The sequence below is a fragment of the Haliotis rubra genome, unplaced genomic scaffold (assembly GCF_003918875.1).
Source record: "Haliotis rubra isolate DU_JTF1 unplaced genomic scaffold, ASM391887v1 Scf154, whole genome shotgun sequence".
Lineage (NCBI taxonomy): Eukaryota > Metazoa > Mollusca > Gastropoda > Lepetellida > Haliotidae > Haliotis > Haliotis rubra.
In genome coordinates this window covers 689,945-978,302 of record NW_025765492.1, presented here as the reverse complement: position 1 = coordinate 978,302, position 288,358 = coordinate 689,945, and the positions used below count along the sequence as shown (strand labels likewise).

Genomic DNA, 288,358 nt, shown 5'->3' with positions numbered 1-288,358 from the left:
TTAACGCAACAAGAGGTTTCCTCTTTTTCAATTTTAAAACGAACGAACTCAACTCTGCTGGAAGCATTCTTAAAAGCATCAAGACTGGTCCTGAATTTTTTTCTGTTCAAGTTTATATAATACCTCAGCTCTGAGAAAAAAACAAACTGCCGGGCACAAGAAAGAATATAATCAAAAACAGGAGTTGGTCTAACACTTACTAATGTTAATAGACTCGTGAAGATCCGGGTTAGAATTGATCTTCAGTAACCCATGCTTGTCGTAAGAGGCGACTAACGGGATCAGGTGGGCAGGCTCGCTGACTTGGTTGACACATGTCATCGGTTCCCAATTGCGCAGATCGATGCTCATGCTGTTGATCACTGCATTGTCTGGTCCAGACTCGATTATTTACAGACCGCCGCCATATAGCTGGAATATTGTTGAGTGCTGCGTAAAACTAAACTCACTCACTCACTCACTAACGTTTCTAGGCTGACAATAGTCGGCAAAACAGTAAAAGGTTCGGGTCCAAAACACATCTATGATCTCCGGTCCGTATCACATATACACTCGTACATTCCCCCCTCTAACTATTGAAGTCGCGTATCTTATCTAAACAACATTGAAGACAGTTAGTTAACAGAAAATGTAACCTAACTATTAAACCAGCGTATCTTATGAAAATATTGAATGAAACGTTAGTTAGTAAATCTGTCATTCAGCATCAACTTCATTGCAGGCTGGCTGAACATGGGTTATTCAGGTCGACATGGCGACAGTATCCGCCTGCCGTTGGTGTAGCGAGGTGTCGGCTTACCTGTACCATCCCGACAACTACCCGACTGTACCGGCCCAGACAGACACAAAGGTCACGTGTCACGTGACTCCTCGGGGCGCCCCTTGCAACGCGACATGTCATGGTTCGTATCGCGTCTGTGTAACATTTGAAGATGTCGCTTAATGGCCCAGCAAATGTCATTTTAACGACAATTACCCCCGTATGACAACATAGCATGTTTTGTATTATCATCAGTGAGTCAGTAATGTTGGAACTGACGTTGTAACATGGTCCACGTAAACAGGTGGATGCACTGATACATGCAGGTGGTTTTAGAGTGTGAGAAAAGTTGATATTGTACGACTAACTTTTATACATGTATCGATGTACATGTAGGGTTTATCAAAGTCGGCATTTTTTTCAAAACGGCGTTCCAAATATAAGTTTGTATTCTCGCGTGCAGAAGAGTTGGGTTCAAATTTTCAACTAAAGTACTGTCGGAAATAGAAAAAACCCTGTTTTGAGGCTGTTACTCTGTATCCCTAAAATTGACATAATTGCAAATAGCATATGTCGAAATAACCCACTTCGGCCTAACTGGGCGTTCAGTGGGATGCGTAATACGATATCCAGAAAAGCATGTTTACTCGTAAAATCGGGCCAAACTTAGAAAAAATACGAATAGCTGCTGAAAACAATAGATCAGACGATAGATGGCAATTAGGTCGCTCAGCCAGGTATGACGACGGACCGTCGACTCACCTGGCATGAATTGCACGTGCTGCCTACAGGCACAAGGGGTCATCTCAAAGATATTTTGTGCTTTGTCATGTGTGTTGACTATGTCTCATCTACTGATTAACATCTTACGTGTCTTTCTTTCATAACGTTTATGTTGAGATATGTAAGAGAGTATGATACCCGAAAACCATAGAAACGCAGCGTAGTATATAGGTGGCATGACCACCCGAAGATCGACAGGACTGGATATTATTTGTAAATTGTTATGACGTGCCGTGTACCTCCCCAGTATAATTGCCCTAAAGGATTATCTTATCTTATAGCTGATATCTCTATCCCCAAGCCCGACCCCAGGTTTTGGTTTTGAGGCGATCCCTCCTATCTGTTTCTTTTTATAGTGACAGTGAGACTGCATGGTAGCTACATCCTTAATAGTTTCGGCATAAAAGTTATTATTTTTTACGTCAGCTATCGTTTATAATGAATCTACGTCTAATTTCAAATCGGGCATTTAAAAAGTGTCCTTTGTAATACAATATCGTCGCACACTTATTTGCATAATGCCATGGTCTGTTCCACATAAGTCTTTTTGGCCTTACTGACTGACTGACTGAATTTAGTTTTACGCCGCTTTTAGCAATATTCCAGCAACATCACGGCGGGGACACCAGAAATGGGCTTCACAAATGTTTATAATTGAAACTACGTCTAAAGTCCTTTTCTCCGTTTCAAATGAGACTGTAGGGCCAGTTTAACAGATTAACAAGTGTGAGTTGAGATTGAGAAAATACATTCCGACAGCACTATAATAAGTTTCCCCTCAATAAATGTCCAATTTCTCCGTTTCATATTCATATGCGCTACCACTGTTAAAGAGGGACTGTGTGTGAGAGAGAGAGAGAGAGAGAGAGAGAGAGAGAGAGAGAGAGAGAGAGAGAGAGAGAGAGAGAGAGAGAGAGTTAGAGAGAGAGAGAGAGAGAGAGAGAGAGAGAGAGAGAGAGAGAGAGAGAGAGAGAGAGAGAGAGAGAGAGAGAGGGAGGGAAGTGAGTGTTGTTTTTGTTTTTTATCCAGTTCCTATAGCTAAAGTCAGATTTTCTTTAACCTTGAAAACTATTTCCCCCCATGACCTCTGGCTACCTATAAGTTGTATACGGACAATGGCTGCTTAGTGTCGCAGTCGAATTTTCCCTCCAGGTAGATAAATATATACACAACTGTACAAAGCTGCTTTAAATTATTTCAGCAATTAATTCCCCTACTTCTACTTCTCCGCGATGGGAGTGTGCTTTACATGTTCACTTAAACCACGGGAAACAACGATCTCCCATATAGTCTTACCGCGTGTAGATTCAAGATCGGCTACTAAGGTAGTAAGTTACCTAGCAACAGTCTGGGTCGGAGGTCGACAATGACGACAATGTGATTACATCGTGTAACACGTGTTGTCACAGACACGATGTGCCCGCAAAGTCAAGCCCTCTGTGCCCCGGATTAAAACATTGTAAAAGGAAGATATCTAAGACGGCGGGTCAGGTGACTGGCGTTACTCAATTGCTGTGCATGAGTTATCGCCCTTGATAGTCGCACTAGGGCGTCCGTCACCGTTACCTACAAGGCCCAGAATAACACGAGTTGGTCACGAATGTCAACACGGTTGTACTACATTACCTGGCGAAGATGAATGAATTGTTCATGCACTTGAACAGAAGTTTAATTCAAACTATCGGAAGTAAACTGCCGGACAAAAGAAAGTGTCCACTTTGAAATGGGATTTGGCTAATCAAGACGTTACTTGGTTGAGAACAGTGGGCGAAACACAGCGAACATAACATCAAAAACACACCTATGGTCAATGAAGGAATACCAAGTTCTATGGATAGTCAACTTCTTATTGCAATGAGTGCGACGTTTCCGCGTAGGTACTAACACCGTTATCAAGCAAGTAATAGACTATCCATAGAACTTGGTTTTCCTTCATCTTTACAACTTCTAAAATGCCTCTCAAGCAACTATGGTCAATGTTTCGTCACTGAATAACCATTACTTGTTTCTTTCATTTTAGGCACCATAAAACATACATACTTCATATACCTTCTTTCGCCAGACGGTTTAATGTTGATGACATTCTTTTTGTTCGTTCATTCTTTTCAATATTATCAAGTTGGGTTATAAATGACACACACTCAAAGACACATTTCAGGTAACTGGTAAATCATACAGCCGGCGTATCGAGATTATGTTACCGTAGAATGTAGTAAAATATGTAAGTTTTGAAGATCCACTAAAAGAACGATGTCACGAGGTAACAGTGTTTCTAATGTATACTGACGCGAAAAAGAAAGTACACACCAGGTTCAGAGAGAGAGAGAGAGAGAGAGAGAGAGAGAGAGAGAGAGAGAGAGAGACTTTGTAAAGATAGAGATGTTTTTTCTCTACAATTGAGTTTGTGTTTCTGCAGTAAGTTCGTGTCGTTCGTTCTTCCCCGGAGTCTTCACGACCTTAGTGTACTCATCAGAGTGCTATGACTCATCACTAACTCACCAGAGTGCTATAACTCATCACTAATAATGTTAACAGTGTTTCGGAAGTTATTTCTGGACGTATAAGTGTCTTCGTGCACCCGACGAGTGTGACTTCAATCTTTCTCTCGAGTACTGCTGGCGGGAGGTGTTCCAATGTATTGATTGCACAACTATGCCCACCACGGAAACAGGCCAGGTGCAATAGCTGGATTGTAAGTCGATCTTAAAGAGGAAATAGATAATAACATTTACACGAGAGTTATGTACGGATGATTATTCACACAGGTTGTTTCAAGTGTATTGTACACGGGAGTACTTGCATCCTCTCGGTGAAGTAGAATTTTCAGCCTGTACCGCTATGCGTATATACTCGTGACATTCGCATTACATAGGTAATAAGTGCAGTCTCATCAACCCCAGGTTTGGGGACTGCAGTGTCGATGATCAATCCTTCCCCCCTCTTTCTCGCAATCGCACTCATGCACGTACGCGCGCACGCACACGCACACACACATCGCACATACCGAGTAACAAGTGACCGGTTCAAAATGAATGAATGAATGAATGAATGGACTATTTGCCCCACGGCGGATGTGTATTGTTTAAACTCAAAACAGTTCCACAGAAGAACATCAATATTTTATAGAGCTGTGACGATATATCGTAGTATCGATAATCGTGATACATTTTCTGACGACAAATATATCGATACTTTTCTCGTATCGTGATATGTATCGTTGACCTTAAAATTGTTAAGTTTCATTAGAATTTGACGGTAATGTCAACATTTACACTGTTACTTGCTATCAAAATATACTTTTTGAAAGAAAAGAACTAACGATAGCATATCGTGATATGCATCGCATCGAATCGAATAGAATCTTATCGTTCCAAGATATCGCGATACCTATCGTATCGTGAAAGGTCTGTATCGTCACACCTCTAATCAATATATATATATAGATATATATATATATATATATATGTGTGTGTGTGTGTGTGTGTGTGTGTGTGTGTGTGTGTGTGTACTTTCATGTACATAGTATCTGAGTACATGTATTTCCGTTGAATGCAATATAGTACATATACACACATCAGTTTTCAAAATCCTGGTTTGAAGGTTAATGTTAGATTTATTACAGACATGGACAGTGTAAGAGGTCTATTTGCGCCCTTTAAGTCAACTGGTTTTAAACACGAGCAATACGATTCATGTCGACATGACTGTCCGACCTGCTTCCTGAATCAATTAACAATGTTCCACCGCTATTAGGTGTGGACGGGGATAGGTAGGATGCACACCGGGATGTCTGTAGCCGGGGACATGTGGTTGTGGGATTGTTGTGTGGTTGAGTACAGGTGTGTTCGAGATATGTGCATATCAATTCTGCTATAAAAATATTAAACAAACAAAATAGAAAGAAACTGTTTAAATGGTTTAAAAGTCACTGCATCATGGGCGGATCCAGGAATTTTGAAAGGAGTGGGGGTGTGGGGTGGGCGGGGTTCAGGGTTGATTACCCTGAACTCCCTCCCTTGGCTCCGCCAACGCAAAAAGAAAAATCTTCAATGGGTTTAAGTCATTTTGAAGGGGTGTGTGTGTGTGTGTGTGTGTGTTTCGAACCCCTGAACACCTGAACACCCCCTCTCTCTCTCTCTCTGGATCCGCCAATGTTGCATAACACTTGAATATTCATTATCAAGGTATATCAGCTTCACCGTGTAATTGCCTATATGTTTGTAAGTGCCAGTTGAATGTAACCATAAAAGATGTCAGGGCCAAAAGTGCATCTGGAGCAAACGCTCTGTTACTCAGAAAAGTGCATTCCGTTTGTGATAGTTATCTGCCCTTGATTATATTTTATGAGCGCTTCTAATATTTTCCCTCAAAGTCTCTAGATAGGGCTTCACACATTGTACCCATGTGGGGACTCGAACCTGGGTCTTCGGCGTAAAGAGCAAACGCTTCAACCACTAGGCTACCCCACCGCCCCTTAGCAACACATAGTCTGTATTCTTGTTTGCTTCCGTCGTGAGACCTCAGCTGATGTTTGGATATCACTTAATCGATTTTCAAAGATTATGAACAATTTTCAGGGTTGGTTTGGGGAACATTTTCCCTGTAAAAATGTCAAATGTGAAGGTGGAAACTTTGAAAAACTGGTGGAAAAAAACATCAATAAGTTGCTGACGTCTAGCCTTTTTTTACAATTGTACGCAGTGTGCGAAATAGTTTCCAAATTATGCTAGCCAGTCGGGAAAGTATGCCTGAAAGTTACTAGCCCACAAAATAATTGACTTGCTCGAAATTTGAATGTAGAAATTAAGCCAAAGATTACAAAAATTGATGAGAATACGATATTCGAGGCTTGGCAAGGGTTTCATCATTAGGCTGCTAATATGATAAACATTATTTATCAGGCCATAATGTTGCATGATTTAAAGTGTATTATAACTTTAAGTCAGAGAGAGAGCCAGTCTACAAAATGACCCGGGCCAGTGACTATGGAGATTTACTGGCCCACCTGGAATTTTACTAGCCACAGGCTAGCGGGCCAGTGGCTATTTCGCACACTGTACGTTTTGGGCTTCTGAAAAGTTCTAATACATGGAAATCCTAGAATGACAAGACTCTGAACCAACTTGAATTTATTGTGGACATCTGCTTTGTGCAAAGACTCCTGCCTGGTCAGAGACGCGTCCTCGACAACGTCTTCTGTCAGCCTCGGTCTGAATAAATTCAGATCTTGGAGTTGCAGAAGCTAGCACTAAACGCTGATATGAATGGAAATGTACTGCCTTGTCAACTGACACAATTCATCCTAACCTGTGCCAAACTGTGTGGACTGTGATAATAACACAACAAGGATATGGCACGATGCAGCAGCCAAGCTGCAATAGTGCACAGGATCTAGATCTGAATGAATTGCAAAGTTTAAAAGAATCCTTCAAAGCGTAACGTTATTATGCAGACTTTAAATTAACTGCGAAATATGAAATTCAGTTTTTTACACGTTATATTGTAAAGTATTTAAGTTTGAATTAAAGTCTTCTCGGTTACATTTACACTTAAAGCGAATAATCTCAGTGTTATATTTTAATCTTTTGGAATAAATATGGAAACTCTGGAAAATATCATTTAATTTCTCTCCACACACACACACACACACACACACACACACACACACACACACACACACACACACACACACACACACACACACACACACACACACACACACACACACACACACACACACACACATTGCTTAGGGTGTATTTTGGCCGGGTCAGTGTGCCAAAGTCTACGCGACAAGTACACGTGGTCAGTGTACAACGTTCAGATAATTCATCGGAAATCCGTGGCTCGTGTTAGATTCCACCAGCGATCACGTGCCATCAGTCGACAGACCTTTAATCAATATGAAATATCCGACCGTCATGCCATTGTGTATGTTGCATGCACTGTTTGCTCACGTCACAGGAATTCATAAAGACACGATTCTCCATCAGATTCACACGCGTGAGAACTGTGGGGGCGTGGGGCAGATTGTGAACAACTACTGGCGATCCACCACCGAGTTACAGTTGGAAATACGCAATATCCGTGCATTGTCTAAACATTGACTTAAGTGCAATGGCACTTTCGGAGAGGAAGCAAATTACTTGAAAATAATTTCCTCAAACGTTCAAAAGAAAATCTCCAAGTTGACTCATATATGATATATTGACAGGTCACGCGGTGCACGCACTCCATGTTAAATGTATTACCAGCACAACAAATAAACATCATATCCTTTATTTGATCAAAGTTGTATTCCACGCAGCTAATCGTACAGAGCTGTGGGCCAAGTAGCTCACGTCTAGGGTCTGTCATTAAAGCTTAAGCTAGATCGTAACTTTTTCGTAGCATTCGTACCTCCTATGTTACAGTATAGTAGATTCGAATGCTACAAGAAAAGTTACGAGATCTTATGCTTACGAGAGCTTTGAGAAACAAGGCCCAGGTTGAGGGACAGCAGTACGGTCAGGACTGACATGTTACGCCGATATTATGGAAGAAAATAACACGCACGCACGCACACACACACACATACCAAATCAAGATCTTCCTAAATGGTTGGTCCGTGAATATCAAATAGTTGTTACCACACAACATTCTGTTTTGAGTTCCTATGTTCAAGTTAAAGTAGGGGATACTCGAAAATAAATTTTAAAAATTTCATCTCCAAAGGAATACATTAGATGTATAAGTTTCAAATAATAGTTTGTATGACAACAATGGTAGAACTGGGAACACGTTATAAGTGGCTGAAGTACGAAACCCGTAAACATCCGGGTTAGAACTGGTCTTCAGCAAGAGGCTACTAACGGCATAGGGTGGTCAGCCGCGCTGACTTGGTTGACACATGTCATCGTATCCCATCTGCGTTGATCGATGCTCATGCTGTTGATCATTGGATTGTCTGGTCCAGACTCGGTTATTTACTGACGGCGCCATATAGCTGGAATATTGCTGAGTGCGGCGTTGAAGAAATACAACCAAAAACAAACAAGTATGACAGTTGATGTGATGACCGCCAACGACCTTGAGGACGATAGGGCACCTTAAGGACATGAGATATTTCAAAGTTGACATTTTTGAATAAGTAGCGCTTAATACTGCCACGATGTATCTTCTCGTGACTGCGTAAGAGTCTACCAATGGCCATTCGAGGACGTGTCTCCCACTCCTTATGAAGCGCCTGACCACGTTACACTAACCTTGCCGTCGGTATATAACGCTAACGCATATGTCTCCCTTGTCGTGTACATTGGGGAAATATCCGCGTCCATTGCTGGCCATGGCAATCTATGGATGTAGTGCTGCTGGAGGCATTCACGATTCGTGCACTGTGATAAAATTGAAAGAAAACGGTGTGCCACACGGCTTGAAATTGAAAACCCCCGAACCCAAACTAAGATCATGCAATCTGTTTCCCGTTAGAACATTCCAGAAACCCTTCCTTGCACAATAAGGAGTGTGAACTTGTCGATGGCATGTCATCTTAACCCAATTGCTTTGACTGATGCTTACCTGTCAATCAAGGGATTGTCTGGTCAAGTATCTATCATGCACATACGGCTGTCACACAACTGCAGTGCGTTGTAAAGAAACAAAATTGAAAGGTGTTAAGAGTCTCCCGGTCGTCTAAAGTGCTGCAGTTCGTTGTGCTGTGAGTTGCTTACCTTGGGCGTCCCATCTCACCCACTCACTAACTTTCAAACAAACAACACAGGATGTGTTGTGGATCTTGTTTGCAGTGTTCAGGTGAATGTTTTCAGCCTTGTAATATTTTGAAAGTGTTTGTTTTTATATTTTTGTCAAATCCAATTTGAAGTGTCAACTTTGGTTTGCCTATTAATGTACTGCAATAACCTAGATTAACACATCTTGACACAACAGGAGAAACAGGATGTAAATACCGAACGATCCCTGACAGTTTGTGGAACACATTACGATCTCAAACAGTGGGTGGGTTTTATCCTTACCAGTATTTCACAAAACATATTTCAAAGGATGTTGTAAAGGTCCTGGGCCTAGATTTTCGAAGCTCTCTTAGCGCTAAGATAGTCGTAAGTTGAGGTTAATGTATGGCACTTACGACTATCTTAGCGCTAAGAGAGCTTCGAAAATCTAGGCCCAGGGTTTTGTTGTTCAAAACAACCTTAGCTAAGGTCAACCTTAAACACTAAGGTTAGAGTTACGATCACCTTAAGAAAAAGTTACGCCTGTTGCACAAAACAACCTTAGTTATCAACCTTAACTTAAGGTTAACCTTAGTTAAGGTTGCTTCGTGCAACGGGAGGTTAACCTTAGTAAAGGTCTAAGGTTGTAATCTTAGAGATAAGGTTGACCTTAAGAGATAAGGTTGTTTTGAACAACGGTGTCATGTAAGAAACTAATACAAAAGTGATCTCAAAGCTTTGTTTCAATGTTACTCACCCAAACATACATAAAAACAATAAAAAAATAATGCCGCATGATAATATTTCTCAGTCCTACCTCTCTCTGTTTTGTTTTGCGTTACATGAAAGTGTAATACTTTGGTAAGGAATAGCAAACAAACTGGTAGGAAAAAAAGATGGGCATTGAAATGTGCACATAGTCGCCTTTGCACTGTTTGATTTTAGGGCTAAATTAAAACGTAAAATCATGATATTTGTTTACTGCTGGAGTGAGTGGGTGAGTGAGTTAGGCTGTACGCCGCTTTTAGCAATATTCCAACAATATCACGACGGGGGACACCAGAAATGGGCTTCACACATTGTACCCATGTGTGAAATCGAACCCGGGTCTTCGGCGTGACCAACATACGTATTGAACACTAGACTACCCCGCCGCCCCGTTTTTCTGCTGAAAGTATTCAATGTACATGTGTTGAGCCAAGTCCCAATGTTACGTTTCAGTTTCCAAAACAACCAGTTAAACAAGAAATCTCGCACAAACGATTCGGTGTAAAACCAACTAAAAGATTGATATACAGCAATTGAGGTGAGGTGAAATTGGGTTTAACGTCGTGCTTGAGAATATTTCGCTCATATGACGACGTGCATGCGTGTGTATGTGTATTAGCGACTGCTTCTACTAGCCCAGACTGAAGCTGGTTTTATAGTGCTAGCTCACTGAGATACCATGCCGCAGTGAAGCATGAATACCCCACTCAGACACAATATACTGACTCCGAGCCGACAAGTCCTTGCTGTACCCATTAATGCCGAGCGCCAGGCAGGGACCAACAAGTACCATATTTTAACGACTTTTGGTATGATGCGGTCAGGGATGGAACCTGCGACCTTCCACTCTCCGGGCGGACGCTGTAACCACTACACCACGGAGGAGGTCCGATATACATCAATTAACAAATTGATTCTAGAATTAACTATGTTTACAACCTATACAAATAAGTTCAAAGTAATCAAAACGGGTGTACTTAGTAGAGTGGCAATACAAAGTTTAATTTCAGTGCACCAACAATCACAGTATAAATAACTATTTTGGATTAGTCCGTTGCTGTTCTAGAACATTCCAGATTAAGTCTGACTTCAAAAGAATCAAAATATAGTAATTCCTCGCCATTGCATAGATTGTATAATTACACATTAATTATTGCTACAACTACGTATTATTAAAACCTGCTATGAACTTCTACTGATGCTTAACGGAAACATTATAATGCAATTATACATGCTTTATCAATATATCACCATGCCATTACACCATTACAACCCTTACGGACAACAGGTTATATTACAGAATTGCGAAATGTTTACAACTGCATAAAGACGACTATTAAATAAGCATTATTATTAATACTTCTTTGTTTGGTTGATTACTTGTCTAAATGCCAATTTCATACACGCAGTAAGATGGCGTTTTTCTCGCACAACATAACAGCGCTTCCGGACCCAGCGAGAGTGAGTGAGTGAGTAAGGTTTTACGCCGCTTTTAGCAATATCCAAGCAATATTCCGGCGCAGGACACCAGAAATCGGCTTCACACGTTGTGTTCATGTGGAGAATCGAACCCGGATTTTCAACGTGACTTCGGCCAGTGCGTTAACCACAACTCTACCCCGCCGCCCCCCTCCACTGAGAAAACTGCTTCATCACTCACCCTGGTAGGATGTAGTGCATGGTGTCCTCTTAGAAGTCAAAGTTAAATTACACCCCTTCCTGTTCATCTTGTTGGACAGAGAGTGAGGTGAGGTGAAATTGGGCGTAACGTCGTGCTTGAGAATATTTCGCTCATATGACGACGTGCATGCGTGTGTATGTGTATGTGCGGCTGCTTGTTCTAGCCCAGACTATACAAAACTGGTTTTATAGTGCTAGACCACTGAGATACCATACCGCAGTGAATCATGAATACCCCACTCAGACACATTATACTGACTCCGAGCCGACCAGTTCTTGTTGTACCCATTAATGCCGAGCGCCAGGCAGGGACCAACAAGTACCATATTTTAACGTCTTTTGGTATGACGCGGTCGGGGATCGTACCCGCGACCTTCCGCTCTCCGGGCGGAGGCTCTAACCACTACACCACGGAGGCGGTCTATTTGTTAATAATGGGGAAGTCAAACCACATTCAAGTTGTTCTGGGTCGAAACTTTTATCATTATGCGATATTAAACCCAGCTATCTGACTGGCGAGTTGTCGTCATGTACGGAACAAATATGACGCCATGTGTTTTGTGTGACATCATTTGTTTGTACGTCATAATTGTCCATGTTCACATTTTGGAATTAAACAGAACTGATTTGTCCTCCAAACATTTTCCGAAACATAGATCACTGTAACATGTTCTCACGTATGAGAAAATCAATAGACCTACCAATCGTTGATTATCTATTTTATATTATCTAAAATGATAAATAAAAGGGCGATATATTAGGCTAGACTATCAATAATGATTGTCGCAAGCTGTCGCTTGTTCAGTCATGACAGACACGTACTTCCTTCATTTTTTTCTTTCCTCCCCGTATGGAACTTGGAAATCTAGTCTGTCTCACAGTCCCTGAACCACATTATTTTTCCCTACTGCCAAGCCCTCTCTGCAGTGCTAAAGCCCTAAATAAAGCAAGTCTAGATTTCCTCAGGTTCTGAATCTCTGGTCTCCTTTTCAATTTAAATGGGCTTGTTTGTTACTTTAAAAATTATATATATTTAGAGACTAAGCATTAGTCTATTGGAAATCGTACACTCCTTTTATTGACGCGTCAGTATGCCGTAGGCGCATATCTGAAGGACGTAGCACTGTTGCTTGACAACGGTATAAGAAGCTATATAAAGTATTATACTTCTTCTGTAACTGTAGGAGACTGGACCAGGCCATTCAGTGATTACTATACAAGCAAGCAACGAAGGATGTGATGTAGTGTAACGATGCAGTGTAGCGATAAAGTCACCGAGCCTGACCACTTACCTCCACTTCTACAACCAGCATAGGTTACAGGGAACATGGTCTGACTCCATATCCCACCTGATCATGACAGGTTGACGAACATATGTTACAACACGTGCGAGTGTTGGCCATCAGTATAGCTGGGTGTTTCTATCCCGTATTCTATGCAGTCAAGGAGTAAAGTGAAACTCTCATAAATACAGATCATACAATAAACGGTCTCTGCTCCTACTTACTGTAAACTCGCTGCTCGATCTGAAACCCAAACAGTTTAATACTTCATGAGTTATCTCCCTTCCACAAGACGCGTACACACATTCTTGTAACAAAAGTATATATTTTATTGTCAATTTTACAATTCATCAAGTAAACAAGGGATAAAAGATGCGATAATCGTACCTAAGTACTTATATCTGTAGGTATCAAAACATTCTTGACAAGGAATCTTCATCTCATAATAATATATTGGGTAAAACTTAATGTCTCATAGGAGTGAGTGAGTGAGTTTAGTTTTACACCGCACTCAGCACTATTCCAGCTATATGGCGGCTGTCTGTGAATAATCGAGTCTGGACCAGACAATCCAGTGATCAACAGCATGAGCATCGATCTGCGCAGTTGGGAACCGATGACATGTGTCAACCCAGTCAGCGAGCCTGACCACCCGATCCAGTTAGTCGCCTCTTACGACAAGCATGGGTTACGGAAGGTTCATTCTAACCCGGACCTTCACGGGTGTCTCGTAAGAGATGGAATACTAATACATACCAAACAAGACAAAAGCTTTCATTAGGAGCGCAGGTGAATTTCAACCTGACTTTGTATTTAACAAAAAATATAATTTGGAATGTTTAGATTGACATCATCTATAAAACTGACTATTTTCAAATATTTATAAAACAACAAAGTATGATGAGGTCCCTACTTAGACGTCTCTATACACAGTTTGTACATAGAACAATTGCTGGGGAAAATGGACGGAGTCTTAAGGCAAGGTGTGCTTCTGCAGGAGGAGGGGGAAGGGATGGGGACTGGGAGGTTGTACATGTGTTCAGGATATGTAGGGAGGGTTCAGGAGGTTGGGGGTTGATAATCTGAGGATCTGCAGATCGAGGATTGATCATGTGAGGATGTGTGGATCTGCAAGCATGGTTTTGGAGTTTGAGGTTGTTTGTGTCAGGAACTGCATCTGGGGTTCTGAAGGGAACGTTGTTCATGTTGTTTGATCATGTCAGGATCTACCAGGAAGGGTTCTTGAGGTAGGCCTTTTGATCATGTCAGGATCTACAGGCGGATTCCGGAGGCAGGGGGTTTGATTGTGTCAGGATCTGCAGACAGTGTTCTGGAGGAAGGGAGTTTGTTCATGTCAGGATCAAACAAGTGGGGTCCAGGAGGCATGGGGTTTGATCATGTCAGGGTTCTGGAGGCATGGGGGCTGGTCTTGTTAGGATCTGAAGTCAGGTCTCTCCAGGCGGAGTTCTGAAGGTGCGGGGGTTGTTCATGTCAGGATCTGCAGACGGAGTTCTGAAGGTGCGGGGGTTGTTCATGTGAGGATCTGCAGGCGGGGTTCTGGAGGTGCAGGGTTGTTCATGTGAGGATCTGCAGGTCGGGTTCTGGAGGCGGCTGGTTGTTCATATGAAGATCTGAAGGCGGGGTTCTGGAGGTGCGGGGTTGTTCATATGAGGATCTGCAGGCGGGGTTCTGGAGGCTGTGCAGGTTGTTCATTGAGGATCTGCAGGTTCTGGAGGCAGCGGGGTTGTTCATGTCAGGATCTCTGGAGGCAGCGGCAGGTTGTTCATGTGAGGATCTGCAGGTGGGGTTCTGGAGGCGGAGGGCGGTTCATGTGAGGATCTGCTGGTGGGGTTTTGGAGTTGGGGGATCGTTCATGTGAGGATCTGCAGGCGGGGTTCTGGAGGAGGAGGGCTGTTCATGTGTGTCTCCAGGCTGGAATACTCTGTGATGATCGAGTTGAGTGACTCTAAGCTCTCCCCGAAGTCTGCTAGCTCCATCCCATCAATTTGTGTGTAGTGATGGATGTGGGCCTACACAGGGAAAGAAAACATTGATGTATAATACATACATGTGCATTATTTTCTCCTTTCAGTTTCACTGGTGTAACAGTCGAAAGGAATCACCATAATTATGATGTGAAGACTTGGTGCTGTATACCGAGCTCGTAGTTAGTGATTACTGGCTTCTAGAAACTGATTACTTGGCCAGCTACCAAGTGCTGATTACCTGGCTAAAAGGTGCTGATTATTTGGCTAATGGAAATTAATAGATTGCTAATAGATTGATTACCTTGCTAATAGGGATACTTTCCAGGCTACTAAGTTATGTCTACCTAAAGATGATAATCTGGGTGCTAGGTGGATATTATTTTGCTAATATGGGTGATTACCTGGCTATTAGGTCCTAATTACTGGGCTACTAGGTGGTGATTATTAACCTACCAGATAGTGATCACCAGGCTACTAGGTGGTGATCACCAGGCTACTAGGTTATGATTATGAACCTACTAGATAGTGATTACAAGGCTACTAGATAGTGATTACAAGGCTACTAGATAGTGATGACCAGGCTACTAAATGGTGATTCCCAGGCTACTATGGGATAGGTGATGTTATTAACCTAGATAGTGATTACCAGGCTACTATTCCCAGGCTAATGGTGATTCCCAGGCTACTAAATGGTGATTATGAACCTACTAGATAGTGATTATGGTGATTCCCAGGCTACTAGGTGATGGTTATTAACCTACTAGATACAGGCTACTAGATAGTGATTACCAGGCTACTAGATTACCAGACTACAGATGGTGATTACCAGGCTACCAGGATGGTGATTCCCAGGCTACTAAATGGTGATTATTGACCTACTAGATAGTGATTACCAGGCTATTTAGAGATAGTGATTAGGCTACTAAAGTGATTATTAACCTACCAGATAGTGATTACCAGGAACCTACTAGGTGGTGATTATTTACCTACTAGATAGTGATTACCAGGCTACTAGATGGTGATTCCCAGGCTACTAAATGGTGATTATTAACCTACTAGATAGTGATTACCAGGCTACTAGATAGTGATTACCAGGCTACTAGATGGTGATTCCCAGGCTACTAGATGGTGATTACGAGGCTACTAGGGGGTGAGTACTAACCTACTAGATGGTGATTACCAGGCTACTAGATAGTGATTACCAGGCTACTAGGCTATGATTATGAATCTACTAGATAGTGATTACAAGGCTACTAGATAGTGATTACAAGGCTACTAGATAGTGATGACCAGGCTACTAAATGGTGATTCCCAGGCTACTAAATGGTGATTCCCAGGCTACTAAATGGTGATTATGAACCTACTAATGGTGATTGGTGAACCTAGATTACCAGGCTACTAGGTGCTACTAGATACCAGGCTACTATGAGGCTGATGAGTAACCTACTAGATACTACCAGGTAGATAGTGATTACCAGGCTACTACTAGATAGTGATTACCAGGCTACTATGGTGATTACCAACCTATAGTGATTCCCAGGCTACTAGATGGTGATTACCAGGCTACTAGATGGTGATTACCCCAGGCTACTAGGGTGGTGATTAACCAGGCTACTAAATGGTGATTCCCAGGCTACTAATGGTGATTATTAACCTACTAGATAGTGATTACCAGGCTACTATGAGTGATTACCAGGCTACTAGATGGTGATTCCCAGGCTACTAAATGGTGATTATTAACCTACTAGATAGTGATTACCAGGCTACTAGATAGTGATTACCAGGCTACTAGATGGTGATTGGTGATTACCGTAGATGGTGATACTAGGCTACTAGGTGGTGATTACCAGGCTACTAGGTGATTATTAACCTACTAGATGGTGATTACCAGGCTACTAGATGGTGATTACCAGGCTACTAGATGGTGATTATTAACCTACCAGATAGTGATTACCAGGCTACTAGATGGTGATTATTAACCTACTAGATAGTGATTACCAGGCTACTAGATGGTGATTCCCAGGCTACTAAATGGTGATTACCAGGCTACTAGATAGTGATTACCAGGCTACTAGATGGTGATTACCAGGCTACTAGATGGTGATTATTAACCTACTAGATAGTGATTACCAGGCTACTAGGTGGTGATTACCAGGCTACTAGATGGTGATTATTAACCTACCAGATAGTGATTACCAGGCTACTAGATGAGTGATTACCACTAGATGGTGATTCCCAGGCTACTAGATGGTGATTATTTAAGGCTACTAGATAGTGATTACCAGGCTACTAGGCTGGTGATTATTAACCTACTAGATGGTGATTACCAGGCTACTAGATATGGTGATTACCAGGCTACTAGTACTAACCCTACTAATGGTGGTGATTCCCAGAGCTACTAGATAGTGATTACCAGGCTACTAGATGGTGATTAACAGGCTAAATGGTGATTATTAACCTACTAGATAGTGTGGGATACTAGATAGTGATAACCTAGGTGGTGAAAGCTAATCTACTAATGGTGATTACCAGACTACCAGATGGTGATTACCAGGCTACCAGGCTGACCAGGATGGTGATTAACCATTAGTGATTAACCTACAGGCTACTAGATGGTGATTCACCAGGCTACCAGGCTACTAAATGGTGATTACCAGGCTACTAGATGGTGATTAGGATGGTGATTATTAACCTACTAGATAGTGATTAGGATGGTGATTACCAGGCTACTAAGATTGGATGGTGATTATTAACCTACTAGATGGTGATTCCCAGGCTACTAAATGGTGATTACCAGGCTACTAGATGGTGATTCCCAGGCTACTAAATGGTGATTATTAACCTACTAGATAGTGATTACCAGGCTACTAGATAGTGATTAACCTACCAGGCTACTAGATAGTGATTACCAGGCTACTAGATGGTGATTACCAGGCTACTAGATGTGATTGATTATTAACCCTAAGGCTACTAGATGGTGATTATTCACCTACCAGGCTACTTAGATGGTGATTATGAACCTGGTGATTCCCAGATGGTGATTACCAGGCTACTAGATAGTGATACTGATGGTACTACACTGGATACTAGATGGTGATTCCCAGGCTACTAAATGGTGATTATTAACCTACTAGATAGTGATTACCAGGCTTCTACATAGTGATTACCAGGATACTAGATGGTGATTACCAGACTATTCGATGGTGATTCTTAACCTACTAGATAGTGATTACTGAGCTACTAGATAGTGATTCCTGAGTGCTAAGTTGTTGACTGTGACATTAACTTACTTTCCTCTTGTACAGTTTGACAAATCTGTCTTTAAGCTCGGAGAATGTGTGTCTGACACAGGTGTTATTGGCCAGGGTGAGCAGGGAGTAAGGTTGTCCTACTGGTGGCACGGAGCACAGACCAGTCTTCCAGCCCTCCTGGTTCCAGTGGATGAACTTGAGGTTGGGCTTCAGCCTGTCACATGTACACATGGAGGTGAGTCAGTGTAACCTTTGTATTTTTTATATACCTTGGTTAACAAAAAAGTATTTAAGCACCTTCATACAAATAACGTAAATTGATTAAAGTATGTACTAAACTGACTAGGACAGTTACAACAGCAGCTCAAAATGTAAACATATTTTCAAGATTTGGTGGAACAGGTGGAAAGCTTATCTGGTTGATGCCAGTAATCATATGCTTGTCTCAAAGATTAAGCCATGCATGTCTAAGTACCAACTCTAGCACAGTGAAACTGCGAATGGCACATTAGATCAGTTATGGTTCCTTAGACGATACAATCCTACATGGATAACTGTGGCAATTCTAGAGCTAATACATGCACAAAAGCTCCGACCTGGAGCCTGTCAGAGAAATCAGGGCAATGGAGGCAATTGTATGTTCTAGGACATGAAGCTGACTTGCACCCAGTGCAACCTTACGCAATATCCTTGTTCCACCTTGTGGCAGGTTACACTTGCGACTAAATATAAAATCGTATAACATACTTTAGTTTTGGTATTGATGACGTAGAACATCATTATAAGAAAATGATTCTGGGTCTGATAAAATTATTTTATCCTCATAACATATACGGCATGAACGGTAACAGTCTGTGTAGTCATCAGAGCCACTGCTCCAAGCCAGCTTGTCATCATTCTCTTTCAGGTTTCCATGAGTGCAACTTCTAATGCTTATATGGTGCCAGAAGTCACAAGTATCTGGGCCACAGTCATAAAACCACAAGTACCTGTCGATGTTCCTCCTGATGTCCGAGATCTCGGCATTGCCCCGAAGCATCAGGGCACAGGCCAGGTACAGACTGTGCTTGGGATCTGCCCTCAGCAACTGGTGATCGCGGGAGAAGGCGTCAGAAAACATCTGGTCCAACCTATTGGGAGGTCCACATGAGTGAGTGGTTTTTGTTTGTCTGGATTATCTTCAAGGATGAGCTCAGATGTTATTTAAAAATTAGTTGACTCCAGATAATCTGAACAGCTAAGCAGAACTCTTTGTATTTCACTTTCTTTGGTTTGAGGCCGATGTTCATAAAACAGCTTTACCTGATTGCTGATTGTGTCATGGTGGCTAAACTGGTGTGACTTATTTGTGACGACATACCATTTCAAACAATATTCCAGTTTAAGCCCTGTCTACTACATGAGGGAGGAAACCGTAGATGCAGCTTCTTACTACTTTGATGAAATCCCACACGCTAGCATGGCTGACAGACTTATTGAAACTGAGCAAATCTGGGATTTCAAAGACTGACAAAGACTGTGTCTTAACATCTTAGCTTGCAAAATTTGATACAAGTCTTTTCAGCTAAATGCTGCATATTACATGTCTTCAGACATCCTAAACACCCATGTGACCATGGTAACACATGACGTGTGCTCCGTGAAGCAGCCTTACCTCCTGGGTGGCAGGTTAACGTCGGACATGGCGTACAGCGGTGACTGGCTGGATACTAAGTAATGTAGTTTGGGGAACGGAACCAGATTCATGGTTATCTCATTTAAATCCACATTCAGAGAGCCCTCAAACCGTGCTGAGCTAAAACCAGACATGAAGACTTAACAAGACATAGTCACATAAAGGAAGACAGACAACAGCTTAATAGTGTAAAAAGATATTGATTCTTATCTTCAGTAATCAGTAATAGATTTGTCAAATATTATTTCATCATGTCCATAGTTCCTGGCAGATATGAATATGTTTGCCACTACTTGAAAACAAGGATAAGTTGGACCGGTGTAGAGAACGCGTTTACGAGAAGTAGGCGGTGCATGGCAATGAGCAAACCCATTTGTTTTGTGAAAGGTAGAGCAGATGTATGCTAGTGCACGTGCAGTGCATGATGATGACATTGATTCCACGTGTAGCTGCACACGCCTTGCTCATAAAACTCTCACGTGGTCGGTGTAGCACTACACTTGATCGCAGACAACTTGGGGCCCCTTCGCTCACAATGGCAAACGCCAGTGGGCGGCACTCATACATGCTAATACGGGTCAATTGCCACCAGATAAAACAACATTTTATAAAAGACCCCCCAGTACTTAACACGTGTAAACATTTCATACCTCTTTATCATTACAAGCAGAGAACTTATATTTATCAGTAATCCAAACCTCAAAGACATTAGTAATAAAACTGTGTACAATTTCCAGTTCTTTTATGCACATTAACAACACAACATTCTCCTGCCATCCAACCCCACCTTGTCATATTGAGGAGAAGGTTTGCAACCAGATTGTTCATGCTGTCAAATGGCTTCTCCTCTGCAGGGGAGGTAACTCCTCCCTGACTACTTGTGATGGCGCTGCCTGACTTGACTCCAGTGGTAGAGTAGGTTCTCTTCCCTGTCTTCAGGGACGGCACAGCTTGTGAGATCTTGTTGACAATCTCAACCAGTGCCTGTAACAACATGTGATGCTCTGTGAGGTGCAAAATATGCTGACTATCCACAAACCATACTACCGGAGAGGCAGCTGATTGGTAGGCTTGCTTGTTACATAGAATGCCTGGGTTTAATTAGGAGAAAAAACATACTGTGTTGGAAAATCAGAGGTATCTAACGTGATTATATACCTCTGAATGACAATCACAATCCAGTATTTACTGATGTCATGGTAGAATTCTCCATATCGGTACCATAAGTGAACCCATTGTTGGTAGAAACTACCCTTTTAGACGATACATTGCCAAAAGTGACAATCACTCACTTAGAAAAAAGATACATAGCGTTCACTAACATTCATGTTAGTGAAAACTATGTATCTTAGCCTTCACTCACTGCACTGTAGGAAATGTGAACTTCCATTGAGTATCTGATGTGAACATATTTCACTGACAAAAATAGTTTTTGTTTTCTTATTTAAAAAAAAAGCAGTCCAGTCGCTCTTTTCCTTATCAGATAAATCTGCAGTAAAACTAACCTTGCCAATTCCATGTATTTTATAATAGACTTGGGGGTATTGCCCTCCATTATGCCCTCGGCCACTATCAGTTTGTTGTCAAGTGGCGTCATAGTTCGACATTAATTGGCTCGACTGGCGGATATTCAGTCAAACAATGTCAAAGCAACCCAAATTCCCGGGCTTCTGCTAACCTTAACAATTTGAACACTGTCATAGTTTTTTATAGTTCTGTCATTTCTGTCTGACAGACTAACAGATTGGGGATGGACATTTTTTGGTGATATCCACTAAAAACAATAACCCTACAATTTACTTAAATGTTGTTACCTGATTCTCAACAGGCAGCACGCAGTCCGCATGTTCAGTGAGCTCTCGCATGGCCAGAACGCTGTTGTAAGGGGAGGTAATCACGTCATCCTCAACTGATGGGTACACTGCTGTCACAAATCTAGAAACAAAACTCACAAAATGTCTTTGTCCATGTGATCACGAGCTAGCTACATGCAATCTGATGTTCTGTATTAAAACCATTTATATTTTCTATGATAAATACAATCAATTTGTATCAAAGTACTCCTGAAAAAAGAATTGGGTCACTGTCATTTCTATTTCACTTGGGGCATAACCCTGGAAAATTCATATTTTCCAACAGACATATCTAAGGAAAGAATCACCTTGAAAACTGTTCTGCATAAATATATCATTGTCATAAAATATTATTTTGATTAATCAGTTCAAATATGTTAAACACATTTGGACAGAAAGTTCATCTAAAAGTTACAATACAGTTCAACATGAAGTGCACATGATGTGATAGACGTGAAATACTATTCAGAACATCTAAACACAGCCTGAATGTGTTTAGGACGTGACACATGTTCACAGCTAAAGGGGGATGAACACACAATGCCATTTTAGAAAGTGATCAAATGTAACATATGTTATATTTGGGATTACACTTTCTTGGTAAAGTACAAAGGGGGATGGTTATTAAGAAGGGTGCCTATTTTGTTGACTATGATGGTAAGGACGGTGCAGGTGGGCTAGCTGCTGTTTCACATGGTGATCAGAGCAGTCCACTCACCTGTAAACATCAGGATATTCCTCTTCCAGCAAATTCAAGATGGATGTGCCAACACCTGAACCTGTCCCTGAAATGACAAAAATATACAAATTTTTCGCTATTTACCAAGAAATCATCACAAAAGACATTTAATCAAGAAAACTATGTGCTTTTTATTTCATGATATTAAAATATGATTCTTGTGAGTGTGTGTGTGTGTGCATGCGTGCAAACATGTGTGGGCACACTCTGCATGTTTTTCCCTTTTCTAAATTAAGAATTGTTGTGTGCGTGTGAGCCTATGCTGATGTGCTTACACAGAGCCTTCATCCACCAGGCTTTTATATTTTTCATTTTTTTCACATTTCAAGAGATTCTTTTGAGAATAATCCAGATCTTTCCCAAATGCTTTGATCAAGCAATTTATTCAATGGCAACCCAAAGGATCTGTTTATTTTTACTATGAACACAAGACATATGATGTTAGTGTTTTCCCACAAAGGATTAATCTCTTCACGACTACCATCAGGTAGTTCTTTTTGGCCATATTTCTGAAAAAACTAAACGTTGAAAAATCACAATGCTCCCTAAAATTGAGTAAAATGCACATTTGGATATATTAAATTATAGTATGAGAAACTATACTGACAAAAAGTAAAATCAACATCACTTTATTGAGTTTATCCATCTAATCATCACTATCCTCATTGAGATAAACAGGTACATTGTCAGGATCATCTGACTATCTAAATGACAGCCATTACATAGTTATGACAGTTCAAGTAAATATGTCAGGAGTCTGGATAACATATCTATTAATTTTATCTTGAACAGAGGCCATTTCTGATATAATATAAGATCTATGGTCTCTGTTGTCTGTGTTGTATGGATATGTTACAACCCATTCAGATTTTGATACCTATACCTTGTATACTTATTTATATTCTGAACAGTTTAGGTACGTTGGGATTTAATATTTGGAACATGTGTACGAACGCACGTTCGGTGTTGTATTGGAAGCAGCTGATCACACAACTCAGCATCACGCGAGAGTGGGAGGGTCGACTTGATCTATTTTTAGAAAGGCACGTGTCCAATGACGCCATTGGTAATATAATCTATATTTAGACGGCTCTTCCATAAATACAGTTGTAACGTTTACAGTCACAATAGTACACATTACGACAAATTGTGTAAGGATACCACAACGGAACTGCTATGTATTTGTGTTGAGAGAAGACAGATGCCTATAACATTGACTGACAGTATTTGAAACTAAGAGTAACAGAAAACCCGGATCGAAATAACGCAATGACAAAGGGGGTCGGTTCATTTGACGGAAGACCGGGAAATACCCAAACATCAGGCGCGAAGCAAGATGTCTTCCATGGGATCAATGTTTCTGCGTTCAAAAATTGAAGCAGATCACTTGACATGTTCGATATGTTTCAACAATTTCACCCGACCGAAAGCATTACCATGTATCCATACTTTCTGCGAAGACTGCCTGCGTGATTATGTGGTAAGTCGAGGCTATGAATCGATCGGACGTTTTCCCTGCCCGATGTGTCGAAAGGACGTCCAGATGCCTGCAGGGGGAGTCCAATGTTTTCCGGACAATCACTTGGTTACCAGCCTGTCTGATACCGTAGTGACTTCAAAACAACGCCCTCCTTTGCCTCCTGGACCTTATGTTGACAATGCCAACAACAACTTTCCGACGACGACAACAGCCGGGGTGGATCCAGCGCCCCGGATGCCCGAATACCCACCCACACAGTCCAACATGTATCCCCAGTTGCCGAGACTGGAAGATATGCCGAAACCAGAAATGCCTCGACCCAAGCCTGTTGCCTGTAGTAGTGGACTTATACAGAGATTTGGGAAATATGGACCCGGCCTGGTTGATTTTCACAAACCAGTTGGACTAGCAATAGGAAGGAATGGTGAGATTGTTGTGTCAGATCATGGAGGGTATAGGATTCTTATTTTTAACAGTGGAGGAGAACTTGTGAAGAAGTTTGGCTGTGAGTGTATCATAAATGATGTGGCAGTCACGAAAGAAAACACCATCCTCGTCAGTGTCAAGTCAAAGTCTTCCATCATGAGAAAGTACACAATGGATGGACGTTTTCTCGGTGAATATGGCGCCCACTACCGCTATGAGGACGCTCATGGAATTGCGGCAATGTCAACAGGTCATGTTGTAGTGTCTGGTCTCCAGAACAAGTGTGTTTATATCTTCACAGAGCAGTACAAGTTTTCTGACAAGTTTGGCCGCAAGGGGTCAGGGGACGAACATTTCCTCACCCCCTACTACGTAGGGACCAACTGCAAGAACAACATCGTGGTGACAGACAGCGAGAACCATTGTGTCCAAGTCTACAGCAACACTGGAAAGTTTAAGTACAGGTTCGGTGGCAAGGGGAGTGACCATGGCCAGCTTCAGAACCCTCTTGGTGTGTGTAGCGATTGCGAAAACAATATCATTGTAGCTGACAGTGGCAATCATCGTGTTGAAATGTTCACATCCAAAGGGAAACACATTGAATGTGTTGTGAGGAATACGCAGGATATTGGCCCTGGTGTCACACCTACCCTTGTTGGGGTGACTTCAAGAAACAACATTGTGGTTCTCTTGCGAGGTGTCCAGTTTGTTGAGGTCAGGATCTACATGTGCACAAGCTCCTCCATGTCCCAGACAAGTTCCTGTATCAACTAACTGCAGGGTTTCACCGATCCAAGAAAACGTCAATCAGGAAGAGTAATATAGAGTTCTGGTGGTCTATTTGGCAAGTGGAAAATCACCATCTCTGTTGTTTTCTTTACCTTTAATAGAATGAAGGTCAGACACTGGAGAAATATTTGTGATATGAAACTGTTAAAAGATAGTGATATTGTGTAAAAGTTGTACAAATTCTGTTGGAAACTTTTGATAGGTAATGGTCCTGTTGGCACCCTGGAAATGTCGAACTGTGAACTATGGACTTCTTTCATGTACTGGTGTGCAATACTACTAGTAGATGAAACATGTTCCTTCTCCGTCCCATTATCCCTGTATATACCAGTGCGCCATTGAATAGACTCCCATGCGCTACGTATCTCATTGGTTATCTTATATAGCATGTTTACAGTTCTTAAATGCTCATTGGTGAAGAAGGAGCAACTGGAGCATCTGTGAGGCAAAATGACAAAGCTTGGTTTCAGAAGCATCTGTTATACAATTGTATGGCTATCTTCAAGAATGCAATTTGTGTAAGTATGGGATAGTTCACCTGTATCCCATGCAATCTATCTGCCTATATTCCTTGTTTTCTATCATGATACTAGTCATTTTGTATCTGCACATGAATATTTGCCTAGTAATCTGATAATGTGGTAATTTTGCTTAATTATCCACACAATGTGGGCTGCATGTAAGGGACTCACAGTTTACATAGATCAATGCAAATGTGGTGTTAACGTGAAAGGTGGCATTACTCTTTGATCAAGGAAACATTATCATGATCACACTAATAATACAGAAAGTTCATTGTTTCAACATTTGTGGTGTCCCCCAGCCGTGGTGTTGCTGGAATATTGCTAAAAGCGGCGTAAAACCAAACTCAGTCAGTCATTGTTTCAACTGAAAAGTAATATGGTTATTTTTTATACAAGTTTGTATGCAAGACAAACTAATTGCTTGCTTTGTTGTACACTTCCATTTCTAGCCACTTCAGCATTTGTTACTGTGGTGAGAAGGTTTCAGGGCTATATCAGCATGCATACCACATATCATTGTACCGACTCCTTTTGTATATCCTCTGCTCTATGGTAATATGAAGATTTCTATTTTCTGATATTTATTTGATGACTGTGTTTATTGTCATCGTACAGTGTTGTGAGTTTAATATCTGTAATAGCTAGGACTGTCCTTGACCTGCAGACATATTATACTAGAGAGCATGGTCACGATGACCATTGGTCAGATGGGGTGAACGTCGTGCCTCTATGTACAGCATCCACACTCAGACCAATGTACAGACATGTAGTGAGTCAAGCCATCCATGGCTAGTGACATGTCCAACAAGTTAGTGAGGCTAGAGGAGTCTAGACAAGTAGTGTGCCTTTGTACATAACCCAGCATGCAGATGTAGACAGTAGTTATGGTTACAGGTGACAACACCACTGCAATAAATATAACCTGCAATAATTTGAAACCTTTCTTAGGACCAGTTTCTCAAAACACCTCATCATCACTTCTGTGTCCTTGTATCTCTGCCAGCTACTCCTCACAGAAATTATCAGCTTTACCTCATTCACTATTTTGAGATTGAACTGCGTAATAGAAATTATTTCCAGTTTTGAAAGGCAATTATTTGAGATTCACAACATTATCATGATTATATTGATAATTATGAGAGTACCAAGAATGGGGCTGGCTGTTTAAGCTGAGTTTGTATGTTCATATAACCATTCCATCACTCTGCAGTGCCTTACCAAATGTAACTATAGCTATATCTATATGTACAGTAACTGATGTATAGTAGTATGAAGTTCAATGTTTAGTTCTTAACCAATGTTAATTGCACTATTACCAGAACACAGCTTTTGCTAATGATTATGATTTATTATTAACATATCAATTCATCAGAATGTTCTCCAGATACAACCTGCATATGCAGGGATGAGAATGAAGTTTTGAGAAAAACTCTGAAAACTAGCCGGGGGTTTAACATCTATTGGATTTAGACGATTCACAAAATGACTCGAGGCCTAATTCCAGGAATTCTGCAGATCCGCGGAAAATTCTCATCCCTGCATATGGTCTAAATGAAATCTGATGCGTTTTTGACATGACTATTCCTAATTCTTCGTATTGACAGTTTTCAGAGGTACTCACTGTCTGTTTTGGAAAGAAAAGCAGATATGAAAATAATGTTGTTACAGTCGTTGTAGAGTTGCAAAGTTGCAGAGATGTTTAGAAAAAACAACTCTTTTGCTTCTGAACACTGGTGGTGAGCATTAGTAGCCATGATACTACTACTACTGAAGTACTACATGCTGATAAAGCAAGGTGCTTACCCCTGTAGGCACTGTTAAACCCCAGTGCTTACCTCCATAGGCTCTTTTGAACTCCTGAGTCAAAGGTCAGATGGTAAACAGGATAATACTTGTAATTCTGGTAACCAAGGAAACCAGTGATTCCACTTGCCATCCTGTTCTTTCCCATCTGTAGTATATATCTTTTTATCTCTGCAGCTCTTCAGTGAATCATGGAAAGTATTATTTTTGTTGACCATGTTCTTCCTTATGTTCATCTACTCCAGTATTACAAATTACACTATGGCAATGAGCAATAAAGTCATATTCATTTCCAGTACACATGCCCTGTTTAGATCATCTGTATCACAGTTAGATATAGACAGAAGATAATCCAGACTAACCGGTTTTTGATGTCCCATGGAAAGTGGGAAATATGGTTTGTTTGTGAGTGCAATTTGTTTACAAATATTTTATTGGTTGTACTGAGTTGAGTTGTTTGATGAGCTTATCAAGGGACCAGCAGGTCTTGCAAGAGATCTAGTCAGTATGATCTGTCTATTCATAGTCATACTGCCAACTTTACCTGAGCAAGTGTCACCATGAACATCTGGTTGTTTAAAGACTCCATCTTGTGTACCAAAATTGATGTACAAGACATGAGCTAGAAGAGGTGAAAAGCTGTTCTATAGATTTAGGATTTGCACATTGAGGAACACATGCCATGCAAAATACAGAAAAAAACACTGTGTCAAACCATGGCATCTTGATTTTGTTTTCAGTGAAATACAATCCATGTTTAGTTGTGTAAATATCTGTATTGACATTATTAGCATGATAAGCAGAATATTGTTATTTTAAATTAACAGTTACTTTTCTTGTGATGGTGTGTTTTGTATATTATATTTGATTAACTGATTTATCATTTATCAATTTATGAAGTTGCTTTGTGTATAATCTGTGTTATCTGGTTATGTATATGTTCACGATGCATAACTGGTGCCTCATTCCATATCTGTCTGTATCTTTAGTGCTGTATGTTTGTGTATTGTATCCCTCATCTGTGTTGTCACAGCCTGTAGTTGTCCACACCTCCACTTGGTAGTCAGAAGTTGTAAATATACAATACAAACTACTTATCTGGTATTTACAGGAGAGAACTTTGATCTGTCTCACAAACTGTCACTATCTTGAGCAATATTATACATGTTACCGGTACGTGTATGCAGGCATGAATTTTAGGTCATTTAGACCAGTAACCATGGCAATATGTAAAGCTTGATCAGTAGTTTTAAATAAATTTCCATCTTTGTAACCTATGACTATTAGATATGTATACGCTATACAGCACAAGTTTAAATGCAAAATTATTTTCATTGCGTGGCAAAATTCTATTTCTTCATTAAAAGTGTTACTTCCCAGCACAGTTTAACTTACTCATATACCATAGCCACATTATGAGATTAGCAGACCAATGTCTACGTTATTCCCTACACGTTACAAGAGTCGTTACAGACTGTTGTGAATACATGGTACTGGTTTTGGATTTGTAAGAGTACTATATAATGTTATAATATCACTGTTAAACAGATTGTCACCTGTTCCTCTAAAGTCATTTTGTTAATTTAGGGATGTTCCATATCCTGGCATCCGCTTTCATTAAAGCCAAATAATGTTTGGTTGATGTATGTCATGAAATTGAGGGACAGTTGAGGTAAAACTAACTTGTTGTTTTGTTTTTAATGGTGTTATTACTGTAATTACAAATTTGTTGTTTGAACTTTTAAGATTTCTGGTGATATGAATTTTGATATTGAATAAAAATGATTTTTGTGCTATCACATTGTCTTGTCTTTTTGAAATGGCAGTAAAGCACTGCCATGACTGGAGAGGACCAACCCGCAACAACATTCTCACACTTATTCTCAACATAATTGCTATTATTGTTTTGGAACACATATACATAAAGACAACACATGCAGCAAGACTTGGCTCTTCCTACATGCCATAATACTTGAAAATACACTTCAAGAGATGATGAAATGGTTACAGACAGTTTACAGTGAGTCAACAAGTTGTGTCAGTTGTCTTTTCTGTAACTGGTCTTTATCTATCTGCTGTGTGGAGTGATCCCTTGTCTGCACTACAATTGATGATATTGTGCCATGGATAGATACCTAGGAATCAAACCCAGTCTACCCAGTCAACCCTACAGCATGTGCTACTCACCACCTCCCATTGAGTGCATGACAAAAAAACACTGAAGACAGTCACAGTATTCAGCAGCCCGACGGATTGTGTCACTTAACTGTTCTCGATACTGCACTCCATACATTTTGTGGCCAACTGCCCTGAAACACATTCAGATTGAAGTAAACTTTTACATCTTTCATTTGATGTTTTACCAGTATATGAGAACAAAATAGGACTGCACAAATTTGTTATTTTTTTGTCAAACATCCAAAGAAAATTTAAGTTAATATTCTGAAACCTGTACCAAGAATATGAAAATGCTTTTGAAAAAGTATTCTGAATTTGCTTAAATTTGCTATTTTTATACTAAGTTTGTTGATGAAAAAAGTAGCAGAGGATTTCTCATCTAGTATTAACTGAGAGTAAGAACCTTTCTTTTACCCAATAATGTTGTATAAAATATGTGCATGTCAAACTGTCTGAGATATAGGCTGTTTTTGTCTTGGGTGTTCAAGTCTTAAAACTGATATGTCTCATGGGCTAACCAATGCATCTTCCAAAACTTAGTCAATAATGAGAATATTTGTACGAGGCATTTGGATAATGACCTGATATTAACTTACCAAAGAAAATCTGCATTAATTATAAATTTGCAAATCAACAATGCATCATCTATTGTTGACGTATGCTCAATCAGAGGTACAGATAAGCTGCGTATCTGCGTAATTTACGCAAATATTTATGTGAAAACTCAATTCCTATTAAGTCTATTAGCGCATTACAAATGCAGCTTGATTTTTGTAAATACTCAATCGTTTTATCTTGCGTACACACAAAAATGTCAAATCATAACTTGTGTACCGGTGAATAGATCAAATAACTGAGGCATATTCAGAGGTTCTTTATCAACACATGAACTTGGCAAGTTGCAGTCTTTCTTATCGTTTCTCATATTACAGATGAAATATAAATAGCAAACACATAAACAACATTTTGTTTTTATTATATTTTTACAATTAATGGAAAATGGCAAAGTACCCAATTGAGTTTGAGTGAGGTGGGTACAATTTATTTGGTTACTCAAATGAAACTTAGGATACCCATTTGATATAAACATAAGCGAGTACATAACTCAATGACCTAAAAGGTTATCTGTAGCTCTGGCTCAATTCAGTGAAAACATAAATATAAACTGAACCACAAAAGAAACATTGCCTTTCAAAACCAAATGCAAAATTTTGTTCTTATTACGAACATCAGTGTGTTTTCTGATGAAAAAGCACATTGACCAAACGCACCCAAAAAGGCAGACATGGTAAAAGGTTCAGTATGACATTAGGTGAAAATGAAAATGCATGTTGTGACAACCCTACCATTGAAAGCGATTCCCAAACTCGCCTGAAATCATATTTGTTTTGACAAAATCGCCATGGCACGACTTACAAGAGATGAGAGGATCCAAGTCTTGGGACACTTGCAAGTTGGCCAGGCTGCGCGGAGGGTAGCCAATTATTTTTATGTTCATGTTAGGACAATCCACCCGACTGAAGGAGTGGTAACAGGTCACTAACAGCATCCAAGACTGTCCATTCAGTGGGCAACCTTCAGTAACATCACAATGTCAAGACCGACAGATGGTGCACAACTATCTGATACATTTTGTGGCCAACTGCCCTGAAACACATTCAGATTGAAGTAAACTTTTACCTTTCATTTGATGTTTTACCAGTATATGAGAACAAAATAGGACTGCACAAATTTGTTATTTTTTGTCAAACATCCAAAGAAAATTTAAGTTAATATTCTGAAACCTGTACCAAGAATATGAAAATGCTTTTGAAAAAGTATTCTGAATTTGCTTTAAATTTGCTATTTTTATACTAAGTTTGTTGATGAAAAAGTAGCAGAGGATTCTCATCTAGTATTAACTGAGAGTAAGAACCTTTCTTTTACCCAATAATGTTGTATAAAATATGTGCATGTCAAACTGTCTGAGATATAGGCTGTTTTTGTCTTGGGTGTTCAAGTCTTAAAACTGATATGTCTCATGGGCTAACCAATGCATCTTCCAAAACTTAGTCAATAATGAGAATATTTGTACGAGGCATTTGGATAATGACCTGATATTAACTTACCAAAGAAAATCTGCCTTAATTATAAATTTGCAAATCAACAATGCATCATCTATTGTTGACGTATGCTCAATCAGAGGTACAGATAAGCTGCGTATCTGCGTAATTTGCGCAAATATTTATGTGAAAACTCAATTCCTATTAAGTCTATTGCGTACAAGTACGCTTGATTTTTTGTAAATACTCAATACGTTTTATCTTACATGCGTACACACAAAAATGTCAAATCATAACTTGTGTATGAATAGATCAAATAACTGAGGCATATTCAGAGGTTCTTTATCAACACATGAACTTGGCAAGTTGCAGTCTTTCTTATCGTTTCTCATATTACAGATGAAATATAAATAGCAAACACATAAACAACATTTTGTTTTTATTATATTTTTACAATTAATGGAAAATGGCAAAGTACCCATTGAGTTTGAGTGAGGTGGGTACAATTTATTTGTTTTCTCAAATGAAACTTAGGATACCCATTTGATATAAACATAAGCGAGTACATAACTCAATGACCTAAAAGGTTATCTGTAGCTCTGGCTCAATTCAGTGAAAACATAAATATAAACTGAACCACAAAAGAAACATTGCCTTTCAAAACCAAATGCAAAATTTTGTTCTTATTACGAACATCAGTGTGTTTTCTGATGAAAAAGCACATTGACCAAACGCACCCAAAAAGGCAGACATGGTAAAAGGTTCAGTATGACATTCGTGAAAATGAAAATGCATGTTGTGACAACCCTACCATTGAAAGCGATTCCCAAACTCGCCTGAAATCATATTTGTTTTGACACAATCGCCATGGCACGACTTACAAGAGATGAGAGGATCCAAGTCTTGGGACACTTGCAAGTTGGCCAGGCTGCACGGAGGGTAGCCAATTATTTTTATGTTCATGTTAGGACAATCCACCGACTGAAGGAGTGGTAACAGGTCACTAACAGCATCCAAGACTGTCCATTCAGTGGGCAACCTTCAGTAACATCACAATGTCAAGACCGACAGATGGTGCGCAACTATCTGCAGGATTCCAGAGTGACGGAAGCAGCACGCCAGACCATTGGGACTCACAACAGACGCATCAGTTCCGATACAGTGCATTGACGTTTGCGTGGAAGAAATCTCTGCTGTTACAGACCATATTGTAGTCCTGTCCTCACCGCTCATCACTGCCAAAACCGATGGGCAATGGGCAACTCAGCATCGAAATTGGCGTTTTCCACAATGGAGAATTGTGCTTTTATCTCATGAAAGCTGATATTGTGTTTCGACAGTCGATGGCAGAGTGAGAGTATGGTGAAGGTGTGGGGAACTGTTTTCCAATGAGGGTATTGTTAAAAGAAACTCGTGGGATGGTCCGAGCATCATGGTGTGGGGTGCAATTGGTCTGAACCCGCGGTGTTCCAGATTCTCGGTATAGGATGAGGAAATGACGTGACAGCTGCTCACTATATTGACCAAATCATAAGACCCTGTGTTGTACCACATTTTGGACCTTACGGAAATCACATCTTCCAGCAAGACAATGCTCATGCCCACACTGCCAGAGCAACACTGGACTTCCTAAGACAACATGGCATCCAAACCCTACAATAGCCTGCACTCAGTCTGGATATAAGTCCAATAGAACACCTTAGGGACGAGATTCAAAGAAGACTGAATGACCTCCAACCAAGGCTGACAACTGCGGCTGGAATCGACTCAGGCCCCATGGAACCAAGTGCCTATGGCCTTTATCAACCGGCTAATTCATTCCATGTACAGACGATGTATGCCTATGGAGACCAGACAAAATACTGACTTTGGGGAATCTTAATTGCACCATTTTCGGTGATTTTGTTTGTGTGAACTCTAAATGTGATTCCCGAAAATGTATTAACCATCACTGTAAAGTTTGAACTCAATCCTCAGTTTTGATTGTTAATTAGAGTGAATTAACGTGTGTGCTTTAAGAAACTGCTATTGTTGTGACATTTCTATTGTGGTTCAGTGTATTACACTAACCACTCCAGCTGCCTGGGTAGAATTTTGAAATATTAAACAATCATATTTGTGAACACCACATGATACTTACCAGTTATTGCCACAACCTGATACATCAGTGATGAGCTGTTGGTAGTCAAACACTTCACGGAGTGGTCCATTTGTCAACTCAGTCACAACACCCTCCTCCATGTCCACAAGTACCGGCCTGTTGTAACCATGGTAACAATGTATATGTTGGTCACTATAGTCCTGATAAGCTGGAACTGGACTTTTCTACAGATTGTTGGACTGCTTAGAGATATGCTAATCATTTCTTACAAACATGAATGAAACTTAAAATATGTTTGAAACATAGATCTAAGATGTAAAAATCACCAAAAATATTCCAATTAAAGTTACATACTTTTCAGATCATAAAAAAAGTAAAATTGATTGTACATTATGAAAGAATTTGTTATATGTCCAAGGACATTTTGATATTATGATATTGACAGGGTGAAACAAATAAGTATAATTTATACCCTTGCTTTGAGGGATCTAATTTTGCCCTTGCCATCCCCAACTGGGATGTCGGATGTGTCATCATAGCGGCTGTCGACGTTCCTGAAGAAGCTGCTCAGTGGCTCGTCATACATCCCAGTCTGAAAAATTTAGAAATCTGGTCAGTGAATCACCAAATAAATCACATGGGAATTCACTGGAGAGTGTGTAGCCATGGAGATTACAGGTTTTCATCTGCACACACAGTTAGATGTAATTGAAGATATCCCTTACAAAGAAACAAAAATGTCAGCATGGTCAAATGGAAAAACAACATATTTATTCCATCAGAACAGTTAAAAATGTCAAGTAAAATCATCCCTTAAGTTACTGATGACATACACGTGAAGGAGTGAAGATCCTTGTTGCTCTTACTTTCACCTGTCATATCAACAATGGTGAAATATTTTCTGCATGTGTTTCTCTGAATGAGACATTTTAAAAATCAGAACCACTGACATGAAAATGAGCGTGTAGTCATTCATGAAACAAATAACATTTTATAATCCTATTCTTAAACATGTTCAACCTTGTTAACTGCGGCATGCTCTCGTAAAGCCAGGTCCCAAAAGCGGCATCCAATCTGATTCCCACATTGCCCCACTGAAATAAAAATAGAATCCTGATAACTCCAAACTCAAAAAGCGGTATGCCCTGTTAGATATTGTTGGCAAAAAAGCCTGTATGAAACACTTTCCTGTAAAAAGGAGATGTCTGATCCACAAAACTCAGCATCCAGAGTGATTACCCATACAAAGAAGTATGAGCATATAACACCTGTACTCAAGGAACTACACTGGCTACCAATCAGGGAGAGGATTGAATTCAAACTCCAGGAGCTCATCACCCCCTATCAGCCAAGGAGGACATTACGATCTATCTCCACACTCTTCGTTACTGTCCCTGTCACATGTACTGTCACATACGGAGATAGACCATTCTGCAAAGCAGGAGCTGTGTTGTGGAACAAACTTCCAGCCTACTTACGTGACAATGCCAACATCACAAGTTTCAGATCTGAACTGAAAACCCTAATGTTCAAGAGAGCATACGACTAAGCACCTTTGAGCAGTTTTCAGCTATAGAAATGCCAAACTTATTATTATCATAATTACTGAGAATGTGCACGATCAGCAGATGGTAGTGTTAGATACTTAACTTAAAAACTGTTTGAAAATGTCCTTTTCCTGTAGATTCATAGTCGGAAGACTTTCTAGGAGTGCCTTCGCTAGAGACATGCAGCTTTAAGACAGTTGCATGAGGTTATATAAATTTTATAGAACATTAACGTATACATCACGATTACGTACTAAATCTGAAAACAATCTATAGCACTCAGAGGATGACAGCCAATATAGTCATATCAACAATGCCCCAGGATGTGCCCAGAGAGCGAACCGATCGAAAATTCCTGATACTAGTAGCAATACTAGTTTAATACTGCAACTGTCCCACTGACTCGCTAGGCCATCTCTGAGATACATAGTTAATTACCCTTTGGAACAACTCTTAAAAGTTCATTTGTCAGAGATAGACAGTTAAAAGTTGATTTATTCATCGATATAGTTAATCGAATTACAGAAACAAATTTTACCTTGAACAACTATCGACTGTGTCATACTGAGCTTAATCAGTTTGCACCAACATCAGTCACTTGCGACTAAACTGGAACATATCAACTGCAAACTTCACATGTTTTGTTTACGACGGCCATATTGGTAGCATTAGAAGAGAGACGAGGGGAGGCAACTCTGAATTCAAACTCACGCTAAACTATTCTTTTGCTTTTCGTTCAAAGTATTGTATAGCGATGAAATGAGTTCGAATCTATTGGGAGGCAGACATAGGACATGACGTGTGATTATCCATTTTTATTTAATGTTTAGTGTAATTACCTACACTATATAATCGGAATATTTCACCAAGTTCACCTGGTTCGCGCTCGTACATTGAATGGAAAACGAGATACAACTCTTGTTCTAGGTAATTTCGGGGAGGACTCGGCTATTCTGACAAATACTCAAATAATACGGCCAAAGTATTTATGGAATAATATTATCATCAGCCATTTCTCCCTCAATGATAATGCTAGTCATCCATCTCTCCACAGGACTGAATCTGTGATCCCTACTACGATAGATGTATAGTACAAACGTGACTGATTGTATGTGATTTGTTTGAGTGGCATTGTATTTGAGTATGTATTAAGTACAATACTTTCAATAATGATACCGAATACGGATAATGCATGTACTTATATTGCTTTAGACTCAATACGTAAGGGGAATGTTCAAAGCGTTGACTCTATTACCACTATCAAGTGATAGTTTGGTTACCAGTCGAATTACCAGAGCTACAAACTACCCCAGACAATTTTGTCAAATTGTCCCAGATCCTGTTTTCTATATAGAAATATTCCTTTAGCTCTTATGAGTTTACTAATGGAACATTTAAAGGACATATCACTTCCTAATAACGTTTATATGAATAATTTAATATCAAAGTTGACAAAAACTATGCATTTATGGCTTATATTTAATAATTTTAAATAAATTAGGGCATTTTGACTACCCCGCTGGGGCAATTTGACCAACCCTGGGGCAGTTTGACCAAAAATCCGGGTCAATATGACCAAATTTGTTAAGGCATTTTGTGGCAGGGGCAATTCGACTGGTACCCGATATTTTGTATTAGATTGTCTTCTCAGCTCCTAAGTACACAACACAAGGTTCTTTACGGATTGCCAAAAGTTACAGGCTGTATTTGCGCACACAACAGGTAGCATATGTCTGTATGTAGCAAAGTGGACATATATTCCTTCTCTTATATCATGAACAAAATTAGCTGCCGCGGAGTTACACATTATCTCTAACCTATAACGGCAATCCACGTGGACACTATGTCAGCTACAGGGGGGAAGATGCTCCTTTCTTTGCCACTGTTAAGATATGGGAAGAGTCTCCATGGTGATCCAAGTCAAGGCAGACCTTCAATTGCCACCGCGTGTTGACAAAATACCGGATGATCGGCGACTCACCCAGCATAGCCAGTACATGGGGCATGGCCATATCTCTGAGAAAGTTGAGAACATATGAAGGAGTAAACTGGGAGTGGCAGAGGTTTCATCACGCTGGGTTCCGAGGCTTTCACCTCCATGTTCATTATCTCTCGTGAGAAAGTGCGTGAGTTCATCGGCAGACCCAACTGAATTTGTTGAGCGGTGTTTAACCATGGACGGTTCTTTATCAACCAGAGACGAAACACAGATGGACACGCCCTTTCCGAAGAAGGCCAAGTATAATGTGGCAAAGTGATGGCTTCGCTTTTATGTGATTAAAAAGGAATCCACCCAGTGTAAGACTACATCTAAACATCACCAGTGCATTAAAAACGATGCCATCATCTACACAAGCAACTTTTCACATTTACTCACTACGTGTCGAGTGCCAGTTAGACAGTTGTTCCCCCGCCGTGATATTGCAATAATACTGCTAAAAGCGGCGTAAAACCATACCCACTAGTCAAACAGTTATATTCACAATGCCTCTATAGAAACCTCCCTATTATGGCTATTAGACGACATTTTGGAAACACATAATACATTCAACGTGTATTCACGCTCAGTTTATCTGCAAAACGGTCTGGAGCAAGTTTGGATAACATTTTGTGTTTTTGTTTTGTTTGTAGGTTAACGCCCAGTCAGCGAGTCCGACCACTGGATCCCTTTAATCGCTCTGACGACAAGCATGGGTTGGTGAAGACCAATTCTAACCGGAATCTTCTCGAGATAGTTTGGATAGCAAATACTATAGGCATATAGCAGCGTGGATGAATTTGTTGATAATTCAAAACAGTTTAACATCCTGTCTGCTTGTTTCTGAATATACTTAACATAATTTCCTTTCAGGTGTGCAGCAGATAAAGGCATGCTATCGTCTCAAGCTACGGTCGATCACTCCCCACCATTTCATCCCATTGATCACAACATGTGGGTGATAGATTGCATGTTCAAGCTGGCGGTTTATGGCGAAGCTCACACGTGGTTCCAGTCCTTCTGACGGGGATGTAGTCAGCCATGATATACATGATCCTGCAGCCTCAACCGACACAGTGGTGTCCCTCAAGGATCTGTCTTGGCACCACCGTTGTTCATCAGTTGTACCACATGTGCGACAGACATCACTGACGAGTATGACGTCACTCATAATGTGATTCAATCAGCTAATAGACAAAGGTAATCACTAGGCACCTGACAAACCTGTGATTAATGAAATGAGCATCGAGCCACGCCAGGGAATATTACGATTACGATAATGTTGTGGATGTGCTACATATGATATCTTTTCTCAGAGCCAGGACATCTACGCTCACATCGAAGTATTGTCGAGGGTACATTTGTGTTCTGTTGTGGTTATATTTTCCAAGACACAATTTTCCGAATTGATGCGGAAAAAAAAGAAAAAAGAAAAAGACAAAAAACAACAACAAAAAACCGAAGTCGAATCGTTTGAGGACGTTGCCATCGGACTGACTCAAGAACCCATGTTTGTTTTAGATTCGGCGGATTTAGTTAGCTCAGAGATGACTTGACGCCAACCTCTATGGAGGCATTTGTTATATACTGAACATCATTGAAAACGCACCACTTATAAAGGTTCAGATTATTAAAAGCACGTGTAAGGAATTGATATTTTTTGAGTGGATAATAACAGATCAGGCGCGTAGCAAGCCAATTTTTGCGTGTAAGCCCGATAGGTTGCAAAACTTTATATTAGACCGTATTGAGGGCTTGCCCAGCCTTTTTAGCAACAATCATGTGTAAGCCCGGGCTTTTTTTTACAATGGTAGCTACGCCCCTGCAGATGGACGACTGACAAAAACAACAACACAGAAAAGACGCTCATTCATTGAAATGTTCCAGTCAGAAAGGATCAAACACACGTGGGGTCAAATCGAAAAGTCAATATCGCGTGTGACCGCCATTTGCATTGACACATGCAGTTCAACGTCTCCTCATTGAGTCAATACGCGTCCGAATAGAGTTCTTGAGGATGGCATTCCACTTATGCAGTAGTGCAGCCTCAAGTTCCCGGATGTTTCGCATCTGTTGTCGCCGCGAATGACTTTGACAAATTTCGTCCCACAAGTGCTCCATGTGGGATACATCTGGCGACTGTGCTGGCCAATGAATAACCTGGATGTATTGCTGGGCCAGATACTGCATGGGAAGTCTTGTTGTGTGTGCCCGTCCGTTGTCCTGTTGAAAAGTATGGACATCTTGGTGGTGATTGAGATACGATGTGATTCTGAAGAATCTGCTCACGGTAATAAAGGGCATTAACTCTCCCTTGACAGACATGAAGGCAGTCCTGTGATTGTAATTTATTCCGCCCCAGACCATGACACTCCCACCACCCAAAGGTCTGTCTGAACTACACACTCATCAGCATAACGTTCACCACGTCTACGCCAAACACGTAATCGGCCGTCAGCATTACGTAGATGAAGACGTGACTCGTCAGTGACCATGCCATTGTTGTAACCTTTACTGAAAATGCCTGCTAGCCCATTGTATACGCTCATTACGGTGTCTGTCAGTCAGAATTGGTCCAACGTAAGGACGTCGAGCATGGAGCCCTGTAGCGTGTAGACGGCGTCGCATGGAGTCAGCGCTGATGACCCCAACGTCAACCTTGAACTAGTGCGGCAGTCCTGGCAGTCGGCAGTGTTCAATCACTGATATGGACAAGGTCAATATGGCGATCCTGATGGAGCGTCGTAACACGTTGTTGCCAAGGTCATTGAAGGTCACGGGTGCTGCCTGTCTACTGATGTCGTCTATGAAGCCTAACGATGGTGGAGTGGCCAAGTCCAAGTTGTCGAGCAATATCCCTGCTGCTGGTGCCAACCTGAATCATGCCTAGTGCACGTTCTCTTTCGGCATCTCTGTCCTCGTTTCACAATCGTTAGTGAAGCAATGAGAATCGGTTCTCATACACCTGCTTTTAATGTCACAGTCAGTATGATTTCAGAATGAAATTCGCGCTTTTTTCATGGCGTGGCTGCATGTTGATGCATTTTGGAATTAAGAGTCATACTGTGGACAGGAATTTGTTTCTAAAGCATTTTTTCAACTGGACATGCCCTTCGACTTCATGTTAGTTATATTCATTGATCATTGTCATGCTGAAATCCATCTTGATGAAAATATGGACAATTTTAGACTGGTGCGTTTTCAATGATGTTCAGTATATTTAGGATTACACTTTCTCAGTAAAGTACCGATTCTAGTAGATTTGTTAGGATGAATCCCATCCAGGATTCGAACCCACACTCAGAGTCGCCAGCACACAAACTCAGCCATCTAACCCACTGAGCCAGCAAGACTTGTCTATGAAGAATTCATTCTGGAGGAAAAGATCTTAATGAACTTCCCAAAGGCGACATAGACATAGCAAAGAAATAAAGTGTTTTATTACAAATAGTATCAAATATGGAATACAGTAGTCTACAATACTACGATGTCATGGAAACCATCAAAATAGCAATTACGTTCCATAATAGCAGAACGATCCGGTATTCGGTATTTTGAGGACACGCACACCGGTTCCCAATACAGTATATAAGAGACCGTTCAAAATGTATGGCTGGTGTGTGTGTGTGTGTGTGTGTGTGTGTGTGTGTGTGTGTGTGTGTGTGTGTGTGTGTGTGTGCGTGCGTGCGTGCGTGCGTGCGTGGTGGGGTGGTGATGATGATTTTAAGGGGGGTCACCCATTTTGTTCAATTTGTACACACGAACTAGGGGGGTCAGCAATTTTGTACATAACAATATGTTTAAAATTATGCTTAGAAATTATGGGAAGGTGTGTGTCGGGTGTGTGTTATTGATTTTGTACATGACATGCCAGGGGGGTCACTTATTTTGTACATACATTTTAGGGTGTGTGTGTGTGTGTGTAATTCACATTGTACATGCTTCTCCATAAAATTCATCATCACTCCTCTAGCCATAAATTATGAACGGTCCCTAAACACACAAATAACATTTGTAAACTTGGACTGCACAGCGAAAACTAAAGACATTTGCGAGCATCAACAGGAAATGTCTTGTCACAACTATGCACGCTATATAAGGATATATATCTTACATGGAATTGTTTGAAACATGAATAAATATGTAGTTCATTTATATGTATTGAGTTCAGGGTCTGAACAGTTTATAGAGCAAAACGGGGTAAGTATGATTAATTAATAACAATGTTGCATTTACCCAGGGGGATTATGTTCAGCAACATATATCTAACTTATTTATTGTTTTTGCTGCATGGTGATTGGCCAGTGTATTCATTGTTCATTGTCATTCGGGTGAGTGAGTGAGTTTAGTTTTATACCGCATTCAGCAATATTCCGGCTATATGGCGGCGGTCTGTAAATAATCGAGTCTGGACCAGACAATCCAGTGATCAACAGCATGAGCATCGACCTGCGCAATTGGGAACCGATGACATGTGTCAACCAAGTCAGCGAGCCTGACCACCCGATCCCGTTAGTCGCCTCTTACGACAAGCATGGGTTACTGAAGATCAATTCTAACCCGGACCTTCACGGGTCAAGTCAACAGGAAGGTTACGTCATATATCATCACATTGTCGTAAATGATTGCATGATTGAATGATGACAGTACTTACTTCGTCAGAGATTAACAATTATATAAAACCTTCCGTTTAAAAATATTTTACTCATTGTATTCATGGCGACATTGAAGCGTATGGAAAGAACACCGGTGACGTAATGCATACGGTAGATACCTAATTCCTCTATTCACACGTGGATAAAGAATGAGTGAGTTTAGTTTTACGCCACTAATATATTCCAGCAATATCACGACTGGGGACATTAGGAATGGGATTCATACATTGTACCCATGTGGGGAATCGAATCCTGGTCTTCGGCGTGACGAGCGCTTTAACCACAAGGCTACCCCACCGCCCCACCTGGTTCAAGAAAGGGTGAGGTTTAGGATGCATATTTTGCAAAGGATTTGTGTGTGAATGCATGCATTACATCTTTACCATCTCCTTGTTATATAAGGTAAGCTGACCCCGTTGTCCCCGACACTGGATATATACTCAAATGCAAGCGAAAGTAAACGTTGTCAATCATAAGTTTTTCGGATGCCGACGAACTACAGTCTGCTCTCATTTACTTTGAACATTTTGAAGTATATTCGTGTTTAGCGGGCCGAAGGGCTCCCTGAAAATGTTTTTACAATCACAGTTTAAACAAGACTTAAATGTTCACTTCAATTCTGTGAAGCAATATTTGTGTTTTACACACTATATCAAGTAGTAAAGTATCATCCGATTCCTTGATAAATCTGTCAGACCATGGCAGTTTAACCTAAAAAGAAATATGAAATAATGAGGCTATTCTTAACTTTTTTTGAGCAGTATAATGATCGCCTTTATAATTAGCTACTACATTCAACTGCTTGGAAAGGGAATTTGACGTTTCTTAACACCAGTAGGCACCAAGAGGTATAAATAAGCACCAAGCTTTCAGCCAGTCATATCAAGTGGTTTGTTCTTTACAGAGTTATATAGAACACTTGTCAACATCAGTGTAATTAATATTTGTCTAAACTATTCATTCATGAGATCATAGTTACTTCTGCCCTAGAGGATACTCGCCTGAAAGGCCATAAGAAAAGGTGAAATGTTTAAGTTCTATTATATAACTTCCATCATACTGGAATAGCACCGTGGTTGAGAACACTTCTCCCAGATACTAGGAGGGGTCAACTCTCCTGTAGCTCCCGTATGTTGACTGTGATACCAGGGTGGCACTTGTGACACTGTCCTCAGTCTTGGGTATCTTCGCCGCGCCCCCGTCACCAAAGTCGTCCTCCTTGTAATCTCTCAGAAGTGACATCGTGAAGTCCTGGAGTGGAATACATTAGAGTGATAAAACACCGTTACGTCTGGTCTATTGTGGGCCAAGGTAAATACGAAGAATGTCTACACGTTTTCTTCAAAACATTCTTGTTTTTCATGACTACTCAGTTGGTTACAAATCTATAAATTAAACTTGATGCTCATGCTTAACGTGATTTTGTTTACTCACGCACCAGGGTGGTGGTGTCAATATGTCGGACTCGGGTGGAAAAAACGACATTTGAGTGTAAAAAGTTGTATAAGTCATTAAAAAGGAAAGAAATATTTTTCTATTTTTCTCTGTAACAGTGATGTAGTTTCTCTGGGAACGTGTAGCAAAAAGCCTTATCTGTTTAAATTTGACACTGAATAATAATTTCCAACATAAAACATAAACCGCATTGAAATATATAGAGCAATATACTCCTGGCAGACTTGTACAGCGTACAGTTATAGAACAAATTTCTCCGTACAGTTATATGATAGTCTGAGTGAGTTAGTGAGTTGAGTTTGATGCTGCCTAACACTATCACGTGGGACCGAGTTTCGACTCTGACCTGGATCTGTCTGTCTGTTACGCGGCCTCCGTACAGCTCTGGCAAGTTCTCCTGGGGAATGTACTCGTACAACTCGGCATAATCGGTTCCATGGAAATGATTCTGAAACATGCACAAATATGTATGTACCTATTGTAATGTCAGATATCATATATTAAAATATATAAATGGGTCGGTCCGATATTCAGCCAATACGTATTGAAAGTAAAATACTCTGCCCCTTCACACCAGTTACACTGATATATATCCGAATATTTATGCTCATTTAATTCCGTTTTCTCTCACACCATGGTTGAAAAAGTGCTGTCCAGTGATTTAATATCACTTCTGAGCCCGGGCGGTTGGGTAGCCCAGTGGTTAACGCGTTCGCTCGTCACGCTAAGACCCGGGTTCGATCCCCACATGGGTACAATTTGTCAAGCCCATTTCTGGTGTCCCCCGCCGTGATATTGCTGGAATATTGCTAAAAGTGGCGTAAAACCATACTCAGCCAGTCAGTCAGTCACTTCTGAGCCCATATCAATTACATATATATAATCTGTAGTTCGGAAAGGAGTTATATGACAACAATATACGTTTTGAACTTCTAAAAAAATGTGTAATTGTTAGGTATATAATTTGTCTTTTTAACATTTTACTATTGATTGGTGGTGAAGTAGCTTGAAATAATGCCCTGTGTTATCCAGTCACTGCAAAAAAGTTCGATTCGTGATTGACACTAGTTCCTCTCTAATGGTTAGTTGTATGATTAGAGTGTTTATCATATTTGCCCATGAACCAATAACGTTATGCTGGACCCCATGGTTGATACTTAACACTTTCTCCGATGACAATCAAGGTGTCAGGGAGATATTAAACACGTATATTAACACGGTCGTAGCAAACACATAGCAAATGAAAACCTAACAACTTTATACAGCTAACAAAATATATCTAGTTTATATAAGCAAGTGTAAATTAGCTTTCGCGTGTGTTATTTGTTATACAGACGCTCGTTGCTTCCAGTAGCTGGCTTTCATTAGGACCAGGCTAGATGGATCAAGCATAACGGTTGGAGAGAGGATCACAGATTCCTGTATGGACAGGCGTGTGTTTTGAGATCATGTCATCACTACTCTGAATGCTGTTGTGAGAACAAGGTATTATGTTTAACGGAACGTTTGAGGCTCCTTTCTTGGAAACAGGTCAAGAAACGTTGAGGAATGTATTTCTCATCCTCTTGTTTGTTTGTATTACTGCAAATCAGTTCATTATTTTCATCGTACATAGGACAGCCGCATTCAGAACATCAGCGGGTCCACTTCTCATAAACGAGAGCATCGCCGACACCTGCATGGAGGCACTGGTCATTGTGTTTGTCTCGCGAGTCCACTCGGTGGACACCAATACGACCTTTAAGTACATGGCGGCGGTCGGTACCGGTTTCCACGGGGTCGTAATCTACAGCCTGTCTGCGATTGTTTTCAATCTGCATCTAGCTATCTGCCACGGAACCGCTTTCAAGAGGCATGTTACCTGGAAGCGGATCGTGATCCTCATTGTTATCTTCTGGATGGTCAATATGTCCATATCCCTCCTTACTCTTGTTTCCGACCAGACTCGGATAGGTGTATCTCCCAACTATAGCGGTACATCAGCATGTCTGTGGGTACTCTTTGTCGTCAATACACACCTGCTTCCACTGAGTGTCACCGTATTCAGCTTCATTAAGATTACTCTCCAGTCGAAGAAGACCCTGCCGGTAGTGTTGGTGAGGCCTAGTAGACGGGACAAGATAGTTTTCTCTAGGTTAATCACTGGCTTGTCCATCTATTACATTACAGCGTCCTTTATGACGCACCTGATGAGGAGTCTGTATTTGAACCCAGCCATCCAGCAGCAGGTGACGAGCAGGGCGCTGATGGTGTTTGTCATGGCCCTGTACCTGTACCATGTCCTTAAGTTTCCGTTTTACATGGTCGTGTACAAACCTTTCAGACAGACGGTGAAGGAGATATTTCGATGGGGCGCGCCTCACATCCAAGAAGTGGGGGTGCCAGGTGCGTCTTCTGAACAGCGGCGACAAAGCCGGTGGTGATGATGATGATGGCTGTGACAATGACAGCGACGATGACGAAGCTAGTGATTATGACGGCGAATAAAAAGGTGGTGACAACGCCGCCGCCGCCAACAACGACGACGACAATGAATGATGATGATGATGATGATGATAATGAACATGTATGCACTTAGTGTTGTTACCTGGAAGGTCAGTCATATTACAGAAAAACAACACAGATTAAGTTTATGTTGATTATAATTGGAACGACGATGTCATTATGTAACTTTGATGTTGATGCGATGTTGAAGAAGAAGAAGAAGATGATGATTCGGGAAACAGCTCCTGGTGAAAGATGTCCACGATTCAGTCAGAGATAGTGCCAATGATGGTCCGGACGGAGGAAGATGCGCTATCATGTTGTTTGTTTGTTGTTTTCCTTGTTTACCGTCGGACAATATTCCAGCTATGCGAGGGTGGTCTGCAAATATCAGGCCTGGACCAGACAATCCAGTGATTGACACCATGAGCATCGATCCACGCTATTGGTTACAAAGAAACGAATCGGTCAAGAGTAAGTAGCGTCTTCGACATGCATTGGCTACTGCAGATATATTCCTACGATGACGTTCACGGGTACGTGGTGATGTTTAATCTGTAAATGTTGTTGGAACAGATACATTCAAAGATTTTAGGAGATTGAATGGGGGGCAGATGACGCAACAAATGGAGTTGGTGTTAATGAATAATGGCAAAATAAACGCGAATGGACTGATTGTCATGGTGGTGAGCGACAGACGTTCGCCGCGGAGATGTTGATCAAACATTGCTGCGACAGACGTCCACCGCGGAGATGTTGATCAAACATTGCTGCGAGAGACGTTCGCCGCGGAGATGTTGATCAAACATTGCTGCGACAGACGTTCACCGCGGAGATGTTGATCAAACATTGCTGCAGAACATCCACCCACCATGTTATCATTGACGGGGCAAAGAGACATGTAATAATGGTGAAATGACAGCGGTGATGTTGATGTTGACGACGATAGTGCATTACGGTTGGTGGCCCTGGTCGTTACCATATCAACGAGGACGCCGGAAAGATCCATGTCGCGATCGCTGACTTGGTTGAAGCATGTCATCGTATGTTGATGTAGGTGTATTACTGACGGTGACGTCGTTGATGTTGAAATTCACGACGATGGTGTTGTTACTGATGCTGATACAGATGACAGTTTGCCTCGGTGACGTTCGTGTTGACAACCAAGATGTAAAATAGGGAATGAGCGAAACGAACTCTACATCGCCATGATGGTGGAACAACAATGACAATTCGTGTATGAAACGTGCAGACGGAACTCAAGAATGTTATTGGTATTGATGTCGATGTTAAAATTCCATTTGAAAATAAATCATGGTGTGCATAAATGTTTACTTGTTATATGACATTGGCATTTGTTTATGTAATGTAGATGTATATAAATATACACAAGTTACACAGAAATATATTTGTATTCATTAACAGAAAGTGGAATAAGTGGTCGTGTGTGCGTGTGTGCGTGTGTGAATGTGAATGTTTTGGCAGTGTAGTAAACTTCATAGCTTTTAGGTGACTACATCGCTGTTTCAGTTCCATCTACGTTGAGTGAGTGAGTGAAACTACTGCTTTCCGACTTTGCCTCTGCATTGGATTTTAATGGCTATATACTTTAGATACATTTAAAGAACTATATCGTAAAGGTATACACAGGCAAAAGTATCAAACGTAGTTTCTTTAAAAAATGGCTAAATTAAAAAGAAAGAACTTGTCCCCAGTACTAAAAGAGTGAGTGAGTGAGTTTAGTTTTACGCCGCATTCAGCAATATTCCAAATATATGGCGGCGGTCTGTAAATAATCGAGTCTGGACCAGACTATCCAGCGATCAACAGCATAAGCATCGATCTGCGCAATTGGGAACTGATGACATGTGTCAACCAAGTCAGCGAGTCTGACCACCCGATCCTGTTAGTCGCCTTTTACAACAAGCATAGTCGCCTTTTATGACAAGAATGGGTTGCTGAAGACCTATTCTACCCCGGATCTTCAAGGGTCAGTACTAAAAGAAGAAGAGTTGCCTTAATCGAGTTTGGAAGGAAACACAAAGAGTTTTTGGTGCTTGTATATGTGTATATCTAGCACGAGTAACTTAACCGAGAGAGGGAGGTGGGGTAGCCTAGTGGTTAAAGCGTTCGCTTGTCACGCCGAAGACCCGGTTTGGATTCCCCATATGGGTACAATGTGTGAAGCCACATTTCTATAACCCCCGCTGTGATATTGCTGGAATATTGCTAAAAGAGGCGTAAAAAATACTCACTCACTCACTCTTAGCCGCGTTGGGACTCGATTATCAGCTATTGTGCAAGTCAAAGCATTGATTACACAACAGTCTCGTTTCCTGTTGACTGGGTTCCGTCCTATTGCGCAACTTAGTACAATAACCAGTCCAGAATTTTGAGTCAATTCATTCATTAAGTGGATACATAAATATTAATCAGTATTATTTGATACATCTAAGCACTTGTATATTGCAACACTACGCTCCTTCTAAACCTTGCAAACACGTCCTGCAGCGTGCTCTGTCGTACAACGAGCTCTGACAAACGGAAACCTGGAAATCGTGGAAATCTCAAAACGAGGCTCTGCCGCTAGAAAAGTTTGGCGGTCTGGTACAGAACTGATATTATATCAAACACATTGTGCGTTACAGAACTACTATGAATAAGCGCAAAAAAAACCCACATAACAGGTGTAACCAGTGAGCCAGATGCATTGTAAATCATTTTACGACCTCATCAAACTGGAGCAGTCTGTGACGTCTTAGTTAAGGTCATGCTGCCTACACCTCGCCATAAAATATAGAAATACGATGTTATTAAAGTTTAAAATTAAACTTCATTTGTAAATACCATTTTCTTATGAAAAAAGGAATTGGAAGTCATTGTAACCATAGTTGTTTGTGATGTCTATTTTTTCTTTCACACGATAAAATTCGGATCGGCTGAAAAGTAGGTCATTGTCTGAATAGGTTTATGAGACTCATGTATCGGTTTGTTGGTGTTCGCACCATTCATTAACCATTGGTTTGCCTGTGCCATACTCGAACGCACACTATAGAGCGCAATAAGCTGGCTGTGGTACTGCTAATGATGGTGTGAACACATATTCACAAAAACACATTACTAAATGGAAGTCTTACCCGTCCCTTCAACCTGGTGCTAAAGAAAGGCAAGATGAGTATGCACAGTCGATCAATCTCATCAGATTCGTTCATGTTGTGGAAACCATCAAACCGAGCAGGAAACGCCCCCTGGAAGCAGTATACAGTTCTGCAAATATCTAAGGATATGTGATAAACGGAAGTGCAAAAGAAAGTATATTCCCGGGACTGATAGCAAACAGCGACATGATGGTTGCATCCCATTCCTGCCTACAGTCCCAATTTGTCTACATCCCAGTTTGCCTACAAAAATGCAATACACCTCATTATCCCCGTATTGCCTACAGTTGACTTTTGGTCAAGTTCATTTTAGTAATGGTAGAATAGGTCAGCATATTAACCTGATCACTGGACCGTATCATGTTATTATAACGAGTAAGCAGAATGGGACTGTAGGCAGAATGGGACTGTAGGCAGAATGGGACTGTAGGCAGAATGGGACTGTAGGCAGAATGGGAAGACACTGACATGATTGCGAGATGGGGGTGTGTTTGATGGGGGTATCACAGTTCTGCTGTCGACCTTAGTTTTGCAGTGTTTTGGAGACTGTTTTCAGTCGATTAATGTCATTAATCCTCTGACCCGGAATCCCGCTGTGGTTCTGTCACCTCTGACCCGGAATCCCGCTGTGGGTTTGTCTATACTCTGACCCAGAATCCCACTGTGGTTCTGTCAACTCTGACCCGGAATCCCGCTGTGGTTCTGTCAACTCTGACCCGGAATCCCGCTGTGGTTCTGTCTATACTCTGACCCAGAATCCCGCTGTGGTTCTGTCTATACTCTGACTCGGAATCCAGGGTGTTAGCTAAATATAGACCTACCTCGAACAGCTTGCTGACCTTCCGCATAAGTGGTATGGATAGTGATTTAGAGTGTTTCCATGACAACCCTTCCATGTCCTCAAGAATCCTCAGTCCCCCAATTTGAGTCTCAGGATCCTGAAACCGGCGTTTAAAGGGGGGTCAAATGGCATCGGAACGCCAAAGAATGAAACAAAGATGATCGTACATGGGGCTTCCTGGCTTGAAAACGCATCAGATTCACTACCAAGTTTACACATCTTCGTTTCTAAATGGTGGTCTCTTACATGGGAACGCAATTCAGGTAAAATATTTGGAGTCTGGTTAATTTCTTCGGCAAGCAACGTAATCAAACCTGGTAAAACACATCGGCGCTATATATGGGGATTCGGAAATAGGGGAGGCAATAGCTCCAAAACCAAATACAACCCATCGACGTTCGTGCATTCTTGACAGGGTGGTGAAACAGAATGGAGAAGGAAACTAAGTACGTCACATCTAAAACAGTGTGGTTAAAACAGTTTCTGACAGATTTCTCGACTACCGGTACAATTAGAAAAGGATAAAAAACCCAACCATTTAAGTCGTTAAACCTACCTGTATGAGTTTGAGATGTAGAGAAATGGTGAGTCTGAATAGATCTTCCATCGGGGTGTTATCCGGGTCCCACAGACCTGAAATAATGATAGGGAGTGGGTGAGTGAGTGGTTTTGCGCGGCTGTTAGCAATATTCCAGCAATATTGCGGCGAGGGACACCAGAAATGGGCTTCACACATTGCACCCAAGTAGGGAATCGAACCCGGGTCTTCAGCATGACGAGCGGACGCTTTTAACCATTAGGCTACCCCACCGCCCCAAATAATGATAGAACCAATGATATCCCATGTAATCAAGAAAACACGACACTCCCCTATTCTGACAACGCTCTACCTAGGGGTGAAACCTCTGACTCACCTATTCTGACATACAACGCTCTACCTGTCAATCCTCTGACTCACCTATTCTGACGTACAACACTCTGCCTCCCTGCACGTCGCGGCCTGGTAACACCCCGATGAGGCCGCTGTGAACGATGTCGCGAGCCTCCTGTAGCGGTAGTGGCGTAAAGAGTTCAGGGTTGTTGGCCTTGTACTTGTAAAACGCCTTCACGCAGTCGGACGTCTGCTTTATGCGGAATTCGTTCGCGCGGAGGAATCGAAGCAGACGATTTTCATCTGCTGCAACATCTGGAACTGTGAACGTGATTGATTATTGATAGGTCCTTTTTAGGTCTTTAACTTATAGGTTCGATTCAAATTGAATGTATTCGCAATACTGATATTGCTGACATCCGGGACAATGTTTTGATAACATGCATATTAGTAAAATATAAGGTTACGGACAATAAATATCTGTTGGGATATGTCTGGGTTTGTCCCCCGCCGGGGTATTGCTGGAATATTGCTAAAAGTGGCGTAAAATCAAACTCACTCAATCACTCTTTTTCATGTGGGAAAAAACCCTATAAAGTAACGCCAATCCTAGACGTAGACGTAAACTTATGAGTAGACGTTTACTGTTTGCGTAGATTCAGAACGGCGGGGAACTTGGGATTCAAACCCAGACAGTCGGATCCGACCACGACAATGCACAACGAAATGTGGCGCTTTAAACCTCCAGGCAATCCGAGAAAAATGACGAACAATGCCATGTGCGTACTATGTTACAATGTCATGTGCGTACTATGTTACAATGTCATGTGCGTACTGTGTTACAATGTCATGTGCGTACTATGTTACAATGTCATGTGCGTACTATGTTACAATGTCATGTGCGTACTATGTTACAATGTCATGTGCGTACTGTGTTACAATGTCATGTGCGTACTATGTTACAATGTCATGTGCGTACTATGTTACTATGTTAAATGTGTACTATGTTACAATGTCATGTGCGTACTATGTTACAATGTCATGTGCGTACTATGTTACAATGTCATGTGCGTACTATGTTACAATGTGCGTATGTGCGTAATGTATGTGCGTACTATGTTACAATGCCATGTGCGTACTATGTTACAATGTCATGTGCGTACTATGTTACAATGCCATGTGCGTACTACGTTACATACTATGTTACAATGTCATGTGCGTACTATGTTACAATGTCATGTGCGTACTATGTTACAATGTCATGTGCGTACTATGTTACTGAGGTGAGTGCAATAAGTTAGTCTAGTGGGTAAAACATTTGCCGTACACCTGGGTTCGATTCCCCACATGGCTGCTAAGGTGCGAAATTCTTTACTCGTGTCTACTAAATTTCCGGGAGATTGCTAACAGCGACTGATAATCTTCCCCACGCACCACCATTATTTCAGCATCAGTGCATAGAGAAGTTAAAAACTCCTATTTGTTCGCATTGTTTACTAAACTGTTCACTAAATTATGAGGCCGCCTCCGTGGTGTAGTGGTTACAGTGTCCGCCCGGAGAGCGGAAAGTCGCGGGTTCGATCCCCGACCGCGTCATACCAAAACACGTTAACATATGGTACCTGTTGGTCCCTGCCTGGCGCTCGGCATTAATGGATACAACAAGGACTGGTCGGCTCGGAGTCAGTATAATGTGTCTGAGTGGGGTATTTCTGCTTCACTGCCCCATGGTATCTCAGTGGGCTAGCACTATAAAAGCAGCCGCACATACACATACATACGCATGCACGTCGTCATATGAGCGAAATATTCTCAAGCACGACGGTAAACCCAATTTCACCTCACCTCACCCACTAAATTATGAACACGCGATGCCGGCTTTTGATGACGTCTAGCGTTTCTAACGACGACTCTCCTCTCCTAACTGACCCGTGAACCGTGTCTCATACTACAGCCTAACAAGATGAACACCTACGTCATAGCTACTATTTGTACGATCATATCTCATATATTAGAGCAGTGTTCTGGAAGTTCAACACAGTCTTTTGTCACTACAGAATGATCACGACAGCTCTCAACCGGCAAAGTTGGGGAGGATTCTCGTTTGACAGGTTTCCCACTTTGTCCTCTGTGGTGCATGTTAAATTCAAAATTGAGCGCAATATTCATTTGGGACATACGAACATGGTTGCATAATTATATAAAAAGCTGGATACTCGTTCAAAAGTGAAATATGAATGCAGGAATGGAGAACACCCGGTGTCATCGTTGTAGGGTCATTATCATGATTTAACGGTGTAGATCTCGTTTTTAACTCTCGTAAAGGGGGTATGGATGAAATATTGTTTTAACTATCATGCCGCGTTTCAAATGAAACTGATTTACAGTATATATCTAACATGAGTTGTCAGGTAATGCGACCAATTCCGTTAAACATAATGAATCATAGTAACACGTTGACCAGAGTAGGCTGCAGCACACCAACCAATAATGACCTTGCAAATGCAACCACTAACGACATTATCACAGGGACCACCACTAACCTTGACATTTCAGCCATTAGTGAAATAACCATAGCAACCACCAATGACATTATCACAGGGACCACCACTAACCTTGACATTTCAGCCATTAGTTAAATAACCATAGCAACCACCAATGACATTATCACAGGGACCACCACTAACCTTGACATTTCAGCCATTAGTGAAATAACCATAGCAACCACCAATGACATTATCACAGGGACCACCACTAACCTTGACATTTCAGCCATTAGTGAAATAACCATAGCAACCACCAATGACATTATCACAGGGACCACCACTAACCTTGACATTTCAGCCATTAGTGAAATAACCATAGCAACCACCAATGACATTATCACAGGGACCACCACTAACCTTGACATTTCAGCCATTAGTGAAATAACCATAGCAACCACCAATGACATGATCACGCAAACCACCATTAACCTTGACATTTCAGCCATTAGTGAAATAACCATAGCAACCACCAATGACATTATCACAGGGACCACCACTAACCTTGACATTTCAGCCGCTAGTGAAATAACCATAGCAACCACAAATGACATTAACCGTCAACATATGAAGCTGTTAACACCCATCGGCCTTGACACGGGACTCTCTAAACAGCAATAACAGCATTATTGACTTTACTATTTCACACGCGCGTCTGTGAGTGTGCTATGCGGGTGTATGCTCCAGGCTATGTTACCGGTTGTCTTCAGGGTGGTTTGGATCTCCTCCATAATGATCTCCTTGGCGTCGAGATCTTCGCTCGCGTATATCGCAGCCCTCTCCTGCAGCTCCGGACTCAGCTCATCGGCCCCGCATCCTGCGGACGTCATTCTCCCAGGACTGAGATCAACTGTGGATGGACATATGTTACAAATAATATGTTTAAAGTTGTTGAATTATATATGAACGATTTTCATCTGCCTGTCATCTTTCGTTGTAAGGCTATGATACACATTGAAGTGTGATTCAGTACGTGATTCCCGAACTAGTGCAGTTAGGTATATTCGTCAATGAATTGTTGGGTTTAACGCCTCTTTGGCCGGTTTTCAGATATATCCCAACGTGTGGGCTTAATATGAGCGGAAAGCCCAAAGTGACGGGGCATCAGACGTTCACCACTACGGTGAAATAGACGAGTATATGTAATGCTGACACATCAGGGATTTGAACCCACGAATCTGACACGACTGACGCACAGCGAATAGGGGTACACACCGGACCTCATCTTCCCCCTATGCTCCAAAACAAATTGTATTCCCCTTAAGTATTAGGTGGGGTAGTCTAGTGGTTAAAGCGTTCGCTCGTCACGAAGACCAGTTTCGATTCCTCACATGGGTACAATGTGTGAAGCCCATTACTAGTGTTCCCCGCCGTGATATTGCTAGAATATTGCTGAAAGCGTCGTAAAACTAAATTCACTCACTATGGTAATAACAGTGGTTGTATAATGCTGTAAGGTATTGTTTGCTGTTTTCGCCACAGTCAGCAATACTCCAGGGGTCCCCAATAAGTAGACTAAAGCTTAGTCTCTGAATATATATAAGTTTGATAGTAACAAACAAGCCCATTTAAATTGAAAAGGAGACCCAGGGAGACCAGAGATCCTGAGGAAATCTAGACTTGCTTTATTTAGGGCTTTAGCACTGCAGATGGGGCTTGGCAGTAGGGAAAATAATGTGGTTCAGGGACTGTGAGACAGACTACCCAATAAACAGCGGACCATGCAGTGTGGGTACCATCTTACACAAGCGGACATGACTCTGACGCTCAGCGTGGTTTATTTGGATCCAGTCCCGGGTTGGTTTGTTGTTGAACGCTACTCAGCAATATTTCTATGGTGACCGTTTGTCAATACTCGAGAATGCAACATGTTGTCAGTGATTAACACCGTGAGCATTGATCTGCGCAGTAGGGGGACACTGATCTCTTGACATTCTCACACCAGGGGAGGGTGGGGGCGGAACATTAAGGTAGTCAGTGATGGACAGAGTGAGCATCGATCTGTGCAGTAGGGGGACACTGATCTCTGACCTTGATATTCTCACACCAGGGTAGGGTGGGGGCGGAATATTAAGGTAGTCAGTGATGGACAGAGTGAGCATCGATCTGCGCAGTAGGGGGACACCGATCTCCGACCTTGACATTCTCACACCAGGGGAAGGTGGGGAACGGAACACTAACCCCGACATAAACACAGCCAGGGGGCAGACCATTAACCCTGACATGCCCAGCAAGGTGGGTCAGTTCATGCTGGACACAGGTGTAAGTTTCATCCTATTTACAAGATTTCATTGCAGTTAGAAATAACAGATATGAGACGGGAAAGATAGGAAAACGATCAACTCACAATGTATAGTAGCCATACAATGACAGTTCAGTGTTGGAGCTCTCGCAATGAGATTACAGTGATGTTTAAACTACACTCGTGAGACAATGTATGCATACACACTGCCGTGGTGGTACACTATGTTCAGCGTTTCACTAGCACACAACAGCATCGTCCACTACCTATCCGGCATCTTTTACTTACCTTGTTAGGGGGATGCAAGAAAGATGTCGCTTGGCCTCGAGTGCTGTTATATTGAGACTGACGCTTCTTGAACCTGGTCAACCGTGAACACAGCCCCTACACAGACACACACATACACCCCTGCGCAGTGTCGGAAAACCTCATACATCCCCAACACAATACGGGTGTGTTCAAGCGAGTGTTCCCGTGACGTTTGTATCACGTACTTTGATCTCGCGCACTTGTTTAACCAGTTCAGGAATTTAGAACATGCGAAATGCTGTCCTGAACGAAAGCCGGATTCGCCTTTGATTTCTAACGTGAAATGATGGTTAAATATTTCGATGATATAAGATATGTTGGAGAACATCCGGAGATTTGACGGTGTTGTTGGCCGGAGGTTTGAAATGTGAACAGTTTCGTACATTCACAACTCAATAATACCCACAGATCTTAAACCACATCGTGTTTATTTAACTTTATTGACGGTAACTTAGTGGTGCATTATACTTTCTTTACAACTAAATTGACCCTGCTTGCATGATAAGATCATGTTTCCATGTAAATGTTTATTTTTATGTCTAGGGGGGTGATGATGATTTTAATGGAGAAATCGCCAAATCGAAAGGCCCTTTTTTCAAATTTTGGGATTTAGATGACATTCATGCCAATCAAATTGCAGTACCCTTTAACAATGGTGTTCAACATTATTTAGTGGGACTTGAGCGCCATATGGATTGGGAATTGAGTCACGAACAATTGACCAGAACCCTTGTTCTCGAAACAAAACGTACAGACTTACACACTTTAATATTGCTTTTTCCGCGTGAGGTTTTCTCCAGCGACCATACTCATATTATATTTGTATATGGTTTCTTATTCGGTTATATATTGCCATCACGGATGTTAAGACGTAAGCTCCATATACTAAATTCTAAGGCTGACAAGAATCCCGGATTTAAACATCTAACCTAACCTGTTTCAGGGGCAACTGGGTACGTGCAAAATTCAAACACAGATTGAAACATTTGTTTAAAACACTTCACCGAAACGCATACTTTGGCGTCAGTCGTTACGCTCCAATGGTCGCTGAGGTATATGAAAGGGAAAGGCGCAGAATATCTAACAATTTTCAATACTTGTTGCGAGATTTTGTATTCTTTTCTGTTCACCTCCTCACATATAGATATATCAAAAGTTATGGCGCTGACTTCTGAAGTGACTTGATCTGGAACGTGTATTAACAGGCCTGGGGGCTGACGGGCTCTGACTTCTTTGATCCTTGACGATTATGCCTGGAAGGCTACATTTGGGATGAGTATGTAATGTAATAAGTTTACACGGCCACCGAATGGGTTTAATTCATGGGACACCTTTTAAGTTTTCTTTTGTGTGTGTCATGTTTACTGTACCTACTTTGTGGGTACCAGCATTGCAGAGATTAGAATGCCATGCATATGACAGACCCTCGTAGACCCACACCGAACTTTATGTATTGTAGGGTTTACATCTGGTTGACCCTCATGTTATGACAGATTCACGATCTGTGGATGTAATAAAAACTTTGTAATGTTATCAAATACCAGCTTCGAGTGAGGTTTTAGAATGTATATTGCAGTTCGTTGAGAATATAAATACTGAAACTGTGAAAGTGTGGATGGTCCAGAGAAATCCGCCGGATAAACAATTTCCGGATTATCATAAACAGCGAATCAACGAAAGTGCCTTGCGAAACGAAGCACACACCTGGGTTGGATGTGACCAAACACATGACCCAAACATGCAGTGTTTGCCCTTAACCCTGATCAGTTGCAGGCCCTAAGGACCCAGAATCATAAAAAGTTGTGGGTCCTGATCGGAATGTGTACACCCTATGCTTTTATATGGAATTAATGCTCTTAGTTATTGGGGATGAAAAAGCTGTAGGCCATAAAGACCTGCAGAAAACAAAATTTATGGGTCCGAGTGGTTTTCAGTCGGCTTCGGGCGTAAGGACGGACGTTAATTTCGAACGCTGCAAACAAGATACGATTATCCGATGGTGGTGTATTAGATACGGGTGTGATAACTGTGTTTCGGATGTGAAGTTTGCAATGTTGTGGGGACTGCTTTAATCTTAGTAACGTTTTTATAACGTTTGTTGTACTTTCTTTTATCGACAGTTTATGTAGTGTTGGTTTAATTATATTTGAAACCGTAATCGTTCGAAATCGTTGGGTGCGAGTTAACAGCGTCCATTCTACCAAGTGTCCGGTGTAGTTGTAAATCCTGCTATTGTGTTGGTGTCCTCCCATTACGCAGACAGCCAGTTCACAGACACCTTAAAACAACAACATTTACGGTTCAGTGAACAGATTATCTACTACCTGTTACCTACACATTATAATGGAATAGTCCAAATAAAAACACAGGAACAAACTGAAGCTTTATTATTTATTTTGAAAGATGGACGAAAAGACAGTAATTTGAATTTTCATTGCTGCAATATAAAAACAGTTTATTTTCATAAACATTTCGGTTTAATCTTCTAGTCTAACGGGAGTCGGCATCATCATATTGAAAACATTAACTTAGCTATTAGAAATTGCGACACTGTTGTATCGTATAAATCAAATAAAGACAAATATGAACCTAAATATTTTTCATATGGAATAAAGAAGTTATATGTTTTGCACACAATATTAAGGTATATGACGAGTGCACTTAACTACGATTTATTTAGAATAATTGAATAATGACGCATCATGTGAATGTGACCAAGGATGTGAGAATGTTTTTCATTACTTCCTTGAATGTCCATTGTATACTACTCAAAAACACAAACTGTTACAATCTTTAGAAAGTATTGTTAAAATTAGAACACTGATTGGTATTAATCGTATCTTACATGGCAATGCAGGTGTCTCATTTACTGCAAATCAGAATGTTTTCAAATATGTACATATCTATATCTCTCCAACAAAACGTTTTCTCAGTTAACGTCTGTTGTACATATGCTATTATTGGGAGGGGTCTTTTCTATCAATAAACACAATCAAACCTCTCAATGACAAACCTGTTTTTATATTCGACAGTAATTGATAGTAAAATCAATTTTGAGAAGAGAAATCATTTATCATTTAATCACAACAAAGTTTTATATTCCCACAATCAAACTTCTCAGTAACGAACCTGTTTCAGGCTCACCATGCTCTGCTAACTAGACAGTGGACTGTTCCATTATACCCGTAGGTGTCACCCTAATTAACCTTCTAGTTCAGTGTCTGCGAATTGGGTGTCTGTCAAATGGGTGTCTGTCAATTGGGAGGTAACCATTGTGTTCCGTGTAAACGGTTCGGAGGTTACAATCCGTTGCTTTGAGTAAACGCCACCATGAAAGTGATGAAGTGACGAAACCACGCATTTCGCCCACTTCCTCGTGTACTGGATTTTAGGGGGGAATTTCCATTTGTCAAAGCATGTTTATGTAAATACCATCATTTGGTGCCAGTGAAATATAACAGTAAATCCTGTCTTTGACGAGACTTTCTCTTATCCATTAACACAAGAAGAATAGACAAAGATTGGATTTTCATTCTGTTACCCTCAAAACAATAGTATTATTGTGTCAGTTAGAAACCCTACTCCCTCACTCACCCTAACCAAAGCCAACCACGTGACTTAATATAACGTCCCACTATACGTCGATAATGTGGGCGATTGATGACACCTCCAGCGTGCAGACATTTTTCAATGCAGCTCCTTGTTATGGACATGAAGTTACCGACGCACAGTGTTTCTTGAGATCTAGTACATGTTTAATGTCAGTCAGAACACCTTGCTATCCATTTGGCAAAATTAACACTAAGCAAAATTATTTTCTCTAACTGTGCATCCGAGAACTGCTATTCATTTAAAATGTGAAATAGCAAATTTTCTGCTTTTGGCTAAAAGGTAAATATAAGGTTATATTCCGCGTGCTTTTGAGTGCATCGTCAAAACGCACCATTACTATTAAAGGCTGGATCAGCGATATCCCCATACAAATAGAGGCGGCGCCGCTGTACAAACACGTGTCCCCGATGAAAACGAGCGCTGAACCAAAAATTTGCATAAAAAACATAAAACGGGAAAATTGACTGTTTACAATACACTTAATGTTTAGGATACTGATATGTTTTCGAAAAACTTATCTCAAAGACTGGCAAGTTTTTAGAGCCTTACAAGCCTTAACGCCAATTCTATTAATTGTCAGTTTATTTGAGGATGTGTAAATGCACAGATACGTGTAGACTAAGGCTTAGTCTCTGAATATATACAAGCCCATTTGTATTGAAAAGGAGCCCTAGGGAGACCAGAGATTCAGAACCTGAGGAAATCTAGACTTGCTTCATTTAGGGCTTTAGCACTGCAGAGAGGGCTTGGCAGTGGGGAAAATAATGTGGTTCAGGGACTGTGAGACAGACTAAGATACGTGCGGTGAGTACAAGTTACAGTCCGTTTGGCTCAAAAGCGGACCGATGAATTGCAATCTAACTCGAAAACTAATCAACATAACATACTCAATGAAACGCTGATCATAATCAAAACACCATACCCACTCATGGAGTTTTTTGCAGAATTTTTGTCCTAAAAATAAAAAAGTTGTTTAACGGATGGAGACGGCACAGCACAGGTTAATGAATAATTAACTTTGTCTGTGAACGTGCTTCTCGAACATCTGGCTGTCCCTTTCTCTGCACTCCTCCCTCGTAACAAACAGTGAACTGTGTCAATATTTTAATGATAGTTTGTTAAACAACTTTTTTAGTTTTTGGACAAAAATTCTGCAAAAACCTCACAGAGTGTGTATGATGTTTTGATTATGATCAGCGTTTCATTGAGTATGTTATGTTGATTAGTTTTCGAGTTAGATTGCAATTCATCGGTCCGCTTTTGAGCCAAACGGACTAAAGTTTGTTCTTTGAACAGATTGTGTGGATGCATTAAAACATACAACCTCAACCTCAACCTCAACCTCAACCTCAACCTCAGTCAATGCAACACTCATGCACTAGGCGGTGTACAGCGGCGAGCAAGCAGTATTAACTCACGTCTCTCATTCACCGATTCATACTGAACCTTGGATTGTATTACCGCTAACCACGTGTGACTGCTAGCTAGTAGGGTCGGGGTAGAATTCCTGATTTTCATAGCGTTAGTTGTGGGACAAGTACCATTCCTTGGTATGCATTCGTCTGTACATGCCATAGCATAGAGTGGAATCAGCTAGCACTGTTCCTGTAACATCACACACTTGAACTGAAGGAAGCACCATGTAAATCATTACATGGTCCCTGGTCAGCATTCTGTCGATTGGAACTCCGTGTTTCTTTATCAAAGTATATATTGCACACAGTAGGATCTACTACACTAAATCAGAATCACTTGCTCGCTGAGCCAGCGTCGTGTGTAATGATCGAGCCAGATAGAGACATGTGGCAGCTGTGATTGGATGAAATAGTGTAAGCTTGTTATGTTTTTTAAAAGCACATCCACCAAATTTTTAAAACTGACCACAATTTTAAGTATTTAGTGTTGTCATTTTTATCACCATGAATTATGCTTAATGTATGTACATATATTTTCAAGATGGCGACATTTGCTGCGGTACTGCGGTGATGTGTTCAGCTTCCTGTGCTCAGAAACTATACAGGATAAGTTAGCCGGAATGTGTTTTTATTGTAGCTTAAAGGCCAGACTGTACCCATGTGTGCATGGAGTGGCTGTTGACAGCGGGGGTGATTTAAAAAGAATATACAACGTTACTATAGAAGATCCGAAAACATGAGAAAACATTTGGTAGATTGTGTGTAACCAGAAGAGGTCTACGTGTTGATGTATGAGGTTATGTATGAGGTGTGTACGTATACATGGTGCTTCACACGTATTGATGTTTGAGGTGTGTACGTATGCATGGTAAATGCTTCACACGTGTTGATGTATGAGGTGTGTACGTATGCATGGTAAATGCTTCACACGTATTGATGTATGAGGTGTACGTATGCATGGTAAATGCTTCACACGTATTGTAGTAAGGGTTGTATACGTATGCAGGGTAAATGCTCTTCACGTGTTGATGTAAGAGATGTATCCGTATAGAGGGTAAATGCTCTTCACGTGTTGATGTAAGAGACGTATCCGTATAGAGGGTAAATGCTCTTCACGTGTTGATGTAAGAGATGTATCCGTATAGAGGGTAAATGCTCTTCACGTGTTGATGTAAGAGACGTATCCGTATAGAGGGTAAATGCTCTTCACGTGTTGATGTTCGAGGTGTATACGTATGCATGGTACGTTGTGTACATACATGAAGAAGTGTAAACAACAGTGTCCATGGGAGAATGAACCCGTGTCACCGCCATATTTGATTATAATTTATTCCATAATAACATTTAATCATAATTGGATCCGTTGATATCTTCCTTAAACAGTATTTAAACAGGTTCCAAATACTCCAGTACCTTGGCTAGCTGCTAAATAAATGCGTCAACAATACAAAGCCGTTCTATATAACCTGGATTTGGTGGACATTGTGATCATTATCGGGGTACTCTGACCCAAAATACTGAGTCGGGTGTGTCCATGTCTAGTAGCCAGCGTTGTCACGTGGGAAACTCTCTCACCAGGTACCCGTGAAGATCCGGGTTAGAATTGGTCTTCAGCAACCCATGCTTGCCGAAAGAGGCGACTAACAGGATCGGGTGGTTATGTGGTCACTCTCTCCCGGAACACCCGAGAACACCTCCCGATCGTCCATGCTGATCATTCTTCTGGGTGGTTATCTCATATCAATAATCTTTGCAGATTAGACAAAAACATCTCAATATTTGTTAGAAGGGTCCAGTTCTGAAATCTGCAAGTGTTCCCTCTCACGGGACGCTTCATTACATCGAGGGGCGGTGGGTTTGCCTAGTGGTTAAAGCGTTCGCTCGTCGCGCCGAAGACCAGGGTTCGATTCCCCACATTGGTACAATGTATGAAGCCTATTTCTGGTGTCCCCCGTTGTGATATTGCTGGAATATTGCTAAAAGCGGCGTAGAACTAAACTCACTCACTCACTCATTACATCGAGAACGAATAACAGCATACAAGTATTGGAGTTATGTTTTTTATTATCAAAAACGTTTCTACAAAGAGTTGATCTACAAACAGAATACCCAAAACATGAAAACCTTATACAAGATCCGATTGCAATGAGTATTTCACTGTAATTTGATCCGTGGTCTCCTGGTGTTGAACACGTAAATATCGGTCACGAGAAAACAATGTATATGAAAATAATCAATACAGCATATGGATATAACTGAAATGTTCCGAGTTTAAAACAGAAATGTGGAATTTTCTAAATAAAAAGTATATTTGGTCATGCAATATTTGTTCCAGGAGAATCTGTAAAAATGCAATACAGACTGCAATAATAATCAGAACAAAAGAATTCATAACGCATCTTGAATAATCAAATTATACACGAAGCCAAGTCAGACGATGCAAAAACATGGGATTTTATCCTTGACATTAAAACAAGGGCCCACAGATGCAGCTCAGCTTCATTTTTTAAACTCTCGTCACAGATTCATGAATACCATTTTCAGAGCCTGAACAATTAACAACACACATAGTATGCTATTTTCCAAATAGTCCATACATCGAATGCATAATAGTACTGATATAACGCTAAGAATACCAGATTCCTTTATAATACTACAGTTGATCTGGGATAGCATGACTGTATCAGCTGTAGCAATATGAAAGAAGTGGTCCTTATCTTCTTTTGAGTTGGACCCGTGAGGATCCGGGGTAGAATAGGTCTTCAGCAACCCATGCTTGCCACAAAAGGCGACTATGCTTGTCGTAAAAGGCGACTAACGGGATCGGGTGGTCAGGCTCACTGACTTGGTTGGCACAGGTCATCGATTCCCAATTGCGCAGATCGATGTTCATGCTGTTGATCACTGGATTGTCTGGTCCAGACTCGATTATTTACAGACCGCTGCCATATAGCTGGAATATTGCTGAGTGCGGCGTAAAACTAAACTCACTCACTCTGTTGAGTTGTATATTATTACCAAAAAGTTGAACAGTGACTGGGCTTTAAACCGCTTATAGCAGTCTTACATCGATGTCATTTTGTGGTTCGCGAAAAGGACTGAGCTGCATCATGGGCCCTTGGATTTACTGCCGTTATTGTACCGTAACGTCAACGTGTCATATGAACACATGCATAGATGTTCCATTAAAAATAATCCAAAACAAGTGAATGTTATTGAGCCAAGTACGAGTACATAAATGACAACAATGTGCATTAATGTGTTATTAGTTTAGCCAAAGTCAAGACCGTTTGAGATGAGATCAACGAGAACGTTTACAATGAAAATCATCTGGTCTTGTGTTCGGCTGAGCAGGTACATGACGCAATGCGACACAATGCAGTACAAAACATGATTTCCGGATGGTGTGAAGTCGAAAACACCCTACTCACGTACAAACACATATTTGGTAAGAAATGTTGAAAATATTGACAAACAGGCACAATATAGATGGAAGAAGCTTTGCTTGTTCTGGTGTTAGTCGTTCCATTCATTGGGCGTGTACATCATCTAACACAAGCTACATGGAAACATTCAGTCATACTGGTACGTAATGGAAGGTGAGCTGCATGTGTAGAGGTTGCGTTTGGGCGATGTGATCAGAATTAATTGTTCTTGTTCATTGTTATACCAACATGGAGTTGACAACAAAATTTTAGGGACAACGTCATAAATGTGTGGGACATCGAAATGTTCGAAAATGAAACCATTACAAATCAGTTGAAGAACATTTGTTCTTGTCAGCATTCTACTTCTTCGCACGAACGCACCCTATACACATTGTGATAATACCAGTGTTTTGGAAGTTCAACGTGAATAGTAGCACCGTATCCACAAAATGGCAGCTGGATTTATAAGATTTGAGCAAACAGACATTAGAGAAACACGCAGAGACATAACAAAACGCTATTCCCAAAGTCATTTAACAGACCAACCGTCACAATTTTAAAGGGGCTCGTTCCTGCAGATCGAACACGTGCCCTAATGTCTTTAATTTCTTTACGCTTTGCGGGGAATAAGATTACAAATGTAAACGATACCCGTTCAAAAATTACGTAAACGCGACTGGATATTGACACCCAATGTAGTTGTCAAAACTACGTATAGTAACCAGTTATTGTCATGGATATGTGTGCCTAAATCTGTAGGTATTTGAAACAATACGAGCATGACTTCCGCTGCCAAAGCAAAATATTTAAAAATAACCGGCTTTCACAGAACTTTCCTCTATGAAAATGTTCCCAAAGAGAGAGCCTACTTTAAACATCGGAAACAGTTCATGGTAAATTCAGCACTGCACAATGCATACACAATGGTCAACTTAAATCAGGGAGTACAGGAAAATAGCTGACGGAATCTAAAAAAATATGTTGTCTTTCCCTCTGTTACATGTTAATAAAGATAAAAAAAACTCCAAGAAATGTACTGGGTTAAGGTCCACTAGGATGGCTGTTTTGTTCATTTTTGAAGCGGCTGCCAATTAAGCAGGAAGTAAAGCGACAACTAGAGCAAAAATCCAGCGCCCTCTAGCGGTGACATTAACCTAAAGTGCTGGTCCATCCAGCCATATAGTAATGGAAGATCCGCCCGACTCCACATCGAAATAAATTGATTCCAATCCGTGGTGAATAGTTTTCATTTGTTTCGTAGTGGGATGAGGCATGAAGACCATCAGGACGATGTTTTGATTTTGAATATCCTCGTCAAGGTGCACGTCGCTTACAGGCCCGGATGTAGGAAATACCAACCCAGTTGTCAAGTCATGGTCGTACAATCTTACGTTAGGGTCCGACTCGTGACGGATGCTGCCCCCCATCAAGACGTGTCCACCATGCGTCCGAGGTGATCTTAAACATTAACAATGGGCCAGTATCGGGCACTTACAACCGGGTTTTCCTACCTTCGATGCAGTACATGACTGACGTCAACAGTGCCCATCCCGGGGCCGCTATGCCCAGCCAAAAGGACCAACTAAATATCTTTTTCACGTTCGGATGTTCGTCCCAACTGAGTTCAGCCTGAAAGTTTTGATCCGAGTGGGCGTTATAGCCGAACGTGACAACACCGCCTCCCATGGAGAGAGCTGAAAGAAACAATATTTACGAGTCATTGTAGTACGAGATACCTGTTATGCAACATATTCACCACTTGTTATGATGCATCTTCAGTAAATACTTGGGATATGTGAAGTGTGGACACACTAATAGTACATGCTGTGTTGAAGCGGATCCAGAACGTTGAAGAATGGAGGTAAGTCATGAGTTGAACAAAAACAGGTGAGATGAGGTGAAACGAGTTGACGTGAGGTAAAGTAGGATTTAAAGTCACGGATAATTACACTGATGTTGGGAGATTCATGCACGCGCGCGCGTCTGCTTGGACTAGCCCGAACTAATGTCAGCATTATAGAGCTAGCCCACTAGAATACCATTTAACAGGGATAAACAGTATGCTAACTCCGACCAGTCTTTGTTTCATATGTTCAATGCCTACCGCCAGGTATCGTACATAACATGATTGCGTAGATCGATGTTCATGCTGTATATCACTGGATTGCCTGCTCCAGACTCGATTATTTACAGATCGACGCCATATAGCTGGAATATTGCTGAGTGAGGCGTCAAACAACACGCCATATAGCTGGAATATTGCTGAGTGAGGCGTCAACCAACACGCCATATAGCTGGAATATTGCTGAGTGAGGGGCGTCAAACAACACGCCATATAGCTGGAATATTGCTGAGTAAGGCGACACGGCGTTGGAATATTGCTGAGTGGGGCCAAACACGCCATATAGCTGGAATATTGCTGAGTGAGGCGTCAAACAACACGCCATATAGCTGGAATATTGCTGAGTGAGGCGTCAAACAACACGCCATATAGCTGGAATATTGCTGAGTGGGGCGTCAAACAACACGCCATATAGCTGGAATATTGCTGAGTGAGGCGTCAAACAACACGCCATATAGCTGGAATATTGCTGAGTGAGGCGTCAAACAACACGCCATATAACTGGAATATTGCTGAGTGGGGCGTCAAACAACACATATAGCTGGAATATATAGCTGGAATAGTGCTGAGTGCTGAGTCATGCGTCAAACAACAAACAAAACAGAGCTTGAAACGTCTTTTATGTCCTTTGCTATGACACGGCCTGGGTTTGAACCACGGATCTTCAGCTTTCTGGGCTGACACTTAGTCCGCTAGATCACGGAGTGGCTGAACCTATACGGACACCGACTGACACATACGTACTCGGGTTCACTCGGCTTATTTCACTGTCAACATAGCATATCGAGCAGCAATGGAGCCGCGACACTGCACGGATTCACTGTCAGCAATGTGAAGACATGCTAATTTGTGCTTAATATGAACCGTTAAGTTAGTTACATGTTTTAGTACTCATGTCTGATTGTGTTGTGTCATGTGACAGTCACGTGCACAAAAATACTTCAATAAAATGATAGATTCCGGTAGTGCTAGTCAAGGTCCTATATTACTTATAGCGGAGGTGCGATATCCTTGTACCGTCTGAAACACAACTTCTCGGTTTATAGGGGCATTTCCTGGACTAGTATAACAATTGTATCTACAGGGCTCTATTTCCACGAATCTACGTCTTCCCGGGGTCTATTCCCATGCTTCTTGCGATCGCAAATTACCTGTCCTTGGTTGTCACTAACATGTTACCGACCAATCAAATGTCAAACGCCTCCATAAGGGAAAGAAAGAGTAAGGGAGGTAACTCGTATTTCCTCGAAACGAAAGTCAGTTTAAAAAAAAAGTGATGAAGGCATCTTTTCCACCAAAAGGTTTTGAGAGCTGCTTTTTGCGAGTTAGTAAGTTTAAAGAGGAACACTCTACAATGGCTAGGGTTCTGTGTATACACGTACCAGACAGGATGAGAAGTATGGAAACAGCAATACTGGCGTTGCAATCTTTACATCCACAGCACAGCGCCATTGTCGCCAACATCAACGACAGCAGTCCCAGCGCCAGCCCACACGACATCAGGGCCTGCGTAGCTTTCCACCAAACTGAAAAACGCAAACGATCAGTTACTATGGCGTTTCTGTAAGACACATAATAATAAAAACCTAAGTACGACTACAATATCATAGGGAGAATCCACGGTAACGACAATTAGCGGGAATCTACGTAGATGTTAACACATTGAATGTTATCGTTATCCTCCTTAAGGATCTAACAGATCACGTGGACCAATCAGATCTCAACATTCTGACATTAAGGTTTCACAAAGGTGTTCAGAACGCTTCCGAAGGTTTGTTCTGCAAAGACAAGCAAAAGAAGTCCCAGATGCTGCACAGATACATCCGCAATGGCGCTTCAGGTATGGCGTATTCGAGACAGAACACAAAGTGACTATATGATTATAACAGCTGTTGTTTGTTTTGGTACTGAGGGGGAGGAGGGACATCATAGGCTTGACCCTCCATATTGGAAGTGGTAGTCCTTCGATGCTATCGGAATGACCGTACCAGGCAAACAGACGCATATTCGTTTGAAGATGAGGATTCTCGAATAGGTATCTCCTGCGTTGGGAGAATCGTGCTCAAGCATTTCGTAGCGAATTCGTATCAACTCAGATAATGCTGCCTCCGAAGTGGAATCAAGTATTGTAAAATGATAGTCCGTCTGAGGGGGATTGTATGACCATGTCATTCAGGAAACTTTTATATATATTACCAGTTTAATTGTAGAATAGTTTAACTTATTTTAATTTTCAGTTAGTTGCTTGAATACAAATCTAGTTGCTACTAGTTTTGTTCCTGTTCTTTGATGCCAAAATTTTCGAAAAAATAGATGCATAAATCTTTCCCGTCACAAAATGCTGAAATATTTTGACGTGACGTACTCACTCACCAGGTACAATCAAAGCACACACACGGGCAGAACCATGCAAGGGCATGAACCAACCACACACATGTAAACCCGATAGTTGCTCTTTTAGACCCCATATGTTATTGAACGTGTTTCCATGACCAACAATCAAAATGCCAAACTATTTAACCGTGAAGGCAAAATGTTCCATTCAAATAACCGTCATTTGTTTCCAGTCAATGGACAAAACACTGACATTTGAGGGCGGGTGAATTTATATAACGAAGCAATTAGTGTTTTGTAATGATATTCTTGCTGTAGAGTTCGTCATAGTTTGTTGAAATGCGTGTACAATATATGTCCGGTCGCATTCAAATGTGTTTAAGTTCTAGCAATATCACAAGCGATATATGTGCTTTTGCGCGTCCACGTTTCATACCGCTAATGTATCTTGCCGGCATGTTTCAATCTGCCAGTGTAAAGGAATGAAAACAAATTGAAACTGATGGAAAACAGGTGTTCGATTGTGTTGAGGTCGACTTGAGCTGTGCCACGTGATTTCCTTCTCAAAGTACGTGAAGCTTTTTGTTTTTGTATATAAACGAGTGTATTCACCCGCCCAGAAATTCACGTGCAGTCTGCTCTTTTCGTAGCGGGGTATAGGCGATGTATTCTCTCATTCAGAAATATATTTTCCTCCAAGGAGTGATACGTGGTATTTTGTCAAGATCACATGAACCAATCAGATCTCAACATGTCAAATGGGTTCAGAACGTGTCTAAAAGGCGAGATCTTCTTCTCTCCGCGTATGTATTGCAAACACAAGAAAAGTAGTTCTGGACGCAGCACATATTCATCCGCAGTTGCACCGCTGTGGCAAATTCGAGACCGAATAAGTCTCAAGCATAAAGTCTGCATAAAGTGAGTGTATGGTTATTACAGATGTGCGTCTCTGGTACGGCGCAGAAATCATAGGTTACAGACGCTGACGTTATTCGAGGCATATGACGTCAAAGTTCTGTAATTGATAATATTTTTGATGGATCACGTCAAACGGTTATGCAACCTGTTACCATACTGGTCAGGTTGATGGCGACATAGGTGACAGACCGTCGGTCGAGGATCATACTGTGTTGATATTTATAGTTACCGGGAACATTCAATAGCTGTCATAGGTTGATTCTAAATAATCATATCTGGCACATTCCTGAAGATTGCACAATGTTAGAGGTATAAAATGATATCTCTGTCCTCAAAGACCGAGACCTGTGTTTGCAGATGAAAAAACCTTCAGATGCGTAAAGGGCACAACTGCCCCTTGTTGCGCCAGGATCTGCTGATGATGGAAAAGTCAAAGACTTCACCATGAGGTAAACATTAAAGCCGAAACACTATACAAAGCATCCTGTAAATCAACTCACTCACTCCTGCTGTTAAAAGTTCAAAATGACACTGTATTAGTTGTCACCTGTTTATTGACTGTCACTGGGAGACATGAACGTAGTCGTAAAGGGACCAAGAAGTTTGCTTGTTTGTTTCAAGCCGCACCTAGAAACATCCCAGCTATGTGACAGCGGTCTTTAAATGATCGAGTCAGGACCAGACAATCCAGTGATTGTCTGACTGACATCATGAGCATCAGTGTACACAATTGGGATACGATGACATGTGTCAACCATGTCAATAAGCGCAAGCACGGGTTCTGAAGACAAATTCTACCCCAGGCCCGGATTCGCTGGCTTGGTTGCCAGAACCCAGGCCCAGATTAGCTGGCTTAGTTTGCCAGAACCCAGGCCCAGATTAACTGGCTTGGTTTGCCAGAACCCAGGCCCAGATTAGCAGGCTTGGTATGCCATAACCCAGGCCCAGAGCAGCTGGCTTGGTTTGCCAGAACCCAGGCCCAGATTAGCTGGTTTAGTTTGCCAGAACCCAGGCCCAGATTAGCTGGTTTAGTTTGCCAGAACCCAGGCCCAGAGCAGCTGGTTTGGTTTGCCAGAACCCAGGGCCTAGATTTTCGAAGCCTTCTTAGCGCTAAGATAGTCGTAAGTGCCATGCATTAACATTAACTTACGACAATCTTAGCGCTAAGAGAGCTTCGAAAATCTAGGCCCAGGCCCAGAACGTGGGTTTCGCCATAATTTTAAAAGTCTTCGGGCTTTCCTCTTCAGCTGACACACCGTGATGGAACTGAAATCCTGACAGCGTAAAACCCCAACTCACTCACATAACTGCAGCAAATATGTTTGTGTGTACGTGTTTCTGACGTTTCGATGAGATGGTGTTATCTTTTTCCACATGGGATAATGTCCGTTTGGCATTTAGAACTACACCAGATATACCGAGAGTAAAATTAGGAAAAACTCTCGTCGCGAAGTCTCAAAACATTAGTTGACATTTCTCTTGAGCGAGTTTTTGTTTTATCTAAGTGGTTGCTACCGGTTACCGATAATTACTTGACATAGGTTCTCATAAATGCCGACAAAAACGTCGGCATATTTTGAAGAGCTTTTGAATTACAGCTTCCGACGGATTGCTCTCCACACTAGTAACGATAATAGATGATTTAAACAGTGAAAATAATGGGAGTACACCCTGTCATCCCATTGTACCAAAAAGAACCTAGACCGCTAATAGCTGACTCCTTGTAAACAAGCCGTTATGTGTGATGGGCCGTACGCAGTAACTTAATTCTGAGTCTGGAGTGGGTGGGTGGTTCAACGCCGCTTTTCAGTCATATCACGACGTAATGGGTAGATGTGAGCGGAATACTCGTCATGGAACGACGCCTTATGTTTTTACACATGTGAGTGGAGTTTGAGTGACAGGTGAGTGGAGTTGGAGTGAGTGAGGAGTGAGTGGAGTGAGTGAGGTTTAACGAGTGAGTGAGTGAGGAGTGAGCAAGGTTTAATTAGCAATATTCCAGCAATATCACGGCTGGGGACATCAGAAATGGGCTTCACACATTGCACCCAGGTGGGGAATCGAACCCGGGTTTTCGGTGTGACGAGAAAACTTTTTAACCACTAGACTACCCCACCGCTCTACGCTTTTTTGTGAAACTGACAAGCATGGGTTTGGTGCTGACTGTGAAAATTAATCACCGCGAAACTGGGATTCGACCTAAAGATTTATACGTTTCTGGCCCTAGGGACGAACACCGAATGTGAACCACTTATACGACTGTGCCATCTGTGTCCCTCTGTACAAGGTAGTAAATGAGACACGGGTGATGGGGACCGAGGTTAGAACAGGCCCGCAGAAATGCATGGCTTTTCTAACATAGGACTATACGGATTGGGTCGCCTTGGTCGGTGACTTTGTTGAAAACGTGCCATCGTGCGCCGATGTTGATAATTATATTATATTGTCTGTCTGTCCATCCTTCTATCTGTTCATCTATATACAGTACACAAACGGAAATGCTTATTTAGCGATCCCACTGATAACGGACAGAGATACGTAAGTGTTACGATCAGCGGATCCTGACACCACTAAAGGGACGCTACTCAGTTGGTATCAAGTTGCATTTATTAGGCGTTCATCTGTAGCATGAGTAATAAGGAAGCAGAAACCACATCAATGATATCAACATACTGGAACTCGTATTGGAGAATACACAATGTGTGAAAGCCGATCTTTCAAAGCGCATAGGCTTATCGAATGTTTGACTGAAACATTGTATTCACAAAAGAATTATTTGGCACATGTCAGAGACAGTTAAACCAAATATTGCATTTATATGGCTGTCCAATTAGCTGGCTTGGGCAACCCGGTTTGACAGGCCTTTGAAGCATGTAATTATCATGCAAGCTGGTCGAGTTAAACGTTCAGAGAAATTTAAATAATTTACTTTTAACTATGACGAATGAGGATATAATTTTCCAAATACCCTATGGAACTAATTTAGATTTACATAACCAATGTCCTTTCTGAAAGAGCCCTGGGCACCGAGCCTGGAAGATTAAATGGAGACTTGAGTCTTACAACCCAACAACTTCCCGAGGAGCTTTTGATCTTCACGTTTTATAGGGTATGGTGTCGTTGATTTCATTTGCTCGCGACCAAATTTGAAGAAAGAATACGGTCCTAAACCTTGAAACATATTTTACGATTTCGTTTGTGAACAGTTCCACCATAGACTTGTCATGCTGAAGATGATTGCCCTGACCGCGAAGCAACCAAGGAAATTTATTGGGATCTTAAAGATGACGTCTCTATTTTCAAAATGGAACTCTTCTCTGTTGGTTAAGACGTGTTTTACCCATTCCACGCATCAGATCCGGCACTCAGTATAAAACAATCTTCCTCCGGGTTCCTAAATACTTGAGAACAGCACTGCATTTGGGATATCGAACAAAACAGACACTCAGTATATAACAATCTCCCTATGGGTTCTTACATATTTGAAAGCAGGGTTGTATTTGGGATATTAAACAAAAGAAACAACACGAGAGCATTCATGACACACATCCATATTGGCTTTAGCCAATATACTCAAGGTTTGTTTTACGCATTTCTTAAAATCCAAGTATATCTTAAATATCCGGTTCTAGGCCTCACAAACCAGTGCAACGTCACTCGCCATCGACACACTCAGCCAAGTAACAGAGAGTCAATCCCTTGGGGGCGTATTGAGGATCTAAAGCACTCCGTCCTGTCACTTACTGCTTGTTTATTTGATGAAATAAACATACAAAATAAAACCATCGATGTATGACTTCCAGCTTATTCGACATTACGGCTACGATTCCGGTTGTTGTTGCCGGACGTAACTGGCGCGCATCTACGCTGGCCTCAGACCTCAGCTGACCGCATGAAAGAAAAGGAAAATAAGAAAATACTGTGCACTGTTTGAATGGTTTTGATGAATCTGTTTCAGATCTTTCAAGCGATGATTGTTACCTTCAATAATAGATTAGACCTTGTATTTTGTTGCGAGTGTCGTTTGTTCCACAATTTGCATCTGATCTGCACTCCTGTTTCCAATGGCTTGACGCCATGTTTAATACCGATATGTGCGTTTCGGCAAGACACTTTCATTGTTGATGGTAGAAACTGCCAAGTGTGAATAATAGATCGCGGTTCATATTTAGCTGAACATTAAAGTAATACGTGGCATGTTTGTCAGCATGCAACAGTAGCAACACGAGCGATAGTGATTATTAGGGCCGTCAGTTTAGATAGGATACTCGAGAGCTGAGGCCTTCTGGGTAATGTATTCTAGGTAGCTCGTAATAACTGAAAACCTCGCCTGTACCAGGTAACCGGAAGTGACAGATGCGCACTTATCCCAGGTACGCGAAACAGACTACTGCGCATTGAGGCTAGTTTATAGTTCACGCGCACTAGTCACCAATATCCGGATCAGAGCACAGACAACCCAAAAAATTAAAACAACAACACCGATATTAATTTAAAACTACAAATGGCTGACTATCAATTTCAGAAAAGAAACCAGGTTTGATAAAGCTCCTCACACATATACTATTGCTCTGTTGCGACGAATCCGGCAAACGCTTGAATTATTCACGAGTACAGTATGGCAACGTTATAAAGCGTAGTTATGCATTTAGCATATACTTCTTATCACAAATGACTGAATGATGAGCTGGCATAAGGTCAGTTGCTGTGTTAGTGCTGATTCGGCACAATATCTGTGAAATACCACCGAATTTGCGTTCAACGCCGCATAATAGCCTCGGCTACATAAGAGGTTTGCATTAACGGATTGGGGAGACTTTGAAACGTCAATAAACTGCTGGAAATGGCTTGCAAATCCTGTTCGACTGCCTATTAATTATGTATAGCGCGACCGCCGGCTACTCTAAGTGTAATTTAAAAAGAGAAATAAGCGTTGGGATCTGACCCTTCTTCTCGCCGTTCGATTTTCTCAGAATGTCAACGTTTTGAGCTGTTCACGCCATATTTGAATGAGTGCTTCGTATAGTGTGGTTATTTTAGCATTAGGACACCGTACTGGTCTTTGTTTTCAAAACCCAGATCGACCTAGTGGGCCCGTATTGACCAAGGCATTACAGTAACTAAGCTTGCTTGACCACTGGTAGCTCCTGTCAACAGATTCACGTCATACGTCGGATGACCCATGTTTCCTTACCTACTTAACCTGAGGGATGAGGAACTCAGGGCTTCGTTCTACAAGCGCTGAGGTGATCGTAGTCTGCCTCACAGTCCCTGAACCACATTATTTTCTCTACTTCCAAGCCCTCCCTGCAATGCTAAATCCCTCCCTAAAAGAAGCAAGTCTAGATTTCCCAAATCTACCAACTCACTGGGCTTCTTTTCATTTTAAATGGGTTTATTTGTTAAAATTCTATATATTCAGAGACTTAGTGTTAATCAAAGGTGATCGTAACTCCCACGCTTTAACACAGACGTACGACTGTCGTAGCACTGGTGTGATCCAACTCCCATCTTGTTTACGTGTTTTCCCGCACGGTCAACAAACTTTTGTCTATTTTTTTGTTTTATACAAACGTGATCATCTGACAGTTAATCCGACTATTGAGGCTTTCTTTACATTCAAAAGTTCCCCCAACAACGACAATTTGGATACAAAAAGGATTTTCTCATTTTCCGCCTGGTCTCATGGGACGACATTTCTCTTCCAATCAAGGGTAATGCTGAAGTTAAGATTGTGCTTGGTGGATCTTGAAACGAACTTAGATGTGATGTATAGTAATTACAACATCTTCAGGAATAAATAAGCTGAATTAGAAAAAAACGCCTCTACATCACACAAAGTCAACCAGATAATGTGACCTTTACTGAAACGTAAAAACACGTGATAAAACACATAAAACTCCACTAAAACAATACAACATAACAAACAAACCTGAAAAGAATGTTTTTTCTTTCTTTTTAAATAAAAGAATGAAACAAAACCTGTCTCCGTGTGATTCAGGTGATCAGAAGGGGATCCGAAACAGCTGATAACGGAACTTGGCGGGTTATTGGGATAAGCTTCCGCTGTAGACCGTTCTTCCATAGGCAGAACGACGTGACTGAGCTCAACGATTTTTGGCATCCATGAATGAAGGATATACAACCAGGGATAATCTACAATACAACGTTATGTAGTCCCCCTGATACAACGCATTATACTCTCGTCGGTCCGATCTCACCCGGGGTGTTGTTGTTTATCGAGACAGTTCAACTTCTCAGAGCGTGTTTTTATGTATGGTGTTATTTAAGACATTATTCATTACGACAATAAAATGGGGTTGAGTGAGTGAGTTTAGTTTTACGCCGCTTTTAGCAATATTCAGCGAGATCACGGCGGGGGACACCAGAAATGGGCTTCACATATTTTGCCCATGTGGAGAATCGAACCCGGGTCTACGGCGTGACGAGCAAACGCTTTAACCACTAGGCTACCTCACTGCCCCGATAACATGGGTAAAGATGGAGGTATTGCAGCACATATACTTCACATTGCGGAGTGTGTTTTTTCGCTTATTTTGAGTAACGTATATCAGTAGTATGTCGAGTAGTATGTGACCCTAGTCGCTTCGTGAGCCATTGTCAGTTTCCGCTTGAGAACAGGACACTATTAAGCAATTTGTCTTCGTGGACTGTCTGGAGGGCTGTAGCGAGACCTAGTCAGTGATGTGCGACTGCCTCTTCTCTGAAACGCCAATACGGTAATGTAACTATAGATAATGCTCTAGATCGGGATCGACCACAACTGATTCCAACTACATTGCCATTCAGTATCAAGATACATCCCCACCGAACTTCAATCAAATCAATCCTCGTTAGGGGCCCTGACTAGAAAGAACGTGGCCCGGGTCGAGGCTACAATAAAACTACTTCCTCGGCCCAGTCACTTTATCAGAAGGCTGGTAATAGGTGTTCTACAGGGCTATGTCTGCCGCAAACTACATCGTCTTGTAACCACAATCACCCCGCGGGGAGACCCTTGTCCTTCGTAATATTGTAACACTGGCTATGAAAACTGGGGCATCTTCTTGCTGAGCCGGTAGAATCTTCTTCTAGTACACATTGACGACCAGTCATCATTAAAAATTCATACAGTTTCTATTATTGTAAAATGTTAGCTACCTCTCAACATCGTTGTCCGATCAGCTCTTATAAATTAATATCTTTCTTTTACCGTCATTATTTGATATTATTATACTAATTGTTGTGACATAAGTTTGACCAAAATTTAGTCGCCAAAGAAGCCTCTCTTCTGTCCTGCGTTAACAAACACCACCAAAACCATCATAGCACATCTGAAAGGGAAGAATCCTACAGCTGCCACATCTCCCTGGTCATCAGCACAACAAAATCACATAGGTTTGTTCTTGATTGTTGACTAATATACCCTGGTAATATGAATAAGGCCTTCAATACACATTAGTCAGTGCTAGATGCTTTGAGTTTGCATGCCCCCTTATGACGAGGAACAGTACCCATGTCGTACATCACGGAGAGACTGTCTCATCCTCAACCACGATGCGATCTAGCAGAGCTGACGTCGCTATCGTCGGTGGTCGTATTGATCGGCGCGACCGGGCAAGTCACATCTGAGAGCTATCTTTAAGCAGTGAGCCTGGCATTAACCGCTATTAGCGATAACAGATTCCTCGTCATTTCATTACTGAATCAGTACGTTGAAACGTAACCGAGCAGAAGGATGTAGGTGTGAGTTGGTCTTGATGCATAGATGTTGTCAGCAGGAACATTAGTATGTGAGAGTGGGCCTTGATGAATGCATGTTGTCAACAGGTGACATAGGGTAGGTGAGAGTGGGCCTTGATGAATGCATGTTGTCAACTGTAACATAGGGTAGGTGAGAGTGGGCCTTGATGAATGCATGTTGTCAACAGTAACATAGGTCAACAGTGATATAGGGTAGGTGATAGGCCTTGATGAATGCATGTTGTCAACTTGATGAATGCATGTTGTCAACAGTAACATAGGGTAGGTGAGAGTGGCCTTGATGAATGCATGTTGTCAACAGTGACATAGGGTAGGTGAGAGTGGGCCTTGATGAATGCATGTTGTCAACAGTGACATAGGGTAGGTGAGAGTGGGCCTTGATGAATGCATGTTGTCAACAGTGACATAGGGTAGGTGAGAGTAGGCCTTGATGAATGCATGTTGTCAACAGTGACATAGGGTAGGTGAGAGTGGGCCTTGATGAATGCATGTTGTCAACAGTGACATAGGGTAGGTGAGAGTAGGCCATGATGAATGCATGTTGTCAACAGTAACATAGGGCAGGTGAGAGTGGGCCTTGATGAATGCATGTTGTCAACATCTGACATAGGATAAGTGAGAGTCGGACACGATGAATGCATGCTGTCAACAGTGATATAGGGTAAGTGAGAGTAGGCCTTGATGAATGCATGTTGTCAACAGTGACATAGGGTAGGTGAGAGTGGGCCTTGATGAATGCATGTTGTCAACAGTGACATAGGGTAGGTGAGAGTGGGCCTTGATGAATGCATGTTGTCAACATGTGACATAGGGTAGGTGAGAGTGGGCCTTGATGAATGCATGTTGTCAACAGTTGACATAGGGTAGGTGAGAGTGGGCCTTGATGAATGCATGTTGTCAACAGTGACATAGGGTAGGTGAGAGTGGGCCTTGATGAATGCATGTTGTCAACAGTAACATAGGGTAGGTGAGAGTGGGCCTTGATGAATGCATGTTGTCAACATCTGACATAGGGTAAGTGAGAGTCGGACACGATGAATGCATGTTGTCAACAGTGATATAGGGTAAGTGAGAGTGGGCCTTGATGAATGCATGTTGTCAACTGTAACATAGGGTAGGTGAGAGTGGGCCTTGATGAATGCATGTTGTCAACATCTGACATAGGGTAAGTGAGAGTCGGACACGATGAATGCATGTTGTCAACAGTGATATAGGGTAAGTGAGAGTAGACCTTGATGAATGCATGTTGTCAACAGTGACATAGGGTAGGTGAGAGTGGGCCTTGATGAATGCATGTTGTCAACATCTGACATAGGGTCAAGTGAGAGTCGGACTTGATGAATGCATGTTGTCAACTGTAACATAGGGCAGGTGAGAGTGGGCCTTGATGAATGCATGTTGTCAACATCTGACATAGGATAAGTGAGAGTCGGACACGATGAATGCATGTTGTCAACAGTGATATAGGGTAAGTGAGGGTAGACCTTGATGAATGCATGTTGTCAACAGTGACATAGGGCAGGTGAGAGTGGGCCTTGATGAAAGCATGTTGTCAACACTGACATAGGACAGGTGCGAGTAGGCACTGAGGCGTGTACGGTGTCGATGGCAACATAGTGAGGGCGTGAATGAGCTTAAAAGGAAATATAATATCGATAGCGATAAGATGCATTTGAGCGTCGGGTAGGTGCATGTATATTGTGGACAAGTGTCGTTCTTGAATGGCATATGGTCCTGAGAGTAGCCAATGAGGCATCTATGTTGTCAGCAGTGACAAATTGTACGTGAAAATGGTCCGTGAATCGCTCATGTTGTCCATAGTGACATACTGCAGATGAGAGTGGGCCTTAAATCAAATATCACGTGGAGAGTGACCTTACGCACGTGAGAGATGACCTTGAACCAGATGTCAACATCATGGAGTGTCATCTTGATGTATCAGGAAAGGTCAAAAGTGTAGCGGTTGTTAGAAGTTAATTTAGAGTACCATGACTGTGCTCACAAACCATGGCTAATAATCAGAGTGAATCTTGGCTGGAACTCAGTCACAGTTCTGGCACGACTGAAGGACGCAACCCCCACACGCCTTTCACCGATAAGGTTTTCTTTGACACTCAACCTCCGACAAGGAGAGAAGTAACTGGTGGCATGAGGACATCTAATTCATCAACTGACCATGACAGTTAGACTCCTAGGGGAATCATTGGGATCCCGAGTTCCGTTTTACTTGCATGAAGCAACTGTGATATATATAACCAATCGGATTAACTGTTGGTGCGCGCTTGGAGCTCTTCCGGTTAATGGTGCCATTCGGAGAAACACGATGGAAGAAGAGCAACGCAGGGGAAGACACGAGTGGAGACGAATGACGACGACAGCAGAGGCTGAATCACAGTTTGAAGTGGGGAACAATCCCAATAATAAAACGGAATGGCGATCAAACACTGCAGGTTTGCTTTCCTCGGAGTAAGACATCTCTGGGAAACCAAGTCAATATTTGCGTTTTGTTTGATTCAGGGCCTGTTTGTCAGAACATTCTTGGAAGAACGGAACACGTACAGTCGGAAATCTATTGAACCTGCTACAGCGAGGGGATGTATCCCATTAGTATGGGTAAAGATGCACGTATTAACCAGCCTAAAATCCTCATGCTGTCATTTGGCGAATAAATCGTTAAAAAAGCGGTCAAAATCACTGCATTGAGGAATAATAGTATTATATTACTACGATTGATTGAGTAGATCAGCAATGCTGCAGGAATAGCACAAAGACTCCTGGAATAGACTTTGAAACTATGTGGGGATTCGAACCCAGGTCTTCGGCATGGTGAATGAGTCGGCACTTTACCTCGCCATCCTTCGCTGTACAAAGCATCATCTTGCAGTTAAAAACATGGTTCTGCACAGTGAGCAACCGTTAACAGTCTGCCATATGTGTAACTTTCTTACAAGAAATTTGGTAAAATTGTCTTGCATATGATAGGAAGGAGCCTTAAGAAAAATGGAGATCTGGTCTTGTCCAACTTGATTTTAGTTATTGTATACATGCTAGCGTCATAGTCTTAGAGTTTGGTTGCAGGGTAGAGGCAGTATGTCAATTATGCCAGAAGCAGCGTGGAAACCACCCGCGGAGATTCCGGGGTTAGAACAAGACTGTAACGTGAGGACCGGGTGGTTAGACTGAGTTGCCTGGATGTGTGTCTTCTTACCTTCTGATGCTGGCAGCAACTGGTTGATCTGTTACTGGCTGTCATTTACAGACAGACGGTATACAGGTAGGACATTCCTGACTACGCCGTAAAACAATAATCACTTTCAGAAAACAGTTCATTTTGATAAGGACGAGCCAAACACCACAATGAACTGCTTTGGCACCCAGGGTCTCCAGAACTAAATCACATGGAACGTTTATAGGATGTTCTTGCTCAACGTCTGCGATCACGTCGGCAGCAGCCACAGAACCTACAACATTTGGCACAAACACTGCAGAGGGAGTGGGTGAACAGATGACCTTCACCTTTACATTCAACCATTTCACGTGTGCCACGATGAACCTCGGTCAGTGAAAATGACTTATGCCACATTAAAACAATTTATTAAGATCTGTTGATTATTGATCTAATACATAAAGTATACATCTGAAAACCACTTTGCGTTTCTTTATTTGGAGAGTATATATTTGCCAGAACGCCATACAGTTCAGTCGGTGTAAGCAGCCAGCCTCCAACCACAGCGTGTAATTAGCCTTCACCTACCGTCTATCTATCTTTGACTTATGTTAAACCTACAAGGTGATAGACGACTAGGCAGAAACTGAAAAAAATCCGAAAACATATTTACAAGAATAACTTTGTGTCGGTACGCCAGCTCTTTTGAAACAACGGGGTCGGTTGTCTAGATTGCTCTAAGTTTCCACAGCTATAGTGCTGGGGACTGGAGCTTGGGCACGCAAGACCACATTACATTATTATTTATTTAATCACGTGGATTGGTTGGGCAATATGTCTGCTTCCAAAGTGATGACGACAAACTCTTGAACCAAGTGGACATGGATTGGTGATAGCATGATCGGTCACATGACTTTCTATGGGAGTATGTAAAGTGGTCATAGGCTTGGCCAATCTGTATTTCAAGTTTGATTTAAGCAGTTTAATATCAACAACAATATTTTTATTACGCAGTAAATCTCAGTTTCACATATGATCCTGTAAGTATAGTCCGTCTTACAGATCCTGAAACAAAAATATCGATTAAACCCATGCAAGTCTATAATATTTGGCAGGACTACATTGCTACAGTTTCAGTAACACGAAGTGTGTCTTTTGAGTAAATATTTGAATCTCATTTCGGAGACTAGACGTTATACTACAGTCATTCACACACAGAGACCTGGGACGTCGATGTTCCTTGATGAGGGCAGTACGAATCATCATGCATCACGCATAGAGGTCACACTTCCTCGGGGAATAAACAAGTCGTGTCTGACCGTATTCCTACCGTGAAGTACTGACGACCTACCTCCGATAATGAACTGTTAAAAAACGCCGACGATAACGAGGCAGGTAAATAAACAACATAACATTTAGTAATCTCACTTTTAGCCTTAACCAACAAGCAGTTTTAAAAACAAACACTCCCTAGATGTTCTTCTCCTGTCTTGTACAGTTTGATCGAAAAGAGACTAACGATTAGTCTATGAAAATATAGAACTCTGAGAGAAAAGTGCTCTATTTACATTGAAAGTAGCCCCAATGAAAAGGAAGATTTGGAACATCAGGAAATCTAGACTTGCTTAACTTCTAGCGTTTTCATTGCAGGTTGGGCTGAGTTGAAGGGTAAATAATGTAGTTCAGGGTCTGTGAGACAGACTAAGGTGTAATTCTGTTGTCACAATATCTAATCAATGGAGAGTAAATGAGTGGGTTGAGTTTTAAGACCACCTTGTGCAGTAATACAACGGCTAAAACTGCCCTGTCTCGGAAGGTCAGTGGAAAGGCAGACAATAGTGACATAGGTCATAGAAAACATCGAATCCGGATACACAAGGGACACAACTTATACCGTCATATACGTAGTACAAATAACGAAACTGAAGAATCCTTTTACAATGCCTTTTACAAACCTGCCATATGATAATGGAACTTTTGACAAATGAGGCTCAAACTTGCAGAACGGAAGTAACCATCAAAGACTGGAAGATCGAGTTCAGCATGGAGTCGTTAGATTCCCCATGACACATTATATCAGATGAAGTGATTTGGAACAATGAAAGTTTATGAGTCTCAAATTGATAAATGTTCAGTGTGAAGCCCGAGCTTTAAAGATCAGAGACAAAATTAGTTACACGAGGAAGTGGAAAGGATTGTCTTGTTTTTCACGGAATTTTGCTTTGAAATATCTCTCTGATAACCCGACCTCTAGCGGCCCCTGCTGACTAACGCGGATCGGGCAACCCGCCATTATTTCCAAGGAATATTCAATATTTACACAATGCTGAATGTCAAATCGTACAGTGACATCAATTAGCGCGGGAAAAATAGCCAGTAATATCATCTGCTCCCCAACAATCTGAAGACAGATTCCACAATGAAATATTAATGGATGTTCAGATTTTGAAAAACTATGACAAACATTAACGCAACATTTACGCTGGGTCTAAAGATCAAAGGAAGCGTTCACTAGCAGTTCGATGTAGCTATTTGTCTTCATCACTTTCGGATGGTGAGTGTGGACATGATTCAAAACTGCAATCGTAATTACCCAAACGTGATTTTTTTTCGATGGTGGAACTTGCTTGTTTGTTAAATGATGTAGTCATAGAAACACTGCCTGGTGAGGACCCACAATGCATCACGGCATGCAGGAGGAAATGGTGACGTGTATCGCTTTGTTCCGACTACAATCACATTAAAGGATAAGAACGTGAAGAATACGCTGTTACACAAACTTTGCTGAGGTTGGGATTCGTTAGACGTTGTAAACGGAAGAACCGCCGCTGTGGTGTTATGACGCCCACGTAGTCAGTCGGCAGCGTTGTCGAAAAACGAAAAACCCAACAAATATCATTTACACAACAAAATGGCGTGTATCTGCAGCTGAACTGAAAACACCACCGTCAGAGAATAGTCAAGTATTTGCTGAGACGTAATAGGCTGGAGAGTCAGAAGACTGACTGACTGACTGAGTTTGGTTTTACGCCGCTTTTAGCAATATTCCAGCAATATCACGGCGGGGGACACCAGAAATGGGCTTCACTCATTGTACCCATGTGGGGAATCGAACCCGGGTCTTCGGCGTGACGAGCGAACGCTTTAACCACTAGGCTACCCCACCGCCCCGATAGTCATAAGAGTAATCATGGTCTGGTTCACGGAAATTAACGATGACACGCGGTGAAAATAGAAGCTGTCTTCAACTGTAAGCACTCCAATGAAATGATGAAACTATTTCCTTGTATAATCCTTGGAATAGATCTCCATCCGCGGTTTGGTTTTTGTTTGTTTGTTTGTTGTTTTACGCCGCACTCAGCAAAATTCAAGCTATATGGCGGCAGTCTGTAAATAATCGAGTCTGGACCAAACAATCCAGTGATCAACAGCATGAGCATCGATCCGCGCAATTGGGATACGACGTCAGTGAGACTGACCACCAAGCATGGGTTACTGAAGACTAGTTCTAACCCGGATATTCACGGGTCCCATCCGCCGTAGGACAGACCCATGTGATGGTTCACGGTACCCTGTACCCGATACCCGGAGAAGGTATCCAATGCTCATTCTACCATGGTATTTCAGAATCCCGTTTCCCGATTGGTCCGCCATTGATCTTATCGAACCTTATTAGGTCACGATTTTAATGATGAATAGCGTCAACCGCCGAAGTAAGTAATCATTTGAAAGCACGTCACTCACAAACCCGAACGACAGGCAAATAATTGTTATTATTCAAGAGGGTTCGAAATTGCATGTTGAGGACATGTCAGAATATTTTAAGCATGAAAGGCAATTCATTTTAACATTAAAACAACGAACAACAAATCGTCCCCTTGTTGTTGCCAACACCTCATGTGACCCCACCTCTCCACTAGTCAAAGTCAAAGATGTTTATTGTACAAAAGGCCTCCGGTCCATATACATTGGAGTTATACATATACATGTACATTATACATATGGTGCAATAAGTAGTAATTAGTGATCCAAACAGCAAATCATGATACAGGCAGTTAATTATGTACAACACTTTTTATCAGATCGTTACGTTTAATAAGAGCATAATTGATATAGTACGACAGCTTTATTATTACATGCTGGTCAGTTGATGAAAGAAGTAGTTTAAATGCTAATGTAGGTGGCTTACATAGAAAATATTCAGCTATATATTTCGTACGCAAATCTTTATACAAAGGACATACAAGTAAAAAATGGATTTCATTTTCCACATCTATATTACACAGTGGGCACATTCTCTTGCATCGTTCAATATAAAAACGTCTTCCTTCGTTTACCATTATGTTGATCAAACCTAACCTAAAACGTGTAAATGGATATCTTAATTTCTTTGATGTTAAAAACGACAGATATTTCTCCGGCTGGAGTAGTGATTTGTATATTCTATAAGAGTCGTACCGTGAACTATTATGTATTACTGAATACCATTCTTGATTAAACATATTAAGACTTCTTTCTCGAAACTGAGTTAAAAACAAACTTGCATCACCAATTAACTGACTGACTTAACCATACAAAACCATAACCATGTGAAAACAGAAGATTTCTTACATAAGATGCCCACGTCACTTTACCAATGTTGTCCAAATGAACAAGCATGTTATAAGCCTTTTTGCATACACAATATCTTAAACCAGAATTTTATACATCGAATATGAGCATTTATATACAGGGGATACCTCCCACATTCACCGTACACCATACAATTCGGTGTAGAGGGTCCTACATTTAAAAATTTCTTACAGGCCATCAGATGTATTTTTGCCTATGCATTCATATCTCTGGAATCCCCAAATCTCGGATCCATACAAAAGAATAGGCTGAATTTGACAATCAAATAGTTTAAAGTAAATAGTGGGCGTCAACACACCAATTTTACACAAGGCAGATAAAAGACTTATCAATGCTTTCTTAGCTTTCAATGATAATTCAGTAACAGATGTTTTCCAGTTCATAGCAGATGTAAACTTAATACCAAGATAAGTGTAATGATCAGAGACAATTACAGGTTGGTCATTAAAGGACCACCTTTCTTTAGAAGATATCCGGCCACCTCATGTGACCCCACCCCTCCACTAGTCATTGCCACACCTTATGTGACCCCACCTCCACTAGTCATTACCTACACCTTATGTGACCCTAACCCCTCCACTAGTCATTACCAACACCTTATGTGACCCCACCCCTCCACTTGTCATTGCCAACACCGTATGTGACCCCACCCCTCCACTAGTCATTACCAACACCTTATGTGACCCCACCCCTCCACTAGTCTTTGCCCGACGCAGCTAATGTACATCCGTCAGGACGTGCTACATTTATTTAACACCAGCTGTGCACTCGACAAAAGATTCCGATGGTGAGAATCCACTCATAACATGTATTCAAATCTGTCAAAGAAGCTACAATACCACTCCAACAGTGCATGCCTGACGTTTTCTGAAGCATCACGCCTCGGCGACTTGGGCGTGGCACTCATAATCGGAATTCTTTCCATGACGATTTCACGGGTCAGTTTATTCAACAATGTATGCAAATTTTATGCAACGCATGTGCAAAATTACCTTAAATACGCTGATTTAGATACGTTAATTTGATGTGCCATCTTTAGCGTGGCGTAAACAGTGCAGTATTACCATTATCTAGCAGCACTGCCGCCGTCGCAGAGTTCCTTGCAATAACATTTTCATGTATGGTGGGGCCTCGTAGGGGTTCCACTAGGAGCAACTGATTCTAAACCTGTCGCAAAAGACGATGTCGTGAATTGGGTGGTCACGCTTGGTGATGTGGCTGATGGCGTGCCATCGTATCTCCACGGTATGGATCGTTGCTCACATAAGTCACGGGATTGTCTGACAATCAATTAGTAACAATTTTGCAAACAAACTGTGTAATAAAAACGAACCATGAAGACTATCTTTCCGCGACAACAATGTGATGGTCAATAATGGTCAAGATTATTTCAGCGACGTGGAAGCACATATAATGTATGTGTGACAGATTGCGCAAGTCCGGACTTAAGCCTATGTTTTGATGCCTGCCCACTTACATACAATACTTCAATTTAACCTTGATATCCAGACACATTATACTGGTTTTGGCCGACCGGACGGGGTAGCAGGAAGCTGGTTAGGGTACTGAATCATCGTCCTTCTCCTTTCCGGGCCTCTTTCCACTAAACCATGTACATTCTATCATACTTCAACTGATGATGTGTCTCTATCTGTAGGACCTTTGATCTCGCCGTTCTACTACCGTTAGACTGCGCTATCACTGCTTTGACTATCTTAATATGTGACGGGCGTGCACTCGTTATTTGGTCTGTGATTATGATTGTAATCTCAGTGAGTTTGCCTCGATTTCCCTGCTGTTGCAGCATATTGGTCTTCATATGGTTTGGACCTTAGGACTTTCTTTGGTGTTCATATGGCGTGGGTCTCACGGCTTTATTTGGTCTTCACTCAGTTTGAATCTCATGGCTTTCTTTGGTAACCCGTGAAGGTCCGGGTTAGAATATTGATCTTCAGTAACCCATGCTTGTCGTAAGAGGCGACTAACGGGATCGGGTGGTCAGGCTCGCTGTCTTGGTTGACACACGTCATCGGTTCCCAAATGCGCAGATCGATGCTCATGCTGTTGATCACTGGATTGTTTTCAAATATGTACATATCTATATCTCTCATACAAAACGTTTTTCAGTTAACATCTGTTGTACATATCCTAGCCTATGTCTGTCACTTGTGTATTTTGTTGTAAGATGAATTGTGTAACTATCGGGAGACGGCTTTTCTAAGTTGGATAACGTTTGCCCAATCGTTTTCTTGAATGAATAAAATATGCTTATAACAAAAACAAACAAACAATCACTGGATTGTCTGGTCCAGGCTCAATTATTTACAGACCGCCGTCATATAGCTGGAATTTGCTGAGTGCTGCGTAAAACAACTCACTCACTCACTCACTTTCTTTGGTTATCATTTTTTTAAAAACAACATGTTTTTACGGCAACGATTGAGTGATTACACTTGCGGAGATGCTGTATTTCTATGTTTTCTGCATAGAACGTTCAACAGTGGCCATCCAATACCCTCATTGTAGTAAACATTTCATGTGTCTTAAACAGAAATAACAATTTACCAGCCTATCTGAATATCTGAAACCTACTTAACAAAGACGAAAATGTTAATTCTGTATTCTGTAGTCGGATGTTAAGGGCTTTGAAAATTCCTGTGTAATCAGCCTGACCAGATTAACGGGATTCGTCTAGACAGATTGTTATTAACGAGATCGCGCCTCCCAGTGACGTGGTCGAGTCTGCTCGCGGCGTGGCTGAACGCTGTCCGGAGCTCGTGTGGCTGCGATCCCATGTGGGACCAGTCCAGTGTCACCTGTACACCATTACGACAGAGAGCGATTACTCAGGAATAACCGATTATATAAACCAGTCTTCGGAGATATGCAACTTTTAAACATATTTGGTGTTAATATGATTATTATAAATCAATACTCCTTTCCTATCACGTCAGTCTCTGTTAACGTGATTATGGTGTATAATTTCTTCGTCAAATGTAATTAGACACGTAGCAAGCGTGTTCAAGTCGATAAATATGGCCTCGGCAGCCAGCGATCGATTGTTTTATTAAATGGTAGATTACATTTATCATATGCATATTTCACTGCTTGTAAGAATCAATGCAAATTGAATACATATAGCAATATAGAGGATTTCGAGTCATTACTTCATTAACTCAGTGGTCTGGATATTCAGGATGAAAATCAGCGACTGAAGGTCAGATATTAGTGAGTTCATATCGGTTACAAACTTCCTGACCTCATACTGGTCTGGTCCACGTTACTAGGGTCTGCTACAATAGCTGTGGTGTACAGTTCTACGTTACTAGGGTCTGGTACAATAGCTGTGGTGTACAGTTCTACGTTACTAGGGTCTGATACAATAGCTGTGCTGTACAGCCGTGGTCTACGTTCTACGTTACTAGGGTCTACAGTCTCTACAATAGCTGTGGTGTACAGTTCTACGTTACTAGGGTCTACGTTACTAGGGTCTGGTACAATAGCTGTGGTGTACAGTTCTACGTTACTAGGGGGTCTAGCTGTGGTGTACAATACGTTACTGTACAGTTCTACGTTACTAGGGTCTGGTACAATAGCCGTGGTGTACAGCTCTACGTTACTACGTTACAATAGGGTCAGTTCTACGTTACTAGGGTCTGGTACAATAGCTGTGGTGTACAGTCTACGTTACTTTACTAGGGTACTAGGGTCTGCTACAATACAATAGTTCTACGTGGTGTACAGTTCTACGTTACTAGGGTCAATAGGTACAATAGCTGCTACAACAGCTGTGTGTACAGTTCTACGTTACTAGGGTCTGGTACAATACGTTACTACTAGGGGGTCTGGTACAATAGGGTCTGCTGTGGTGTACAGTTCTACGTTACTAGGGTCTGCTACAATAGCTGTGGTGTACAGTTCTACGTTACTAGGGTCTGGTACAATAGCTGTGGTGTACAGTTCTACGTTACTAGGGTCTGGTACAATAGCTGTGGTGTACAGTTCTACGTTACTAGGGTCTGCTACAATAGCTGTGGTGTACAGTTCTACGTTACTAGGGTCTGGTACAATAGCTGTGGTGTACAGTTCTACGTTACTAGGGTCTGATACAATAGCTGTGGTGTACAGTTCTACGTTACTAGGGTCTGGTACAATAGCTGTGGTGTACAGTTCTACGTTACTAGGGTCTTATACAATAGCTGTGGTGTACAGTTCTACGTTACTAGGGTCTGCTACAATAGCTGTGGTGTACAGTTCTACGTTACTAGGGTCTGGTACAATAGCTGTGGTGTACAGTTCTACGTTACTAGGGTCTGGTCTGTACGTTACTTACACTTCTACGGTCTGGTAGTACAAGCTGTGGTGTACAGTTCTACGTTACTAGGGTCTGATACAATAGCTGTGGTGTACAGTTCTACGTTACTAGGGTCTGGTACAATAGCTGTGTGTGTACAGTTCTACGTTACTATACAATAGCTGTGGTGTACAGTTCTACGTTACTAGGGTCTGATACAATAGCTGTGCTACAATGTACAGTTCTACGTTACTACTAGGGTCTTATACAATAGCTGTGGTGTACAGACGTTACAGGGTCTCTACGTTACTAGGGTCTTCTACGTTACTAGGGTCTTATACAATAGCTGTGGTGTACAGTTCTACGTTACTAGGGTCTTATACAATAGCTGTGGTGTACAGTTCTACGTTACTAGGGTCTGCTACAATAGCTGTGGTGTACAGTTCTACGTTACTAGGGTCTGCTACAATAGCTGTGGTGTACAGTTCTACGTTACTAGGGTCTGGCTACAATAGCTGTGGTGTACAGTTCTACGTTACTAGGGTCTTACAATAGCTGTGGTGTACAGTTCTACGTTACTAGGGTCTGGTACAATAGCTGTGGTGTACAGTTCTACGTTACTAGGGTCTGGTACAATAGCTGTGGTGTACAGTTCTACGTTACTAGGGTCTGGTACAATAGCTGTGGTGTACAGTTCTACGTTACTAGGGTCTGCTACAATAGCTGTGGTGTACAGTTCTACGTTACTAGGGTCTCTACGTACAATACAAGCTGTGGTGTACAGTTCTACGTTACTAGGGTCTGGTACAATAGCTGTGGTGTACAGTTCTACGTTACTAGGGTACAGTTCTACGTTACTAGGGTCTGGTACAATAGCTGTGGTGTACAGTTCTACGTTACTAGGGTCTGGTACAATAGCTGTGGTGTACAGTTCTACGTTACTAGGGTCTGCTACAATAGCTGTGGTGTACAGTGTACAATAGCTGTGGTGTACAGTTCTACGTTACTAGGGTCAGGTACAATAGCTGTGGTGTACAGTTCTACGTTACTAGGGTCTACTACAATAGCTGTGGTGTACAGTTCTACGTTACTAGGGACTGGTACAATAGCTGTGGTGTACGCCTGTGATGTACAGTTCTACGGTTAAGGGTCTCTAACTAACTACGTAACGGACGTTCTCCATTCCAAGGATGCGGAAAGTCCGAAAGGAAATATACATCAAATATCTCAAGTCCTGGATCCCGTTTCTCGAAGCGATCGTAGTGTTAAGGTGATCGTTACTTCCATTCTTAAACATACACTTACGATCAACGTAGCGCCAAGATAGTTTTGTTGAACGGCGCCCTGGTAGAGAGGAGTTTTACGTCATATGGCCTCACACAAACCCAGGTTGTGGACAGTTCTCCGTAACGAGGATATATGGGGTCATCATGACGTTCTGTTATCCTTGTTGAAAATATTAACTTAAGTATTATCTTACAATCATTTGCATTGTCTGAATGCTGAACTACAATGTAGCTTTATGGTAGTAAATACGATTTGCAGCGATGTTCTCCAAATGTCAATCGTTAAAGCATTCCATAAGTTTTCTGGCGGCTCAAATTACTAATTATGCACCCACATTTATGGCTATTCCAGCTCCCGAAAATAGAATCCTCGATATGATACGTTTTATAACGCTATTAATGTATGGCTGTGTTTTCAGGCCGCTGTTAACTCCACTAGTATCCTGGTAAAGAAGTCATCGTTGAATCAGGGCATCCATAAATAACACTCACTTTGGCAGCTCGGATGTAACATACCATATTGTGTTAACTCTATCTGTACCGCTTTTTTCGATTCACTGGGAGACGGTTGAGAATGTCTAACCACCGAAGTGAGTCATCACAGAGTCGGGCTACTCAGAAGTCGTTTCGAGAGTGTCCGGACACAAGATTCGGGTAACTCAGGGTTCGAATTAGAGAGAGTCCGGTCACAAGATTCGGGTAACTCAGGGTTCGAATTATAGAGAGTTCGGTCACAAGATTCGGGTAACTCAGGGTTCGAATTAGAGAGAGTTCGGTCACAAGGGTCGGTACAATCATTAAAATACGACATTGCTGACTGGTGCTCTGGAGTAGCAGTAGTCCGGGGCGGCAACACTGAAAGATGTTTTTGTATAATTTGTTCGCTTGTAATGAGAAATTATAACGACTGATTTAACGAGAGACCTATCTGGCTTGTACATGTCCAGACTGCTGCCGAAGTAAAGCAGTGGTACTTGACTCAGGTAATGCAGCAAGAGCGAAGTAATGCGCTTTGGGTAGTCGAGATTTCATAGCAATGTTTAAGTCATTTCTCTTCCAGTTGACTGTTTCTTACATCAACCGTTCTGTTAAGTGTGCGATGTTTTGAATTCTGAAACATCTGGGTGACTCATGTTCAAACAAAATATTACACCACACGTGAACCTCCCCACAGGCTGTATGTTATCCGTGGTAGTACTACGACCTCCTAAATACATCGTTAGTTCCACTACATACCCGTCATGATGAAACAGCTGTGTGGAGCATCGCCCGGCGGCCAATCAGTACCGCAGTATGTTCTTGTAGACAGGCAGTGTAACGTACGTCCTTCCTCCAGACAGTGTAACCAATACAATCAACCGTCAGTGTGACCAACCGTCCTATGTCCAGACAGTGTAACCAATACAACCAACCGCCAGTGTGACCAACTGTCGTACTTCCAGACAGTGTAACCAGCACAACCATCCGCCAGTGTGACCAACTGTCGTTTTTCCAGACAGTATAACCAACACAACCAACCGTCCTATGTCCAGACAGTATAACCAAAACAACCAACCGTCAGTGTGACCAACTGTCGTACTTCCGGACAGTGTAACCAACACAACCAACCTTCCTATGTCCAGACAGTATAACCAAAACAACCAACCGTCGTACTTCCAGACAGTGTAACCAATACAACCAACCGTCAGTGTGACCAACTGTCGTTTTTCCAGAGAGTGTAACCAACACAACCAACCGTCCTATGTCCAGACAGTATAACCAAAACAGCCACCCGTCAGTGTGACCAACTGTCGTACTTCCAGACAGTGTAACCAACACAACCATCCGCCAGTGTGACCAACTGTCGTTCTTCCAGACAGTATAACCAAAACAACCAACCGTCCTATGTCCAGACAGTTTAACCAAAACAACCAACCGTCAGTGTGACCAACTGTCGTACTTCCAGACAGTGTAACCAACACAACCAACCTTCCTATGTCCAGACAGTATAACCAAAACAACCAACCGTCGTACTTCCAGACAGTGTAACCAATACAACCAACCGCCAGTGTGACCAACTGTCGTACTTCCAGACAGTGTAACCAATACAACCAGCAGTCAGTGTGACGGTCAGTCCAACGTCCAAACACTATTGCTGTTAGTGTAACCGACAGTCTCAAGAGAATGTTACCAAAATAGCTATCAGTGTAACCAACCACAGATAGTCAGTACCGTCACTGTCTCGCGTTTATCTGTCCGTCGGTTGGAGCACGTGCGTGCGTGCGTGTGTGTGTTTCTCTTCACATATCGGTATGTCTTGTGATAGACCCAAATCAGTGTAGGATTGGACTGGAGAGAGAAGGTAGATCAATTGACTGACAAGACACACGCCTATATATCTGCAGTTTGACACTATCTGATAACCTACTCGGCACTTGCCAAACAGGTCAGCAAGACCAATCAGATTGGCTCCGCTGTCAAATTAATGTTTTCTCCATCTGGAACAGACTCCAGGAATAGTCCTTGTTAAACCGAGATCTGCTAGCGTAATGTTCAGGGAAAACCAAATTCCACTTATAGTGTTTCACATCTTAATAAAACCTAGACGCATGGGTCTACAATGACTAATGGTTCGATTATGGCGAATCTGGGATTCGAACCAGCGAGAACGGTATGACAAGGAAAACGATCAGCTCAACTCGTTCCAGCTGTTCAGACCCCTGGGCCATTCCGTCAACTGTTTTAGTGGGAACCCCGGTTTTATGTTACAATAATATCACGCTTTTATCTGGCTCCAGAGACCCCTCCACCTGCTACATGTCACTAAAGCTGCTGTGTTTATAATGAATGTTCAGAAGCAATCATCTCACCGTGCGTATCAACGCAAATAAACATGTTACACCAATGTCGTTCCATACCGTTCAGGGCCCCGTTCCTTAAAGCGATCGTAGCGCTACGACAGTCGGAAGTCTATGTTTAAGTATGGGAGTTACGATCACCTTAGCGCTACGATCGTTTTGAAGAAAAGGGCCCAGTTCTTCAAGACAAATATCCATAGAACTGAGCTTCGAATGACAAGGGTAAATGTTTCCACCATCTGCAAGCTGAGATATCCAACTACATTCCTAACCTGGTATCAAAACATATTATATATGTACTTCTCAAAAGAACTTAAGAACATGTTATTGTAGTTGATCTGACATGTATGCAACAACCCGGACGTCATGTGGGTTCAACTCGAGTAATGTGACACAACCCTGTGGACCGGAACAGAGTTTGCGGGTCTGATGTTTGCAGTGAAACGAAATATACCAGAACCACCGCCAGAAATCAAACAGATGCTTCCTGAAAACTCTTTGATAATAGTAGTCAAAGGAAAAACACTCTCGCTCTCTGTTTCATTTTACACTGACGCTTTTGGGACGAAAACATCTCTGTGATTACTATAGCGAGCAAACTGTGGGTCTGAATATGGAAATATGTAACTTATAATTTTCAGTGTCTCCTCACAAAAACATTAACTAAATCATATTCCGCGCATAGATCGCCTTACGTTTTAGAGTTAACCGGGAGCAGTACTGCAGTAAATAGGGTTTTACGAAATTGTGGACTGTTTATCCCAGTTCTGGTCGCTACACGCGTGTTTGAAAGAATAACCCGAGCACCCTTTCTAGACTACCATCATATGAAACAAATGATACAGGATATGGGGGGATAGGGCATCACAAAATGCTTCGTGATGCTGCACCTGTCGTTCTTATATTTTCATTTTGCTTCAAGAATTGTGTCCCGTCATTTGTTTTCTAAACAATTAGTACGGCGCTGGTGATCATAACGAGCTTCAATTGTGTACCGATGTTGGGAATCGAACCCGGACCTGCATCGTAAAGGGCTTTACCACCACGTCGTTAGTAGATTCGTAATTAACCCCAGATGTCGGTACAATAACCAATCCGTATGGGGAGCAGATTCACAAAACGATCTTGGTGCCAATCAGTCGTAACTCACGCACGTTCCATAGAATTCCACCATCCCTCCTGTTGAGAACACTTTATAACAGCGCCCTGATTGTGAAAAGTGGTTATCTGCATAGGGTGACGGTGATTGCAGCTGCTGTGTCGCCTAACTGAACATCGTATTTGACCCAAGTGCACCTCACAGCGACCTAATATTGACATTACTGATCCGGAAGAACTGAATAAACAGCTAAACGTGTCATTGCTGCAAAATATAATCAACTTTCTTTCCTGATACAAAAACACGCCTCAAGGGAGACATCATCTCCGGTCATTCAAACCAAATTTCCGATCAACTCGACCAGTACAAACATAGACCTTTCCTGGACACCCATACCGCGATACACGGGAATCAATATATGTCACATAACGGGACGGTGTCTACTCGCACGTGCACAACGTTTATGAGTTGAGTCAGAGAAGATAACTATAGGGCTTGAGAGTGCCACTCGGTCAATAGCATGGAAGTAAGGATAATCAGACATACCAAAAATCGATATCTAAAGCTTCATTGGACACCGGGACCTCATTAGCTGCTGATAGTTCTACATTCATCCCTCATCAAGGTTCGCCATCTCCTGACCCAGTGGACGCTGCACTAAGGGATAGGGGTATGAAACATGGTTTGTCCAACTAAAGGACCTATTTTATCGTTGCTTAATAGCTGTCATCAGCGACAGTCGCACCATTAACGGGTTACTCGCTCTGCTAAATTGCTCGGTGAGATTCGTCGAACGTTCTGGGTCACTTAGAGCTGTGTAGCGAGTACCATTCATTTTGTCCTAGACTAAGGCTTAGTCTCTGAATATATATAATTTTGATAGTAACAAACAAACCCATTTATATTGATAAGGAGCCCTAGGGAGACCAGAGATTCAGAACCTGAGGAAATCTAGACTTGCTTTATTTAGGGCTTTAGCACTGCAGAGAAAGCTTGGCAGTAGGGAAATTAATGTGGTTCAGGGACTGTGAGACAGACTAATTTTGTCCCTACATGTGGTTCTGTTGCTTTCCTGATGCTGGCCAGGGTTACTAACGAGCAGCACATGCACAACGAAGGGAAAGACTTGAACTGAGTTGAGTTGGGCTTTACGTCACATCGGCACTATTTCAGCCATATAGTGACGAGAACAAGTGTACTGAACATTGACGAAAATTGAACAATAAAACCCCTTTAAAATGAATGATCATCTGATATATAACAGGCATATCCAGTATTCCTAAGAAGTGTACGTGTGGTTTCCATGCTGTATAAAGTTAATGTTATGTCCTTGTTAGGCCAATACAATGCTCAGGCCCCATCTGGATTATGAAAACAAAAGGTGGAGGCAAGGGGTCAGTCGTTCATGGTCGTGGAAGTGTGCTGTGGTTGAATTCAAGAGCGACGTCTCTGTTAGGGACGCCACGTCAGTGTCACTTCCACTCGGCTTCCTGTTGCTTCTCATTGTCTCTGGTACCTTCTTCCAATTGTTGGTACTTGTTGGTCCCTGCCTGGCGCTCGGCATTAATGGGTACAACAAGGACCGGTCGGCTCGGAGTCAGTATAATGTGTCTGAGTGGGGTATTCATGCTTCACTGCGGCATGGTATCTCAGTGGGCTAGCACTATCAAACCAGCTTCAGTCTGGGCTAGTTCAAGCAGCCGCACATACACATACACACGCATGCACGTCGTGGTTTTACGCTGCATTTAGCAATATTCCAGCAATATCACGGCCAGGGACACCAGAAATGGGCTTCACACATTCTACCCATGTGGGAAATCGAACCTGGGTCTTCAGTGTGACGAGCGGACGCTTTAACCATTAGGCTACCCCACCGCCCCTCGATGTACAAGAAGGCCACATACCAGCCAATAACCGATGTACAAAAGCCCACAAACCAAACAATCTCCGATATACAAGAATGCCGATCTATTTACCACACCTCAGTTTGTGACAAGGTGGAATCACCTCACCGGAGTCGAGGGTTGTATACTAGCGGTATGAGCAAGCCTGATTTCAGATTACTGGAAAAGAGCAATATTGTTCGAACCGCCATGTTCAACTTCAAGGGCTGTTGAGACAAAGATCAATATATCTTTAGTTGAATGTCGGACATTCCGAGAGGCCGAAGAAACGGTTCCACAGAATGAAGGATCCGGGTATTGCTTGAAGAATGTTGCTTCAAACGTCATTCATTAATCATTCTCACCACCTTCACAAACATCATATCTGTTATTGTGTACCGACCATGGGATTTGGACGACACAGAAAACAAATGGTCCGTTCCTTGGCAGTGATGTTGGAAGAGGTGGTAGTTCGCCAACTGCGGTGGTTAATGTACCAATTTGTGGTACATGGAGTAGCTGGGTGTCTTCAGCGACACCAATAGTAACTGACCAACTGTAACCACGTGTTTGATCATCCCATCCGACGTCGTCGCTTTCCGACAACGGTGTCCGGGCCCAGTTCCAACAAGTTGTGTTAGTCTTAGCAACAGTAGTAGTAGTAGTAGTAGTAGTCTGTCTTAATTAACAAGCACATTGGGTGACATGAAGCTATAGTAGCACAGTTTAGACAAATCAAGTAGGTTACTCCTGAATGTTATGTTGTAAAAGTATTGTTTCATTGTCTAACTTGGGTAGCAGTAGTTAATGCGGTTAAGGTGTAATTAAAACAAGGGTTATTTTCTTATTCCTGATATAAGATTATTATGTGAAACTCTGGTGTGTTTTGAGTATCTCTTTTATCTAATTGCTCAACAGTAAAACATATGGCGGGGACTTAGCACTCATGAAGAGTGAGTGAGTGAGGTTAGGTTTACACCGCATTCAGTAATATTCCATATATGGCGGCTCTGTAAATAAGTCGAATCTGGACCAGACAATCCAGTGGTCGACAGCATGAGCATCTACGCAATTGGGATACAATGACATGTGTCAGCCAAGTCAGCAAGTCTGACCACCCGACCCTGTTAGTCGCCTTCTCGTGAAGAACCAAATTCAAAAGGCACAGCATCTCGGAATTAAATCTGTTTACCTTCGTGATGTGACGCATGCAAGGTGAAATCTAGTGAGGATGATCTAGTATCTAGAAATACCCAGAACATCTTCAAGCGTAAGACAGACGCTGGCCTTTTCACTTCCATTGAACAGTTCGTTTAAAAAAAGTGGTTATCTATATCCTCTTCGCATATTATACAAATGGAAACTTTTGAATTTGGAGATAAGTTCAAATTCATAAATAATTTTGTTGGTGTTCCACACAGATCTTGCACCTTGGTTATCTAGTGTCCAAGTGACATTGTGGGCTGCAAGTTTCCCAACAGTAAAATGTTAGGCAGTAGGGGCACTTGACCCGGCCCACATGAGGTGATGACAGCATGGAGATAGGACAGGGCTTAACAGGAGGGCCAATAAATATGCCTTTCACTTATAGCGTTATCTGATGGTTGTATGATGTGACATCTAATTGGTAATGACCCCAGCACGTGTAGCCCCAATGCAGATGTTCTTAGTCTCTGAATCTCTGGTCTCCCTAGGGCTCCTTTTCAATATAAATGGGCTTGTTTGTTACTATCCAAATTATATATATTCAGAGACTAAGCCTTAGTCTATAGTAGTAGTAGTAGTAGTAGTAGTGCATGCGTGTGTATGTGTATGTGCGGCTGCTTGAACTAGCCCAGACTGAAGCTGGTTTTATAGTGCTAGCTCACTGAGATACCATGCCGCAGTGAAGCAGAAATACCCCACTCAGACACATTATACTGACTCCGAGCCGACCAGTCCTTGTTGTACCCATTGCTTTATTTAGGGCTTTAGCACTGCAGAGAAAGCTTGGCAGTAGGGAAATTAATGTGGTTCAGGGACTGTGAGACAGACTAGGCAGGGACCAACAAGTACCATATTTAACGTCTTTTGGTATGACGCGGTCGGGGATCCAACCCGCGACCTTCCGCTCTCCTGGCGGACGCTCTAACCACTACACCACGGAGGCGGTCAGTAGTAGTAGTAGTAGAAGCAGGAGGAGTGGTAAATGTAGCGTAAGTAGTAGTAGTAGCAGCAACAGCAGAATTAGTAGCAGCAGTAGTAGTGGTAGTCGTAGCAACAGCAGAATTGATAGTAGCAACATTTATAGTGGTAGTTGTGGTAGTAGTAGTAGTAGCAGCAGCAACAGCAGTAGAATTGGTATTCGCAGCATAAGTAGTGGTAGTTGTGGTAGTAGTAGTAGTAGCAACAGCAATATTGGTAGTAGCAGCATAAGTAGTGGTAGTAGTAGTAGTAGCAGCAACAGCAGAATTGGTAGTAGCAGCATAAGTAGTGGTAGTAGTAGTAGCAACAGCAGAATTGGTAGTAGTAGTGGTAGTTGTGGTAGTAGTAGCAACAGCAATATTGGTAGTAGCAGCATAAGTAGTGGTAGTAGTAGCAACAGCAGAATTGGTAGTAGTAGTGGTAGTTGTGGTAGTAGTAGCAACAGCAATATTGGTAGTAGCAGCATAAGTAGTGGTAGTAGTAGTAGTAGCAGCAACAGCAGAATTGGTAGTAGCAGCATAAGTAGTGGTATTTGTGGTAGTAGCAGCAGCAGAGTTGGTAGTAGCAGCATAAGTAGTGGTAGTTGTGGTAGTAGCAGCAGCAGAATTGGTAGTAGCAGCATAAGTAGTGGTAGTTGTGGTAGTAGCAGCAGTAGCAGCAACAGCAGAATTGGTAGTAGCAGCATAAGTAGTGGTAGTTGTGGTAGTAGCAGCAGCAGAATTGGTAGTAGCAGCATAAGTAGTGGTAGTTGTGGTAGTAGCAGCAGCAGAATTAGTAGTGGTAGTTGTGGTAGTAGCAGCAGCAGTAGCAGCAACAGCAGAATTGGTAGTAGCAGCATAAGTAGTGGTAGTTGTGGTAGTAGCAGCAGTAGCAGCAACAGCAGAATTGGTAGTAGCAGCATAAGTAGTGGTAGTTGTGGTAGTAGCAGCAGCAGAATTGGTAGTAGCAGCATAAGTAGTGGTAGTTGTGGTAGTAGCAGCAGCAGAATTAGTAGTGGTAGTTGTGGTAGTAGCAGCAGCAGTAGCAGCAACAGCAGAATTGGTAGTAGCAGCATAAGTAGTGGTAGTTGTGGTAGTAGTAGCAGCAACAGCAGAATTGGTAGTAGCAGCATAAGTAGTGGTAGTAGTAGCAGTAGCAGCAGCAGAATTGGTAGTAGCAGCATAAGTAGTGGTAGTTGTGGTAGTAGTAGTAGTAGCAACAGCAGAATTGGTAGTAGCAGCATTAGTTGCGGTAGTAGTAGTAGTAGTAGTAGTAGCAGTAGTGGTAGTAGTAGCAACAGCAGAATTAGTAGTAGCAGCAGTAGTTGTGGTAGAAGTAGTGGTGGTAGTAGTAGAATAGTCATTGGGGTTAAATGATCTGTTAGCAGTCGTCTTGGTAACTGCAGCAGCAGTAGCATTAGAGTTGTGTGTTTGAACAGCTGTAGTGAGAGATGCAACCAGGTGTCTATAGCATTGGGTTGCTGAGCTTGCATATATTGTATTAAATCATGGAGTACTTCTGTATTGTATTGTAAATATCCACTGTATTTATTGTATATACTGTACGTAATTCAAATTGTCAGGCTGGTATATATTACCTTACACTGTATTGTTAAAATGATATATGTGATATTCAAGGCGGAAGATAATTGATAATTGTCATACTTTCGCGCTAGCAGATATTGCACATATTACATTGTTAAGTTGTGCATTGTATTTAAATTCATTGTGTAAAGTTGGTACACGTTGTCTTGTAAGGTGACAAGCTGGGAAAGCTTTGTTGCACCAGAGTGCCATCGCGAAGCACGCTTAAAGAAGCCTTTGTGCCCGAGTGCTTGTATTTCATTAGATCTTGGGCCGGGCGACGCAAGCAATATCTTCCGCTGTAAGAACCGCTAGTGTTTGAAGCTATCGGGATTGTCGCGAGCATTAAATCACCGATCAAGCAACTACGAGACGCAGGCTGGTTTTGTGCAGTTAGTACTTTTTGTCCCGTTTGTGACCAGCCGACCCAGACTCTTGTCCTTTCCTCCTATTCCTAAGATTTAGAAATTACGCCACAGAGTCGCCTGCCGTTTGAGGGAGAGAGAGGGAGAGACTGTGAGAGAGGGAGAGAGAGGGACTGCGAGAGAGGGAAAGAGGGAGAGAGAGACTGCAAGAGAGGGAGAGGGGGACTGCGAGAGAGAGAGGGGGACTGCGAGAGAGAGAGAGGGAGACTGCGAGAGAGAGAGACTGAGACAGAGAGAGAGAGAGAGACTGCGAGAGAGAAAGAGAGAGAGAGACTGCGAGAGAGAGAGGGGAGACTGCGAGAGAGAGAGAGGGAGACTGCGAGAGAGAGAGAGAGAGGGACTGCGAGAGAGGGAAAGAGGGAGAGAGAGACTGCGAGAGAGGGAGACTGAGAGAGAGAGAGAGAGAGAGAGAGAAAGAGAGAGAGACGGAGATAGTGAGACTGACTATCGTCATGTTCAGTAAACTGGACTCTATCATCAGGTTCAGTTAATGTGTGTCTATCGTCCTTTACAGTCAGTGTATTTGGTTCTTGCTTAACAACCCTGGGGAGGGCGATGTAAATGATGCATGCGTGACGTTCGACTTGAAAGTCAACATCGGCCCATATCCCATACGCTGAAGTTCAAAACAACTTCATTTAAACATGCTTTAATAGATATATGATAGCCAGTGTTTTCTAATTTCATGCAACGCTGGTCGCACCCAGCTGTGTACGCCGTGGACGACATTCACACCATCATCACAGCCCGACCCACGTCCTCTGGGACGACTGTCTCCACACAATACAAATTACCCTGACTTCCAGAACGCTGACATTTGGTGACCTAACGCAACACAGAGAAACGTTTATTACAGCTATATTATCGGGAGCTGTCGCTGCAATCTAGTGTGGCTCGTTTTGTATGTGCCCTACAGTGTTCCACTAATGCAGTGAATTTGATCAAGATTTGTGGGCAAAAAATAGTCAATACTAGTTGACCTGATTTACAACTGTTACTGTGAATAGTGCTGTGTTTTGGGGGCGCGGGGGACGGTCGGCTGAAGCAGCCAGAACGGCGTGCATGATGGTATCGTAGGTTTTATGTGATTGTCCCGTAACCTGTGACCTTTCAGTTGCCTGCAGTGTTTTCATCCATCCTCGGTGTGCTATGGGTTAGATAGCTACTGCGTGTGGAGTATTGCAATTATCGTGTCAGTTACACATTACTGGGGTGGAATAAATGCTCTTATCTCTGTCAAATGTAATGTTGCAAATATCATGCCACTTTGAATTATACTAAGATGGCACTAGCGATATCAATGATGGTGCCTCTGTCAAATGCTATGTTACAATTACCATGCCAGTTTAAATGTCACTAAGGCGGTATCAGCGATAGTAATGTTGTTGTCTCTGTAAAGGACTTATATCCCTCCCGGAATACCGTTTGTAAAATTCTTTAGATGCCTCCAAAATGTTTAAATGTGACACTGTTTTAATGCAATGGTAACACTGTTTGAATGCTAATGGAACATTAATTAAAACGCTGCTGTTGTCTCTGTCAAGAACCTTCATCCCTGCCGGAATACCATTCCTAAAAATCTTGAAATACTTCCAAAATGTTTAAATGTGACACTATCTAAAAGCAATGGTAACACTGTTTGAATGATAATGGAACATTTAATAAAAAGATAAATAAATAATATATCATCCTACAACAAATGAATATGTATTCGACCAAAAACACTGAAATATAACATGCAAAAGCATTCCCAACATCCACTGATGGCGAGATTCAACACCCATATCACCCTCAGCTGAGGTCAACAACACTTGGAGTTTCCTTTTCCTGGCATGATTCTAAGATTCTGCAATAAATATCCAGTAATATGGGTCTGCCTGGTGTGTAATGGTCGCCAGAGATATACACGTGGCTATAAGGCAATAACCGCCGAGATTTCTACCACTGTCTCATGAGCTTCCGAACTCCTCTCCTAAACAACCTCAGTTCCTAATGGTTCGGCTGACGTCGGAAGACACTGGACATCGACCACGACCACGTGACGGCTGATGTTGGTGGTTTTATTTAGCTCACTCTTTCTGATAGTGTTAATAAAGATGATACCACTGGGAAAGCTAATCAGGGTAATGTAAGCGTGAAGTGACACATTCATCTCTGTCTAGTAACCAAGCGGCTAATTGAGCTGCGATTACATGAACTGAGTTGTCTCCCTTGGCTTTACACAGGATCCGCGGATGCTGGGTTAGATGTCCAGATTTCTCCCGGTAAATGTCGTCGCGTTTTTTGCGTTTTCCTCCGATACAAAACGGAACCCTGTGATATAACTAAAACATAACTGAAAGTGACGTATAAATATACGTATAAAATATTGATTAAGTGTATGTAGATAGTGAGTGAGTTGGAGTTTCACGTCGCATCGGCATTGTTTCAGGTTGGTACAGTACACTACGTTTATGTCGAACTTACGAAGGAACCACTGATCTCAGTCGCAGGATAACTACAGTTCGTAATACGCATTTCGATTAAAATAGCGACCATGTGGGCGGGACATAAACAGTCCCCTATAAGCATGTCCGTTATAAACAGAGTGAGTGAGGAGTGAGTGAGTGAGTAAGGTTTTACGCCTCTTTTAGCAATATTCCAGCAATATCACGGCGGGGGACACCAGAAATGGGCTTCACATATACCCATGTGGGGAATCGAACCCGGGTCCTCGGCGTGACGAGCGAACGCTTTAACCACTTGGCTACCCCACCGCCCCCGTTATAAACGGAGTTTACTGTAGTCTTTAAATGCAATACACAGTTGCCCGGTATAATAATATTTGATAGGATATAAAAAAAATATTGCTGCACTAAATAAAAGATAGCCAAAGGGCTGACTCCTACAACTATCGGACAGCATCATTTGGTGGACTTAACCACGCTGATTCTTATATTCAATCCTCAATATGGGCCATACGATCACTCGGTACAGCCCTAACTGAGAGCTATGTGGCGAGATAATACTGCTCGGCCTGTTGATTACGTTACGCCAGTGTGAGCGGTCAAATAAGCTTGGACAGACTATCAGCACGAACCATTAAGTCTTCTTAGCTGGAGAGACTTTATAGAACATTTATGTGATCAGTTAGGGCTCTAAAAGCGAAGCAGTCAGTCGGCTGTTTTTTACTCCCTGTAATTTGCCTTCCTCCCACTGTCAATTACATCTAGCCCACATTGGGTAACGCCTATTAATTACGTCTCTCTATCACAGTATCACATACACTGCGCTGACAGAATTTCATATCGTACCCCCTGGTGCGTGACTTCTTCGTATGTTCAGCATACGTTGGTATATTGAGCAATTACTTTCAAGCAAGCCTCATGTTATGGATGGGTGAAATCTCGGCCAAATCACGTAGCTTCCCAACTCTCGTTAATACATCTTGTCAATCGCGAACCAGCGACCACCCAAACACCAGGGGCACTGTTATTTCCCAACAGATGACGCCCACAAAGCCAGACACACTGACATAATCGGTGCTTTTTGTCTTGCTCAGCCGCAATAGGTGATGTCTGTACTATCAGGACAAAATAACAAGCAGCATACGATAAAATAAAACTGACTTTCACAAATAAACATTTACCCATCCCTTTAAGCTACGACTTGTATATATATACAACGGGTTCTTAGAGCCATGCGATGGTGAAGGGTGGTAACTGAGGCATGCGTCCCAGGGGCCGGCCCGTGGTGAGTGGGGAGAATGGTTTGGATTAATAAAAGGTGTCAGTATTTGGAGGGTAGGGATGTATGATTCAATACTGCTTGAGGTATGCAACTGAATACCATCAATATGCCGTAAGTAGTGTAATGATAGGGGTACTTGGGTGGGCCGGGTTATTTGGTGGCGACAGTGTGTATGAGGTGGGGATTTGGTCTAATATTTCCAGGTAGTAAGCCACGACTGATGGCGGGGGTGCCTGTGTGGGGGTGATAAGGACATGAATCTCTCTGGGGGCCGGATTATATTAACGCACATCTGCCATGAAAGCATAGCAGAAAAAATAAAAGGGAAGCTGAAGAAAGGCAGGCGGTTATTGATGTGGCAGCGAGTGGGAGGATGTCTTCTCTGTACCAGATCTTGGCTTATGCAGTCCAGTCTCACTGTGGGCGACATGTTTTGCAAAAAAATACGCAGTTTTACAGTAATAGCCATTCGTGTTGATAGAACTCGAACACATACATTTCACTGCAGTTCATTCATACAAGTCCAATACTGCATTCTGACTGAATTTCAACTGGATATTTGTTGTTCAACTGACTGATCATGACGGTGGTAACAAACTGCTTGAGCACGGCAGGTGACGGTCTGTGGTAACTGATTGTGATGACGGCACCTGACTGATTGTGATGACGGCACCTGACTGATTGTGATGACGGCACCTGACTGATTGTGATGACGGCAACTAACTGATTGTGATGACGGCAACTAACTGATTGTGATGACGGCAACTGACTGATTGTGATGACGGCAACTAACTGATTGTGATGACGGCAACTGACTGATTGTGATGACGGCAACTAACTGATTGTGATGACGGCAACTGGGTGAAGTTATGGCAACTGATTGTAATGACGGCAACTGAGTTATGGCAACTAACCGACTGTGAGTACGGCACCTGACTGATTGAGGTCATCAAAGGGAGGTCACGGCAACTGGCAGTTTATCATCACGATAACTTCTAGGTTATAGTAACTGACTGTGACGCCTGTGACGACTCCAGCCTCTTGTTTTACGCACCCTGAGTAACGATTCTGTTGCTAGTCATTATTTATGATGAAGAGGACGTAATAACTTTTGCAAGAACGCAGGTCGAACAGGACTTCCCTCAAGGATGTATACTAATTTTACCCTTGCGCTTCCCGACTTTCACAAGCGAACTCGGCTCTCTCCGTCTATTATAATACAGAACGCGATTTTCCGTCGTGTCAAAATGCATCACCTACTTAGTGAGCTAATTTCGGAATCGTCCAGAGAATACATAATTAGGGTCTATATTTAGCTGCGAAATGCATCCTAAATGTACTTAGAAGTACATTTGTACATTGTACCCGTCAAAGAGAAGCCATGCCCAGATTGTGAGCTGGCATCGCTGACCGTCCCTATTTCCATCTCATATCCAAACTGACAGACCAGGAATTACTAAGCTCATTCTCTTAATACTTTTTTAAATATTGATAACATTCTCTTCTGTTCTTCCTCCTCCATCCCCATGGGAGTCACAATGGGAAACATAGATATTACTTGCAGAGTGGACTTTCCCCCTAGATGTCCTTCATGCACTTGTTGAAGGCTTGCACAGGACGTAGGGGAAGTTGCAATACAATATGGCGGCACGTCCTGATGCATTGCGTGGTGGCGTGTTGTGTAAGACTCGCAATTTTGACGCCCTTGATCCAATTCCCTCCCGTCTGTTTATTTCTCTGATTCCCTCAGACGTGGCGTTTATTCAAAACAGGCGTTTAAATGAGGCTGCGCATACCCCAAATCCGACCTTCTAGAATCGTGGCTATTACCGGGATGATGTGGTTCTCAGACTGCATGCAATAATGCCAATATTGGCATGCATTTTATTCCAACGTTTATTCATAGCCCCTCCCTCGCTTGTGATAAGAGGTGGCGAGTTCTTGATCTTTGATTGTTTTGTGAATTCTCGGCCTTCGGCATGAAACTTCAGATGAATAATGCATTTCAGTAAACTGTCGTTTCAGATGGTTATTGGGAACGGTTTTTCAAACGGGATTGTGAAGGACTTCCACATGTGTTATCGAATATATCGTAATTCGTTATCTACATGCTGCGAGAAAAGATTATAGTGATATTTCATATTTATCTTCCTATTTTCCGATCGTGCAAAGAAACTGTTTAAACGGATCCCGTACTTAATCACATACAATTTTATTCTGAACACAAAAGTATGTAACGGTTTTCCTCAATAGCCGTGGTTTACTCTTATATCAATTCCGAGTTCACGAAATACAGAGATCAAAGTCACGTGATGCCGTCCTTCTTCCTTCGCAAACCCATCCTTCACAAACCCAGCCTGTACAATAGTATTATTTTCTCATTCCGTTTCCGGAACTTACTTTATTTAAACCTAATTCTGTACCTACACGAAATATGAGTCACTCGATTTATGGGCCCCTCCCGTGGGCGACAGTGGGTTCACGCCACCCTTTCAACAACGTCACACTCGAGAAGTAAACAAGCGACATGAACAACGACAACAACATTCAGGTGTGGTGTGAAGGTGTGAAGGTGTAGAGGTGTGATCGTGTGACATTTCTGCACTGAATCGGAACTGACCACCAACAAGAATGTCACTGAGAAACATCATTCTCCCGGCTGAAATTAATTTCCAAAAAACCTTTACCATGCAAAGCTATACGAATACAGCATTGATTAGAGCACCAGCACCGCACGGTGATAATGACTACCAATACATATGCTGATTCATACACCAATCTGTCACACAGAGATCTATACATAAAAATATCTAACACATCGACCCCACGGCGAGCGATTTATACCATCCTCGATACGGGCGACAGCTCGTGTTACTTACACCGATGGTTAATCATGATTACAAGTATACATACACATGGGACAATACAGGGCAGTATCAGCTCATGGGACAATACAGGGCAGTATCAGCTCATGGGACAATACAGGGCAGTATACATACTCATGGGACAATACAGGGCAGTATCAGCTCATGGGACAATACAGGGCAGTATCAGCTCATGGGACAATACAGGGCAGTATACATACTCATGGGACAATACAGGGCAGTATACATACTCATGGGACAATACAGGGCAGTATCAGCTCATGGGACAATACAGGGCAGTATCAGCTCATGGGACAATACAGGGCAGTATCAGCTCATGGGACAATACAGGGCAGTATACATACTCATGGGACAATACAGGTATACAGTATACAATACAGGGCAGTATCAGCTGGGACAATACAGGGCAGTATCAGCTCATGGGACAATACAGGGCAGTATACATACTCATGGGACAATACAGGGCAGTATACATACTCATGGGACAATACAGGGCAGTATACATACTCATGGGACAATACAGGGCAGTATACATACTCATGGGACAATACAGGGCAGTATACATACTCATGGGACAATACAGGGCAGTATACATACTCATGGGACAATACAGGGCAGTATCAGCTCATGGGACAATACAGGGCAGTATACATACTCATGGGACAATACAGGGCAGTATACATACTCATGGGACAATACAGGGCAGTATACATACTCATGGGACAATACAGGGCAGTATACATACTCATGGGACAATACAAGTACAGCTCATGGGACAATACAGGGCAGTATACATACTCATGGGACAATACAGGGCAGTATACATACTCATGGGACAATACAGGGCAGTATACATACTCATGGGACAATACAGGGCAGTATACAGCTCATGGGACAATACAGGGCAGTATACTGGAATGGGACAATACAGGGCAGTATACATACTCATGGGACAATACAGGGCAGTATACAGCTCATGGGACAATACAGGGCAGTATCAGCTCATGGGACAATACAGGCAGTATACAGCTCATGGGACAATACAGCAGTATACATACTCATGGGACAATACAGGGCAGTATCAGCTCATGGGACAATACAGGGCAGTATCAGCTCATGGGACAATACAGGGCAGTATACATACTCATGGGACAATACAGGGCAGTATCAGCTCATGGGACAATACAGGGCAGTATACATACTCATGGGACAATACAGGGCAGTATACATACTCATGGGACAATACAGGGCAGTACAGGGCAGTATACATACTCATGGGACAATACAGGGCAGTATCAGCTCATGGGACAATACAGGGCAGTATACATACTCATGGGACAATACAGGGCAGTATCAGCTCATGGGACAATACAGGGCAGTATCAGCTCATGGGACAATACAGGGCAGTATCAGCTCATGGGACAATACAGGGCAGTATCAGCTCATGGGACAATACAGGGCAGTATATCATACTCATGGGACAATACAGGGCAGTATCAGCTCATGGGACAATACAGGGCAGTATACATACTCATGGGACAGTATACAGCTCATGGGACAATACAGGGCATGGGTATACATACTCATGGGACAATACAGGGCAGTATCAGCTCATGGGACAATACAGGGCAGTATCAGCTCATGGGACAATACAGGGCAGTATCAGCTCATGGGACAATACAGGGCAGTATCAGCTCATGGGACAATACAGGGCAGTATCAGCTCATGGGACAATACAGGGCAGTATCAGCTCATGGGACAATACAGGGCAGTATCAGCTCATGGGACAATACAGGGCAGTATCAGCTCATGGGACAATACAGGGCAGTATCAGCTCATGGGACAATACAGGGCAGTATCAGCTCATGGGACAATACAGGGCAGTATCAGCTAATGGGACAATACAGGGCAGTATCAGCTCATTTCTGTTTGTCGTACACTCACCTGAATTAAATCACTTGTGTGTATGTCAAACACAGGACAATAACGTAAGGTGTGATATGTTTGTCTAGACAAACACGCAACTCTTCAAATGTTGGTAGTCTTTAATGGCACTGACTTCGACTGATACACACATCCAAGAAGATGCCTCGCAGTCCTAGTTACTGAGAGGTACCGTCTGTTATTTGGGTCAGTGTAGCATTTAATCCTTGTTAAGACTTCCAGATGAGTTAACTGACCTAGTGAGTCGAGAACTAACTTTAATTCACAGATTGGATACAAGCACTGTTTCTGGTAGACGAGCGTGTACTTAAACAAAAGTTCGTGAACTTATGTCGACAGATTGTTCTGATAAAAAATGACAAAACTACCTGCTAACGGGGCGAGAGGTTAGCCTAGTGGTCAAAACGCTCGCTCATCTTGTGGAAAATCCGGGTTCGATTCCCCACGTGGGAACAATATGGACTATTTCCTAGTACTCCATGTTGTGGCTTGAATATTAATGGAACTGACCGATTACCACATCACGTGGGCTGAGGGTGGGAAACCATCCCCACCCCTCATTCCACCCCCAAACGTTCTGGGAGACCATTTCCGCTGCGGTACAGATATCCTATCTCATCCCTCATCATGACATATTTGGAGCGGTGGGGTAGCCTAGTGGTTAAAGCGTTGGCTCGTCACGCCGAAGACCCGGGTTCGAATCCACACATGGGTACAATGTGTGAAGCCCATTTCTGGTGTCCCCCGCCGTGATATTGCTGGAATATTGCTAAAAGCGGCGTTAAACCAAACTCAGTCAGTCAGTCATGACATATTTAACCACAGCGACAGACGATGGCGCAGCTTGTAAAATTCAATCTTTACTGCATGCCCAATGATATTACCGACACTGTTCGATAAATAATAAAGACGCTCAAGCTCACGTCGAGATTCAAATCCGATGCAATACCTTTTTTCCCGTGAACGAAAGGAATCGCAGTCGATAAAATGTTTTTCACCTTCCTCGGAGTGTTTTCAGTTGATAAAAGCATGACATTGATGTATTGTTAACAAGCAATGTCCACCGCCTCGAGAAAATCAAATATTTCAAAATCTCCAAGGAAGCAGCGTCATTCTCCTCCCAAGTATGAGTCTCTAGCAGATAATCTAGTCCCACACAACTATCACAGAGTTCCTTTTTATTTAAAAGCGCTCTGGTAGTAATGTAAACATCCCTGAAACTTATGCGAGAATGAGGCAATGCTGTGTAGGAGAATGTCAAAACCAGCTGATCTGTCTAGTGCTACATGCTTGGCTACACACCTCTAGTCTGTCATACGTCTAGTGCTACATGCTTGGCTACACCCCTCTAGTCTGTCATACGTCTAGTGCTACATGCTTGGCTACACCCCTCTAGTCTGTCATACGTCTGGTGCTACATGCTCTAGTCTACACACCTCTAGTCTGTCATACGTCTAGTGCTACATGCTTGGCTACACCCCTCTAGTCTGTCATACGTCTAGTGCTACATGCTTGGCTACACCCCTCTAGTCTGTCATACGTCTAGTGCTACATGCTTGGCTACACCCCTCTAGTCTGTCATACGTCTAGTGCTACATGCTTGGCTACACCCCTCTAGTCTGTCATACGTCGTCTAGTGCTACATGCTTGGCTACACCCTCTAGTCTGTCATACGTCGTCTAGTGCTACATGCTTGGCTACACCCCTCTCGTCTGTCATACGTCTAGTGCTACATGCTTGGCTACACCCCTCTAGTCTGTCATACGTCTAGTGCTACATGCTTGGCTACACCCCTCTAGTCTGTCATACGTCTAGTGCTACATGCTTGGCTACACCCCTCTAGTCTGTCATACGTCTAGTGCTACATGCTTGACTACACCCCTCTAGTCTGTCATACGTCTAGTGCTACATGCTTCGCTACACCCCTCTAGTCTGTCATACGTCTAGTGCTACATGCTTGGCTACACCCCTCTAGTCTGTCATACGTCTAGTGCTACATGCTTCGCTACACCCCTCTAGTCTGTCATAGACCCTGAAGCAATAATAGCCAAGGAAGCGCAAGTCTAGAAAATGTGACAAGTCTAGATTTCCACAGCTTGAAAATGAAGAAAGTCTCAGTGCTCATTTTCATTATATTTTATTTTTTTACTATGAACTTTTTTCTGTAAAATATGTTCATTTCAGAGACTAGTTGTTAGTTTAACCATAGACCATATAATATTATATGGTCTCTGGTTTAACACCCCTCCAGCTGATTAAATTTAGTCTTTCGCCTATACTTGTCTACGTCCGGGGATCTGTAATTAATGTGCCTTGACTACTGCGACCTGCGAACTGTTCCATAGCTTGAAATACGATCTATGTATGTATATGACAACGCTGTGGTTCCAGGTAAAAGACACGGATCCTCAGCAATGGATGCTGGCCGAATTTTTACAGGCGTCAAAACGCATCAGATGATCCACCTCTATAACCCATTCTTATTGTTAAATGCGCCTAGCGGTATACCATGCTCAGGCTCGCTGGCTTAGTTGATGCATTCCATGCATGTCGAATTGCGTATATCGATGCTCATGATGTCGATCACTAGTTCAGACACGATAGGTTTCGGACCACCATTCTATAGATTGGATATTGCTTTGTATGTCACAGACAACAAACAAATACACCATTATGATCGATTAATCACGCCCGACCATTTCCTTTCAGGAATACGACAGCATCATAGCGGTGCTCTCTTGATGTTGGTTGTTAATTTAACACTTTTCACTACTGAAAGTTAATTCTCTCTGCAGCTAATCTCATTTAAGAGGGGGGCGGTGGGGTAGCCTAGTGGTTAAAGCGTTGGCTCGTCACGCCGAAGACCCGGGTTCGAATCCACACATGGGTACAATGTGTGAAGCCCATTTCTGGTGTCCCCCGCCGTGATATTGCTGGAATATTGCTAAAAGCGGCCTTAAAACCAAAATCGGTCAGTCAGTCATTTAAGAGGAACAAGTCTAATGAGGCTGGACCGTCGTTGATAGTCACCGGGTTCAGCTTGCATGGATTTTACATCCACCATGATGTCCCGGAAGTGACATCATCTGCCGAAATCTTCACCGGAAGTCCTGTCTGATAACCGATCATTAAAGTCAGCACATCTCGAGAACCCTGATAATGAGTGTGCATTACGGACATGTGATATCAGTTTACTCTACATCATATGTTTTAGAACAAGATGCACAGCCTACATATAACTTACACCCTATTTATTCGTGTTGGTCCTGGTAAACGAAACATGTCTGAGAGCACCAATCCTGTTGGGAGTAATAAGCGATAATATTTTGAATGAGATAAGAAGTCCATAAATATACGGCAGAACATGTGGTAAAACTGTCCTCAAACAACCCGAGGGATCGTAGAGAAGACGAGAATAGACGAACTGCTAAAACAGAACCCTTCGTGTAACCGAAGCAAAACATGGCTGAGCATACTGACGTAGAGTCTAGCGGAACTAAAGGTTGAAAACACTTCCTATAGGTAGAAAAACACTTCTTCGTTTCGATTGATTTGACGTTTTAGCCGACACTGAAACACCTGATGTCCTTGTCGTACAAGGGAAGTTTGGAGCATCTTAGTAAGTGTGCATTCTGTTAGCCTGCAAATGTTAACGTGCTCAACATAACACCACTCACTAACTCGACCGCTACTCAGGCAAGAGGTGTGTAGGTCTACTGAGGGCGATACCAAACATCACAACAAAGCACAGAAATGCTCTAATTATAATTTAGCTTACCGTATGACTCAAATGCCAAACGGCAGGGTCAACCATGTACAGCCTGTAAATTTATCCCTCGGATAATTGAGAATACGTAAAAAGTTCAAGCGACAACACCTTTCATATTCAGAAGTCTTTGTCCGAAGCAGGGTTGATTGTACTATACAAACTAAGTCATTAGCACGTGCGTATGGATCACTGTTAAAGAGTGACTATACACGTGTTCGCGAAAGGATGAGCGTATCCGGCTTCACACAAGAGTCCAACTCGGGTCTAGAATATTTGGCACGTCTGGATGCCCTCAGCCCTGAAATGAAGCATTACTTTGAGCTCCATTTAACTTGTATTTTATATCTTGTATACACATATTTGTAAATAAGATAACTTCATTTATGGGACTAGTGTTGGTGTAGTCCCCTATCACACTCTCCCAGACCTCGTCCCCCACAGAGACATCTACATCAAACAGTACCTACATTCCTGAGGCATCACCCTGCAGGGGCTCAAGGCTCACGTTCATCACACTCTCAGCACACAGTGGGTCTCCGTTTTGGTATTTATTCAAGAGTGGCATCTGCATCAAAAGTGAACTTATTTGTTTTTCTGAACATATATAGGCGACGAGCGTCAACCAGCAGGGCGCAGGGGTGTGCCAGGATACATGATACAGTTTATCCAACATCTTGTTTATACTACCCAGTGACGTGTGTAATAACTGTCTAGTCAGATGGTGGGGCTAAAGTGTCAGTAATCAGTTGATGACGACATATTTGTTGGTCTTGTCCGTCATACAGATAAATACAGAGGCCAAATCAGCTGACAGCAAGATATGATAATCTTAGTAGCGGTACTCCTGCCTTAGTTAAGATGATATCATCCTAGTAGAGGTAATACCGCCTTAGTTAAGACAAGATCATCTTAGTAGAAGTACTACGTTCTCAGTTCAGATGAGATAACCATAGTAGATTTACTAATTCCCTAGTTAAGATGAAATCATCTTAATAGACATACTGCTGCCTTAGTTATGATAAGATCATCTTAGTAGAAGTACTACGTTCTCAGTTAAGATACGACCATCTTAGTAGATGTACTACTAATTTAGTTAAGATACGACCATCTTAGTAGATGTATTACTGCTTTAGTTAAGATACGATCATCTTAGTAGATGTACTATTGCTTTAGTTAAGATAAGATCATCTTAGTAGATGTACTACTGCTTTAGTTAAGATAAGATCATCTTAGTAGATGTACTACTGCTTTAGTTAAGATACGATCATCTTAGTAGATGTACTACTGCTTTAGTTAAGATAAGATCATCTTAGTAGATGTACTACTGCTTTAGTTAAGATAAGATCATCTTAGTAGATGTACTACTGCTTTAGTTAAGATAAGATCATCTTAGTATATGTACTACTGCTTTAGTTAAGATAAGATCATCTTAGTAGATGTACTACTGCTTTAGTTAAGATAAGATCATCTTAGTAGATGTATTACTGCTTTAGTTAAGATACGATCATCTTAATAGATGTACTATTGCTTTAGTTAAGATAAGATCATCTTAGTAGATGTACTACTGCTTTAGTTAAGATAAGATCATCTTAGTAGATGTACTACTGCTTTAGTTAAGATAAGATCATCTTAGTAGATGTACTACTGCTTTAGTTAAGATAAGATCATCTTAGTAGATGTACTACTGCTTTAGTTAAGATAAGATCATCTTAGTAGATGTACTACTGCTTTAGTTAAGATGAGATCATCTTAGTAGATGTACTACTGCTTTAGTTAAGATGATGATCATCTTGGTAGTAGATGTATTGCTGCTTTGGTTAAGATACGATCATCTTAATAGATGTACTATTGCTTTAGTTAAGATAAGATCATCTTAGTAGATGTATTACTGCTTTTGGTTAAGATGCGATCATCTTAATAGATGTACTATTGCTTTTAGTTAAGATAAAGATCATCTTAGTATATGTACTACTGCTTTAGTTAAGATAAGATCATCTTAGTAGATGTACTACTGCTTTAGTTAAGATAAGATCATCTTAGTAGATGTACTACTGCTTTAGTTAAGATCAAGATCATCTTTAGTAGATAAGATACTACTGCTTTAGTTAAGATAAGATCATCTTAGTAGATGTACTACTGCTTTAGTTAAGATAAGATCATCTTAGTAGATGTACTACTGCTTTAGTTAAGATAAGATCATCTTAGTATATGTACTACTGCTTTAGTTAAGATATGATCATCTTAGTAGATGTACTACTGCTTTAGTTAAGATATGATCATCTTAGTAGATGCACTACTGCTTTAGTTAAGATAAGATCATCTTAGTAGATGTATCACTGCTTTAGTTAGATAAGATCATCTTAGTATATGTACTACTGCTTTAGTTAAGATATGATCATCTTAGTAGATGTACTACTGCTTTAGTTAAGATATGATCATCTTAGTAGATGTACTACTGCTTTAGTTAAGATAAGATCATCTTAGTAGATGTATCACTGCTTTACTTAAGATGAGATCATCTTAGTAGATGTACTACTGCTTTACTTAAGATGAGATCATCTTAGTAGATGTACTGCTTCCTTATCCGTAGTTCCATCAAGTTAAAGATATAACTGCTATAGTCAGAGAAGTTATCTTGGTTTGATACAACTGTCTTAGTAAGGTTACAGTTACCTTAGTGTTTGTCATTAGTTGTACATGTGATTGTTATGTAGAGGTCCACTTGAACAGCGGCCACGTCTGTACTACAAGCATGTGTGTCCTGCCACGTGGACACGCGCTAACATCAGGATGGCTGTATTTGATTGGGGAATTCATATCGATTATCGCATAGCATATTTGCAATATGCTACCAGGATATGCTACAGCACCTCACTCGGTGTAGGACAAAGGCTGAATGTCAATTAACAATGAATATATGACTGACCCAAATGCACGAAAACTAATTTAGTTTGTATCATTACATTCTGCACGGAAATGCAATAACCGACGCAATGACCGATCAGGTAATCAACGTTTCTCGTCATCTGGTACGTCGGCCCCAGGTGTGTATCCTTCTTGATCAATGCTCAACCGCCACCACTAGTTCTCCATCTGCAACGTCTTTAATAAGGGGGCGGTGGGGTAGCCTAGTGGTTAAAGCGTTCGCTCGTCACGCCGAAGGACCGGGTTTATTCCCCACATGGGTACAATTTGTGAAGCCCATTTCTGGTGTCCCCCGCCGTGATATTGCTGGAATATTGCTAAAACGGCGTAAAACAATACTCAGTCAGTCAGTCAGTCTTTAACAAGACTGGGGTGCACTGGGGTATAAAGAAGGCATTTCCTGTTCCGATTCTCAAAGAGAAGTGACCCTGTACTTCAGCCGAGTTTTTAGAATACGTTGATTCATGTAATTACTTCCCCAGCGTTGAATGTGGTTAAGCTAATTCAGTCAGATACCACACTTATAATTGACATGTAATCTACCCCGTTATCAGATCGAAAGTCTACGATTTCTTGTTTTACAAACGTACCATGGTACTTCACATGCGTCCTGTGTAAAATACTTATAATGGCGTAAACATAAAACTGAAATACATGTTAAATCATCAGTTAGATTAGGATTTAAATGGAATTGGTATAAGAAATTACCCTGACTGAACTATGTTCAAATATATTTGACTGCACATCATTAACTCATGAAATGTACATTATTATCCGCGTGTCATTACGTCTAACACCCTTCAAAATATAGTCCATTACCTACTTGCCGATGTGAGTGAGCTACTTTAGTTTTACGCCGCACTCAGAAATATTCCAGCGTTATCGCTTGCCGATGTGAGTGAGCGAGTTTAGTTTTACGCCGCATTTAGCATTATTCCAGCGTTATCGCTTGCCGATGTGAGTGAGTTTAGTTTAGTTTTACGCCGCACTCAACAATATTGCTTTATCGCTTGCCGATTGAGTGAGCGAGTTTAGTTTTACGCCGCACTCAGCAATATTCCAGCGTTATCGCTTGCCGATGTGAGTGAGTGAGTCTAGTTTTACGCCGAACTCAGCAATAGTTCAGTTTTATCGCTTGCCGATTTGAGCCTACTGCTATATGGCAAAGCAGATATCATGGCTTCATAAAATGAAGGCATATTTAAAGCAGTCCAAATCATATATGTACTAGTGTAAGTTACAGGGTATTAAACTCCCAAAAAATTCAGCCAGACCACGGATGTTAAACTTGCCAGCCCTGACCAAAACGTACCTGCCCGCAAATAATTTAGGTTTGACAAGCGACGTAGTTTATCATCAAATTGGAATTCATCATTTATTTTTACGATTTAATTAACAATGATTTATTATCCTGAAATATGATGAATATCTTCATATACATGTCTAAGTTTAAACCCGACCGACGGGCAGGTGAATTTGAGAATCTGGCAGTCTGTGTTGAAAGTAACCCGTCCCGGGAGGTCGGGCAAGCAGGTATTTCGAACGCTGGTATAAGACTTGTATTAGGACATTCAACATTCTTGTCCCCCAATCTCGCTCACTTTCTGTGAGTAGATGTATTTAAATATAAAACCCAAACATTTGATGACATGTCGGTTGATCTATCGCAACGGAGCTGAGCGCCTCAATCCGGTCCAAAAATATAATAACTACACACTCACGATACAACCAAGCGCATTCTGTTTCTAATATTCCCATAAGCCCATTAATAGCGACATAAGGGTTGAAATCGTATGTGCATCATTACCAAAGAGCGAAGAAGCAGTCACTTTGCCGAAGTAAGATAACACACCTTGACCCGAGGACGGCATACGGGGTCTGGTGATGAACGCCATCTGTCGGGAGTTTATACTTGGATGTACGTGTAATGGAACGTAAATACACACACTTTGATAATCAACATTTGGTGTTGAAGGAGGAATCACTGTGGTTTTACTGTTGACACAGTACACTGAAATACAGGGTTCTTCTGTATCATCCTCACTCTAGGACACCAGCCCTGGTGCGGCTGCGTATCGAAATGTTGCGCATAGAAGGACGGAACCCAGTTGTAAATGTTACTCCCGTATTGCCAACACTCGGGTTTTTACGCAGCGCAGAAACGTGCGTCCAGTCTACACAAACGTACAGAATGGACGCAGAAAAAATACATATTGTCTCCCAAGGGATGCACAATAATATTCTTTGTATTGAGTGAATATGGTTTTACGCTGCTTTTAGCAATATTTCAGCAATATCACGCGGGGACACCAGAAATGGGCTTCACACATTGTATCCATGTGGGGAATCGAACCCGGGTTTCTGGCGTAACGGTCCAACGCTTTAACCGCTTGGCTACCCAAATGCCCAATATTCTTTGTAACAGATTTTTGACAAGAAGTATGAGGTTCCTGTAATTAAAACGATTACTAAATCCTCAGTGCATTTCATTAATTCATACGACACACATATTTCTTGTAAGGACCCTTGACAGTCGTAACTGGGCGTTGTCTGGACCCCAACTTATCTTGGGCAAGGTGACACCTTAACCTACATTTCATAAGATTCAGTGTATGATGAGACAACGGGTAATCATGATTGTATGATACAACGGGCTTGTCAAAGCCAAATTACGCATACAATGTATATCCAATGCTAACATCAAGCCGATAACGGTAGCATGGATAATGAGGTCACAAGATAATTGGGCGATTAGGCCCTCACAACGGGCGATGAAGTCAAGCTGAGAACGCCGACTGTCATCACCATATGCAAATGAAGATTACCGTGATGTTTTTGTTCTTTGGATTGAGGCTGTCAAACTATATTGAAAATGTCAGTTACTTTCCTGACAACACTCTAAAAACCATTTTGTATTTTTGAACAAATTTTATTGTTAGAAAAAATATGTTCGGTTCCTACTTGCAGATTAAAGAGCATATGTCCTTAAATTGTTACCAAAAATATATTCTGTGTCTAAAAGAGATTCCGAACCCCAGAAGTGATGTGGGTCTGAGTCTCAGAGAGTAACTAATCAGTGGAAGCAGCAAGCAGGGGTATGGTGCTGACAAACGGAGAGACAGGTCTGACAGGGAACTGCAGTGCATTTGACGGCCTGACCACGTCTGTCCAGCAAATTATGGCAAAGTTTCGGCAAATATGGATTACTCTTTCAAAGCCTGATATACTTAAAGGTGCTGCCAGGTAGCCAAGGTGTTAGACTCTTGGCTCCTCTTTACGAAGACCATGGTTGTCCCTAGACATAAATTGGCGATTTATTGCTAGAACCCGTGTTCACTCACTCACACAAATACGTAACCTTAGGTGCGGGTTATACCATTTACCACCAATTCAGGTATGACACGTATAGCACGTCCCCTGGACGCCATCGAGGACTTTAAAGTCAGATAAGTTACGAATTTTCTGCAGATGTTTGATCTGTGGTTGAGTGAGTGAGTGAGTGAGTTTAGTTTTACGCCGCACTCAGAGATATTCCAGCTATATGGCGGTCTGTAAATAATCGAGTCTGGACCAGACAATGCGGTGATCAACAACATAAGCATCGATCTGCGCAATTGGGAACCAATGACATGTGTCAACCAAGTCAGCGAGCTTGACCACCCGATCCCGTTAGTCGCCTCTTACGACAAGCATAGGTTCCGGAAGATAAATGTGGATCTTCTGGGGTTGATAATGCGCGAGAAACGCAGTGGTGGCTGGATTGTTAAGCCATAATTATTAGGACTAAATACAACGCTTTATTTCGTTGATACGCCCCTGCTTGACATCATGAAGGGGCCTCAAACTGGGGAATCGAACCCGTATACCACTTTACCAATACCTTCATGTACATGTTTATCACTCGTGGAATACCAGCCAGGACCACGCTATGGTACCTTTAAACCTAGAAACACAATGGTACCTACCGAGCTGGAAATATGAGAGGACTGGAATTCTTACCCAGAGATAGATAGATAGATAGATAGATAGATAGATAGAACGTCACACAAGTGCATTTTGATGTTTTGTATTGAACGAGAAGATGTCATGGGAGCAGAGAAACAACGAGTTCGAAGTTAGAGTTGTTTCTCTGCTCCCACGACATCTTCGAGTTAAATACAAAACATCCAAAAGCACCAGAATGACGTTCTCTATTTATCATATACCCTCTTATCTTGCATTAATCTGTTACTTAACAAACAAATCATAGCGTAGCGGTAGGGGTTCAATACGGAATCTGTATTACTATCCTAAGTTTACATGTGTATATAATAAGACACAACACTACACAGCGACATTTAAACGATTGGCCCCGTAGCTGTTCCGGTAGACTAATGCTTAGTCTCTGAATATATATAATTTTGATAGTAACAAACAAGCCCATTTAAATTGAAAAGGAGCCCTAGGGAGACCAGAGATTCAGAACCTGAGGAAATCTAGACTTGCTTTATTTACGGCTTTAGCACTGCAGACAGGGCTTGGCAGTTGGGAAAATAATGTGGTTCAGGGACTGTGAGACAGACTACTGTTCCGGGTTCATACCACAAAATATAAGATTACATGTGTGACTTACTTGTGTCGCTGGCACGATCGTAATTCCCATGGAAGACCCACGTACACTCCCGGTAGTCACAGTAGGCCCACAGACCTCGGTGGGCAGGTTGGTGGTAAAAGTTGATATCGACATCCTTAATTTCCAGCCAGTATGGCGTGGCAAATGAAATTATGATACAAAGGTTAGTTACTACAAGTAAAATCAGTCCCAAGATGGCGCAACACGTGGTCATCATAGCTGCGGGTATTAGTTATATCCAGGTACTGATGTCAACTAAAAGGGGTGTGGTTCCAGGCACGGTGCGACGTTTGGGGTGGGTAATCCTAAGTATCCCGAGTGTAAAGGGTCCGCTGTAAACGATGAAGGAGAAACGTATTACTGAAGTTTAATACTCAATGTATAATAGGCACAATGCATCGGAATGAGGAAGTACACTAAGTCTTGCTGTTGCATTAGAAGTATATATACATATGTAACAATAATTTCTGAACGATTGTTCCACCAGATACGATTTCTAATAAAATGAAAAATAACAACAGGAAGGAGAATTATTTTTAAAAAGAAATAAAGAAGAAAAACGAAAAATAACAGATCAGTAATCGAACTATAGACACACATACAATAACGGTAAAACTGCTTCAAACTTGAACGTTTATGGACTACATAAAGAAACTCACACTTATGACACTGGAGGCGGGATACTGGCAAACGTGAAGATTCTCTCAAATATGCACCAAACTGAGTGATGCAGGAAGCAGACGGCTTGTAGATAAATCCAGGTTTGGCGCAGCTAAACGCCCACCACACAGCAAACGTGCCTGAGACTGACGGGTTACGACACCGTTCTAGTTGATGTCATAGGCTTCACGGAATCCTTGTAACTGCCAGCTCAGTATCCGAGCGATACCACTAATATCAACCTTCGGGGCTTCTCGCTAACGCACCGTACACTATGGTATTTGAGACAATTGCACACACTACTTGCAATCCCACCGCGGTACTATTGGCTCTTAATCGAGCGCCGTGAAGTTGTTATCGCGGAACGCCAAGAGAGTATTTCCTACCGAACATCCGCTAGGAGAGTGTGCATCCACAGGGCTATGCACTAGTTCCCGCACTCCCAAGTAGGTCAGCACGGCACTATGTCGTTCCCACACGTCTGTGTTGCAGTCACTGTCTTTCTAGCAATGGCGACTCCTGAAGCAGCTGAGAGTTACGCTGACATGGGTGCAATACTCTACGCAGCTATCCTTCTACAAGATGGACCCTTTCCTACCCCCACCAAATAATGTAAACTGATCCGCGTGCACGCGCGGCAAAACATGTCACGTGACCCAATGGCACGTCGTCCCTCGGCTTCCCTCACGGTACCTCCCAACTATTAATAGATTTGATTTTTGAACGATTCAACGCGTTTAAATATAAAGTTAAGATCAGCTGGTTGTTCTGTTATAGAAGGCAGTATGGAGTGAGATGTATGTTATTGGGCCTTGTGTTTTGATGGAGTAGGATACGGGTCTGCGACACGCTGCGACCCAGCATGCATGTGTTTATGGAATTTTTACGACCCCAGTGCTGTCGCGGCGGTCGATATATTCTGACAGGAACGAAATACGGGCGAGGCGATTTTCATGTGGTCGGAAAACACATTCTGTAATTTCAGCATCTGAAACTTGGGAAACGTCCATTTCTTAACGTGTGCGATGAACATATGAGTAAGCGATAGGCTTTAAACTTTGTATATTTTGGAAGTGCGAAATGCTTTTTTTCATAGCTTGTAATCCTCGTCAAACCTTGGCTACTAATTGCTGTGTAGGATAATAAACATTTCAGAACTTGTGCATTTCCAACCAAATATTCCGTAGTAGTGTTGGGAATTGGCTGAAATCTCACAATTGATGATTGCTTCATTACCAACGAACAATCATCGAAAAAAATTGGTTAGCGAGATTTTTCAGATTTTCCAATCCAGGTTGTTATTGCAGATATGTATAACATGATGCAACTTGCTACTTTAAAGTGATGACTAATATATCATGAACACAGACTTCCTTGAGTCTTAGAGAAATATTCAGTCATGGCTTTTCAGTTAGTGAAGTGAGTTTTCTAAGAATTAAACACGTTTTCAGGCCCTGACAATTTCTAAGATATGTTCCATTGTCAAGTTTTTCAAAGACTAAAACAGTAGTTAAAAAATCGTTTATGTTCGATTATGAGAAAATGTGATCGATTGCTTGGTCGTTTGGTCACTGCGACCAATCTTCGATTATTTCAATTAATCGGAACACCACTGTTCCGTAGTTGTCAGATCATAACCAGTCAAGCTTCCGAGTTTGGTTTCACCTTTACGTGAACAAGTTTTCCTCTGCTACTATGTTATAAAACATGAACTTTTTATGTAAATTCTTAAATCGAATCAAAGAAGTCGTTAAAGATATTTCAAACATACAGCATCTCCCATATACATATTACATATTACTGGCTTAGCGAAGGATATGAAAAATACAAAAATTGTCCTTTATGGTTCTTCCATTTTGCTTTCATGATCATCACTCTTATTTCTTTATATATTTGCCGACGGCAACCTCCATATGAAGACCACACGGCGATGCTGTTGGAAGCACTGGCATCAGATATAAACACCAAGTAAGTGCTGTCGGGCTGGAACAGGGATGTAGATGAGGAGGAAGTTGTTGGTTTTAGTTTCAGATATTGGACACTGTTACCGGTTGATGCTCGATGACGTTGATGACAGCACTGGTTGTGTGGACAACAGGTTGTAGCTGTATAACGAGGGTGTATGTGGAGTATGTGTCGTGTTAGGTGTTAAACAACGCGCAGAAAACAAAATGTACCCCGAATGGTATTGCTACAACGAATCTATGGTAAAATTAACCCATCTAACAATTGTTATAAATTTAAATTAGTAGAAAAATGTTATTATTTGAGCTACTGGTAACTTGGGTTGTATCACGAAACTTTCATTTACTCGTGAATCCACGCGCTGAGTATTTCCTTCATAGCGTGTTAGAAAGGAGAATTAATCGCTGTCAAAAATATATTTCCCTCTCAGGCGAACTATGTAGTATTTTATCCAGATCGTGTGAAGGAGGGACCATATATCGGTAATATATTGTCTCGGTGAGCCAGTCAAATATCAACATTCTGACATGGAGGTGAGATGACAACGATTATCTTGACTGTGATGTAGACGCTGGTTCTGCCGGTGGTGGTGGTAGCTGTGATGTAGACGCTCGTGCTGCCGGTGGTGGTGGTTGTGATGTAGACGCTGGTGCTGCCGGTTGTGGTGGTGGTTGTGATGTAGACGCTGGTTCTGCCGGTTGTGGTGGTGGTTGTGATGTAGACGCTGGTGCTGCCGGTTGTGGTGGTGGTTGTGATGTAGACGCTGGTTCTGCCGGTTGTGGTGGTGGTTGTGATGTAGACGCTGGTGCTGCCGGTTGTGGTGGTGGTTGTGATGTAGACGCTGGTGCTGCCGGTGGTGGTGGTGGTTGTGATGTAGACGCTGGTGCTGCCGGTGGTGGTGGTGGTTGTGATGTAGATGCTCGTGCTGCCGGTGGTGGTGGTTGTGATGTAGACGCTGGTGCTGCCGGTGGTGGTGGTGGTTGTGATGTAGATGCTCGTGCTGCCGGTGGTGGTGGTTGTGGTTGTGGTTGTGATGTAGACGCTGGTGCTGCCGGTGGTGGTGGTTGTGGTGGTGTTGGGATGATGGCATTACTTTCACCACGGTATGAGAGGACGATGAAGTGAGACATGATGTTGGAAGGAAGGTGATGTGACGTTGATGGTGATAATATGACGTGATGGGAATGCGATGCTGTGGGTTTAAAGGCGTGTTGTTGCTTTGATGAGGTTACTAGTGTGGTGGCTCCGTCAGAGTTTGTTGTGCAGAGTTATAACCCCTAGGCAAGCCAGACACCTTTGATCATGGGTTCAAATCTCAGGTTCGCCCTGGATTGCTAGCTTTCCAACACCGTTCCCATGATAGAAATCCAAGACCAGCATCACTGTCGAGCTTTCTTCCCATATGAAATATATTTGACTGATTCACCTGAAGTACCATAAAGAGTGGTAACAGAACTCACTCGGGCGTCGGGACGATACAGTCGCAGAGATGTTAAACATTATGGCTATTAGTGATGACGTGATGGTTTGGTGCTGTAGTAGCGTGCATTTGTGATGACGTCCGTGATGTTGTAGTAGTAGAGTTGTACGGATGTGGTGATGACGCCCGTGATGTTGATGACGTGGATGTTGTGATGACGTGTGATGTTGTAGTAGTAGAGTTGTACTGTGGTGATGACGCTGATGTACTAGCGGGTGTGGCGATGACGGCGTCACGGGATTTCATAGGGTTCAAACTCGCATGGGACTGGACTGAACTCTAACATTCGAGATATAAAAGCCACTGCCTGCAAATAAGGTTATTCTTGTATCCTGAATTCATTATTTTACTGAATGCTGCTGTCTGAATAATGTATGTATAGTATGACCAGAAATTATTGAAAATTTTAGGAATATGTTTAATTGGATTTCTAGTATAAACAACCTTGACCAGCTATCAAGTGCTTGATTTCATTCAAGAGACAACACCGTTAATCCCTTTTCATTAGTTTGTGAAGAGTTATCCCCCTTTGTTTACTTGCTAGCAGACGACATTTTCAGTGATCCTTACTATGGATGATTTAGAGAAGAGGAAGAGGAAGAGGAAGTTGATTTTAGAGTATTATAACAAGGACATCAGATCAGCTAAAGTGATTTCAAGTAGAACAGGCATCCCTTTGTCCACTGTTTATCGTGTTTTGAGCAATATTGCAAATAGATATGGCATTGAGCACCAGGCCCAGAAAATTGACTGTCGGTGACAGGAGGCGACTTGGTATTCTTGTTTCTAAAAACAAACGAAGGAGTTTAGAAAACTTAAGGCTGGATATGATTGATATAGGAACTGTGGCTGTCTGTAAGGAGACAATTAGAACTGAGCTGCATGCAATGGGTTGGCAGAAAATGTTGAGGAATTCTATCACCGATCATGAAACCTGCACAAAAGAAGCGAAGGTTGAACTGGTGCTTACAGCATAGAAATTGTAACTGGGACAATGTGATTTTCTCAGATGAAAGCTCTGTGTGGCTGTTTCCTAATACACTGAAATTATGGACCTAACAAACAGAAAAAACCTTTGTATTTTAGCGCCCAAAGTACAGTCCGAAATTTAACGTGTGGGGTGGCATATCTGTGTTAGGGGCAACGCCCCTCTGTGTATTTGAAGGGAATATGAACAGTGAGCGGTACACAGATATTCTCGAGGGACATTTACTTCCATCTGCTCACGTGTTCTATGGAAATGTTTGGATTTTCCAGCAGGACAACGACTCAAAACATCGTTCAAAGCATTCACAGGCCTGGTTTCGGACCCAAAATATGACATTATTAGATTGGCCAAGCTATAGCCCTGACCTAAATCCAATAGAAAATGTTTGGGGACTTATGAAGGAAAGTGTCAATAAGAAAAATCTGACAAATATTGCTGAAATGAAAGAAGAGGTGGTCCGATATTGGGACAGCATGGACCACGACTTTCTAACTTCTTTGATCAGTAGTATGCCCCGCCGCATTAAAGCCTGCATTGCTGCCCATGGTGACTTGACAAAATACTAACTGTTCACCTGTCTTTGAATCTGGAGTTATGTTCTGCTAATATTCACATTTAATACGTGAGTAATGAGTGAAAAAAAATTAAAAAATTACAATCTTTAAATTCTCAATAATTTCTGGTTGTACTGTACATGTATGATCACTGCATGAACATATAATTTATAAACTAGTTTAACAGACGAGAAGCTGTGTGAAATAGTACACTAATATCAGCGGCATCATCATTCAGGCGATAAGCCTACTGTGTTTCAATTAAGAGCAAGGTTATTTGTTGTGGAAACTTGGCAGCAAATTAAAAACATAGTCTGTATTTATCTGTATTCTATCGTGACCAAACTGTTTGGCGTTAGTCAAGGTTATGGGCATGTGTTAGGTTAATTGGTTTTAGTGTGTGGAATAAATGAATACTACAACCACTTTTTGCCTATTTTCTGAAAAAATGTAAACGAAAATTGTTTACTGAAATATACGTTTTTATGTTCAGTGTTCAGTGGGGGTTAAAACAACCCAAATTTCACCAAAGTTCTTCTGCAAAGTTTGATATTATATATTTAATTTATGCGTTGTCTATTTCGCCTATCCGAATGGCATGTTTGTCAAATTTGGAATTCATAAAGAAAGTGCAGCACACACGCCCATTTTTTATACAGTCGTGCATGGAAGTATTAGAGAAATGGTAGCAATAAATGGTAACAGTATCATTATTAGCATCGTCATCGTCTCCATCATCAACATCGTCATCGTCTCCATCATCAACATGGTCATCGTCTCCATCATCAGCATCGTCATCCTGTTTAGTGTACAGGTAGTGGCACCATAAGTAGAACTAGCGTCATCATTAACGGCAGTAGCGTCATTATCAACAGGAGCACTATTTCCAGTATCAGCGACACCATTAGCGGCAGTCGTGACATTTGTAGCGGTACCATTTGCAGTAGCAGATCATAATGGGGGCACCACTGGCAAAAGTAGTCAGGTGACTGGTAGGGGCACCACTGACAACACCAGTCAGGTCAATGATAGGGGCACCACTGACAACACCAGTGAGGTCTTTAGTAGGGGCACCACTGACAACACCAGTGAGGTAATTAGTAGGGGCACCACTGACAACACCAGTCAGGTAACTGATAGGGGCACCACTGACAACACCAGTGAGGAAATTAGTAGGGACACCACTGACAACACCAGTCTGATAACTGATAGGGGCACCACTGACAACACCAGTGAGGTCATTAGTAGGGGCACCACTGACAACACCAGTGAGGTCATTGGTAGGGGCACCACTGACAACACCAGTCAGGTAACTGATAGGAGCACCACTGACAACACCAGTCAGGTCATTGGTAGGGGCACCACTGACAACACCAGTGAGGTCATTGGTAGGGGCACCACTGACAACACCAGTGAGGTAACTGATAGGGGCACAACTGACAACACCAGTCAGGTCATTGGTAGGGGCACCACTGACAACACCAGTCAGGTCATTGGTAGGGACACCGCTGACAACACCAGTCAGGTCACTGGTAGGGGCACCATTGACAATACTAGTCAGGTAACTGATAGGGGCACCACTGACAACAGTAGTCAGGTCATTGGTAGGGGCATAACTGACAATAGTAGTCAGGTCATTGGTAGGGGCACCATTGACAATACTAGTCAGGTAACTGATAGGAGCACCACTGACAACACCAGTCAGGTCACTGGTAGGGGCACCATTGACAATACTAGTCAGGTAACTGATAGGGGCACCACTGACAATAGTAGTCAGGTCATTGGTAGGGGCATAACTGACAATAGTAGTCAGGTCATTGGTAGGGGCACCACTGACAATAGTAGTCAGGTAACTGATAGGAGCACCACTGACAATACCAGTCAGGTCACTGGTAGGGGCACCACTGACAATACCAGTCAGGTCACTAGTAGGGGCACCACTGACAATACCAGTCAGGTCATTAGTAGCGCACAATAGGCTGTAGTGGTGTCAGTAGGAGGAGCACAATTACCTGTAGTACTGTCATTAGTAGCGCACCTTAAGCTGTAGTGGTGTCAGTAGGAGGGGCACAATTACCTGTAGTACTGTCATTAGTAGCGCACCTTAAGCTGTAGAGGTGTCATTAGGATAAGCACCATTACCTGTAGTACTGTCATTAGTAGCGCACCTTAAGCTGAGGTGTCATTAGGATAAGCACCATTACCTGTAGTACTGTCATTAGTAGCGCACCTTAAGCTGTAGAGGTGTCATTAGGATAAGCACCATTACCTGCAGTACTGTCATTAGTAGCGCACCTTAAGCTGACAGAGGTGTCATTAGGATCAGCACCATTGGTAGTACTGTCATTAGTAGCGCACCTTAAGCTCAGGTGTCATTAGGATAAGCACCATTACCTGTAGTACTGCTGTCATTAGTAGCGCACCTTAAGCTGTAGAGGTGTCATTAGGATAAGCACCATTACCTGTAGTACTGTCATTAGTAGCGCACCTTAAGCTGTAGAGGTGTCATTAGGATAAGCACCATTACCTGTAGTACTGTCATTAGTAGCGCACCTTAAGCTGAGGTGTCAGTAGGATAAGCACCATTACCTGTAGTACTGTCATTAGTAGCGCACCTTAAGCTGTAGAGGTGTCATTAGGATAAGCACCATTACCTGTAGTACTGTCATTAGTAGCGCACCTTAAGCTGTAGAGGTGTCATTAGGATAAGCACCATTACCTGTAGTACTGTCATTAGTAGCGCACCTTAAGCTGTAGAGGTGTCAGGATAGGAGGGCACCATTACCTGTAGTACTGTCATTAGTAGCGCACCTTAAGCTGTAAAGGTGTCATTAGGATCAGCACCATTACCGGTAGTACTGTCATTAGTAGCGCACCTTAAGCTGTAGAGGTGTCATAAGGATAAGCACCATTACCTGTAGTACTGTCATTAGTAGCGCACCTTAAGCTGTAAAGGTGTCATTAGGATCAGCACCATTACCGGTAGTACTGTCATTAGTAGCGCACCTTAAGCTGTAGAGGTGTCATTAGGATAAGCACCATTACCTGTAGTACTGTCATTAGTAGCGCACCTTAAGCTGTAGAGGTGTCATTAGGATAAGCACCATTACCTGTAGTACTGTCATTAGTAGCGCATTAAGTAGGTGCATTAGTAGCGCACCTTTAAGCTGTAGAGGTGTCATTAGGATAAGCACCATTACCTGTAGTACTGTCATTAGTAGCGCACCTTAAGCTGTAGAGGTGACATTAGGAGGGGCACCATTACCTGTAGTTGCGTCAACATTGTCAGGCACAGAGTAATCATTATGAACTAAACATAAGCACTAATGTCGATGGTAGGGGCAGTAGCAGGAGTTACGTCATCATTAGAAGCGTCTTGATTAGCAGTAGCAGTGTCCCGTTTGACAATACACGCTACTCTCTGTCAGCAATGGTCATGTAATCTACCAGAACAGGACAAGGTATTCACACTTCCATATCGGGGGAAGGGATCAACACAATATCGAATGTAGCGCCATTACCGTTTGAATTTATCAGGTTTTTTTTGCTTTTTAACATACCGTGTCCAGTATCATACAACACTGGCACTGAATCAGTGAAAATATGTGTCATGTATCTCAATACTTTATTTTAACCCACTCAAAGCTTACAGAATGAATTTGTGTTCATGAAAGAGTGCGGCAGAAGTTGTCTCCCCTTAAATGCAAATCGCGCATAAAATCATGTTATCAGTGTGGCGGATAAAGCATGTGCCGTTTGAAATGGGAATGCCACTGTCACTGACATTCGTCACCACTCGCCCCTTTCCGTAACCCCCAAGAAGAACCTCCCCCATCCATGAATACTATGTGCAAAAGTACGACCCAGCAAACGGAATGTCCAGGTGTTAAGTGTCTGATATCCGCAACAGTTCTTGTGGAACAAGTTAGTACAAGTCAGGCATCACCCCACAACTACTGCCCTAAGCCAAGGTGACAAAAGTCTCCAGATGATTGGCATCATATAGATAATCGTCGTCGTCACCATCCGTGCAGGGAGGTCAGATTCAGAAAGGTCTTTGTCTTGTGTTTCCTTTCCTTTCAATCTGTTTCAAGAGTCTGAACAACTTTTGTTCTTCTAAATTTCTAATGGCACTACAGCTAATGGTGCCCCTGCTAATGATACTACAGCTAATGGTGCCCCTCCTAATGGCACTGCAGCTAATGGTGCCCCTCCTAATGATACTACAGCTAATGGTGCCCCTCCTAATGGCACTATGATAGCTAATAGTGTCCCTGCTAATGATACTACAGCTAATGGTGCCCCTCCTAATGACACTACAGCTAATGGTGCCCCTCCTAATGATACTACAGCTAATGGTGCCCCTGCTAATGACACTATGATAGCTAATGATGCCCCTCCTAATGATACTACAGCTAATGGTGCCCCTACTAATGACACTATGATAGCTAATAGTGTCCCTGCTAATGGCACTACAGCTAATGGTGCCCCTCCTAATGATACTACAGCTAATGGTGCCCCTCCTAATGGCACTACAGCTAATGGTGCCCCTCCTAATGATACTACAGCTAATGGTGCCCCTCCTAATGATACTACAGCTAATGGTGCCCCTCCTAATGATACTACAGCTAATGGTGCCCCTCCTAATGGCACTACAGCTAATGGTGCCCCTCCTAATGATACTACAGCTAATGGTGCCCCTCCTAATGATACTACAGCTAATGGTGCCCCTCCTAATGATACTACAGCTAATGGTGCCCCTCCTAATGGCACTACAGCTAATGGTGCCCTCCTAATGGCACTGCAGCTAATGGTGCCCCTCCTAATGATACTACAGCTAATGGTGCCCCTCCTAATGGCACTACAGCTAATGGTGCCCCTCCTAATGGCACTACAGCTAATGGTGCCCCTCCTAATGGCACTACAGCTAATGGTGCCCCTCCTAATGATACTACAGCTAATGGTGCCCCTCCTAATGATACTACAGCTAATGGTGCCCCTCCTAATGGCACTACAGCTAATGGTGCCCCTCCTAATGGCACTACAGCTAACGGTGCCCCTCCTAATGATACTACAGCTAATGGTGCCCCTCCTAATGATACTACAGCTAATGGTGCCCCTCCTAATGATACTACAGCTAATGGTGCCCCTCCTAATGACACTACAGCTAATAGTGCCCCTGCCAATGGCACTACAGCTAATGGTGCCCCTCCTAATGATACTACAGCTAATGGTGCCCCTCCTAATGGCACTGCAGCTAATGGTGTCCCTCCTAATGATACTACAGCTAATGGTGCCCCTCCTAATGGCACTACAGCTAATGGTGCCCCTGCTAATGACACTATGATAGCTAATGATGCCCCTCCTAATGATACTACAGCTAATGGTGCCCCTGCTAATTACACTATGATAGCAAATAGTGCCCCGGCTACTGATACTACTACAGCTACTGGTACCGCTGCTAATGACACTATGATAGCTAATGGTACCCCTCCTAATGACACTACTACAGGTAATCCTGACCCTACTATTGACGCTACGCCTTCTAATGTTGTCCCCACTCCGCTAATTCAGAATTTTGCTGCTGTTACCACAAAGGGTGTCACTGCTAATTATGACGCTAGTACTGTCAGTAGTGCGCCTCTACTACTACTGCTTATGCATTCTCTTCCCACAGGGGTGGGGCGGTGGGGTAGCCTTTCCCAACTGCCAAGCCTAGTCAGTCAGTCAGTCCCACAGAGGTTACTTGTCATATCTTCCTACGAACCTCTGTTCTAATACGGCCATATTTCCCGGTTCTCGTAAAATCCCCTAGCGGCAAAAGATCGCAACACGAATTATCTCCCTTCTTTCTATCCAATCAGAACACGTGTTACATCGACTTAGATTCAACTTGACTAACACAAGCAAATGTGGGGCCACAAATATCCCCCATCTGCCGGGGACTTGTGTTGATGTTACACACAAGACGTTTAATGGCTAGCTTGTCCGTTGTCAACGAGGGCGATGGAGACGCCACTGATCCGCCATAACATGACTGAGTTCTGTCTAGAAGAAACGTTTGCGCATCGCGCAGGGGAAGAAGTTTAGTTTTCTCGAAGCATACGGAAATTACCGAGGCCTTGCGAATGATCACTTTTGAAACAACGTCGCTGATTGCACAACTACATCTGATTGCCTCCAATCACGAGTCTTGAACGCTCACACCATGAAAGGGCCGTATTAGAACAGAGGTTACGTAGGAAGATATGACAGGAGTAACCTCTGTGGGAAGAGAATGCTGCTTATGGTGCGGCTACTGATAATGCGGCTACTAACTACTGCTTACCCTGCTACTAACTACTGCTTACCCTGCTACTAACTACTGCTTACCCTGCTAATAACTACAGCTTGTGGTGCCGCTGCGAATGACTACACCTGCAAATGGTGCCGCTACTAATGATGACGTTACTACTGCTAATGGTGCCACTACATTTAAACTAAACAGGATGACGATGCTGATAATGATGGTACTTCTATTTACTACTACCATTTTCTCTAATACTTCCCTACACGGCTTTGAGATAAACTTTGATGAAATTTGGTTGTTTTTCCCCCACTGAACACTGAACATGAAAACATATTTTCCATACATCCGCATTCCTACCACAATATATTGCAATATTTATTTTTTTTTCGTTAACATTTTTTCTGAAAATCGGCAAAAAGTGGTTGTAGTATTAATTTATTCCACACACTAAAAACTAATTAACCTGACCCATGCCCATAACCTTGACTAACGTCAAACAGTTTGGTCACGATAGAATACAGATAAAAACACTATGTTTTTCATTTGCTGCCAAGTTTCCTCAACAAATAACCTTGCTCTTAATTGAAACACAGTAGGTTTATCGCCTGAATGATTATGCCGCTGATATTAGTATACTATTGTCTGGTAGATATGACAATTATTCCACACAGCTTCTCGTCTGTTCAACTAGCTTTTGTGTAATATGACAATTATTCCACCCAGCTTCTCGTCTGTTCAACTAGCCTTTGTGTAATATGCTGTTTCCTAATTCTTTTAGCAAGAAGGATGGCGAGGGAGCAATGGCGACAGTGGTAAGAGAAACCAGGAGACTCTACACAGACCAGGGATGGTCAGTTGGAACATGTGAAGGTATTTGAATGTTGATTATATCCGACATTGAAAGTCTCTAACAAATATAGTTGTAGACTAATGGTTTTAGATCTTGTAACGTAGTTACATATAAATTGTCAGTATATAGCAGGAATGTATCAAAATCAATGGCCATTACAGTTACATTCTTCACGTAGTTACTCACAAAATAATTACGTTGGGTTCTATATAATTAAGGATGTCATTGCCTCCGACATTTTACACATACATGGAAACGAAAATTAGAATTGTCATCATAATTGTCCTGTTTGAAACATGGTGAATATGATAATAATCAAAATAACGGTTGTCGGATTGTAATAATCTATTATAGAATCGAAATGAAGCCTTTTGGAGAATATGGACGAACAAGGGGGATGACCAACGTCGGCAGATAACCGGAAAAAATAGAAAAACAAAGAGAAGATGCTAAAAAGAACAGAAGAATCCAATCTGTAAGTTTCTGTAACTGGATTATATAGTATCATTTGTACTGGTTTCTGTAACTGTATTATATAGTATCATTTGTACTGGTTTCTGTAACTGGATTATATAGTATCATTTGTACTGGTTTCTGTAACTGGATTATATAGTATCATTTGTACTGGTTTCTGTAACTGGATTATATAGTATCATTTGTACTGGTTTCTGTAACTGGATTATATAGTATCATTTGTACTGGTTTCTGTAACTGGATTATATAGTATCATTTGTACTGGTTTCTGTAACTGGATTATATAGTATCATTTGTACTGGTTTATGCACTTTCTGACACCAGAGATTGAAACACCCCGAGTCATTTTATTGACTACATATTATCACATCACAACAAAACTGTAATAGAATGTATGAATAACTTCCTTATGCCATGTTATTACCCATAATGGCGATGTGTAATATCTAATTAGACCAAGTGCCGCTGTCAAGAATACATGTTGGACCTAACGTTCAGAATGCAGGAATTTCAATTTTCCCCCTAGAAACTCCAACACCGCCTGAAGACTCCAAGTACTATCAACTTGACTGAGAAAAGGAAAGAGAAGGTGGCTGCAGTCTTAACACCAGAGTTGACCTCGCCAGTGGTGTCCGACGAAGAGGACTGCAACCTTATTTTAATGGGTTTTCATGGGAAAGTGACAAGCTGCTACATTATACCACTCTACTGGACAATGACAAAATGGCCTCAGCATCCTCCAGAGCCAAAATGAAGACAAACACGATCCATTCAGTCCCAGCCACCTAAAGCCCTTCCATCCTGGACATTGAGAGACGATCAGGAGGAATATGATTCAGTATAGCTAGGTATAGGACAGAATGGGGGCTACATGAACATTTAGGCATTTTCCGTATTCACCCTCTGAACAAAGTTTGCTGTTTAAAATCTAAAATTAATATAAAACGAAAATGGATGTCCTTTATATTAAAAAAATGCCAACCCCTACTTTATACTTAAATTGAAGAAACTATTACAAAAATTCTAATCCATGGGGCCTGTGATGACCCCATTCCTTCACACCCTCCAAACATTTAGGTTCTGAATACAATTAAACCCGTTCCTAGAATAATAAATATTAATGTGTGTTAGTGTGCAAGTGGTTTGTGTGCAACTCATTCCCATATGTTAGTGCTATTTGTTTAAACAGTTTTGTTTGATATATACTGACAGGACTTTAACATTGTATTTTTGTAACATTGAAACTGACTATGAATTACTATGTGGACGGTGTGATGTATGGATGTTATTGGTTTGTGCTTTTTGGTGCGTGTGTTCCAACATGAATAAAGTGAAATCGACCGCCTGATTTTTTATTTGTTTTTGATGTCCAAGTGCAGTGCACCTGTAATAAATTATTACATATTTGAATGTAATATATCATATTTCAATCTTCATTGACTGTTGACATATGTAATGGTAATTACTGAATACTAATAATTGAAACCAAATGGAGCTATACATATTCTGATTTACTTTAAAAAATGGAACATGGTTAATGTGATTAATAGAAACGGAAATCAAGGGGAAACCTAATTGAACTAAGTAAATAACGAAACCAACTGAAAGTAAAGGATAACGGAAACCCAAATGATCCTCTTAGGAATCTTGGTAACTGAAACTCACGGAGCCTTCGGGAATCTAAGTAACTGAAACTCACTGAAGCTCCACGGGAATCTGGGTAACGGAAACTCACTGGAGCTCCACAGGAATCTGGGTAACGGAAACTCACTGGAGCTCCACAGGAATCTGTGGAACGGAAACTCACTGGAGCTCCACAGGAATCTGGGTAACGGAAACTCACTGGAGCTTCACAGGAATCTGTGGAACGGAAACGCACTGGATCCTCACAGGAATCTGGGTAACGGAAACGCTCCGGTTTCTGGGTAATATGTAAGTTTCCGTTTTCCGGAAATGTAGGGAAACAGTCCGGAAACCTAACTGAAACTTAAGTTTCCATTTTATTACCGTGAATATTTTTCATGCAGTGATCATACATGTACATACATTATTCAGACAGCAGCATTCAGTCAAAGAATGATGTCAGAATACAAGAATAACATCATCTGCAGGCAGTGGCTTTTATATCTAGAATTTTAGCGTTCAGTTCAGTCCCATGCGAGTTGGAACCCTTTGAGATCCCGTGACGCCGTCATCGCAACACCCGCTACTACATCAGCAACATCCTCACAATACAATGCTACTACTACAACATCACGGACTTCATCACAACACCACGTTACTACAACATCACCAACATTATAACACTAAATACTACGCTACCACGACAACAGCGCGACAATCATAACAAACCTTTCAGGTAAATCAGTCATGTATATTTCATATAGGAAAAGAGTTCGACGCGATGCTGGTCTTAGATTTCTATCATGGGAACGGTTTTGGAAAACTAGCAATCCAGGGTGAACCTGAGATTTGAACCCATGATCAAGCGTGCCTGGCTTGCCTAGACGTTACAACTCTGCACAACAAATTCTGACGCTTTAGAAGACGAAGCCCCCACACGAGTAACCTCATCAAAGCAACAACACGCCTTTAAACCCTCAGCATCGCATTCCCATCACGTCATATTATCACGATCGACGTCACATCACCTTCCTTCCAACATCATTTCTCACTCCATCGTCCTCACATGAAAGTAACGCCATGATCCCGCCACCACCACCGGCAGCACCAGCGTCTACATCACAACCACCACTGGCAGCACCAGCGTCTACATCACAACCACCACCAGCGGCAGAACCAGCGTCTACATCACAACCACCACTGGCAGCACCAGCGTCTACATCACAACCACCACCACAACCGGCAGAACCAGCGTCTACACCGCAACCACAACCACAACCGGCAGAACCAGCGTCTACATCACAACCACCACTGGCAGCACCAGCGTCAACATCACAACCACCACTGGCAGCACCAGCATCTACATCACAACCACCACTGGCAGCACCAGCGTCTACATCACCACCTGGCTGGCAGCACCAGCGTCTACATCACAACCACCACCGGCAGCACCAGCATCTACATCACAACCACCACCACTGGCAGCACCAGCGTCTACATCACAACCACCACCGGCAGCACCAGCGTCTACATCACAACCACCACCTGGCAGCACCAGCGTCTACATCACAACCACCACCGGCAGCACCAGCGTCTACATCACAACCACCACCGGCAGCACCAGCGTCTACATCACAACCACCACTGGCAGCACCAGCGTCTACATCACAACCACCACCACAGCATCTACATCGGCACCAGCCACTACACACAACCACCACCGGCAGCACCAGCGTCTGCATCACAACCACAACCACCACTGGCGGCACCAGCGTCTGCATCACAACCACCACCGGCACACGGGCACTGGTGGCGTCTACATCACAACCACCACTGGCGGCACCAGCGTCTACATCCACAACCACCACTGGCGGCACCAGCGTCTACATCACAACCACCACTGGCAGCACCAGCGTCTACATCAGACATCACACCACCACCACCACCAGCACCAGGGGCACCAGCGTCTACATGGTTAAAGCGTTCCACCGGCGAAGACCAGCGTTCGATTCACACCGGGTACATCACTGCCCACAACCGGCAGAACCAGCGTCTACACCGCTGGAATATTGCAAAAGCGGCACCACCACTGGCAGCACCAGCGTCTACATCACAACCACCACTGGCAGCACCAGCGTCTACATCACAACCACAACCACCACCGGCAGCACCAGCGTCTCATCACAACCATCACAACCACCACCGGCAGCACCAGCGTCTACATCACAACCACCACCACACCACCGGCAGCACCAGCGTCTACATCGCAACCACCACCACCACTGGCAGCACCAGCGTCTACATCACAACCACCACCAGCGTCTACAACCGGCAGAACCAGCGTCCACAGCGTCAACCATAAACCACCACCGGCGGCACCAGCGTCAGCGTCTACATCACAACCACCACTGGCGGCACCAGCGTCTACATCATCACAACCACCACTGGCAGCACCAGCGTCTACATCACCACCACAAACCACCACCGGCAGCACCAGCGTCTACATCACATTCCACCACCACTGGCGGCACCAGCGTCTACATCACAACCACCACTGGCGGCACCAGCGTCTACACCACAACCACCACTGGCAGCACCAGCGTCTACATCACACAACCACCACAGCACATCCCGTACTGGCGGCACCAGCGTCACGTCACACACCACCACCACCGGCAGCACCAGCGTCTACATCACAACCACCAACCACCACAACCACCACCGGCAGCACCAGCGTCTACATCACAACCACCCACCACCACCACCGGCGGCACCAGAACCAGCCGTCTACACCGCAACCACAGCCACCGGCGGCACCAGCGTCTACATCACAACCACCACACACCGGCAGCACCAGCGTCTGCACCGCAACCACAACCACCACTGGCAGCACCAGCGTCTACATCACAACCACCACTGGCAGCACCAGCGTCTACATCACAACCACCACTGGCAGCACCAGCGTCTACATCACAACCACCACCACAACTGGCAGAACCAGCGTCTACACCGCAACCACCACTGGCAGCACCAGCGTCTACATCACAACCACCACTGGCAGCACCAGCGTCTACATCACAACCAACCACCACCACCGGCGGCACCAGCGTCTACATCACAACCGCAACCACCACCACCACCGGCGCACCAGCGTCTACCACCACAACCACCACTGGCAGCACCAGCGGCACCAGCGTCTACATCACAACCACCACCGGCGGCACCAGCGTCTACACCACCAACCACCACTGGCAGCACCAGCGTCTACATCACAACCACCACTGGCAGCACCAGCGTCTACATCACAACCACCACCACTGGCAGCACCAGCGTCTACATCACAACCACCACCGGCAGCACCAGCGTCTACATCACAACCACCGCCACCACCGGCAGCACCAGCGTCTACATCACAACCACCACCAGCGGCAGCACCAGCGTCTACATCACAACCACCACCACAACCGGCAGAACCAGCGTCTACATCACAACCACCACCACCACCGGCAGCACCAGCGTCTACATCACAACCACCACTGGCAGCACCAGCGTCTACATCACAACCACCACCGGCAGCACCAGCGTCTACATCACCAACCACCACTGGCGGCACCAGCGTCTACATCACAACCACCACCGGCAGCACCAGCGTCTACATCACAACCACCACCACCTGGCGGCACCAGCGTCTACATCACACACCACCACTGGCGGGCACCAGCGTCTACATCACCACCACCACCACCGGCGGCACCAGCGTCTACATCACAACCACCACCGGCGGCACCAGCGTCTACATCACAACCACCACTGGCACCACCAGCCATCACAACCACACATCACACAACCACCACTGGCGGCACCAGCGTCTACATCACAACCACCACCGGCAGCACCAGCGTCTACATCACAACCACCACAGGCAGCACCAGGCGTCCACACCACCACCACCGGCAGCACCAGCGTCTACATCACAACCAACCACGGCACCGGCACATACATCAACCAGCGTCTGGCGGCACCAGCGTCTACATCACAACCACCACCACAACCGGCAGCACCAGCGTCTACATCACAACCACCACCGGCAGCACCAGCGTCTACATCACAACCACCACCACCGGCAGCACCAGCGTCTACATCACAACCACCACCACAACCGGCAGCACCAGCGTCTACATCACAACCACCACCGGCAGCACCAGCGTCTACATCACACATCACAACCACCACTGGCAGCACCAGCGTCTACATCACAACCACCACCGGCAGCACCAGCGTCTACATCACAACCACCACCGGCAGCACCAGCGTCTACATCACAACCACCACCACCACCGGCAGCACCAGCGTCTACACCGCAACCACAACCACCACCGGCAGCACCAGCGTCTACATCACAACCACCACTGGCAGCACCAGCGTCTACATCACAACCACCACCACCACCGGCAGCACCAGCGTCTACATCCACAACCACCGGCGGCACCAGCGTCTACATCACAGCACCAGCGGCGGCACCAGCGTCTACATCACAACCACCACTGGCAGCACCAGCGTCTACATCACAACCACCACTGGCAGCACCAGCGTCTACATCACAACCACCACCGGCAGCACCAGCATCTACATCACAACCACCACAACCGGCAGCACCAGCGTCTACATCACAACCACCACCGGCAGCACCAGCGTCTACATCACAACCACCACCACCTGGCAGCACCAGCGTCTACATCACAACCACCACCACCGGCAGCACCAGCGTCTACATCACAACCACCACCACCACCGGCAGCACCAGCGTCTACATCACAACCACCACCACCACCGCAGCACCAGCGTCTACATCACAACCACCACCACCACCGGCAGCACCAGCGTCTACATCACAACCACCACGACCACCGGCAGCACCAGCGTCTACATCACAACCACCACGACCACCGACAGCAAGAGCGTCTACATCACAACCACCACGACCACCGGCAGCACCAGCGTCTACATCACAACCACCACTGGCAGCACCAGCGTCTACATCACAACCACCACGACCACCGACAGCAAGAGCGTCTACATCCCCTCCATGTCAGAATGTTGAGATTTGACTGGTTCACCGAGACAATATATTACCGATATATGGTCCCTCCTTCTCACATAAAATACTACATAGTTCGCATTGGAGGGAAATATATGCTTGACAGAGATTACAACTCTCTTCTAAAACGCCATGAAGAAAATACTCAGCACGTGGATTTCTGAGCGGGAGACTATATTTGTTGCACAGCTCCACCAACCAACAAGCTGCATGTGTTTTACGAGACAATGAAAATTACGTGATACAACCCAAGTTACCCGTAGCTCAATTTAACAGCATTTTTTTTATCAATTTAACTTTATAACAACGTTTTAGATGGGTTAATTTTACTATAGATTCATTGTAGCAATACCATTCGGGGTATGTTCAGTTTTCTGTACGTTTTATAACACCTAACACGACACATACTCCACATACACCCTCGTTATACAGCTACAACATGTTGTCCATACAACCAGTGCTGTCATCAAGGTCATCGAGCATCAACCGGTAACAGTGTCCAATATCTGAAACTAAAACCAACAACTTCCTCCTCATCAACATCCCTGTTCCCGCAATTCCAGCCCGACAGCACTTACTTGGTGTTTATACCTGATGCTAGACTAATGCTTAGTCTCTGAATATATATAAGTTGATAGTAACAAACAAGCCCATTTAAATTGAAAAGGAGCCCCAGGGAGACCAGAAAACCTGAGTAAATCTAGACTTGCTTTATTTAGGGCTTTAGTACTGCAGAGAGGGCTAGGCAGTAGGGAAAATAATGTGATTCAGGGACTGTGAGACAGACTAATCTGATGCCAGTGCTTCCAACAGCATCTCCGTATGTTCTTCATATGGGGGTTGCCGTCGGCAAATATCTAAAGAAATAATAGTCATGATCATGAAAACAAAATGGAATAACCATAAAGGACAATTATTGTATTTTTCATATACTTCGCTAAGCCAGTAAAATGTAATATGCATATGGTGGATGCTGTATGTTGGAAATATCTTTAACGACTTCTTTGATTCGATTTAAGCTTTTACATAAACGACTTTTACATAAATGTGATAAACAAAATGAAGATTCATTTATCGTCAGAGTGCTCATTTATTCCACTTCTCATGTCAGTTCATGTTCATGTCCCTCAAATTCATAGTTTCACAGATTCAAGCTCATGACATACATATTCAATTTCATCATTCTCAATTCTCATCATATATCCTTTCAGACGAATGAAATAATTGACTGTAAATAAAACAAAAAATAGTAATAAATACCTAAAGTATTACATGTCTAAGAAAATTACAGTCAATAAATGGAAAAAATAGATGAAATTCATTTATTTTAACAGCTCAGAAATTATATGGAAAGTAACTTTAACATTAGAGAGAAAATAACTAAATGAACCTACACCCTAACCTTATAAAATACACTTTAAATTTACTCAATGAAGAAATTTAACCAGTGCATGAAAACTAAGTACATTTATCAAACATGGCAATAAAACATGGAAAATTTATAATAGTAATATTTTATGCATTACCATATCTCAAACACACAAATAAATTATATTAACAATGAAAATATCTACATACCATTTTGTTAGACCCCATTTGCTCAGCTTTCCATATCTCAAAAACAACATGTCTTCACTCAGACCACATGGCAATAAAAGTGACAAAGCAAGGAGTAACTTCCCTTAAATACAAGTCAGCATGCTCCTCACAGGGAACGAGTTAAGAGCTCTTGACAGGTGCCACTGACTGAAGTGCTAGTATAATCCCACTTTTGGCTCTTACAATAAACGATGTTTTACAACAGTGTGAAAACCGGATAAAAGCAGGGGAAAACCTATTGACATAAAGGTAGCACCAAACTTGTAGCCCTGATTGAGTATGATCTGACAACTACGGAATATTTCGTTAGGAATGCACCAGTTGTGGTATGTTTATTATCCTACACAGCGATTAGTAGCCAAGGTTTGATGAGATTTACAAGCTATGAAAAAAAGCATTTCGCGCTTCCCGTATCCTACTCCATCAAAACACAAGGCCCAATAACATACATCTCACTCCATAGTGCCTTCTATAACAGAACAACCAGCTGATCTTAACTATATATTTAAACGCGTTGAATCGTTCAAAAATCAATCTATTAATTGTTAATAGGTACCGCGTGGGAAGCAGAGGGAAGACGCTTCTGTTGGGTCACGTGACATGTTTTGCAGCGCGTGCGTACAAATGAAGATATCTGTAATTTCTGATTAAATGTGAAAACGGCTTGCCGTACGTGTGCGCGGATCAGTTTACATTATTTGGTGGGGATAGGATAGGGTCCATCTTGCAGAAGGAGAGCTGCGTAGAGTATTGCACCCATGTCAGTAGACTAAGGCTTAGTCTCTGAATATATATAATTTTGATAGTAACAAACAAGCCCATTTATATTGAAAAGGAGCCCTAGGGAGACCAGAGACCTGAACCTGAGGAAATCTAGACTTGCTTTATTTAGGGCTTTAGCACTGCAGAGTGGGCTTGGCAGTAGGGAAAATAATGTGGTTCAGGGACTGTGAGACAGACTACCATGTCAGCTGCTTCAGGAGTCGCCATTGCTAGAAAGACAGTGACTGCAACACTGACGTGTGGTAACGACATAGTGCCGCGCTGACCTACTTGGGAGTGCGGGATCTAGTGCATAGCCCTGTGGATGCACACTTTCCTAGCGGATGTTCGGTAGGAAATACACTGTTGGCGTTCCGCGATAACAGCTTCACGGCGCTCGATTAAGAGCCAATAGTACCGCAGTGGGATTGCAAGGTGTGTGTGCGATTGTCTCAAATACCATAGTGTACGATTAGCGACTGAATCTGACAAAGTACTAGAACGGGGATTTTACTGAGAAGATGTAACTCATGTTACGGATATTTCGTTGTTGAGGGATTCACTGTTCGCCACATAAAACTCTTATATTGATCTAAGAGATTCATAGATGAATACGAAAATAATGATGAAGAATTGCATAAAAATAATAGAAAAACACTATGTTTCGCAAGGTTCGGTCATGGCGTAAGTTAACAAGAAGCTTCCATGTCGGCGCGTAATGTCTATTCAGATTTGTATTGATTCATGCTTATTTATTCCTTTTCAGGTCAACTGGACAACCCACGATGTCGACCCCGATCTACACCGTTACATCGATACTAGTAAGTTATTGAATATGTCCTTTGATATAGAAAATACTGACCAAGTTGACGTGAATAACCTATGTGGTCTTCTAATATGAATTTCATTCCGCCCATCCTCGCTCTCAGCATTGAGATCGCTGTTTGTAAAGAAACGACTATGCTACGCCAGGCAGTCTCACAGTCCCTGCAATGCTGAAGACCTACATGAAGCAAGTCTAGAATCTCCCAGCTCACTGGGGCTGGGGCTCCTTTTCAATTTAAATGGGTTTATTTGTTTCTATCAAAATTATATATTCAGGGACTAAGCGTTACGGTCTGTTCGATTATTGCGAAACTGGTTTTGGTCTTTGAAACTGGTTTCTCCTGTTATAATTGAGTGTCCAGTTTCGGATACATGGTTTCAAAGTGAAACTAGTTTCTAGTTTTATAAACGAGTGGATGGTTTCACCATCCGGTTTCTAAATGGACACCTAAAAAATGTCTCAGCTACTGTATATGTGGAACGAAATGGATGACAGCATATGTTTTTATTTTATCAGTGTATTAACAAATAATAAAGAGATTACATGCTTTTGTGGGTAAATATTTGCGTATATGTAATTATAGTGTCACAAGTAATTATATATATACAAGTTACATAAAATAGTCATGTTCAATAGACTAGTCCTAGTTCTCAGTTGATTTTGATCATTATTTTGGTTCCAAAAACTGTTGCTCTATTTTGCCACCAACATCAGCTGAACTTGGGGCTTTCGTTTCCGCCATGTTTGTTGTAAGAGAACGCGAAACTGAAACTGCGAAACCTGCCTCGGAGATGGTTTCGAAGTTTCAGAAACCAGTTTTAGGTTTCGACATAATCGAGTGCATGGTTTTCCCGAAACCAAAAACCGGTTTAGCATAAACGAATATGCCCTTAGTCCTAGGCTACCCCAACACCCCCAACGGTGATAGAACTGAAATACAAACAAAGACGGTCACTTCTCAATGTAAAGCATTTGTTTGTTCAAATCCTTGGTTTACGATTATTATGATTCTATGCAATATCACCAACGAACGAAACCCATCATCACTACCCGTTACAGGGACCATCGAAGTAAAACCTGTATTCTACTATCTATGGGCGTATGTGTCTTCGTATCATAGCAACATGTCTGTATATTCCAGTCCGATCCCTTCGTCATGAAGAAAGATGGCGAGGGCTATAAGGGATTCCTCGTTGATGTCCTCGACAAAGTCGCCGAGTTGGTGGGCTTCAAATACAACATTCGGCTCTCTAGAGACGGCCAATACGGATCTTACAACAATGGACAATGGAGTGGCATGATTGGGGAGGTGGTACGAAATGTATGTATACACAATTATAAACTGCGTAGTTCTGTAATTTGTCTATTTTGTCGGCAATAGACCCCGCTTTTACCAGAAACGTTTGGTGATTATGAAAGGTGTGTTATATTCATAAAGTTGCACTTGGTGTTTTTCCAATCCTTGAATCGTTTATGACCGAATTTATTACACACAGCAAATATATAGCACCTTTTCAATATCTAAAACGAAAATCAAAAGATATTTAGAACTTCTCACGATATACATAACCAATACAATAACCCGTCGGCCTAATGGGAATATCAGTCACTATAGACCCAGATTTGGTTACCTATCCCAAATATTCATTGTAGAAACGACGCAAAACTTTAACCACTGTACGTTCACATTTACCAAATGTATTTGCCAACAAAGTCATATCAGGAGATAAGGATATTTTTATCGTTTCCTTGACCAGGAATCAAGCATAGGCCTGGGAGACGTCATCATTACCAGAGAAAGGGATAGAGTTGTGGACTTTTCCAAGCCATACCTAACCCAGACGCTACGTCTTCTAGTGAAAAAGCCTAGAAGGTATGAACCTGGCCTTGGCCTTTTGCTGGAACCATTCTCGATGGAAATTTGGTTGTCTATCCTGTTTGCGCTTCTCCTCGTGGCAATCCTATTCGTCCTCATCGGTCGGTTCAACCCGTTTGAATGGAGACAGGTGGCATCGGACAAAGACCCCAGAGGTGCAAGACACAGCTTTGGTCTGAGAGAGAGTTTCATGTTTGTGTTCAGCACTATCACACTGCAAGGTAAGAACGTGTACCAGTTCAAGAAATGCACCTCACATTCCAAACGCTTCTCTTTCAATCCATATTCCAGTTTGGATAAAATATATTCCACATTAATTTGAAACATGGTAGAACACGCAAACTGTACTTATATATGAAAACAACTGGCCGATGTACCTTTTGTTGAAACTATCATACGTTTAACAGGTAGTGATATTTCAATCAATATTTCTAAATCTTTGTTTCTAGACCTTCATGACGTGTTGCAGGTTACCGAGAAACCCCCCCGGTCTTTGGCAGGGCGGGTGTTGGCCGTGTCCTGGTTCATCTTCATCTTTTTCATCGTGGTGGCCTACATAGGAGCATCTATAAACTTCATGTCGGTCGGAGAAGGGATGCAACCACTGCCTTTTGAAGATCTTGAGGACATAGTTGATGGTGGGGACATCCGAATTGGAATGATGCGCCATGGAAGTGCGTTCCAGTCTTTCAAGGCGAGCAAAGTAGACATCTACCAGCGTGTGGCTGACTACGTTGAGATGCGAAATTCGTTTGTCAACAACACTGCAGAAGGAATTGAAAGAGTAAGACGTAGTCATGGAAACTTTGTAATGATAATGGAGTCGTTGACAGCTGAACACCATGCCGAGCGACCCCCATGTAATGTTATGGTGTATGGCAAAGGTCATTTCAGTCAGGCCTTGTCTCTTTTCACAAATCAAGGGTCCGGTCTCAGGCAGAAAATCGATGATGCTTTGCTCACTATGAAAGAAGATGGTACAATACACATGCTGCAGCGGAAATGGTGGGAAGCGAGATTCTGTGGGCCTGCTGTCAACAACAAAAAACGAACAACCACCAGTGCAGTTTCGCTTCGGAGACTTGCAGCACCGTTCCTACTCCTGCTGATGGGTGCCATTCTGGCTGTTGTAGTCCTGTTGGGCGAGATCGTCTTCAGGAAACTCAGGCAGTAGAAGGCCACACTGGTTTCAAGCATGAGGCGCCTTCTGTTGTCCTGTTGGGCGAGATCGTCTTCAGGTAACTTATGCAGCAGATGGTCACACTGGTTTCATGTGTGAGGTCCATGCTGTTGTCCTGTTGGGCGAGATATTTTCTGGAAACTCAGGAAGAAGAGCGTCATGTCTGTTTATATAGAGACCTGCATTCATGCATTGGGTGCCCTTCCAAAAGTCTCTAGACCTCCTTTGCATTTCCCTTCACTTTGCGTAGCCATCGTAACTCCATCGTAGTGGGGAGTTGTGTTGACAGTGGAAACTTTAAGACTGTTACCCTAGATGTATTCATATTTAGATACCTGTACACCCCATATAGACATTCACCTTGACTAACGAGTGCTTCACGATACCAGCCCGGTGGTTAATTAGCTGTGTATCCAGGTTTACTGTCATAAACTTGTGGAACACAAATCTATGTTGCAGTGTTGAGTTAGAAGGTGACTACATGTTCTTTCTAACATTATTTACATTTTGTACCTTTGAGTCAGATGCATATTTCAGCGACTGGCCAGGTAGTCTAAAGTGCCGAATTCCGTTCCTTGCCGGAACCCTGGGACTATTTGGCCGCATCCCAGAACTGTCACGAATAACTTTCGAGAGTCAAAGCAGGATGATGTTGGGTTCGAATTTAAGGTTAGATCCTCTTATCCTTGGTGTGTCGGAACCATACCTATTTTCAATTGTTTCGCCAAAGTTGGACGCATCCAAGACTTCATCGGTCTGTCGTTCCTGGCCATGCTGATGTAGTTGCTACAAGTGTGTTGTTCCTTTATGTATGCTTCTTGTATATAACTAACGACCACTTTCCTTTATAAACTTCCCACATCATGGTATTGGTATTTGTTTTGACTATACTGTGACAATAATCACAGTCCTGGTTTTCATTTATACATGCATGGGCACCAACAATGGCAAGTTCTTACTTTCTTCAGCGGCAAGGGAAGAGTTCGCACAAACACAACATTGAAATGGAGATGCACGTCCATCATGCATGCATTCAGGCATACATTTCCGGTTTGAATGGCAATCGTTCACTTGTTTTCTGAACACAGCAGCTATGTTAACGAGACATGTTGATGGACGATATGACGGTCCTGGCGACGTGTGGACGGTCATCAGTGCTGTTGGTGGCGTTGTATCGCTGTCTAGGACGTTCTATCGTTCGTTCGCTGCAACTGAAGGTTTTAGCAATGACTCGAGCACGTTGACCAGCGTCTAGACGTCCAGTGGCTTGTCGTTGATCTCTACCAGCAACTACCAGCATGATGCTGAAGGCTGAATGACACAGTCACTATGACAACTATAAGTGGGATGCTGAAGGCTGAATGACACCAGTGTCATGACAACTATCAGTGTCATGCTGAAGGTTGAATGACACCAATGCCATGACAACTATCAGTGGGATGCTGAAGGTTGAATGACACCAGTGCCATGACAACTATCAGTGGGATGCTGAAGGTTGAATGACACCAATGCCATGACAACTATCAGTGTCATGCTGAAGGCTGAATGACACCAGTGGATGATAACTATCAGTGGGATGCTGAAGGCTGAATGACACAAGTGTCATGATAACTATCAGTGGGATGCTGAAGGTTGAATGAGACCAGTCATGACAACTATCAGTGTCATGCTGAAGGTTGAATGACACCAGTGCCATGACAACTATCAGTGGGATGCTGAAGGGTGAATGACACCAATGCCATGACAACTATCAGTGTCACGCTGAAGGCTGAATGACACCAGTGCCATGACAACTATCAGTGGGATGCTGAAGGTTGAATGACACCAATGCCATGACAACTATCAGTGTCATGCTGAAGGCTGAATGACACCAGTGCCATGATAACTATCAGTGGGATGCTGAAGGCTGAATGTCACCAGTGCCATGACAACTATCAGTGGGATGCTGAAGGATGAATGACACCAGTGCCATGACAACTATTAGTGGGATGCTGAAGGCTGAATGACACCAGTGTCATGACAACTATCAGTGTCATGCTGAAGGTTGAATGACACCAGTGCCATGACAACTATCAGTGGGATGCTGAAGGCTGAATGACACCGTCACCATGAAACTTCACGCATTGTACCCATGTGAGGAATCGACCCTAGGTCTTCGGCGTGAATCTACAAATATATTCAAATATCAGTCTAGACATGTACTCTAGAGTGCTTCTATTGTACCTCCACAAACAAAGTGTTTTAATGTCGTACAGACAAAACAACAGCAATTTACCAACCTAGTATGAAACATGTAAAGTTGTTTCTTTATTTGATTAAACATGCAAATATTGAGTAAATGGTCACAGCACACACCAAACAAGTCTTTGGCATGTACAGTGAAACCTGTCTAAACCGGCACCCCACGGGACCGAAATAAAACGCCGGTTTAGACAGGGTGCTGGATTAGACAGTGATGATCATTTTCCAACATGACTGCCATTTACACTCGTCAATCTCTATAATGCCTTTGAGGTGGGGGGGGGGGGGATTAACGCACCTGTAACCAGTATTTCAGTTATATCATGGCACGTCAGCTGATTGAGGGAGGAAAGCCCAAAGTGATGCAGGTTGCAGATGGTTACCACATTGGTGAAACACACAAGCGCTGGTATGATGCTGACAAACTCTGCCAAAGAAAACTCAGATGCAAGCCTACAAAAAGAGGTTCTTGGCATGCCTGAAGGATGCATCTGTATAGAGCAATTTGTAGTGCCTTACACCACTGGGCCCCCCTGTAGTAGACATGAATCCCCAACACAATCACCATGTAAACGATATGTTAGTCCGCCTTGTGTACGTGGTGGATTACAGGGCATAGATCTACACTGAAAATAGTGGAAGAAATCCTTTAATACAGTTCCAATATGGGTGTTTACTCGGATTCAGAGAGTACTTCTTGATGGGAAATAGGTTTACTACTGTAACACTACAAGCGGGGAAGTCATGCTGCCAGGTATTCCCAGTTCTCAGACAGCACATACAAGGATCTGCATTCTTGTTCTCTCCGTAGTGTTATTACTATTCACTAGTGATTACAGGTTCAGTGTCTGGGTCATAATGGAAAGCAAGACTAAAACAATATTTCTTCTTGTGTTCTGCACATGATACTAGAAGATTATCATTGTAAAACTGTACACCTGGATGTAACGTATGAAGAATTATACAAACAATGATGTGTTTAAACCATGTAAACAGATAATCTGGTTGTGTGAGGAAGTTCATGTTCTACATCACCTTCAAGATTATTGCAATTTAGATGTGTATGTGGAGCGGTGGGGTGGCCTAGTGGTTAAAGCGTTCGTTCGTCACGCCGAAGACTCGGGTTCGATTCCCCGAATGGGTACAATGTGTGAGGCCCATTTGTGGTGTCCCCCGCTGTGAATGCTGGAATATTGCTAAAAGCGGCGTGGAACTAAACTCACTCACTCACTAAATGTGAAAGTACGTATGTATGTGAGCGCATGCAGGTGTAATATTTTGCACTTCTGTCAGTTTTCTAGAGTAAATAACATAGTCTGAGCAAACAATCCAGAACCTGTTATTATTATTAACAACAACAACAGCAACAACAACAACAACAACAACAACAACAGCAACAACAGCAACAACCTACAACATTATTGTCGGACAAAGTCCCTGATCCTAGCCACCCGATCTATATGACGACAAGCACAGGCTGCTCGGGACCCGTTCTAACCAGAATCTCCATGGGCAGACGACAAGCACAGGCTGCTCGGGACCCGTTCTAACCAGAATCTCCAAGGGCAGACGACAAGCACAGGCTGCTCGGGACCCGTTCTAACCGGAATCTCCATGGGCAGAGACCAATAAACTTCTACTCTGTGACTGCTTCTCATCCATACCTTTCTACATTTCATGAGATGGTACTGCATACGTTTACGTCGGATCATGTGTGACTTGTGTCATAAGGACAAGGCTCCACCTCCTCGGGGTCTCCATACCCGTGAAGGTCCGGGTTAGAATATTGATCTTCAGTAACCCATGCTTGTCGAAAGAGGCGACTAACGGGATCGGATGGTCAGGTTTGCTGACTTGGTTGACACATGTCATCGGTTCCCAATTGCGCAGATCAATATTCATGCTCTTGATCACTGGATTGTCTGGTCCAGACTCGAATATTTTGCAGACTGCCGCCATATAACCGGAATACCTCTGAGTGCGGAGTAAAACTAAACTCACTCACTCAGCATCTCCGTACATGTCATACTCCAACATGGTTATCTGGAAAACATTGGACGTACATCACCATAGGGTCGGACAACAATTTGTCAGGGGTTTTACATCAGTTAATTCCACAGAGCTAGTACAAACAGTCCAAACATGATACAAGGACTTCTTAAATGGCGAATACAAATAGGCGAAGAACAAATAGGCAAGGAGAATGAATGAATAAATATTTATTGCTTTACAGGTATTCACGGCAATAGGCCAATAGAGCAAGAACAAAAATGACATTAGTACAAGAACAAAATGGCTAAGAAACAGACTATCAGTTCTGCAATCTGTAATCAACACCTACTCAAGTCAGCAAAACATGTCTCTAATTCTGCAAAAAAATTCTAAAAAGACACCTGTAGCCAACCATACATAACATCTTTATCGACACCCTATATCCTGAAAACGAATAATCTTACACACTTCCATAATGTTCCATAGGCTAAATGTCACCAATACTCCAGCCCTTTAACCTGAGCTGATGAGTTATTATGATTTATACACTTGCACTTCAGCCACTTAGTCCCACCATCTCTTGTGCCCAAGGATGATGTAGCTTTATAAACATGTCCACATGACAAGTCAGATTACAGAGATCAAGTCTATTGAAGGGAGAATGATAGTTTCCTGAGTTATATACTACTGATGCTCACATGTCCTGTCTGACTTTGTTCTGCGCACACACGAACATCCACCTACTCTAATTTGTAATTTATCATCCTTTGTATTTCCATCACATGTCTTACTTATATCATACCTAGAATCAAATTATATACCAAACCACTCCGCCTATGACAATAGGTCCTAGATACAAGCTAATCGTACTGGACCCTTATATGGTAGAGTTTCAGACAATTCTTTTAATGCCCCATTCAATTCCCAATAAAATGCGTGGTAACAACATTACAACATTAGTTTAATACTCTTGAAAATAGGTCATGAATGATGAGGATGTCCGATTAAACAATATTTCATGTCCATTAATGTTGACATTTTACATGTTACATAACATAAGAAAACGGTAAAAAGGATTAGCAAACAGGCCTACATGTATATCAATGCTTCTCGGCATATAGTACATCATAGATTATAATCAATTCTAAACTACTGTCCAAAAGAAAGTATACCACTAGTTTCGAAATCCAATTAAGAAACAACAAAAAACGATTTTAAGAAAATATGTTTTATGTTTTATTAGAGTATTCATTTTTGCATTATTTGAACATAAACACAATTCAGAAATAACAATGATAAAGAAATGAAAAGGAAACAAACACATGGGTGGTGGTGGTGGTGGTGGTGTGTGTGTGTGTGTGTGTCCAAATATGGATCAGAACTTTAAAACTGTGCAAACAGAACGTTTTTCAAAATGTCCGGCACACAATTGTGAGCCATGCACTGCTTCAGTAGCGAGTATGTCCTCCTTGAGCATCGACACAAGCAACAATACGTCGGTGCATGGATGACGTCAAGCGTCTAATGACGTTGCGTGGAATCTGTCGCCAGGCGTCATTCAGGCCCTGTTCCAGCTGTTGCACGTTGACTGGGGGTACTGGTCTGTTCCTAAACTGACTGTCGAGGTTGTCCCACAAAAACTCGATAGGGTTCATGTCTGGTGAACACGCTGGCCATGTTGTTCAGGTAGTCTCTTGTCAGTCTGGCGGTATGAGGTCTTGCATTATCATGTTGGAAGACAATGCCACGTGGTTCTTGGTGAATGAATGGAAGGACTACCGGTCGCAGAATGTCATCCCTGTACCTCTGTACTGTAAGGTTGCCACGACTGATGACTAGCCTTGTTGGCAGTTCACCACATAGTTCCCCCCACACCATAATAACACCACCTCCACCATACGCGGGAACTTCCTGAATACAGTTCGGAGTTAAACGTTCTTTATACGGCTGTAGACACGTCGACGCCCATCAGCTGTGAATACGGAGAACCTGCTCTCATCCGAAAAGAGGACTCGTGACCAGTCTTGGACTTGCCAACATCGCACTTGTCTTGCCCAATGGAGCCTGTTACGCCGGTGTTGTTGTGTCAGTACCACCCCATGGTATAGACGTCGTGCTCGAATACCATGTTCACGCAGTCGTCGTGATACTGTCTGTCGACTGATACGATGTCCGAGTGCCGTTGTTGCCGTTGCCGTTGCCGGGATGAAGCGGTCCCTGAGGTTGATTACCCGGATGTAGCGGTCCTCTCGCGGCGTAGTCACCCGCGGTCTCCCACTTCTCGGCCTGTCTACTGTCTAGTGGAGACGCTGAAACAACTTAGTGATACATACCCGGATGCACCCGAAGGTTCTCGCGATGAGGGCATGTGACGCTCCTTGTTGGGCCATTCCTACGACTCTCTCTCTCAGTACTGCGGTCAGGCGTGGCATTTTCCTTGTGTGCTTTTTTATTCTGTGATAATGCCTTGTGTCATCAGCTGCTTTTATACGGTTTTTCTGCATTTTGTGGTACGCGTACATTTTACTTTTCCAGATAATGAGCGTTTGAGCGAGACAGTTCGCGAGACGAGACATTTGTCATTACATATAAGTAGCCATTGCCGTGGTACATGTTTCAGTAGATTTTCCTCGATCTAGGTTCAAAATTATGATTTTAACAGGCAAAGATATTAGGTATACTCTCTTTTTTACGGTAGTATAGGAAGCAGACATTAATGAATGACTCAAAATGACTGGAGTGGATGCCCGATGTTTAGGCTGGTATATAGATGAGCGTGAATGGACAACCGAGTGAAATCTTAGCAAGCACTAGGAACGACACGTACAGACTCGCTTACGTCGTGCTAGTGCTGTGTTGGAAATGAAGACGGTCTTTATTCAGGAATGGAAACCAACGTTAAAAATGGAGAAACGAAAACATCGATACTACACCGAAAATCGAAATTAAAGTGTGGGTATTTCTCAAAACGTTGACTCGAGCTATCCTGCGTTGCACACTACCCGTGATAATCTGACAACATCACACAGGACCCCTCGGGACAATGGTCACCGCAACAGGTGACAGCCTAACAGACAACGGGTGTATGCGGAATCAGAATCCCGAAAACATCTTCTATCTTCCACGTAGAGGTGCTGTACCCGTCCTGAACAAAGCGGGGCATAACAGTCGGACTTTGACCTAGGTGTTAAAACTAAGGCCTCTGTTTCAATATCGATTTATAGATTCTGTAATGCCTGAGTTTGTGTTTCCCCGATCCTCGTTTTGCGTTCTACCGTTGTTATGAATTTGTCCTTGTTCTTATAAAAACTTGTAACGATAGTTCTTCACAGTCTCTTACAGTGATTACATTTGTTAGATTATTCTCTTCTTGACAAATGATTGTTTAAAACAGAACAATAGAGTTTGTAGCTGACCGGAGATATAGCAATGCCTCTATGGTTGGAGGGGTCACGACGGTCATAATTAAACCGTATTAAAATTCTTTACAATAGGTTGTATAACAACTTTTGACCAGCAATCAGGAATGACACCATATTTAAAACATACATTAAAAGTTTTATGGAAGAATAAGGTTCTTGTTTTATTTCTTAGTACTTCGATATGGATATCGTCTATGCCTGTAGCTTTGCCTGTCTTGGTTTTGGAGATAGTGTATGTGTATCACTTCAACGGTGATAGGTTGATGCAATGGGGTGTCCTCCCATTACGCAGACAGGCATATCGCAGACGCCTTAAAACAACAACATTTACGGTTCAATGAACAGATTAGCTACTACCCGTTATCTACACATTATAATGGAATAGTCAAAATAAAAACGCAAGAAGAAAACTGAAGCTATATTATTTACTTTGAAAGATCGCCGAAAAGACATTAATTTGAATTTTGAATGCTGCAAAAAAAAGAGGTGATTTTCATAAACATTTCGATTTAACCTTCTCGTCTAACGGGAGTTGGCATTATCATATTGAAAATATTGTCCAGATGACATCTAAGAAATGGAGCATTTAGGAAATTAAAGTTCCTACTAAACAGTTCTTCATGATTTACTCCCACCTGTAGTAGGCAACCATGTACAAGACTGAGGTACTCAACATCATCTTCTATTCCATCAACAGTTAAAATATGGAATAATATTTCCTTAGCTATTAGGAATTGCGACTCTGTTGCATTATTTACATCTTATATCCACGTGGAAGAAAAGTGTGCACCTAAATAGTATTCACATGGAATAAGGAAGTTAAATGTTTTGCACACAAAATTAAGATATATATGACGAGTACACTTAATTATGATTTATTTAGAATAACTGCAAAAAATGACGCATCATGTCAATGTGGCCATGGAGATGAGAATGTTTTTTCATTACTTCCTTGAATGCCCACTGTATACTAATCAAAGTAAACTGTTACAATCTTTTGAAAGTATTGTTAAAATTAGAGCATTGACTGGTATTAATCTTATCTTTCATGGCAATGTAGGTTTCTCATTAACTGAAAATCAGAATGTTTTCAAATATGTACATATCTATATCTATGATTACACAATGTCATTTATCAATATCTCTCAAACAAAACATTTTCTCAGTTAACTTCTGTTGTACATATCCTATTATTGGGGGAGGGCTTTTCTAAGTTGGGTAAGTTGTGCCCAATCCTTTTCTTGAATGCATAAAATGTTTCAATCAATAAACACAATAAAACCTCAAACCTGTTTTTATATTCGATAATATTGATAGTAAAAACAATTTTGAGAAGAGAAGACAGATTATCATTTAATCACAACAAAGTTCTATTCTCAGTAACGAACCTGCTTCAGGCTCACCCTACGCTTCTCACTGGACAGTGGACTGTTCCATAATACCCGTAGGTGTTACCCTAATTAACCTTCTAGTTTAGTGTCTGTCTATTAACTGTCTGTCAAATGGGTGTCTGTCAATTGGGAGATAACCTCCAATGGATCACTAACGGGCAAATCCTAACGGCCACTGGTATTGGGAGTGTACCAAGGGAAGCATGAGGTAAACACACGGACACCGTATACATTGCTACATCTGTATTCTAGTCATGAACAATACCAGATTCTTTTCATATTATAAAACATACGCGTGTTATGAGCATGACGCTTCTGATTTTCAGAACTTGAAGCGCTTTTATAAGTTTATTTATGCGTGGAATGTCCGCAATTAATTTACTTCATTCGTCTTTTGAAATATATGTGTCCCTAAAAGTGTCGCTTTCACAGATAGAAATTGTGTAATATCGATTACAGGAAGGTATTATTTCACACAAATGGAAACACGTTTTGTTGCCGAAAGGTGTAGCTGAATCCGCATACACCCGTTGTCTGTTAGGCTGACACCTGTTGCGGTGACAATTGTCCCGACGGGTCCTGTTCTTGATGAGTGGGTGTGATGTTGTCAGATTATCACGGGTAGTGTGCAACACAGGATAGCTAAAGTCAACAGTAGCGTAAGAACTGAGAAATACCCACACTTCAATTTCGATTGTCGGTGTGGTATCGATGTTTTCGTTTCTCCATTTTTAGCGTTGGTTTCCATTCCCGAATAAAGACCGTGTTCAGAGAGGTTTGATGTAGTCGCTAACCGCATTTCCAACACAGCACCAACACGACGTAAGCGAGTCTGTGCGTGTCGTTCCTACTGCGTGCTAAGGTTTCACCCGGTTGTCCATTCACGCTGATACACCAGCCTAAACATCGGGCAACCACTCCAGTCATTTTGGGGGCGGTGGGGTAGCCTAGTGGTTAAAACGTTGGCTCGTCACGCCGAAGACCCGGGTTCGAATCCCTACATGGGTACAATGTGTGAAGCCCATTTCTGGTGTCCCCCGCCGTGATGTTGCTGGAATATTGCTAAAAGCGGTATATAACCAAACTCAGTCAGTCAGTCAGTCCTTTCATCTTTGGGGCGGTGGGGTAGCCTAGTGGTTAAAGCGTTGGCTCGTCACGCCGAAGACCCGGGTTCGAATCCCCACATGGGTACAATGTGTGAAGCCCATTTCTGGTGTCCCCCGCCGTGATGTTGCTGGAATATTGCTAAAAGCGGCGTAAAACCATACTCAGTCAGTCCAGTCATTTTGAGTCATTCATTAATGTCTGCTTCCTATACTACCGTCAAAAAGAAAGTATACCAAATATTTTTGCCTGTTAAAATCATAATTTTGAACCTAGATCCAGGAAAATCTACAGAATTAATGTCTGCTTCTTAGTATTGATTATAATATATAATGTACTATATGCGGAGGAGCACTGATATACATGAAGGCCTTTTTGTCCTTTTCCCATTTTGTTATGTTATGTAACATGTAAAATGTGAACATTCTAGATTCATTAATATGATAATATGCATATGGCGCCCCCTATTGTCCCCTACAGTTACTTCATATAGTACTCACGTGCTTGTGTATTGTGAACACGTCCACCTCTTCCAACCTCTTGCAAATAATCCTTGACGTCATACGCTGATCAAGAGTAAATAACGTCACCTACATTGTACAATTTGTACATTGAGGCGGGTGCTGAAGGATGTCGATACTAATACTGCACGCTTTGTACTTTGAGGATCCATGCATGAAGAACAAATGCTTGGACTGTAGCATGTCAAATTCCATATTTCGGTCATCACTGCCTGGGCTTACACATGATTTGTGCTGAAAGAATTCTTGCCAAAATGCCCTCAAAGCTATCTAAATATACAGCTTTCCAACCTATGGGGCGTACACAAAATAACTGCAGGGGCGTAGCTACCATTATTAAAAAAAAGCTCGGGCTTACACATGATTTTGAAAATTAAAGTTGGGCAAGCCCTCAACACTATCTAAAAATATTGTTTTTGCTATCGGGCTTACACGAAAAAATTAGTTTGCTATACGCGCCTGAAGTGGCTTGTTACCCGCCTCGCTAAAGCTAAACAACAGTGACAGCTAGAGATCAACTGATAATTACAAGCTCTGTGCAGATTTGTGTAACATCTAGTCTCTGAACTGAATATATCTTATAGAGAAAACGGTTCACAAATTATAATAATAAACTATATACTGAAAAGGAGCCATGAGCAAATACTTGAAATTTCAAGTTTTTGAAAAACAAATTGAAACAAGAAGAAAATATTCGAAGTAACTAAAATATAATTGAAGTAACGAGTAAATGTCGAAATTTCAAGATTTGACTGAAACTTGAAGTAACGAGAAAATACTCGAAGCAACGAGAAAATATTCTAAGTAACGAGAAAATAGTTGAAGCAACGAGGAAATGATCGAAGCAACGAGAACATAATCGAAGTAATGAAAAAATATTCGAAGCAACGAGAACTTTCGCTGTTTTTTTCTTTTAAGCTACAAAAGTAGGCTTTCGCACAGACTAGTGCAGACCCTGACCACTATAAGGGCCTATTCGATTATGCTAAACCATGCACTCGATTATGTCGAAACCTAAAACTGGGTTCTGAAACTTCGAAACAATCTCCGAGGCAGGTTTCGCAGTTTCAGTTTCGCGTTCTCTCACAACAAACATGGCGGAAACGAAAGCGCTAAGTTCAGCTGATCTTGGTGGCAAAATAGAGCAGCAGTTTTTGGAACCCAAATTATGATAAAAGTCAACTGAGAACTAGGAAAATATTATTTAAAGCCCCAGTCTTTTGAACATGACTATTTTATGTAACTTGTATATATATAATTACTTTTAACAGTATAATTACATATACGCAAATATCTACCTCCAAAAGCATCTCATCTCTTTATTATTTGTTAATTCACTGATAAAATGGAAAACCTGTGCTGTCATCAATTCGTTCCACATATACAGTAGCTGAGACATGTTTTTGGTATCCATTTTGAAACCGGATGGTGAAACCATACACTCGTTTATAAAACTAGAAACTAGTTTCACTTTGAAACCATGTATCCGAAACTAGACACTCGATTATAACAGGAGAAACCAGTTTCAAAGACCAAAACCAGTTTCGCAATAATCGAACAGGCCCTTATAGTCTACATACAGTTCCTGAGCCACATTAATTTCGCTACTGCCAAGCCCCCTCAGCAGTGCTAAAGCCCTAACTAAAGCAAGTCTAGATTTCCTCTGAATCTCTGGTCTCCCTAGGGCTCCTTTTCAATATAAAGGGGCTTGTTTGTTACTATCCAAATTATATATATTCAGAGACTAAGCCTTAGTCTACCTGACCACAGACCTAATCCGGATCTTCCATATATTGCAGATTGTTCCGATTCTGAGTGTCGGTAGTTGTTGAAACTTCTCAGCAAACCAAGTCTCATCGATCGCTACAAGGAGCTTGTACCACGTGACGATTTATCACGGAAGTGACACAACTGGCAGAGGAGACATTTTGGTGGCCAACTCACGACGCACCCCCTGGTACAGACTACACGTACAGCCTGTGTGAAGAATAATTTTGAGACCGAATAGAATTGGAACATTGCGGAGTTTTCATTGTTAGCCTTTCCGCACACAGTCTGATCAGCAGGTGGTGGTTATTTGGTAAGTCGTAAAAGTTTTTGAAGTCGTAAAAGTTTTTGAAGTAAGGCCAGGGAATTCCCCTTTTTCTTTCGTTGAAGATTAATCCATAGGCGCCCGACTCTGATGTATTATATTTTATATATATAGGTCATACTTATAAATACATCAGAGTCGGGCGCCTATGGATTAATCTGCGGACGCGAAGTTGTTTCTGAATCGACTAAAACATTGTAAGGTACTGTACAATGAATAAACGATAAGCTCACGACATTAGTTTTTTTCAACTCATCTTTTCGACCTGTGACTGATCCATGATATATCCCAACACGAGCTGAATTCGACGTTCTGGTGATTTCGACGATTGCTTTGCTCTCGCTATATCGGGTGAGTACGTGTGCGATCGGAGTGCACAAACAGTTTCACTGGTAGGGCGGCTGCCCTGTCATGAGAAGTTTTATTGACAATCGAAATCGGGAAGTAAAGTTACATAAAAAGCAAACAAACATCAATATTATTTACCCGAGATCGTTAATACCACTTTAGATACAAAATCAGTTGCCTTTATAACAAAAAATAGCAAGCGAAAATTCAGTAAGATCAGTCGTTTGCTGGTGACAGGTAATATATAAATAGGAAGCCACGTGATCACAACACTCCCTCGCAGTGCGGAGCAAAAAGTATGGCTCATTGTCGAAAACCCATACAAAATAGACGGATGTTACGAGCGGCCACTGTTACGCCGATACGATGTCATCAACGCTATTTTTGTAGGAAACACTTGATATTTTTGTGTGAAAAGATGAATATATTCTTTACCACAACAGTATTAGTATGAATGTGAGAGTGGATGAGTTTGTTTTGTTTTTTAGACAATGTCAGAATTTCTACCAGTAAGATTTCATACTGTACAAATGAGAGTCACCCTTTTCCTGGAGATGATCCTCAATCTTATAACAGGGACTTTCTGACAATAAACACATTGAAATAAAAAAATAAATAAACAAAAACTCTTATGTCAGTGTTTACCAGAGGTAATATTTCTATGTCATATTCTTCCCCTTGATGTTAGAATAGATGGATGTCTGTATTTGTTTGATTACATGTTAAGATTTCACTTTGTCTTCAGTAAAACGGGTGGAAAGGTCAGCTGTAGGGGAGTTTGGAGGCCGAAATTTTGTTTGTTTTCTTCTAATTTTGATCAGTGAAAAATCAAATTGGTCAGGGATAAGTCTTCGAAAAGTCAGGGAATTTGAACTTTCGCCATTTGTGGCAGCTCAGTGAAACCCTGACCCCCTCACAACAAGTTGTTGTCTGACCCTGCTGGTGATGTATGTCCAATGCTTTTCAGATAACCATGTTGGAGTATGACATGTATGGAGACCCCGAGGAGGTGGAGCCATGTCCCTATGACAAGTCACACATGATCCGGCGCAAACGTATGCAGTACCATCTCATGAAATGTAGAAAGGTATGGATGAGAAGCAGTCACTGGGTAGAAGTTTACTGGTCTCTGCCGATGGAGATTCTGGTTAGAACTGATCCCAAGCAGCCTGTGCTTCTTTGAGAGGTATTTTAGATGTTGTATAGATGAAGGAAAACCAAGTTCTATGGATAGTCAACTTCTTTATTGCAATGAGTGCGACGTTTCGGTGTAGGTACTACTTCTAACACTGTTATTACTATCAAGCAAGTGATACAAAGAGTTGTAACATGGAGAATATATACATAGCTGCATAGTGAGTATATACAATTGACAAGGTTGATGTACACTGGATTGCTAATTAGCATGATTGATGATTCGAGCAGAGTAGGTTGATGTACAGAGTGATAGTGATTAAAACAATTTGCAGAATGAGTTTATACTATAGATGAGTTGATGTACACTGAGATGGTAATAGTGAGTTGAAGAGAGTACTGAGTAGGTTGATTGGTTATGATTACAATACACGAAAGGGACCATAGAAGCCATTTTGATGAGGTATTGATGGATTACTGGTGATCTTTAAATAGGTGGTGATAGGCCGAGGAGATAAAATTACCTTCATCCCGGTTCATGGTGGGGTTGAAGCATTGGAAAGTGGTAACCATCTACGACCTGCATCATCTTGGGCTATCCTCCCACATTCAGCTGATGTGCCATGATATAACTGAAACACTGTTTAAAGGTGCGTTAATCAACTCTCTCACTCGCTCACTCAATCATATTGGATACTTTTCAGAATCATACATCTAAGGAATTTGCAACATGTCCTTTCAATGCTCGTCATGAGATGCCTCGTCCAGAACTGAGGTTCCACATCACAACCTGTCCAGACAAGGCTGTCATTGAGAGGGAAATTGCACACAGTACGTTTGTCCAATCTGTCGGGACCTGTCCCCGATGCTTTGGTATCTGCTTCTTTGGTGTTTGCTGTGTATCCTGGGGCGGTGGGGTAGCATAGTGGTTAAAGCGTTGGCTTGTAATGCCGAAGATCCGAGTCCATTTCTGGTGTCCCCCGTCGTGACATTGCTGGAATATTGCTTAAAACGGCGTTAAGCCTCACTCACTCTGTATCCTCTTTGGTGTTGTGAAACTGGTGCTAGGGAATCAGTCAAGATTTCATCATTTTTTAATGGTTTGTTTTGTCTATAAGGTTGATTCCATTTCCAGGTGTTAATTTATAAGTCTGCTTGTATCTTTAAAGTCAAGGTAACATGGTAAAAAGTAACATACAAAATCCAAACGTGACAACATATTTTGTGAAATCGATCTCAGTAGTTAGGTTTCTGTTGATAGTTGATACATAATTCTACCTGGCCATTGTTTACTGGTAATAACTGGATTGTTCTGATTGAATACTGATTATTATTGTTTGTAAATGAACTTGGAGAATCATCAAATTAAAAATTGTGATTGGTTAATTAATTCTGAATGTTTTGACTTGTGATTATTAAAGGATTGATTCAACATAAATAGAAATTTGATATCAAAACGTATTTTAACATAAGAGTGTTAAAAGGTATGTTTTTTTATCATTTCAGACCATGAGTTACAAAGTGAAGAAGCTGGCACTTTCAAGGGCTGTACAGATGTCCCAGCGTACAACCAGTATGAAATATCATGTTCAGAAAGCTGGGATGAAGGTATATGGTTCTATATTACCTTGTGTGTTATATCTTGATTCTGTTAAATACACTGGAACAATTCGCTGGGTGCTTGACAAACAGGAAGCAAGTTCATTATCAATAATAATTTTGAATTTGAGAAGATATAAAATGACTCTATACTCACTGATCTTGCAGATGTGAATCCCCATCCAAGAATTGGCGTCAACCCAGAGTTCCTTGATAAAGTCAAGTTCAAGAACATCACAGGGTAACGCTGGACTCTTGATAGCATAGTGCTGTGGTTGTTACATAATGCATGGTTTTCAGTAGGTTTTTCCAAATGGTACATTGGGAAGATCTGGGTTAGAATTGGTCTTCAGCAACCCATGCTTGTCGTAAGAGGCGACTAACTGGTTCAGCACGTGGTCAGGCTCGCTGACTTTGTTGACCCATGTCATTGTATCCCAATTGTGTAGATCGGTGATTGTGCTGTTGATCAATGGATTGTCTGGTCCAGACTCAATTATTTACATACCGCCGCCATATAGCGGGAATATTGCTGAATGCGGCGTTAAACAACAGACCAACCATATAGTACAAGTTGTAATGATTTTTATTCATTTTGTTTCTGACCCGTGAAGGTCCGGGTTAGAATGAACCTTCAGTAACCCATGCTTGTCGTAAGCGACGACTAATGGGATATGGTGGTCAGGCTCACCGGCTTGGTTGACACATGTTATCGGTTCCCAATTGCGCAGGTCGATGCTCTTGCTGTTGATTACTGGATTGTCTGGTCCAGGCTCAATTATTTACAGACCGCCGCCATATACCTGGAATATTGCTGAGTGCAGCGTAAAACTAAACTCACTCACTCATTTTGTTTCTTATTTAACCAGGTCAACCCTGCAAAAAAAATTAACTGAATTTGCTATATTTTTTAGATTCAGTGTCATGAATTTGTATCATCATATCACCTCGACTCACCAGTCAGACCTGTAAATAAATATTGGAAAGTTATTACTCTAGATCTTGACTGCCTTTAGAATCATATGCTTCAATTCTCATTCAGAATGACTCCCGCTGAGAAGCGGTCCTTTCACAGACGCCTGAACCCAGAGCATGAAGAGTGAGTGTACATGTGCTACAGGGTACACAACACCAAAATGTTTTCCCATAGACTTCTATAGTAACCTTAGATTTTAAAAAAATTATTTAGGCTATCAACAGCCATTCCATGTACACATGGGTACAGCCTGGCCTTTAAACTACAATAAAACACAATTTGTGGCCAACTTGTCCGGCTAATGTTCCGAGCACAGGAAGCGGAACACATCAACCCCAGTTCCGCACCAAATGTCACCTACTGGAAAATATCTGTACACACAATAAGCATAAGTCATGGTGATAAAAATGACAGCAGTAGATACTTAAAATTGTGCTCAGTTTTAACTACTGGATGGATGTGCATTTAAAAAACATAAACATCTTACACTATTTCATCCATTCACAGCTGTCACGTGTCTCTGTCTCTTCAGTTGTTTATATACGGTGCTCGCTCAGGGAGCATGTGATTCTGATTTAGTGTAGTGGAACATACAGATGGGATACAAGGGAGATAATCCAGTAGTGTAACAACAGGGGAAGTAATTACCTATAAGGCTTTCCCCATGTGTACTTGTCTTTACCATGTTTACTGAGTTCTTACAGACTGAATTCAGGCATTACGAGTACATGAACCCAGCTGTTGTGAATACTGCACAGATGTGCAATGTGTCATGGCTGCATTGTTGTTACAGTCAGTCCGCGTTAATCCGAACACTTCTGTCTTTCATAAAAAACATTCGGACAGTGAAACATACGGACTAATGAAACGAACCGTTATTTCCACCACTACAGTAGAGTTACTTCCCTTTGACATACGGAGACAAGACCATAAAAACGTGTACATGTATCAAATGACTTTATTACAGTTTGTATTTGTAACAACTTGGATATTAATATAACAATCAATGCATACAATAATGGGGGCAGTGGGGTAGCCTAATGGTTAAAGCGTTCGCTCGTCACGCTGAAGACCCAGGTTCGAATCCCCACATGGGTACAATGTGTGAAGCCCATTTCTGGTGTCCCCTGCCGTGATGTTGCTGGAATATTGCTAAAAGCGGTATAAAACCAAACTCAGTCAGTCAGTCAGCATGCAATAATGTCTGGATACAATTTACATGTAACAATCAAAACTCACTCGGGTTGAAAGAATTTACCAATGACAGTCTGCTTGGAGAGTGGCTTGAAAGATGTATATGTCACATGTGAGGAGCCTAGTGGTCAAAGCGTTCACTCGTCACTCCAAAGACCCAGGTTCGATTCCACATGGGTGCCATGTGTGAAGCCCATTTCTGGTTTCATGGATATTGCTGGAATATTGCTAAAAGCGGTGTAAAACTTAACTCACTCACTGACTCACACTGGTGCAGTATTCACACACTCACCTACTCACTGACTCACACTGGTGCAGTATTCACACACTCACCTACTCACTGACTTATATATCAATGTTTTCAGGCCAGTAGTTCCTGCACAGCAGAACAAAGAGAACCAGGTGCCCAACCCTGATGGCAAGCTCCGCCTCCCCAAAAACAAGCCTCAAGCCTTCAGCATGTACCAGTCTGCCGCCCCAGCACACAGTCAGCAGGTGCCCTCCACTGTCTTCGCCTACTCCTTGGCTCAGAGTGGGCTAGGCCGGGGCCGGGGTAAGTGAACGATAGTTTCTAACTACCAAAGAAGAAACTGAAATATTTTGTCTCTAGCCTTGTGAATACCTGGGGCAGTAGTGAATAAACATTCTCAGAATTGTCAATAGAATGCTCCTTATTTGCTGAAAACAAAAAGTAACTTTTAGAGGTTTGTTAACTCTTTGTACATTTATGGGAAAATGATTTATTCTGAGGAGGTGTATCAGTTCTGCCCCTGTTGTGTGTGGGTTTGTATTTGTATTTTCCCTGATTTTTGTCACTGGCTTACCAGATCCCATGGATTTCACTGAACTAGTCAACATCTTTGACTTGCATCACTTTTGGCATGCCAATAGACCGATCCAGTCCCGGCCGATAAGCCCCACCCACTTCGTTTTTGACGTTAGGGGAGACAACCACTGACTAATCACAATGGTGTCACCGCCGGCGAAACGTACGTGATTGCGAATGTTGTTAATGAATTCTGTTTGTTGTACTTTGGTATCCATCGTTTGTGAATGATATTTAAAAAGGAAAGTTATACGTATTTTATTTTCAATATATGTTAGTTGACAGGTTGTACAATTGGCGGGTGAAAATGAGTTAGATCTACATGCCTGATGAAAAATCGTCTCAGCCAGCTGCTGAGATTGGGAAGCATATTTTCTACCAAATAATCTATCCGGCAATTCACGTTCCTCTAAGATATTAGCAGGGGAAGGTAACTGAATTATGTTGTTTGTTGTTTTTTCTAAAAATCCCATCGTAATATTATAAAAACTCGTGAACACAACCACATGTTCAAGTTGCAGATCGTTTTGGTATCTATAAATAGATTGTCACAACTGAGCGTGCTGCCTTTATTTATTTATCCGTTGTTCAAATTTAGTTAATTTAATAGTTTGTGAAAACATGGGTTTCTACCTTTCAAGGAACAAAGCAGGAAAACAGTATCCTAACAGCAGCTAATCTGCAGCTATTCTCAGTAAAATTTCTCTCTTCAAAATCTGTACACCATCCTAAAATAACACTGAATATAAGGAAATCCATTTTTTTAATAATCCTTTCCAATTTATTTTTCTATGTATACTTTGTTGTGGAATCCTAATCTACAAACTTCCACTATAATGGACTTCATGAACTGCCAGCATTTATGTACAGGTATGTCGCACCACCATAAACACAAAGAATCCAAGATACAGTCTGCACCTGTACACTAACTGACACATCTTCCAGAAATAGGAAACGTGTGATGCAAAATCTTTGAACAGAGGATCCACAGTTATCCAAACAATTAACTAGGATGAAATAGAATGTTACACAACATACAAATATACTGCTTTTTCTTCAGATATATTTAACTGCTAACTACTAATGTAAATAAGAGGCAAAGAATATATTCAAAGTTTAAAGCTTTTTGTCAATAAAATTACATATTGACATTATTGCTTCTTAAACAATGATAATCTTTGTTTTATTAGATCTGAGACCATATCCCTTAGGGACATAACACTAATTCTGATCTATTTCCTTTTCTGAGATACTTACTAGTGTCATCAAAATTATATTAAAGTTGCTTAATAATTTGGTAAGAGTCATAACAAAAGTTTAGGAAAACATACATGAAAATGTCCTGAAGCTTTCACCTCCTGCAATTAAACCAGTGTGCAATTTAATATGAATTTAAGCTTATTTTCCAAACAAGCATCAACAAAAAAAACAAAACAAACAAACCTTGAACAATTTGTCCAAAACCAACATCTTAATAAACACTACTTTGGCTCAGTCTTCAAATTTTGGTAACCTCCTCAAAAGCTGATGATTTCTAAGAAGTATTACATGAAATCGGGGTTGAATATGTTTCAATATCCATTCCAGTTACATGAACAGTCAACTTAGAATTCTGTAAGTTATTTGGTTCCAAGACTGAATAATGCCTGGGTGTGACCAAAACGTAGCCTTTGTTTTTTTCAAATTCTCTGGATGTTGAAATAACTTTATTATGAGTGATGATACTAGTGATCACTCTCTGAATAATCTTATTAGTAAACATATTATAGGTCCGTCTCCGCCTAAATTCACATGAATCTGATATGTGAGTCAATTAAGTAATTATTTATAATTGATTGGATTATTATCTATTTTATTACCTTTCCACGTTCCCTGAAGGAGGCAAGATTCTTAAAACATACCTTGCTATCATTTCCAGTGAATTATAATTAAAATGACAGAACTATGTTATTACTCCTAAAATGTACCAATGTACCTCCCCTACATGTAAAAAATTTATGCTGTGACAAAAAATCAAAACAAATAATGTTCTCATAGTTAGGAACTAAACTTATATTTCACTCCGTCCGATATTCCACAAAGTCACTATTCTTCTCACATAGTTTTCGTCTCTCCGATCCACATGGAGTAAGCTAAATCAATTCAAGGTCCCATCTCTTTATAGAAATTCTGAAATATTTAAGACATGGTTTTATAGACACTCATTTGAATTAATTTTGATGTTTGGATATTGTGTGATAGGCAACTGCTGACACTGACGATATTTCCGTTTGGATAAAAAATATTACTCCTCGAATGTTTTGCACTATCAACAGATACTGTACTGTACATAGGACTTCAGATTGTGCTTTTGAAACTTTAAAACATTCTAAAATGTGTGACAAATTTAAGAATATCTAATCGTGAAGGCAACCATATCCACCACATTGTTCTTTAATGAAAACCAGTTTTGCTCTTTCAGTTGACCCTAACCGAAATCAGCTCACTGTCAGATTTGTTTACATTGTGTCACGGCTTTTTCGCCTGTGTCATTTCAGGTTTATGATGTACCAACTCAATGCCCAGTAGTTACTAAAAACGTGAAGCAAAAACTGCTATTTGTTGTCATCCATTGGTAATGCTTTTGCACATGTGCAAAAGTGTAAATTCGTGCAAATTCTCACCTTCGAGCAGACGTACAGGTTTTGTGAACGACGGTGCCGACATTTAACTGCTCGTTAGGCCTATCGCATTCCTTGATCCGCCTCAATTTTTTTGGCTTGATTGTAATGGTTTTGTTAAAGGCACACATCAAATCGCAGCAATATGTAATAGATATAGCGAGTGTAAATGGCATAATTCGAAGCACATCGCTTCGGAGGCATCATTTGATCCCACAGTGTGCCCGGCCTGCTGATTGGCCAAAATTGACACATGCGCCAGTTTTGATTGACAGACTGGATCGGTCTATTTATTTATTCCCATGATTTTACCCTAATGTTGAAGCCATTAATGCAAATAGCACCCTTTTATCTGACAAATATAAAGCTTATTGTCCCCCGCTGCAACGCGGAACGGGGCACTATGTATTCAGGGGCGTCTGTACGTCCGTCCATATGTACTTATGTCCCGTTTCTTGTTAACGCGATATCTCATGAACTGTTGTACCCTATGTCTTCAAATTTTTGAGACAGCCTACATTGGGGGATTACGCAGACACCAGTTTATTTGGGTGAATTTGACCTTATCTTCAAGGTCACCACGACACTTTGACCACTTTTCAAACTTATTTAAATGCGATATCTCATAAAACATTGATATCTCATGAACTGTTGTCAAGGTCACCATATGTCTTCAAATTTGGTGACATTTCTATGTTGGTGGTCTATTGGGGATTACCCAGACACCAGTCGATTTTGGTGACCTTGACCTTATCCTCAAGGTCACCACGACACTTTGAACACTTTTCAAACTCTTGTTAAAGTGATATTGTATCCAATATCTTCAAATTTGGTGACAGCCTACATTGGGGGATTACGCGGACACCAGTTTATTTGGGTGAATTTGACCTTATCTTCAAGGTCACCACGACACTTTGACCACTTTTCAAACTTATTTAAATGCGATATCTCATAAAACATTGCACCCAATGTTTTCAATTACGTTGACAGCCTACATTTCGTGATTATGCAGACACCAGTCATTTCAAGCTTCTTGTATGTGACCAAAAAATTAAAAGTAGTAAATATAGATATTCCATTCTTTAGCGGCGGGGGACATTGCCATATCAGTGGCAAACACTTGTATCAGTTAAGAATGATTAATTAATATCTTTTATGATTAAATTCTTTATTTTTTGTTCAGTTAACATATTTTATGATACATTTGTATAATTTCACACAGGAGTTAAAGGTGTCAGTGCCCCTCGTCCTGGTATCAGCACCTCGTCAATGGGAAGAGGCAGGGCTGTTGTCAGCATGGCCCCACAGCCAGTCAGACCGTCGGCTCACAAACCTGTGTCCCAAGGCGTCCCAGCACCAGCCCAGCAGGCTGAAGTTCCTAATGTAAAAATCCCACCCTCTCAGCCAGTCCCCCAACCTCAAATCAACATTCAAGTTCCAGTTGGAGCGTTCCCTGACCAGACGCGTGTCAAGCCTGTAGGGCGGGGGAGGCGTGTTGGTGCCCCACCTCCAGCAGCCTTCTATGCTGGTCTGGGTGGTGGTGACTCACTGCTGACTGGCGGCGTTAATGGTATTACAAGGGAGAGTTCAGCAGAGGCCAGTAACTCTAGTCAGTTTTGTGACTGGCCATCCTTAAACCTTGGAAGCAAGAGCAATGGAGGATCGTTAAAGATCGGTCATGGCAGAGGATCACCCAGAGGTAGTCTTCCATCTTATAGTTGCCATAGTTGCAAAGGAAATAAGAATTTAAGAATTAACAGTGATAATTATGAAAAACATAATGATCATATGAGTTGATCTGTGAGTTGATACAAAACGGCCATAAGGATGAAATACAGATACAAATAATGTTGATGATAATGATGATGATTCACCGATATTGTTACACTACTGACATAAGGGAACTGATGAAATGTTAGTTAAGGTGTAATAATGATAATTGTCAGGAAATCAGATCGACATGATCAACATCAGGCGTGTCCACCATGTTGGGCGTTACACCTTGGTGGAATACTATTGACCATGTTGACTAACTTGGGTATAGTTTCCTTTGGTATTGCACGCCATTGTGCCTTAACACCAGCCAGTGCTGACATCTTTTTGTTCAAAATTTCTACTGATAATTATTGCGAATGGAACCAGGACAGGGTACAGTAGCTCATCAACATGTACTTGGCAAGTCAAATGTGCATTGACAACCAAATCAGTTCGCATGTCGCATGCTACTGCTCTACATCATTACACAACCGCCCATGAACTGGTCATGATCAAGAAACTCACTGATGTTTCAACCTGAATCGGAGCCAAACCCTTGATTAGTCTGTAAACATGGTGTTGAGGCTATTGACAAACAGCCCATCCCGCATATTGACTAACCCACCTCAGTCTTCATTGCCAATGGTAAACTTTGATGTGAAATTTCGTTGCAATTAGATGTTGTATTCTGATGCCATGCCACTGTTGTAAATGGTCACCTCAGCGAATACTACATTAAACTAAATAGTTCCCTTATTTTGGTTTGATAGTGTATTTGTTAGATCCTCGTAATAGTTGACATTTTGTTTGTCACATTTTGCTGCTGTTGGTCATATCTCCATTTTTGCTACTTTTCTTGAATGTTCTTTAATTTGTAATGGCTTCCAACAGGTGCTGATCCCGTCTTTGTTGTGCCGAGAGTTCCTGCTCACAATGGCAATGTGAAGATACCTGCCAAAGACTGGTTTGGTGTGTACTGTTACCATTTACTCAACAGTTGGATGCCTAGTTAAATAAAGAAACAATTTTCTGTTGATAATAGTAAAATCGTTACATGCTTCATAAAGTTCTTAAATTACTGTTGTTTTGGCTGTAAATTATTAAAACATCTTTTTTGTGGAGGTACGATAGGAGCACACCCTTGATTACATGTTTAGACTGATATTTGGATATATTTGTAGATTCTGCTGGCAGCAGCTCTGGATCTGGGACTGATACACCAGTTGATACTGTAAGTTAGGGGGGGATAACAATGCGTTTTGCAGGGGGTATTAAAATGGACTCCGTGTGCGCGTCGTCCGTCCGTCCATGCGTGCACATTTGTCTTTTCCGGAGCAGAACTCTAAAACCGTTCAATATTTCTTCAGCAAACTTGGCACATAGATAGGTCTGGTGGTGTACTGGTGCCTTTTGGTAGTTTTGGATTTCTGAATAAAATATTTTTGACATTTCCATGGCAACAAGTTTGACAGACTGAAATTGGTGATAGTGCTCCTTTCTGGAGCAGAACTTTAAAAACTTTTCAATACTCTCCTTCCACTTTTCTATATACACACCTAAATATTTGACATAATCATAACTCGTAGACATAATCATGAAGAGTATTTTGCCATTGCAGGGGATATTGATGACTTTGTCTTCTTGTTATCATGGTGATGGTCTCATGCGGTCGTCAGCATCCCACTGATAGTTGTCATGGTGACGGTGTCATTCAGCCTTCAGCATCCCACTGATAGTTGTCATGGTGACGCTGTCATTCAGCCTTCAGCATCACACGTTTGGACCCAAACCTTCCCTACACAACAAGGGGGCTTGGATGACATGGTTGTCTGAAGTGCTGAAATTTGTAGAGCAGAGTTGTCTCCCTTAGCCATCCCACAAATGATTGATGGTTTATATCACAGTTCATCAGTTTTCAGTATTCCAGTGATACGTTCTCTGATACTTATTACAAAGTTATGTTGTCCATTCTCCTACCGAATAAAACAATTACCATATGGTATATTTTGCCTGCACAGAGAAGCAACACTGTATTTTTGGATTGGCACACCAACATTGTAAAGTAATGGAGATTTTTGTGACATGTCCTGCTTTAACTTGCAGCACGGAATCGAAGGTGCTAAGAAGAAGAAACAGTTAATGAAAAAGATTCGCCAGATAGAAGCCCTGGAAATGAAGATGCAGTCTGGCCAGACTCTCAGTACAGAGGAGGTAATATTATGTGTGCTGAGTTGAACCAATCATGATCCTTAGTCCGAGTTTATGACCTTTGTTCATTGGTTTCACCGAGGAAGTTATTGCTTTTATGTCTCAGCACTTAAAGCTGACTGTTGTGATACTGGTAACTGAAAGACTGTTGGAACAGTATGATCAGCACTGACCTGGGCTAAGGATCTGGAACACTTGAATATTTTTCCTCTGTTACATTTCATGAATAAACATTGAATTTATCTTAAAGATCCAAGAAAATCATAATCATCCTTTGAAGAAAATTTTGAAGAACTACATGGCCAGCTAACATATTTGGTTGTCCATCAGTTAAATTTTAACCAATTCCCAACACGATCTCATCTCTATGGAGACAATGAATAAACATTTTCAACATAATGGGAACACAAGAGATTTGCGTTTTCAACATAATGGGACCAGATTTGCCTTGGACTGGTCGTCCGCGTCGTGACGTCACGTCACTTCAGCAAGACAACCACATTCAGCTGACCTATCTAAGGAATCAATTCCAGACTGCCACTTTGACTACTTGAAGTAGTACTTGGACTATTCCTGGCTTATGTCCAGTCAATTCCAGGACTGTACCGAGCCGACAGGGAGCACAACATCTGGCCCCGATGGCCTGCAATATGTCCAGTTTTGCTCCAACATCACTGACAGGCATGTCTTGCATGGTGAAGACAGCATCTACAGTACAGGAGACAAGATTGAGATTGTGTTTTGTTCACTGACCAGTGGACGTGGACAGTTTAGTGGCGTGGGCGTTACGGTATGGGGAGGCATCCCATCTCATGGTCGGACACAACTTGTCATTGTCAATGACAATCTGACTGGTCTGAGATACAGGGATGACATCATTGGGCCTCATATGCAGCCGTTAATTCAAGGACAGAGATGTAACGCTTCAGGATGATAATGCCTGTCCACATGTTGCTCATGTTGTGACAGATTTCCTGAGACAGCAGAACATTCTGGTACTTCCCTGGCCAGTTGTTGACCTGTCTCCTAGCGATCATGCTTGTGATGAAATGGAGCGACGTTTACATCAAGCCCAGAATCAGCCATTGATGTTATCTGAATTGGGACAAGCGTTCAGACATGGAACAACATTAGGGCTGCAACGATTCACCCAGACCTCGATTCTATTCGATTTTCGATATTGGACCCTTGAATCTATCATTTTCGATTCGATTCTTCACACAAGTAAAAACGTCAGATTGCATTTAACTTTCAGGGTCTGCTTTTTCCGTGTGAAATCCATTGTCAACTTGGCAATGTCTATTAGCAACAATTCTCATTGGATAATTAGCCCGGCGTCATCCAATCATGTTTCGCCTTATTTCAGTGCTCGAACCTGCTTGAGTTTGACTTAAAAAATTTGTTCACGCTTTTTGAAAATAATTTAAATACATATTCAAATATCGAATCAAAAAGTGATAGTGTCAGATTCGATTTTCGATGAATCGAACGTTGCAGCCCTAAACAACATTCCCCAACTTTTCTTCTATCGCTTAGTGTCGTCTATGCATCGTCGTTGCCGAGTCTGCATCAACGCCAATGGTGGACACACACAATAATGAATTTGTGAACTGACTTCCACACATCTCTTCAAGGGTGTGTCACGATGCCTAGTCTCAAATCATACAGATTTCGATATTATCCTTTCAATCGTTAAACAGTGATTATGGAAAACACCACAAATCATGTTATTTTATTCCAGTAGAGTGTAAACAAATCTTAATTTTATTGACTTGCAGGAGGTAAAGATTTCGAAGAAAGATGAACTTGAAGAACAACTGCAGGCACTGAGGTAAGAGTCAGGACTTTTTTTTGCAAGGGTGGCACAATTTGCTATACAGAGTTGCTTCCCCAAGGTCTTCAAGAAAGCTATGACTTTTGGCTGGATCACCGAATATACCAGATTACATGGAGACTGATCACAGTAATGATAGTACATGATAATTCATTACATTAAGAATGATACATGATGGTATCAGTCTACCAAGTCATATTGCAATTGTTTGATAGACTACTGTCAACAACCTCAGCCAGTTTTCAGACATTGTAACATTCTCTTGTTTTCATATTACAGTATTTGAAGCCAACATGGAACAGAAGCCTGATTAGTAGCTGGACGCCTGACCAGATGACTAAAGACTAATCAGATGACGAGCCTGATGGCGAGTCTAAAGACTAATCAGATGACGAGCCTGATGGCGAGTCTAAAGACTAACCAGATGATTTGTCCAAAGACTTCTGCCAATTGTGTGCAATTGTTAGTAGTTATACTTGCAAGGTTATCAGTTTTAATGAATGCTATACATTGTTCTTTTACCTCTTATCAGTTGACTAGTCACATGTATTTAGCTCACTGTGATGCTTGTGACAAATTTTATCATTATCAATACTGGGATTATATGTCCAGTTTTTAAGACCTATATCACTCATACACTTGTCTTTACCAGCAATATATAATGTATCCCATTTTTAAGACTTACCCAATACATCTTTTATGAGGTATATTCCAGTATCTTAAGTATTTATATGTTTATATACATTTATAGAGGATTAGATGGCCATATATCCCCTTATTCTTATTTGACATCTACGGTATACTGACAGCCGGTATACAATATAGAGAGCCCTTGTTATACCACAGAGGGAAGGGGGGAGATGTAGCTGGTGTCAGAATATGTATCACATAATTAAATAGAATTACCTATAACCTTTCTGTATGTATGAATCATGGCCATGTTTTAACCCTTTTACTTCCAACTGTATGTTTTGTCACAATTAATAATATTCTTTTTGGTTTGAAGAGCACTGACCATGAACTAATGTAAATATCAGATCAAATGAAACCTTTAAGATTTTATACATTGATGCAGACTTTAATCCTTGATGTGTTTCCATGGAAAGTTTTAAATCACAATTTTACTGTTTGTAACGTCCTGTGGAAAAAACAAACACGATGACTCCAAATGTGAGTGTAATAAGCCATGAAAGTCCTTGTGTTTTTAATAAACAATTCCAGGGCTCCCACAGGTCAGGGAAAAAGTCAGGGAAATTTGGCATTTCTCTGAAAGTCAGGGAAAAGTCAGGGAATTTTTATATGTTTTCAAAAGTCAGGGAATAGTCAGGGAATTTGGGATTTAACTCAGGGAAATTTAGGGTTTTCGTCAGGGAAAAATAAGACTCAGAATGTCGCTAATCAGGTATGGTAGTAGTCAAAGTCAAAGAAGCAGCACATGTTACAGACATTTCATGAAATAAATTACAGTTCAGATAAGAGATTGCTTTTAAGCATAACAACATGTTTTACATAAAGCCCTAGATTACATATTACATTTTCATTTCTGGAGGATAGAATGGAAGCGAAGTCACTTGAAGGATATTTTTACAGATAATTATTTGGCATGTATGGTTTTCTTAAATCAGCATAATGTGAATTTCATCTTCTACAGCCGGGTGACATAACAGACATATTCTTCTATGAAGCACAATCGGTTGGATTTGTAAATCAAACAATATGAAACATATTTTACGACATATATAGTCGACGCCTTGCCCGTCTGTCTGTCTGTCCGTCCATCCGAAATCATTTTGTTTCCGGAGCATAACTTGAAAACGGTTCAATGTTTTCAACAAAACTAGACAGATATATCAAACAGAACCTAAAGTGGTGCCTTTTGCTATTTACAGATTTTTGTCATATCTTTTTTTCTTGGTTTCCATGGAAACATATTGGAATTTGTCTAAAAAAATGAAGTTCAACTTTAAGTAACTGTCAGATGATTTGCTCTTTCATATTTGTATCGGCTGGGGGATTTGTCATCTTCTGATGACTCTTGTTTCAGTGTTCACGAATGGTGTTTCAAAGTCACAGGACATTGGGTCCTGTAAGTTTCAGATGTCTGTCTGATCCATTGAAAATGCACAGGACCCATGGAATAAAATTAAACACATATTTCAGATTTAATATTTCTTATAATTGACATTGAAATTATTAACAAACATAAGATTTGTAAACAACAAACAAGTGTCACATGTCACATAAAACAACTTCAGTCAAAGTCATTTTGAAATATACAGTCAGACACTGGGGCCGGCGGGTTGTAGACTTCTGTCTGACCGTTGGCGAATCTGCCAGATTTGTCAGAGGGTCAGACGCTATTCATGAACACTGTTGTTTAGTATGGAAAAACACTAATCCGAGATAGTGATTAACAATAGATAATTGTTTGCCTTTCAAAAACATTTTTCTTTATAGGCAACAGATCCACCTCTTCTAAAGATAACTATGTTAACAGATAATTTTCATTCATTTGTATACTGTTCCAAAATATTATAAATAGTATGATGGCTATGGTGGTTTCTAGCAAATTGTGAAAGCCCATATTGGCCAAAAATACCATATATGTTTCATTGTTAAAGTACAGCATAAGTTTATAATATGCCCTATGTTCTGACATTTGCTGTTTATTCACAAAATTGAAAGTGGTTTCATGATGTTCATAATCTAGTTGTCATGGTTGTACAGTACAGTTGAATGTAAAGTTATATCTTGCATGTTTATTCTTTCCAAATACGCCTTTGATAATTACAACATTTTGTGATAATAAAGAAATGTGTTCCTGACTTTGAATGAAACAATTCAATTAAATCATTAGTTTCACATTTATGGTCTTTGTCAAAAGCCTTTAATATAAAATACAAAGTTTTCAGATGATATATTACTGACTTCACCTGAGAATATATATTTGATGGTCACGGTCAAATGTATCTAATAGTATTATGTAACATTGTGGCAGGACAGTCAAGGAAAATTTTCTTCATCACAAATATCAATGTTTTGGTTAATGTAATAAATTAACAAATATTGTGTGTATTTATGATATGTGTGAAGGAAATATCTTAACAGGGTGGTTAGGACTGACTGAAAGGGAGGAAGAAGGCCAGTATTTAACACTTAAATGGTCAGGGAAAAATCTATACTTGTCAGGGAAAGGTCAGGGAAAAGTCAGGGAATTTTGGCCTGCCATGCCCGTGGGAACCCTGAATTCAATGTTTTACTCATAAAACGATTCAACTTCTTGAATAGGGAACCATAGTTGTTCCAGTATATATTTTGTATTTTGTTAGCTGCTCGACAGGTTTATTTTATCCCTTACAAAGTGCTTTGTTATATTTTTGCATGATTTTATCTTTACATAACCAATATAGTATTGTGGAAAATAAATATTATTACAAATAGTAGTCTTTTCTGTGTCAGTTCATCTGTTTAATGGGTTAATGGAATGACCAATGGTGGACGATAAGGTAGCGTTTGCTAATCCCGGGTCCCATTCGCCACATGGACAATATGTGTGAAGCCCATTTCTGGTGTTGCCCCCTCTCTATCTTTCCCTCTACTACTCTTTCATCTCTCTCTCGTACTATATCAATTATGCGCTTATTACACGTAACAATCTGATAAAATTGCATCGTATTTCACTACTTGTACATAATTTACTGCCTGCATAATGATTTGCTGTCTGGAACTTATTACTACTTATTGCACCATATGTATATGACCCATGTATATGGGCGGAAATACAATAAACATCTTTGACTTGACTTTGACCCATGAGGCAAATACAACAGCATGTTGTCAGGATGAGAGGGAGCTGTTTTAAAGGGTACCATTCACGAACTACAGCTTGGTAAACCCACATAAACAATCCTGTCTTCACCTGATCCCCAGTTTAGTCAAGAACCTAAAGGTCTAGTAGAAATGTATCTAAATACATTCAAACTTATTTCTGAAATACAGTATGCTTTTCTCACATTTTGTGGGACTACGCAAGCACGCACGCACACACACACACAACCAAATATTAGCCGGTCCTTCCCTTTGTTGCCAAAGCTCACATACATACACGGAGTCATTAGATAGGTAGTTAGCTAGACTGTTAGTAGTTTAGTGTTGTCTGTAGTGTTTCCACCTACCACCTGAGAGGTGAACCGCCTCCGTGGTGTAGTGGTTAGAGCGTCCGCCCGGAGAGCGGAAGGTCGCGGGTTCGATCCCCGACCGCGTCATACCAAAAGACGTTAAAATATGGTACTTGTTGGTCCCTGCCTGGCGCTCGGCATTAATGGGTACAACAAGGACTGGTCGACTCGGAGTCAGTATAATGTGTCTGAGTGGGGTATTCATGCTTCACTGCGGCATGGTATCTCAGTGAGCTAGCACTATAAACCAGCTTCAGTCTGGGCTAGTACAAGCAGCCGCACATACACATACACATGCATGCACGTCGTCATATGAGGGAAATATTCTCAAGCACGACGTTAAACCCAATTTCACCTCACCTCACCTGAGAGATGATGTTAAAGATATGGATGTCGCAACCGTAAAAGACTTATTTGTGTGTACGTTTTGTGTTTGGTGAAATTAAACCAGCAGTTTAATGAATCAGTGTATTTATCCAACTCGCGTAAAACAGTCCCTTCGTTGAGGAGATTATGAACTTGCAATTGTTGGTGCCCATGCGTGTTTAAATGAAAACCAGGACTGTGATTGTTTTCATAATATATTCCTTTTTACATAAGCCAATACAATACCAATACAATAATGAGAGAGGTTGATTTAGGCATCTGTACACTGAAAGTGTTTGTAATTGGTATATAAGAAGTCTACATAAAGTGTCAACACAATCATACAGACAGCCCGATGAAGACTTGGATGCTTCCAACTTTAGGTATGGTTCCGACTTACCAAGGATAAGAGTAACCTTAGATTCGAACCCAACATCATCCTGCTTCGACTTACAAAAGTGATTAGATAAGTGGCAATCCTGAGATGCGGGCCAAAAGTCACAGGGTTCCGCTAAGGAATGGAATTTGGCACTTGAGACTACCTGGCCATCGGCTGAAATATGCATCCGACTCAAAGGTATAAAATGTAAATGTTAGAAAAACATGCAGTCACCTTCTAACTGAACACTGCTTCATTGATTTATGTGTTCCACAAGATCATGACAGTAAACCTGAATACACAGCTAATTAACCACCGGGCTGGTATCGTGAAGCACACGTTAGTCAAGGTAAATGTCTATATGGGGTGTGCAGGTATCTAAATATGAATACATCTACGATAACAGTCTGAAAATTTCCACTGTCAACACAACTCCTTACTACGATGTAGTTACGATGGCTACGCAAAGTGAAGGGAAATGCAAAGGAGGTCATGCATGAATGCAGGTATCTTTACAAACAGACATGACACTCCACAGACGAGTCTCCAGAAAACAGTCTCGCCCAACAGGTAAACAGCATTCACCTCATGCATGAAACCAGATTGGCCGTGTGCTGCATAAGTTACCTGAAGACGATCTCGCCCAACAGGACCTCAGCAGGCACCTCATGCATGAAACCAGTATGGCCTTCTACTGCCTGTGTTTTCTGAAGACGATCTCGCCCAACAGGACTACAACAGCCAGAATGGCACCCACCAGCAGGAGTAGGAACGGTGCTGCAAGTCTCCGAATCGAAACTTGTACAGCCCTGGTGGTTGGTTGTTTTTTGTACACAGCAGGCCCACAGAACCCCGCTTTCCACCATTTCCGCTGCAGCATGTGTATTGTTCCATCCTCTCTCAATTTGAGCAATGCATCATCGATTTTCTGCTTGAGACCGGACCCTTGATTTGTGAAAAGAGCCAAGGCCTGACTGAAATAACTTTTTCCATACACCATAACACTACATGGTGGTCGCTCGGCATGGTATTCAGCTGTCAACGACTCCATAATCATTACAAAGTTTCCATGACTACGTCTTACTCTTTCAATTCCTTCTGCAGTGTTGTTGACAAACGAGTTCTGCATCTCAACATAGTCAGCCACACGCTGGTACATGTCTATTTTGCTCGTCTTGAATTTCTGAAACGCACTTCCATGGCGCACCATTCCAATCTGGATTTCACCACCATCAACTATGTCCTCAAGACCTTCAAAAGGCAGTGGTTGCATCCTTACTCCGGCCGACATGAAGGTCACAGCTGCTCCTATGTAGGCCACCACGGTGAAGAAGATGAAAATGAACCAAGACACGGCCAATACCCGTCCTGCCAGAGACCGGGGCGTTTCTCGGTAACCTGCAACACGTCATGAACGTTCAGAAACATGAAAACACTATGTTATTTAGAAAGTGGTCATATGGTATGTTCGAAAAAGTACCAGAATCTGTACTTGACTTACTGAGAAAGTGTAATCCCATATATAACGTGTTACGTCCAGAAGCAAAGATTTGGTAGTATTAATATCACTACATGTTAAACGTATGCTAGTGTCATCGACACTTACCATGTCCACGTTTTATCATATGAATACAGTTTAAATGTTTCCCAACAAGGTTTCAAATTAATTTGGAATATATTTTGTCAAACGTATCCATATTGGAATATGGATTGTAAGAGAAACGTTTGGAATGTGAGGTGCATTTCTTGAACTGGTTCACAGTTTTACCTTGCAGTGTGATAGTGCTGAGCACAAACATGAAACTCTCTCTCAGACCAAAGCTGTGTCTTGCACCTCTGGGGTCTTTGTCCGATGCCACCTGTCTCCATTCAAACGGGTTGAACCGACCGATGAGGACGAACAGGATTGCCACGAGGAGAAGCGCAAACAGGATAGACAACCAAAGCTCCACCGAGAATGGTTCCAGCAAAAAACTAAGACCAGGGTCATACCTCCTAGGCTTATTCACCAGAAGACGTAGAGTCTGACTTAGGTATGGCTTGGAAAAGTCCACAACCCGTTCCCTTTCTCTGGTAATGATGACGTCTCCCAGACCTATGCTTGCCTCCTGGTCAAGGAAACGTTAAAATATCCTCATCTCCTAATATGGATTTGTTTGCAGATACATTTGGTAAACATGAACGTAGAGTGGTTAATATTTTGCGTCGTGCGACAATGAATATACTGAGTCAAATCATATATGTAAAAAGAAATATCAATTGTTATACTATAGTAGACAGTGTTCGGGTTTTATAATATTATTCCCCAAGTATCGATTCACGAAACAACTCACCAGAGCACTTTTGAATCAATCTAAATATCGTGCACCCCACAATAGTGCTAAAACGTGTTTTTCACGTGCCACTGATTACGTTATCTTATCATGGCACGTGCATTTGATCGCACATGTTCCCATCAACTGTATAATAATACAAAGTGGAAAAACACTTTAAAGCACTATTCAGAACAGCCAATTCTTATGCCGCGTCTCTCAAATGTGCAGCGTGAGCATGCCGTTGGCATGCTGGGAGCGGGGACGTCAGAAATTGACGTTGCAAGGACAATGGGATGCAGTCGTCGGACTGGGTTTTTTTTACAGCCTCGACTGCAACAAACTGGCGCGACCAGTTCGACGACCATGTCGCGGAACCATTTTGACGCCATTACATCGACGTCAGAGTTTGCTGTGGGCCCAACGACACATCCGATGGACTCACAGAGACTTGAATCGAATTCTCTTCAGTGATGAATCAAAATGTAACCTCAGATTCGCTGATGGTGAGTGTGGAGGCGACGCCGTGAACGTTATCCTCAGTGTTGTGTACAGGAAGTTGAGAGATTTGGGGGCGGAAGTGTCATCGTTTGGCGTGCTTTATGTGGGATTGCCCGTTCCCGATTTCTGGTTATCCGTGGAACCTTAATGCTGCATGTTACCGCGACCAGGTTCTAGCCCCCAAACGTATACCATTCGTGGCAGCACATTGTCATGGTCTGCACTTTCAACATAACAATGCCAGACCCCATACAGCCATCTTGACCAGGAATTACCTGCAGAACGCAAGAGTCAACGTTTTTGATCGGCCGTCAAGGTCACCTGATCTCAATCCAACCGAGCACATCTGGGATACTCTTGGTAGACATCTGCGCATTCTCAGGAAACAACCTCAGAGTTTGCAGGATCCTGGCGTTGCTTGGCAGTTGTGAACGCACTTGGTGGCTATAAACGCTATCGAACGTTTGAAGCATCAGATTTAATTTCTTGCGACTTGACACTTCGTTGACGTCTTTTATTGATAAATTTTGTAACCACATGGAACCGATTTTTGGCATTGTGATCATTCTCAGTTCATCCTATCGACCTTAACAAATAAATGATAACCTCTATCCCACATTCTTGTGTCCATTCTATTACGTAATATTTGATATATGATTGTGAAGTTTCTAATTTGACTCAGTATATTTGGGATAACCAAATCTCGGACTTCCAACTATAGTGACTGATATTCCCATTAGGCCGATGCTGTATTGGATATGCCTTTCCTGTGAAATTCTAAATATCTTTTGATTTTTGTTTTAAATATTGAAAAGGTGCTTATTATTTGCTGTGTGTGATAAATTCGGTCATAAACGATTCCAGGATTTGAAAAACACCAAGTGCAACTTTATGAATATAAAAGCGACACACACACCTTTCATAACCACCAAACGTTTCTGGTAAAATCAGGGTCTATTGCAGACAAAATAGACAAATTACAGGAACTACACCGTTTATAATTGTGTATACATACCCTTCGTACCACCTCTCCAATCATGCCACTCCACTGTCCATTGTTGTAAGATCCGTATTGGCCGTCTTTAGAGAGCCGAATGTTGTATTTGAAGCCCACCAACTCGGCAACTTTGTCGAGTACATCAACGAGGAATCCCTCATAGCCCTCGCCATCTTTCTTCATGACGTAGGGCTTGGACTGGAATATACAGACATGTTGCTATGATACGAAGACAAATACGCTCATTGATAGTAGAATACAGGTTTTACTCCGATTGTTCCTGGAACGAGTAGCCTGTGAGTGATAATGGATAATGATGATATCGCATAGAATCAATCATCGTGAACCAAGTATTCGAACAAAAATGTTTTACAGTAAGTCACTGAATTCGTTAAACGCTGGTTTGACGATATTACAGTTTTATCACAGTTTGTGGGGTTTCCATACAGCGATCTCAAGAGGCGCGTGGTGAAATTCATATTACAAGACCACTTAGCCTTATTCATGTCACGATGAGGTTTGAACTTGGTCAGTACTTTTCATATCAAATGGTACGTTAATTAACTTACAAGTATCGAGGTAACGGTGTACTTTAGAGCTGACATCATGGGTTGTCGAGCTGTGCTGAAAAAGAATAAATAAGTATGAATCCGTTAAAATCTTAATCAGGCATTACGCGCCTGGATGGAAGTTTATTGTTAATTCACGCCATCACCGAACCTTGCAAAACATTGTGTGTTTTTCGATATTTTTAAAGTAATTCTTCATCATTTCCTATGTTCGTATGTATCTATGAATCTCCCAGATCAACATAGTTTGATGTTGTGATCAGTGAATCTCCAAACTATAAACCATCTGTAGCATGTGTTATATTTGGGATTACACCTCAGTGAAGTTCCCTTTCCAGTACGTGTTAGATTGAGTCCCTAATCGCCAGCACACGAAGTCAACCATCTAACCCACTCAGCCACCGCAGCAAACACAATCTCATGCTTATGTATGCCCTTAACCGTACCATGCCCATCCCTTGATGGATAACGGTGTAAGACTGACTGACTGACTGAATTTAGTTTTACGCCGCTTTTAGTAATATTCCAGCAACATCACGGCGGGGGACACCAGAAATGGGCTTCACACATTGTACCAATGTGGGGATTCGAACCCGTGTCTTCGGCGTGACGAGCCAACGCTTTAACCACTAGGCTACCCCTAACGGTGTAAGAACATTCATCGAAAAGTCGCTTCTAATTGTAGCAAACAGATGTTCATCATTATGTGCTAACCTTACGCACTTACGAGGCAACTTCTCAAAGAAGTTCGATGTGTTTTGCGGATAGGGTCATAGGGTAACCACAAGCAATAACTTTACAGAACAGACACACAATTGAAATAAAATATGTTTCATGCGAACGACCCATATAGTACAATCGCTTTGATCCAAATACGTAAGCATTAAATAGTGCAATATTGGTATATGCATGCGTACCAACCTTGAACATCCGGGTAAGAATTGGTCTTCAGCAACGCTGCTGATTGCGGCGTTAAACAACAAACAAACAAACAAACAAACAACCTTCATGTAAGTATAAATATTTCCGCATTGTTACCCTGGACAATATTTGAGATCCTTGACACGAAAGAGAATCTGGGAATTTGACACGATCGGGGAACCCGACAATTCACAATGATCTGCAGCAGCTTTACTTGGACAACAGTGCCACTCGTGTCCCCCTTCAGTGTGTGATATAGTCGTTTATAAACAGTCAATAGATAAACTTACCCTAATCACTTTCGGTTCCTCAAATTTCTCCTCCAAGCGCGGACCGTACTCTGTGCTAAGTAACAACCTTGACAAGAATAAACATATTTCCACAGCTCCGCTTATTTCAGCCAACTATATTATGGGTTATATGTCACTACAGCTGATGCAACATAATTGTTCAACCTTTCCCAATAAGCCATCGACCTTTTCGGAAGGGATCACTTAAGCAAATGGTATTCTTCCTGCAATTATACCCACATTGTGATCGCTCCGTTGACATTACGATCATAACCTAGACGAGTGGAATCACAGCTGATAAGCCAAGTCTGACAAACATTGTCCAGTTGTGGTCAACCTCACCTGTTCACACATTTGTACCATGACATAAGAACGATACCGAATGAAACTTTCTTAGAATTTCCAGATGTCTGAAACACCAAACAGTTGATGATGTGTCGTGTAGTGTGTGACTGTTGTATGATTGACTGTTGTGTGTGACTTCTGCATGTGTGACTGTTGCATTTGTGTCTGTTGTGTGTGACAGTTGCATGTGTGACTGTTCTGCGCGTGACTGTTGTATATATGACTGTTGGGTGTGACTGTTGTATATATGACTGCTGTGTGTGACTGTTGTATGTGACTATTGTGTGTGTGACTGTTGTATGCGTGACTGTTGTGTGTGTGACTGTTGTCTGTATGACTGTTGTATGTGTAACTGTTGTGTGTAACTGTTGTGTGTGACTGTTGTATGTGAGACTGTTGTGTGTGACTGTTGTCTGTATGACTGTTGTATATGTTACTGTTGTGTGTACGGCTGTTGTATGCGTGACTGTTGTATGTGAGACCGGTTTGTGTGTGACTGTTGTGTGTATGACTGTTGTATGCGTGACTGTTGTATGTGAGACCGGTTTGTGTGTGACTGTTGTGTGTATGACTGTTGTATGTGTGACTGTCGTGTGTGTGACTGTTGTATGTGACTGCTGTGTGACTGTTGTGTGACTGTTGTATGTGTGACTGTTGTGTGTGTGACTGTTGTGTGTGTGACTGTTGTATGTGTGCCTGTTGTGTGTGAGACTGTTGTATGTGTGACTGTTGTGTGTGTGACTGTTGTATGTGTGACTGTCGTGTGTGTGACTGTTGTATGTGTGACTGTTGTGTGTATGACTGTTGTGTGTGACTATTGTGTGTATGACTGTTGTATGTGTGACTGTTGTGTGTGTGACTGTTGTATGTGTGACTGTTGTGTGTGACTGTTGTATGTGTGACTGTTGTGTGTGTATGACTGTTGTGTGTATGACTGTTGTGTGTGACTGTTGTGTGTATGACTGTTGTATCTATGACTGTTATGTGTGTGACTGTCGTATGTGTGTCTGCTGTGTGTGACTGTTGTATGTGTTACTGTTGTGTGTGTGACTGCTGTGTGTACGACTGTTGTATGTGTTACTGTTGTATGTGTTACTCTTGTGTGTATGACTGTTGTATGCGTGACTGTTGTGAGTGTGACTGTTGTGTGTATGACTGTTGTATGTGTGACTGTTGTGTGTGACTGTTGTGTGTGACTGTTGTGTGTATGACTGTTGTATGTGTGACTGTTGTGTGTGTGACTGTTGTATGTGAGACTGTTGTGTGTGTGACTGCTGTGTGTACCACTGCTGTATGTGTGACTGTTGTGTTTATGACTGTTGTGTGTGACTGTTGTATGTGATGGACTGTTGTGTGTGTGACTGTTATTGTGACTGTTGTGATGTTGTGACTGTTGTGTGACTGACTGTGTGTATGACTGACTGTTGTGTGTGACTGTTGTGTGTGACTGTTGTGTGTGACTGTTGTATTATGTGTGACTGTTGTATGTGTGACTGTTGTGCGTGTTGACTGTTGTGTGTGACTGTTGTGTGTGTGACTGTGTGTGTGTGACTGTTGTGTGTGACTGTTGTAACAGTGAAACTGTTGTATGTGTGACTGTGTGTGTGTGACTGTTGTGTACGACTGTTGTGTGACTATTGTTGTGTGTGTTACTGTTGTGTGTGTGACTGTTGTGTGTGTGACTGTTGTGTGACTGTTGTGTGACTGTTGTATGTGACTGCTGTTGTGTGTGTGACTGCTGTGTGTGACTGTTGTATGTGATGACTGTTGTGTACAACTGTTGTATGCGTGACTGTTGTTATTGTGAAACTGTTGTGTGTGTGACTGTTGTGTGTTTGACTGTTGTATGCGTGACTGTTGTATGTGAAACTGTTGTGTGTGTGACTGTTGTGTACGTGACTGCTGTGTGTGTGACTGTTGTATGTGAAACTGTTGTGTGTATTGACTGTTGACTGTTGTGAAACTGTTGTGTGTGTGACTGTTTGTGTGTGACTGCTGTGTGTGTGACTGTTGTATGTGTGACTGTTGTATGTGAAACTGTGTGTGTTACTGTTGTGTACGTGACTGCTGTGTGTGTGACTGTTGTGTGTGAAACTGTTGTGTGTGTGACTGTTGTGTGAGACTGTTGTATGTGTGACTGCTGTGAGTGACTGTTGTATGTGAAACTGTTGTATGTGTGACTGTTGTATGTGTGACTGTTGTGTATGACTGCTGTGTGTGACTGTTGTATGTGAAACTGTTGTGTGTGTGACTGTTGTGTGTGTGACTGTTGTGTGAGACTGATGTATGTGAAACTGTTGTGTGTGACTGATGTATGTGAAACTGTTGTGTGTGACTGCTGTGTGTGTGACTGCTGTGAGTGACTGTTGTATGTGAAACTGTTGTGTGTGTGACTGATGTATGTGAGCCTGTTGTGTGTGTGACTGATGTATGTGAAACTGTTGTGTGTGTGACTGATGTATGTGAAACTGTTGTGTGTGTGACTGTTGTGTGTGAAACTGTTGTATGTGAGACTTTTGTGTGTGTTACTGTTGTGTGTGTGACTGCTGTGAGTGACTGTTGTATGTGTTTCTGTTGTGTGTGACTGGTGTTTGTGATTGTTGTATGTGTGATTGTTGTGTGTGTGCATGTTTTATGTGTGACTGTTGTGTGTTTCTGTTGTGTGTGACTGGTGTGCATGACTTGTATGTGTTTCTGTTGTGTGTGACTGGTGTGTGTGATTGTTGTGTGTGTGCATGTTGTATGTGTGACTGTTGTGTGTGTGTAACACAGAAGTGTGAGTGAGTGAATGACCATTAGGCTACCCTTGGCTACCCAAACACGGAATATAATACAAATTTTGTATTACATTCCGTGTTTGGTGATCGTCGTGCGATCACTTGACCATTGGGTGCGAGTGAGTGAATGACCATTGGGCTACCCTTGGCGGGGTACACCAGAAATGGGCTTAACACATCGTACCCGTCTGTTTTTGGACTTGGGCCATTGGCGTTACCCAACCGCGCCTCGAAACGATTAACAAGAGTTTCAGGTAAGAAATAGATTCAAAGTACATTCTCAGACAATGATATAATCAATCAAAACAAAAACATTAACCAAAAACATGAGACATCAAGGTGAACGTTGTCCTTCGTAATGATGGGTCGCAGCTGTGGAAGATCGTTCTGACGACCCCGTCTGCAGGAACACAGATGCTGCTGGTATACTAATCCTCTACGTTGGGACAGCTGGGAACACAGATGCTGCTGGTATACTAATCCTCTACGTTGGGACAGCTGGGAACACAGATGCTGTTGTATACTAATCCTCTACGTTGGGACAGCTGGCAAAACAGATGCTGTTGTTGGTAGCACTGCTTCCTGGTTTGCCTTCTGACGTTGGGATCACTGGGAACACAGCCTGCTGTTGTCATGGTAGCACTGCTTCTGGTTTGCCTTCTGACGCCATGGCAGCACTGCTTCCAGATGTGCATCCTGTTGTCATGGTAGCACTGCTTCCAGGTTTGCCTCCTGTTGTCATGGCAGCACTGCCTCCAGATGTGCTACCTATTGTCATGGTAGCACTGCTTCCTGGTTTGCCTCCTGACGTCATGATATCACTGCTTCCAGATGTGCTGCCTGTTGTTATTTTAGCCCTGCTTCCAGATGTGCCCCAAGTGGTCAAGGTAGCCCTGGTTTCTGATGTGCTCCAAGTGATCACCGTTCAAGATGTGCCTCCTGTTGTCATGGTAACACTGCTTTCTGATGTGAATGCCATGACGTGAATGACGTGAACCCGAAATATCTGTGAATAAGATGACAGTTTTACGCCGGCAATAATATTCCAGCAATGTCACGGCGGTGGACACCAGAAATGGGCTTAACACATGCCCATGTGGGAATCGAACTTCGGCGTGACGAGCCAACGAGGTTACCCCCACCGCCCCTCTGTGAATAAGGGTTTGCCAGTGACACAGCAGAATAATTCTCTCTAACCTCTATATTCCAGTTGTGACCAGGCTAAACTGTGACTTTAAAGATGAGCAACAGCCGTCAAGCCTGGGCACCTGATCCCCATTTTAGTCCATAACCAGGGGAAGATCTAGCAGAAATGTATCTTTTACACATTCAAACTGTTATTTTCTGAAATCCATTTCTATCATAACATATTAGGTTTTGTGGGACTGGTTATCTAATTGTTCTCGGATGCATTTGTTCAGAATATCCAAATGGACAACATATGTTTTTAGTTTGACAATTTGTTTTGTTACCCACTCCCGTACACACACACCCTCCCTTTGTCGCTGTAGCTGATATACACAGACGCAATCATTAGATAGGATACCCAGAACGTTGCTAAACTATCACTACCATTATAATACAGTAATAATCACGACTTCCAACTGAGGTCTCGTTGTGGAACTTTTATGTGTGGCCTGTGTTTAGATAGTCCGTTGGCAGTTAAGTACTGGGTCTGTCGTGATTTCATCTGCAACTGGCTGGTTGCAGTTAAGGAGGCGGTGAGGTAGCCTAGTGGTTAAAGCGTTGGCTCGTCACGCTGAAGGCCCGGGTTCGATTCCCCACATGGGCACAATGTGTGAAGCCCATTTCTGGTGTCCCCCGCCGTGATATTGCTGGAATATTGCTAAAAGCGGCGTAAAACTAAACTCAGTCAGTCAGTCAGTGGTTGCAGTTAAAGTTACTTTTGTACTGCTGTAATTGAACACAGTTACTGGAAAAGCAGTATCTGAAACATACATGTGTCAATCGTAAAATGCATAGTTTGTGTCCACATTATGAGTGTGGTCTATTTAATTCACGTGTTCAACCACCACGCGTATAACAGTCCTTCGTTGAGGAGAGTAAGAACTTACCATTGTTGGTGCCCGTGTTTGTTTAAATGACAACCAGGACTGATTATTGTCATCATATATTTTGCTCCATATATAACAGATACAATATAACATATAATAAAACACCAATACAACAAAGTTGATTTAGGTTACACATAAATCTATATACCGAAAATGTTCATCAGTGATATATAGGAAACCTACATGAAGAGACAACACAGTCGTAGGATCTATATCAGTATCTTCAGGGAGTAGGGGCGGTGGGGTAGCCTAATGGTTAAAGCGTTGGCTCGTCACGCCGAAGACCCGGGTTCGATTCCCCACATGGGCACAATGTGTTAAGCTCATTTCTGGTGTCCCCCGCCGTGATATTGCTGGAATATTGCTAAAAGCGGCGTAAAACTAAACTCAGTCAGTCAGTCTTCAGGGAGTACAGCCCGATAAGATGGAAGATTCCAGGCTGGAATCGTGAAGCACACTTTAGTCAAAGTAAACGTTTATATGGGGTGTACAGGTATCTAAATATGAATAAGTCTACGATAAAATTCTGACAGTGTCAGCTGTCAACACAACTACTTATGTAGTTACAATGGCTACACAAAGTGAAGGGAAATGTAAAGGAGGTCACGTGACTTTTGGAAGGGCATCCAATGCATGAATGCAGATCGCTTTGTAAAAAACCCGAAACTCTACTGCCTGAGTTTCTTGAAGACGATCTCGCCCAACAAGACTACAACAGCCAGAATGGCACCCACCATGAGGAGCAGGAACGGTGCTGCAAGTCTCCGAAAGGAAACTTGTACAGCCCTGATGGTTGGTTGCTGTCGTTTCGCAACTCCAGGAAAGCAGAACCACTTTCCCCACCATAGTACCTGCAGCTTGTATAGTGTGCCGTCTTCTCTCAATTTGCGCAATGCATCATCGATTTTCAGCTTGAGACCGGACCCTTGAATTGTGAAAAGAGCCAATGCCTTACTGAAATGACTTTTGCCATACACCATAACATTACATGGTAGTTGCTCGGCATGGTATTCAGCTGTCAACGACTCCATAATCATTACAAAGTTTCCATGACTACGTCTAACTCTTTCAATTCCTTCTGCAGTGTTGTTGACAAACGAGTTTCGCATCTCAACGTAGTTAGCCACACGCTGGTAGATGTCTTCTTTGCTCGTCTTGAATGATTGAAATGCACTTCCATGACGCACCATTCCAATACTGATTCTTCCATCATCAACTATGTCCTCAAGACCCTCGAAAGGCAGTGATGGCATCCCTCCTTCAGCCGATATGATGGTCATAGCTGCTCCGATGTAGGCCACCACGGTGAAGAAGATGAAGATGAACCACGACACGGCCAACACCCGCCCTGCCAGAGACCGGGGCGTTTCTCGGTAACCTGCAACACGTCATGAACGTCTAGAAACAAAGATTTAGCAATATTGACATCACTACCTGTTAAACTTATGCTGGTGCCAACAACACGTACATCGTCCAGTTTTTATCATATATAAGTACAGTTTAAATGTTCCCATTCCAAGTTTCAAATTAATTTGGAATATATTTTGTTAAACGCATCCAAATTGGAATAGGGATTGTAAGAGAAACGTTTGGAATGTGAGGTGCATTTCTTGAACTGGTACACGTTCTTACCTTGCAGTGTGATAGTGCTGAACACAAACATGAAACTCTCTCTCAGGCCAAAGCTGTGTCTTGCACCTCTGGGGTCTTTGTCCGATGCCACCTGTCTCCATTCAAACGGGTTGAACCGACCGATGAGGACGAATAGGATTGCCACGAGGAGAAGCGCAAACAGGATATAAAACCAAAGCTCCACCGAGAATGGTTCCAGCAAAAGACCAAGACCAGGGTCATACCTTCTAGACCTTTTCACCAGAAGACGTAGCGTCTGGGTTAGGTATGGCTTTGAAAAGTCCACAACGCGTTCCCTTTCTCTGGTAATGATGACGTCTCCCAGACCTATGTTTGCCTCCTGGTCAATGAAAGGTTAAATATGTCCTCACTTCCTGATATGATATTGTTGGCAAATACAGTTGGTAAACGTGAAAGTTCAGCAGTGAACGTTATGGCTGATAGAAAGTAGAATGAGTAATAATCACATTAGGCCTATGCTGTATTGATTATTTGTTTCCAGAGAAGTTCTAAATATCTTTTGATTTTCTATTTTGCTGAGTGTAATAAAGCATGTCATAAGTGAAGCATGTTTTAAATAGGACAGCGACACACAGACAAAACAATCTGCCAAAAGCCTGTATTGCAGACAAATACTGGAACTAGAGTGTATACATACCCTTCGTACCACCTCTCCAATCATGCCACTCCATTGTCCATTGTTGTAAGATCCGTATTGGCCGTCTTTAGAGAGCCGAATGTTGTATTTGAAGCCCACCAACTCGGCAACTTTGTCGAGTACATCAACGAGGAATCCCTTATAGCCGTCGCCATCTTTCTTCATGACGTAGGGCTTGGACTGGAATATACAGACATGTTGCTATGATACGAAGACAAAAACAGTCATATGTAGTTGAATACGTGTTTGATTGTTCCTGGAACGAGTAGCGTGTGAGTGATGATGGGTTTCGTTCGTTGGTGATATCGCATAGAATCATCGTGAACCAAAGATTCGATCATTGCTTTACAGAAAGTAAGTGACCGAGTTGTTTAAACGCTGGTTTGAACGGTATTTCAGTTCTGTTACGGTTTGGGGTGTTGGAGAAGCCTAATGGTTTCTTTTCAAAGAGTGATTAACGTAACAGCCAATCCCATGGACACGAACATGACGCTACAGCAGATATTTATAAACAGTGTGAACCTAGTATTCGAGCAATAATGCTACACAGCCGTGAAAGTGGATGTTATTGAAATGCATGAAACATATTCATTTAAAGTGAAGGACAGTTGGTATGAACATTGTTTCAGTTTTGGGTGGTGGAGTAGCTGCGTGGTTACAGTGTTCACTGGTCAGGTACGGGTTCGATCCTCCACATGGGTACAATGTGTCAAGCCCTTTTCTACCGTGCCCCTGTCGTGATATTACTGGAAACTCTCACTGTTACTGGTACGTCTCTACACAGCGAATCGCACAGTTTTAGCACTGCAACAGACCTGCTGGAATACTGGACCAGTCAACCCGGTGATTGATATGAGCAAGGATCCACGCTATTGGGGTACGATGTCACTAACAACTATGCTGACGGTAATAAATCAGTAGACACACAAGTAGGTTCTCTCCCTTTCACTACAAATATTTTGCCGGACATCTGACACGCCCTGCGATTAGTTAGATATGGTTATTTCCTATCCACGAGGACAAAGTAATGAAAATAGTTTCTAGAACCAATTATGTTCTTTTTGACAGCGAGTTTACCTTTTTCAGAATCTTTGGTTAAAGCAGAGTTACATGTACGATTCCGACTATACTATTAACATGCGTCTGAGATGTCTAACATGTGCGATGATATCTGGTGTATACAAAAGGGCGAGTGGGTGAGTATAGTGTTACGACGCTGTTAGCAATAATCTAGCCATATCGCGGCTTGGGGCGGTGACACCAGACATGAGCTTCAAATATTTTACCAATTTCGGAATCAAACCCAGTGTGAGGAATGAACGCTTTAACCACTAGACTACCTTGAGCGTCTCCTGTCTCACCGGTGGTAACCGTTCCAAACTCGTTCAAAACCAACATCCCAGCCCAATTTCATTACCATCCAATTCAAGCAGTTATGATAAATGGATATGGCGAAGGTCATGGTAAAAACCAGCCGGACAAAATAAAGAATGCATATGACAACTGATTTTTGACCCCAAACAATACTGGGATCAGTGTCCGAAACACTTCCAACGTTATGTATAAAACTCCGACACTCGTGTCAAATACATCACCATCATCGATCACATTTTAGCCAGCATCAAACATGGGCGTGCACATCGGTTTAATCTTCAGTTCATATTACAGCGAAAATGATTGCACGGTTTTTTAAATAAGAAACTTTGAAAAGTTGTTAATTGTTCACATTAGAGGGGCGATGATGAAAATCAAATTACAAGACCACTTAAGCTTAATCATGTTGCGATGAGGTTTGAACTTGGCCAGAATCAAAGGATACTTTCAGTAACTTACTAGTATCGAGGTTACAGTGTAGATTGGAGTTGACATCGTGGGTTGTCGACTTATACTGAAAAAGAATAAATAAGTATAAATCGTTTTAAATCTGAAATAGGCATTACGCACCGAAATTGAAGTGTATTGTCAATTCACGCCACAGCTGAACCTGTCAAACCTTTGTTTATTTTCCCGAGTGTGTGTTTTATGGATTATCTGATTCATCATCATATATCCTTTTCGACACAATTTACCTGTGAATCTACTCGATAGTTTTCTTCCGTCGTGATGTTGCAAAAGAAAACGGGATTCATCAGCAAACCAGATGCGCCTCCAGTTTTGTAAAGTCCATATCCTTACGTTGTTGCACCACCTGAGTCGTCGGCGGAGATGTAGGGGGCGTACAGGTCCAACAACTGGTCTACAGGCACGTAAACCCGCTTCTTTCAGACGGTTCCTAATCGTTTGAGCTGACACTCTCCTCAAACCTGGTATTTGTGTGGCAGTCACGGTTGGTAGGGCATGCCGATTACGCAGGTGATGGACCCGGATGTACCGATCTTGAAGGGGGTCGTGATTCTTGGCCTTCCACTTCTCGGGCGATCGTTGGTCAAATTGAAGTTGTTGTAGCGGCTCCAAAGTCGGGATATCGTTGTTTTGTGAACATTTAGGTGCCGTGCAACAGTTCCAAAACTTTCTCCGGCTTGAACACGACCAATGGCGATATTTCGGTCGGCAGCACTCAATCGTGGCATTTTTAACACAGCTTTTCGTATATAAGAGTTTGATGTGGTGTGCAGTGAATCTCTCAAGTGAGAAACATCTGAGGAGCACGGAAACCCGACTCCGTTTTATCAACTTGTTACCCTCCATCAGGGAAGAGAGATCCAACGATAGCATGCTTTGTGAATTAACGTGCATGATCTCTCTTTCTATTGTTGCTTGGTCCAGGCAGGGTGGGCATTATGAGCATCGAGCGATCCACGCAACTGGAATACGATGGTATGCAAGTCCTCGAGCCTCACCACCCGATACAATTAGTAGCGTCTTCTGACAAGGATGGGGTGGTTGGAACACATATTCTTATCTTAAATCCCTAAAAGCCATTCGGTTATAAATAAGCATCGCCTTTGGTAAAATGATATGATGGCATATGATACTTAACTCTTATTGCTTAAAGCTTATTAATTAATGGACGTTTACGAGGCAACTTCTAATGCCTCGCAATGAAATTGGATGTGTATTGCCGGATAGGGCCATAGGGTCAAAACGAAGAATTAACTTAACAGGGAAGTTACAGAACATTTCATTGAGAGCCATTTTAGAACTTGTAAAGATGAAGGAAAACCAATTACTATGTATAGTCAACTTCTTTATTGCAATGAGTGCGACGTTTCGGTGTAGAAACTAACACCGCTATCACCATTATCAAGCAACCACTTATCGAGCATCGGTTGCTGATAACGGTGTAAGTACCTACATCGAGACGTCTCATTCATGGCAATAATAAAGTTGACTATACATAGAAATTAGTTTTCTTACAGTTACAGAACAGACACAGAATTTAAATATATCTTTGATGCGTACGATCACTTTTATCTTACTATGTACGCATTAAGTAGCTCTGAACTGCGAGTCTAGCCCTAGCGATGTGATTAACACACTTTACAGTTGACAGCCCTCGACATGAACTGAAGGTGCAGTTGCTCTATCACACTCACGCTGCAAGTGCAATATTATTATATGCATGTTTACCAACCTTCATGATACGCGTGTGGGGCGGTGGGGTAGCCTAATGGTTAAAGCGTTCGCTCGTCACTACGAAGGCCCGGGTTCGATTCCCTACATGGGTACAATGTGTGAAGCCCATTTCTGGTGTCCCCCGCCGTGATATTGCTGAGATATTGCTAAAAGCGGCGTAAAACTAAACTCACTCACTCACTCATGATACCCGTGAGAATCCGGGTTAGGATTGGTCTTCGTAAGAGGCGACTAACGGGATCGGGTGGTCAAGCTCGCTGATTTGGTTGACACATGCCATCGTATCCCAATTGTGTAGATCGGGGCTCATGCTGTTGATCACTGGATTGTCTGGTCCGGACTCGATTATTTACAGACCGCCGCCATGTAGCTGGAATATTGCTGAGTTTGGCGTTAATCAAAACGTCCATGCAAGTATTGATATTGCAGTAATTCTACCCAACAAATGGGATCCTTAACATGAAAGATGTCTGAACGAGAATCATTAATGATGGGAGTCTGGCAAGTTCGGGTACCCGATAATTCACAGAGAACAACAGGACCTCTTGTGACCCATTTCAATATGTGTTATGATCTCTCATAAACAGACAATAAATTAACTTACCCCAATAACTTTCGGTTTTCAAATCTCTCCTCCAGGCACGGACCCTACTCTGTGCTATGTAACAACCTTGACAAGAATAAACATATTTCCACAGCTCCACATATTTCAGCCAACTATATTCTGTTAAAAAAACCCCAGTATCGTTATATGTCACCATCAGCTGATGCAACATATTAGTTCAACCTTTCCAAATAAGTCATCTTAAATGTTGAGTTCTCGCATGGGATCACCAAAGCAAATAATAGTTTTCCTGCAATTCCCAAACGCATGATTGCATCCGTCGATATTACGATAGTGCTCGCAAACGGAACGAGTGGAATCATAGCTGATAAGCCAGGTCTAACAAACATTGTGCAGTTAAGGTCGTGTTGTGAACAAAAATGTCAAACGCGCGCGTGCGTGCGTGCGTGCGTGCGTGCGTGCGTGCGTGCGTGCGTGCGTGCGTGTGTTTGCTTGTAGCCGTCCGGAGCCATGCCGCTTATATAGTGTATCCCTAAGCCTGTGGGCACACATTTACTCATGACTCAGAATGATAATTTGATTGACGATTATTTGATGAATGCAATCAGCTACTGGTCTGCTCTCGACTGAAGCGTGCCCTTGGTGTGTGTATATCGTCATGCCCCACACAGTCATTCTTTGCTCATGCTATCAATCACTAGGCCTGCCCAGATTCGATCATTTAAGACTTTCACCTCAACAAAGGTACATCATCACAAAGACATAAGACATTTGTGCTTCTTGCCCACTGTTTGAGGGTTGCATTCGTATATTGTGAGCTTCATCTTCACAATTCTCTCCAACCAAAATATTCGTCCTGGGACCAGGCTTACCTGTGACTGAAAATGTGAGCAACAACCGTCAACCTTGTCTCATAATTCTCATTTTAGTGCATAACACGTAGAAGGTCGATCAGAAATGTATCTTTTACACATTCAAACTGTAGGAAGGTGGGGTAGCCTAGTGGTCAAGGCGTTCGCTCGTCACGCCGAAGACCCGGGTTCGATTCCCCACATGGGTACTGTGTGTGAAGCCCATTTCTGGTGTCCCCTGCCGTGATATTGCTGGAATATTGCTAAAAGCGGCGTAAAACTAAACTCTCTCACTCACTCACTCATTCAAACTGTTATAAAGGATTACTTTTTGTGGGACTGGTTATCTATTTGGTCTCGGATGCATTTACACGCCGAAGACCCGGGTTTGATACCCGGTGAAGCCCATTTCTGGTGTCCCCTGCCGTGATATTGCTGGAATATTGCTAAAAGCGGCGTAAAACCATACTCACTCACTCGGATGCATTTGTTCAGAATATCGAAATGGACAACATTGTTTTTTGTTTGACAATTGTGTTTGTTACCCACTCACGTACACACGCAGCCTTCCAAATATCAGATGGTCCTTCTCTTTGTCGCTGTAGTTGACATACATTCACGGAGTCATTACATAGCACACACCCTAAACGTTCTAAAATATCACTTCCATTACAACACAGTAATGATCACGACTTCCAACCGAGGTCACGTTGTGGAACATTTATTCGTGGCCTGTGTTTAGCTAGACTGTTAAGTTATGTATTGTGTCTGCTGTGTTCACATCTGCCACCTGCCTGTTGCAGTTAAAGTTCCTATTGTCACTGTATGAAGGTACTGGAAAAGCAGTATGTGACAAATAATGTTACATGTTTCAACCATAAACTGCATAGTTTGTAGAGCTGTGACGATATATCGTAGTATCGACAATCGTATCGTTGACCTTAAAATTGTGAATTTTCACTAGAAATTGACGGTTATGTCAAAATTTACACTCAGTCTGTTACTTGTTATCAAAATACACTTTTTAAAAGAAAGTAACTAAAGATAGCATATCGTGATATGCATCGTATCGAATCGTATCGTTCCACGATATCGCGATACGTATCGTATCGTGAAATTTCTGTATCGTCACACCTCTGATAGTTTGAGTCCACATTATGAGTGTGGTGTATTTAGAGCTGTTCATAATTTTTGGCTGGGGTTGGGGGTTGGGGTTGGGGTGGGGGTGGTGGTGGTGGGTGTGATGGTGATGATGATTTCAAGGGGGTGGTTGTTACCCATTTTGTTCTGGGGAGGTAGGGGGTCATCAATTTTGTACACATGTACAAGGTGGGTCAGCAATTATGTACATAAAAATATTACAAAAATATGCTTAGAAATTATGGGAAGGGGGATTTTGTTCACTGGGGGTGGGTGGTGGGTGGTGTCACAGAAAATTTAGGGGGGTCATTCAAATTGTACATGCTTCTTCATAAAATCATCATCACCCCCCCTTAGCCATAAATTATGAACTGTCCCTTAATGTGGCAGTTTGGTGTATGAACGTGTTCACCCAACACGCGTGTAACAGTCCTTCGTTGAGGAGGTGAGGTGAGGTGAAATTGGGTTTAACGTCGTGCTTGGGAATATTTCGCTCATATGACGACGTGCATGCGTGTGTATGTGTATGTGCGGCTGCTTGTACTAGCCCAGACTTAAGCTGGTTTTATAGTGCTAGCCCACTGCGATACCATGCCGCAGTGAAGCATGAATACCCCACTCAGACACAGTATACTGACTCCGAGCCGACCAGTCCTTGTTGTACCCATTAATGCCGAGCGCCAGACAGAGACCAACAAGTACCATATTTTAACGTCTTTTGGTATGACGCGGTCGGGGATCGAACCCGCGACCTTCCGCTCTCCGGGCGGACGCTCTAACCACTACACCACGGAGGCGGTCTTCGTTGAGGAGAGTAACAACTGATCATTGTTGATGCTCGTGTTTGTTTAAATGAAAACCAGGACTGTGATTATTGTCATCATATATTCTGCTGCATACATAACAGATCAAATCAAACACCAATACAACAACGTGAGAAGCTGATTTAGGTTACATATACGTCTATATACCGAAAGTCATGGCGATGCATACTATAGAAATCTTTGTAAATCTTATCAATTCCACATGTCTTCAAACACTGCTAAATGTAAGTATGTATTTCTAGCATTTAAACTTTACCCATCGGTACACCAATAATATTATTATCATGCATTGTGTATTACTATAGTACTAACTGTGAAATTTATTCATCGTGTATATATTGAGGTATAAGAAAATGTGTATGTGCGGTTAATGTACGTCCTATGGGCCTGTGGCCTTTGATTTGAATGAATAAACGTAAAAAAATGTATACCGAAAGTGTTCATCAGTGATATATAGGAAACCTACATAAAGCGTCAACACAGTCGTAGGATCTATATCAGTATCTTCAGGGAGGACAGCCCGATAGGATGGAAGTCTTAGATGCTTCCCACTTTGGCGTGTATGATTCAGACAAACCAAGGATGAGAGGATCTAACATTAGATTCGAACCCAGCATCACACCGGCACGACTAACGAAATTTTATCGGGTTAGTTCTGGGATGCGGACCCATAGTCACAGGGTTCAGGTGAAGATCGGAATTCTGTTACGCGACTTCCGGCGTTTTAGACAAGTTGGCTAGCCGCAAATTCATCATCACTCGTCCTCAATGTACACACTAAAATATGCATCTAACTCAAAGGTGAAAATATATGTAAATGATGTCAGAAAAACATGCCGTCACCTTCTAACTGAACACTACATCATAGAGTCCAGGCTGGAATCGTGAAGCACACGTCAATCAAAGTAAATGTTTATATGGGGTGTACAACTATCAAAACGTGAATAAGTATACGATGGCATTCTGGTCATCCAATGCAGATAGCTTAAAAAACCCTGAAACCCTACTGCCTGAGTTTCTTGAAGACGATCTCGCCCAACAGGACTACAACAGCCAGAATGGCACCCACCAGGAGCAGCAGGAACGGTGCTGCAAGTCTCCGAAAGGTAACTTGTACAGCCCTGGTGGTTGGTTGCTGTCTTTTCTCAACATCTGGAGGAATACAGCGCCCCGCTTTCCACCATCTCTCCTGCAGCATGTGAATTATGCCATCTTCTCTCAATGTGATCAAAGCATCATCGATTTGTTGATGGAGACCGGACCCTTTATTTGTGAAAAGAGCCAAGGCCTGACTGAAATGACTGTTGCCATACACCATAACATCACACTGTCGCTCAGTAATGTATTCAGCTCTGCAACGACTCCAGAATCATTACAAAGTTTCCATGACTACGTCTTACTCTTTCAATTCCTTCTGCAGTGTTGTTGACAAACGAGTTCCGCATCTCAACGTAGTCAGCCACACGCTGGTAGATGTCTACTTTGCTCGTCTTGAAAGATTTAAACGAACTCCCATGGCGCACCATTCCAATTTGGATGTCCCCACCATCAACTATGTCTTCAAGATCTTCAAAAGGCAGTGATGGCATCCCTACTTCGGCTGACATGAAGGTCACAGCTGCTCCGATGTAGGCCACCACGATGAAGAAGACGAAGATGAACCAAGACACGACCAACACCCGTCCTGCCAGAGACCGGGGCGTTTCTCGGTAACCTGCAACATGTCATGAACAGAAACAGAAAGATTTGGAAATATTGATATCACTACATGTTAAACTTATGCTGGTGCCAACAACACGTACAGCTGTTATCACATAAGTACAGTTTACGTGTTACCCTACCAAGTTTCAAATTAATGTGGAATGTATATTTTAAAACGCATCCATATTGGAATAGGGATTGTAAGAGAAAAGTTTGGAATGTGAGGTGCATTTCTTGAACTGGTTCACGTTTTTACCTTGCAGTGTGATAGTGCTGAACACAAACATGAAACTCTCTCTCAGGCCAAAGCTGTGTCTTGCACCTCTGGGGTCTTTGTCCGATGCCACCTGTCTCCATTCAAACGGGTTGAACCGACCGATGAGGACGAATAGGATTGCCACGAGGAGAAGCGCAAACAGGATAGACAACCAAATTTCCGACGAGAATGGTTGCAGAAAATAGCCAAGGCCAGGTTCATACCTTTTAGGCGTTTTCACTAGAAGACGTAGAGTCTGACTTAGGTATGGCTTGGAAAAGTCCACAACTCGTTCTCTTTCTCTGGTAATGGTGACGTCTCCCAGGCCTATGTTTGCCTCCTGGTCAAGGAAAGGTTAAATATGTCCTCACTTCCTGATATGACTTTGTTGGCAGATACAGTTGGTAAACGTGAAAGTTCAACAGTGAACCTTATGGTTTATAGGAACTAAAGTGACTGCTAGTCACATTAGGCCGATGCCGTTCTAAATATATTTTGATTTTCTTTTTAAATATTGAAAATATGCTATGTTTTTTGCTAAGTGTAATAAAGCATGTCATACGTGAAACTTTATAGTGAGTGAGTGAGTTTAGTTTTACGCCACACTCAGCAATATTCCAGCTATATGGCGGCGGTGTGTAAATAATCGAGTCTGGATCAAACAATCCAGTGATCAACAGCATGAGCATCGATCTGAGTAATTGGGAACCAATGACATGTGTCAACCAAGCCAGCGAGCCTGACCAACCCGATCCCGTTAGTCGCCTCTTACGACAAGCATGGGTTACTGAAGGTTCATTCTAACCTGGACCTTCAAGGGTGGAATCTTTATAAATATGAAAGAGGCACACACAGACAAAACACTTTGCCAAAAGCCTGTATTGCAGACAAATACTGGAACTAGAGTGTATACATACCCTTCGTACCACCTCTCCAATCATGCCACTCCATTGTCCATTGCCGTAAGATCCGTATTTGCCGTCTTTAGAGAGCCGAATGTTGTATTTGAAGCCCACCAGCTCGGCAACTTTGTCGAGTACATCAACGAGGAATCCTTTATAGCCCTCGCCATCTTTCTTCATGACGTAGGGATCGGACTGGAATATACAGACATGTTGCTATGATACGAAGACAAATACGCTCATAGATAGTATCGTTGATCATCATAATCATCATCATTAACTTACAGAAAGTAAGTGACCGAGTTGTTTAAACGCTGGTTTGAACGGTATTTCAGTTCTGTCACGGTTTGGGGTGTTGGGGTAGCCTAATGGTTTCTTTTCAAAGAGTGATTAACGTAACAGCCAATTCCATGGACACGAACATGACGCTACAGCAGATAATTATAAACATTGTGAACCTAGTATTCGAGCAATAATGCTACACAGCTGTGAAAATGGATGTTATTGAAATGCATGAAACATATTCATTTAAAGTGAAGGACAGTTGGTATGAACAATGTTTCAGTTTTGGGTGGTGGAGTAGCTGTGTGGTTACAGTGTTCACTCGTCAGGTACGGGTTCGATCCTCCACATGGGTTACAATGTGTCAAGCCCTTTTCTAGCGTGCCCCTGTCGTGATATTACTGGAAACTCTCACTGTTACTGGTACGTCTCTACACAACGAATCGCGCAGTTTTAGCACCTAAACAGACCCGACTGTATGGAATACTGGACCAGACAATCCGGTGATTGATATGAGCAAGGATCCACGCTGTTGGGGTACGATGTCACTAACGACTGTGGTGACGGTAATGCATCAGTCAGTCGGGAGAAGACATACAAGTAGGTTCTCTCCTTTTCACTACAAGTACGTCACGCCGAAGACCCGGGTTCGAATCCCCACATGGGTACAATGTGTAAAGCCCATTTCTGGTGTTCCCCCGCCGTGATGTAGCTGGAATATTGTTTAAAGCGGCGTAAAACCAAACTCAGTCAGTCAGTCAGGCAATCACTACAAGTATTTTGCCGGACATCAGACATGCCCCGCAATCGTTAGGGTTGGTCATTTCCTATACATGAGGATGAGTTGGTTAATGAAACTAGCTCCTTGAACTAATAACAGCGACACTACCCTTTCCACTATCTTTGGTTAAGCAGAATTAAATGTACGAATCCGACTATACTATTAACATGTGTCTGAGATGTCTGTGCGGTGATACCAGGTGTATACAAATACGTGAGCGAGTGAGTATAGTGTTACGACGCTGTTAGCAATAATCTAGCCATATCACGTCTTATCGCGGTGACATCAGACATGGCCATCACATATTTTACCTATTTCGGAATCAAACTCAATGTGAGGAGTGAACGCTTTAACCACTAGACTACCTTGAGCGTATCCTGTCTTACCGCTGGCAACCATTCCAAACACATTCCAACCAATATCCCAGCCCAATATCATTACCATCCAATTCTAACAATTATGGTTAAAAAAACAGCCTGACAAATAAAGAATACACATGGCAACTAACTTTGACCCCAAAACAATACTGGGATCAGTGTGCGATGCACATCCAACGTTGTGTATAAAGCTCTGACACTCTTGTCAAATACATCACCATCATCGATCACATTTTAGCGAGCATCAAACATGGATTAATCTTCAGTTCATATTACAGTAAAAATGATGACAGTTTTGCAAAGTTAATAACTGTTCACATTAGAGGGCCGATGATGAAAATTATATTACACGACCACTTAAGCTTAATATGTCGCGATGAGGTTTGAACTTGGCCTGAATCAAAGGATACTTTCAGTAACTTACTAGTATCGAGGTAACGGTGTAGGTTGGAGCTGACATCGTGGATTGTTAACTTGTACTGAAAAAGAATAAATAAGTATGAAACAGTTTAAATCTGAAATATGCAGAAATGGAATTATTAATTCACACCACAGATGAACCTGGCAAAACTTTTGTTTATTTTCCCGAGTGTGTTTTTTATATGTTTTATCTGATTCATCATCATATGTTATTTTCGTATTTATAGTTATATAAGGGTTTGATGTCAACAATGAATCCCTCAACTAAGAAGCATGTGAGGGACACGGAAACCCGACTCCGTTTTATCAACATTTTATTCACTATCAAGGAAGAGAGATCCAAAGATACTATGGTTTGTGAATCAACGCCAAGTGCATGTTTTCTTGGTGTTTGGGCCAGACAGGATGGGCATTACGAGCATCGATCCACACAACTGGAATACCCGATCCATTCCATTGTGTTCTTAATAGATCTCTCCACTCTATTATGAAACACACAAATCCACTTACGAGGCAACTTCTAATGTCTCTCAAACAAGTTGAATGTGTTTTTTGTCATAGGGTCAACACAAGACAGAACTGTTACAGAACAGCCACAGAATTGAAATAAAATATTTTTCAATATAGTACTATCGCTTTGATCCAACTATGTAGCCATTAAACTGTACTGAATTGCGAGTCTAGCCCAAGGAGGTGCGATTAACACAGTTTATAACTGACAGCCCTCGACATGAACTGAAGATGCTGTTGTTCTATGGCACTCACGCTGCAAGTGCAATATTATTATATGCATGGAAAGAGGCGACAAAGAGGACCGGGTGGTCAGGTTCGCAAACATGGTTGACGCATGTCATCGTATCGCAATTGAAGAGATTGATGTTCATAGATTTGATCACAGTATTGTCTGGTTCAGACTCGATTATGACTGCAGTCATATAGCTTGAATATTGCTGAACAAATAAACAAACAAACAAAACTAACATGCAGGCATCGATTTTACAGTAATTTTACCCAATATTTAGACCCTTAACATGAACGAAGTCTGAAAGTAAATGATGGGAGTCGGGTACCCGACAATTCAGAGAAAACCGGCGCCCCAGGCAGCAGAATCGCCCGTGTCCATCTTCAATATCTGTTTTATTACCGTTTGTAAAAGACAATAAATAAACTTACCCCAATAACTTTTGGTTCTTCAAATCTCTCCTCCAGGCAAGGGCCGCACTCAGTGCTGAGGAACAACCTTGACATGAATCAGAATATCTCCACATATTTCAGCCAATCATGGTCTGGGTTGTTGTAAATTAGTATCGTTATATGTTATCATCAGCTGATACAACATAATCGTTTGACCTTTCCGAATTAGCCATCTAAAATGTTGAGTTCCCGGATGGGATCACCTAAACAGATAATAGTTTTCCGGCAATCAAATCAAACACGTGACTGAAAATGTGAGTTACAACCGTCAAACCTGGTCACCTCACCCCCATATTAGTCCATGACTTGGGGAAGGCCAATCAGAAATGTATTTCTGAAATACATTTCTACCATAACAGATTAGTTTTTTGGGGACTGGGTATATATTTGCTCTCAGATACATTTGTTCAGAATATCCAAGTAGACAACGTATGTTTTTTGTTTAACAATTGTGTTTGTTATCTACTGGCGGACACACACTTCCCTCCAAATATCAGATGGTCCTTCCCTTTGTCGCTGTAGTTGACATACATTAACGGAGTCATTACATAGCACACACCCTAAACGTTCTAAAATATCACTTCCATTACAACACAGTAATGATCACGACTTCCAACCGAGGTCACGTTGTGGAACATTTATTCGTGGCCTGTGTTTAGCTAGACTGTTAAGTTATGTATTGTGTCTGTTGTGTTCACATCTGCCACCTGCCTGTTGCAGTTAAAGTTCCTATTGTCACTGTATGAAGGTACTGGGAAGCAGTATGTGACAAATAATGTTACATGTTTCAACTATAAAATTCATAGTTTGTGTCCACATTATGAGTGTGGTGTATTTAATTCAGCAGTTTGGGGTATAAACGTGTTCACCCAACACGCCTACAGCTGCCCTTCGTTGAGGAGACTGATCATTGTTGGTGCCCGTATTTGTTTTAAATGAGACTCAGGACTGTGATTATTGTCACAATATATTTTGCTCCATGCATAACAGATAAAATCAAACACCAATACAATTATGTGAGAACTTGATAAAGGAAAGTTTTCGTCAGTGATATATAAGAAGCCTCCATACAGCGTCAGCACAATCATAGCAACTATATCAGCGTGGTAGGAGAAGAAAGCATGAAAAGATGCAAGTCTTAGATGCTTCCAACTTTGGTTCAGACAAACCATCGATAACATTAGTGAGTGAGTTAAGTTTTACGCCACACTCAGCAATATTCCAGCTATATGGCGGCGGTCTGTAAATAATCGAGTCTGGACCACACAATCCAGTGATCAAAAGCATGAGCATCGATCTGCGCAATTAGGAACCGATGACATGTGTCAACCAAGCCAGCGAGCCTGACCATCCGATCCCGTTAGTCGCCTCTTACGACAAGCATGGGTTACTAAAGATCAATATTCTAACCCGGACCTTCACGGGTCCATAACATTAGATTCCAACCCAACATCATCCTGGCACGACTAACGAAACTTTATTGGGTCAATTCTGGTATGCGGACCCATAGTCTCAGGGTTCTGGCAATGAACGGAATTCTGTTAAGCAGCTTCTGTCACTTTAGATTTCATTGCCAGCCACAAACATCACACGTCCTTAATCTACACCAGCGAAATGAACATATTTCTCAAAGATGAAAAATATAAATGATGTTAGAAAAAACATGCCGTCAACTTGTAATTGAACCCTACATCATAGATTTATATGTCTCATGACATATTTAATGACACATTGCGCAGCTAATCCGCCAGGCTTGGATCGTGAAGCTCACGTTAAATGTTTATATAGGGTGTACAAGTATCTAAATGTGTATAAGTCTACGATAACATTTTGACAGTGTCAACAGTCAACACAACTACTTATTAAGATCTACTTGAGATCGCAACACAAAGTGAAGGGAAATATGAAGGAAAGTAGTGGCTTTGAAACGACACCCAAAGCATGAATGCATTTTAGAAAAGCCTGAAGCTCTACTGCCTGAGTTTCCTGAAGACGATCTCGCCCAACAGGACTACAACAGCTAGAATGGCACCCGCCAGCAGCAGCAGGAACGGTGCTGCAAGTCTCCGAACCGTAACTTCTACAGCCCTGATAGTTGGTTCTTTTTTATTCACAGCAGGCCCACAGAACCCCGCTTTCCACCACTTCTCCTTCAGCATGTGCATTGTGCCATCTTCTTTCAATGTGAGCAAAGCATCATCGATTTTTTGCTTGAGACCGGACCCTTGAATTGTGAAAAAAGCCAAGGCCTTACTAAAATGACTTTTCCCATACACCATAACATCACACTGTCGCTCAGTAATGTATTCAGCTCTCAACGACTCCATAATCATTACAAAGTTTCCATGCCTACGTCTAACCCTTTCAATTCCTTCTGCAGTGTTGTTGACAAACGAGTTCTGCATCTCAACGTAGGCAGCCACACGCTGGTAGATGTCTACTTTACTCGTCTTGAAAGATTTAAACGCACTTCCATGGCGCACCATTCCAATTTGGATTTTCCCACCATTAACTATGTCCTCAAGATCTTCAAAAGGCAGTGATGGCATCCTTTCTCCGGCCAACATGAAGGTCACAGCTGCTCCGATGTAGGCCACCACGGTGAAGAAGACGAAGATGAACCAAGACACGGCCAACACCCGTCCTGCCAGAGACCGGGGAGTTTCTCGGTAACCTGCAACACGTCATGAACGTCTAGAAACAAAGATTTAGAAATATATTAATATCATGTTAGACATGTTAAAATTATGCTAGAGTCACATACCTTGTCCAGTTTTTATCATATGAATACAATTTAAGTGTTCCCCTCGAAAGTTTCAGATTAATGTGGAATACATTTTGTTAAACGCATCCAAATTGGAATATGGGTTGAAAGAGAAACGTTTGGAATGTGAGGTGCATTTCTTGAACTGGTTCACGTTCTTACCTTGCAGTGTGATAGTGCTGAACACAAACATGAAACTCTCTCTCAGGCCAAAGCTGTGTCTTGCACCTCTGGGGTCTTTGTCCGATGGCACTTGTCTCCATTCAAACGGGTTGAACCGACCGATGAGGACAAATAGGATTGCCACGAGGAGAAGCGCAAACAGGATATAAAACCAAAGCTCCACCGAGAATGGTTCCAGCAAAAAAGTAAGACCAGGGTCATACATTCTAGGCTTTTTCACCAGAAGACGTAGCGTCTGGGTTAGATATGGCTTGGAAAAGTCCACAACTCGTTCCCTTTCTCTGGTAATGATGACGTCTCCCAGGCCTATGTTTGCCTCCTGGTCAAGAAAACGTTAACGATATCTCATCTCCTAGTGTGACTTTTTTGGCAGGTACGTTTGGTAAATGTGAAAGTACAGTGGTTAACGTATTGTGTCTGACAACGTATGGTGTTCGCAATAGGTAATTACTGCAGTGATTGATATTCACAGGCCCACGCTGTACTGGTTTTGTGTTTCCTGAGAAGTTCTAAATATCTAACTTATTTTTTTCTATGTGATTTCCTTTGTAGATATTGAAAATGTACTACTTATTTGCTGTGTGTAATACATTATGCAACCGTATGAATATAAAGGCGACGCACACTTTCCATAGTCATTAACATTTTTGGTAAAAGCAGGGTCTTTTGCAGACAAAACTGACAAATCGCAGGAACTACACAGTTTATTACTGTGTATACATACCCTTCGTACCACCTCTCCAATCATGCCGCTCCATTGTCCATTGCTGTAAGAACCGTATTGTCCGCCTTTTGAGGGCTGAATGAGGTAGTAGAAACCAACCTTCTCAGCAACTTTGTCGAGTATGTCAACGAGGAACCCTTCATAGGCCTCGCCATCTCCCTTCATGACGTAGGGATCGGACTGGAATATACAGACTGACAGTATCGTGTTGTTATCATACGAAGGCCAGTACGCTCATGGGTAACTGAATAGGTGTTTTATTCCGACTGTTCCTGTGACGTGTGAGGGATAATGGGTTTCGTTCATTTGTTATATAGCAAAGCATCATCATCATCGTGAACGTAGGTTTCGAAAAAGTGAAACTTCGTAAGTGAATGAGTTCACTTTTATCACGGTTAGTGAGTGTGTTTAGTTTTTTTACTCCTCTTTTAGCAATATTCCAGCAATATCACGGCGGTTGACACCAGAAATCGGCTTCACACGTTGTATCCATTTGGGGAATAGAACCCGAGTTTTCAGAGTGACGAGCGAACGCTTTAACCACTAAGCTACCCCACCGCCCCTTATTACGGCTAGGGGTAGCCTCGTGGTTTCAATCCATACAGCGTGCCAACGCAGCAGTTTACGTAATAACCAATCCCATGGACCGAACGTGGTGATAAAACACAGAATGATCATCACCGGGAAGTAAGTATGGTTTTACGCCGCTTTGTGCAATACTCTAGCCATATCACGGCTGGGGGCTTCACACGTTTTACTTATGTGAGGACTCAATCCGGGTGTGACGAGCGAACGCGTTGATCATTAGACTATCCTGTCCCACCGGTGAAAACTGTCACAAAAACTTCAAAACAGCATCTCAGTCCACATTCATCACCAAACTATACCCCAAATCATGATGAATTAATTTCTAAGATGCCTAGCGGTTAGAACAATCGAAAAAAAAATACATTATCAGACAATAAAGGTATAGTTTTTTGATGACGTAACAATTGAATGACGTTATCCCGTCACTGTGCCATTCTAGTGTGCCCCCTCGTAATCGAACCATTTTACATTACGTCACAATGTAAGCGACGTCACGATGCATGTCAGTTGTCATCGCCTCGTACGGCCTCCTACAGTAAACTACACCGTTGCATCCAGTTTCTTGGTTTGCTGTTGCTTCACGCAGCTAACATCACTGGTGGAAACATTACGTTTATGTTTTACGACGGTTAAAATGTGTCATTTCGACTCACAAGTTTTCAGCGACACGGTAACGTTCGTAATGTTTACATTCCACAATGCAATTGTGGAATGTCGCTTGACTACTCAACTTCTCTGGATGTACTGATCTAAACTTACGCTGGTAGTAGAAATGCAACGTTCATATTGCCCCATATGGTTTACGTTAATGACAGATGTAATTAAAATAATTCAGAAGATATTTAATCCGAACGTAAACCGTCATCAAACTGTTATCATTTGTCTTTTTCTGGTAACGTTCGTCTTAACGTAGGGGGCAGACACATCAATAGAACAGCGCGCCAGTTAGCCCTGTGCGAGGATTCTTAATTTAGGTCACCGACACCGTCGTTTGTTTTCTGCCTTAAATTAATCGTAATTATATTTAGAAAGTATTAAATTTGGTATCTTAGAAAAGAAATACACTTCGCCCTACCACCATGTATAGTGTAATAAAACACACTTTCGCCCTGAACTATTATAACGTTAAAACACTCGGACGCAAGCGTCCTCGTGCTTTAACTATAATAGTTCAGGGCAAAAGTGTGTTTTATTACAGTATACATGGTGGTAGAGCGAAGTGTATTTGGTTGAGAGCTTGCGATTTGTAGTAGGAATAAGGACAAATCTGATGTCTTACAACTCGGCTGCCACTAGTTGTATGCGATTTCAAATCGTTACTAGTAGGGTGTTCTCACGTTGCAACTGTGTTGCATGCTACAAGTTGTTGCTACAAGTCGCAACGTGGAGAACGCACTCCGACACTCGTGTCAAGTACATCGCTATCGAGTAATCGCTGCTTGTTTGCATCCATTTAAACACCATCAAACTGTGTTTGACTAACTTTTCATATTGCAGTAATAACGATAAAGTGAGCTTTCAACAAAAACATCCAGTAACCTGAAGGTTTTTGAAAACTAAATAACAGTCTACTGTCGATGTTCAGAAAACAGGGGCGGTGGGGTAGCCTAATGGTTAAAGCGTTGGCTTCTCACGCCGAAGACCCGGGTTCGAATCCCCACATGGGCACAATGTGTGAAGCCCATTTCTGGTGTCCCCCGCCGCGATGTTGCTGGAATATTGCTAAAAGCGGCGTAAAACCAAACTCAGTCACTCAGTCAGTCAGAAAACACATAACGCAAATCTAATTGATTGGTCCCTCCCTTTTGTCAGTAACCTTGAGGGTGAGAGAAACGAGATAATAGGTGGACACAACCCACTGATATGGGGAGGCGATGTTAAACATGTGACACTTATGCTTGTTAATATACTTGTGGTATTGTGGTCTAAACCTGGTCAGTAGTTTCTATGAGAGGCATTTTAGAAGTTGTAAAGATGAAGGAAAACAAAGTTCTATGGATAGTCAACTTCTTTGTCGCAATGAGTGCGACGTTTCGGTGTAGGTCCTAACACGGTTATCAAGCATATGATATCATCACCGTTATCATCACTTGCTTGATAGCGTTAGTACCTACACCGAAACTAATTGCAATAAAGAAGATGACTCTCCATAGAACTTGGTTTTCCCTGGTCAGTAGAGTTTACATTACAGTACAATGCAGTTGACTAACTTACTAGTATCGTGGTAGCGACGTACGTTGGAGCTGACATCATAGGCTGGCGAGCTGTACTGAAAAATAATAAACAATGATTCAGACCGAAACTGCTTGACCAATTCAGCATTATATATTATTTCGTGTTAGTGTATTCATCTAGATAAATATGAGTGAAAGCGATGCAGTTTGTTATGGTGGACTGTGAATATCTTTAGTTAGAAAGGGGCGGTAGGGTAGCCTAGTGGTTAAAGCGTTCGCTCGTCACGCCGAAGACCCGGGTTCGATTCCCCACATGGGTACAATGAGTGGAGCTCATTTATGGTGTCCCCCGCTGTGATATTGCTAACAGCAGCATAAAACTAAACTCACTCACTCACTCTAGTTAGAAAGTTCTAAAGTCCACAGAAACCTGATACAGTGGACTCTGTATAATCTGCCATCTGAATCATCCGACAATCTGTGTATTCTGACATATTTTCGGGGTCCCGGCATCGTTCTTCTATATTATCATCATTTAAACATTGAATTATCCGACATCTGTACATCCCGAATTCCGACACCATTTTCTCGTCCCAATGACACTGTTAATATGTACTATCCGACATCCTCTCCCCGTACTGGACTAAAATAGCCAATCAACCTGTCAATGGCCAGTTGACAACTAACATACCGTTACTGGTTTAGTGTTACTCTTTGGTCCCAGCACTTGCTAATTGGGGGGTAATTGGCAGTGTGAGAACCCCCTGTACCGTTGTTTTTACAAGCAGAGTGGCCAATGTGAGGATCTAGGTATATGATCTATGATATAAGCCAGTTACAATGTATTGTACTGTTTGAAAAGTATTCAAGCAAGGATACACTGAATTATCCGACACCCTGTATAATCCGACATTTGTTTCTGGTCCCAGTCAGTGACGGATTATACAGAGTCCACTGTACTGCTATGTAGTGACAAGGATCCAACGATAACATGCTTTGTACATCCACCTCAATGGCTGATACTCAACATATGCGTAAAACTCAACTCGCTCACTCACTTACTCATTGTGTGTTATAGGTGTGACAAGTACCTTATGTACCCGTATGTTGAAACAGCTCAGGTATTTACTTGTTGAATTCACAAACACGTAAAACATGACATTCATCTTTAGTGCACTTTCTATTTGGAAATTTACAATCATATTTCCGTTTTTACCAGTTTTACCATGTTGAAATGTCTTGTGAAGTAAACAATCGGATGAGACCCTTAATGATGATTGCAATTGAAATATCAATTTTGAAATGTGCATATCTATTCCATGGTCGACTTGAAATATAATATCTTCCATGCGAACGATATATATAGTACGATCACTTTAAGCCAACTATGTTAGCACTAAATAACACTGCGAGTCTGGCCCTAGGATGTGTGATTAACTCACATCATTATTTTATAACACTCGGACCCGTGAAGGTCCGGGTTAGAATGAACCTTCTGTAACCCATGCTTGTCGTAAGAGGCGACTAACGGGATCGGGTGGTCAGGCTCGCTGGCTTGGTTGACACATGTCATCGGTTCTCAATTACACAGATCGATGCTCATGCCTTTGATCACTGGATTGTTTGGTCCAGACTCGATTATTTACAGACCGCCGCCATATAGCTGAAATATATATATGAGTGCGGCGTAAAACTAAACTCACTCACTCTTAACCCTAGGCCTTTACTCTACCGCACTCACACATTGTTATATACATGCTTATCAACCTTCGTTCTAATTTGATCCGTTTCCATTGTTTTACAACATGTAGTACCCAGTGTTTCGGGTAGGTAAACATACAATATATATAACCATAGTTTCCATTAATATAATGATATGCAGATTATTCTGCTTGAGATGAAATGCTAGAATACCACTATGTCCACAGTAGTCTGGAATGCGTATAATGTACAGCTTGAAGTTACTGGCCATTTCGAGTCTTTCAGGATGGGAATCCTGACACGTTCGAGGACCCGACAATTCACAATGAACTGCCACAGCTTGGACAACCGGACCACTCGTGTCCCACTTGTGTGTAACAATCAAGAGGCAATAAATGAACGTACCTTATTGACGTTTAGTTTTTAAATCTCTCCTCCAGGCACGGACCGTACTCTGTGCTAAGCAACAACCTTGACATAGATCTCTAGGGCTTAACATATTTCAGCCAATCATGTTCTGGGTTGTTTGTGTTTTTGATATGCCTTTGTGATCTTTATTTTTTCTGCACTGAAAAGGTCACAGGCCTGCAGTACAATTATACATATAATTTAGGCAGTAGACATTTGACAAAGTAAATATTCTCGGTGTAACGAGGCATATGGATGCACATTGACAAACGCTGAAAGTGCGGTTGGTTTGAATGGTTTTACAAAGATATGATGTAGAAAAAAACAGCTTTTTAAATAACTTCTTCTCAAACAGAAGAAAGTTGGACATTCGCAGACAAAATGATATTCGTCTTCAATTAGGTTTAAATTACACAGTTTACACATTCTATTTTCCCTTTTGATGCCAATATATCTGCCTGTTTCTATAAATAATGAGATGATCAGCGGAATCTCGCAGGAGTATTTCAAAATGGTATTATATTGTCGTGTATTCAGATATTTTAAATATTTTGTAGATAACTTTATTTGACAGAGATCAGCGAGCGGTCCAATTCTGAGTACACATATTAGTCAGGCGTGTTATAGATAACAAACAATGTGTGAGTGACTCTATAACCGGCTCATACCATATATACTCAAAGGCAATTGATTGTGATTGATTTGAAGTTAGATATGTGAATTAACAACTGATATATTGCAAGAAAATCATTCCACAATAGGATTGCAAATGGCACATTTTAAAGTTTCTGGCGGACACATGCTAATGAGGACACAGTGTGAGAACGGTCAAAATGAAATTCACACAGTCAATTACGTGTATGTCCACCATGAACATTGATGCATTTTTTACACCTGCGCCTCATAGGGCAAATCACACGTCCTAAGAAGTTTTGTGAAGCACCTGTGGAAGCACCTGGCGTAGTTCCTGAAGCGTGACTTGGGGATGTGGCCAAAGTCTCAATCTCCTCAACATTTCGTCCCAGACGTGTTCGACAGGGGACAGATCTGGGGATTTAGCGAACCAGGGGAGGACGTTAATATTGTGCTTCTGCCAAGAACAGCTGAACCATCCTGGCGACATGAGGTCTGGCGTTGTCCTGCTTGAAGATCCTTCCTAGACCATTCTGCTGGAGAAACGGTATGACGACTGGATTAACAATTTCGTCTCTGTACCTGAGACCCGTTAAATTTCCATTAATGACTACCAAAGGTGTACGTCCAGCACTCGTTATGTCATCCCCAATCCATCACTCCACCGCCGCCAAAACGCTCACCACGTCGCCAGAAAACTCGGGTTCGGCCATCAGCGCGGTGCAAGAGGATTCTGGACTCGTCAGTGAAAAGAACATGTCTCCACTCACGTGCTTTCTACCTCAGTAGACTTTACCACTACTGTCGGAGACGTTGGTGACGTAATGGCACGGTATGTTGTCTGGCAGGACGTCTAGCACGTATCCCGTGTGCATCCAGACGTCTGCGAATGGTCCTTGGCGAAATCCTGTTGACACCAGGAACTGGGTGGTTGGAATCCAACGACCGTCGTGTGGTTACAGGTGGATGGCCACTTCGGGGACGGTCTGCAACGACGTCGTTTTGATGATAACGTCTCCACAAGCGGCATCTGGTGTTCATGTGCACGTTAAATTGCTGTGCAACGTTGCACTGGGATGTTCCGGTTTCAAGCATTCCTATGGCTCGCCTTCCTTCATTTTCAGTTAGCCGTGGCATGATAGAGATATGCAAGCAGAGTGTTCCAAATTTTTGTTTTTCGGACCTGTCGACGTCTAAACAATGATTTGAGTGACAATGATTCGAGGTTTAGACCCAAACTTTTTAAAGGGCATGTTTTTTGCCTTTTTCCACGGACTTCTTGAAAGCACGAAAAACTCATGCAAAACAAAAACTACTCACCGGGCCCTGTTTGGGTTATGGATGAAGCGTACTATAAAGAATATTAAAATGCGTTATGAAAATGTTCTCATTTATATATACAAATGTGTTGATCACACTAACTTTTGCCTTTGAGTATGTTACCAAACCCAATAGAAAACAGTAAATGTTGTACATCTCTTATCCAGTTATATTTTCCATTCATTGTAATCATAAAGCATTTTTAGGTGATCTGTAGAAAGACATATTCGCTATTCTTAACCAATATTTGATGACTTTCATTTGTGATTCTGTAAGCAAAAGAAGTCTTCCGAAATCCCCATAAACCGTTAAGTCAGATGTGCTCGACTTTACGCCTAGAAATCTCACACATTCATTCAAATGAACGTTTTCTATTACAATGAAAGTTTGAAGTCCAAAGATCTCGACGCCACAGAGCATCACTGGAGTAATCTATGACACAAAAGAATCTTACATATACAATAAGAGTTATAAGTATGGACAGGTAAAAACCTGATATGTTGATATTGGCGAGTCCCTTGAAATTTTACTTATGAGGTTTCCACTGTATTCCCATCAAGTTTTTATTTGCTTGTTTCGATGCTTGTGTCATATGTAGTAACCCGGACAGATGATTTGTGAAATTTAAACTGAAATATTTATTAGTGTTGATGGTTTCTATATCAACTTTGTAGTACCATTTTTCATTGAGAGCTAGTTTTCCACCATTTTTGAAAACAATTATTTTTGTCTTGTCTCTGTTGGCGGTTAGTTTCCGACATACAATATTTTCCAATTCTTTAACCACATTTTGTAGGCCACGTATTGTACTTGTGAAAAGAACAGCATCGTCAGCAAATAATAAGAACAACTGAACTGTTACTGAAGTAGCTGGATACCATTGGTGCAGTTATCATGAATCTGGTTTGCCAATTCATTCATTAAGGTTGGATTTACACTACGTCCGATTTTCTCCGCGTGGCGTCATGCGTTGCGTCCGAAAAAACGCAAGCAGTACATTTTCCATTTAGACAATACACTAGGTGCGAATTTTGCATGCATTGCGATTCGAAGCGATTTAGATAGGTAGGCCTCCTATTTTTGACTCAACGCAAATGAACTCGCATTAGGAATTCCCCTGATGACGTCATTCCAATAAGGTATTTCCCCAGGTGATTTACAATCAGGTAAGGCTATTTCCTCATCTTTCGATAAAAATACGCGATTCCAATTGCAGACAGGCTGTGTTTTTTATGAGATATTATTTACAATGTGTTTCTGCGCCTTTCTGTGCATAACATATACGTAAATATGACAAACCTTTGATAAATTTCATTCTCAGAATAAGCTACTTCAAGATGCTTCTAAAAGTCTTATGAAAAATAAAATGGCCCAAATATTTCATGAGGCTCAATCTGGTTCACGTCAACAGAACCCTCAGAACTATGTTCCCCAGGGAAGTCAGTACTGCTCAAATTCTATATATGTGGAATTTGTAATACCTGAGTGTATGAGAGAACAATGTTGGTATGAAAGTAAATATTTTCTACATACGTTTAGTTCAATATTTCGAAAACTCATAAAAGATTGATTTTATATAATTCCCTAATAATTCCCTTATAAGACGATTATAGGCTCCTTCAAGTAATGTTTGTTGGTTTAAGGGATGTTCACACCATCTCCGTGTTCTGTTCTCTTCCTAATGCACAGAAACTGCCAGAGATGCTAGGATTTTTCCTCCATCTGATATTCATCAAGCCCCTAGTGTATTGGAAAAAGACGCACTCGGTAACGCATGCGTCAAAAAATGCGGACGTAGTGTAAATCCAGAAAGAAAACAAATAATCACTTAGAATATAGCCCTGGCTTACGCCAAGTTGGCTTTTGAAAGTATCACATAATTCATTATTGCTTCTGACACATCTTTCCATTATCATATATACTATGTAAGAATTTGCTTATTTTATAACTGATGCCGTGATTATCTGGAAGAGACCATGGATTTTTGTGTTATTGTTATATATGTCACCATCAGCCAATACAACATAATTGTTTGACCTTTCGAATAAGTCATCTAAAATGTTGAGTTCTCCATGGGATAGAAATAATCCCGTCGTGCATTATGTCAAAAATGTGATCGCTCCGTTGACATGACGATATTGCTGGTAACCTGGACGAGTGGAATCACAGTCGGTAAGCCATGTCGAACAAAAATATTCCGGTTGTGTTCATGTCGTGTACGAAATGTCTGGCTTCATTTACACACACACTCGGATATTTGTCCTATGATGAAGCTAATGCATGTATTAATGTGTGTGTGTGTGAGTGCGCGCGCGCGTTCTTGCTTGCCCGACTCATGCCGCTTGTATAGTTCACTCTTAGTCTGTGGGCACACATATACTCTGGGCACACATATACTCTGGGCACACATATGCTCTGGGCACACATATGCTCTGGGCACACATATGCTCTGGGCACACATATACTCTGGGCACACATATACTCAACAGTAACACAATACACACAACCATAATTTGTTTGACGCTGTCAGTTCAGTGTGTTGTTTACTGGCCGGCTGGTCTACTGTCGTATAAGACTAAGAACAACATTCCATTCCCAGGCATCCATGAGTGACAGATGCCTCAGACACGGAATAACACCTGTTTGCGTATATATTCATGAGGCGGGATGTACTTCTGAGCATTTGTACACATTTCAGCCATTTGACAATGTCAATTTACCAAATGTTTCACGCAACCCAGCACAATGTTTCAAACACATATTGTATTACCCATTGTAATACACCCCATGAAGGGAATCGAACCCGTGGAATCGTCGTGGCTTGCGAACACTTGTACCACTGGGCTACATATTGGCAACTGTATGATGATCGGGTTGTTACAGGGTATACTCTGAGTGACCCACATATTGATTCTTTGCTCATGCTATCAATCACTAGATTCGATGCCAAGATTCGATCATTTAAGAATTACACCACTACAAAGGTAAATCACAGCAAAGGCATAAGACAAATGCTTTCTCCGGGAACCACCGCGATGTATTTCTTTGTGGGTATAGTAATGATATAAATCTCAAGAGAAGACTTTGAAGGACTACTTTTATTATCATTCGATTTGCAAAACAAAAGCATAAATGAAATTAACAACATCTTAATCATTTCAAAGTGAGTGATATTCCATCAGACATTACGGCGGGGGACACCAGAAATGGACTTCTCACATTGCACCGATATGGGGAATCGAACCTGGTCGTGACTGTTTCAGTACTCAGGAACCTAACCGACCCTCGACAACAATCCATATCATAACATACAGCAGCTGTAAGATGAAAAATGAATTTAAATATATCATCAATAATATGAAAACTACGTAACATTAATACTCAACCTCAACACATTCAAAAACCAAAATCAAACAAAATAGCAGCAAGGAAAGAAAAATGAAAACACTGCATCACTAAACATGAAACATTTATATTGTGGATAATTAAGCATGACCATCAACAAAAGAAAATTATAAACATGATGAATATGCATGTGAACGTTGTCCCTCAGTAATGGCAATACCCCGCTACATCGTTTATGATACAAACATTTCTCTTATGTAATTCGTTAGATGTTTGACCAATTGATGTGTACATGTGATCGTTTATACAAAAAATCAGTACTGCTACATTAATCTATGTTGATGTTGAAAACAGAGAGGCTGTCGTAGGTGGGGTTGCAGCAGTTGAAGATATACTAATCCCCTGGGTTGCGGTAGCTGGGAATAGAGATGCTGTTGTCATGGTAACACTGCTTCCAGATGTGCCTCCTGTCGTCATTGTCGCACTGCTTCCAGATGTGCCTCCTGTTGTCAAGGTAGCGCTAGTTCCTGATGTGCCTCCTGTTGTCATGGTAGCACTGCTTCCAGATGTGCCTCCTGTGGTCATGGTAGCACTGCTTCCAGATGTGCCTCCTGTTGTCATGGTAGCACTGCTTCCAGATGTGCCACCTGTTGTCAGGGTAGCGCTAGTTCCTGATGTGCCTCCTGTCGTCATTGTCGCACTGCTTCCAGATGTGCCTCCTGTTGTCATGGTAGCACTGCTTCCAGATGTGCCCCTGTTGTCAAGGTAGCACTGCTTCCAGATGTGCCTCCTGTCGTCAAGGTAGCGCTAGTTCCTGATGTGCCACCTGTCGTCATTGTCGCACTGCTTCCAGATGTGCCTCCTGTTGTCATGGTAGCACTGCTTCCAGATGTGCCCCCTGTTGTCATGGTAGCACTGCTTCCAGATGTGCCTCCTGTTGTCATGGTAGCACTGCTTCCAGATGTGCCTCCTGTTGTCAAGGTAGCGCTAGTTCCTGATGTGCCTCCTGTTGTCATTGTAGCACTGCTTCCAGATGTGCCTCCTGTTGTCATGGTAGCACTGCTTCCAGATGTGCCTCCTGTTGTCAAGGTAGCGCTAGTTCCTGATGTGCCACCTGTCGTCATTGTAGCGCTCAGTTCCTGATGTGCCTCCTGTTGTCATTGTAGCGCTCGTTCCTGATGTGCCTCCTGTTGTCATTGTAGCGCTAGTTCCAGAAGTGCCTCCGTCGTCATTGTAGCGCTGCTTCCAGATGTGCCTGTTGTCAGGTAGCACCTGATGTGTCCTGTTGTCATTGCGCACTGCTTCCAGATGTGCCTCCTGTTGTCAAGGTAGCGCTAGTTCCTGATGTGCCTCCTGTCGTCATTGTAGCGCGTTCCAGATGTGCCTCCTCGTCATTTCCTTCCAGATGTGCCTCCTGTTGTCATGGTAGCACTGCTTCCAGATGTGCCTCCTGTTGTCATGGTAGCGCTCGTTCCAGATGTGCCTCCTGTTGTCAAGGTAGCACTGCTTCCAGATGTGCCTCCTGTTGTCATGGTAGCGCTCAGTTCCAGATGTGCCTCCTGTTGTCATTGTAGCGCTCGTTCCTGATGTGCCTCCTGTTGTCATTGTAGCGCTAGTTCCAGATGTGCCTCCTGTTGTCATGGTAGCGCTCGTTCCTGATGTGCCTCCTGTTGTCAAGGTAGCGCTAGTTCCTGATGTGCCACCTGTCGTCATTGTAGCGCTCGTTCCTGATGTGCCTCCTGTTGTCAAGGTAGCGCTCGTTCCTGATGTGCCTCCTGTTGTCATTGTAGCGCTAGTTCCCGATGTGCCACCTGTCGTCATTGTAGCACTGCTTCCAGATGTTCCTCCTGTTGTCAAGGTAGCACTCAAGGTCGCACTGCTTCCAGATGTGCCTCCTGTTGTCAAGGTAGTGCTGCTTCCTGATGTCCTGTTGTCATGGTAGCACTGCTTCCAGATGTGCCTCCTGTTGTCATGGTGACACAAGGTAGCGCTTCCAGATGTGCCTCCTGTTGTCAGCGCTCGTTCCTGATGTGCCTCCTGTTGTCATGGTAGCACTGCTTCCAGATGTGCCTCCTGTTGTCTGTTGTCATGGTAGCGCTCGTTCCTGATGTGCCACCTGTCGTCATTGTAGCGCTCGTTCCTGATGTGCCTCCTGTTGTCAAGGTAGCGCTCGTTCCTGATGTGCCTCCTGTTGTCAATGTCTAGTTCCCAAGGTAGCGCTCGTTCCTGATGTGCCTCCTGTTGTCATTGTAGCGCTAGTTCCAGATGTGCCTCCTGTTGTCAAGGTAGCACTGCTCCCAGATGTTCCTCCTGTTGTCAACGTAGCACTGCTTCCAGATGTGCCTCCTGTTGTCAAGGTAGCACTGCTCCCAGATGTTCCACCTGTTGTCAAGGTAGCACTGCTTCCAGATGTGCCACCTGTTGTCAAGGTAGCACTGCTTCCAGATGTGCCACCTGTTGTCATGGTAGCACTGCTTCCAGATGTGCCACCTGTTGTCATGGTAGCACTGCTTCCAGATGTGCCACCTGTTGTCATGGTAGCACTGCTTCCAGATGTGCCACCTGTTGTCAAGGTAGCACTGCTCCCAGATGTGCCTCCTGTTGTCATGGTAGCACTGCTTCCAGATGTGCCTCCTGTCGTCATTGTAGCACTGCTTCCAGATGTGCCCCCTGTCGTCATGGTAGCACTAGTTCCAGATGTTCCTCCTGTCAAGGTAGCACTGCTCCCAGAAGTGCCTCCTGTCGTCATTGTAGCACTGCTTCCAGATGTGCCTCCTGTTGTCAAGGTAGCACTGCTTCCAGATGTGCCTCCTGTCGTCAGGGTAGCACTGCTCCCAGATGTCCCCACTGACGTGACTGTAGATGCGGTGACGGATGCTGCTGTTATGCTTGAACCCGTGGTATCAGTGACTAAAGGTTTACAGGTGGCGCAGCAGAACTCGTTGGCCAGGGTCTGGTTGGCACAGAAGAAGGTTTGGCAGACTAGATCTGGATCATCACCCGCCGGACAGTTTTCTGTGAAGTAAACATGAATATATGTATTAAATATGTAGGAGTTCCAACCCTCAAAAAACAACCCTAAATCAGTTCAAAATCAGCAATTTGGATCCACCAATTATCAAGAGGATGCCACTGAGGATGCTTTAGGCATGACATATACAGAAGTACACGATTTGTTAATATTATTTTCGTTTAGGTGAAAGGAACATGATTCCATCGACGTAAGGTTTCTTTATAACCCAAGGGCATATGGCACAGTGGATGCAGTGTTAAGTCCCTTTCCACGTTCTGTTCGGCTTAAAGGCTATTGACTGCACTATTCAGTAACTCTTGTCTGCTCAGGTTAGTCCCCTGACAAAACGAGCTTTTTTAAATGCCATTCTGTTTTTGCTGTTGCTACAGTCCGACATTTGAGATGACTTCTTGACATTCCTCCATTGTTCAAAACTACTTGTAAAGAGCATGGTCCACCACCAGTATTAGATGACCTAATCATCCAACACTACTAGTCTAAAGCATGGTCCACCACCAGTATTAGATGACCTAATCATCCAACACTACTAGTCTAAAGCATGGTCCACCACCAGTATTAGATGACCTAATCATCCAACACTACTGGCCAAGAGCATGGTCCATCACCAGCATTAGATGACTTAATCATCCAGCACTACTGGCAAAGAGCATGGTCCATCACCAGTATTACATAACTTAATCACCCAACACTACTAGTCTAGAGCATGGTCAACCACCGGTATTAGATGACCTAATCATCCAAAACTACTAGTCTAGAGCATGGTCCACCACCAGCATTAGATGACCTAATCATCCAACACTACTAGTCTAAAGCATGGTCCACCACCAGTATTAGATGACCTAATCATCCAACACTACTAGTCTAAAGCATGGTCCATCACCAGTATTAGATGACCTAATCATCCAACACTACTGTCCAAGAGCATGGTCCATCACCAGCATTAGATGACTTAATCATCCAGCACTACTGGCAAAGAGCATGATCCACCACCAGCATTAGATGACCTAATCATCCAGCACTACTGGCAAAGAGCATGGTCCATCACCAGTATTAGATGACTTAATCATCCAACACTACTGGCCAAGAGCATGGTCCATCACCAGCATTAGATGACCTAATCATCCAACACTACTGGCCAAGAGCATGGTCCATCACCAGTATTACATAACTTAATCACCCAACACTACTAGTCTAGAGCATGGCCCACCACCAGCATTAGATGACCTAATCATCCAACACTACTAGTCTAAAGCATGGTCCACCACCAGTATTAGATGACCTAATCATCCAACACTACTAGTCAAAAGCATGGTCCACCACCAGTATTAGATGACCTAATCATCGAACACTACTGGCCAAGAGCATGGTCCATCACCAGCATTAGATGACTTAATCATCCAGCACTACTGGCAAAGAGCATGGTCCATCACCAGTATTACATAACTTAATCACCCAACACTACTAGTCTAGAGCATGGTCAACCACCGGTATTAGATGACCTAATCATCCAACACTACTAGTCTAAAGCATGGTCCACCACCAGTATTAGATGACCTAATCATCCAACACTACTAGTCTAAAGCATGGTCCACCACCAGTATTAGATGACCTAATCATCGAACACTACTGGCCAAGAGCATGGTCCATCACCAGCATTAGATGACTTAATCATCCAGCACTACTGGCAAAGAGCATGGTCCATCACCAGTATTACATAACTTAATCATCCAACACTACTGGCTAGAGGATGGTCCATCATCAGCATTAGATGATCGAATCAGTCATGAATACTGGCAAAGAGCATGATCCACTACCAGCATTAGATAACCGAATCAGTCATGAATACTGGCAAAGAGCATGGTCCACCACTACCATTAGCTGGCATATTCATCCAATCGTTCGTATACTTAGATTTGTGATATTGCAAAGAAGCACAGTAAACAGCAGAGTAAACAGTTCTCCACCAAACCTAGTTCTGATGTGCTGTCAGTGAGATGTCTAAAGGTGTTATATGCATATGAGACAAAACAACAACATGAACGTCAGAAAATAAATTTTATTATATTTGATGTCTTTACAAATTGAAATGACTGTCATCTGACAAAATAGGTTGAATGAATTAATAACCAGAATACCGAAACAGAGAATTGCAGTATTATCGCAGATTTCCTATGACATAAACGTAGTGGAAGGCATGACATGGTTCCACTTACAACATGAGTTCATATGAGCACAGTGACACGTAATATTTTTATATGATCAACTGATATATAAACAGAATAAACGCCTCGAATAATGATAAAATATTGATGTCAATTTGAGTGTCTAATTCCTTCACACTATTTAGTAAAGAAAAACAATACCAATGTGAAATCATGCAGAGCCACCTCCACAAATGACAAAGACATTTTACATTATATTCAGTTCCCTATTCTACATTTGAGTTCAGCCTAACTACGGTGTTGTTACAGGTTCTTAACGAAAATCGATCCCGTTGTTGCAAAAAACAATGTTGTCTTTGGAAATACAGTTGTTGAAGATATTGTACCTGAGCTTCCTCCTGCAGCTGGAGGTGGTGGTGTACCTGATCTACCTCTGTAGATTGTCATGTAGCCGATGTACCTCCACTAACTGTGGATGGTGATGTACCCGATGTACCTTCACTAACTGTGGGTGGTGATGTACCCGATGTACCTCCACTAATTGTGGGTGGTGATGTACCCGAGGTCCCTTCACTAACTGTGGGTGGTGATGTACCCGATGTACCTCCACTAACCGTAGGTGGTGATGTACCCGATGTACCTCCACTAACTGTAGGCGGTGATGTACCTGATGTCCCTCCAGTAACTGTGGATGGTGATGTACCCGATGTACCTTCACTAACCGTGGGTTGTGATGTACCTGATGTACCTTCACTAACTGTGGGTGGTGATCTACCCGATGTACCTTCACTAACTGTGGCTGATGGTGTACCCGATGTCTCTCCACTAACTGTAGGCGGTGATGTACCCGATGTACCTTCACTAACTGTGGGTGATGGTGTACCCGATGTCTCTCCACTAACTGTGGGTGGTGGTGTACCTGATATACCTCCACTAACTGTGGGTGGTGGTGTACCCGATGTACCTCCAGTAACTGTGGATGGTGGTGTACCCGATGTCCCTCCACTAACTGTAGGCGGTGGTGTACCTGATGTACCTCCACTAACTGTGGGTGGTGGTGTACCCGATGTACCTCCAGTAACTGTGGGTGGTGGTGTACCAGATGTCTCTCCACTAAGTCATGAATACTGGTAAAGAACATGGTCCACCACTGCCATTAGCTGGCATATTCATCCAAACGTTCGTATACTTAGATTTGGTGGGATGTTGCAAAGAAGCACAGTAAACAGCAGAGTAAACAGTTCTCCACCAAACCTAGTTCTGATGTGCTGTCAGTGAGATGTCTAAAGGTGTTATATGCATATGAGACAAAGCAACAACATGAACGTCAGAAAATAAATTTTATTATGTTTGATATGTCTTTACAAGTTGAAATGACTGTTATCTGACAAAATAGGTTGAATGAATGAATAACCAGAATACCGAAACAGAGACTTGCAGTATTATCGCAGATTTCCTATGACACAAACGTAGTGGAAGGCATGGCATGGTTCCACTTACAACATCAGTTCATTACAGTGACATGTAATATTGTTATATGATTAACTGATATATAAAACATTTGAGTTCAGCCTTACTACGGTGTTGTTACAGGTTCTTAAAGAAAATCGATCCCGTTGTTGCAAAAACCAATGTTGTCTTTGGAAAAACAGTTGATGAAGATATTCTACCTGAGGTTCCTCCTGCAGCTGGAGGTGGTGGTGTCCCTCCTGTAGCTGTAGGTGGTGGTGTACCTGATCTACCTCTGTAGATTGTCATGTAGTCGATGTACCTCCAGTAACTGTGGATGGTGATGTACCCGGTGTACCTCCACTAACTGTGGGTGGTGGTGTACCCGATGTACCTTCACTAACTGTGGGTGGTGATGTACCCGATGTACCTTCACTAACTGTGGGTGGTGGTGTACCCGATGTACCTCCACTAACTGTGGATGGTGATGTACCCGATGTCCCTCCACTAACTGTGGGTGGTGGTGTACCCGATGTACCTCCACTAACTGTGGGTGGTGGTGTACCCGATGTACCTTCACTAACTGTGGGTGGTGATGTACCCGATGTACCTCTAGTAACTGTGGATTGTGATGTACCCGATGTACCATAACTAACTGTGGGTGATGGTGTACCCGATGTCTCTGCACTAACTGTAGGCGGTGGTGTACCCGATGTCCCTCCACTAACTGTGGGTGGTGGTGTACCCGATGTACCTCCAGTAACTGTGGATGGTGGTGTACCCGATGTCTCTCCACTAACTGTGGGTGGTGGTGTACCCGATGTACCTCCAGTGACTGTGGGTGATGGTGTACCCGATGTCTCTCCACTAACTGTAGGCGGTGGTGTACCCGATGTCCCTCCACTAACTGTGGGTGGTGGTGTACCTGATGTACCTCCACTAACTGTGGGTGGTGGTGTACCCGATGTACCTCCAGTAACTGTGGATGGGGATGTACCCGATGTACCTTCAGTAACTGTGGGTGGTGGTGTACCCGATGTACCTTCACTAACTGTGGGTGGTGGGTGGTGTGTGTACCTGATGTCTCTCCACTAACTGTGGATGGTGGTGTGGATGTGGTGGTGTACCCGATGTACCTGATGTGTCCACTAACTGTGGGTGGTGGTGTACCTGATGTGTCTCCACTAACTGTGGGTGGTGGTGTACCCGATGTGTCTCCACTAACTGTGGGTGGTGGTGTACCTGATGTCTGTCCACTAACTGTGGGTGGTGGTGTACCCGATGTCTCTCCACTAACTGTGGGTGGTGGTGTACCTGATGTCTGTCCACTAACTGGGTGGTGGTGTACCTGATGTCTGTCCACTAACTGTGGGTGGTGGTGTACCCGATGTCACTAACTCCACTACTGATGTACCTGATGTCTCTCCACTAACTGTGGGTGGTGGTGTACCTGATGTCTCTCCACTAACTGTGGGTGGTGGTGTACCCGATGTCTGTCCACTAACTGTGGGTGGTGGTGTACCTGATGTCTCTCCACTAACTGTGGGTGGTGGTGTACCTGATGTCTGTCCACTAACTGTGGGTGGTGGTGTACCCGATGTACTGTGGGTGGTGGTGTACCCTGATGTCTGTCCACTAACTGTGGGTGGTGGTGTACCCGATGTACCCTCTCCACTAACTGTGGGTGGTGGTGTACCGATGTCTGTCCACTAACTGTGGGTGGTGTACCTGATGTCTGTCCACTAACTGTGGGTGGTGGTGTACCTGATGTCTCTCCACTAACTGTGGGTGGTGGTGTACCTGATGTCTGTCCACTAACTGTGGGTGGTGGTGTACCTGATGTCTCTCCACTAACTGTGGGTGGTGGTGTACCCGATGTCTCTCCACTAACTGTGGGTGGTGGTGTACCTGATGTACCTCCACTAACTGTGGGTGGTGGTGTACCCGATGTACCTCCACTAACTGTGGGTGGTGGTGTACCTGATGTCTCCACTAACTGTGGGTGGTGGTGTACCTGATGTCTCCACTAACTGTGGGTGGTGGTGTACCTGATGTCTGTCCACTAACTGTGGGTGGTGGTGTACCTGATGTCTCTCCACTAACTGTGGGTGGTGGTGTACCTGATGTCTCTCCACTAACTGTGGGTGGTGGTGTACCTGATGTCTCTCCACTAACTGTGGGTGGTGGTGTACCTGTGGGTGGTGATGTCTCTCCACTAACTGTGGGTGGTGGATGTCCACCCGATGTACCCTTCCACTAACTGTGGGTGGTGGTGTACCCGATGTACCTTCACTAACTAACTGTGTGGTGGTGATGTACCTGATGTCTCCACTAACTGTGGGTGGTGGTGTACCTGATGTCTGTCCACTAACTGTGGGTGGTGGTGGTGTACCTGATGTACCTTCACTAACTGTGGGTGGTGGTGTACCTGATGTCTGTCCACTAACTGTGGGTGGTGGTGTACCTGATGTACCTCCACTAACTGTGGGTGGTGTCCACTAACTGTGGGTGGTGTACCTGATGTACCTTCACTAACTGTGGGTGGTGGTGTACCCGATGTACCTCCACTAACTGTGGGTGGTGGTGTACCCGATGTCTCTCCACTAACTGTGGGTGGTGGTGTACCCGATGTACCTCCACTAACTGTGGGTGGTGGTGTACCTGATGTCTCTCCACTAACTGTGGGTGGTGGTGTACCTGATGTCCCTCCACTAACTGTGGGTGGTGGTGTACCTGATGTCTGTCCACTAACTGTGGGTGGTGGTGTACCTGATGTCCCTCCACTAACTGTGGGTGGTGGTGTACCCGATGTCTGTCCACTAACTGTGGGTGGTGGTGTACCTGATGTCCCTCCACTAACTGTGGGTGGTGGTGTGTACCCGATGTACCTGATGTCCACTAACTGTGGGTGGTGGTGTACCTGATGTCTGTCCACTAACTGTGGGTGGTGGTGTACCTGATGTCTGTCCACTAACTAACTGATGTCTCTCCACTAACTGTGGGTGGTGGTGTACCCGATGTCTCTCCACTAACTGTGGGTGGTGGTGTACCCGATGTCTCTCCACTAACTGTGGGTGGTGGTGTACCTGATGTACCTCCACTAACTGTGGGTGGTGGTGTACCTGATGTACCTCCACTAACTGTGGGTGGTGGTGTACCCGATGTCTCTCCACTAACTGTGGGTGGTGGTGTACCTGATGTCTCTCCACTAACTGTGGGTGGTGGTGTACCAGATGTCTCTCCACTAACTGTGGGTGGTGGTGTCTCTCCACCTGATGTACCTCCACTAACTGTGGGTGGTGGTGTACCCGATGTACCTCCACTAACTGTGGGTGGTGGTGTACCCGATGTCTCTCCACTAACTGTGGGTGGTGGTGTACCTGATGTCTCTCCACTAACTGTGGGTGGTGGTGTACCTGATGTCTCTCCACTAACTGTGGGTGGTGGTGGTGTACCTGTGGGTGGTGATGTACCCTCCACTAACTGTGGGTGGTGGTGTACCTGATGTCTGTCCACTAACTGTGGGTGGTGGTGTACCTGATGTCTGTCCACTAACTGTGGGTGGTGGTGTACCTGATGTCTCTCCACTAACTGTGGGTGGTGGTGTACCTGATGTACCTCCACTAACTGTGGGTGGTGGTGTACCCGATGTCTCTCCACTAACTGTGGGTGGTGGTGTACCTGATGTCTGTCCACTAACTGTGGCTGGTGGTGTACCCGATGTCTCTCCACTAACTGTGGGTGGTGGTGTACCTGATGTCTGTCCACTAACTGTGGGTGGTGGTGTACCTGATGTCTGTCCACTAACTGTGGGTGGTGGTGTACCCGATGTACCTTCACTAACTGTGGCTGGTGGTGTACCTGATGTCTGTCCACTAACTGTGGGTGGTGGTGTACCTGATGTCTCTCCACTAACTGTGGGTGGTGGTGTACCCGATGTCACTCCACTAACTGTGGGTGGTGGTGTACCCGATGTACCTCCACTAACTGTGGGTGGTGGTGTACCCGATGTACTCTCCACTAACTGTGGGTGGTGGTGTACCCTGATGTACCTCCACTAACTGTGGGTGGTGGTGTACCCGATGTCTCTCCACTAACTGTGGGTGGTGGTGTACCCGATGTCTGTCCACTAACTGTGGGTGGTGGTGTACCTGATGTCTGTCCACTAACTGTGGGTGGTGGTGTACCTGATGTCTCTCCACTAACTGTGTGGTGGGTGATGTCTCGTCCACTAACCGTGATGTCTCCACTAACTGTCCACTAACCGTGGGTGGTGGTGTACCTGATGTCTCTCCACTAACTGTGGGTGGTGGTGTACCTGATGTCTGTCCACTAACTGTGGGTGGTGGTGTACCTGATGTCTGTCCACTAACTGTGGGTGGTGGTGTACCTGATGTCTCTCCACTAACTGTGGGTGGTGGTGTACCTGATGTCTCTCCACTAACTGTGGGTGGTGGTGTACCCGATGTCTGTCCACTAACTGTGGGTGGTGGTGTACCTGATGTACCTCCACTAACCGTTGGTGGTGGTGTACCTGATGTCTCTCCACTAACCGTTGGTGGTGGTGTACCTGATGTCTGTCCACTAACCGTTGGTGGTGGTGTACCCGATGTCTCTCCACTAACTGTTGGTGGTGGTGTACCTGATGTCTGTCCACTAACCGTTGTTGGTGGTGTACCGTGATGTCTGTCCAGTAACCGTTGGTGGTGGTGTACCTGATGTCTGTCCACTAACCGTTGGTGGTGGTGTACCTGATGTCTGTCCACTAACCGTTGGTGGTGGTGTACCTGATGTCTGTCCACTAACCGTTGGTGGTGGTGTACCTGATGTCTGTCCACTAACCGTTGGTGGTGGTGTACCCGATGTCTGTCCACTAACCGTTGGTGGTGGTGTACCTGATGTCTGTCCACTAACCGTTGGTGGTGGTGTACCTGATGTCTGTCCACTAACCGTTGGTGGTGGTGTACCTGATGTCTGTCCACTAACCGTTGGTGGTGGTGTACCTGATGTCTGTCCACTAACCGGTGGTGGTGTACCTGATGTCTGTCCACTAACCGTTGGTGGTGGTGTACCTGATGTCTGTCCACTAACCGTTGGTGGTGGTGTACCCTGATGTCTGTCCACTAACCGTTGGTGGTGGTGTACCTGATGTCTGTCCACTAACCGTTGTTGGTGGTGTACCCGATGTCTGTCCACTAACCGTTGTTGGTGGTGTACCCGATGTCTGTCCACTAACCGTTGGTGGTGGTGTACCTGATGTCTGTCCACTAACCGTTGGTGGTGGTGTACCTGATGTCTGTCCACTAACCGTTGGTGGTGGTGTACCTGATGTCTGTCCACTAACCGTTGGTGGTGGTGTACCCGATGTCTCTCCAGTAACTGTGGGTGGTGTACCTGATGTCTGTCCCAACCGTTGGTGATGTCTGTCCACTAACCGTTGTTGGTGTGTACCCGATGTCTGTCCACTAACCGTTGTTGGTGGTGTACCCGATGTCTGTCCACTAACGTTGTGTTGTGGTTGGTGTACCTGATGTCTGTCCACTAACCGTTGGTGGTGGTGTACCTGATGTCTGTCCACTAACCGTTGGTGGTGGTGTACCTGATGTCTGTCCACTAACCGTTGTTGGTGGTGTACCCGATGTCTGTCCACTAACCGTTGTTGGTGGTGTACCTGATGTCTGTCCACTAACCGTTGGTGGTGGTGTCCCTGATGTCTGTCCACTAACCGTTGGTGGTGGTGTACCCGATGTACCTTCACTAACTGTGAGTGGTGGTGTACCCGATGTACCTACACTAACTGTTGGTGGTGTTGTATCCGATGTCTGTCCACTAACTGTTGGTGGTGATGTACCTGATGTCCCTCCACTAACTGTGGGCAGTGTACCCGATGTACCTACACTAACTGTTCGTGGTGGTGTATTCGATGTCTGTCCACTAACTGTGGGTGGTGTACCCGATGTACCTCCACTAACTGTGGCCCGTGATGTACCTGATGTTGCTGTTGTAACTGGTGTACTTATTGCAGTTTGTGTACCTGATGCCCCTTCTGTGGCTGTAGGTGGTGTGTTGGAACCTGAAGTTGTGGTTACCGTGGGCGGTGATGTATCCGATGTGATAGCTGACGTTACTGACTGATGTCGTTGGTGTTCCTGTTAATCCTGACGAAATGGTTGTGAACCTGACGATACTTGTGGACGTTGGCGTACCCTTGTGTGGTGATGTTGACGTTGTTTCTGTTAACGTTGGTAGGCTACCAGATGTTCCTCCAGTACCAATGGTTGTGAACCTGACGTTCCTTCGATACTTGTGGACGCTGGCGTACTTGCTGGTCCCCTTGTGGATGGTGATGTATCTGACGTTATTTCTGTAAAAGTTGGTAGGCTACCAGATGTTCCTCCAGTACCAATAGGTTGTGAACCTGACGTTCCTTCGATACTTGTGGACGCTGGCGTACTTGCTGGTGCCGTTGTGGATGGTGATGTATCTGACGGTATTTCTGTAAACGTTGGAAGGCTACCTGATGTTCCTCCAGTACCAATAGGTTGTGAACCTGACGTTCCTCCGATACTGGATAGAGGAGTGTTCGATCTTGTTCCAAGAGACGGATTGACAACAGAAGCAGTCGTAGCTGTGAATGTAGAGCTGGTACCTGGTGTGGACACATCATCTTTGCAGGTGGCACAACATGATATATCAGCCAGGGTTTGGTTCGTGCAAGATGATGCTTGGCAGCCGGTGTCAGGATCATCCCCAGCGGGGCAGTTGGCTGCAGTAGAGGAGATTAAAAAACAGTTAACATTATTGATGACGGGTTCCCTGCATTGTTGATCTTAATTGGATCAGTGCAACTACTGATACCCACTCTGTACATTATGGCTGACAAATTGCAACCAGGTAGCGAATAATTAAAAAAAGTTGATGTCAAACTTAAAGCATCCATGAAAACAATGCGATTAGCTTTTGAAATATGTCACGAAATAATAGAACATTAAACTTATTTGAAACATTGAATTGCCAGTAAAATTATCTCAGTCGTTTACATAATTTGCCTTGTAAGACACGCAACAAAAATAAGCTGTTCAGACATCATTGATAACATACGCCATCGTGCAGTTCCACACGTACCTTCGTAAAGTGAATGGTTCGATTGATGCACATACGATATACAAGCTTAGCTGTATTCACAGATAACAGTAGCAGGGCGTGGAGTCATCCCACAGATGACATCCTTACCTTGTCAGCTTGCTGACGGGGTTAACCTCTTTGGTCATGTGGACAAGGCGTCCGACTTGGGAATAGAAGGTTCGTGGTTCGAATCCCAGCACGGGACTCGACATTTTATGACCGCTACATTGGCGCCTAACGTGGGGCTGAGCACGTTCATATGAAATTTGAGCAAAATAAGTCTCAGTACCCAACTATGCGGCTCGGGACGTGCCTTCTGTTGACGGGGGAGTATGTAGCAGGACGTGGAGTCATCCCACAGATGACATCCTTACCTTGTCAGCTTGCTGACGGGGATAACCTCTTTGGTCATGTGGACAAGGCGTCCGACTTCGGATCAGAAGGTCCGTGGTTCGAGTCCCAGCACGGGACTCGGAAAGTTTATGGCCGCTACATATGCACTGATGGAACTCCAATAACGTCTGTGCTGGTCAAAGAACCATGACTTTGTACGCCTATACGTATACATCAGATCACTCGACCACAATGGCGGTCCGGCAATCGCAACTAATCCAAACGTATAGTTAGGTAAAGACAAAGGGAGTAATCTTGCCTATATATCTAGGTTTCTCCTTTGACACTATTCCCCATAAAATATAAACCAGATGCCTGAGTTGGTACGTTTTATTCTTGAGGTTACGGTTTTTACATGTCCCTAATGGTTACTGTGTATCTTTCAGTTTGTATATCTATTGGAATATGACAGCTGTGAATCGCTCACTGAAACAAATGTATAAAATGGAGCACAATATGTTGTATTTCAAACAACCAGCGCTATTTTGATGACGTTCAAGCTACAACAGGAAACACGGATGCTGTCGTACGGGCACCAAGTCCGCCTCCCCCAACTGCAGAAAACATCGATGCTGTCGTCCTTCTAGCAGGTTGTCCTGTAGGTCCGGCCATCATCGACGCAGTTGTTCCTCCTCTAGGTGCACCTCCTGTTGGTCCCGCCATCATCGACGCAGTTGTTCCTCCTCTAGGTGCACCTCCGGTAGGTCCCGCCATCATCGACGCAGTTGTTCCTCCTCTAGGTGCACCTCCGGTTGGTCCCGCCATCATGGAGGCCGTGGTTCCTCCTCTAGGTGCACCCCCTGTTGGTCCCGCCATCATGGAGGCCGTGGTTCCTCCTCTAGGTGGCCCTCCCGTAGGTCCCGCCATCATGGAGGCCGTGGTTCTGGCAGGGTTTGTTGGAGGTAACGTGAACGCTGTGATCACAGGCTTGCAAGTGGAGCAGCAGAGTTGATCTCTGAATGCGGCTGGAGCCACTGAACACAGAGCGGGATCACACGTTACGGTGGGATCGTCACCAGCGGGGCACCTCTCTGAAACCATTGCAATGTTAAGATGCAATTCATAGTATATCTATTGGCTTTATAACTGTACTGTGGTTTTGCATATGCCATGTATGAAAGCATAACTACGTTTAAAGCAGACAGGAGCAAGGGCGTGAAGCGACATTAAATTAGGGCCTATGTAACTGATAAACGCGCATGCACGTGTGTGTATGTATTTTTAAACTATAGATTAAAAGTACCAATCAGCATTTTAGCATGGATACAGCATATTCCTACACGTCTCAGGCCAGTAGATACCCCAAGTAGTCAAGGATACATTTTATTGTCTGTCTTATCCTTCAACGGGGAACATAAACCTACAGTAAGATATACAGTCATTAATCCTCTTAATAGACCGTTTCTTCCATATGCAAGAAAAGACTTCAAGAAACTATATGAATTTGTCAGCATTAAGCAAGAGGTGAAGTCTTCTGTTCTATTGATAAATATGACAAAATTAATTCAAACTAAACATCCTTAAATATGACTATTGGGAACGACGAATCAATAATAAACTCAGGTTAATTCAACGAAATAAAAACTCTCAATGATATATTATAAAATATTTATTTAATGCTGTTTTCCTATCGGGGGCAGGCTGATCATTTTCCAACCCGGCACAGGGCTGCAAAACATAAAGAAAATAGTACAAATAACCTGGAGATTGTTGTAAAATATTTCGGGGAAAATAGTTTCAAATCAATATGTGCTGAGGAAAATGGGCACAATTCCCACACATATACATCTAACTAACTACTAACCTCAGACAAAGGCAATGAAATATAACGACTGAGTTGATGTTTAAACTATTGTCTATTTCAACTTGAAAATACAGCGTATGAAGAAGAAGTCTATTTCAGTATTTGAGGCCACATGGCCAGGAGTACAAACATTCAATAATATTGTGCGTATGGACAGATAGAACAATGTGATTAGTTCATGTTCATACAGGCAAGTTACGCTTTAGAAATAGTGCTGTAGACTTCAATAGATGTGCATTTGTTGTTGTTTAAAGTTTTTAGATTTTAATCTTAATGGAAACGTATGGTAATAACTAGGTAACTACAGTCTTCTATGTACAGAATAGAATGGACACGCGAGTAAAATTAAATTCATCTTGTGTAACATTAAAATCACATTTGTCACGTATCAGTACATTGTTATTTGCAATATTATTACTTGATTGCTCCATAGTCTTTTAGAAAATATGATAATTTATCCTAGAATGCCAATTTTGAATTTCACTATCTAGACATCTTTGTCTAAATTAACTCAAAAATAAGAAAATCCAGTTCGGAATAAAAGTAGACGCACATGCGTGACCCTGTTGCAGCTGCCACTATCATCTTGCAGCTTTAACATTTCATAACATGATTTAGGATGTCGACGATAGTCTATGTATAATATTTTGCACCAATATTTGATACATCTGCCGTAATATTTAACCCATAATCTGGTTCTGCCAGTTCCACCACAGCATTGGAAGAAACATTTTCATTAACATATAGAAAACGTTTGAAAAAGAAGCACTGGATTTTCTCAATGTGCGGACGATAAGAATGCCCCAAGATTTCACTACTGTACAATAATATTGGTGATAATTTACTATCAAATATTGCTGAAGCAACTTTCAAAGATATATTTGGAAAGTCTTTAAACATTAAATATAGGGAACGATGCTTTCTTGGCTTGAAGACTTAGTGTTCCGCCATGTCAATCATAGAATATCGACCATATCAATTTTGTGGTAAAACAACACCTAGATATTTATAGTGTGACACAACATTCATTTGGTTTCCATTATAGAACCATTTTTCTGATTTCTTGATATATCCACCATTTCTAAATACTACAATACAAGATTTGTTAAGATTGACTTGTAAACCCCATTTTAAGCAGAAACGATACACTGTATCAAGTTTTCTTTGTAAACCAATAACAGTGTCATCAAACAAGGTAACATCATCTGCAAAAAGCAGTAATAAAATATCATTTAAAGTGTCTTTGACAAATATTCCTCTTAATCCACAATTATTAATCCACAGAGCTGGGCTAAGCATGCAACCTCGTATTACCCCAGATGCATTCATTGTAACTACTCAGAATGCGCTTATGTAGAGAAGAAATTGGGTCAAAATAGTTTAATTTTCATTTCGGCTTGCATATTTTCCCCAGGACACTTCAAGTATATACATATCCTGGGTGCTGATAACTTATTTTTGTAGCCCTACGAACTTCTTAAGCCCATTCTTAAACATTGGCTACGTAAAGGGTCGAACGTTTCGAGAATAGGGCCCAGGGTATTTTAACATTATGGCATAAAGCATGCTAAACGACCCTTTGGTGTTTTCTTAGATGGATGCCATGTTTGACATAAACTAGATTGAAGCCTTATCATACATATCAGCAACTTGAACATTTTACCATGGACATCTTTGTGATAAGAACTTATTTTTGTCAGCTTTTCTAAAAATAAAAGCTGCATAAAGTCGATGTTTGGGTTTTCTTGATATTTTCATGATTGAAGGACAAATATGATATCACTGTGAATTCCATCTGCACACTCATGAATTCATGGATTCCAAGGATAGAAGGAAAGATTTTACCCATCACATTCAACAATGATATGCCACGACAATTGTTCGGTCGTGACGTGCTTATATACCGATGTTCCAATTTTGTTATACAATGGTATAATCATACCGATGTTCCAATTGTCTGGCTTATTACCTTCCTTATAAATTCGCCGATGTGATTCTGTGCTTATTACAGCGTTAAATATGCAATTGCTATTACCTTCCTTATACAGGATAATGAAATTTGCATGTTTGATACAATGGTAAACTCAGGTGGCTTATTATTCCTTATACAGGTATAATCAGTGTTCCAATTGTCTGGAAATTTTCCGGTCTTAAGTATAGGATTTGAAAGCCTGTTCTATATTCCGTCAGTGCCCAGGTTTTTGGATCTTGATAAAGAGTCTATTTCACTTCAGTTATTGATCACAGTCTGAATAGTCATGACTTGATATATATTCACGGGCGGTTTCATCAAAACCCTCATCTTTTACATTGGTTGCAGGATTTAGTAATTCCTTGACATTATCTCATATCTCATCAGCAATCATGTTATTAAATTGTCGAGATATATCCCGGCATACACTTATGAAATTCCTCTTTGCATCAATATAACTATTGAGGTTTTCATTGTACCGATGTGTGTGCCTTTTTAAGAAGGCCTTGCTTGTTTGAAGCGTCGGTTGAACTGTATTTTATTTTCAGCCATCCTGTGAACTGTTTCTAAACGAAGTCTTTCACTGTGGAATTATAAACCAATTGATTAAACTTACCAACTGCGTTGTGATCCCATCTTCGTTTGCGCCAAATTCTTCAGAATGTGACATCAGGGTATGAAAACGCGAGCGAGTACTGATGATAACCTAGAACGCGGCTTACTTAACAAGTGACTGAGTTATTATAACGTCACTTTGAACAGTGCTGTTATAACAAGGTGTATCAAGATAATGCCCAAGCGTTAGACCTTTAGCACACTGGTGACACAAAATAGGAAGTCCGACAACTGGTGGCCAAGATCATGTATTTCGTGTACCCCTCTGACCAGGTCATGTTCGAAATTATACCTTTAAGAAAGTGGTCAAACGTAATAAATGTTATGTTTGGGATTACTCTTTCTTAGTTAAGTAAACATTTTAGTACGGTAAGGGTTGAACCCACAATGTTAGAGTTACCAAATCGCCAGTACACATATCCCAGACTGGACTCAACGCAAATAATGCAAACCCTGCTGCCATATGTACTTTACTTTGAAAGTGTAATCCCAGATATAACGTTATATAACATCTTGCCACTTTCTAATCGGCCATGTGGCATCATATGATACGCATTATGAGTGGTTTAATGGCACCATATCATACGTTTAAGTGTTGGCTAGTATCACTATTTGATTAATATTGCCTACTGAGACCATGTGATGTCATGTGATACCATGTGGCATTGCCTTGTGACATGATACACATTAGTTCGTTTAGTAACAGATACATGTTGCCTTGACACCACGTTAGTGACGTAACGCTGCTGCTCACCTGGGGTCGCTGGTGCTGCCAAGGAGAAGACACACAGGCCTTGCTGACAGAACTGAAAAAAGTGTTGAAATTGCAAGTAAACCAAGTGAGCTCTGTCTGATTATACTTACGTGACACACAAACAACTACAGGGAAATAAAACTGATCTTTTCCATGTTGAATATAGGGTTATTTGATGTTGCAGCAACAATAGGGTGAACATGTTTAGTGTGCATTAGTGCATCAAACTATGTGTCATTCCAATCACATTACTGGAAGACTTTCTGGGCAGGACATGATTTTAATTGACAAGAAGCCATGCTCGTTACAGTCATGAACGTGTGATGTTATTGGTCAGGATGATGGACTTGAAGCTATACTATGGCCCTGAAGCCAGGATGTTGTGGACAAGATTCATGACATCAAAGCACCGATTGACTACACGTAAGTTCACCTTCCTGTTCCCACAAGTTGTCCCGTCATGTGCCAGGATGGGGTAGCAGTTTCCGTCAGCGGGGAAAAGGCAGAAGAATTCATGACACATGTTGTCGAAAGTTCTTGCTCCAGTGAAGTACAGTTGCTGTACAACAAATGAACGGAACCATTATGAACTGTACCTTAAACACATGGCAGTAGGTGCGTTGTCTTGCAACGGTTTGATGGCATATATGACTGTAGGTTGGACTAAGGTTTATGTTTAACCACTTGTATATTATACCGTAACAGTAACATATCGGAATAAATTCTTACATTGTTGGCAAGCAAGCCTGTAACAGGATCTATATCGAAACGTGGTTGTGATAAAAAGGCTTCTGTAAAGCTTCTGTTTAATTTTGTTTGTTGTTTAAAGCTGCATTCAGCAACATATAAGTAAGTAAGTAAGTAAGTGACTTTAGTTTTACGCCGCACTCAGCAATATTTCAGCTATATGGCGGCGGTCTGTAAATAATCGAGCCTGGACCAGACAATCCAGTGATTAACAGCATGAGCTTCGCTCTGTGCAATGACATGTGTCAATTAAGTCAGTGAGCCTGACTACCCGATCCCGTTAGTTGCCTCTTACGACAAGCATGGGTTACTGGAGATCAATTGTAACCGGATCTTCACGGGTATCAGCAATATCTACTTAAGAAGGTGTTATGATATCCATAACTTTGACATATACATGAGAACAATTTTTGTTGGATGTCGCCTGACAGTTTCAAGTTCTTTGATCCTCCAGGGGAGACTTTGAGCAAGAAAGCATATGTGTCATATTACAACATATTGTCAAGGTTTTTGTAATCGGTTTCAAATGAAATCGATTAGACTATGGAGTACCTCATTACCTTTTCTCAATCCGTGGTATTTCAGAAGCTTAGTGTGTGAATTGTGAAGTTGGATTTTATGTTTAATGTTTCATTAATTTTCCATGACATTAGTGGTACCTAAAGAGGACATCGAATTCTTGCTGTACTGCATTTCAGATTGATTGTTTACTGTAGTACTTATGAGAAACCTGATTAAAACGTCTTGTATTATCGTGATTACATCAACACTTCGTCAACAATAACGTACTCTCGCACACTATTGCTGCTATTGCTCGGATGATACAACGGTCTTACATAAACGGATTAATGATTCTCGGCAGGATTTGATCACTGGAAGAAGTCTCATAATTAAGTCATTATTTAATTATTTAATCAGCAATCATACCCGACAGAATTTGGACCCAGGACCGAAGTACAACTGGCACTGGACATCGGCCGGATACTTCTGTCCAAACTCCGTGAGGAGGAAGGGCGCCAGGTCGATGGGAGCTCCCGACAGGGTCAGTGTACACGCCGATGCCGGTCTGAAGATACATCACTATCATCAGCATAAACGTCGACCCACTAGTCATTCTTTCACGACCGCCAGGTCCGGATATACACTACTCAAAATAAGTAAAGGAACACCTGAAGTTTTCTGATTTCTATAGTTAATCCGCCAGTAACATTGAAGAATCGTCGCATGACAGATTAAACACAATAATGTGAACGTATCGGGTGTTCTTAACATATTTTGAGCTGTTTATCTATTGTCCCCACCTTTATGTCATTGTCAATTAATAAACAATTACTGACAGCATAATCTCCAAACTTCAAAACATACATATCCGTCACTTAAAACGTAATACATGCTGTGAATATTTGGACAGACATTATTCGAAAGATACGAGCCACCATTGGCATATGCAAAACGTCACTTACATGCTCTGTACGTTCATTATGTTTCACCTAGGTACTACGGAGCTGTTGGAAAAAGATGACTCCTGAGCTAACAGGTACAGTCATCATTCCAGTTTACGACAGTTTGGGTAATGATGAAACGCAAATTGAACAGCACGATACATGTTTCACAACGACTTTCACAATCGTCATGGGATGATCCCCAAAGGGAAGTTCTTGTTTCACATTTCAGCACATTATAAATTTCCTATGATTGGTATTCCATCAGATACTGGTCCTTTGTCCCCATGGAAACAGCATAACTTTACACATTAAATGTGTCTGAGTATATTTAGTGGTGTGTGTATGTTGTTTTTCGCCGTATTTAGTAACATTCCTGCTTTATGGTAGTTGTCGGTAAATATCAGAGTTGGACAAGACAATCTAATGACTGATATCATGAACAACATCAAGCGCCGAGGGGCACGATGACACACAACCAGACACCACTTCTGTGAGCCTGACAACCAGATCCATAACGTCCTCTCTAAAGACAAGGACGGCGAGAACTAAATGAAACCCAGCATCTCTAGGGATCAATGTTATAGTACTAACGTTTGCAGATAGAACTGTCCACTGTCGGAAGAGCACGTGGAGTAGAAATCCCGAGAGGAGAATGTTATAGTACTAACGTTTGCAGATAGGTCTGTACACTGTCGGAAGAGCACGTGGAGTAGAAATCCCCAGAGGTGAATGTTATAGTACTAACGTTTGCAGATAGGTCTGTACACTGTCGGAAGAGCACGTGGAGTAGAAATCCCTAGAGGAGAATGTTATAGTACTAACGTTTGTAGATAGGTCTGTACACTGTCGGAAGAGCACGTGGAGTAGAAATCCCTAGAGGAGAATGTTATAGTACTAACGTTTGCAGATAGGTCTGTACACTGTCGGAAGAGCACGTGGAGTAGAAATCCCTAGAGGAGAATGTTATAGTACTAACGTTTGCAGATAGGTCTGTACACTGTCGGAAGAGCACGTGGAGTAGAAATCCTAGAGGAGAATGTTATAGTACTAACGTTTGTAGATAGGTCTGTACACTGTCGGAAGAGCACGTGGAGTAGAAATCCCTAGAGGTGAATGTTATAGTACTAACGTTTGCAGATAGGTCTGTGTACACTGTCGGAAGAGCACGTGGAGTAGAAATCCCAAGAGGAGAATGTTATAGTACTAACGTTTGCAGATAGGTCTGTACACTGTCGGAAGAGCACGTGGAGTAGAAATCCCCAGAGGAGAATGTTATAGTACTAACGTTTGCAGATAGGTCTGTACACTGTCGGAAGAGCACGTGGAGTAGAAATCCCTAGAGGTGAATGTTATAGTACTAACGTTTGCAGATAGGTCTGTGTACACTGTCGGAAGAGCACGTGGAGTAGAAATCCCTAGAGGTGAATGTTATAGTACTAACGTTTGCAGATAGGTCTGTACACCGTCGGAAGAGCACGTGGAGTAGAAATCCCTAGAGGCTGAACTGTTAGTTTAGTACTAACGTTTGCAGATAGGTCTGAATATTATAGTACTAACGTTTGTAGATAGGTCTGTACACTGTCGGAAGAGCACGTGGAGTAGAAATCCCTAGAGGAGAATGTTATAGTACTAACGTTTGCAGATAGGTCTGTACACTGTCGGAAGAGCACGTGGAGTAGAAATCCCAAGAGGAGAATGTTATAGTACTAACGTTTGCAGATAGGTCTGTACACACTGTCGGAAGAGCACGTGGAGTAGAAATCCCCCCAGAGGAGAATGTTATAGTACTAACGTTTGCAGATAGGTCTGTACACTGTCGGAAGAGCACGTGAGTAGAAATCCCCAGAGAATGTTATAGTACTAACGTTTGCAGATAGGTCTGTACACTGTCGGAAGAGCACGTGGAGTAGAAATCCCAGGAGGTGAATGTTATAGTACTAACGTTTGCAGATAGGTCTGTACACTGTCGGAAGAGCACGTGGAGTAGAAATCCCTAGAGGTTATAGAATGTTATAGTACTAACGTTTGTAGATAGGTGAATGTTATAGTACACTGTCGGAAGAGCACGTGGAGTAGAAATCCCAGAGGTGAATGTTATAGTACTAACGTTTGCAGATAGGTCTGTCACACTGTCGGAAGAGCACGTGGAGTAGAAATCCCCAGAGGAGAATGTTATAGTACTAACGTTTGCAGATAGGTCTGTACACTGTCGGAAGAGCACGTGGAGTAGAAATCCCTAGAGGTGAATGAAGATAGGTCTGTACACGTCGGAGTAGCAATATGGAGTAGAAATCCACGGAGGTGAATGTTATAGTACTAACGTTTGTAGATAGGTCTGTACACTCGTCGGAAGAGCACGTGGAGTAGAAATCCCAGAGGAGAATGTTATAGTACTAACGTTTGTAGATAGGTCTGTACACTGTCGGAAGAGCACGTGGAGTAGAAATCCCAAGAGGAGAATGTTATAGTACTAACGTTTGTAGATAGGTCTGTACACTGTCGGAAGAGCACGTGGAGTAGAAATCCCCAGAGGTGAATGTTATAGTACTAACGTTTGCAGATAGGTCTGTACACTGTCGGAAGAGCACGTGGAGTAGAAATCCTAGAGGAGAATGTTATAGTACTAACGTTTGCAGATAGGTCTGTACACTGTCGGAAGAGCACGTGGAGTAGAAATCCCCAGAGGAGAATGTTATAGTACTAACGTTTGCAGATAGGTCTGCACACTGTCGGAAGAGCACGTGGAGTAGAAATCCCTAGAGGAGAATGTTATAGTACTAACGTTTGTAGATAGGTCTGTACACTGTCGGAGGAGCACGTGGAGTAGGTCCAGGGGTTGGAGGCGCGGACCGCCGGCGGAGACTGGATAAACTCCGACATGATGAAGTTGTCGTTGCTGGAGCAGAGATTGAACTCTCCGTCGCTCTTCGCCGTTAGGCTGAAAACAAAATTAACATAATAGATTAACTGTAGTGATATGATAGAATCACTTGACCCTAACTTTGTGTGAGTAGTATACATACATAGGCTGTAGTTCTGACCACACATATAAGATGAAATCCATTTACTTTTTGAAACGATGTCAGCATGTACCTTGTACCAAGTGTTGTAATTACATGGTGATTACTTACGTCACTAAAATGTAGTTGAGATTGCATCTATTTTATGCTGTGATGTTTCTGATCTCTTTTTCATCATCCTTCTATGATAGACGTATGAAAAGAGTGAGTGGGTTTAGTTTTATGCCGCAGTCAGCAATATTCCAGCTTTATGGCGGCGGTCTGTAAATAATCGAGCTTGGACCAAACAATCGAGTGATCAACAGCATGAACATCGATCTGCGCAATTGGGAACCGATGACATGTGTCAACCAAGTCAGCGAGCCTGACCACCCGAGCCCGTTAGTCGCCTCTTACGACAAGCATGGGCTACTGAAGAGTCAATCTAACCCTTCACCTTCACGGGTCCGTATGAACTTGCCTTTCAATGAGTGAGTAAGTGTTTAGTTTTATGCCGTACTCAGCAATATTCCAGCTATATGGCGGCGGTCTGTAAATAATCGAGTCTGGACCAGACATGTATTTCAATGTGATGCAACTGCACTTCAATACGAAGGCAAATGAAGAATGTTCTGATTCCGTGGAGCTTAGATGTAATTTACAATTCAGAATTTAGCTGTTGCATTCAAGCTCTATGCCTTCAAATCAAACAAGTTTCTTTAGTCAGGACATTTGGAATTCATTATTATTGATTTCCCCTGGTTTTGTCGGTGGTATAATTCTGTAATTATTTGCTTCGAATATTCACAATACGGTTTGCTCTTCATAACCGAACACAGTTAGGGATCAGTATAGTTTAAGTTCGCTTTTATTTATACAACGCTTTCATTATTACGATATGGCTGAAATTCTGCCGATATGACTTTAAATATAAAATCACTCACACACTAGATAGGGATCCGCCCCTTTATAGTTGTGAGCTGGGGAGGAAAATATTTTATGAAATGTTCTGTTCCTAATGTCTGATCCTACATGATGAAAGCGTTACAAGAAATGCTCCATGAACTGAGAGTTTCAACGTACGCTCTTCCTATTCCGTTTGCAATGATGACCCCGAGAGCCTCTGAGCGGACATCCTCGTGGATGGAGCCTGACGCCGGATTGCACACGGGGATACTGGCCAGACCTTTAAAAACACAGACAACACATGGGTACAACATCTGTACAAGACAGACAACACATGGGTACAACATCTGTACAACACATGGGTATAACGTCTGTACAACACATGGGTACAACATCTGTACAACACAGAAAACACATGGATACAACATCTGTACAACACACACATGGGTACAACATATGTACAACACAGACAACACATGAGACAACATCTGCACAACACATGGTTACAACATATGGCCAACACACACATATGGATACAACATCTGTACAACACATGGGTACAACATATGTACAACACAGACAACACATGGGTACAACATCTTTACAACACAGATAACACAAACATATGTACAACACATGGATGGGTACAACACAGACAACACATGGGTACAACATATGTACAACACATGGGTACAACATCTGTACAACACATGGGTACAACATGTAACACATAGGTACAAACATATGTACAGCACAGATAACACATGGGTACAACATCTGTACAACACAGACAACACATGGGTACAACATATGTACAACACATGGGTACAACATATGTACAACTAGACAACACATGGGTACAAAATATGTACAACACATGGGTACAACATCTATACAACACAGACAACACATGGGGAACAAATGTACAACATATGTACAACACATACAACATATGTACAGCACAGATAACACATGGGTACAACATCTAACACATGGTACAACATCTGTAGATAACACATGGTGTACAACAACATCTGTACAACATATGGGTACAAAATATGTACAACACATTGGTACAACATCTATACAACACAGATAACACATGGGTAGAACAAATGTACAACACATAGGTACAACATATGTACAGCACAGATAACACATGGGTACAACATCTGTACAACACATGGGTACAACATCTGTACAACACATGGGTACAACATATGTACAACACATGGGTACAACATATGTACAACACATGGGTACAACATATGTACAACACAGACAACACATAGGTACAACATCTGTACAACACAGATAACACATGGGTACAACATCTGTACAACACATGGGTACAACATCTGTACAACACATAGGTACAACATATGTACAACACATGGGTACAACATCTGTACAACACATAGGTACAACATATGTACAACACATGGGTACAACATATGTACAACACAGACAACACATGGGTACAACATCTGTACAACACATGGGTACAACATCTGTACAAAACATAGGTACAACATCTGTACAACACAGACAACACATGGGTTACAGGATATGTACAACACATGGGTACAGCATCTGTACGACACAGACAACACGTGGGTTACAACATATGTACAAGACATTGGTAACAATATCTGTACAACACAGACAACACATGGGTACATCTGTACAATACAGTCAACACTTGGGTTACAACATCTGTACAACACAGACAACACTTTGGTTACAACATATGTACAACACAGACAACACATGGGTACAACATCTGTACAGCACAGACACCACATGGGTACAGCATCTATACATCACAGATAACACAGGTGTACAACATCTGTACAACACATGGGTACAACATCTGTACAGCACAGACACCACATGGGTACAACATCTATACAACACAGTCAACACATGGGTACAACACAGACAACATGGGTACAACATCTGTTCATCACAGATAACACATGGGTACAACATCTGTACAACACAGACAACACATTGGTACAACATATGTACAACTCATGGGTACAACATCTGTACAACACATGGGTACAACATCTGTACAACACATTAGTACAACACAGACAACCATGGGTACAACATCTGTACAACACAGACAACCATGGGTACAACATCTGTACAACACAGACAACATGGGTACAACATCTGTACAACACAGACAACATGGGTACAACATCTGTACAACACAGACAACATGGGTACAACATCTGAACAACACAGATAACACAAGTGGTTGACATGCTTAGGGAATATTGATGTCCTTAAGTCAATTAATTGTTTAAGGCGTATGAAATACATAATATTTAAAGATACAACTCGGGAAAGGCACAATCACTATTCTTACCCGCAGATGAGTTCACTCCTCCTCTCGCGAGGTCAAAACTGTAATAATATGATTGTTGGATATATTTGAAATATTGATAGACATATTTATTTCTACATTTGCTATGCCATTGTCTGTCCAACATGATAAAATCCAATTTTCACAAAACCACACATTCCTAAACTTCGACGGATTTCCACACATATATATATACATAAAATTAGTGATATAAAAATACGTCAGTATATGTATACCTCACTGCAAATGATTGCTTTTAAGTGTATCTTTCAAAATATTATTCATATCCTGTTTCAGAGTTGTCTGAGTGAGTGAGTGAGTATGGTTTTACGCTGCTTTTAGTACTATTCCAGCAATATCACGGTTGGGGACACTAGAAAAGGGCTTCACACATTGTACCCACGTGGGGAATCAAACCAGGGTGTTCGGCGTGACGAGCAAACGCTTCAACCGCTAGGCTACCCCACCGCCCCAGAAGACTCCACCTGTTGTTTAAGTTTCCGAGTTGTCTGAGGTTCCGCAATTCGATGTACAGAGTTGCTCTCTTCAGGTGTACCAGAACATTATAACCATGGAATCGAATGTCATATTCATCATTATTATGATTCTTGGTTTGTCAACACCCGTACAAGCTCGTGGGTTCCATTAGATTTGGAACCGTCTAAGACTCTTCACACTCCAATACCATCGTGATTCTGTACGTGACCTTAGCCAAGCTTGTCGACAACTTACCCAGTGATGGTCATGGCATGGTCATAGGGAATGCCGTTGATAACGCCTCCCTGTGACGCAAGGAACGCTTCGAATGCTGCAAGGGAGCTGTTGGCGTCCACGATGTTGCTGCTGTTCAGCAGAGACGTCCACGAAACAACTTCTGGTACCTGTACAACACTGGCCATGTCTTACTCCCGTACTACCATACCACAGTGTACCAGGAAACGTGATTCTCAGTTCCACGAGAGTTCTCACTTCCTGACATATATGCGCGAGATTTGTATCGTTATAGGTTTGGTCGTATTAGTTCGTCTTGCTAGTATTCCTCACAGATAGCGTTTCACTTATTACACAAACTACCGATATTACATAAATATTCATGAATATTTGTTTTATGCTACAGTAGACGTTAGCTCAGTCTAGGTCAACAATATTTTAGCTATATCACAGCGCATTGTTAATGATCGGATCTGGACCAGACAAACCCATGCAGTGTTATATGCAACGGTCCAGGCTGACAAGATGCGACGTCACACAACTTCGTGAGGTCCGTTTCTTCTCAAACACAACAACACAGGTTTCCAGGAACCAATTGAAAACCATCAGTGCCCAAAGGGAGAATACAATTAAACTTGTTAATACAACTCGCATATTTGCTAGTTTCATCAGAAATATACGCAACATAACAAGCATATATAAAATGGCCAATTTGTACATGTATTTTACATAATATAATAGTTTACACCAAAAAGTGTATAAAAATAGGCCATACCATATATTGATATCTGTACATGGTAGAAGGGTACAAAAACACTGTAACTATGAAGCGTTCTAAAATGATAATCAGAAAAACAAACTTTAAGATAAAATTGTTACACTGAAGTACTTACAGTTGCAACGGTAAACGCATTTACTGCCAGCTGGATTGTAAAGCCAGGTCTCGTCAGTGTGGCCAGTCTACGGTTGACCTTGAAGTAAAGCACAACATCTGGCCGTTAGGTTTGGGATGAAGCAACGATAATTATATTTCGAGTGGTTCGTTAGCGATATGAACTGTTGTGGGTTTATTGTTTTCGTGAACGGCAATGCGGACATGCTTCTCCAGCTATAAGACTGACAGAAACGGGTACAGATCTGCATACCCGACCAGGTTCACATCCCACCAGGCAGCTCGGTGGTCTTTGGAACTAGGATTCAAGTTGTTCAAGTCATATGATTTATTCCAGTTTAACAGTTACTGATTGCCACGATTAAGCAGAGTGAATATCTTGACGCATGACATCAATCACAACAGGTAGATGATGACTCAGACATTGTAGATCTACATCTTTAACGAAGAAGAAGAAGAAGAAGAAGAAGAAGAAGAAGAAGAAGAAGAAGAAGAAGAAGAAGAAGAAGAAGAAGTATGTTTGCCATGCGACGTGCAGAAAAAAAATACATAGTAGGAGAGCGTAAGACAAATCTTACACATCAAGTATATAATGAGCCTAGATACTCAATTATGACAAACTTACACTCAATATGTGAAATACACAACAAATGACATTCCAAGAGTATAAGGGTATTTAATGAGTATATACCTTGGTTGAAACCATATAAATGTGACATTTAAGTGACACGTAAAGTCGAAGCATATAATTGTTATATTCTGGTACTAGTTGTTTGTCCTCTGGACAGAAGGTGGTATATGTATGTGTTATGGTTTGCACATTGTTACTTATACATCCGATAGAACCATCTCATTTCATCGTCATTTCAGTGGTATGTCCCTTTCTCGGCTGTACAGTCGTGGGCTTATCATCCAAATTGTCTTCCACACAGAAGATACATCTTGGGTCAGATATGGCCACCAGGAGATACTGCAGTTTCAGTCAATGAAACTGCATCACAATGCTTTGAATACCACGGTTACGCCATTGATTACAATGACGTCATAACCAAATGACATCACTTTCTCAGGCACTTAAGCCGGTCAGTTGTACCTTATATCCTAAAGACACTCTGATAACAATTAGAAACCGAAAACGTTGGAATAATGATTTGAGTGAGAAAAAGCATCTGACTTTGCGTCCCTTTATATGGAATATATCAACATTTGTCAATAAACGTTTTATCTACTGGTGTTGACAAAGGGCAGAAAGGTTGAGATTCTCTTTGTGGGGACGAAGTCGCAGGCCAGCAAAGACCACCTAGATTATCATGTATAACTATGATCACACTCACGGAATTGATGGTGTTGGCGTAGTAGTCCACAATCTCAGCCAGTGTAGCAGCCACGTTCCCGCCGTTGCGTTGTAACCAGCTGTAGACGTCAATTTCATTGGAATATATTTACTGAATATAGTGAAAGAAGTTTGCCGCGATGTTTGTGTTACAGTGTACGGGGAAGTATGAGAATTGTTTTACGCCGCTTTTAGCAATATCCCAGCAATATCACGGCGAGGACATCTCATGTCTCATAGCGTGACGAGCAAACCCTTTACCCGCAGCCCAAATGAGATGATGGGCTGCGGGTACTGAGATGATGATACAGTACAGTTGGTATTGAGTTTAGATGTTTAGATGAATTTTTGTAAGAACCATAATGCATGTCATTAATATATTATTTGTCCAAACTTGTTGATTTTAAGGTGAATAGGAATTGTTTACAAACGATAGGAGAGGGAAAAACCAACTTGCCGACAACATATTTGAAATATATCAAAAGAGAAATTTGACGTGTGAAGGTTAACCAGACACCAGATCAATTGTCTTGCTAAACACAGGAGACCTTCTACTTACAACAAATAGAGGGGGTAGTCGAGAAACACAACCAGCTCGATCACGTGGGTCCCGACAGCTTGACGTTTAACACGTGAATGTTTCACATGGTGATTCACAACGTCATTCACTGGAAGCAGAGACAGGATGCCAGACTTACACACACGTTTGTCATCAGGTGTAATCAATCATCTCGGTTCCAGTAGAACGATACTCTGTAAACATTCCTATTCCTACTAGATGACACTTCTGTTGTTTACCCCAGTATGTTGTACTGACTGATGGTGTTGAGCACAGAACCAAAGGACACCATACTCTATAGCCACATTTCATTCAAGATAATGATAATTTTTCTCCACGCATAACCATTGCTCGACGTGTCCAAACAGTCTGATTATTATTACCCCGGATAACCCAAGCTGCCTGTGAGGCGCTAGAATGTATCATCTATTCATATACGTACGTTGCCTGTCAAGGTCATTGCCAATGTGGATTCGGAATCCCCAAGGTGTTTGGCCTTCACCTTCCTTAACGGTGTCCATTTGAGCGATTGCCTGGTCAGGTGTCAAGCGCTTCCGATTGTGGAAGAACTTCCTTTGTTCATCCTCAGCCGTAACCTAGCAACAGCAACAAGTGTGCATGTGGTAACCACCAAAAGGAGCTGCCACTACGTTTATGTTGCAATCAGCAATATTTAGCAATTGTGGCTACCATGCTCAAACACACGAACAAGGATACATATTTTCATGAATCAGGCTGTGATGCGCTGTGACATTTGGATTGATCGATATTATAGATTACCCTATACTTTCATTATCTCGAACCCTTCAGCGTACATTAGATGACTCATTGCATAAGGGGATTGCATGACTTTATGGACAAATTTCCACGATTCCCGAATTCCAGTTTTTTTCTATCTAGCTTAACGAGTTTGTGCATAGTGCCAACAAAACTTGCGTAACGGAATCGCTCTCATTTTAGTGCAGAATTCTATCGATTGCAGAATTTGAAATGCATATATACAATCAACGATGCGTCAACTGATGATTATATTTTTGAATCTTTTTCGAGTTTCTAATTTTACGTGCGCAAGGATCTAATGCACTTTGCGAGATAAGAACAGTTTTATTTAAGTGCAAATATTGATTACCGTCGCCATTTTGTTTGAAGCAAATGTACGTGATACGATTGTTTTATATGAGGGACATAGAAGGGAGATAACTCGTAATAGCCTCCGGTGAAGCTACTCTAGAAATTCCAACTGTGATGATCAATATAACAAAAGTCGAGTTCATACATGCACCTGGCCATGGATAGTTATCACTGCATTCCCGGGGGAATGATTATATTTGTCACCACATACCGGGAGGAATGGACCAGGCTGCCGGACCAGGGATCCTGTACTTGACCATAGAAACACCACCGGCTCGCCAGGTGCAACTTCTGAGGACACACGGGGAGACGTGTTAAGGTGTGTGACCAGTGAGGATTGAAATACAGAGACGTGTTACTGTGTGTGACCAGTGAGGACCGACATACAGAGACGTGTTACTGTATGTGAATAGTGAGGACAGACATACAGAGACGTGTTACTGTGTGTGACCAGTGAGGACCGACATACAGAGACGTGTTACTGTGTGTGACCAGTGAGGACCGACATACAGAGACGTGTTACTGTGTCTGACCAGTGACATCTGTGTTATTTGGGGCTGACTGTATGAGTCTAATACACATAGGTGGGTTTTAGAATATGACTATGTGAATAGTGGATACTGACAAGGATACATCATAAAAGTGACTAGCGGATAGATATTGACATGCATAGATATCAATTAGTGTGTGACTAGTGGAGATTGAAACATATACATGTAGATACAAATTAGTGTGTGACTCGTAGAGACTGACACACAGAGATACAAGTTAGTTTGTGACTAGCAGAGATTGACACGCACAGATACAAGTAAGTGTGTGACTAGTGGAGATTGACACGCATAGATACAAGTTAGAGTGTGACTAGTGGAGATTGACACGCATAGATACAAGTTAGGGTGTGACTAGTGGAGATTGACACTCACAGATACAAGTTAGGGTGTGACTAGTGGAGATTGACACGCATAGATACAAGTTAGGGTGTGACTAGTGGGGATGGACACTCATAGATGCAAATTAGTGTGTGACTCGTAGAGACTGACACACAGAGATACAAGTTAGCTTGTGACTAGTGGAGATTGACACGCACAGATACAAGTAAGTGTGTGACTAGTGGAGATTGACACGCATAGATACAAGTTAGGGTGTGACTAGTGGAGATTGACACGCATAGATACAAGTTAGGGTGTGACTAGTGGAGATTGACACTCATGACATGTTAGATTAAGTGTGACAAGTGGAGATTGACACGCATAGATACAAATACGTGAATGACTAGTGGAGATTGACACGCACAGATACAAGTTAGTGTGTGACTAGTGGAGACTGACACGCATAGATACAAGTTAGTGCATAGATACAAATTAGTGACTAGTGGAGATTGACACGCACAGATACAAGTTAGGGTGTGACTAGTGGAGATTGACACGCACAGATACAAATTAGGGTGTGACTAGTGGAGTGACTAGTGGAGATTGACACGCACAGATACAAATTAGTGTGTGACTAGTGGAGATTGACAAGCATAGATACAGAGTGACTAATGGAGTTCACAGATACAAGATAGGATGTGACTAGCGGGAGATTGACACGCATAGATACAAATTAGGGTGTGACTAGTGGAGATTGACACGCACAGATACAAGTTAAGGTGTGACTAGTGGAGATTGCATAGATACAAATTAGTGTGTGACTAGTGGAGATTGACACTCATAGATACAAGTTAGTGTGTGACTAGTGGAGACTGACACGCACAGATACAAGTTAGTGTGTGACTAGTGGAGATTGACACAGATACAAATAAGTGTGTGACTAGTGGAGATTGACACGCACAGAGGGAAGTAATTAGTGTGTGACTAGTGGAGATTAACACGCAGAAATACAAGTTAGGGTGTGACTAGTGGAGATTGACACGCATAGATACAAGTTAGGGTGTGACTAGTAGAGATTGACACGCATAGATACAAGTTGTGTGACTAGTGGAGTGACTAGTACAAGAGTGGAGACTGACGCATAGATACAAGTTAGTGTGTGACTAGTGGAGATTGACACGCATAGATACAAGTTAGTGTGACTAGTGGAGATTGACACGCATAGATACAAGTTAGTGTGTGACTAGTGGAGATTGACACGCATAGATACATGTTAGTGTGTGACTAGTGGAGATTGACACGCATAGATACAAGTTAGGGTGTGACTAGTGGAGATTGACACGCATAGATACAAGACTTAGTGTGTGACTAGTGGAGATTGACACGCATAGATACAAATTAGGTGTGTGATAGTGGAGATTGACACGCATAGATACAAATTAGTGTGTGACTAGTGGAGATTGACACGCATAGATACAAGTTAGGGTGTGACTAGTGGATACAAATTGACAAGCATAGATGACACAAATAAGTTAGTGTGTGACTAGTGGAGATTGACACGCACAGAGACAAGATAGGATAGGATGTGACTAGCGGGAGATTGACACGCATAGATACAAATTAGTGTGTGACTAGTGGAGTGTGACTTAGTGTGGAGATTGACACGCATAGATACAGGTTAGGGTGTGACTAGTGGAGATTGACACGCATAGATACAAATTAGTGTGTGACTAGTGGAGATTGACACGCATAGATACAAGTTAGTGTGTGACTAGTGGAGATTGACTGACACGACTAGTGGAGATACAAGCATAGATGTGTGACTGAGTGGAGATTGACACGCATAGATACAAGTAAGTGTGTGACTAGCGGAGATTGACACGCACAGATACAAGTAAGTGTGTGACTAGTGGAGATTGACACGCATAGATACAAGTTAGGTGTGTGACTAGTGGAGATGTGACACGCATAGATACAAGTGGACGATTGACACGCACAGATACAAGTTGTGACTAGTGGAGATTGACACACATAGATACAAATGTGTGAGTGAGTGACTAGTGGAGATTGACACGCACAGATACAAGTTAGGGTGTGACTAGTGGAGACTGACATGCATAGATACAAATTAGTGTGTGACTAGTGGAGATTGACACGCATAGATACAAGTTAGGGTGTGACTAGTGGAGATTGACACGCATAGATACAAGTTAGGGTGTGACTAGTGGAGATTGACACGCACAGATACAAATTAGTGTGTGACTAGTGGAGATTGACACGCATAGATACAAGTTAGTGTGTGACTAGTGGAGATTGACACGCAGAGATACAAGTTAGTGTGTGACTAGTGGAGACTGACACGCATAGATACAAGTTAGGGTGTGACTAGTGGAGATTGACACGCATAGATACAAGTTAGGGTGTGACTAGTGGAGACTGACACGCATAGATACAAAGTTAGTGTGTGACTAGTGGAGATGGTCACACATAGATACAAATTAGTGTCTGACTATTGGAGATTGACACGCATAGATACAAATTAGGATGTGACTAATGGAGATGGACACGCATAGAATCACATATGTGAGTGATAACTGGAGAGTGACACGCATAGATACAAATAAGTGTGTGACTAGTAGAGATTGGCACGCATAGATACAAGTTAGTGAGTGACTAGTGGAGACTGACACGCATAGATACAAATTAGTGTGTGACTAGTGGAGATTGACACGCATAGATACAAGTTAGGGTGTGACTAGTGGATATTGACAAGCATAGATGCAAATACGTGAGTGACTAATGGAGACTGACACGTAACAGAGAAGATAGGGTGTGACTAGCGGGGATTGACACGCATAGATACAAAATTAGGGTGTGACTAGTGGAGATTGACACGCACAGATACAGGTTAGGGTGTGACTAGTGGAGATTGACACGCATAGATACAAATTAGTGTGTGACTAGTGGAGATTGACACGCATAGATACAAGTTGGGGTGTGACTAGTGGAAACTGACACGCAGAGATACAAGTTAGTGTGTGACTGGTAGAGACTGACACGCATAGATACAAATAAGTGTGTGACTAGCGGCGATTGACACGCACAGATACAAGTAAGTGTCTGACTAGTGGAGACTGACATGCATAGATACAAGTTAGGGTGTGACTAGTGCAGACTGACATGCATAGATACAAATTAGGATGTGACTAGTGGAGATGGACACGCATAGATACAAATATGTGAGTGATAAGTGGAGATTGACACGCATAGATACAAATAAGTGTGTGACTAGCGGCGATTGACACGCAGAGATACAAGTAAGTGTGTGACTAGTGGAGATTGACACGCATAGATACAAGTTAGGGTGTGACTAGTGGAGATTGAAAGACATAGATACAAGTTAGTGTGTGACTAGTGGAGACTGACACGCATAGATACAAATTAGTGTGTGACTAGTGGATATTGACACGCATAGATACAAGTTAGGGTGTGACTAGTGGAGATTGACACGCGTAGATACAAATTAGTGTGTGACTAGTGGAGATTGACATTCATAGATACAAGTTAGGTTGTGATTAGTGGAGAATGTCTTGCACAGATAGATGTTAGTTTGTGACGAGCGGAGATTGACACAGATACAAATACGTGTGTGACTAGTAGAGATTGACACACACATACATAAACTAGTGGTTGATTAGTGGAGATTGACACGCACAGGTGGATGTTAGTGTGTGACTAGAGGAGATTAACACGCAGAGATACAAGTTAGTGTTTGACTGGTAGAGACTGACACACAAAGATACAAGTTAGTGTGCGATTAGTAGAGATTGACACTCATAGATACAAATAAGTGCGTGACTAGCGGGGATTGACATGCACAGATACAAGTTAGGTGTGACTAGTGGAGATTGACACGCAGAGATACAAATTAGTGTGTGACTAGTGGAAATTGACACGCATAGATACAAGTTAGTGTGTGACTAGTGGAGATTGACACGCACAGATACAAATTAGTGTGTGACTAGAGGAGATTGACACTAAGGAAATTGACACGCATAGATACAAGTTTTAGTGTGTGACTAGTGGAGATTGACACGCACATATACAAATAGGTGTGTGACTAGTGGAGATTGACACGGACATATATGAATTATGTGAGACTTGTGGAGATTGACACCGACAGATATGAATTAGTGTGTGACTAGTGGAGATTGACACGCACAGATATGAATTAGTGTGTGACTAGTGGAGATTGACACGCACAGATATGAATTATGTGAGTCTTGTGGAGATTGACACGCACAGATATGAATTAGTGCGTGACTGTTGGAAATTGACACGCACAGATATGAATTATGTGAGACTTGTGGAGATTGAGACGCACATATATGAATTAGTGCGTGACTTGTGGATATTGACACGCACAGATATGAATTAATGCGTGACTTGTGACACGCACAGATATGAATTCGTGTCTGACTTGTGGATATTGACACGCACAGATATGAATTAGTGTGTGACTTGTTGATATTGACACGCACAGATATGAATTATGTGAGACTTGTGGAGATTGACACGCACAGATATGAATTAGTGCGTGACTTGTGGAGATTGACACGCACAGATATGAATTAGTGCGTGACTTGTGAATATGGACACGTACAGATATGAATTAGTGCTTGACTTGTTGATATTTACACGCACAGATATGAATTAGTGCGTGACTTGTGGAGATTGACACGCACAGATATGAATTATGTGAGACTTGTGGAGACTGAGACGCACATTTATGAATTAGTGTCTGACTAGTGGATATTGACACGCACATATACAAATAGGTGTGTGACTAGTGGAGATTGACACGCACACATATTATGAATTAGTGTCTGACTAGTGGATATTATGTGAGACTTGTGGACACTGATACAAATAGGTGTGTGACTAGTGGAGATTGACACGCACAGATATGAATTAGTGTGTGGCTAGTGGAGATTGACACGCACATATACAAATAGGTGTGTGACTAGTCGAGATTCACACGCATAGATGTATGTTTATGTGTGATTGGTACAGATCGACAAACACAGATGGGTGTGACCAACGGAGGCCGTCTGTGGTAACCTTGGATACAGAGACATCTCCATGTTAAAGATTTCAGCACATTTTGTCGAATATACACAGTTTGAAATTAAACACAAATCACGTTTAAGTCAGATACAGTGGTTTGATTATGAAAACAATAACAACGCGAATCCCTAAAGTGAACACACAAATTATTCACAACCTGACGTGTTATGTTATGATGTCAATAAGACATCGTTAGATTGCGTCATTTGTTGACGTCACGTCACGGGAAATGACATTTCAGTGTCGTGTATGGCCTCCATAAGCACCCACTTCTTTAAGATTAAAACACACAACTAACTGTATGGGCTCGAACACACACCACTTTACATTGATTTATGTCTTATTTCATGTAATTTCAAATATTTGTATCATTCGCGTTTCTTTCGGAATTCAGTATAAGAGTTTCAAATTCTCGAACCTTTTATACGCTAATGTCTGAAGAAATGTGTTTAATTTTAGCATTTTCACAAAACGTAGCACATTTACACATTGGTTGGTTGGTTTGTTGTTTAACGCCACACTCCGCAATATTCCAGCTATATGGCGGCGTTCAGTAAATAATCCTGTCTGGACCAGACAATCCAGTGACCAGCAGCATGAGCATCGATCTAGCAATTGGGATACGATGACTTATGTCAACCAAGTCAACAAGTCTGACCACCCGATCCCGTTGTTCGCCCATTACGCGAAGCATTGGTTACTGAAGATCAATTCTAACCCGGATCTTCACGGATGGACATTTACATAGACTTTGCGAGGGTAATACAAACACGTACCTGTATTTTCCGCCCCCTTAAGCGTAGCTCCATGGCAGGTGCCACAAAGACACATGAACAAGGCATATTTTAGCATCTTCCAAACAGCGTTCCAAAGTACTGACGTATGTAAGGCCTCATTCCTCATAGGACAACTTGTGGTAATTTCCATTCCCTAAACAAAGCAATATCCCTCGTAACCCAGTATACACCGGCTATATATCGACTACTATATACCCCCTTCCGGGGAGTAACATATGTTGTGTACTAACTAGGATATATGTTACCTATAAACAAGTCAACGGTGTTCAGCTTCCTGCTGGTATGTAACTTACATAACGATTAGGAGGGCTATGGGGGAATTATACAGGGAAATCTAGCTAGTTGCGAAGGGTGTTCAATTAAACCGAACACTGGACATATCCGACTACAGGCAACACCTTTTACTTCTGTTATGTTTGTGTTACGTAATTTCTTAAATTTACTGTGGTTATATTTCTGCAATAACAGTATTTTACACTGAGGGGACGCTACAGGAACTTACACCAATGTCTTATAACAAATGTAGGTGATGTCCGTTGCAGGAACATTTCCGAAGAACGCAAGCTATACCAAACACAAACGTGTAACAGTCTTGAAGCATGGGACCTCAGACAGTAGTTGCAAGGGGTGGTAAGCCAGATTTACCATGGTCACCTGGGTGTGAGCAGGCACATGTTTATTTCTTGGAAGCAAGCGGTTAAAGTAACGTTATTGAACGCATCCATCCATTGAGGAGGTAACAGTACTGACCATGCGACGTTTGCAACGTTCTGGACGGTCACGTACCAGGGGCATGTTACAGCTGGCGGGCACACATCAAACTATTGCTGCATGTTTACCAATCTGTCATCGGCACATTACAGGACCAATACCAACAAACACGTGATGTCGACCGTCGACACCGCTCTGGACGCCGTTCTGTACGCCTAAGGGCAACAACTCCAGCAAGGGAGATAAGTCGAGAGGATGGCATTTAGAAATCGTTGCAACAAGCAATGGATGTGAGAGAAAATCTTAGGACGGTACGAACTTGTCTGCACAGATGAGCATTTGCTTACGCAAAGTCATGTTACGTGTCATCACACAACTGCACGCCATGTGAATCTGAGAAGGGCGGCACTGGTAGAGACGACATCGAGGTGCCCTCTTGACTTCCAGGGGCGGTGGGGTAGTCTAGTGGTTAAAGCGTTGGCTCGTCACGCCGAAGACCCGGTTCGAATCCCCACATGGGTACAATGAGTGAAGCTCATTTCTGGTGTCCCCCCGCCGTGATATTGCTGGAGTATTGCTAAAAGCGGCGTAAAACCAAACACAGTCAGTCTTGACTTCCATGCCGACCGGATCGAGTATGGAACTCACTTACAGACGTTTTATGAACGTTTACGTTGTACAGCCACGTTGGGCTGTGATTGTATTAGTGTCACGGTGACCGGCTGATCTGTCTACATAGGTCATGGCAGTGCCACTGGTCAGTACTATCGGGGCAGTCCGCTCAGTGTGTTGGCAACGTCATCTTTCAAGATAATGCATGTGCTCATCATGCCAGAAGTGCATTCCGTTTCCCCCAACGGATAAGCATCCATCCTCTCGGAGCGTCACTGGCAGACGTGTACATAAACTGAATCCGAAGCGTCAGTGACGTATGGAACGTCGGCACTGAGATGCTCGACGTTGTGTTGACGTCAAAAGAATCGAGGTTCACCCGTCACTTTCATGACAGAAGACGTCTACATGGACGTGAACGTCATACAGCGATTGAGGATGGGTTGATAACGGTATGGGGTGGTATCAGAATAACTGGCCGAACTGCGGTCCCAAGCAGAGTCACGGGTCGATGCTATCGAGAAAACATCATTACCACATTGTGCCACCTGCACAAAGCTTCCTATTTCACGATGGTGATACAAGTTTTCTTTGTTCTGTACCGGGATTGTGACCTGCAAAACATGCCAGGACCAGCACATAAATTTCACCAATGAACCCGTTAAAATGCCGTGCACGTTTTTGCAGACGTATAGTTAAATATCCACCCACCACTCCCAGTGAATTCGGAGGAACAACACGTGTCATCTTAAGCAGGCCTCAAAACATTCAATCATGTAGGGCCAAGAGGTGGTTATACCCGGAATTACTGACAGAGATTGCCCACGACCTCTTTAACGACCCAGTACACCACCGTTACACCACATCAACCGTTAGAGCCTATTAGATCAGATCGCCTACTCCCCAACAGATATGTCATACCATTTCTATTTTCCCGTACCTTATGGAATATGTCAAGATGATTCTCACCATCTCCAACGTTTTTAAGCAGATTATGTATATGATAAATGCTATGGACATAGGCTATTTTAATTTAACTTTAATTTTGTTTTCTCTGCTTGTTTTTCCTCCAAAGAAAGCCTCTCTTTCAAATCCATTACGTTGGGATTACTTTTGAATGGGATTGGGCATAATAAAAAAGGCTTACTGGAGAATAACACATATGCCGTTGACACATTAACGCCAGGTCACAGCGTTCTGTGTAGTGCAACGCACTGATGTATAAAACAGTATCTGACGTAACTATGGATACTATGTGCCACAGGTTCTCGTTACACTGGCTGTGCCAGGAAGCTGGCAGGAGTCTGTAACGCCCAACACGTTACAGCGTGTTTCCCTTCGTTAGTCTATTGTAGATGAACTCGGTGCGGACAAGGCATGACAAGAAAAGTTAAAATCTTAGGAAAAATGTGACGAAAAGCTCTAAAATAATTATACAAAGAGTTATTATGTTTGAAAAGCATTCGCATTTTCTCAAAGTTATAGTATTATATGTTTGCAATGTATGTATATTCTTAATTTGATGTACCTGTTACATTCATGGTGATGTATAGATAATATGATAATATGCTATTTGAATGTTTCCACTACTTACTATGTTGAATGAAAATATGCATACTTACTTGTTTGCAATCTTGTGCCCAAAGATGATTATGCATTATATATTTAAACAAATGAACCTAACATTGAGGATATTTACTTTGATTTGGAAGCCAGTGATTTTCAGACATAACTGGTCGTGTATCAAAATATTAACATTGTCACAACTGTTTTCTGCCTGTTGATTAAGATTCCCATTTACCTGTTCGACTAATGTAGCATGCATTACTTCATCCCTTCTGGGAGGTACTAAGCTTGTCAGTGGGTCTGCTTTTTATGTGCATACGTTACTGGAATAACACTGTTTTGAATTCGCGTGAGTGAAGAGTGCTACTGTTAGAGCAGAATATGTTTACGCTTGGTGTCATCTGACTTTTTCACTGACCTCTTATATAACTGTCATCACTATTTTGCATTAAAGCCAACTTAACCTTTTTCAGCAGGTATTTGCGATTTTTGTGCAATGAAGGTTTTTTTTTTGTGTGTGTGTTGTTGTTTTTTGGGGGGGACGTTTACATTCATGTAAATGTTGTTAATTAAAATTAGAACCATGCTGATATCAAGAGCATAGCATCAGTTAAATATTATTTGGCATACATGGTAATGGAACAATGTGGAGTTCACAGTACATTGCAGTACACATTGTATTTGAATGTTCTTTGCAAGTTATGTAGTTGACTCTTGCATACAGCTTAACACTTTATTGTTAAGTTTAACACATACAAATGGATCCTGGGTTTCACGCGTGACCCATCGTGACCTTTCCGGTGATGGCACAGCGTTAATGACAGGATAATGCTACAGCAGTCCGTCAGTGTCACACCAAATCCTCGCCGACATTTCCCCAATCATCCACTATGTCATTAGACTGTAATTAAACACAAAAGAGGCATCGATCAGTAGGCGGGCGTACTTTCACTGTGTTCCAACAGGTGCTTGTTGTTCCGTAACATCAGTATTGTCCGTAACAAAAGATGGACACGATCCAATGACTTTCTGAGAATCATGAATTGTAAACGACGCCCATTTACAAACATTTAAGTAGAGACACAGGCTTTAAACCATGCGGGAATTCCTTTCACTTTCTACTCAATCCAAGCCTCTAATTTAGGGAACAAGAAGAACGTGGGTACGGAATAAATCAGAGTTTGAAAGCAATAGAAACCTGTATTAGTCACTTCAAATAACACCATCCTTCGGATTTAAGCCTGAAAATAAAATTGTCCGTTATCTTCCGTTATCACAGTGTGAGTTAGGAGATAGGAGGGATAAAACCAGAGACTTGGAGCAAGGTCCAGACAAGGTTGTCGCATCTCTCCATTGGTATCAATGTGCCGAGCGGACAAATGTCATTCCTCAGCTCTTTCGGGATAACCACATTTTGACGAAAATATGTTTCCAAGTTGTTTTATTGTAGTATGGTTATTTTGCCTTGGCACCATAGTTTCGCAAAGTCCCATTCCAACAGAAGGAGGTAAATATACGATATTTGTGATATTGTCATTCATTGTGATAAATTATGAAATGCTGGAAATTTAGCCAACATTTGTCAGTTTATAACATATTCATGTCGCTATTTTTTTCTTGACTATTTCAAAATTAAGTATTAACTCGGTTTTCAAAACAATTAATTTTGATACCGTCGAAGAACATTAACTTGACAAGCAGAGTAAAACAAATGACTTTGAAAGTACTTTTGATGCAATTATATAAGGTTTACAGATACCACGTTTTATGACATTGCATTTATGACGCTCACGAAACGCTGAATATCAATGGAATCAGTACACATCCTTATCTCACTGACATGAACGTTTCTGAATCTACGTTTTACGTCTCATAATGAACAGTTAACTAGTTTCATTTCAAAGCATTTAACTCTCTTTCTTTTTCCTCATATGTCATATTGTATATGTCATTATTTTCTTATGGATCTATAGTTTTACTGTTTGTGTTCACATTGTGTTGTAGCTCTGGACAGGAAAAACGATCGGCCTGTTGTATTTGTTCTGGACAGGGATGGTCACCTACATGCAGATGACAGACCACGTCAAGTGGTAGGTTACGGACATAGATTTACTTACACCTATGTTTGCACACCTATTCACGATCCACTCACTATTCCATGTTCCTGTCACGAACACATCAGCACATTAACCAGTAAGAAGTTGCATAGAATGGCTCGAAAAATGCTTTTAAAATATGTTTGAGACCAAATATGTTATCCGAGGGGAAAGTGTGTAATTAAATAATTTTTGAAAACAATTTATGCTTCCGTTTCCCTAAAAACACTTTGACAGACAAATCCTTTAAAGAGGACAATCTGAACTACATTTACCAATGTCTTTCCTTCATAACTAATATTTTAACTTGAATATAACGATGTATGTGTGTGAATTATAAATATATGTGTAAGTCGTATGTGTGTGAATTATAAATATATGTGTCTGTCGTATGTGTGTGAATTATAAATAAATACACATGGAAAATGTGAAGAGTTATAGACGTTGTATCTAATAAATAGTATGTCCTCAGTGCTACTCTTCTTTTGATAAAATTAAGAAAGAAATCACATGTAATTGTTCTTCTTCCAACTCTCAGATAACAGGCAGCGACGAGCGCATGAAACTAAGTCGCCGTCGAAAGAAGAGACCCATAGCTGAGGTCCTTGATGAAGTCTTAACGGAGAAAATAGGTGTTCACCCCGACACCTACGGCGGCTCAAAGATGACGTTAACCGGAGACACCGCTGTGCCAGATGCCGACGGTAAGCTGGGTAGGGATTAGTGGATTACTAAACGAGAGGTTAAATATGCATCTCGCTACATGACGGAGCATTAATATGTCGAAATGATTTTGCACGGTGGGAGCTGGTATCAAGCTAACGTGAATCGGATCAAGGTATTCTCCTCTCTGTTGCATGAATGGATCTACTGATTTAGGAGTTGTGACCGCTACATAGGTCGTTGAGCATAAACAAACAAACGAATTAATTCATTTAATAACCAGGCATACGATTCAGTTCGAATAACAGTAAACTGTGGTAACAGCGCAATTGAAGGGACCCCTCATTTCAGTTCGTTATAACCGGCCCGTGAAGGTCCGGGTTAGAATATTGATTTTCAGTAACCCATGCTTGTCGTAAGAGGCGACTAACGGGATCGGGTGGTCAGGCTCGCTGACTAGATTGACATATGTCATCGGTTCCCAGTTGCGGAGATCGACGCTAATGCTGTTGATCACTCGATTGTCTTGTCCTGACTCGATTATTTACAGACCGCCGCCGTATAGCTGGAATATTGCTGAGTGCGGCGTCAAACTCAACTCACTCACTCACTCGTTATAACCGTAGTTCGTTATATGCATTTTGAAGTGGCCGTGACAAAAACAAGAATTTGAAATAAAAACTCACACAAAAAACCCAACATTTCGTTATATCAGTAGTTCGTTATTATCGTAGTTTTCTGAAAATGAAAATGTGGCAGATGAAAGAAGCATTTGTTCGAGTAGCTATTACAATACTACATCCTTTCTAAGGAGAGAGGGGCAGTGGGGGTAGCCTAGGGTAGCTCGTCACGACAAAGGCCCGGGTTCGCTATTATGTGAAGCCCATTTCTGGTGTCCTCCGCCGTGATATTGCTGGAATATTGCTAAAAAGCGGCGTAAAACCATACTCACTCACTCACTCTAAGGAGAGAGGATATCACTTCCTTTCGGCAACCGTGTAGCATTATTTATCCATAAATTCACCTTGAGGTAATGACCAAAATATTTTCATGGCTTTCAGTACATCACATGTCTTCAATAATACTGAATCATTTACCAGAGAATACACAATTAAATAGTGAGACTACTTGTAGCAGGGGATAGTGTACCAGAGAATACATAATTAAACAGTGAGACCACTTGTAGTAGGGGATAGTGTAAGAGAGAAACATAATTAAACAGTGAGACAATTTGTTGTAGGGGACACGCTTACAAAGCCCCGAGGCGACCCCGGGGCCACACAGAGAAACAAGCGGCAGACTGATGGGGGATATCATGAGGTTGAGATGATGATGGTTTTCGACTATGCACTGTACCAGTTGTGAGTATTTAACCAGGATGGACTTGGGTGTGACATAGATACCTCTATCCAGGGATGCATAGATAGTTTTCAGCCATACCTTCAAAATACGACGTCAGCAACTGAGCCTTAATATTAACTTTTATAATTCAATTTGCTGCAATGTATTTCCTGTGACTGACAAGTCTAATTATTTTGAAACAGTTTCTTTCTTTTCACAATATCGAATTAAGGTCAATGATAACGCAATGAAAATGACATTAGGCAATGCAGATCCGATGAAACTTGTCTTTAGAAGAAGCAAGTCGTCCAACATCCCCGGCCATGGCTAACGCCATGATGTTTTAGTAAATATTGATAGTAGACCTGAACATTCTTTTGAACATCTATATCCATTAAATACCTCACAGATTTTTCTTTGCATCCGTTGACTACCGAGGAATCTGTCATTATGTAATAAACATTGATAATAAAATGATTTTAATGAAAATGTATAATCCTCACAATCGCATTGATTAAACCACTTTATTGATGAGTAAAGGATAAGACAACATAAATCTCTTCATGTACGTATGTACTCTCTATTTAATGTTCAACCATCGTCCCATCAATATGTCCAATCGGCGGGTTTCATTCTGCAATCTCTTCACAAGGTGTGTTTTTAACTCTAATCATGGAAAAATAATTAACTCTCTGCAATTTCAGCTATTTCATATTTTTCAGCTGGCTTGGCAGGAATGACTTTAGTGCAAAGCGAGCGAAGGATGAAATGGTTGACTTTTACGCAAATATTGTCAACGCAGTAAGTACATATGTGCCGTTCTCTTAAAAGTCATGATACATTGTTAACTGCGCCTGGGTAAATCATTAGCATACAGACATTCTCTATCAACTGGTATAGGATCACCAGTTATACACTGTCAACTGCGCCCGTGTAAATCATTGGCATACAGACATTCTCTATCAACTGGTATAGGATTACCAGTTATACACTGTCAACTGCGCCCGTGTAAATCATTGGCATACAGACATTCTCTATCAACTGGTATAGGATTACCAGTTATACACTGTCAACTGCGCCCGTGTAAATCATTAGCATACAGACATTCTCTATCAACTGGTATAGGATTACCAGTTATACACTGTCAACTGAGCCGGTGTAAATCATTGGCATACATTCTCTATCAACTGGTATAGGATCACCAGTTATACACTGTCAACTGCGCCCGTGTAAATCATTGGCATACAGACATTCTCTATCAACTGGTATAGGATCACCAGTTATACACTGTCAACTGCGCCCGTGTAAATCATTAGCATACAGACATTCTCTATCAACTGATATAGGATGGCCTTACTGAGATAGCGAGGGAGTTGGATAACAGCCAGTTTCAACACATTTCAGTTTAGGGTGGTAAAACACAAAGTAACGAACTAGGTAGGAGTTAATACGTTGGCAACAGAAGAAGGGAAATTGCTGAAAGCAATGACGGCATTCTTCATGTGGGATTCCAACACGGAACCATCGGATTCTGCAACTGGAACTTGTGTCCACAGCTCGTCTGAGAAATGTGGTATTTCAGACCGCTGAGCTGCCAGTTCTCTACATAGGTAAATGGAACAAATATCTGAACTAAAAATATACTAAATCTAAAAGTGTATACTAAGAATTTAATTCCACATGTACGTAGCAAGGCCTGAAAGAGGTGACTCAAAAAAGGGTCAAATCTCTATGACTTGCTCGAAGAATTCCAATAGTGTTGTTCATTATATTGATCACTGGTTTGCCGGACTTAGTCTTGCATTTATAAATACCTCCCTTCTCTAGCAGGTATTTAGATGTAAAAAAGATATCCCTATAACAGGATATTTGTGCACTGTATGTAATGCATTGGAAGTTGAAGACGAAAATCATGTCTTTTTTTAATGTAAATATTACGAATGTTGGCGAGAAAAATATTTGGTACAACTTCGAAAAGTGTATAAAGGTCCCCTAACTTTAGAATCTATTTTCAAATCAAGAAACAGTCAGGTAATATATTTCACTGCTTTATTACTGCATAATGTATTCCAAACAAGAGCTGGATCCATTTGACCACTGTACACCGATTTATACAACTGTATAACTGTATTATAGGCCACTAGGCCGATATTACGCAAATAAACTGTATGTCTGTCTGTCTGTCAATAGCCTTGACTGAAATGTTAACATTTATCCAAGTAATTGTAACTGATCATGACAATAAATACGTACCATGTGTTTAATTCCATCGAAATCATGCACTTTTCATGTCACCCATATCATACTGCATGTGTTTATTATACTGTAGTAACAACACGTACCGTGATAGGAATGGTTCTCTGTAACAAAATATCAACCCTTGTCCACATTCTAATTGACAGGCCAATGGACGCTACCAAACCCTCACATCTCCAGGGTTCAGCGTACGGATAGTCGTCAACAGCTTCATAATTGGCGACGTGAGTGAACGACGTTACCAGCACATATGAACTAAGTTCAGCTGAATTTGAACTAAATATATAGTGAAAATCTCAAAATACACGAAGCAATTGCTAACTCGTTGAGCTAATTGTTGTTCTTTTCTGTTGTTCATAGCAGTTTGTTGCAAACAAGCATTAAAGTTAGCCACATTATCACATTAAGTGCAAACTTTGAAAACCCTTGTATCTCCCGACATATTTTAATGTTTTGTCAACGCTTGACAGTCCCCAGTAGCGACTCCATGGACACAGACACTGAATGTCAGCAACACCATCGACACAGAGAGAGCGCTGGACCAATTCGCAAGCTGGCTGAGGACTAACAAAGACACGCTGTTGCCCTACGACCACGCCATGACTATTTCGGGGTGAGACATCCTACTGTTCAAACAATCGACCCCTCGTACGCGGCCGGGGCGTGATAATGTCGCTTCACGATCGCATCGTGCACGGCAAATATTAACAAACCGCCTGGAGTCGCGGCCTGTGTGCTAAATGTTCGCGGTGTGATCGCATGGTCTGATGATCATGGCGCAATATCAATATGAAGAATTACCATAATATACATGTATAATGAAAATCTGTTTCAGTTACGACCTGGCAAGTAACGGCAGAGCAGGGCTTGTTGGTAAATATATCACATCTCCGTCAAAAAGACCTCTCATAGCAGATTCCATTGGTCGTGACTGATAAAATAGCAGTGTAAATAATATGAATGGACCACTAAAAATCTGTCACTATATCAGATGTTTAAGGTTAATCAAAGGACAGGCACCTAAGTACGGGACAATTGCATCCTCATCTCAGACTAATGTTGAATAGTGTAAAACCTGCACTTCTTAGTCGCACATATGCATGATGTTTCAATTATCATAGGTATCGAACACTATGCCTATGTAATTGCTGACACCCAATTGTTGCTGTAGAGACATAGCTCCTTGTAGTTTGCTTTACCTCAACATATAGAATGGAACTATGACCTGATATACATGCGTATGTCCATGCCGTTTCGCACACAGTATAAAACCATAAGCGGTATCTCTTGAGTTTGCTTCTCTGGCCGATCACAATAACGACCTTGACCTCTTCCAAGGGCTGGCTTTCCAAAACGGGACGTGCACCTCCTTCTCCGCGTCCATCTGTGAAGCCTTGAGGACCCAAGAGACCGCTACTCTCATTGCGCATGAGCTGGCTCATAGGTTTGTTTATAATAATAATAATAATATGTGTATTTATAATGCGCTGAATTCCACACATAAGGCATGCTCAAAGCTCTACATATTTACAAATATTTACAAAGCAAAGGTTATCCTAGAACGAGGGTGAAATGTTTGGAAAGTTAAGTTATAGATTGTAATATTTTCTGAAAAGATGGGTTTTCACGGAACTTTTAAATAAGTCAATGGAGGGAGACATTTTGAGTTCAGTCGGGAGTTGATTCCACAACTGTGGAGCACCATAGCTGAAGGAGCGAAACCCGAATGCCCGGAGTTTCTGTCTGGGAATGGTGAGAAGGTGTCTATCTGCCGATCTTAACACTCTGGGAGGATTGTGCTTGGTGACTAGCTCAACAAGGTACTCTGGAGCCGTAAGATGGTAACACTGGTAGGCAAGACTCAGGACCTTCGTTTATTGTTTAACGTCGCACTCAGCAATATTCCAGCTACATGGCAGCGGTCTGTAAATAATCGCGTGTTTGCCGGGCAATCCAGCGATCAACATCATGAACATCGATCTACGCAATTAGAATATGATGACATGTGTCAACTGAGTGAGCCACCTTGACCACCCGATCCCATTAGCCGCCTCATACGACATTTGTTGCTGAAGACCTATACTAACCCGGAGCTGCACGGGTTGGCCCAGAGGTAGGGCTAAGCTGTAAACAACACTGTAAACAAACGGAATGTTGGGGTCGGGGCAGAATAGGTTTCCCTACACAGCATTCATAAATACGGTTTTAGCAATATTAAGGTAATATCATGGCAGAATATACTTACTAGAAGAAAGTCAAATTTTGCAGCTTAGGGTCCAGTCATGACGGCGAAAGCAATCTTTGTCCGAACGTAAACAACAACATCATGTCTACCAGCATCTCCATCCCCGACCGCAACAACGCCGCCAACCCCTGGACGTTCTCCTCCTGCACCGCTACTTCCATGAAGGAGAAGCTGGCCAGGTAACAAACACTATCAATGGAGGGGCGTTGAACTCTCACAGGTTCTCCAATACTGGAGAACAACGATGTCTAAGTCAAACAGCATGATGCACCACATTCACTGTATCTCACCACGACTGATTAACTTGGCCGCTAACATACATGTCTGAGTTAAAAACTTAATGCTTTCTAAGAAATGTGTTAAAATTCAATCAATGCCAATGTGATAGACTGTAAAACACTATAATAGTAGTTTGCGTCTATTTGTATCCTGAAAATAGATGTCATGGGAAAAAGAACAACACAACTCAACTGTGTTCATGGTTTTCCTTTATACTGTAACCCACCTTTGTTCCTGTGTCCCATCCCAGGAACGGCGATCAGTGTACACTGAGGAGAAGCGGCCATGAGTTCAACCTCCAGCCTTACCTGCGTGAAGAGTTCGGCCAGAAGTACCCTCACGATGTCCAGTGTGAAATATATAGGGGCATTGGGTCCAAGTTCTGTCGGGTATGTTGCAAACTAACGATGCCCAATGTGAGATTTATTGTATTCAGTGTGAGATTACTATGCGCACCGGTTCCATATTCCGCCCCTAGCGATAACAAAGACATTTGTCTGAGATGTTACATGATGACTAATGCTACAATACATGGGACAAATTGTTATCCTTCCTATCATGTATTCCTTTTACTTGCCTTGATAGTGCTAACAATACAGAATAATAATCAGAGCAACAGATAACTTTTTGGGTCATTGAGTTATGTACTTCCTTGTCTTCATCTCAATTGGGTATCCTAATTTTCCTTTGAGTAACGAAATAAATTGTACTCATCTCACTCAAACTCAATTGGGTATTTTGCCATTTTCCATTAATTTTAAAAAATATAATAAAGTTTAAATGTTAGTGTTTTGATTTACATTTGATCTGTAATATGGGAAACGATAAGAAAGACTGCAAGTTGTCAAGTTAATGTCCTGAAAAGGAACCTCTCAATATACTTCAGTTATTTTATCTATATACTGGTACGCAAGCTACGATTTAACATTTTTGTGTGTACGCATGTAAGATCAGACTTAACAGGAATTGAGTTTTCACATAAATATTTGCGTAATTTACGCAGATACGCAGCTTATCTGTACCTCTGATTGATATATATATAAATAGTGTAGTATTTTCTAAACAGAAGTGTTTTTAAGGCACATTTGAAGGAATCAAGAGATGTTGTTTGTCTGAGTTCGAGTGGCAGCTGGTTCCATAGGAAAGGAATAGAATAGGAAAGTAATGTTTTTAGCAGGGTACTTCATTGGTTGTGGCAAATATTTCTGAAAGTAACGAAATATGAACTTTTATACACTTGCATTGGAGATTCGGATACTGAAGAATATGTATGCCATACTGTAACAATGGCAATGTTGGTAACTGTCACTGTCGTTGTAATGACCTAGACACCTATGATTTACCGGTATGTATTGAACTGTGTCTTCCAGTCCGTGTACTTCAACAACACCCAGACGTTCCAGGACCTATGTTATTCGTTGTACTGCTTTGATCCGGTGGAGAAGCTGTGTTTCCCAACTCTGGCACATGACGGTACCACGTGCGGAAACAGGAAGGTAGGAAACATCAGACTGATACATGACGGTACTCCTGTAGGTATACTAAATGTACAACCAACATGAATTTCTTGTGGCATTGATGTACCTATTATACAAAGGACCTGTCTGATATGTGACCTGATGACCTGATAGACCTGATATATGACCTGATATATGACCTGATATTTGACCTGATATGTGACCTGATATGTGACCTGATATGTGACCTGATATATGACCTGATATGTGACTGATATGTGACTGATATGACCTGATATATGACCTGATATGTAACTGATATGTGACTGATATGATCTGATATATGACCTGATATGTGACTGATATGACCTGATATATGACCTGATATGTGACTTGATATGTGACTGATATGTGACTGATATGACCTGATATAAGACCTGATATGTGACCTGATATGTGACTGATATGTGACCTGATATGTGACCTGATATATGACCTGATATGTGACTGATATGTGACCTGATATAAGACCTGATATATGACCTGATAAATGACCTGATATGTTACTGATATGTGACCTGATGCGACCTGATATGTGACTTGATATGACCTGATATGTGACCTAATATATGACCTGATATGTGACTGATATGTGACCTGATATAGACCTGATATGTGACCTGATCTATGACCTGATATGTGACCTGATATATGACCTCTCGTGATAGTACTACTATCGACACACAAGATATGGAAAACCTGTGTTATACCCGCTTTTAGCAATATTCCAGCAATATCATGGCGGGGGACACCAGAAAGGGGCTTAACACATTGTAACCATATGGGGAATTGAAACCGGGTCTTCGGCGTGACGAGCGAACTCTTTAACTACTACCCCTAACGCCTAACGCTCCCCCACCGCCCCACAACCAATTTGAACCCTCTTAAGAGGAAAAACTGTCTGTAAACGGAAACTCAAAATACCTGTGTTTTACACAACCAATTTATACCATCTTGAGAGATACTACTGTTTGCGGTATGAAGCCCATTTCTGGTGTCCCTCGCCGTGATGTTGCTGGAATATTGCTAAAAGCGGCGTAAAACCAAACTCAGTCAGTCAGTCAGTACTACTGTTTGTGAACGAAAATTCGAAATACCTGTGTTATACACAACCAACCAATAGCATCTCGTGACGTCACTACTGCAAGTGTACAAGGAAGACAAGCCAAATATTTCCCAAACTCGTCTTTGACTTGAAATGTTGAACTGAACCGAACAGACCTTCACCGCGCTTTACTTAAGTGTCTATGAAATATATTTGATTGACATTTGTGTAGGATCATAATCATTGTTAGTCTCGTCGTTATCTCGTCGTGTTGACAAATGTCATTATCTTCCCCGCAGTGGTGTCGTGCCGGTAGATGTGTGTCGTCATCACAAGCCCCGCCAACACCAGGTATGTTGTTAGGTAGGGGATGAGATAACGAATGAGTGTTGTTTTATGACGCAATCATCAATAATCCAGCTATAGCACGTTAACATTAAACAGTCGAGTCATTAAAACGCCGGCAGTGTACGACGAATCCATGAACTAGCTGGCACATGTTGGCCGATCCATAGTTTGGGCGGTTTATGGTTTGGGCGGTTTATGGGCGGTTAATGGGGTTAAGGTGTGTGCTAAATTGCTAATATGAAACGTCATTTCATGCGTAGTTAAACTTAAAGCGATTGTGGAGACTTCTTTGAGTGACACATAGAAGCTGGTTTGATGAAGAGGAAATCAATTTCATGGATAGGCATCTTCTTTATTGCAATAGCTACGATGTTTGGGTGTAGGTACTAACACCGTTATCAACACTGTAATGATAAGGCCATATAAAAATATTCTTGTGTCTCGTCACATTTTAAACAAAAATATAGGTCGGGCGGGCGGATGTTATCTTTATTTTCATATTTTATTGTATGTCCCGAATCCCTTGATTTATATGGAAATTGACACCTTGAAATAAACATTTAGAAGTGTGAAAAATTCATGCACGTTTTGAGAGTCAAAGTTGCAATTTCTCTAGTGTAAAAACTAGAAAAACACTTAGTGTCGGGTCGAATATTTGGGTGGGGCGGTAATGAGAAACAAAAACATTTTTACATATGCCTAACGATGTTAGCAGTAACACCGAAACGTCGCATCTATTGCAAGCAGAAGTTATCTAAAAATGTATTGTTCCTCTTAATCGTGGAGAGGTGTACAACTTTGGTGTATCCGACATAGATATCGTGTTGTTAAATCGGCCACTAGATACATGTACATGGTACTGTTAATATTATTTTGGTACACCTCGTTGTAGTCTCTGCCTTAGGAGGTGATATGGCGATTGACCTCGCAATATATGGCGGCATGTTTCTCAACTAAATATAAGTATTGACATATGAATCTGTCTTTCACAATAATTAATCTCCTTTTCAAAAAACAATATTTTAACTGATATATTTTTATGTTTTTTTCTTTCTAGAAAATTGTCCCGCGGGAGATGACCCGGATGTCATATGCGCCACAAATATATGCAATGACGTTACAACACGGGACGTACTTTGTTGTGGCACGTGCAAACAGGTGGCACTGCCTCAAATAAATCCACCAGCCAACCCAAATCCGACACCCTTCCCCCGTATATTCTCAAAGAACCCTTTCCCACCCCAAAACCCCCTTCTTTGCCCCCAACCCCTTTCAACCTCAAAATCCCTTCCAGTCCAAGAACCCATTTCTGTCCTCCAATCCATTTCCATTTCAGCCACAAACCCCATTTCAACCCCAGAATCCTTTCCCACCTCAACCTGCGCCTCGGCGTTTTAACTTCTTTGATAATTTTGACTCAAGATTTAACAATATATTTCAAAATTTAAACGATCGACTCGGAGGATTTACGTTCGGGAAAAAATGAGTTTAAACTGAAAATAGGAAGTTGTTATTTTTCAAATTACAAGAAGTTTCATCAGCGCTTTATTTAAATTCTAAGTAGCAACGTCTGCTGGGTCTAATTTCTTACCTTCTCCGAAACTTGAATGATTGTTCTTTAAAATAGTTTTAGTGTTAAATTTTAAACGGAGGTACCGCCTTGCTGTGTATCGTCCAAAGGAGAAATGCGTTCATTCTAAACCTATCCAAAACTAAATATACGTTGTTTCCATTTACCATTTACACTATTTCGGTTAATCTGTTTTAAAAAAATTATTATTAATTTTACACATTAAACATTTGAATTCAACCAAATGGAATAAAATACAATCCAAACAGATTTGTGAGAAGCTGTACCACGCATGAGAAGTTTGGAAGGAAACTATAGTCTTTATTCTTTTCAATACGTTCTTAGAAATTCAACCGTTCTTGTATCTGAGTGGTGTTTGTGTTTGCTTGCGTGGAGTATAGTGTATGTGTGTGCGGTGTGTGTGTGTGTGTGTGTGGTGTATGGTGCGTGAGTGTGTGTTAGTGTATGTGTGAGAGAGATAGATAGAGAGAGAGTGTGTGTGTGTGTGTGCTCAGACAAAGCGAATCAATCAGCAGTTGATTCTGACACATAGTGCGTGTTATCACCTGTATACGGAATCACGTGTATAATGTGTTGATAGTTTAGATATCTTGTGTTGTGTTTATTATAACAGATACATAATGCCCATCCCTACACCCATCAGATGCCCATCCCTGCTGAGTGTTTGTTGACTATCCCAGGACGGCATGATGCCCAATGCAGTTTGGTACTTGGGTACGTGGAATATGAAATGTTTAAGTTCGACTCACGTTAATAATAAACAAGATGTAACCTTTACGGTGTTTTGTGTGTGTCGAGTAACACGAGCGAGGATGTAAACCGCCTACATGGAACTGAAGAACAACATGAGAACGGAAAGCAATCTTGAAACTGGAAAGTTTCTCGAGCGTAATGAACGTCTCTACGTATTTGTGACTGACTGACTGACTGAGTTTGGTTTTACGCCGCTTTTAGCAATATTCCAGCTACATCACGGCGGGGGACACCAGGAATGGGCTTCACACATTGTACCCATGTGGGGATTACGTATTTGTTAATGGGTGAGGGGGTGTAAATGAGATTAACACCAATGTAAACATTATTTCAGTTATATCACACTACTTTAATGAAACATTTGTATGGCGCCGACTGACAATGACCTAATCCAGGAGAATATTAAAATCGTCTCACCCACAAACATTACTTGATTACGCGCCTAAGGGACGCAACTCTTACCAACGGACCTCAACGCATTACTGTGCTGCGTCAGCCATGCCTCGTCGTGTGTTTTTGACCACCCCGTTAGGGAACATACACGAGGATGCTCGACGTTGGTCTCGATCTTTGGATCACTCGACACATTATCAATGATACCTCGAGGTTCAGTGAACATGTAAACACTCAACGAAATGGTCAATGTCATAAGATGTTTATTCTCATGATAGTGACAAGAGTAGATTAAATAATATAAAAATAAACTTATCTGAAGGACACAATATAAACAGGGAGACAAATTGAGCAAACACAGTAGGTCCTGACTTCCTATTTACAACTAACCAAAGTATGTGGAACAGTGAAACACATAGATACAATGTTCAAATTTTACCCGAAATTATCTTGTTTATAATATTGCTCAGATGTACGACCAGACAAGTGAGACACTCTAAAGGTTAAAACTTCCACTGAATATATCGAGTTACACATTCTTTTTCATAATGTCTGGAAGCTTTGAAGGATTGTCGATGTCTACCGGGTTATCAACACACATCAACATTTTATCTGATATATTACATACGTCAACAAGGTAAAGTATTTACATACGTTATTCATACGTCAACATACCCAGATAGTATTTACATACGTCAACATACCCAGATATATTACATACGTCAACATACCCAGATAGTATTTACATACGTCAACATACCCAGATAGTATTTACATATTTACATACGTCAACATACGTCAACATACCCAGATAGTATTTACATACGTCAACATACCCAGATATATTACATACGGTCATAACGTATATGTCAGTAATGATTATTTTGTAAACCATACTTCCAAATCCAACATTTACTTCGTTAATACATCTTGGTTCTAGTTCTAATGCAAATAAAAAAACATGAGTGTAAATATTGTGAAATGATATTGTAAGGGACACACTGGCTATAAACAAAAGTCAAACAGAAATGGATTTGCTGTAGAATTGTGGATGTTTTGAGACATACGACGTCATTCAAAGGTTTGCTCTGTCTGTATGGTGGTCCGATTCAAGGCAATGGTGTTTCAAATAATTAATTTGAACGATTGAACCGCTTTTGAATTATTTCAACAAAACAGTTTTCATGTAACTCAGATGAAATGTAACAAAATCTATCAACAAGAGTTGCGGACCATTTTTAAAAGACCAGATCACAGACAAGAGCAGGTGACTCCTGGCTGCGTTACCAGTCGAACTCGAATGCATCGTCTCCCCCCAACAGCATCCAGTTGTTGTTCATGCCGCTGTTGCCACCACTGCTCCCGAAGTTACCTCTATTGTTACGACGATTGTTACGACGGCGCCACCACCACCATTGGTTATTCTGAGGGCGTTGAGCCCAGCGGCAGCAAGGACGGTAAAATCCTCGGCGACACCAGCCATAGTAACGGTATTGACGGCAGTAAAGCGAATTGAACAGCGGAGGCTGGTTCTGCATGTTCGAGCTGCCGCCGCCATTGGACTGACTGGTTGTCGGGCTAGTAGTTGCGCTAGTTGTTGGACTAGTAGTTGCACTTGTTGTTGGACTAGTAGTTGCACTTGTTGTTGGACTAGTGGTTGCGCTGGTTGTTGCACTAGTGGTTGCACTGGTTGTTGCACTAGTGGTTGCGCTGGTTGTTGCACTTGTCGTTGCGCTAGTTGTTGGACTGGTTGTTGCACTCGTAGTTGCACTTGTGGTTGCACTTGTCGTTGGACTGGTGGTTGCACTAGTAGTTGCACTTGTCGTTGGACTTGTGGTTGCACTTGTCGTTGGACTGGTGGTTGCACTTGTCGTTGCGCTAGTTGTTGGACTGGTTGTTGCACTTGTCGTTTGACTTGTGGTTGCACTAGTAGTTGCACTTGTCGTTGGACTGGTGGTTGCACTAGTAGTTGCACTTGTCGTTGCGCTAGTTGTTGGACTGGTTGTTGCACTTGTCGTTGGACTTGTGGTTGCACTAGTAGTTGCACTTGTCGTTTGACTGGTGGTTGCACTAGTAGTTGCACTTGTCGTTGCGCTAGTTGTTGGACTGGTTGTTGCACTTGTCGTTGGACTTGTGGTTGCACTAGTAGTTGCACTTGTCGTTTGACTGGTGGTTGCACTAGTAGTTGCACTTGTCGTTGCGCCAGCGACTGGTTGTTGCACTTGTCGTTGGACTTGTGGTTGCACTAGTAGTTGCACTTGTCGTTTGACTGGTGGTTGCACTAGTAGTTGCACTTGTCGTTGCGCTAGTTGTTGGACTGGTTGTTGCACTTGTCGTTTGACTTGTGGTTGCACTTGTGGTTGCACTAGTAGTTGCACTTGTTGTTGCACTTGTGGTTGCACTAGTTGTTGCACTAGTAGTTGCACTTGTTGTTGGACCAGGAGTTGTTGGGTTGGCATTACACGTTTCACAGCAGTATTGCTCCTTGGTCTGCTGGGTCAACTGTGAGCATGTACCAGGACTGCAGGCGAACTTGGTGTCATCCCCGTGGGGGCAGTCATCTGCAGAAGAAGAACAGCTGCGTTAGAAGCGGTGTTCACAGGTACAAGACGTAGTTAATGGTAGCTTCAAAAACCGAACCAGTGAATCTTCTTTCACCTAAAAACAATCATTCCTGCTAAGGAATGGTGGCCTGAAAGTTTACCACTTTGGACCAGACAAACCAGTTGCTCATGTACACACAGCGAAGGCAGGATGAAACCCGAGCAATTCCTAGTGGATGGTTATTTAAAGCATGGGGTGCTGGCTTCCTTATGGGAACAGTTATATTGTTTTACAAAATCAAATGTTGTTTATCCACATTTACTTTTACTGTCTATATTAGTTCTTATACTGGTCACATAGTATAAACATTGTTGAAATGAACATGCATTTCCCTTTATAGCTAGTATAGAGTTGTATGTATAAAACCGAATGAAGCGTAAAGTTTCAAATTGAAGAAAGGAATCTGATAAGGAACCTCTGATTGATAAATATTAATCGTGTATTATCGCGGACAAAGGTGTTTACCGGAACGTTGCACTCACCATAGGCAGCCGGGGCAGCGGGGTCGGAGACACATTGTCCCTGAACACACCACTGTAACAGAAACATTTCATTGTAGACATCGGCCATGCATCTTAATACAAACCTTCACATATACACTTGTTCATTAACCAAAACACAAAATACCGCTGGGAAGATGTAATACATCAGACACAACACCAAGAGTAAAGACTCAATAAGGTGTAACACTTCAGGAAGACGTTTCGAGTCTTGTTAAATATAATCGGATGGAAATACATTATTTGTATGAGCTTGTTAGTTTAACTTGTTTTATCTAATTACTTGACTAACTTTTACAAATGTAGACCACATAAATTGTACTGCTTGTTCTTCTATAACCCTATCTAGGACCAGATGGTGAGTGGAGGATATTTTGTGACTCGTCATTTGAATCAACAGCTGTATTGTATTTGGGTAGACAATAGTTTATAAATCTTTGATTTTAGAATGTTGCTTCTATTTCTTTTTCAAAAATAAATATCGAAAATAATGGAAATAATCCAAAAAACAAAACCAGCAATAACAAACCAAGGTCGAAGCGTTTCTTTACTGAGGATCCTGACCATGGGTGTATTAATGCGCAGCAAGAAATACATGTACTGGAATTTAATCCCTACCTTTTTGTTACCGCACGTGGTGTATTCCATTGGGTACATAGCTGTACACTGGTTGGCAGAGTTGGGCACGTAGCACCACATGATGAAGCAGAGGGTGTCGTATGTCGTTCCGTTGTATGCAGGCTGCAACATGATGTCATGGCACACTTAAATCATTCTGTACTTTCAAATGTACTGATTAAGTGATACTCATAGGCAGATACTTGATAAACTTCTGTGTCAGTACATTGAATAGGTTTATGAAAACTGTTATATGCATGCAAGTCTTGAAGAACTAGATTACAGGGAGGGAAAATGGTGATCAGGTGCGTGTTATTTATAATTAGGTTCTCAGATTGGAGTTATTCAAATCGAACATAACCTAACATAACAGAACATAACACTATTCCAAAATGTATTAAAGTATATAGTTTCATCAGACATATGAAAATGTACATATTTCCATTCCCAGGATAAGGAACCTCTGTTTAAGTAAATGCTTTAGGTAAATGTTTATGATAAAGCCGGAATCATACACGTGGCCCTTTGTTACTGTGGGTTTTCTCGCTTTTCATTACGAGCGTTAAAGATGTAATATTTGATGCTTTGTATTTCACGAGACTCTACGAAGAACTAGACATCTTGTCGGGGTAGGAGGTACTCACAAGCTTTTATTACTTTACGAAATATACAGCAAAGATGTACGGACATCTCAACCAATTTACTAAATTCTGGTCATCTTGTCACCTTTTGTTTATATAGACGATGATATACATGTGCAACTATGTATAAAGGAAACTAAAATAAAGAAATTTAAAAAAAAATCTTTTCAGGGTAGGTACTCATCAAACAATAAATTTGAAATTGTTCGTTTGATCTAATCAGCTCGTGTTCTACTCACCCTGCAGAAATCGGATCCTACGTTGTCACGACACTGCTGGTCGGGCGAGAACAGCTGACCGTACCTCACACTGCTGAAGTCGACGCTAGTAGGCACGTTGTCTTCTTTAGTGCAGGTAACACTGTAAGGTAAAACACGCGATTTGTTTCAAGTTGTTTGTTGGTTGTTAGAAGCCGCGATAAGGAATATTCCACCTATATGTCTGTGGTCTGTAAATAATTGAGCCCGAGTAGGTAATTCGGTGATTGACATCATGAGCATCGATGAACAGATTTCATGTCTGGGCATTTGTCACAGTACGGTGTATAACGATCTGTTGGATTAGGCTTGACATACAAGAAGACAAGCAGTGACTAGCAATGAGTCATTAATATCATTTACAAAATAACAACCTGGAAGAGAGTGAATGTAGTTTTACGCTTCTGTTCGCAATATTCCAGCAATAACACGACTGCAGACACCAGAAATGGGCTTCACACACTGTTTTCCGTGAACGCTTTGACCACTAGTTAGGGGAGACGAGGGACAAGTGATGCAGCTGTAAGAACTTTACTACTCACCAGCAATGGTTCAGTTCTGACAAACAAGGAGCATAATCAGCCACGACTAAATAGCACACATCTGCACCAGAGTTACAGTGCTAGAGAAGAGATGCTACAAGAACGTCCACCTTCACGGGTGCTATCAGGTTGAGTTACTTAACACTGAAACAAGCAGGCCCTTTGGAACACCAATATGGACACTGACCTTGCACGCCCCAGGAACTCCGTGAAGCTGTCGACTGAACAGGAAGTCCAAGTCCAGGGTCTGGAGCTGGAGTCTCGGGTGACGAACGTTAGAGTAGACGCCATGATGAAGTTGCTCTCTGTGCAAGCTAGGGCGGTGTCTTCACCGTCATGGTCGCCGTTGAGACTGAAAAAGACGCATATTGTTCAAATGCCTGTAGGTTAGGTGATGTTGTTGTTCTTGTTGGAAGCCAGTTCATGGTTTGGCAATCATTCAATCGGACCGGACAGTTGGACTTGTCTACAGGCACCATAAAACATAATCTGTCTTGTAACATATTGATTCACGAAAAGTTTCAATTTGAACATAAGAGTCTAATTTCCTATGTACATAGTTAGAGGGGTACTCAAGGGTAGTTTATGGTTGACATAAATGCCTTTACTCGTTTTCACTATCCTGCGACGACTTCAAAAAGAAGCAGACAGAAAATATACCAAAGAAACTGATTTGCTACACCCAATGGGAATTATGTTCTCTGGAGATCGTGGTAAATTCTGGTTCCATCTAAAAAATGGCACAATGTGAGACAGTTTTGTCTTGGGTTTAGCCTGCTGCCATATGCTGGTTAAGAGGCTAAAGTCCATCTGACTCAACCGCCATGTCTATGTATGTAGTGAGAGCAGACAACACTTACCTGTGTCCCAGTTCGTGGGCAGCAGTTGCAGCTGTAGCACCAGCAAAACTGTCTTCAACAACTGACACGGAGTTTCTTGAACAAACTGACTCACTCAGCGCAACACCTGGATCAAACAAAACAAATGTTAACTTAGATACGTTGGTTCGTCTTTGTGAAATGCACGACTTTATTTAACATATATGTTGTCAACATCATTTTTATACACCATCGATACATGTAAATCGAAAGATGGCTTGGGTCAAATACTTCACATCTTTCAATTCCCTCCATGGGAAGATCGTTATTTTCCTTATGTTACTGATCTAAAATGCCCTTGAGTATTGACAGTAATTATGACATTCTGTACAAAAATCGTCCTTACCTGTCCTTCCAGAATTTCCAGCATTCGACAAGTCATACCTGAAAAATTAAAACCGTACATTGTTGACTGCTGAATAAATGTGTCTTATTATCCTGAACATTGGGTTATGTTTCCTTGTCTCTATCACTTGTAGACGAAAAAGCACACGGAATATGGTTTTTGAAAAATGGCTTCTTTAATGTTCACGTTAAGTGTGGAAATGCGGTATCACGATATAATGATATTGTTACATACCCCGAAAACAACATGTAATGATCGTTCTGGGGTAGGCTGGTAAAATCTTGTGCTTCAACCCAATCTTTGAATTCGTTCAGAACAGTCTCGGAATCCAACAGGTTGGAGGTGCTGTCGCCAAAGTTGCTGGTGAAGGGAGACAAGCTGGGATCCTGCAAGATATGTTTATAGAATTCCTGATAGACGAGAACCAAATTCCCTGTCTCCAGCGCTTGTGTCACTAACATTATCATAAGAAACATATGAGTACAATCTAAGAGACGATCCCTGCATAACAAACGTTGATATCTTAAAATGACATCTGTTTCTGGGCAGGTAATGGCAATGAACAATCTACACACGTGGACTGAAAATATCTAAACCAATGTTTGAGTACCCGAGCACGAGTGTGTGGAAATAAACAACCCTTACCTTAATTATTCGAATCTCTGTAACCTCAATAACAATACTCAGAGATGAACCCGCAACGGTTTGGACATTAAGGAAACGATCGTTCATCTGCAAGAAAAAATATTTAATTTTTTTTTAAAAAGTATAAAATTATATTGGTAAGGTCGTAGTTGAAATTATGTTATGGGTCTTATTACAAAAGGAAATTGATTATCAGCGAACCGATTTCATGTTAAGCTGTACTCCCTCAAGAAACGAATGAAGTGCTCTTACCGATTGGGCCACGGCGTTATAGTACAGGTTCATTTGAGTGAGTACCTCCGGCTCTGTTTTCTGGAGTTTTTCAGTCCATCTGAAATAAACCAAAAAGAGTTGTAGTATGTATGTAGAGTGTACAACATTACAGTAACAAGCACGATATATTAGCACTGTGTGGATAGACAGAGATTACTGAGGAAGGACTGTACTCGTGGTGAATCTGAGATTGAGTGGATCCAGCCTAGGTAAAGGGACACAACTCAATTCGGTGGTTTGCACCCCTTGGACTACTAGGCCAGCCACCATCGTTGTGTGATATGGCTTCGACTGCTTAAATAAATAAACAGGTACATTCCCTTTAGCCGTGCATTTGTCCATACCTCTCGAAATCCCTGGCATCGACGATAAAGATGACCTCCACAGTGTGTTGATCCACCTGTCGTCTCCTCCTATGAGCTTCATCGATGTCATCGCTAGGAGGATTACGTGCTAAAATGTACAATAAAGACAATGAAATGATGATATGCATACTGTGTCTTAAAACTGAATATAAACTGATAATCAACTACAGGTTTGAAGAATATGTTCTGTTAAGTTGCAAGGATACGTGGTAACTGTCAATAACGGTTTAGTAACGTGTTCAATTAACCACAATTCACCAGGCCGTTTTTATACCATTTGCTGAAACAATGGAAGTATATTTTATCTTTCTTTTAATGATTTCACTTGCTTCATTGTTTTAAACGTTATGCACGTCAATCAACAATGCTAACATGATATTAAGAGGTATATATTGTTTTGGTAACGATATTAGACCGTTATGAGTTCAGTGTGCACCCCAGAAACCTTAATAGTTGAAAGAAGCGAACAATCAAGAAGCCTATTGGCTGATCTATGCATTCATTTGATACTGAGGCAAGGTGCATCTATACGCCGTGAGTTATTACTGAAGGAGACTCACGTGGCGGGTGTGGGTTGGGGACAGCATCCCCTGTGTTGTTAGATTCCCTGACTCTCATATCCATAACATGGTCATCATCATCATCATCATCATCCCCATCATCATCACTGTCTCTTCTGAAGCGGTTGAGTGGTACAATGTTCACCTCCTGGCCGTCCAGCACCAGGCTACCCTCCTGGTTACATTAAAGATAAAGATATATACTAACTGGACATCTTTGCTCGTGGTATCACTACCATTTGATGATGATTCATAAACACACTCAAATGACTGTAGACTGTGTCGTACACTGGCCTCCACTTTCTTATGGTTACTGAATGACTGATGTCGCTTTTATTAGTTATTAAAACAATCATTTTGATATAGAAACTCATTTATGGCATTGTGTTAACAGAAGGAAAAGCCATGAAAACTGACCACATCATATCTCTCATCCCCTGAAGATCGTTTCTTGACAACAAGGGAGGCTCCACTAGCGTGGTCGGTGTAAACGCCAGCACTCTGAAATAAAGGTTCCAGTTTTCTAGAATTTAAATGAGTGAGTATGGGTTTATGCAATATTCCAGCAATATCACAGCTGGGGACAACAGCAATGGTCTTCACACATTATACCCATGTGGGGAATCGAACCTGGGTCTTCGGTGTGACGAGCGAACGCTTTAACCACCAGGCTACCCCACCGTCCCAGCCTGATATATATGATAATTATATATGCCTGTTCCCATTTGCACACATTGAGTTGGACTTTTAGTTTAGTTGTTAATTTGCTCAGTAATTATGCTAATGGCAGGGATGTTTATGTTACGACATTAATGAGCAGTCTAACATTATGACATTCGTTAAGACTGCTTGGTGAAGTTAGAATCTATCTTAACTAAACGGGACAATAGGCTGAATGATGAATATATATTTCCCATTTAAATAATAATAATAATAATAGTTCCATTTGTATAGCGCTTTTTCACACATCTATGCACGCTCAAAGCGCTTTAGCAAAGAGAGTCTAGAGTCAGAGATAGTTGTTGAACAGATAGGTCTTCAGGTTCGCATATCAAATAAATATAAATATTACCTGTGTGTTGAGAGTGTGCTCCCGGAGCCCGTCGAGACCCAGGACAGTGGATCTGATCGCGGGAGCCCGTCGCAGCCTCAGGGGAACGTCTTTACCCTCAGCTTTTAATCGAAGATGTAAAAAGTAGGGCATGTCGTCATCTGTCGACCGTTTTGTTCTTGAGGGAGCATTTCTATCAAGCTCGATCTTTGCTTTTACTGCAAGAAAAACATGTATATTGTGACATTCAACATTCTGACGTGTATGCATCCGATATATTTCGGGTGAAGAGTTGACTAGACTTTGCACGTGTTTACGATGCCAACGGAGGGGCAGGGTACGTTCTCCTTTATGCGAACAGCTGGTATCATCACTATTTTATAGTGACACATGCTCACAATATTGTCGGAATTGTACAATCGAATTTGATTTTGACAGCGATTTCTTGAGGATGTAAGAAAAGCTTTGTATTAACATCTATACAATTCACCTATACAATCTTTCACCGTGTCATATTAATTTTAAGTAAATTGTAATAATAAATGTAAATAATATACGTAAATCCTTTAAAATCTATACCAATAACAATTTTTCAGTGTTAACATTGTGTATGTAATGCAAGATATTCTGGTATAAATTCGAACGCAATTATACATTATCCGCGTTGAGACAGCTGTCAATCTGGGAAGATAACATGTCAACATTTCTCATGTTTACAGCACCTAGGAATTGATACCGAATTAACAACAAGGATATGTTGATTTTTATAGGCCTGGAAAAAAATTGATGAATTTAGGATTACCATTCTGGTACTACAAAGGAGAGACTGCTTTATTTTTTACATGTTCATATAGTAGCGGGTTTTTCAGGATTAAAGTATGAACAGAGATATGCGACCTTGGTGCTGCCTATTGGCTTAGGGTGATGTTGATTGATTGACTACAGAGACATACACTAAAAGTTCATTCGACGTGATGTGTCATATTTGCTGATATATTGACTGGCCAATGTCGATGTAAGGTCACTCTGGCGACTTCAGATGAATAGGGGACACGACAATATGATGTTCATAAAGTTTTTAGAGATCTGAATCACTACAATACGACATACATATTTCATCAATACTTCTCAACTATTCAGAACAGAAATGATTTGCACGTTTCCGTATTTTTTGTCTGTTATCATTAGGGTGCAACTAGCTTGATATATGTTTTCAAAACATGATTGAATATGTAGGTTTTAATCACGTGATGAAGGTTTAACATTGCTTTTGACAATATTCCAGTTATACCATAACGAGCGTAAATTCTGAATCAGTGTAAAGACAATTTACATGCCACTGAAAGAAGTTTACATTCTATCAAAAAACGTTTTACCAAATCATGTTACTCCAAAGGTAAACCTTATAATATCCTCAGGGCTTTGTGCCCACAAGAAATTAAATGATCAGAACAAGAATGTATAACACAATTTGTTTTTCGAAATATTTCAAAGAATAGTAATGCCACATTGGCTATTTAAATTTAGAAAAGTAGAAGACAATTGAAATAGAAACTCACAAGATCCATGTGGGATTTCATCAAATAGCGGTAAAGCTGCAAGTTGCACGAAAAACACTGAACATAGCCATATAAGGTGCATCACGGATTTCATATGTCTTCAAACGTCTCTTCTTCTTCGTCCAGTAAATGCTAACAAATGTTCCTACTAAAACTGTTGGTTGTTACTTACGTTCCCTGGAAACCTCTGTCCTTATATACAACTGGTGGACCTGTTAGATCACTGAAGGGCCAGTCTGATTGGTTGATCACAGCTATTGAAAACAATCGATAGCCAAAACAGGTATGAAAACAATTGGATGATACGAATGTTCCGCTGCCCCATGACGTCATGAATATACGCCCTCGTGCGTCTAACACGTCACGTGACTGAACGCTTCAGTGACCATCTTATTGACAAAGTCATGTCTAGGATATTACGCCCCGAGTAATTTATAGAAGGAAATACAAATATTTAGGGATCCCTTTGACTGACGTTTTTTTCATAATTGTCACATTGAATGGTGACCTTGAGATGTTTTCCCTAGAGTTAATAATTTAAACCATGTAGTCGTTTTTGCTTTTCTTGTTGAAGAGTATTAATAAATTTTACATGTTTAATGTTTCGAATCCACTGACAGGATGGTGTTCATAATGTTGCTCTTTAATGTTTGCCACACTTTCCCATGACGCATATGTATGAAGTGGTATATTAGCCCAGTGAAATCTGTATGTACTAATGACAGTCAATCTGGTACAGATCAGGTAGATTTCAGTGCATCTACTAACATATATGATCATAAGATAAAATAAGATGTAAGAAAATACAGCAATACTTCAAAACAACATTTACGGCGAAATTTTTATTCCCGCTCGCAGCCCAGAGATACATCACATTATTCAAAATACGTACATCACTTGAAATACATTATCACCCATTAATGTCATTAAGAATAAAGTTAACACAATCAGTATGATCACATATGAATATATATCGTTATCTTTGTCAATCTAACAAAAGCGTGTTGCGTTGTTCAACAACACCCGTAGGAGTGTGCAATAGGGACGGAGGAAATGGCATCTGGTGGGTTGGGCAGGGATAGGTTCTTGTGTGACTGGCATTGATGATAACATGAATACCAATAGAGTTCAAAATATTAAAAGATAAGTGAGCATCTGCAGCATCCCCGAAGCTGTATTACATTTCATAATGGTGATTACATGTCCACCTGTTGGATCAACCAGATCTGTTATTGGCAATAAAGGAAGATGAGATGACTGTCAAATATGTTGCACCGTGTTGGTTGCTATCTAAAAGGGATTTTACATTACAATTGTAAGTGTAATTATGTGTACTGCTGATAATGACATCTGTCCACCAACATGAAATGCTGTCGTGGATTTAATTCAACTTCAACTTTTATTTTCACCAATATTTAAGAGTTCAATTGTTTATGGTTCACGGCCAGAGTCTGATAGCTAATAATCTCTTCCCACACAAGTCACCCGAACAGAATATTCTGGTACTGAATTGAAGGGTACCTCCATTTAAATACTGTACATGTTCCGTATTTCTGCTCTTTGTGTTCCTTGTAAATAAATACATTGTCACAGCTGATATTATTTTACATTTTTAACTGTCTTAACAAATATATATTTTCTATATGTTATTATTATTATTGCTATTATATTATATCTACATAGCTCACATATCCACGCAACAAGTACAATTTCACAATTGTTTTACATTACGTTAATGAAAAGGAAATACAGTACATTTATATACATTAAAACTCTTCTCGCTGTTCATGGGCACTAAATGCAGCGTTCCCTCAGTTTGAATGATAAATTCTGTTTAGAGTGAAACATATATATCTGAGAAATAGTTAAGCCATATTTTATTATTATGGTAAATCCCGATGTTCCTCATACCTCCGTAAACATCAGTTA

General features: G+C 42.0%; 11 protein-coding genes and 1 pseudogene across 20 annotated transcripts; 4 read left to right on the top strand and 8 right to left on the bottom strand.

Moving 5' to 3' along the window:
• Positions 1–14,742: 14,742 nt before the first annotated feature.
• LOC124270730 (tubulin epsilon chain-like) lies at positions 14,743–36,063 on the bottom strand. Of its 3 annotated transcripts, none has more exons than XM_046705768.1 (12): positions 35,918–36,063; positions 34,853–34,926; positions 34,304–34,424; positions 33,872–33,986; positions 29,699–29,820; positions 22,469–22,535; positions 21,712–21,832; positions 20,685–20,881; positions 19,877–20,017; positions 19,212–19,352; positions 18,262–18,436; positions 14,743–15,013 (listed from the first exon to the last, which is right to left on the bottom strand). In XM_046705768.1, exons 1-12 carry the CDS (start codon positions 35,940–35,942, stop codon positions 14,855–14,857), a joined length of 1,458 nt encoding a protein of 485 aa, XP_046561724.1. In that variant the 5' UTR covers positions 35,943–36,063; the 3' UTR covers positions 14,743–14,854. The 3 variants fall into 3 exon arrangements, with proteins under 3 accessions (XP_046561724.1, XP_046561723.1, XP_046561722.1); XM_046705766.1 differs by lacking the exon at positions 35,918–36,063 and adding an exon at positions 35,250–35,272 and having other exon boundaries at positions 14,746–15,013; positions 33,872–33,988; positions 34,305–34,424; XM_046705767.1 differs by lacking the exon at positions 34,853–34,926 and having other exon boundaries at positions 14,745–15,013; positions 33,872–33,988; positions 34,305–34,424.
• On the top strand, positions 22,565–25,888 carry LOC124270729 (tripartite motif-containing protein 2-like). Its single transcript, XM_046705765.1, has one exon. The coding sequence runs from the start codon at positions 23,826–23,828 to the stop codon at positions 25,167–25,169; it is 1,344 nt and encodes a 447-aa protein (XP_046561721.1). The 5' UTR covers positions 22,565–23,825; the 3' UTR covers positions 25,170–25,888.
• A 5,983-nt stretch (positions 36,064–42,046) lies between the features above and the next one.
• LOC124270728 (alpha-tocopherol transfer protein-like) lies at positions 42,047–56,060 on the bottom strand. Its single transcript, XM_046705764.1, has 8 exons — positions 55,895–56,060; positions 54,062–54,214; positions 50,909–51,142; positions 50,507–50,583; positions 49,931–50,047; positions 49,089–49,199; positions 43,814–43,915; positions 42,047–43,263 (listed from the first exon to the last, which is right to left on the bottom strand). Exons 2-8 carry the CDS (start codon positions 54,192–54,194, stop codon positions 43,111–43,113), a joined length of 927 nt encoding a protein of 308 aa, XP_046561720.1. The 5' UTR covers positions 54,195–54,214; positions 55,895–56,060; the 3' UTR covers positions 42,047–43,110.
• Positions 56,061–64,997: 8,937 nt separating this feature from the next.
• On the bottom strand, positions 64,998–122,052 carry LOC124270727. The gene is made up of 4 exons (XM_046705763.1): positions 121,403–122,052; positions 120,744–121,075; positions 67,875–68,018; positions 64,998–66,064 (listed from the first exon to the last, which is right to left on the bottom strand). The coding sequence occupies exons 2-4, from the start codon at positions 120,958–120,960 to the stop codon at positions 65,862–65,864; spliced, it is 564 nt and encodes a 187-aa protein (XP_046561719.1). The 5' UTR covers positions 120,961–121,075; positions 121,403–122,052; the 3' UTR covers positions 64,998–65,861.
• Positions 122,053–127,072: 5,020 nt separating this feature from the next.
• LOC124270704 (ribosome-binding protein 1-like) lies at positions 127,073–134,757 on the top strand. Its single transcript, XM_046705737.1, has 6 exons — positions 127,073–127,204; positions 130,301–130,361; positions 130,530–131,114; positions 131,198–132,018; positions 133,458–133,529; positions 134,530–134,757. Exons 1-6 carry the CDS (start codon positions 127,073–127,075, stop codon positions 134,755–134,757), a joined length of 1,899 nt encoding a protein of 632 aa, XP_046561693.1.
• Positions 134,758–143,291: 8,534 nt separating this feature from the next.
• LOC124270725 lies at positions 143,292–147,833 on the top strand (annotated as a pseudogene).
• An 11,695-nt stretch (positions 147,834–159,528) lies between these two features.
• Positions 159,529–175,449, top strand: LOC124270721. Of its 3 annotated transcripts, XM_046705755.1 has the most exons (14): positions 159,529–159,718; positions 161,046–161,165; positions 161,917–162,043; positions 162,719–162,820; positions 162,980–163,052; positions 163,854–163,910; positions 165,347–165,534; positions 169,690–170,166; positions 171,114–171,191; positions 171,404–171,453; positions 172,326–172,433; positions 174,209–174,261; positions 174,544–174,594; positions 174,650–175,449. In XM_046705755.1, the coding sequence occupies exons 2-13, from the start codon at positions 161,052–161,054 to the stop codon at positions 174,548–174,550; spliced, it is 1,434 nt and encodes a 477-aa protein (XP_046561711.1). In that variant the 5' UTR covers positions 159,529–159,718; positions 161,046–161,051; the 3' UTR covers positions 174,551–174,594; positions 174,650–175,449. The 3 variants fall into 3 exon arrangements, with proteins under 3 accessions (XP_046561711.1, XP_046561710.1, XP_046561712.1); XM_046705754.1 differs by having other exon boundaries at positions 174,544–175,449; XM_046705756.1 differs by lacking the exons at positions 174,209–174,261; positions 174,544–174,594; positions 174,650–175,449 and adding an exon at positions 171,856–171,892 and having other exon boundaries at positions 171,404–171,462; positions 171,985–172,348.
• Positions 175,450–179,010: 3,561 nt separating this feature from the next.
• Positions 179,011–205,222, bottom strand: LOC124270723 (glutamate receptor 4-like). Of its 5 annotated transcripts, none has more exons than XM_046705758.1 (6): positions 205,113–205,222; positions 194,098–194,152; positions 192,265–192,444; positions 191,607–191,946; positions 191,263–191,352; positions 179,011–180,495 (listed from the first exon to the last, which is right to left on the bottom strand). In XM_046705758.1, the coding sequence occupies exons 1-6, from the start codon at positions 205,205–205,207 to the stop codon at positions 179,879–179,881; spliced, it is 1,377 nt and encodes a 458-aa protein (XP_046561714.1). In that variant the 5' UTR covers positions 205,208–205,222; the 3' UTR covers positions 179,011–179,878. The 5 variants fall into 5 exon arrangements, with proteins under 5 accessions (XP_046561714.1, XP_046561715.1, XP_046561716.1 ...); XM_046705757.1 differs by lacking the exon at positions 179,011–180,495 and adding an exon at positions 180,668–180,678 and having other exon boundaries at positions 190,362–191,352; XM_046705761.1 differs by lacking the exons at positions 179,011–180,495; positions 205,113–205,222 and adding exons at positions 180,668–180,678; positions 196,445–196,759 and having other exon boundaries at positions 190,362–191,352.
• On the bottom strand, positions 200,473–203,999 carry LOC124270724 (probable glutamate receptor). Its single transcript, XM_046705762.1, has 4 exons — positions 203,944–203,999; positions 202,095–202,274; positions 201,178–201,517; positions 200,473–200,934 (listed from the first exon to the last, which is right to left on the bottom strand). Exons 1-4 carry the CDS (start codon positions 203,977–203,979, stop codon positions 200,567–200,569), a joined length of 924 nt encoding a protein of 307 aa, XP_046561718.1. The 5' UTR covers positions 203,980–203,999; the 3' UTR covers positions 200,473–200,566.
• A 1,250-nt stretch (positions 205,223–206,472) lies between the features above and the next one.
• On the bottom strand, positions 206,473–213,746 carry LOC124270695 (glutamate receptor ionotropic, kainate 1-like). 2 transcript variants are annotated; one of them, XM_046705727.1, is made up of 5 exons: positions 213,673–213,746; positions 211,607–211,661; positions 208,805–208,984; positions 208,060–208,399; positions 206,473–207,807 (listed from the first exon to the last, which is right to left on the bottom strand). In XM_046705727.1, the coding sequence occupies exons 2-5, from the start codon at positions 211,643–211,645 to the stop codon at positions 207,104–207,106; spliced, it is 1,263 nt and encodes a 420-aa protein (XP_046561683.1). In that variant the 5' UTR covers positions 211,646–211,661; positions 213,673–213,746; the 3' UTR covers positions 206,473–207,103. The 2 variants fall into 2 exon arrangements, with proteins under 2 accessions (XP_046561683.1, XP_046561685.1); XM_046705729.1 differs by having other exon boundaries at positions 211,607–211,656; positions 213,673–213,732.
• A 5,560-nt stretch (positions 213,747–219,306) lies between these two features.
• On the bottom strand, positions 219,307–219,702 carry LOC124270703 (sericin-1-like). The gene has a single exon (XM_046705736.1). It carries the CDS (start codon positions 219,700–219,702, stop codon positions 219,307–219,309), a length of 396 nt encoding a protein of 131 aa, XP_046561692.1.
• LOC124270702 (sericin-1-like) lies at positions 219,699–220,097 on the bottom strand. Its single transcript, XM_046705735.1, has one exon. It carries the CDS (start codon positions 220,095–220,097, stop codon positions 219,699–219,701), a length of 399 nt encoding a protein of 132 aa, XP_046561691.1.
• Between the last annotated feature and the right edge of the window lie 68,261 nt (positions 220,098–288,358).

What these genes read in the sequence shown, in the direction of transcription:
- LOC124270729 (XM_046705765.1), top strand. Translation starts at nt 23,826, where the DNA reads ATGTCTTCCATGGGATCAATGTTTCTGCGTTCAAAAATTGAAGCAGAT.
- LOC124270695 (XM_046705727.1), bottom strand. Translation starts at nt 211,645, where the DNA reads ATGATGTCAGCTCCAACGTACGTCGCTACCACGATACTA. An exon ending in ACGTCGCTACCACGATACTA is followed by an intron (nt 208,985 to 211,606) that starts GTAAGTTAGTCA and finishes TGTATATTCCAG; the next exon opens with TCCGATCCCTACGTCATGAA. An exon ending in TTGGAGAGGTGGTACGAAGG is followed by an intron (nt 208,400 to 208,804) that starts GTATGTATACAC and finishes TTTCTTGACCAG; the next exon opens with GAGGCAAACATAGGCCTGGG.
- LOC124270730 (XM_046705768.1), bottom strand. Translation starts at nt 35,942, where the DNA reads ATGACACAGTCGATAGTTGTTCAAG. An exon ending in TCAGGTTGTGGCAATAACTG is followed by an intron (nt 29,821 to 33,871) that starts GTAAGTATCATG and finishes AATGTGTTTCAG; the next exon opens with GGCAGTTGGCCACAAAATGT. An exon ending in CATGCACTCAATGGGAGGTG is followed by an intron (nt 22,536 to 29,698) that starts GTGAGTAGCACA and finishes TTGTCATTTCAG; the next exon opens with GGACAGGTTCAGGTGTTGGC.
- LOC124270727 (XM_046705763.1), bottom strand. Translation starts at nt 120,960, where the DNA reads ATGATGACCACGTGTTGCGCCATCTTGGGACTGATTTTACTTGTAGTA. An exon ending in CGATCGTGCCAGCGACACAA is followed by an intron (nt 68,019 to 120,743) that starts GTAAGTCACACA and finishes TGCGTTTTTCAG; the next exon opens with TTTGGTGGAAAGCTACGCAG. An exon ending in CATACTTCTCATCCTGTCTG is followed by an intron (nt 66,065 to 67,874) that starts GTACGTGTATAC and finishes TGTTTCTTTCAG; the next exon opens with CTCTCTCCATGGGAGGCGGT.
- LOC124270723 (XM_046705757.1), bottom strand. Translation starts at nt 205,207, where the DNA reads ATGTGGAGATATTCTGATTCATGTCAAGGTTGTTCCTCAGCACTGAGT. An exon ending in ACACTGTAACCTCGATACTA is followed by an intron (nt 192,445 to 194,097) that starts GTAAGTTACTGA and finishes TGTATATTCCAG; the next exon opens with TCCAAGCCCTACGTCATGAA. An exon ending in CAGCACTATCACACTGCAAG is followed by an intron (nt 191,353 to 191,606) that starts GTAAGAACGTGT and finishes GACGTGTTGCAG; the next exon opens with GTTACCGAGAAACGCCCCGG.
- LOC124270703 (XM_046705736.1), bottom strand. Translation starts at nt 219,702, where the DNA reads ATGACAACAGGAGGCACATCTGGAAGCAGTGCGACAATGACGACAGGA.
- LOC124270704 (XM_046705737.1), top strand. Translation starts at nt 127,073, where the DNA reads ATGGTAGCAATAAATGGTAACAGTATCATTATTAGCATCGTCATCGTC. An exon ending in TCATCCTGTTTAGTGTACAG is followed by an intron (nt 127,205 to 130,300) that starts GTAGTGGCACCA and finishes TATCCGCAACAG; the next exon opens with TTCTTGTGGAACAAGTTAGT. An exon ending in CTCTACACAGACCAGGGATG is followed by an intron (nt 133,530 to 134,529) that starts GTCAGTTGGAAC and finishes TTTTCCCCCTAG; the next exon opens with AAACTCCAACACCGCCTGAA.
- LOC124270721 (XM_046705755.1), top strand. Translation starts at nt 161,052, where the DNA reads ATGTTGGAGTATGACATGTATGGAGACCCCGAGGAGGTGGAGCCATGT. An exon ending in TGAGAGGGAAATTGCACACA is followed by an intron (nt 162,044 to 162,718) that starts GTACGTTTGTCC and finishes TTATCATTTCAG; the next exon opens with ACCATGAGTTACAAAGTGAA. An exon ending in CTGAACCCAGAGCATGAAGA is followed by an intron (nt 163,911 to 165,346) that starts GTGAGTGTACAT and finishes CAATGTTTTCAG; the next exon opens with GCCAGTAGTTCCTGCACAGC.
- LOC124270702 (XM_046705735.1), bottom strand. Translation starts at nt 220,097, where the DNA reads ATGACGACAGGTGGCACATCAGGAACTAGCGCTACCTTGACAACAGGA.
- LOC124270728 (XM_046705764.1), bottom strand. Translation starts at nt 54,194, where the DNA reads ATGACGTCCGCAGGATGCGGGGCCGATGAGCTGAGTCCGGAGCTGCAG. An exon ending in TACATCTCAAACTCATACAG is followed by an intron (nt 50,048 to 50,506) that starts GTAGGTTTAACG and finishes CGCCGGTTTCAG; the next exon opens with GATCCTGAGACTCAAATTGG. An exon ending in TAACAGACAGACAGATCCAG is followed by an intron (nt 43,264 to 43,813) that starts GTCAGAGTCGAA and finishes ATTCCACTCCAG; the next exon opens with GACTTCACGATGTCACTTCT.
- LOC124270724 (XM_046705762.1), bottom strand. Translation starts at nt 203,979, where the DNA reads ATGTCAGCTCCAACCTACACCGTTACCTCGATACTA. An exon ending in ACACCGTTACCTCGATACTA is followed by an intron (nt 202,275 to 203,943) that starts GTAAGTTACTGA and finishes TGTATATTCCAG; the next exon opens with TCCGATCCCTACGTCATGAA. An exon ending in CAGCACTATCACACTGCAAG is followed by an intron (nt 200,935 to 201,177) that starts GTAAAAACGTGA and finishes GACATGTTGCAG; the next exon opens with GTTACCGAGAAACGCCCCGG.